At 39.2% G+C, this 256,399-nt stretch overlaps 3 protein-coding genes across 3 annotated transcripts; 1 reads left to right on the forward strand and 2 right to left on the reverse strand.

The window, feature by feature from the left end:
- Positions 1–5,857: 5,857 nt before the first annotated feature.
- Positions 5,858–12,906, reverse strand: RFK (riboflavin kinase). The gene is made up of 4 exons (XM_063295156.1): positions 12,514–12,906; positions 9,920–10,071; positions 8,551–8,653; positions 5,858–7,790 (listed from the first exon to the last, which is right to left on the reverse strand). The coding sequence occupies exons 1-4, from the start codon at positions 12,806–12,808 to the stop codon at positions 7,657–7,659; spliced, it is 684 nt and encodes a 227-aa protein (XP_063151226.1). The 5' UTR covers positions 12,809–12,906; the 3' UTR covers positions 5,858–7,656.
- Positions 12,907–60,362: 47,456 nt separating this feature from the next.
- On the forward strand, positions 60,363–74,010 carry GCNT1 (glucosaminyl (N-acetyl) transferase 1). The gene is made up of 2 exons (XM_063295157.1): positions 60,363–60,770; positions 70,756–74,010. Exon 2 carries the CDS (start codon positions 70,847–70,849, stop codon positions 72,134–72,136), a length of 1,290 nt encoding a protein of 429 aa, XP_063151227.1. The 5' UTR covers positions 60,363–60,770; positions 70,756–70,846; the 3' UTR covers positions 72,137–74,010.
- Positions 74,011–98,719: 24,709 nt separating this feature from the next.
- Positions 98,720–221,791, reverse strand: PRUNE2 (prune homolog 2 with BCH domain). Its single transcript, XM_063295162.1, has 20 exons — positions 221,551–221,791; positions 201,234–201,338; positions 200,128–200,330; positions 198,084–198,247; positions 185,548–185,700; positions 184,585–184,679; positions 147,833–147,988; positions 138,772–145,078; positions 137,541–138,321; positions 122,943–123,019; positions 121,654–121,854; positions 115,005–115,181; positions 113,160–113,262; positions 112,315–112,446; positions 111,966–112,052; positions 111,132–111,230; positions 109,969–110,004; positions 109,494–109,526; positions 107,309–107,356; positions 98,720–99,226 (listed from the first exon to the last, which is right to left on the reverse strand). The coding sequence occupies exons 1-20, from the start codon at positions 221,584–221,586 to the stop codon at positions 99,199–99,201; spliced, it is 9,021 nt and encodes a 3,006-aa protein (XP_063151232.1). The 5' UTR covers positions 221,587–221,791; the 3' UTR covers positions 98,720–99,198.
- Positions 221,792–256,399: the final 34,608 nt, after the last annotated feature.

Below are 256,399 nucleotides of genomic sequence, written 5' to 3' on the forward strand. Positions count from 1 at the left end.
TGCTCTCACCCTACCTATTCAACTTGTACACAGAACACATCATGCGACATGCTGGGCTTGAGGAATCCAAGGCTGGGGTTAAAATTGCTGGAAGAAACATTAACTATCTCAGATATGCAGATTATACCACTTGGATGGCTGAAAGCAAAGAGGAACTGAGGAGCCTTATGATGAAGGTGAAAGAAGAAAGTGCAAAAGCTGGCTTGCAGCTAAACCTCAAAAAAACCAAGATTATGGCAACCAGCTTGATTGATAACTGGCAAATAGAGGGAGAAAACGTAGAGGCAGTTAGACTTTGCATTTCTAGGTGTGAAGATTACTGCAGATGCTGACTGCAGTCAGGAAATCAGAAGACATTTAATCCTTGGGAGAAGAGCAATGACAAATCTCAATAAAATAGTCAAGAGCAGAGACATCACACTGACAACAAAGGTCTGTATAGTTAAAAGCAATGGTGTTCCCTGTGGTAGCATATGGCTGCGAGAACTGGACCATAAGGAAGGCTGAGAGAAGGAAGATAGATGCTTTTGAACTGTGGTGTTGGAGGAAAATTCTGAGAGTGCCTTGGACTGCCAGAAGATCAAACCAGTCCATCCTCCAGGAAATAAAGCCAGACCGCTCACTTGAGGGAATGATATTAAAGGCAAAACTGAAATACTTTGGCCACATCATGAGAAGACAGGACACCCTGGAAAAGATGCTGATGCTAGGGAGAGTGGAAGGCAAAAGGAAGGGGGTTGACCAAGGGCAAGATGGATGGATGATATTCTAGAGGTGAAGGACTTGTCCCTGGGGTTGCTGGGGGTGGCGACGACCGACAGGAAGCTCTGGCGTGGGCTGGTCCATGAAGTCACAAAGAGTTGGAAGCGACTGAATGAATAAACAACAGAAGTATACTATGAATGAATACACTTATTCAAAACATTAAATAAAACATTGTAATTGGTATTACTCCATATAGATTTGCATTGGGGTTGCAGTGGTATTAGAAAATGTCTTATATTTATTGTTATACCATTGCATTGCTAAGAATGGTTTACATTTTGGTTTTTTTATTACTTTGCCTACGTCATGCTTAGCTATAAGCACAAACTAAATAAAAATGGCTATTATTCGTACTTAACACAGCCAAGATGAATGAATCAATAAAACATGCAATGAGCAGCTAGTAGCTGTACCAGTCTCACTTACCATCCCTCTCCAGTTCAATATAGCTGCTTAACTGGCAACTATTATTGGGCACAACAACTAAAACACAAAACTGAATCTCTTCTAGTCACAGACCTTTGGCCTGATCTTAGTATGGCTATGGATCATGAGTATTCTCTTTCTTATTAGGTTCTCTAAGCATTTTTCAAGAACTTTTTACATTTCAGCAGAGCCTTCTGTTTGTGCACTTCTCAAACATTCCAGGATGTCCATCCTCATCATGCAACTTTTGCATGACCACTTTTGGAATAGTCAAATAAAAGGAATTGAGTAGTGCTGCAGCAGGCCAATTGCAAAAATTTGGATTACCTCTAGATGGCAGCAAAGGACTATCATTTTCTGAATCTCTTGGTTGCCATGTTCAAGTCATCCAGAATTTTGCAGCCCCTCTATTATATCACAACCTGCTGCAAGCAACCAAAGAAAAATTTTGTGACAAAAAAAGAGGAGAAAAAGGGAAAGGGAAATTCAATAGTTACTTTAGTGAGGCAATATACAATAGAGGAGAAAAATTAATTTGCATTGTATGTTTCGTTCTATGATCCTAAATCAGTGTTTCTCAACCTTGGCAACTTTAAGATGTGTGGACATGGCTGGCTGGGGAATTCTGGGAGTTGAAGTCCACACATCTTAAAGTTGCCAAGATTGAGAAACACAGTCCTAAATGCTAAATTGCATAACAAGGTGCTATTGTATTCCTTTCGAAAAAGCAAATCTTTTAGAATAAAGGACTCAAATTCAGATCTTTACATGACTTCATCAGCCTGAGTAAAAATGAAAAGTATCACACTAAACATGTAATTATTAAAGAAACATTACTGAGCTATTTCTCCTTGGCCATTTAGCTACCAATGTTTTCCATTAATGAGAACACCAGTATGTCATTCTATTACTGGGTATGTATGTATATATGTATGTGTATGTATGTGTGTATATATGTGTGTATGTATATGTATGTGTATATATAATTTTCCAACAGCATATATATAGTCTAGGAAGCTCATCTCAAAGCTGCCCGCCCCCCTTGTAGAGCAGAGAGCTTCTTTTCCATCAGTCCTTTTCTTATTTTCCTTTCCCTCTCTCTCTGTATCTGGCAGATACTTTTTTTTTCTTTGCCTAAACAGAGATTGCATGTGCTTGCTTCCAGTCTTTTCCACTCCTTGCCCGGCCCGGTGACCCTTCCAGTGGAAGGCCAGTCTGCCTCCTTCTCCCCTCTTGGTCAGCCCAATCTCTCATCTAATCTTCTCTGACCAAGTCTCACTTCTCTGCCCTCTAGCCCATGAGCCAGGAGCTACCTCAGAAGTATCACACATACACACACACACACACACACCACACAGATGGAATCTGAAAGCAGGCAGGGGGTCCTGGAGGGCTGTGCAAGAGACCCAGCCAGGTCCCACTGTTGCCATATCTGCTGAGTTGAGCTGTGGCAAGCCAGAATGCCTCCGAGGCCCAGCCTGCACATCTGCATGGCACTCAGTGCCCTGGCTTTGCTGGGCAGCATCCTCCTCGGTGCTTACAAGCTATTGCTGCGGAGCACAAGGCCTCATTTCCTTCTAGAATGAAGATAAACACTGACTGTATGAAAAGTTAATACAGTGTTTTCTTTGCAAAACAAGAGAATCAAAAGATGGAATGAGGAAAAAGCATGTAAATGAATTAGGTAATGTTTACTGTGAGAACAAAACACTTCCTTGGAGAACAAACTTTGGGGTACAAGTTCAAATTAGCAACTTAATACTTCTTGGAGGGATACCTAATCTGTCTTAACAACTTAATTGTTCAGTAGTTAATCACCTTATAAAACTGCACTTTTGTAACAAAAAATATGGTATTCAAAATTTCTGTAAACAGTGAAACAATGTTGAATTACAATTGACATGGAATTGCCTCATTCTACACAGTCTGTCAGACCTTTTTCTGTGGAAATCTACAAGTATCCATCTTTATAGTTATTGCACTGAAAACGTCAGTGCCTTAACTACACAAGACATTATATTTAAACTTATTCTTGATCACCTAGTTGTTTCCATGTTGTTTTTAAGAATCAAAAGTTAGACTTCCGGGGAAGAACTGGCAGACTGAAGACAGCTCCATGAAAAGTGGAGCTGACCACGGCCGAATGAAGAGCCAGCAAGTAGACCAGCTCTTCATAATTCCTCTCTGGACAAGGAGATGGCCCACAAGCGCCCCAGACAGTTGCTTCTCATGAGGAGACCGCAAGACAGTAGTCTCTGGCAGGTTTAGAGCTCTGAGAGATGAGGGAACAGCCATCTTGCTCAAACCATGGTTGGCACCCTTGAAAGGTCACTGGGTTCACATACTTCCTCTTCTAATCACTTTCAGAAATTGTTTAACTGCTTTTCAGCTATTAGGGACCTCTGGATCAATAAGTTGGACAGCACCAGGTGAGTTTCCTTCAATCCTTAGCAAAAAAAGCTTTAACTACAAGTTTAAAAACTTTTTTAAAAATGGGAGGGAGGGGGAATAAAGAGTAAAAGGGTGATTAAAACTTTGATAAAGTTACAAACAGATTAAAGGTCCAGATAAATTTGAAATAAGATTTTGGAATTAATTATAAGGAATCCTTTCTGTGGGAAAATGCTTTTGATTTTTTTTTAAATAATAGGATTGGACACTAGAAGGAACTAAATATTACAATTAAAGGAGAACACACAAACTGGTCTTACAATTATACAATGAAGCAAAATATTTTAACACTGGACATACTGAAGGATATTTATGAACAACGGACCCAAAAGTTAATTTAAGACTGTCTGCCTTTATAGACTGGCTATGTCTAAAAGATGTTACGGAAAAGGAACAAGTTCTACCTGACAAAATCGAGACTGAAAGTGGATTTAAAAATGACTGGCTGCAAGAATGACATGGAAAAAGATGTTACACTGTACAAAAAAAAAAAAAAAAACCTGGCTGCTGTGTTAATAATTAAAAGGGATATACAAACAACAAACCAAGAGAGTGACCTGGATAATTTTCCTATATTAGATTTACAAAAAAGGCTTGTTAAAGTTCTGAAGAATTTTGAGAGAAGGGACAAAGAAAAAATGAAAAAAAAATCAAGTTCTACATTACTTTTCTTTCTCTTCTATTTGTCTATTTTTCCTTTCCCCCCTTTCTTTTCCTGCACCTTTTTTCAGTATGTAGTAGTTTTTACTGTTGTAATTATAATTCTTAATAAAATTACTATTAGAAAAAAGAATCAAAAGTTAACTACAGTAATGGTTCTTGTATTGGTTGGCCTTTAACCTTACTGATAAAGTTAACAGAAAACCCTCAACATTCCCTGCAAAACAAATGAAAAATAACAAATCATGGTTCTATTCTAATCACTTTGCATTACTGCCACACTTATCACATCTTTTTTTTTTTTTTTGGTGCCTTTGAGTCAGTGTTGATTCCTGGCGATTGCCTGGACCAGTCCCTGCAGTTTTCTTGGCAAGATTTTGGAAGTGGTGTGCCACTGCCTCCTTCCTGGGGCTGAGTGTGACTGGCTCAAGGTCACGCAGCTGGCTTTGTGCCTCAGGTGGGATTAGAATTCATAGGCTCCTGGTTTCTAGCCTGATGTCTTAACCACTACCCCAAACTGGCTCTTTATCACATCCCTTACCCTTTCCCAATCAATCAATCAAGCCCACAGTAATCCAAAAGTTGCCCATCATTTTATTGTAACAGAATATTTGATGTTATTCAGTTTTCTTTGTACCAAGTGGAGAAAAATGAATAGAAAACATACAGTTTTAATTTGTTGAAATTAATAGAAAAATAAAACCCTTAATAAAATTAACAGTGATAAATTTAAAATTGCTTATCTCTATATACAAAAAGGCAGAATTCAATACATATTCATTTGATTTCATATGCTGTTTAAAAACCAGGTCTGATCAATATGTTAGATTTCTGGTTTGTACTTCCCTGCTGATTCCAAAACTTTGTCTGTCAGTGACACATTCTCTTGAATAATAATCCATACACATGTCATGATTCCTAGGTTAGTAATTTATGTCTCACAAAGTAACCCTGTCAGAAGGCACTAATTTCTAAAATAACAAAACAATTGACAAATATACAGTCAACAGTATATCCAATTACCTCTGGAATATCCTAATGTTCATACTTTATGGAGCTAGTAAGGCTGCATGCTGATCCTGGGGAGGAGTTGGAAGGAAGGGGCAGCAGTACAGAAAATTTGCTAACTTTATTACCAGTTATTTCGGCCCTCACAAACTTGCTTATGAGAGGCAACTGCTTCAACTTCTTTGCTCATACATGAGAGGTCCCTCTCCCAATCCATGTCCTAATCATTACTGGACCATGTAATAAGCAAAAGCACTTTGCTAGTTGCAAGATTCAGAATGTTACAGGGAAGCCCCATCCAGGTAAAAAGAGGTTTTGCTGTTTGCACTCGAGCGTTTTGGAGGTGGCAGCAACAGCACGAAATCAAGTGGCTATAGGCTGACCACCGGTCTGGGAAAGATTCACTCTGGCACGTGAGTTGAAATGAGTGGCAATCTTAACTTATATTCAGCTACAAAAAATTACGTAAAACCTTCCTATTGTTAGGACTGCATATGCAGAGTGAGTAAAGAGAGAGAATATGAGCACTTTACCAAGACAAAGTAAGGGGAGTCAAGCTTTTAAGTTCAATTGTAATGTAAAATATGAAATAATAAATATTTGAATGATGAAAAAAGGAAGAATTCAGGATTCTTTGCAAATGAACAATCTGGGGTACCATCTTAAACGAGAGACACAAGACTTCCAACTTACAATGCTCATGCAGTGAACATGGATTGGGGGTGGCCTTTCCCCCCGACGCATTTATTTACGTATCTTCAATATGAGTATATACAGGTACATAGACTCAAATGTTCTACAAGTCCCTAGAAGCTTGTAGCCATTTGCCCATTTGGAAAATCGTAGAAGTGCAATCAACTGAATTTTCCACTGTCCTCTTCATCCTCCATACACACAGTGTACACATTCCCAAACTAGGCTTTTGAATTAAATGCACATTCCATTTCCAGTAACCATATTCATCAATCCAATTAACAATTAATTAAAAGAATTTTTGTTTTATTTCACATAAAAACTTGTATTTAAACGAAATTTATAAGCAGAATAAAACATAATTTGGTAATAAGCTTTTGGTGTTTTGTTTTCCCAAGCATATAAATGTTGTCTTGGGACAAGCAAATCCCCTCTACAATATTTGGATAGATACCATAAAAGTTTCAACTGCAGGAACATGTTAGGAATGCAAGTTACATTCTGACTGGTGTATATGCATATATACACACATACTTCATAGCAGCAGGTATGCCATACACAAACACACTCACACACACAAACACTATAGTCCAGCCTCATTATTCGTGGATTCCATATTTGCAAATTTGCCTACTCACTAAAATTTATTTGTAACCTCCAAATCAATACTGGTGGCAGTTTTGCAGTCACGCTCAGAGCAATGAAAAATTTGAGTCACCTGACATGCATGTTCCCAGCAGAAGCTGAGCAAGGTGACTCTGTTGTTTCAGCTTCCATCCTGTAAACAAGTGCCCTATATTTCCCCTAGCAGCAATGGTTCAACATTCGGTAAATAAGCATTCATGACTTAACTACCACGAATAACAAGCAACTTTGTGTGTGTGTGCGCGCTCATATGTTTTCCATGCAAATTAAAGGACCATTTAATCAAATGAAAAGCTGTTTTGTAACAGCAAAGTTACATCAAAAGCAAAGTAGCTTTTGTGAAAATAAAACTTTGTTCCAGGTTCAAATGCCTCTCATAAGATCAAGGCTTTTTATACTATACTGTACTATAAAACAGTGAAATAAACAAGCTCTAGAAATATCTAGAAATTCTCAGTTGAAGATAGAAGAAATTAAGTTACGCTTTATTCCCACTGAAATCAATAGCATAATTCAGTCATAGAGGGCTTAAATCCCACTTTAAAGGGATTAAAAATACTTCAAATGGATCCAATTAATGTTTCAATGAACAATTAAAAGCATCTAGGACAACTGTTCAGGCAGTAAAATTACTGATACAATTTCTACTTTTCCATTGGAAATCTTTCACTACAAAAATATGGGCATTTTTTAATTAATTAAATAACTATTATTAGAAATATTTAGAAACATTTAGGGAACACACTTTTGTCTGCCCTTGGATGAGTTAATAGTAATCATTTGCACATAACAGATTGCACATTTCTATTTGTCAAGTTACACTGACCTTTTTTGAAAGAAAACAAAAAAACAATAATAGTGTTACTTTTAGAGTCATTTCACTAACAATTTTAATTTAATGCTAACAGAATAACAATCCTAAAGAATGGGGCAGCCTTTTCTATTAAAAAGGACAACTGCTAAGATCAGTACAATTTAAATAACTACAGTGAAAATAAAGGGCATTATTTAATGACCATTAGTCATATTGTTAAGATTTACTGTGTGAAAGAAGTTGTCATCTTTAAATTTCTGGTATTCTGGCAAATCTAGAAGATTTTTAGCTTCTTCAATATCATGTTGAATAGCAGCTATAAGTGCATCTGTAGAGGAAAAAAAAACATAACTTCCAAAATATGTAATATTGATAAATGCCTGATTCCAGTATCGAATGAAGTATTTAAGCCATCTACTCTCTACAAGTCTCTTTCATACTCCCTAAACTGAGTGAACTGTGGTCTGAGAGTGCGTTGCATATGTTGGGTGGGAACTGAGGAAACAGTTAAAGAATCCAAAGCCACGCAATGTAGCTTCCAATTATGGTTTGCATAACTCATACCTTGCCAAAGAGGAAGTGGAGACAGGGCAAGAGAAAAGCCACAAACCTCAGGCTCATTCATGTAAGGTCAAACCATTACATTATTGAATGTTATAAACCCACTATTTATATATTTTCTCCAGGAACATACGATGGAACGGGTATCACATCAACAACTCTGTGAAGTAGGTTGGGCTGAGAGATGTAAGCTTCCATAGCTGCCAGTGGCCTGGATCTCCTTCTTAGTGCAATACAATGATGTCTCAAACTGAGATGAGTTGGGCAGCACTTTTTACATCCAGATAATTGTAATTTTCTACACTGTTCTGCTTCTATGTAATGTGCACCACAGGCAGGTGTTACAAAGATAAAATTTCTCCAGGGAAATACTTATTATTATTATTCAGGCAGATAATTTTACCCAGTATGAATAGTCTTCATATTCTTTACCTCAGCAACTCATATCTTAATGATACTAATTACCTCATCTCATTAGTAGGCATTATCATTTGTGGAACAATAAATATTTAGATACTCAAACTTACCTAAAGAATCGAAGTTCTGTTCTGCTCTTATATAACCGACAATGATTATGCTGAGTATTTCTCCATAAAAGTCTTCTTTGAAGGTATGAATAATGTGCGTTTCCTAAAAAAACAATTTTGTAAGTTTGTCTCGCATGTAATTAAGTATATATATTAATACGTTGAAATAAAGGCATCTTTATTTCTTGAAGTTGTAAATATATGAGTAAAGCCAAACTAACTTATCATTAACTTCTATGTAGAATACAGGTAGTCCTCATTCAATGACCATTCATTTAGACCTGGCCTACCTGCAGGCCCTCTGCTCGCTCTCGGCCCCGCCTTCCTCCTGCAAAGCCTCGTGAAGGGCCAGCAGCTTCCAACTCACTGAAACCACTCTCTGCAGCTCACACTGGAAGCTGCTGGCCCTTCACGAGGCTTTGCAGGAGAAAGGCTGGGCTGAGAGCGAGCAGAGGGCCTGCAAAATAGGCTAACACTGGGCTCACCTCCATCCCTTACTAAAGCCCACAGGCCGTTTCTCCAGGAACGCTTCCAACATGAGCTGCAAAGCACATGTGGCACCTCAGGAAGCCCTCATCCCAACACTTGCTCCAGGTCTGCCACGACTTGAACAGCACCTCCCTCACAGCCTCCACCTTCGCCCAGGAAGCCACCCCCTCTTCTATCTTGCCTGACGACAGAGCGCGCTGTGCCTCGGCATCCTATCCTACTGCCACCTCCCCAGCTGGCATGCAAGCTCCCTTCAGCAGACAAGGCTGAGGATGGTGAAGGTCAGCTGGGGGCAGCAGGGGCAGGCGGCAGAGTGCAGGGTGGCCAAAGGGGAAAAGGTGGGGGGAGACAGGCAGGTGAGGGGTGTTGAAGTGGAGGTGTGGCAGGGCAGGAGAAGCGTGAGGTCCTGGCCTAACAATGACACGGTCCTGGCCTAACAACCACAACTGGGACTACTGGAACTGCCTTGGTAAGTGGTGCAGTCCTGTAATGTTTTGCCCGACTGCTTTGCTTAGTGATGGAAATTCCGGTCTGAATTAGAGTTGTTAAGTGAGGACTACCTGTGTAGTATTTCTCTTAGAAAAAAATCTCATTTTATTATTACCATTATATATTATAATAGTCATTTATTATATATTATATAGTCATTTCTAAAGGAATTAGCATATTCTGGATTCAACAAGATTGTGATAACGAATTCACCTCATTAAAGGTTTACACAAAATGGTCAGGAATTAAAAGTGTCATAAAACAACACCTGCTAAGTGTCTGTCCATATGTATATGTATGTGTAAGAGTTCCAGCAAAATGCGTCCAAAAATACATTCCCACTGATCGAGTCCTGAGCTTGTTTTAAGACATTAACACACAATATGCTCACCACTGATTTCTTAATGTTCTTGTAGTATGGATTCCAACCTATACTCAAAACCATTTTATGCACATCTCCAGTTCCAACACAACCCCATCCATAGTATATGCCAGTAGAGATATCAGATGGGAAGCTGTCAACCACTTCTTCAGAAAAGTTAGCTGAAAAATAAAAGATTTACATGAACCATTAAAATATAGCACATGCAAAAAGATCAGTCAGAAGCCTTAGAGCAGTACATATACCTATTTTAATAGTATCAGAATAGAATCCAGGTGAGGTTGACTTTAACTTAGGATGGTCTAAATACAACTAAGGTAATTTACATTAATGTTTAAGTCACTCTTTAATTATATATGCTGCACATTCTCAACCAAAAGGCCAGCCTGCATTTGAACTTTCAAGAATGTTTCTTGCTTGAAATGTGGGGGGTCAGAATGTTCAAGGGACAAAATTTTCTGCGAAGTCTGACAGTTTCAAAATTTTAACTTAATTTTTAGATCACCTGAAAAATAACAAAGAGGCTAAAAGTACATTATAATTTCATGTTATTTTACTGCATACTGCACAACATTTTTTCCCACATTTCAACAAAAAAATACTGAAACAATTCCTAGACATACACTAAGAGATTAAAAAATACACATGACTCTCCGCAAGCCTACATATAGCAATTAAATTACTGTTATTAAATTAGAACTGAATTTACTTAAATATAAGCCAAAAAGTTTCTCAAAGGAACACTAAATATAACACATCCCCATCCATAGTATATGCCAGTAGAGATATCAGATGAGAAGCTGTCAACCACTTCTTCAGAAAATTAGCTGAAAAATAAAAGATTTACATGAACCATTAAAATATAGCACATGCAAAAAGATCAGTCAGAAGCCTTTCTCAAAATCAGATTTTTATTTTCCGTGTTATTTTTGTGGCCTTCCTTAGCAAATTATTTTATTATCTTAGAAATCTTTTATTATTTAGAGACATATTCCAATACTAAAATGCTAAATCTGTATTTCCAAGTAGCAGCAAGTCAATTTATCTGCAACTTTTCTTACAAAATTTCCATGAAGTTTCTCCTCACCACTGTTGCTGTATTAGATGGGTGCAGTATTCAAATCTGCAGCAGAAAAAGTCATTTAGTTCTAGCACTGGGAAGTACTAAGGTACCTGTCAGTAACACTGTACCTCAAAGAAGCCAAGCCCTTTCTGGTCTTATGTGGCCTTAGGGTAATACATATCTGAGTTCAGGAAGTATGTATGAAGTGATGACAGGGTATAATCATGATACTCCTTAACACTTCCTGAATTCAAACTTGTAAGGTATTGGCGACAGATATAGTCCATGCTGTATCCCAGCCTTTCTCAACCTTTTGACCCAGGAGGACCCCTTGAAATATTTTTTCAAGTGGCCTGGGAGAACCCCTGCAATTCAGGCTCAAATATAGGCCAAAAGTTACAAAATTATTATATTTGTTTCATGGGTAGGCCTGTATATATGCATTAACAGTGATCTTACACTAAAAATAAATAATGAAACTTACCTCTTTAATGTGAAGTTGCCTGAATCTGAAATAATTTTTTAAATAAATCGTGATCTCCCAGGGAACTCCTAGTGACCTCTTGCAGAACCCGAGGGTCCCATGGAACCCTGGCTAAGAAACCCTGCTCTATCCAAACCACCATTCCTGCTTCAGATCCAAAGACCTGCACATCTCTATGGTATCTTAGTAGGAGCTATTGTAATGTAAACAATTTTTTATCGTATATGCTAGATATGATTTCATACTTGGGGGTACATCCTTTGCTAGTATGGGAAAAAGTTCTTGCCAACACAGAGATTTTACCTTCACCTAAGTGATACAGGGAAGAGATACCCCTTTTGTTTTCCAAGTTGCTGGAGAAAAAACAGTATCACTGCAGCATAGGCACATGCACACAGCATATAGAGGCAAAGATCTCTGACTCTTTTAAGCGCCCAGCACTTTTATTACAATGTAAGCATTATTACATAAACTTTATGATGTAAGCATTTGTGTCATTGAGAATACAACTTTCCAAGTTGACCTGCTTAGGCATGCTGCTATTGGCTTTCATCATGTGTGAAATCCTGGGTCTAGAAAGCCACAAAATATCCCTTGTAGAAATGGCTCTGATCTAAGCAGCTGGTGACCTTGCCTGGAGAGGAAGTTTGGCAGGGTACTTGGACGACTGAGTACCAGAAAATATGAGGGTTGTAAGATAGGTTGGGAGGTCAGAAAATATCTCATAAGTCTATGGCAAGCTAGTCTGTACTGTGGCAAAAAACCTACAAGCACTATCCATGAAGGGGCTGAGCTGGCCTTGAACCGAACTTCATTATAACTAGACCAAAAAGAGAGAGAGAGAGAGAGACCCAGTTCCACTCCTCTGTGAAATTATACTAAAGCCTCGTTTTAATAAAGGCAAGTAAGAAACCAGAAACTGGACCTCCTTCCCACCACCGCCTGGAGAACCAGGCAGGGACGACGAAGAGAAGGGGGTGATACACACGCATCCACACACCTTCCTCCCAACATCCCGGGAGCGGTGCCCGGTCCACCCGCTTCCACCGCGCTCACCTGTGCGGATGCCCAGCTCCTTGGAGCCGCGCCCGAAGCCTCGCACCACCTCTCCACGGCAGAAGTACGGCAGGTTCTTCATGGCGACGGAGCTAAAGGGGAGAGCCAGCACGGGGCGAAAGGCAGAGGCGGCGGCCCAAGGCTTGGTCCCCGGGAGCACGCGCCGGTCCAGAAGACGAGAAGCGTGACTACCCGGCCGGCGCACAACGCTCCCGCCGCGTTTCGTCCCGGCGGAGACGCACCGCACCGCGCACAATTGAGCAACCGAACTGCCGGTGCGGAAGAGGTGGGACATTGTTTTGCGTCACAGGAGAAGCGGGTGGAGGAGGAAGAAGAAAGGCACGCAGGAACATTCTAGCACGCCCGGCTCCCCCCCTGCTACGAAGGTTGCTGCGCGTACGAACTCGTCGACCGCCGGTGGGTGGAGCCACCGCGTTTCTGCCCTGCGAGAGAGATTTGCGAGAAAATGCAGCCTGCGCGCCTGCGCTTTGGCGTCCTCTGGCGACCGTGCGGACTTTGAAAGTCATCGCCGGGGGACGGTACGGCTGCTTGGTCCAATGCGGTGCTTCCAGATCAGCCTACTAGTTTCGAGAAAGAGACAGTGTCCGAGAGGCAGAGGCATTGACCTGTTTTAGGGATTCTCCGCACGGTCAATGAATTTGTGTGAACGCCCATGAAGGAAACGAATGACTTCGTTGCGGTTAGGGCTTTGCAAGACACGAATAAGCTTAGTTTTAACTGGAGTTTTGATAATTAAATTGTAATCTGTATATCACAAGGGGTTCTCAGAATTTATGCTACAGGCTTGCGCTGGAGTGAGTTTTGATAGTGCAGACTTCTGCACTATCAAATAGCCTGCATTATTTAGCCCGCAGAAGTCAGAACAGGCTTGAAAAATATTACCGGCCCCCTTCGAAGTTGCTGGCAGCCTACTTTGCTGCATAGCAATTGAAGCCATACTGGGGCATATTAGTTTGATCAGCCTTCCCCAACCTGGATCCCAATTTCCCCTTTCCTGTAAAAGAGAAACTAGGAGGACGTGATTTTATACACAAGCATTTGTTGTTCGTTCATTTAGTCGCTTCCAACTCCTCGTGACTTCATGGACCAGCCCACGCCAGAGCTTCCTGTCGGTCATCAACACCCCCAGCTCCCCCAGGGACAAGTCCGTCACCTCTAGAATATCATCCATCCATCTTGCCCTTGGTCGGCCCCTCTTTCTTTTGCCTTCCACTCTCCCTAGCATCAGCATCTTCTCCAGGGTGTCCTGTCTTCTCATGATGTGGCCAAAGTATTTCAGTTTTGCCTTTAATATCGTTCCCTCAAGTGAGCAGTCTGGCTTTATTTCCTGGAGGATGGACTGGTTTGATCTTCTTGCAGTCCAAGGCACTCTCAGAATTTTTCTCCAACACCACAGTTCAAAAGCATCTATCTTCCTTCTCTCAGCCTTCCTTATGGTCCAGCTCTCGCAGCCATATGTCACTACGGGGAACACCATTGCTTTAACTATGCGGGCCTTTGTTGTCAGTGTGATGTCTCTGCTCTTAACTATTTTATTGAGATTTGTCATTGCTCTTCTCCCAAGGATTAAGCGTCTTCTGATTTCCTGACTGCAGTCAGCATCTGCAGTAATCTTCGCACCTAGAAATGCAAAGTCTTTCACTGCCTCTACGTTTTCTCCCTCTATTTGCCAGTTATCAATCAAGCTGGTTGCCATAATCTTGGTTTTTTTGAGGTTTAGCTGCAAGCCAGCTTTTGCACTTTCTTCTTTCACCTTCATCATAAGGCTCCTCAGTTCCTCTTCGCTTTCAGCCATCAAAGTGGTATCATCTGCATATCTGAGATTGTTAATGTTTCTTCCAGAGATTTTAACTCCAGCCTTGGATTCCTCAAGCCCAGCTTGTCGCATGATGTGTTCTGCATACAAGTTGAATAGGTAGGGTAAGAGTATACAGCCCTGCCGTACTCCTTTCCCAATCTTAAACCAGTCCGTTCCGTGGTCTGTTCTTACTGTTGCTACTTGGTCGTTATACAGATTCTTCAGGAGGCAGACAAGATGACTTGGTATCCCCATACCACTAAGAACTTGCCACAATTTGTTATGGTCCACACAGTCAAAGGCTTTAGAATAGTCAATAAAACAGAAATAGATGTTTTTCTGAAACTCCCTGGCTTTTCCCATTATCCAGCGGATATTGGCAATTTGGTCCCTAGTTCCTCTGCCTTTTCTAAACCCAGCTTGTACATCTGGCAATTCTCACTCCATGAACTGCTGAAGTCTACTTTGCAGGATCTTGAGCATTACCTTACTGGCATGTGAGATGAGTGCCACTGTTTGATAGTTTGAACATTCTTTAGTGTTTCCCTTTTTTGGTATGGGGATATAAGTTGATTTTTTCCAATCTGATGGCCATTCTTGTGTTTTCCAAATCTGCTGGCATATAGCATACATGACCTTGACAGCATCATCTTGCAAGATTTTGAACAGTTCAGCGGGATGCCGTCGTCTCCTGCTGCCTTGTTATTAGCAATGCTTCTTAAGGCCCATTCAACCTCACTCTTCAGGATGTCTGGCTCTAGCTCACTGACCACACCATCAAAGCTATCCCCGAAATTGTTATCCTTCCTATACAGGTCTTCTGTATATTCTTGCCACCTTTTCTTGATCTCTTCTTCTTCTGTTAGGTCCTTGTCATCTTTGTTTTTGATCATACCCATTTTTGCCTGGAATTTACCTCCAATGTTTCTAATTTTCTGGAAGAGGTCTCTTGTCCTTCCTATTCTATTGTCTTCTTCCACTTCCATGCATTGTTTGTTTAAAAATAATTCCTTATCTCTTCTGACTAACCTCTGGAATTTTGCATTTAATTGGGCATATCTCCCCCTATCACTGTTGCCTCTTGCTTTCCTTCTTTCTTGGGCTACTTCTAGTGTCTCAGCAGACAGCCGTTTTGCCTTCTTTGTTTCCTCTTTCTTTGGGATGTATTTTGTTGCCGCCTCCTGAACAATGTTGCGCACTTCTGTCCATAGTTCTTCCGGGACCCTATCTACTAAGTCCAGTCCCTTAAATCTATTCTTCACCTCCACTGCATATTCCTTAGGAATATTAGTGAGCTCATATCTAGCTGATCTGTGGGTCTTCCCTAATCTCTGTAGTCTGATCGTAAATTGTGCAATAAGAAGTTCGTGATCGGAACTACAGTCAGCTCCAGGTCTTGTTTTTACCGACTGTATAGATGTCCGCCACCTTTGACTGCAAAGGATGTAGTCAATCTGATTTCAGTGTTGTCCATCTGGTGAAGTCCATGTATAAAGCCGTCTCTTAGGTTGTTGGAAGAGAGTGTCTGTTATGCAGAGTGAGTTGTCTTGGCAAAATTCTATCAGCCTATGTCCTGCTTCGTTTTGTTCTCCCAGGCCATGCTTACCTGTAATTCCAGGTGTCATCTGACTGCCCACCTTAGCATTCCAGTCTCCTGTGATGAAAATAGCATCTCTCTTAGGCGTGTTGTCCAGTAGGTGCTGCAGATCCTCATAGAACTGCTCTACTTCAGCTTCTTCAGCATTTGTGGTTGGGGCGTATATTTGGATCACTGTGATGTTAGATGGCTTGCCCTGAATTCAAACTGATATCATTCTATCGTTTTTTTGGATTGTGTCCAAGCACTGCTTTAGCCACTTTACTATTAATTAGGAAGGCTACTCCATTTCTTCTGTAGTCCTCTTGTCCACAGTAGTAGATTTGATGGTCATTTGATGTGAAGTGGCCCATTCCAGTCCATTTCAGTTCACTGACGCCCAAAATGTCTATCTTTAATCTTGGCATCTCACCAATAACCACATCCAATTTGCCCTGGCTCATAGATCTTACGTTCCAGGTTCCAATGGTGTGTTGATCCTTAGAACATCGGATTTGCCGTTCACCACCAGCACTGTCGGCCGCTAGCCGTCCTTTCGGCTTTGAGCTAGCTGCGTCATCACGTCTGGGGCTAGTTGAACTCATCCTCTGTTCCTCCCCAGTAGCATTTTGACCATCTTCCGACCTGGGGGTCTCATCTTCTGATGGTATACCGACATATCTCTGGTTGTACTGATCCATTTAGTTTTCACGGCAAGAATACTGGGGTGGGTTGTCATTACCTTCCCCAAGGATCGCATTTAGTCTGACCGCTCTGTCATGACCTTCCCGTCTTGGGTGGCCCTTCACGGCTTAGCTCATGGCATCATTGAGGTGCTCAAGCTCCAGCACCACAACAAGGTAACGATCCTTTGCTGAAGATACACAGGCATACCTCGGAGATATTGCTGGTTCGGGTCCAGACCACTGCAATAAAGCGAGTCATGAGTGTCAGACTGTTAACTCCCATCATCCCCACTCTTGTGAGCACTGTAATGAAGCACATTGGGGAAAAATCAGTTTGGGAATGCTGGTAAAAGTGTCACACAGTGCTGGATATTGCCAATGAACACTGATAGCCGTTGAAAGACACAGGCATTTCACTCAGTACATGCACATCCACAACCTTAGCCACTGAAGTTCACTCCACATCCCTCTTTCAAAATATTAGATATCATATCATAAGCCAGCCTTCCCAAACTGGGCGATCTCCAGATGTGTTAAGTTCTTAACAGTTATCTTCAGCCAACTCCAGGAGCATGCTGGGTGGAGATGATAGGGGTTGTGTAGTCCAACATGTCTAGTGTCATGCGCTGCCTGCCTCTGAATAAGACTCAGACACTGGTTCGTGGATCAGGCTCTGATTTATTCACAGCGCAGTTACAGCGTCGGAAGAAAAAAGCTGAGAGTGACAGGAGCGCGCCGGTGCGGGGTTTAAATACCCCGCGCCGGTCAGCGCCCCCTCACTCGCGGTCACGTCACCCCCCTTTGTCCAATACGTTGCCCTGCCGGTGGGTGAGGGGTTCCGGGGTCGCCCATCATCAGGTTTTCTATTCCTCTGGTGATTGCTCTCAGCTGGGCGATCTCCGATGTATTGGCGCTGATGGCTTGGGTGTGCTCCGTGATCCGTTTAGTTATTGTTTGTTGGCCGTTAGTCGTTGTGGGTTGATGGCTACTTATCTTGAGCCCCTTCACCTATTTCCTTGCTATTGTCATGTGTGCCATTGCGCTGATGACTTCAGCTCAACGGCACTCATGACATACTGCCCCCTTTCCGAATAGTGCTCCCCCCTGGTTTTCTGGTTTTTTTTTTTTTTTTTTTTTTTCGGTGGAGCTGTCAAACGGCACTTTTTTTTTTTTTTTTTTTTTAAGTTCCCGCCGGAGTAGTTGTCGCCCCTCCCTTTGCCCCTCCCTCTACCACGTGCCTTCCCAGGGTGTGTCCATGGTGCGCATGCCCGGGTCCCGTCCTGGCGTGCGCATGCTCCAGCCACACCCTGTTTGTTTGGCTCAGTTCGGCGAGGAGAGAGGTGTGGCTGGTCGGGTGCTTATCAGCTCCAGGTAGGGCCCTTCTTTTTTTTCAATTTAAAGTGCGTCGCCTTTGTTGTATCTCCTGGGCGTTGCCCCCAGGTTGCCCTGTTGACTTGCTTGCCACTCCCCCGCGGCCGGGGGGGCGGGGGGAGGGTGCTGGCGAACGCTTGTCATCACCTCGTGGGCCCGGGGCGGGGGGAGTGAGTCCCGGGGGGGGAGGTCCACCCAAGTCGCGGGCTTGGGGGGGCCCTTTCCCTTGGGGCACGGGAGGTGGGGGGGGCCTGCGGGGGGGGGTTTGGCTTGCTGACCTTGGTTGTGGCTTGTCGGGGTATGCCCGGTGAAATGCTCTGGTTAGGTCAGGCGCGTTAACGTTGTGCGCCGCCACCCATTCCGGGTGGGGGAAGTGTTTCCACCTGACCAGATAGTGTAGAGTTCCTCGTTGCTTGCGGGAGTCGAGAATGTCCCTTATCTCGAAGTGGTGTTGCCCGTCGATCATCAGCGGTGCGGGCTGTGGCGTGCTTGGGTGCCATCGGGAGGTGGTTGCCGGTTTCAGGAGGCTGGTGTGGAACACCGGGTGGAGTCTCCGTAGGTTGTGTGGCAGGTCCAAGCGTATTGCTATCGGGTTCACTATTTGCGTGACTCGGAACGGCCCGATGTACTTAGGCCCCAGTTTTTTCGAGGGTTGGGTTGACTTTAGGAACTTGGTGGATAGGTAGGCCATATCCCCCGCTTGGAACGTCGGTTGTTGGCGCCGGTGCTTGTCGGCCTGCTCTTTGTAGGCTGCCTGTGCATCCTTCAGCGCCGCCGTGATTACTGGCCATGCTTCCGCGATCTTCCGTCCCCAGTCGCTAGCGTCCACCTGGGGTTCCGGGGGTTGAGGTAGCTCCGGTATGGGGACGAAGTCGCGCCCCGAGACTACTTCAAACGGAGTTTTCCCCGTGCTCGTGTGGACGGCGTTGTTGTATGCGACTTCGGCGAACGGGAGCAGTTCAGCCCAGTCGTCTTGGTGGTAGTTAGTATATGATCGTATGAATTGCTCTAAGGTGGCATTAAGAACCTCTGTGGCTCCATCCGTCTGGGGGTGCCAAGCCGTAGATAGGGCCTGTTGGGTCCCCGTCAGCTTTAGGAAGGCCCGCCAGAATTTGGAGGTGAACTGTGTGCCCCTGTCGGTCACCACACGTGCGGGACATCCGTGTAGCCTGTACACGTGGATGAGGAAGAGTTTGGCTAGCTGTTGTGAGGATGGGACCGACGTGCAGGGGATGAAGTGGGCCTGCTTTGAGAAGTAGTCCTTCACCACCCAAATGGCCGTTTTCTTCTGGCTGGGTGGGTGGTCCACTATAAAATCCATAGAGATTTCCTCCCATGGGCGGGAGGGTTCTGCCACCCGTTGTAATAGCCCCGCGGGTTTGCCTGGTGCCCGTTTGGCCCTAGCGCACGTTGGGCAGGACGCCACGTAGGCTTTTACGTCTCGCCTGAGCGCGGGCCACCAGAATTGACGCCGTGTTAGGTGTAGGGTCTTGAGGAACCCAAAGTGTCCCGCTTGTTTGGCGTCGTGTGACCTATGCAAGATCGCCTGGCGTTGCGAGTCCGGGACGTAGATTCTGCCTTCCCCCCATGCCAGGTCCTGTGCCATCGTTACCTTGTCGGGGTTTGCCAGGAACCAGGGGTCGGTTTTGAGGGCGGCGGCGAGGTCCGTGCGCATTCCCCCTGGTAGTTGCGGTTGGCTTCTTCCGGTCGCCGGTTGTCCCACCGTCGGCTGCGCCGTAGAGTCGAGCTGCCTCCGCGCGCCGCTTCGGGTGGTCACGGCCATCCCCAGTTGCGAGGCGGATAGGACCGTCCCAATGGTGTCTGGGGGGGGCTCTTCGTCTTGGGGCAGTCGGGAGAGGGCGTCGGCCAGGAAGTTCTTTTTGCCCGGCATGAACTTCAGCTGGAAATTAAAGCGGCTGAAGAATTGGGCCCATCGGACCTGTTTTGGGCTAAGGCGTCTAGGCGTTCGTAGGGCCTCGAGGTTCCGGTGGTCAGTCCAGACCTCGAATGGCTGGGTGGCTCCCTCGAGTAGGTGTCGCCATGTCTCTAGCGCTGATTTCACCGCGAAGGCTTCTTTCTCCCAGACGTGCCATCGCCTTTCTGTCTCGGAGAACTTCCTTGACAGGTAGGCGCATGGTTTCAGGAGTCCCGTGGGGTCTTTCTGTAGCAGGATGGCTCCCAGGGAGAAGTCTGAGGCGTCGGCTTGGACCACGAACGGCCGTTCTGGTTCCGGGTGCGCGAGGATTGGCTCCGTAGTGAACAGCGCTTTCAGCTTGTTGAATGCGGTCTGGCACGCGGGAGTCCAATTCAGCACTGTGCCTGGGTTCTTGGCGCGTCGGGTGTCCCCCACCCCTTTGGTTTTGAGGAGGTCCGTTAGGGGGAGGGCTATCTCTGCGAACCCCCGGGCGAATGACCTGTAAAAATTCGCGAATCCGAGGAAGCTCTGTAGTTGGCGTCTGTTGCGGGGGCGCTCCCAGTTTAGCACTGCTTCGACTTTTGCGGGGTCCATTTCGATGCCGTCCCCGGAGATTCGGTACCCCAGGTAGTCTAGGCGCTCTCTGTGAAACTCACACTTTGTAGGCTTGGCATAGAGCTGCGCCCTTCTGAGCTTGTCGAGGACTTGCCTGACTAGGGTCACATGTTCCTCGTGCGTTTTTGTGTAAATGAGGACGTCGTCGATGGAGACCAGGACCCCTTTGAACAGATGTTCATGCAGTACCTCATTGATGAGCTGCATGAACACCCCAGGGGCCCCCGCGAGTCCGAAGGGCAGTACTTTGTACTGGAAGGCGCCTAGGGGGCAGTTGAACGCCGTCTTCCATTCGTCCCCTTCCCTGATTCGGATGCGATAGTACGCCTCGCGAAGGTCCAGTTTGGAAAAGACTTTGCCCGTGGACAGGTGGGCGAGCATGTCCTTCACCAGGGGTAAGGGGTATTTGTTGGACAGGGAAGCCGCGTTTAGGCCCCGGTAGTCGGTGCAGAGCCGTAGGGTGCTGTCTTTCTTCTCCCGGAATAAGACGGGGGCTCCGACCGGTGAGCATGCTGGCTCTATGAATCCCCTGTCAAGGTTTTTATCGATGAACTCCCGGAGGGTTGCCATCTCCTTCGGGGTCATCGAGTAGATCTTTGGTCTAGGTAAGGGGACGTCGGGCAGTAGGTCGATCCGGCAATCCGTCTTGCGGTGGGGGGGTAGTTGGTCAGCTTCTGCCTCTCCGAAGACCTCGGAGAAGTCGGCGTATTGTTCCGGTAGGTCTGCGGTGGTAGCGGCGTTGTCTTGTGTGGTCGCCTCCGCTCGTCCTACAGTGGGGTTGGTTCTGCCCGCTGGAACTGGTGCTCGATACTCGCCGCCGCCGAATGTGAAGGTGCGGGTCTCCCAGTTGATCCGCGGGTTGTTTGTCGCGAGCCATGGCATCCCCAGGACTGCAATGGGCCGTCCGATGTGCGTGACGACGAACGATGTGCGCTCGGTGTGCGTGCCCATTTGCAGGGTGACCGGCTCGGTTTGTAGCGTGGCTGGTTTCCCTCCCGCTGTGGAGCCGTCCAGCTGGTGGAATGCCAGCGGCGTGGGGAGGGGGAAGCAGCGGAGGTCGAGTTTGGCGACTAGGTCGGGGTGGATGAGGTTTTTTGAGCACCCCGAGTCCACTAGTGCCGCGGCCGTGGTGGCTCCGTTGCCGGCAGAGAGTTTGATTGCTGCCATTATTACGGGGCTTTCGTCGTTCCGTCGAGGTGGTCCGCGCTGCTGTCCCACCGCCTGCCTCGCCACGCGTTTCAGGGCAGGCGGGGAGCTTTTCCCGCCGGCTGTTCGGGGTCTGCGTTATCCTCTTCCCCCCAGTAAGCATCCCAGCCTTCCTCTGGTGTCGCTGTGGCCACGGTCATTCGGCGGTGAGGGGGCGGCCCCAGGTTGAGTGGTTTGGGGCTAATTTTCGGGGTGGGTTTGGGCGCGCTGGTCGGCGGTCGGTTGGCGAAGCAATCCACCGTCTTGTGCCCTAATTTGCCACACCTCCCGCAGGGCTCCCGGTTGAATTTCTTTTTTGGGTATATGGGGCCGGCCATCCCCACGTGTGGTGCGGGTACCTTTTTTCCGGCATAGTTTGTGTCTTCCGTGGTTGTCATGAGGAAGGTGCGGTGCGCGTGTTCGGCTTTCCCCGCAAGGTGGATCCACCCGTGTAGCGTTTCTGGGTCGTCGCGGTAGAGGGCCCATTGGAGAACGTCGCGGTTGAGCCCCCTTTTGAACATTTCCAGCAGGGTGGTCTCGGACCAGTCGCTGACCTTCCCCGCGAGGGCTTTGAACTCCAGGGCGTAGTCAGGGACCGTGCGTGTGCCCTGTTTAAGTCTTTGGAGTGCGCTTTTCGCCCTTACTTTGGCTAGGGGGTCTTCGAAGTAGTTTTTCATCTCATTGATGAAAGCAGGGAAGGTGGCGAGGGCGGGGGAGCTGGACTCGTACAGTTGGACGTACCAGTCCGCCGCCCTGTCTTGGAGTTTGATCGCCACGGCGGCGATCTTGTCGGCCTCGGAGTCATAGGAGTGTCCGTGCCTCCCCATGAACTCCCTAGCGTTCATGACAAAGAACGAGAGTTTCGTGGGGGTCCCATCGAAGATGGGGAAGTCCTTTGGGGCCCGGGCGTTTTGCGCGGCCCTGCCTCTCGCTTCCCGGTCTGTGGTGTCGTCCGCCTGTGCCGTCTGCTGACCCTCCGCTGGCCCGTGGGGGTTCGGTGCTTCGCTCGGGGTGTGGGCCTGTGTGGGGACGTCGTTGGGTGGCGCGGGGGGCATAAGCGACTGGAGCATGGTCCGGAGTTCCGTCAGTTGAGCCCGCATGGCCGCCAGTTCAGCTCGTGCCTCCTCGTCCACAGCCCGCGCCGCCGCTGGGGCCGGTTCCGCTGGCGCGTCCTCGGGGGTGGGTTGCCGGCGGGGTTCCTCCTCCCTCTGCCGCAGGTCCGCTTCCTCCGCCGTCTGCTGGGTGTCTCCATCGTCCTCCTCCGTGTTGACCGCCGTTGGGCTGTCGCTCCACGCCCGTTGCTGGTGTGCGATGTGGGGCGCGGGGTCCTCCGCTGGTTTCGGAAGTCGTGCTGCTCCCTCCTGCGGTCGGGTTGCCTCCGTCGCCATCTCCCCTTGGGGTTGGAGCTGAGGCTCGGGTCGGGTGGGGTGGGCGTCCATGGCTCCGGGAGTCCGCGGTGCCTCTGGCCTTGGTCGGTCCTCCTCTGTCTCTTGCCGCGCGGCTCACCCTCCTTGCCCGCGCCGCTCCGGCCTCATCTTGCTGGTCTTCTCGCCGTCTACTCCTCCCGCGGCTCGTTGTCGTCCGGTGGGGCTCGGCGAGGCTGAGTTTATGACTCTCAGCTTTATGTCATGCGCTGCCTGCCTCTGAATAAGACTCAGACACTGGTTCGTGGATCAGGCTCTGATTTATTCACAGCGCAGTTACAGCGTCGGAAGAAAAAAGCTGAGAGTGACAGGAGCACGCCGGTGCGGGGTTTAAATACCCCGCGCCGGTCAGCGCCCCCTCACTCGCGGTCACGTCACCCCCCTTTGTCCAATACGTTGCCCTGCCGGTGGGTGAGGGGTTCCGGGGTCGCCCATCATCAGGTTTTCTATTCCTCTGGTGATTGCTCTCAGCTGGGCGATCTCCGATGTATTGGCGCTGATGGCTTGGGTGTGCTCCGTGATCCGTTTAGTTATTGTTTGTTGGCCGTTAGTCGTTGTGGGTTGATGGCTACTTATCTTGAGCCCCTTCACCTATTTCCTTGCTATTGTCATGTGTGCCATTGCGCTGATGACTTCAGCTCAACGGCACTCATGACATCTAGCGAGCCATGAGCCTATCCAATTTTTTATTCCCATAAAGGTGCTGTTTATAATAAATGTTTTATCTAATCAAAGCATTAAGAAGAGAGTAATTCTTGGATGTTGCCAATTTTGTCTTAGAATCATTCCAGACTTACATTTGACCTGGGTCCAAGTTTTTGTACTGCGCTGATGATGGAGTTCAGAGTCATAACCTTGAACAAGGCACACAGGTTTTGCATTTTGTTGCAAAACCAGGGGTTTCACAGAGTCTAATTTGCATAAAGGGAAGTTGGCATTGGGCTAAGCCCTTAGCTAGGCAGTACTGATGATTCTCTCTGCTTCACCAGCTGTGTCCTTCGGATGCACTTTCTCATTCCTCTTGCTGAATGGTATTTTCAAACAGGTGAACCAGTATTCTTAAATCGTTCTTTTTTCTTTAACAACAGAAACAGCACATTTTGAATACCTTTCAAAAATACAGTTATTACAGTAATAAAGAGTCCAAGAATTGCATACAGTTTAAGAATTCTTTTGAGTCACATCTATACTTGTCTGCACAACCATCAAACACTCATTTTCAAATTAACTTGCAATTGTCCTCACCACCGCCAAGACTGTGTGAACCAATCAGTGCTCCTGGCTGCTGCCCACCCAGAGAATTTGAAAATCAGCATCCGGTCATCTCCATTCAACATCCCCATGCCTGTAGTTCAGATTGTCTCATTTGTCTGTGGATACACTGAACACTTGAGGGGTTGCTGTGACAAAGGCACCATCTATTCAGATAGCAAGGGTAACGATCCTTGGACATCTAGGACAGCTTAGTTTCCATGGCAGGAGTTGGCAAAACAGCATCCGTAAGTACCACCTTGCCCACAATACTCCCAAATGGCATCCATGAGACTAAAAAAAAAAATGGCTAGAATCTAGTGAGGTTGCTATATTGTACAATTTAGGGCCTGACTACCTAAGGGGTCACTTCTTGTTTCATGAATCTGTCTGGCCATTAGGATATTGAGGGAGGTCCTTCTCATGATGCCCTCAGGTCAGAGATTCATTTATCTCGTATGCAGGAGTGTGCATTCTTAGGTGTCCATTCCCTTAAGTTTGTATCTTGCTGGTACTCCCTTTTCCTGTAAGAGAAACTAGGAGGGCATGATTTTATATACAGGCATATCTTGGAGATATTGCAGATTCAGGTCAAGACCACCGCAATAAAGCAAATACTGCAATAAAGCAAGTACACAAATTTTTTGGTTTCCCAGTGCATATACTGTAAAAGTTATGTTTGCGCTATACTGTAGTCCTATTAAGTGTGCAATAACATTACACCTAAAGAAAAACAATGTAAATACCTTAATTTAAAAATACTTTATTGCTAAATAAATGCTAAACTGTTGGAAAAATAGCACCGATAGACTTGCTCAACGCAGGGTTGCCACAAACCTTCAGTTTGAAAAAAAACCCGCAATATCTGTGAAGCACAATAAAGCAAAGCGCAAGAAAATGAGATATGCCTGTATATTTTAATTTACATATATCATTATAAAATATATATTTTATATACTCTATTCTTATTTTAAGTATCTTTAAGTCCAGGCAGTTGTCAGGAGTCAACGCCGACTTGAAGCCCCCCCTCAAAAAAATGGTGGTTTTATCTGAACTCCACTAAATGTTTTTTCCAGAGAGAAAGGTATCATATAATTCTTCTAAATAAATGCATTTTGAACACAACACTGAAAAGTCCATCATCAGCAAGAAATAAAATCAGATGGATGCAAAGCAGCATGTGTCGCTCTGTGAGTGAGATAGGTGGTGACTAAATTTGAGGTATAAATCAATAAATGTATGAATTCGGTCTTTCATGTGAACTGCTGCTACTGTCCAAGCACTGACAGTGTTGATCACGTTACTTCTAGAGAGAATCATATTTGGGACCAAATTACTTAAGTGTAGTCTTCTCTATCTATTACACCTGAAGTCACCTGAAACCTTGTAAGAATGTATTTATTTATTTAGAAATTTTATACTCCCTCCCGTCTTCAATACATAACTCCAGGCAGCTAACAATCAATTTTTTATTATTATTATTTTGTGCCTTTGAGTTAGTCTTAACCCTTGACAACTGCCTGAAGTAGTCTCTGCAGTTTTCTTGGCAAGATTTTCAGAAGTGATTTCGCTGTTGGCTCTCAACAATCAATTTAAACCCCCCACAAAAAAAAGGCAAAAAGAACTCCATAACCAAAGTTAAAATAATCCAAAGAAAAACGGAAGGACCATATAACAAGTTCTAAAACGCACATGCATATATGGGGCCGTGCCAACACTTGGAGAAAAAGCCAGGCCTTGCAGAAGGCAAGAGGGTTCAGGCTCTCTGAATCTTGGGGGAGGCTGTTCAATAGGGCAGGTTGCATGGCAGAGAAGGCATGCTTCCTCTATCTCATAAGATGACACTGTTTATTACTGGGGACCTGGAGCATGCCCACCCTGTTGGATATGGTGGAACAGATACAAACTCTTGGAGACAGTCCTGCAACTGAACATGGATATCAAAATCATGCAAGAATTTGTGAAGCTTTTAAAATGATTTTTCTATTATTATTTTTTGGCAGCCTGCCAAAATCGTTTCATGGCTCCCAGGCCTGAAAGGCTACACACATGGGTGTCTGCGACACATATAAAAATAGCTAGAGCTTCAATCATACCGTTATGGCCACCATTTTGACTTTTTTGAGAGTCATCAACAAATCTAGAATGCACAAGTTTGCTAAAAAAGAGTCAAGTTAATTAAATATTTCTCTTATTTCCACTAGATGGCAGATATTATCTATTCTTCTAAACAACAAGGATATCCTACGGATAATATAAAGCCACTTCAAAAAGAAGTCTAAAGTTTAAAACAGTATGCTATATAGTCTTGCTGATAACTCTTATCTGGAATGCTTGCTTGCAAATTATTGCACAACAAAATGCTAGACTGCATAGAAACTGTTAATACTGTAGTTTATGCAAGCAAGCCCCATTTGGTTTCTTCCACCATCCAGCCATGATAGCTAAATATATTTCCATTGATTTATGTTACCACTCTTTGTTTCACAAATGGAAGCTTCAAATACACCAATCTACAGTTCTCTTAAACATTGTCCTCTGTTGCCCCTTGTATAGCTATCCCACTGAATTTCTGTTCATCTAAGGCTATAATCCTGTGACTGCATTTGTGTAGTGGAAACATTTCCCCTTAAAGGGAATCATTTAAACTGGAGATCAAGAGACCATTACACTGAATTACAAATTGGTTTATTGACAGTGCTGAAGACCAGGACAAACCCAAAGAGGGATAGGTGACATTTTCTCTTTACACACTTATGTAAATTGGAATATACCTGCAGTGGGATACAGCAGCAAGTTATTTCATTGGATGTAATAAATCATGTTCCTAGTGAGGGCAGTGGGGTAATTAGGGTGTAACTCTGAAGTAATGGTATAGGACTAAAAAGACAATAGGTTTTATTTTTTTTTTAAAAGAACCAAAAGGCAGTATTCTTATGAATATTGTTTCTTTCTAGGGAATTGCTTGCTTCCCTTTTCCCAGGGCCCTGCCCACCTCCCAGTATCTTTTCCAGCTTATCACCATTCTTTGGCCTTCTAAATGTTTTTATGACTAAGTTGACAGTCATAGTTTCCCTGGGAAAGTGATTCTGCAGAGGGGGAAGTTGCCTACTTTGACACCATGTACTGTAGCTGAGCCAGTGCTTTGTTTTCCCTGAGAAGATGAATTGGGGTTTAGGGGTTTTTGACTCCCCAATTCTCCTTCACAAGTTTGGGAGTAAATGCTAATGAACATATCAACAAGTGCAACTCACAACACAGTTGTGATCTTATACCAAATTAGGGAGTTGTTTGGGAACATGAATATTGAGAAACAGAGCCTTAATGAATGAGCCTGATTATTTTGCTCTGATTTGACATGTCTTGGTTATCACAATACTGCATCTTGAGTGTGTCAGTGCATTGTATACACCTCCTTTTGGTGGAATGTGGGCAACAGTTTGATGGCTTGCAAGAAAGTTCTTAGAGGAGAGTTCCCAGCTTGCATAAAATAGCATGAGCATCCTTGCAGTAAAACTGAACTATGATTGTGCTTGTAGCATCCTGGCCAAAACGTGCCAAAACTGACCTACTGCTGGCAAGGAACGTACACCACCACTTAGGAAGAATAGAAAGTTAGGTAGTTTTTGTCTTTCTTTCTCTAGATCTTGTTTACTTGATTGGAAAGATTTATCTCAGATTAATTCCTTGATTATATATAATTACAATAACAGCAAGGGTTAAATTACTAAACTGGCAATTTTTTTTTCTTTTGTTAATGTTAACCCTGTTATGATTTTAATAAAGTGGGTGCTATTTTTTAAAAACAAGACAATGCAGAAATGTGTTTGTGTATGTGTGTATGCTTGTGTGTATGTGTGTGTGTGTGTTCATATTCCCCCAGCCACCCACCAACTCCATTCTGGCTGGAGTTTACTAACAAATGCTCTTTATGCACACAATGCAGAAAAAAGTCTTTTCAAAGGACCGTGTCACTATGAGGATTAACTTATGCTGATATGCACAGAGCAATTCATATGTGTACTTTCTCTTTCTTGTCTCTCTCACACACACGACATAAACCCTGATGACATCAACAGACTTCATTGTGAGCCTGAGGGGAAAGTTGTAAGGAATTAGAACAAACCATCACTAAATGGATGTCATGGATTAAATACTATATGTTACTTCAACTCATTAAGATGTTGCTTGAACTCATAAGATTAAGATTTGATCCTACTGAGCATAGGTGTTGATTTTTCTAATTTAGCTATTTTGTTTGCCCTCAATGTCATGTACCTCTTATTCTTGCTTCTCCAAAAATTGTAGAAAAGTAGTTGAGGTACGCAAAGTGGAAACTGAGCAAGTTAGAACTATCAATCACAGTCATTCCCAGTTGGGTTGATTTTAGGTTTCAGTGAAGGCTCACTGGTCAGCTGACACCCAGGGGATCAACATTTCCCATCTTCAGAACCTTTCCTGAAGCAATCCAAAAAAAGTTCAATTCTTGCTATGCTGGATTTACCCTTCTGCCAGTTTACATGTGTGCTATCACTATGTAGTAATTGTATCTCCTAAGTGTGATTAGAAGGTTGGGGCCATCTGAGCTGTATATAATAGTCACCTTGAGGACAAATGCAATGCATTATATCTACAATCAATAAAACTGACTGGCACCTTTTCCCCTTGGGGGATGGGATCTCTGTTCCTGACTACAATCTGTTTACCGATTAGCTAGTGCCTACAATGGATTGGGTGCTATTTTCGAGACTTTAATTACACATTCAAAATACAGAGACTGGGAGAAATAAAAACCAACACTATAATTAATAAGAAGAGATGTTCACCCTCCCACCATCTGAAATTGCATTGGAGCAGGCTTTACTAGTCATACTGCTGCATGACTCATTCAGCAATGACCCAATTCTCTGTCTGCAGCAGCAATGGGCAGATGTAGTTTTCATTTACATTTTATACTTCCTTTGATCTAAGTTTCCTGTAAACCACTAATGAGCGTTTTCCTGTTCCATGATCCTGCGATGTGGTAAATGGCTTTCATCATTATCAGACTGTGGAATCTGTTCATTAAAAACCAAAAAAAATCCTGATCAAGAGAGATGCGGCTTCTGAACATCAGATGACAAGCCCTGCCTTTTCCACTGTATCTTTGTGACTAAGAGGTAGGGGAAAAAAAACTCCCCACAAGGAAGTAAGGGAAAACTCTGCTATGGACTCAGGGTTTTTTCCCCTTAACAGTAATTCCTTGCAAAGAGGTGTTTTATTTGGGGAGGGGCTAGCATTAGTTCCTTGAGGAGAGTTTTCCCTTGGTCCCTTGCTGAGAACTTTCTGCAAGGGACTAATGGGGGGGAGACCCTCCACAAGATACTAAGCCCTCCCCCCTTAGGTCCCCAGAATCCTTTCAAATCATCATGGAATCCTTGGACTCTGCAATAGGCAGTTTGAAAAATCTGTTCTACTGTACATGGAATATCTGCAAGAAATCCTTAAGTTACCCCAAAGTGTAAATTTATCATGGGAATACAGGCCAACATTATACTTGCATGCCAATGTCTTCCAAACATGGCTTGCAGCCTTTAATGGCAGATAGGCAATAGAACTGTGGCTAAAAAAGGAGCCAAGCCATGCTTTGTTGTCATAGGGGTTATATGTAACTTTCTAACTGAGGCAATGTTTTTGGACTTAACCACCAAAATTCCACACAGGAATCATGGTCAAAGTATATGCTCAGTGATAAAGCAGAATGTCAAGGAAATTTCATCTCCCATCACTGAACAATAGTCATTTCCCCACTAGGGCCTTATAGTGTCTTCTAAAATCATCCAGCATGATTGTGTTAATGTAACAGTAATAAGAAAAGGCTTTAAATTGCCTCAGTAATGGATAAGTAACATAGAAGATACTTTAAGTCAGTTGTAGGGAAATAGCGTAAATTCCAGCATCAGATAATCTTAGTCTGATTTAACTCCTTGAGTTGCCTGTTCAGGTGTACATCACTAGTATCAATTCCACTCTACACCTGTTTCCCTTTTATAATATCTAATGATAATGGTACTTTAATTATTTTGATCAAGAGCTATTCAACTAACTTGAACATACAAGTAAAATCATGATTTAATGGACCATTTGGGAGAAGGGGTATCCATTAAAGCTAGGTAAAGGTAAAGGTTTCCCTTGACGTAAAGTCCAGTCGAATCCGACTCTAGGGGGCGCCGCTCATCTCCGTTTCTAAGCCTTGGAGCCGGCGTTGTCATAGACACTTCCGGGTCATGTGGCCAGCATGACGACTCGGAACGCCGTTACCTTCCCGCTGAAGCGGTACCTATTGATCTACTCACATTTGCATGTTTTCGAACTGCTAGGTGAGCAGGAGCTGGGACTAGCAACGGGAGCTCACCCCGCCGCGCGGTTTCGAACCGCCGACCTTCCGATCGACAGCTCAGCGGTTTAACCCGCAGCGCCACCGCGTCCCTCCATTAAAGCTAAATGTCCATTAAATCCAAACGTATTTGATTGTTTCCCACCTTTCACTCAGGAGCTCAAGTGCTGCCTCTTGTTTTTTTCTCAGAACACTGTGACTGACTGACCCATATAACCCAATGAGCTTCCATAGTTGTAGACTGACTACACCTAGCACACCCCTCCACTCCTACTATATCACCTTAACCATTACATCACACTCACCCTGCCCACATAATTTATGAAGCTGACATCGGTTACATTATGTCATTGACTTGTAAGTTATTTGCCTCCATTTTGCATTATTTGCATAGTTACATAATTGCAAATAGGATATTTGCATCAATTTTGTCATTTGGGTAATGTCATTGACATATAATGACATAAAAACAGCAATGGGATTGGAAGACTGGCACCAAAGAAGCCATTCTTTGCTGCCACTTTCCTCCTACCCTGAATTGTCTCTCTTCACCTTCCTCTCCCACCATCACAGGAGAAGCAGGGGAGAGAAAAGAGCCCTGGGTAGCAGATGCAACAGGGGAGATACTGAGGGAAAATGGACCTTTTGCTGACAATTCCCCAGACCTATGGAAGCCATTCTCCATCATTTCCTTCTCCATGCCCCTACAATTGTGTCTTCCTGTGGTAACAGCTGCTTCCCACATGGCTTTGTTGCTCCAATGCCAAAATCATTGGAGGATTTCTTGGCAAATGTCCACATCTTCCAGAAGATTGGTGGATGCATGTGTCAAACCAAGATACGCCCACCACTCAGAAGATCAGATATGCATATAAAATGTATTCCCTGTGGCTGAGGTGTTTCACTTAGATACTTTTGCAGTCACACCTCCACGTGCAGGAAGGCTGACCTTATCACAGAGGTGCTGGCCACGCTAAAAGGCTGTGCAGGTGAGGAGGCTTGTTTCTTTCATAACCACAGCTGAAATGGCCATAGAAGCATGAAACATGGTATGGGAGGGTGGTCCCTCAGCAGACTTGTTGGGCCAATTGGAGCCCATCATATTGCAGGTGTCTGAAGGCTACTCTTCCATGGGAGCCAGAATGTCTACGTAAGAGATATGGTGCCGCTGTAAGAAGTAAAACCCTACTTTCATGCCAAAACATCTAAAGCTGACCTTGGGCTGCCTCGGCAGTGGGCTGGCAATGAGATGGGGGCTGCATCCCAGCAAGCAGGTTGTATGGAGTTGCCCTAGTATGTGCTGCTGTTCTAAAAGGATAACAAGGCTCCAAGTGCCAGCATGAAACATTTGATCACCTGGCAGTATATATTTGTTTGGTCTTGATGCAACATATAATTAATCTTCATCTTCTTGGGGGAAAAAAGGGAGTGGACTGTGTGATAGGGGCAATGATCTAATTACTTTGAAGGAAATGTATGGAAAATCTTGTTATGCAAATATGCATTAATTTAAGATTAACAGCACAGTGGGGATATTAACATCTTTCATTGGCAAGTCTTGCCCTTTTTAAAAAATTATCATTGTTTCCCTGGGTTGGCCTTCCCATCAGAGCCTTTTATTACTTTCTTACAAGAGCTTATATGCCATTTTAATCTATGGAGAAAGGATGGCAGGAGTCAGTATATGGCTCAGGGGTGCTGAGTGTTTACTTGCATTTACTTTTTTAAATTAATAGATAATTCAGTGAGAAAGAAAAATACAAACTGAGTCCAAGCAAACAGAGACTTGTGAAGTCAGCAGAACTATTCCAAATGGATGTCCTTGCTGATCTGGAAAAGCTATGAGAGACCACGGGGAACCCAGGGCTGCAGGCTAGATTGGGAAGTCAAAAGAATGTAGCAGAAGGCGGCAAGACCAAAACTTCTCCAGAGTTGCAAAAGAAAAATACATACCCATGTCCATAAATCACCAGGAGTTGTGATCAGCTTCAAGGAGATTTAGCTAATGAAACGAACAAACCTCAACTCCCCTCCCACTTGATTAGATATCAGAACTTATACTCCTTAGTTCCATCTTCCTCCTCCTCCTCTGTCTCAGGAGGTGTCAACTCATGGAGGAAATGCAGCTAAGGTTTCACTGGAAAAGAGTAGAGAGTCTCTGATGGATTTTGTGGCCAGTGTGTTTTAAAAGCACAACCTTAAGTACTGCTTTGATCATTTTAAAAGCTGTCACAGCATTTTTGGACAAATTAACCATCTGAGTTACATTAAATAGTATTAAAGCTCAAGATAAGGAACCAGGTAATGGAAAATCAGCCACAACCTGACTCTGTGTCAGTAAACCACACTTTTAAGGAAGGAAATGTTGCAATGGTGACACATACCCAAGTTATACTTCAAATAGACTCTAGTATTATACTATAAATAGGATTCATTTTATTTTATGAGAAACTAATGAATTCTTTTTGTAGTATAATACAAAGAGCCTATTTGGAGTATAAATCCTTGAGTCTATTCCTGCAGCAACCACCACAACATATTGATATAGTTTCAATTGAATAGCCCCCATGTTAGCCAGTAAGAAAGACAATTAGATTAACTTTTATGTGAGCTATTATTTTGCTTACTCTATTAACCATGAAAACTTTCTATCGTGCCTCTCAATTGCTCCAATCAATGTTTACCAAGATGAAATGCCAATACCTCTTCTATAATCCCACATGCCTAATTCTACAAAGACTAAGTCCTTATAACAAGGATTTTGCTTCTGTTGCTGTTGCTAAACACCCAGGGCTATCTCCAGCTTCTGAACACCAATGTCCAATTAAGCAAACCCTACTGGCAGCTTAGAGGCTTTGAATGAACCATTAGAGAAAAGGCTGGCTAATTCTTTTGGTGTCCCTTCAAAGAAAGAAGAATCTGCAAACTGAGTTACACTGAAGGAAAGTAAGCCCTTCTATGCATAGGAAAGAGAAACATAAGACTCCAAGTATTCAGTCGTCTGCAAAATTGATTAATATAGATTAGCTATGGATGACTGTAACAAATCATGGCTTTCATTTATTGAAGTATGTATGTCTGTAAATATGTTTTATTTCTTTTTTGTTTTTATTCTATTCTCCATAATTTTGTCTATTCTTTTTCTTTGTTTTTTGTATTCAGTTAATTTTTTTTTAATGGTCCAGATCTTGATAATTAGAGCTTGTGGTCTTTGGATCTACAAATCAAAATTTGGCCTAAAGGAAGGAACGAGTAGTCAAGTAACTGAAATGCTGTGCTGCTTAGTGTAATTGGACATACAGAGGAACAGGCTTACAATAAGGATGACCTATTGTAGCTGGCAAATTAACATCATTTGAGACAATAGAAAATCACACTGCTGTCTTAGAACATTGCTGATCAGATTCCCAGAATCAGATGCTTCTTTTGTGGATTTAACATCCAGGGGCTTAGTTGTATGTCCTTTTCATTTAAAGCCATTTGTTGGGTTATAAAGGCCCTTTAATGGCTTGGACATTCTTATTTCTACTAATTGAGGTCCATCTACTGTTTGTTTCAAAATGTTTGGCTAATTTTGCTTTAGCAGTTGTTATTAAGTTTATTCATAGTAGCCTTTTGACTATTAACTACTATACCTCTGCCTTACACTTTTACACTAGGATTGGCCCAAATCTCTGTGTGTGTGCATAGCCTTCTTGTACATGATGAGGGAATTAACTTTCTCAGGATATGCAGATTTAGGCCAAGTTAGAAGAAGATATTATCAGTCTAATAGCATCCCAGCCCAAAGTCTGTGTGACCTCTGCCTTACACTTTTACACTAGGATTGGCCCAAATCTCTGTGTGTGTGCATAGCCTTCTTGTACATGATGAGGGAATTAACTTTTTTCCATCAAGCCAGTCAAAAGATAAACATTGCCATTTTGTGGGGCTTCTTCTATTTTTTAATAGGGGAGTCAAAGAGGATAGCAAAGGGGAATTCAGACGTAAGTAGAACTGTCATAGACTATCTTGTTCCTTTTTGTGGTCTGCTCAATGTGGAGGTTGGGACAGCAGGTTCTGACTAGTCGGATAGTGACTTTCTATGACGGACACATTTGGTGAGAAAGCATTACCCAATATTTGTGGCCAGTACCGGCCTTACACAAATCAGATGATCTGCATGGGGGACAAAGCAACTTTGGATCTTCTTAGAGTAGAAAATTTACTACATATTTGCTCCTCTATAAAAACTGCAGGGCCAACTATTAGAGCTATAGTGGAAGTTGATTCAGTACCTGCCTCTATAAAGTAGGAGGTCGAAGGATTGACAAACTGAACCACTTCCCCAATTTCATCCCAAGGATGGATTTAATACTATATTTCAGAAGTGGCTTACCATGGCCTTCTTCCTAGGGCTGAGAGAGAGTGACTGGCCCAAAGTCACCCAGCTGGCTTTGTGCCTAAGGCAGGACTAGAACTCACAGTCTCCCAGTTTCTAGCCTGGTGCCTTAGCCACTACACCAAATTGGTCTCTAATTATATGTCTACCCCTATGTATATTTTTACAGTTTCAAAACAAACTATATAACGCTTTTGGGGGAGGAAAAATAATTGTCCTGAGAAGGCTGTTTGACAGCAGTTGGGATAACCTTTAAGTTGTATATTATGGGGTATCTGCAGAGCAGCAAGAACAGAATTGTCTATTGAGATTTCTGAGATTAGAGTTTAAGAAGTACCCCTCAGACATTTTGGGTGTTGTACACCTTGAGATTAGCTGTTTTTTAAATATGATTTTTCACCTCAGTCAGGTTGCTGAGAGGCTGCAGTGTTCCTTCACCAGTAGCTCACTTCTGCATAAGGAAGAACTAGGTGAGAGGCTGTCTGATTTCATACAGCTCCCTTTTTTCCATCTGTAGGAACAGCAGAACATTTGCACCTGCTGAAATTGGAAGTTCAGCCTTCCCAGGTGGCTGTCATGATCCTCTTTCCAATCAGCCAAGGAGAACCTGGGTATATCAGTCAGGGTCCCATGTTCAGGAATGGACTTTTGCACAGTGGTTCAGGAATTTCCATTGGTGTATACTCCCTGAAATGGGGTAAGTTAAGTAGCTCTCTCGGGTACAGAATCTCTAAAAGAAAGGTGTATAAGCTGTACTCCTCTAGGGCACAGAAGAATTACTTTGGCAATGAAATGGTTATGCACATAAGGCTTTGTCCTTTCCCCTAATTTTTTTAATTAATGTTCAAAAACTTTACAATTAACATTTGTTTTTCAAAAACTGCAGTAGCTTGTAGTATATATAAACTAAATAGCAATGTAACTATATTATTTTAATAAAATGAGCTCTGTTGTTTTAAAAAGAAACCTAACTAGTTATACAAAAAAAGCTATATAGTGAATGGTAAAAAGTATTAAATTACCATGAGAAGAAAACTAAATGATAAAATACCACCAGGAAATAGGGAAGAAAATGAAACAAACTAAAAGCAACTAAACAAAACTAAAACAAACAAAAAGCCATCAAAATTATATCTAAAATAAAAATATGCATACTTTCTAAAGACAGTATTACAAGTGACTATGCCTATAACTTATCTACCAAAGTCATTTGTGGGTTTTTTTTCCTGAAATGAGTTTTTAGATTATAAGAAATATATCAGACATTCCTTAAAACATTTAGATCCCCTCCCCAATTCAAAACAACTCTTGGCATTATTATTTATTGGAGTGGCAGCTCAGTTAGACTGCAGTCTAATTATGTAGTTATTACCTTTAAAAAAGCTATTAATAAATAACTTTTATAAAACATATAATAAAAACTCAGAATGGAAAAAAATATAAAGGAATCAAAATGTATCCAGCTAAAATATCATATTCAAGTCTATTAACAAAACTTCTATTATTCATAGAAATCCCTACTGGCTTCTTCTCAAATTAAATCAAATTAAAATCAAAACACACAGAAGAAACATTCTGAAAAACCTGTAGCTGTTAGGAGTGTTGATTGGAATATGCTGAAGGAAGAGACAAAAACAAATTCTGTGTAGTCGATACTATACAGTATATTAACCCTTCAAACCAATGAACCATTTCTGAGTGGACTGGTGTAGAATATCTGTATGGGTAGCTGATATAATTAATTTCTCATTTGCTTCATCTTTAGTTTCTTGTTCTTTTCTAAATATCACCGTATCTCTTCTCATTCTGATCAGTCTAATGAACAAAATCTGAGAAATGCCAATACAGTGAATTTAACTAGGCAAGAATCTCAAAATTGCATACTTCATGAAGAAAATATCAGATGAAATTCCTGGTGTAAATGTGGGTCACTCTGTATCTGTTATTCGAACTGGGCTGTCAGCAAAAGTTCCCAGATCTGGCCAACTATATGCTGATGAGCCTGCTGAGGATCATCAACAAATGTTCTGCTAAACTGGAGGTTCTGTAGCAGAAATTCCTTGACTGGCTTGAGCACAAAAACATCCTCACAGATGAACAAGTGGATTTTAAGGCAGACAAATAACAATTGATCAGTAACCCTAGAGGAGCTCAATATTGACTTTAAATCAGCCTTTGACTGATGTAACTTGATATCCAGGGATAAATTTTGGAGGTGTCTTGAGTCAGTTGCTTCTAATGCAGAAGCATTAAGAAAATATCTAGAGCAGTGTTTCTCAACCTTGACAATTTTAAGATGTATGGACTTCAACTAGCCTTGTTTAGAGACTGCTCAAAGTTACGTCAGTGTAATTTTGCGACAGTGTAAAACAGCTTTGCAACCAATCCTCGCATTTATGACCATCACAGTGTCCTGTGGTCATGATTGCCATTCGGGTGCTTCACAACTGGTGCACATTTATGACCAGTCACGTGATCATCATTTGTGTGCTTCGCAACTGGCTTAACAAGCAGAGTCAATGGAGAAGGTGGAAGTAAAATCGTAAGTTGCGGTCATGTGATGTTTCACTTAATGACCGAAGGGGAAGTAAAGTCATAAGCCCATTGTGGTCACATGATTTTCCGCTTAGTGACCGAGTTGCCAGTCCCAAGCTTCTCCAGCTGGCTTCAAAGTATGAATGCCAAGATGGATTCTGAGAGAATTGTGTCCCTTTTTAGGAACTGGTGGCATTGGAACTATGCAGGCCTAAATGTAGGGCAACTTGGGAGCCTTAGCTATGTTATCAGAATTTCATCATGGAACAGGCCTGTTAGATTATGGTGGGGTGAAAGGTAAAATGAAAAGCGGCTCCTCTGCTACACTATGCAACCCTCCTCACCCGTCAGGCTTCTTTTAAACGTAAGTTTTTAATACTACAGGTAGTCCTTGACAAATTGGGACTGGGATTGCCATCACTAAGCAATGCAGTTGTTAAGTACAATGTCATGTGACCGCATTGCAAGCAACAGTGGGAGTCCCAGGGTGGGAGCACGGCATGCTGCAGGGTGGGGGAGGCCCTGGGACGCCCGGCACAGGCTGCACAAAAGTTGGGGGAGGAGGGTGCTGCAATGCGGTGTGAGCACAGGGAGTCTGCGGAAGGAGGGCACAGGGTAAGTGCAAGTGCAAGGAGGCCCAGGGAAGGAGGGTGCTGATGTGTGCGTGTGTGTGTGCGCACATGCATGTGAGCAAAGCGGGGAAGGAGAGCACAGTGCATCCATGTGAGCGAAGAAAAACTGGGGGTGGGGGGGAGATTTTCCTGAGCAACTTACAACGTTCCCTTCCAGCTTCCCCATTGACTTTGCTTGTGGGAAGCCAGCAGGGAAGGTCACAAACGGCGATCACGTGACCATGGGATTCTGCACCTGGTCATAAGTGTGTGCTGGTTTCCAAGTGCCCGAATTTTGCTCACATGGCCATGGGGGTGCTGCAATGGCCTGTACTTCGACACCGGTCCTAAGTCCCTTCATTCAGCGCCATTGTAACTTTGAACGGTTGCTGAACAAACAGTCATAACTCAAGTACTACCTATTCTGAAAGAGCAACTAAACCTATAATCAAAAGGCATCTGAACACAGATCCAGAACTAATATAGAAGACTGCTTAACCTGCATTTGAAAATAGCCAAGAACAGCTAACAGGCACTCAGAGGCTACCCAGTGAAGTGTAATCTCTCCCACCCCACTGAGCGGACTTCCCTGAAAAGTGCTGGGGACTGTGCAGTGATCCCCTGGCTGGGAGAGGAGCCAAGCACAGCAAAGAGATGTAGCAATGCCTGAACCAAATTTTGACAGATACCAGGCACAACAGTGTAGCCATCTGTCAAACCTTGCTTCCTCTCAAGTTCAAGCCCTATCCCAGTTAAGCAGAGGGACTGGTGGATGCTTTCCTATCATATTTGGTGGAAGGGGAGGAAAACAACTATGGGAGAATCCATCCGTTCTTTTCCTTAAATTTGCCCTGTGTGCTACCATTTGTGACATCCTTCTGATGGCAAGATGGAGGCCAGCAGAGGGGAGAGCAAATTTTGTGCTGGTCTAGTTTTCTGATGGACTGGTAGATAACACTTTCACTGAACCATGAGGAAGAGCCACAAGACAGGCACAGGTAATCTTTTCTGGCTAATGGCTACTTTATTTTTGTTTCTCATCTGAGAACAGAAGGCGCCGCAATGGTGCAGTGTTGTCATATTTAGGATTCATTTTTGAGGAATATTAAGGTTTTTGAAAAGTGAAAATAATGCTTTAAACCCACCAGAGGTTTGATTTGCCCATTATAGTTCTTATTTCATATTGTAAAAATATGGAAAAATTGCACTGTAAATTTGCTATCAGATTCAGCAATCCAATCCTAGAGAAATTTTGTTGCTGTTGTTGTTTATTCGTTTAGTCGCTTCCGACTCTTCGTGACTTCATGGACCAGCCCACGCCAGAGCTTCCTGTCGGTCGTCAACACCCCCAGCTCCCCCAGGGATGAGTCCGTCACCTCTAGAATATCATCCATCCATCTTGCCCTTGGTCGGCCCCTCTTCCTTTTGCCTTCCACTCTCCCTAGCATCAGCATCTTCTCCAGGGTGTCCTGTCTTCTCATTATGTGGCCAAAGTATTTCAGTTTTGCCTTTAATATCATTCCCTCAAGTGAGCAGTCTGGCTTTATTTCCTGGAGGATGGACTGGTTTGATCTTCTTGCAGTCCAAGGCACTCTCAGAATTTTCCTCCAACACCACAGTTCAAAAGCATCGATCTTCCTTCGCTCAGCCTTCCTTATGGTCCAGCTCTCGCAGCCATATGTTACTACAGGGAACACCATTGCTTTAACTATGCGGACCTTTGTTGTCAGTGTGATGTCTCTGCTCTTAATTATTTTATCGAGATTTGTCATTGCTCTTCTCCCAAGGATTAAGCGTCTTCTGATTTCCTGACTGCAGTCAGCATCTGCAGTAATCTTTGCACCTAGGAATACAAAGTCTTTCACTGCTTCTACATTTTCTCCCTCTATTTGCCAGTTATCAATCAAGCTGGTTGCCATAATCTTGGTTTTTTTGAGGTTTAGCTGCAAACCAGCTTTTGCACTTTCTTCTTTCACCTTCATCATAAGGCTTCTCAGTTCCTCTTCACTTTCAGCCATCAAAGTGGTATCATCTGCATATCTGAGATTGTTAATGTTTCTTCCAGAGATTTTAACTCCAGCCTTGGATTCCTCAAGGCCAGCTTGTCGCATGATGTGTTCTGCATACAAGTTGAAAAGGTAGGGTGAGAGTATACAGCCCTGCCGTACTCCTTTCCCAATCTTAAACCAGTCTGTTGTTCCGTGGTCTGTTCTTACTGTTGCTACTTGGTCGTTATACAGATTCCTCAGGAGGCAGACGAGATGACTTGGTATCCCCATACCGCTAAGAACTTGCCACAATTTGTTATGGTCCACACAGTCAAAGGCTTTAGAATAGTCAATAAAACAGAAATAGATGTTTTTCTGAAACTCCCTGGCTTTTTCCATTATCCAGCGGATATTGGCAATTTGGTCTCTAGTTCCTCTGCCTTTTCTAAACCCAGCTTGTACATCTGGCAATTCTCGCTCCATGAACTGCTGAAGTCTACCTTGCAGGATCTTGAGCATTACCTTACTGGCATGTGAAATGAGTGCCACTGTTCGATAGTTTGAACATTCTTTAGTGTTTCCCTTTTTTGGTATGGGGATATAAGTTGATTTTTTCCAGTCTGATGGCCATTCTTGTGTTTTCCAAATTTGCTGGCATATAGCATGCATTACCTTGACAGCATCATCTTGCAAGATTTTGAACAGTTCAGCTGGGATGCCGTCGTCTCCTGTTGCCTTGTTATTAGCAATGCTTCTTAAGGCCCACTCAACCTCACTCTTCAGGATGTCTGGCTCTAGCTCACCGACCACACCGTCAAAGCTATCCCCGATATTGTTATCCTTCCTATACAGGTTTTCTGTATATTCTTGCCACCTTTTCTTGATCTCTTCTTCTTCTGTTAGGTCCTTGCCATCTTTGTTTTTGATCATACCCATTTTTGCCTGGAATTTACCTCCAATGTTTCTAATTTTCTGGAAGAGGTCTCTTGTCCTTCCTATTCTATTGTCTTCTTCCACTTCCGCGCATTGCTTGTTTAAAAATAATTCCTTATCTCTTCTGGCTAACCTCTGGAATTTTGCATTTAATTGGGCATATCTCCCCCTATCACTGTTGCCTTTTGCTTTCCTTCTTTCTTGGGCTACTTCTAGTGTCTCAGCAGACAGCCATTTTGCCTTCTTGGTTTTCTCTTTCTTTGGGATGTATTTTGTTTACATGCCACAAAAATGGAGCGAGCAATAACTAGGCAGGCTGAGACAGCAAATGTTAAGCCAAAGTACTATCTCTGTCTTGATATTACTACTGTCATCTAGAAAAGCATCACTCGAGTTTATGTTGCTTTTATCACCTTTGTAAATTCCATATATAACCACAAATTAATAGTTTCTTTGTTCTTTTGGGAGAGGCACATGCAATGAATCCTTAATTGGAAAGGCAGATATTTTTCCACATGAAATATTATTTTATTTATTCTCCTGGGTTTATGTGCCACTTCAGTTGGAACCCTATGCCATCACTGCCAAGAATTCACATCAGCCAAGATATAGTTGATTTCAACCAACTATTTAAAACCAAGTTAAGTATGTTATGCAGCCTTAAAGACACAATGATTGCATAGTCAGAGTGCAGCTGCTAGCATACTCAATGACACTAATAGACACCTATCACTCTGACACACATCCCAACAATTTTTAGGACACCCCTTCCCCTGTACCTATCTCAAAGTGAAGAAAGCTGGGGATAACCAGTAATGGGTTTTTGTGTGGAAAGGCAGTTCAGCTGATCAGGTCTCTGGTACTTCAGCATTTTTCCTTTCTTTAGTGTTTACATTTTGCCCCAGGCTCTAGTTCGGCGTGCATGGCTGGCTGAGGAATTCTGGGAGTTGAAGTCCAGACCTCCTAAAGTTGCTAAGGTTGAGAAACACTGCTCTAGGTTATAGAATTCTATTTGTAGTAAAAGAAACACAGTAAATATTGCAAACCTGGAGTCTTCCAGCCTCTAGTTTAGCAGATCTCTGCAATTCTAGCAGTGAAGATGGTTGGGTCCCATCAAAACATTTCTACTTCTCCTAATTTTGATTTTCCAGGAAGCAAGCATTTAACACACAGGCAAAGTACTGTAAGATTACTGGTGTTGACCTGAAGAGAAATCCAGCCAGGTAAAACAGACTTGTTACAGCCCGGTAACATTTATGCATAGCCACATCTTATAGCTCTTAAAGCTCACATTCATCTGCGAAATTCTGTTAATAATTAAGGAGGAACGCACTACAAGAAATACTAACACATAAAGCAATGACAGTCTCTCTTTAAATTTGCTGGAATTTCTATAAATTGGAGACGGAACACACTGCTAATTCTGAGGGCCTGAGAGATGTTTCTTTATGTGTTCCAAACATCACAATCGTTTATTTGATCAATTCCAGGTGCAATTCTCTATTACAGTTACAGGATATGGCAAAACCTCAATTGCTTGAGTTTGTTTTGGTAGATGTGCTGGTGCAGCATAACTTCTCCCAAAATGGAGGGAGAATCAAGGAAAAAAGTAATGTCAATATCCCTTGCGAATCTAATATCCTTCAGATCCTGTCCTAATGCCCAATAAAGTTACAGGGGGAAAAAATCCACTGAATTCATCAGTGAGGAAAAATAATTTTAAAAAATCATGTCCCTTCCCTCCCTTCCTCTTTCCCACTTTGCCAGAACAGAGTAGAAAATGTGGCATATCTTCCCATATAGTCTCAGGACACCAATATCCTTATATGTGAACTTGACAGCCAGTCACCAGCTGCATTTTTAGCAGTATATTTCAGAGACTGATCTCAGCATGTAGCAGTCCCTGAATGACCTTGTTTCTTCTGCAAGGTAAGCAAGTTTGAGCTGGTTAGTATGTATTTGGATGGAAAAGCAAGCTAGGGCTGTAGGCTAGACTGAGAAATTGAAAAACATCCTGGAAAAAGGCAAAGGTCTTCTCATATTTGTTATCAAGAAATACTCACTTTCATATGGTTATCAAGAAAACTGCATGCACATGTCCATGAAAACACCTAAAATCTAGTTCAACTTGTAAGATATGGAAAAATACAATTTGTAAAGAAATAATGAAGATCTACATATATATAGCCATATAAGGCAATAACATATAGATCTTGGTTGGGGGAGATTTTAAGGTGTAAATACTAATATTAGTTAATAGCAAAGTTCAAGCTAGTAAGTAACACAATGTTAAATAATTAAACTAACACGAAGACAGAAGGAGATAGTGGGGAAAACTCATCAAATGATAAGAACTAACACAGGTAAAGATTTAAATGTGTAAAAGCCTTGGAGTGCTTGGACTGTTTCAAGATGAGGTGTAAACTGGCAGGCTTACAAATAAGGTAACAACTTAGAACGCTTTCAAAAGGAACAAAGGGAAGAAATGGGCCTAATTAAAAGCTTAGCCTTCAGATGTCTTGTAGCCTAACACTGACCAACAGAGGAGACATATGCCAGATGTGTGATAACAACAACATCAAAAAACCTTGGAATGTTTAAAATGTTTCAAAATGAGGCTTTTACAAGCGTAAGCAAAATAAGATAGAGGGGTCCAGGGGATGAGGTGGTCGGAAGATTGTGCGTCTGAGAGTACCCAGCCAATGGAGAAACAGGTCAGAAAAGGGGGGGGGGCTGGACAGGGAAAGGTATAAGAAAGTGTGTATTTGTAATTTTGGGTGTGGCATCTCTCCTTTCGATCAGACTCTGTGTAGCCTGGTCGAGGTGCCCACCGCGCTTTGCAAACCGCTCAAATAAAGTAGGTGCCTTTTCAGAGATCTCTGGTCCGGGTTTTCATTATTTTTATATCTAACAAACTGGAATGGGACTTGATTTTATCTGAAACTGAACTTGGCTCCTACATGCAAAGCATCTTCTCTACCTTTGCTATGATCCTCCCACAAACCAGATAATCACTTTGCAAGTGAAAATTAAGAAGATGCACTGAAGAATACATGAAAAGGTTGGCTTTACGGAAGGACTTGAAATGTAGAGATAGTCCTCTCAGCATAGAAGAGGAAGAGATTCTCCAATAGATTTAAACTAAGGACAAGTTTTAGAACTCAGGTTAATGCATATTTCTTTATAATTGGGAGATAACCAGTTAAATTCACTCCCCTTTATTATAATCACATCAAAGGTTAAACAACCAAGTCATTATTATCAGAAATCATAAGAAAATTATGAATGAAAATTATGAGAAATTCAGAATTGCTGGCAGACTTGTCAGGATGGAGGCTGAGCCTGAGGAGGAGGAGGATCAGCTAATAGCAGAAAAAGTGAGAGAGAGCCTTGAGCAGCAAGATCCAGAGCCACCAACTGAAGACGGACCGGAGGCAGATTCACCGCCACCTATCGGTGTGCGAGAAAGAAGGTTGGAAAGGCGGGCTGAGCAGCGAGAGAAGCGATTGGCTCCTGCACAAAAAAAGGCAGGAAAGCCGAAGATATAAAAAGAGCCAGAAGCCAGGGCCAGGTGTCGGAGACAACCGTTCTCTTCTCCCTGCCTTGCTGTAATGGTTGCCTAATCCCAAATACTCAGTCTCACAAGCCAGGGCTTAAAGATAACTGATTTATTAAAGGAATAGTATGCAAATACAGAGAAAACTGAGAATGAGCAAAAGCGCGCCAAATACAAACTTAAAAGCCTTGCGCCTGAACCAGTCCCGCCCCCAATGCTCGTTAGCAACCCCCCCCCCAGGTGCTAGCAACCGTTACATGCACCTGGGAAACTAACCTTGAAAAGAGTACTAACCCAAACATACATTCCGAAGTAGCAAGATAAAGAACACAGCAGAAATGGAAAATACCAGCAAACGTGCAAGCATGTAATACACGGATTAGAGGTGTGTGAGGTTTGACATGAGAAATGTTACAATGTTAACAGAACATTGAAATGTTGAACATGACATATCGCCCTCCTACAAAAAATGCTAAGGAGCTGGCTTGGCCGGATAGGCAGAATGAAAACGGGCAACTAGGTTAGGGGAGCGAACGTCGTGAGCAGAAACCCATTCAGGATGAGGGAAATGTTTCCAACGAACGAGATATTGCAAGGTGGAGTGCTGGCGTCGGGAGTCAAGGATTTCCCTGACTTCGAAGTGTTGTTGGTCATCGATCATGATGGGAGGTGGTGGGGTTGGTTGGGGATGCCAGCGATCCGACTGTAGGTACGATTTAAGTAAGCTGCAATGGAAAACAGGATGCAAACGTTTAAGATTATGGGGTAGATCAAGTTTAAACGTCACAGGATTAATTTGTGCAATAATAGGGAAAGGACCAACAAATTTAGGACCAAGTTTTTTTGAAGGTTGTGGTGATTTGATGAATTTTGTGGATAGATAGACTTTATCCCCGACAGCAAACGTAGGTTGGGGGGAGCGTTTGGCGTCTGCATGTTTTTTATAGGTGGTTTGGGCATGATGAAGGGCTTGTTGAATGTTTTGCCATGAGTCTTTTAGAGTCTCAGCCCAGTCAGTGAGAGAGGCAGGCAGTGATTGTGGATGCGGGAGTTCGGGTATTGGGACGAACTCACGCCCAAAGACAGTTTTAAAAGGAACTTGTCCAGTGCTTTGATGCACTGCGTTGTTATGGGCAACTTCAGCAAATGGGAGAAGGTCCACCCAGTTGTCTTGTTGATAATTGACGAATGCCCTCAAATATTGTTCTAGTGTTGAATTAACAGCCTCAGTAGATCCATCCGTCTCCGGATGCCACGCGGTGGAGAGGGCTTGTTTGGTGCCAATCAATTTCAAAAATGCCCGCCAAAACTGTGACGTAAATTGTGAGCCCCTGTCACTCACCAAACGGGCGGGGACTCCGTGAAGGTGGTACACGTGTACGAGGAATAGGCGTGCCAGCTGTTGTGCGGTGGGAATAGAAGCGCATGGGATAAAATGCGCTTGTTTAGAGAAAAAGTCCTTGACCACCCAAATGACTGTTTTTCGTTGACTAGGTGGCAAGTCGACAATAAAATTCATAGATATGTCCTGCCATGGGTAGGAAGGGGTTGCCACAGGTTGCAGAAAGCCTTGAGGCTTGCCAGTTTTGCGCTTGGTTGTTGCACATACAGGGCAAGCAGCCACATAAGCTTTAAGGTCTTTCAGAAGAGTTGGCCACCAGAATTGACATCTGATGAGATGGAGGGTTTTGAGGTAGCCGAAATGTCCAGCCACCTTATCATCATGGCAGCGGTGGAGGATCGTCTTTCGTAAAGCTTCGGGTACATACAGACGATCGTTTCGCCAGGCAAAGTCCTCAGTGAAAGTTACAGTGTTTAAATTCGCCTGTAACCAAGTGTCAGATTTCAAGTGGAAAAGCAACTGTTGTTTCAAGTCTGATGGAATTGGCAAACGTGCCGGACGGGAGGGAGGCGGAGCGGTTTGCTCTGTTGAGCTTGTTGTGCTTGCGTCTGACTGCGTGTTACAGCTGCCAAACTCAATTGCTTTTCAGTCCACACAGTACCCTGCACAGTTGGCCCAGGGCCAGCATCTTGGGGTCTGCGTGATAAAGCATCTGCTAAAAAGTTTTTCTTGCCTGGTATAAATTTGAGTGTGAAATCAAAGCGACTAAAAAATTCAGCCCATCGAAGTTGTTTGGGGCTGAGTTTTCGACTTGTGCTTAATGCCTCAAGGTTATGATCAGTCCACACTTTGAAAGGGTGGGAAGCCCCTTCTAATACGTGACGCCAGGTTTCCAGGGCTGTTTTGACAGCAAACGCCTCTTTCTCCCATACATGCCACCGTGTCTCCGTTTCTGTGAACTTGCGAGAGAGGTAAGCACAGGGTTTTAAAGTGCTAGATTGGTCTGCTTGAAGCAGAATTGCTCCAATGGAGAAGTCGGAGGCATCAACCTGCACTACGAAAGGCTTAGTTGGGTCAGGATGCTGCAAAATAGGTTCAGTGGTGAAAATCTGTTTGAGCGCATCGAACGCTTGTTGGCAGGCTGGGGTCCATTTAAGGAGTGCGCCTGGGTTCTTTGAGCGCTGCGTATCCCCCTGAGCTTTAGTTTTTAGTAGTTCAGTAAGGGGAAGGGCAATTTCAGCAAAATTTTGGGCAAATGCCCTATAGAAGTTGGCGAATCCAAGGAAACTTTGTAATTGACACCTGGTACGGGGAGGTTCCCATGCCACAATGGCTTCAACCTTGGCAGGATCCATTTCAATGCCTTTTGCTGAGATTCTATATCCCAGGTAATCAATTTGTGATTGATGGAAGGCACATTTAGACAGTTTCGCATACAACTCAGCTTTTCTCAGTTTAGCAAGCACTTGTCGGACCAAGTGAATATGTTCTGCCATGGTTTCAGTATAAACCAATACATCATCCAAATACACTAATACCCCTTTAAATAGGTGGTCATGCAAGACCTCATTGATTAGTTGCATAAAAACCCCAGGTGCCCCCGACAAACCAAAAGGCAACACTTTGTATTGGAAAGCCCCAAGAGGACAGTTAAACGCTGTTTTCCACTCATCCCCTTCCCTTATGCGAATATGAAAGTAAGCTTCCCGTAAATCTAATTTCGAGAAGATTTTGCCTCTGGCCAGATGTGATAACATATCTTTGATGATGGGCAGAGGATATTTATTTAATTTTGATACTGCATTTAGCCCGCGGAAATCGGTACATAATCTCAAAGAGCCATCCTTTTTTGGTCTAAAGAGAACAGGGCCCCCCACCGGGGAGTTAGCTGGCTCAATGAAACCTCTAGCTAGGTTTTTGTCAATGAATTCCCTCAGTGTAGCCAGCTCTTTAGGAGACATGGCATAGATTTTTGGGTGAGGTAATTTTGCATTGGGCAGAAATTCAATGGCACAGTCTGTCTTTCGGTGAGGCGGTAAGCGATCAGCTTCCTTTTCTCCTAACACATCTGCGAAATCTTGGTATTGCTTAGGCAGTCCTTCAAGGGGTTCAAGTGTTTGTACAGTGGTGGTAGCCACCCGTCCACCCTCAATGTCTTCCAATAAATCTTTTTCTGGTGCTTTATAAAATCCATCAGCAAATGTTACAGTCCTATGCAACCAGTTGATAAAAGGGTTTTGTTGTACGAACCAAGGCATTCCCAAAATGACTAAAGGACCCCCCACAGGAGCTATGACAAAAGGTAATTTTTCCCAATGGGTACCCATTTGCAAGGCCACCAGTCCTGTGGAGTGGGTAACCGCTTTTCCCCCAGCCATAGTTCCGTCCAATTGCGTGAAGATCATTGGCCATTGCAAAGGGAACATGGGAAGTTCTAAGGCAGCTACGAGATCGGGGTGCATTAGCGAACGTGAACAACCCGAATCTAGCATAGCCCAGACTTCCACAGTTTTGGTTCTAGATCCCAATTTCAATTTGACAGTCAGTGTAGGAAAATTCCCACTCACCGAGTCATGATCGCACCCTGTTTCTTCCACCTGCCCAACGGCGCCCTTCAGAGCAGGTGGTAGCCTTTTCCCGCCGGCTGGTCGAACTGTAATTCCTCCTCCTCTTCCCCAAATGGGATGTCTGAAGGGTCGGTTTCTGCGCAGGCAGCCCTCATCTTTCGCGGTAATGATGGCGATTTTCCCGACGACTTCCCTGGCCGTTCCTCAGGTTTGCGTTTTGGGCACGAAGTGGCACGATGCCCTTCTTTCCCGCATCTCAGGCATTGACCTTTCGCAAATCGTTGTTCTCTTTCTTCCTCCCAACTTTTCGTTTTAGGGCGGCTTGAAAATCCCATGGCACGAGCCCTACTTGCTCTGCCTTGCTTCAGTTCCTTGCTATGGGCGAATGTTTCTAGAGCGTTTTCCGCGCTGCCCGCCAACTGTATCCACCCATACAACGTTTTGGGATCGTCCCGACACAAAGCCCACCAGAGGACTTCCGTCTCCAGTCCTTGTTTAAACATTTCCACTAAAGTTGACTGGGACCAATCCTCCACCTTTCCCGCCAAGGCTTTAAATTCCAAAGCGTAGTCTGCGACGGAGAGGGTTCCCTGATAAAGTTTTTTCAGTGCCCTTTTCGCTCTCTCTTGGGCCAAGGGTCTTCAAAATGCTGTTTTAGTGCCCACAGAAACTCATCAAAGTCCTCTAACTCCGTAGCTTCTGTTTGGCATAACTGCACATACCAATCCGCTGCCCGCCCCTTTAGCTTGTTGGCAATAATATTAATTTTACCCTGTTCCAAACGAAAACATCGCCCCCAATCTTCCATATAATGTCTAGCATTAGTAATGAAAAAAGATAGCTTGGTAGGGTCGCCATCAAACTTTACCCCAAACGGTGGAAGGGTTATTGGCTCCGCCAGCTGTGATGGTTCCGCAAACGTCAACGCACGTCGAGCCCCCGGGGGTGGCCGATCCCTGGTCGCTCTCAACTCCTTTCCCCTCGATTGTCGGAAAGTCCGAGTCCTACTTCTTCCCCTGAGTGACGGGGACCTCTCTCCCGGGTTAATCAGTTGGGTGGGGTCTTCCTCCCAATCTTCTCGGAGGGACTCCGACCCTCTGGGGATATCTTTCAGGAGGGCCACTATAATGTCCATTTTATCCTCTATTGCTTTCATGCGGGCAGGGGTGACAGGTTCTTCTAAGGGTCCAGTGGTCACTACCACCCTCAGTGATAAGGGGATTTCATGTTCCCAGGATGGCTGTGGTGATTCCCTCCCCGTTCTTGCTTCCACCTCGGGTTGGGGTTCACCCCTTGTAGCACCCTGCACCGCCAACAATAGATCATCCAATTGGGCATCCCGCTTATCTCGACGTGCTGCCCTTTGGGCTCAAGAACTTGGAGCTACCAGGGTCTTTGTCGAGTCCGGCTCTTCTTCGCTCCCATCACTTTCGCGCAGTTGAGGTTCTGACATCGCTGCGCTCCCCTTTACCCAAAACTTGGATGGGGCTAGCGGAAGATGATATAAATGATTCTCAGCTTTATGTAATGGTTGCCTAATCCCAAATACTCAGTCTCACAAGCCAGGGCTTAAAGATAACTGATTTATTAAAGGAATAGTATGCAAATACAGAGAAAGCTGAGAATGAGCAAAAGCGCGCCAAATACAAACTTAAAAGCCTTGCGTCTGAACCAGTCCCGCCCCCAATGCTCGTTAGCAACCACCACCACCCCAGGTGCTAGCAACCGTTACATGCGCCTGGGAAACTAACCTTGAAAAGAGTACTAACCCAAACATACATTCCGAAGTAGCAAGATAAAGAACACAGCAGAAATGGAAAATACCAGCAAACGTGCAAGCATGTAATACACGGATTAGAGGTGTGTGAGGTTTGACATGAGAAACGTTATGATGTTAACAGAACATTGAAATGTTGAACATGACACTTGCCCTCGGAACACGCCGCCTCAGCCGACCTCCTTACCTTGTCTGCCGACCCCGAGCCTCCTGCCTCCGCTGCTTGCCCTGCTGCCACACAGCCACTTGCCTCAGAGCCTTGCCTTGCTTCTGAGTCCAGGCCTGCCTCAGAGCCCTGCATTGCTACCGAGCTCAACCTGGCCTCAGAGTCTTGCCTTGCTACTCTGTGACTCAGCCTTCTAGTCCTGCCTTGCTTCACCTTGCCTTGCCGCTCTCTGATTCCAGCCTTTTAGTCTAGCCTTGTTTTGCCTTGCCTTGCTGTTCTCTGATTCCAGCCTTCCAGTTCTACCTGGTTTGCCTTGCCCTGCTGCTGTGTGAATTCCAGATTCCCAGTCCAGTCCTGCTTCACCTTGCCAGCCACCTTACTGACTTGGAAACCAGCTTATTCCTTATTGCCTTTTAGTTATTGTGTTTAACAATTTGCTAATAAAGAACTTTATTGCACCTCTTCCCTGTCTAGTCAAGTTGGTCAGGACATTCCTATACTTCAGTCTCTTTCTTGGGATCAGCTTCAAATCTGTTTAATAAAACAAAGAAACAAAAACCACCTATTTCTCGTTACATTTAAGCTTTTTTTTAAAGATAAGAACATTTCAAGCAAGAAAAAGAAAGCAAAATAGCCTTTTTTGCCCTCCTCAACCCATACAGAATTCTTAATTCCATGATATGTTTCAAAGGTAAGAAAATGAAGAGCAAATTAAGAATGTAAGAACATAAGAATAGTTCTTCTTGACCAGGCCAAGACTTAGTTCAGTGCTTGCAAGCTGGAGGTAGAGATAAATCCCTCTCTCACTTATGTTCTCCACAATTGAAACTTGGTATTCTCTAATCTGATGACAAATTTAAGTCAATAAACTATTTAATAATAAAGAACTAAGTATCAGTTGTCCTGGTGATAAACAATTAATCCATGCATTTTAATTGCATTGGGTATATATACATTTTATATATGTTTCATATCCAACCTTTTTATTGGGAATGCTATGAAGGTGAATTCTCTATTTTGTGAAAAGGTTAATTCCTTTTCTAGTAATTGCTTTTCCATGCAATAAGAAGCTCTAAAAACAGCTTCTTATTCTTGCATTATTTTATTTAGGAGGATCTCATGAGAGACTTAGAAATATTAATTTACAAATATATTAGCTGACTAAAGAGAAGACAGGGAATATAAACTATGAAGGAAACCCACTGGTTCCACAAAACATACACTGTTCTTCCCCCACCCCAACCGGCCAAGCCAAAATATATTGCAACAAATGGCTTATTCCATCCATGTCTCTGACTTGATATACAAATCTCTTTGGTCTATTACACCAATTTTCTGAAGCCTGCAACTTCCTCTGGATTTGGACATAACTGCTTATTGCAATGTGTGATCCCAGTCATTGTTTACAAGCCATAAAATAGTTGATGGCTTGACAAACTGTGCAAGTAAACTGCAATAAAGCTAATTTATTGAGTAAAATGTGTTTAAACTACTTTTTTACTAATCTGAGTTAACATTAATTATAGTATTTTTGGATAATGCTACAATATGAATAACCTAAAACAAAACTGATTGCCTCCTCATCCCACCATCTTGAAGTAGGAAAGCAGTCTGAAGGCTCATTATATCTCTGCCATGTTTCATTGAATTGTTATTCAGTGTATCTGAGAAATGGTTTTAAAGGTTAATTAAATAAAAAGCAAAAATCCAGTATATGCAGATACACTGAAAGAACTCTATCTACTGAATTTCTCTCAGTCAGACAACATTTTAAAAAAAGGTTGTTTCTGGAGAGGAAAAATGGCAACTCCTGTTATGGATAAACATTATTGTTATTACTATTCATGCTGAAAGAACTAATTTAAAAGTATGATTGTCTTGATTGTTTATAATGAAAGGCCTAAGGCCTCAGTGTGTTGCGGCATCCTGTGGTGCCAAAGCAAACTCACCGGGGCACTGTGGAATATTTTAAATCTTTTCAATGTCCATTGGCAAAACTCTGCTTTCAGCAGTCTCTCGGCTTAGGGGCACCAGGAAAAAATCACTGAGACACTAAGGGCAGTGTGAACCAAGAAAGTTTGGGAACCTCTGGCTTAGGAGTTAGTGAAAGAAACAAAGTGGTGAGGATGTGGGACACATATTATTGGGCAGTTTCAGGAGAAGATCTTGAGAAAAAATGGAAATGGAAAAAAAAGAATGAAGAGGGAAAAAAACCTAGAATGAACATAGAACAAACACAGGAAGAAAGAATATCAGTCCTGTATGACAAAGAATTAGTAGATTGATCTCCCAACAGAATGAACTGAAAAGGAACATAAAGAGGATGAGGAATCTTCCTGGAACAGTATGAAAGGAATTATGGTTCAAAGTGGCACAAATGTGTGTGGAGTTACGCAAATGGGAGGTATAAAAATCATGCATGGTACAATGATGAACAGAAAGAGGTTGGGAAAATGCAAACAAGAGAATGATCACAGAAAACAAGGGATGAGAGAAATATATTTTAAAATGTGTATGGAGAAGAAACAATAGTTGCAAAAATGTGGTCAAAGAGAATAAGGTATAATTAAGCTTAAAAGAGAAAATGCAGAGTAATTTTGATGAAAAAGAAATCATAAATATGGGAAGAATATTCACTAAAGGTAAGGCTGCTGGTATAGATGGTGGATCTGTATAAAAAAAGTCATGCATGTGGTTTATGGAGTGGCTGTGCAACTGGTTTAATGTGTACAAAGGCTGCATCTGGGCTTTATACCAAGGGAAAAGTAACAATTGAATGCAGAAACCACTGGGGGATTCATTAAATGTTCCTGGGATAAACTGTTTGGCAGAATTCTGATTGAAAAGATATGTAGAATGCAGCTTTATGCTGGGCAGAGTTTGGCTGTTTAGCAGGCCATTCTTGCACATCTGTTGATTTACAGAAGGGATATGACAAAGTGAATTGTGGAATGTTTCACATAAATACAGAGTTGAAGGTTGCTGAAAGCAATAAATGGTGTACAATGGAAGTAAAGTATGGCTGAGAATTAATTTAACACTGAAGAGGGAGTAAGACAAAAAGGTATGATGACTTTGATCATCAGTTTTTTAATCTATTCATGGATGAATGCATAAGGGATGCTCATGCTGATGTTAGAGATATGTTAGTTGAGGTTGTGAATGTATGTGTACTTTTATAAGCAGATCATGTTTGTTGTTGGCTAAAAGCAGTGTTGTTGGTTGATTGATTGTTACTTTCCAATCTAGACCTTAGCCCTGGTATTTTTCTGAAAGTCTCCCTTCAAAATACTAACCAAGTCCAACATTGTTGCCACATACCTGACCAAAACATTAGTACATGAAGGTCTTTCTGATGCTAACTCTAACCCTGATGTGGACATAAAAAGAAAAAAATTATTTATACAAGATATTTATATTGGATGTTGCTAAAAATTCAAGTACAGGATAATTAACTAATGCAGAGACCTTCCTTTCCTTCCTCTTATGTCCCAAAGATCCCATTCAAAGCCAGGTTTCTCCAAACATAGTTAAGTTTGGTCTGGGTATCAATCTAGAAACATCAAAAGGAAAAAAAAACTGTACTGGCCCCAGAAGAAAACAAAAACAAATGTATTTATTCTCCTATGTGTTTTGAATAGGAGTTTCTTGACAAAACTTTTAATCAGCATTTTACATTACAAAGTTCTCCTTCATAAATGAACGATCTATGCAGAAAATCAATATGGACCCCCAATTCAACTGTTAGTTTTGGAAGGCTATCAGTTCTGGCCTGCAAAAATCTGGATGACCACAAGATGGTAGCAGAAGGACACAGACATTGCTAATCCTTTGTCACTATTTTGCAGTCATCTGCAGTGTGCCTCCAATATTTGTTGGCCTAGGTTTTTTCTTGGAAAAAACTCACTAACAACATTCTTAAATGTCAGAATAATTGAAATCTAGTAGTTTTCATATCTGTCAGACCAAATCCTATATTGTGGGTATGCCAAAGAGAAGAAATGCAATCTTTAGCTTACTCACTCAGAAGTAAGCTCCCTACCTTCAGTAGGAGCTACTCCTAGGTAAAGGTGCATTGGGTTGCAACCTTACCTTTCATCATTAAAAGAAATTCCTTCAACCATTAACATTAGAAATGTACTCATTTCAGATATTGCTTCTGAATTTACTTGCAGTGTTCATGAACTCAGCCTGGAAGCCAATTTGGTCATTACCATTAAATTTCTCAGGTCTACAGAAGAAAAAACCCTTCTAATAACTTCCCTTTTTTGGAGGATTAGAGCATATCTGCATTAAAGAATCTGCTTCTATTTGAGCACTAAATGTTTGAGCCGGAAACTGAAAAACGTTGAATGTCAAACCAGTAGCGCATTGAGAAGAGACATTTCTTCTTTCGGCTTCTAACTTTCCCAGTTTTCATTAATTCAGTGCTATATGGGAGCAGTGGCTGAGACTTATGGCTGTTGCATTGCACCAACTTGGAGAAGGCTGGTGGACAAATTTGAGGTTTACCTTAGTTTTTGAACAATCTAATTCTATTCATATTCTTATTCATTTATAGAGTAGTATTTGGAATCCAGTGCATCTGCTTTTCTTCCATAGAAAAAAAAGGATTACATCACTAACATTGCTGTATGTATGTGCTGTGTGTGTGTGTGTAACTGCCTTAATGAAATACATTCAAGACACTTAACAAAAGATCCTATCAGCCAACCAGGTCATCTATTCTACATTTTATCCAGTCTACTCTTATTGAAGTGAAAACCATCTATCTATCTATCTATCTATCTATCTATCTATCTATCTATCTATCTATCTATCTATCTCATTTATAGGACCACCCATCTCACACAAAGCAACTTTGGGCAGCATACAACAATTGGAAATTCTTGCATGTTCATTATCTCCCAAAACACAACTATTCTATGGAATCAAGCTGGTTATTTTTGACATTTCCTGAAAGAACAACAAAGGCACTTTGGAATTACTGACTCACATCACATACTAATCATCTGGCAGATGTTCTATATAGTTTGATTCAGAAGTCAATAGGTGAATAATCATAGAAAAAAGCTGACAATGTTGATGTTGAGCTCTTCCTCACAGCTGCATTAAGTACATTTCTCCCAGCTGTAATGCCAGTAGGAAGTTCAGCCATGCAAAACTCAGTGACCAGAGAAAAACTGAATGAACTCATCTGGGACCTAATTAGTGATACATCTTTTTTTCAAAGGTTTCCCAGACTAGCAGGTTTGGTTTGGTTTTGCCCTACAGGCCTGTCTAGTGGCATTTTGAACTAGATGCCAAAAAAGCCGTTCTTCCAGAAGACCAGTGGACTCGCCTATATAAGGAGCTCATGTCATATCTAACCAATGCTTCTTTATGTGTGCAGAGGCCCTGCACAAGCCAGGTATACAGTCTCTCTTGCTACCCAAGCCAAAATGGCCATAGAGGACAGGGCCCAGCAACTAGATGAGGAGGCATACCTATAGTGAGTTTAAAGCAGCAATTAGTGGGCAGATGCCTGCCCCTGACCATGCTATCACTCACCTCATCACCAGGGCACCAATGATCATCTGTATAGTAAGATTTGTGTTAGGAGAAAAGGGAAAACAGCACTTTAATTGCAGAGCAGTAACAATGAATTTGGGTTGCCTCCACAGTGGATTGGAAATGCAACAGGTGGCATCATGAAGAAATGTCCTTTAAAATTTTTTACTAAAGCATCTTTGTACCATGGTGAGCAGGACATGAGAATGAGCCCTTCCTGCCTCTTATGCAAAACTGGGATGTTTTTTCTTTCAAGGTTCATTTTCCCTGGGGGTGAAGACTAGTTCTCCATCATCCCCAGGGTGCAGCAGGCAAAATAAAGGTGTTAAGTTACAGGAAGTCAGATTCCAGTTCAGTGTTGGGAAAAGCTCCTAATGTCAAGAGCAGTGGAACCAATTATCTAAGCTGGACTTTCCTTCACCGTATGTATATGAAGGAACTTGCTTGCTCCTGGCTCTTCCTGAAGCCAATTTCAGAAATTCCAGTCCAGATTGCAGTGATTTGGCAATGGGACCAGTTAGGTGCTCAGTCTGGATTACAGCCACTACAGACCATGAGTGATGGTCTGCACATTCCCTATCTCTTGCTCTTCCCATCCAACAGTCAAGTATTGCTGGTTGGTCCAACTGTGGGCGTGCCAGCCACTGCTTGCTTTATACTTTTGGGGATTGTTCCCTTCTCCCCATTCTTTTCCTATGTTCCCAGGTGTTGGTACAGAGGTTTGCTCCCCTTCCTGCATTCACTCACTTGACCCAGATACAATCTCTGTAGACAAAGGGCTTCATCTCCACCCCAGACCATACGCAGGGTAAATTCAAACAGATGAATGACTTTCTTCCACCTCCTAGAAGAACAGGATGGCCAACTACAGGATTAACCATGTTCTCCACAGTACCCCCAGATGAGGGTGTTGTGGGTTGCTGGTCACTAGCCAAGTTGGTGGGATAGGTACCCCTTAGGCCAGCTAGTCCTATATCCTGTTTGGGGAGGATGGGTGATGATCTGGCTGGCTTTAGTTTTATCTAATTCTCTAAATATTGGCCAGCACCTATGTTCTCTATCTTATTTTATTTATTCAATTTCTATAGCCACCCATCTCAGCAAGTGACTCTGGGTGGCTTACAACAATAAAAACCATAAAACAGTTGAAGCAATTACGATTAAAACAATTAAAATAAAAAATAAATATACATGTCTCCCAAGTAAGCAATGTATGGATGTTAATATAACCAAGAGACAGGGCCATTTCTGCACTCAGGGCCCCAGGCCTGGACACATAACCAGGTCTTCATGGTCTTATGAAAGGCCAACAGGGTCAGGGCTATCCTGATCTCTGAAGGGAGAATATTCCGGAGGGCAGGAGCTATGGCAGAGAAGGCACTCCTTCTAGTCCCTGCCAACCAACATTCCTTGGCTGACGAGACCCATAGCAAGCCCAACCTACCAGATCGAATTGGACGGGTAGAAACAACTGGGAGAAGACGGTCCCGCTTTCTGCCATTCTTTCTTCTTCCTATCTTCTGCTCCATCTTGCAGGGGGTTGGGGAAAGGCCGCCTGATCTTGATCACAGACCTCTTCCTTTCATGCAAACTCTTTCCTCTCCTGCTTCCATGTTGACTAGTTCTGCTTACTTTCCCCAACCTCATGACATGATTCTGGTGTGACTTCTGATGGAGGCAGGGTGGAGCTACCAATCCAATAACACACCTTTTTGCAGCTCCCACCCGTCCAATTACATTAATAGATTTTTAGCAATTTTTATCAGACTTTTTTCTTGAATTCAACTGTTTTGGGGTGACTTCTGCACATACCAGCAAATTTCTTCACATACAATGAAGAATATAATGAATTTTCGAAGAACTCTCCTCTCCATCTAAATTTCAGTTCACTATCTCTGTTGAGGACTGAAGGAGCGCCTGTGCCCAGTATTTCCGAGCTCTTAGTTGTTGGGTAGCCCTGCAAAGACGCCAAACAGGAAAAGAAAAACTGATCAGTAGAGTTGATCATGGGGAGAAGAATCAATAGACTGGGCCCACGCTTCATCATGGCTTGTTCAACTAGGATTCATTAAACAGAGCAACATCGGCTGGCATACGTGAACATTCCATGTGGTTCGCCTTGCCGCGTGCCGTCTCTCATCAGCTCCTGTAAAATCGCAACCTTAACTCTCGATAAATTCATAGTTGAAGCATCGCGCATAAAGCGACGCGACCCAGAGAAGCAAAAAGCCTGCACGGGGTGCGAAGGAGGGGCGGCTTGCACTCCAAAAGAAGCGGAGCAGCCACTCTCCTTTCAGCTGACCTCTGCCCCAACAAAAAGGAAAAAGGCAACGGAACCGAGCAGGAAGCTCCCGGCTCCCACACGCAGCTGGGATGGCGCCTTTCCCGCCGGTGGTCGGAGGAAGGTGGGCACCGAGGAGGGGCTAGGAGGCCGGTGGCCGCGCAGGGGGCGGGGAAGCCGATGGGTCGCCGCCTCCTCGCGGGTTCCCCTCTTGTGCAACTCGACGGTCGGCGCGTCTCTACGTTCCGCTGTCAGGTAGGGCGGGCGCTTTCCTTTTCTTTTTCCTCTTCCCAGCCTGATGCTCCTGGTTCTCCCGCTCCCCGCCAAGTTTCTCTGGGGCAGACTCGCGTTTCTCTTCCCCCCCCGGGGACGCCTGAGAACCAGGCTCCCAATCCGCCGCCGCCGCACTTTTAGGCTGCAATCCTGAAAGTGCGCGGAGGGAGCCGGTCCCATTGCGCGCGCAGAGCTTTGCCCGAGGCAAAATGCAAAGGGTTGCTTCGATAAGAAGAACGCGGGACGCGCGTTTTTTCTATATTGAAAAGTAGCTTGGATGCTTGTTTTCCCGATTTGGGAGGGAGGAGAATCTCTGTAACTCTGAGGAAATTCTCCCAAATTCGCCTTCTCTGTATGACTAGTATCTACAACAGATTTTTTTTTCTTTTTGGCACTATGAACCGATGGGATGTATCAATGGCCGCTTTTTGTAAATATTATTTTGTTAACAAGATAAGAGTCTATAGAGCGAGACAGCTTTAAGCCTGGTTAATACCAGCCTCCCCTGAAGTCTATTTCGTGTATGCATTTTCCTCTAAATGAGAATTGCCGCCGAGTATAACTCCGAAGTTGCTGTAAAGTTGTCTTCATCTCGCGTTCCCTCTCCGCCCTTGAGGCGGGAGGAGGAGCGCCATTTATCAACATTGGAGACAGGTGGCTCTTTCCAAAGAGCGAGGCCTTCGCTTGGAAAGTGGCGGCTGAGCGTTTCTACCTCGGATATGGGGAAATGTAGTCGCGTGGAAAACCACGGTCTTAATATAACCTTCAGCAGAACTATGCGGAAGGTACGCAGAATGTGCTTTCAGAACAGGGAGGAAGCCTGGTTTCGGCTGACTGAATTGAAGAGGGAGCTGATCTTCTGCTGTTTAAATCGAAAGGAAGCTCCCTAGCAGCTTAAAGGCTAACAAATGCGGTCCAGGGACAAAAGTGGACTTTCTCAGATGCACAAAGGGGTGCTTTGGATTATCAAGGATAATGGTGCAGGTCTGCAGAAGAGCAGTTGGAGAAGCACAGAGAAACAAAATGCAAAGTAGTATGGAGTGGGATGCACATCTAAGTTTAAATAGATGTGAGGATAAGTGCACTCACCATTCACAAAGCAGTGGTGTAAATTTCCTGTTACTGGTAATCTGACTATCAACTCGTGGGTTTCAGAGCTCATAATCTCAATGTTTAGGCCACCACATCCTTTGTAAGCCATCGGCTGTAGTCTACTAATCAGGTGTAAAACCTTCATTTTTACCGTAGAGAATTAGATGAAGAGAAGGAGTGCTGATAATTTTGTTCTATTTTTGCAGTCAAATAGGAGCTTGGACTCCTAAAGGATTTTCAATAAATACTCAGAAATAGAACATGTTACTTGAGAAAATTCCTTGACTGTCCAATAGTTTTCCAAGTCTAGCAGTCAAGGAATTTTAATTTTTGGTTAATAGCAAATCATGTTTCACTTTCAAATTCTGGCACAATTTGTGGCAGCTTCATACTGGAGTTTATTTTTGAAGCTCTTCTGTTCAAATATATTCTTTTTAAAATCAGTAATAGAAGATTGCAGGTGGCTGAAGTATTAGACTTTATTTTGTTGCGAATAATTGGTTTTCTTGTTGTTTTTAATTTTCTGACAGGATATTGGCATGTTTGGCCAATGTATAATGTTACAGTTGGTTACTGCAAGATTTGTGTTAAGATCAACACCACCTTTTAAATGTTTTTTCCTTCATCCTAGCATTCTTTAAGATAATCCTAGATGGAACTTGAAACCATCATCACATCTGGTAGCTAATTTAAATGGCTCCACCCATATTCAGTCTTAAAACTATTAAATGTAGACCCTGCAGCTTCAAAATCAGCTACTCTTATTTTGTACCCCTCCCCTTTGAATTTTTCTTCATCTTGCCTGTTGAACAGTTCTAAAGAAATCTACAATTTACACACTTTTCATGGCCTTTGAGTTAGCCTAACACAGTTTATTATGTTGTTGATTTGTTAGATTTATTTCCCACCATCCCTTTATCTCCATCCCAACAACAGCAGTGTTGTGAGTTAAGTTGAGCTGAGAGAAAACAACTGGCCCAAAGGTGAGTTTCTGTAGCTATGGGTACTCTTGACATGGATCGCTCTGGTCTTAGACCAACACCTTTGTGTATTATTCTATATCACTCTGACTAGTTGTCTTTTTTTGTCTGTATTTCTGTTATTCTTGCATTTCCTCTCCCTCTGATGTTACTATTTATTATTTCTTGCCTAGAGTCAATCATATGTTTACATGCCTACCAATTTATAATGCTTCTTATCTCTTATAAAGCAAAAACTATTGCACAATACATTTCCTTTCTTAATGCAGCTGAGATGGTATTTTGAGTAAGAGGAGATATCTAGGACTTTTTTCAGTCTCCCATACAGACAAAGCTGCCAACTTAGATGTTAGTAGTGGAGAGAAGGGAAATGACTTCAGCAAAGTTCAGAGGCCTGATCTTCAAATAAATTGTATTATGTTCATTTTCTATAAATCGTATATTATAACAGATTTTTTCTAGCTCCTAACTGTATAGATAGTCCTCGAGTTACAACCGTTCAGTGACCATTTGAAGTTACAACAGTGCTGAACAAAGGGACTTACAACCGGTACTCAAAGTTCCGGCTGTTGCAGCACCCCCACAGTCATGTGAACAAAATTCAGGTGACTGACAACCAGCTTGCACTTAAAAGGGTTGCTGCGTCCCACAGTCACATGGTCACTATTTGCGACCTTCCTTGCCAGCTTCCCCCAAGCAAAGTCAATGGGAAGCCGGCAAGGAAGGTCGCAAGTCACTAAGGTAAGTCTCCCCCCTGCCTTTCTTTGCTCACACACACCACACCCTCCTTTTCCCCTTTGCTCACACGTACCCCGTGCCCTCTTTCCCCAGCCACCCTGCGCTTGCACACACCCTGTACCCTCTTTCCACAGCTTCTATGTGATCACACACACGTACCCTGCACCCTCTTTCCATGACCTCCCTGCAGTTGCACCCACCCCATGCCCTCTTTCCTCAGCCTCCCTGTGATCACACAGACCCCGCATCCTCTTTCCATGACCACCCTGCAATCTCATGACCCTGCACGCTCATTCCCTGGTGTCTCTGAGTTCACACCGCACAGAGCACTCCCTCCCCCAACTCACACGTGGCCTGTGCCGTGACTCTCAGAGTGTCCCCTGCACTCCTTACCTGGGACTCCTTCCACTTCCCGCTTAATGACCCGCGCACCTTGGGTTATGATGACAACTGGGACTGCCTGGGTTGCCGTTGGTAAGTGATGCGGTCACATGACATCACACTTTACGACCACATTGCATTTCTCTTGCTTATTCACTCTTTTTTCCCCTTAAAAATAGTTAATAAATAATTTTAAACATGAGCATGTTTGAATGCCAAAATGTCTTTTTAATGCTAACAGTTTGAATCCTATTTTAACGGCAGAAATAAGTTAATCTTTACATTCACTGACCATGTAACTCAAGGGTATTTTACATATGGACCCAGATTTAAGACTTAACAGATAAATCTATCTAGTTCTCACTTTTTAAAAAATAATGACCCCCCCAAATAATGCTTTGGGGTCTTTTCAGATTTGGTTGAGATAATTTGCTGTATTTGGGCACCATTATGTTATTAGACAACTTTCTAACATTTTGAAGGAGCTTATTTTCCAGTTTATTAGTCAAGAATACATGTTTAAGTACTCTATAACATTCATTTGTAAACCAAATTATTTTTTTGTATCTCTGCTAAAAGATGCTTGGAATGACTATTTCTATAAATTATTCCCACTTATTTTTATTAATTAACTTGATTTGTGTGGAAGGTATGCATCTCAAAAGCATGGATCCTTTTGCTGTAAGAAGTGATGCTACTGTTGAGAGATTTGCACTAGAGAGACCAGATAGCTACCTATTTGGGAGGGCATTCCTGATAAACCTGCCAATTCAAATAAGAAGCCTGTAACTCTCTTGTCACACAACAAGCAGGGTTACTTTGCCTCCCATAGAAGATGTGCTCTTGAAAGATACAGGACACCTGGAGCTTGACACCCATTGCAACACGTAGTTTTAGAATTCTCGGATCCATTTTTTGCTGAATTTCCTCCAAATTGCTGAAATCTTCTCCTTAATTGGCATCTTTCCAAGCCCCTAGAGCCTAGACCATGGTGAATGCTTGTCTGTAAATGCCTAAAGATGAGTGGCTGCGAGTAAGCAGTTCAGTTTTCCTGGCACTTTGCCTCTTTTTCTAAGTTGTTGTGAAAAGAATAGTTGTGTAATGGGAAGAGGAGGGGAAGTGGTTTTTAAAGAAGTGTATGGGTTACCCATTTGGACTCTGTGCTGTTCCAAACAGGTCTTCTAAATAAGGCTGTAGGTAACAGATTTCAAGCTTGCTAAGAACAAAAGATACTGTTGTGCAGGAGCACAATGGCCTTCTCTGTTTTTTGCTTGGGTTTTTTCTTTTTTTTCTGTAGCTTTTGGCAGACTTGTTTCTTTCTGCTGAAATTCACTTCTTCAATTTATAAGAAGAAATTATCCTGCCATTGCAGGATGGTCAAAGTGAACTAGGTTTTCTTATTAAGGTGGTGTCAGTGGAAGCATTGATTGTTATCTCATTCCAGCTGAGCATCCAGCTTGTGCTTCAATGGGATTTTTGTGAGGGTGTCAGATAAGCTCCACAGGCGAGAATGGAGGGTGCACTGCAATCGTGCTCAAGAATGGATTGCTCCCACAGGGAAGAGAGCTTTGAAGGCAGCCAGCATGGAAAGTGTCAAAGGGGGGAATCTGTGACTTGGCTAAATAATTTATGACTCTGGTCCCCCACCCCAAGGCTTTTAGAATGAACAAACACCCCTTTGAGGCACTACCTTTTGAGGAAGCTACCTGTATTGTTTTCCCTTTTTATGAGAGATCCGTCTTCCAGATTGACCCTGGAATGAATGTGTAGCAGTATTCACAAAGCCATCCAATCTGTGCAGTGTCTTGTCTCCTGTATGCACAGAGTGGTTTGCAGGAATTCTCTAGAGCCCTTTTCCCATGGTAAGCTCTTTGTTTGACATACCTGAGTGTATTTTGGGTGGACCATAGTATGAAATCTTGCAGAAGTTCTTCCCATAGAGAACAAGGAACATAATACCTAACAAAATTACCTTATTTTCAAAGTTGAATGGATTTTTTTTTTACAACAGTAATAAATTGGTTTATGTACAGGGGAACTCCATCTTTCCCTGCTATTACAAATTCATAATAAATTCTGAGCGGAAAATAAAAAGAGAGGAAAAGCTTCTAATAGATGATGGTTTTAGTTTTTTTGTTGGGGTTTTTCCCTTTGGCAGTAGCTCTCTTCCTGCAGCCATTCTTGGGGGAAAAAAAGGAAACAGAAAAGGGTTGCCACAAAAATTGGTACACAAAAGCTGGCTCTTTTTCTTTTTACAGCACAGGGTATAGAACTTTTTTTTTTCTTATCAAGAGACACATGCCCTCAAGAATAATTTGTGGATAGGTCCTGTGTCAACAGTTGGAAGGGCTGAAGTAAGAAATGGGTCAGACAGAGCCAAAGAAGAGTAAGGCTGCCTCTCCACATCCATTTCCAGGCATCCAGCAGCTGTGTGAAAGGCAGATGGCTGGGCCACAGGTCTGCAGTTGATGGCTTGAAATGTATGTATGCTTCAAGCTTAAGGAGACTTTATATTTAGTGCTGGAGAACAGAAAAATTATAGAAGTTAAGAAAATCACATGTTGCTATAAATGTTTAAGGGTCTTCTCCCAAGTTCCACGCATCTCTTGTGCAGTGAAAGGCTTCCATTTGCGTAGATATAATGACACGGTATACCCTTGAATTACATGAAAAATGATCATGGGAGCCCTGTAAATTGACTACATAATCCTGTGCAAGTATAATGTCTGAATTTTTTTTAACATGATCCAGTTATTCAGTGGATTATAGACCTGGTGTTACTTGCAGCCTATGAACAGTTGCTTCAAGCCATCGATTATTTATGAATGATGATAATAAACTATGATCATTCTTTGCTCAAATGGTTGTGTAAAATTAAATACATGTATACATAAATGATAATATCTGACCACAGCTATATATACTGAAGATCTGTGTAGGCCCTATGTCCTTGAAGGGACAATTTTATGAATAGAATCAAAAATATTTCTATCCTTCCTGTACTGGGCCACGTTTTAAAAAAACTTTGTTATTTACTGAATTTCCAGATGGTGCTGCTCTCTAGTTTGTTACAAGTGCTATGGAAGTTCATTGAACATTTCATATTGGCATTATGAATCTGGATAATGCCCACCTGCCAAAGTGGCTCACACAACGTAGGTTCCTTGCTGAAATGCTTGCATTTACCATGAACATTTTCAAGAGAAAAGCTGTATTGGCTTCCACATGAGACAAGAGAAAGATAATTCAAGGGCCCGCTTGTGTGAAAGCCAATGCTTTCACCACTGTATATGTGTAGGCTTTCTTCCTACAGACATTACCACTGAATACTTCAGAGAACTTGATGCCACTTGAGAGATTATACCAGGAGTGGAACTTCAGCACTGAGCACTCTGGTTTTGATAGCTCTTAACCAGGGTTATAGTTATGAGCCATTGTAGAAGAAAGTTATTATATAATGAAACACTACTGGTTTATAATAGGGGGATAATACTAGCTTACCATGCCACTGTAGGGATTAGTAATTTGTGGGGCATGTTTTGAGTACTATTCTGTTTAAAACTACTTTCCCATGGATAGCAATCTGTGTTTTCTATTCCTGAACTTCATGTGCTATCTGCAGGTTCAGTATGGTTTCACAGGATGTCCCTTGAAGGGGTTAATATTTCTGCTTTATATAACCAAGTGTTATCAGTCCATTGTCCTTTCTAAGTAATTAAACAGTTCACATCTGTGGAATGCAGTTGGTTATACTTCGTATCTCTCTTTCCATTGCACAGAACGTTTAAGCTAGTTGCTTATCCATCTGCAGCTTTTCCTAACCTGGTGCTCGTCAGGTGGTGATATGACGCACAGAATTCTTGGGCAACAACTCATCCAAGTTAGGGGAAAACGCTGTAATATTTTTAGCTAACATGCTTTTGTCCAACCTTTTTTGGAATGGTGCTGTGGGACTTCATTAAAAATCCAAGTAGAGTAGTGTTAGGACCAATAGTTTATCAAAGAGAATTCCCTCTGTGTTTTACACAAATATATCCAATAATGCTGCTTGGCAATAACAGTTTTCTAATATCTTCTAGTGTTCTAATATTTAAAGGAGTGAAAATGAGTGCCTCACTTTATTTCCTGTCTTTTAAATATAGACAAGATATTTGCCCTTTCATAGCTTTATTTGTGGCAATTCTGCATGAATTTTCAAAGATGGCAATTATGAGTTTTAAGGTGGTTCAGTTTCTTCTCTGAATACAATCTTACCGCTTCGCTTAGTTTTCATCAGTATTGGGAGGTGAATTTGTCATTGCTTTCCTTAGTAGAGCAGGGTAGGTTTTACAAGTATCTTTCTCTTCAGTCTTGGTGTTTCCATCTTGATGGCTTGCACATGACCAATAGTGTTATATCCTTCTCTGTGTGTGTATTCATAGTCAAATAATTATTTTTACCACCACCATGAATGTGTTACAGTAGTAATGAATTTTATTTAATTAATCATTAGATCTGTGTCCCACCTTTGTTTTTCCAGGAGCTGAAATGATATACATATTCATAGCATTTCCTTCCCTCTTTCAGGTAGGTTGGGCTGAGAGATAATGACTGGCCTAAAGTCACCTACTGAGATTCTGTGGAGTAGGGCAGATTGAACGTGGATCTAGACTCACAATTTAGCCACTGGCTCTCAGAATTCTAAGCCAGACGTATTCACGTCTAATGTTTGAGATTCTTCCTCTCACTGCAGCAATTCCACAGGCTTCTTGAATGCAGGTAGCTAGCTAGCTTTGTCTGTTTTTTCTAGTGTATGTGTTGGAAGCAAGGCTGTAGTTTACTACTCCCTCACATATTCCTGAGTGTAGAGCTTCAACCTTTGATCTCATTATTTTGTCTTGGTTCATCCTTCCTGCTTTCTGGGCATCTTAAACTCCATGTCTCAACATTTTTGTGCCTTCTCAAATTCCTTTGAACTTAGAGGTTTGGTCCAGTTTCCTCTTTGTTTCCATTTTCTTACTTTTCTTTCTAACTTTCAGTTCTGCTTTTTCTTTAGAGCTTGGCTTAATTTTGCTTTTTTGGGCTAATTTACAGTACGCTTCCATATCATAATCTTAGCAGAGCCCCACACTTTGGTAAAGAAAACAATTACTTTTGTTTAATTATTAAAGGACAACATCTTAAGAGGTTTCATGAAAGAACTCAGAAATCTTTTCAGATTTGGCTTTCTCGTGAAGTTTTGTTTATTTTTAATTTTTGCATATTGATTTTAAAAAAAATATTTTAATTTTGGAGGTTAGTGAGTCATCTGGGAGTACCATGAGTAACAGAAGTATTGGGTTGGTGACCACCATCCTAAAGAGAGAGGTTTTTTTAACTGTGCTTATTCTCACTTAAGTATCTTCTCAGCTGTAAGCTTCGTCTTTTGATGTCTTAATGCTTCCTTTTCAAACTTCCTCTTTTTTTTTTGTATGATTGCCAATGTATGAATCTCCCCTTCTAGTTTTGAAAAAAAAAAGATGCAAATCTATAAAACTAAAAGCAATGGCAATAGCCAAGGCAAGTAACAATGAGTGATTTCTGTCCTTCAAATTCTTTTGCCTGCTTTTCTCAGTTGTGTTTCCCAACCCTGACTTTCTGGAGAGAATCCTAAACTGGGAAACTTCAGGAACTAACCTCAAAAAACCTAAAGGTACTTTGAGGCTGCCTCCATCTTTGTAGATGTTTTTTCCTCCCTCCTAGGGCAGCTATTTCCTACAGTATTAGCTTCCTATACAGCAACTCTTCTCACTGATGAGGCAATTTGAATGGCAAGTTTGATGAGGGCTTCTGAACAGAAGGCTGTTCTCCTAGCTGAAGAGTCATTCAGTGATAAGCAGAGGCTTCCTTTGAGTTTCAGGTGATTTGATGGCCTGGGTCTGCAAGCCCCTACTTTGACTGGTTTGCTTGTGACTTAGCCATTATCTGTGAACCATGTTACTACGGCTTGTACTGTGTAAGCTTTTTACTGTGACATGTAAAAGTACAGTTTGCAAACCTAGCCAGTGTAAAAGGGAGCCTTTGTGAAAGTCTGCATTCTGGAAAAAAAAAAAAAATCCCCTGCACCCAGGCTTAAGAATGCACAATGTTTATCTAACTTTGAGGAGAAAAAGTGCTCTGTTTGAGTGAACTAAGAGCCAAAGGGACTGACATGTTAAAATGAAGTTTCACAATTCCACTGAAATTTCCTACGCCCCCAAAACTTCCTTGTGTTACTGATTCCAGGAAGGAATTGCTACTTTAGTTTAGCAACAGCTTTACTGGAACTGTAATGTAGGGAGAAAAAGTTAATCCCCATTCCTAACACTTCCCCTTTCTGATCCTATTCATTCTTCCCCTATGGCTATTATTCTCCATTTAAGACAGGACATAACAATTAAGTGCATACAATTTTAATATATTTTTCAGAACTTTAATCCAAGCATATAATATGGGGTCAATTTATAGTTTTATAAAGTTTGGGTGGAAACAGAATTAATACTTTTACATTATTTTTACATCACATCATCATCATCACCACATTAGGCTTTCTGTTGAAGGGTGGGTCTTTTTTCCCTGCTGAAGACTGGTAGACTATTTTTGTCCTAAAATATTTGTAGTGGAAGTAGAATACAAACCTGCTTAGGTAGGGTTTTCACACATTTCCAGATTCCTTGGATAAAACATTAACCATATTGCCTTTCACTGAATACTGGTTAAATAATACAACTTTTAAAGCAGAGTTAATCCAGTGAATTAGCACAGGCATCCTCAATCTGGTACCCTTCAGATGTGTTAGGACAAATTCCCATCCCACATGGCCAATGTTATCTTTTTTCCTCCAAAATTAAAAAACTTCATTTAATTCTAACATTTTAAATACACAAAATAAATCAACCCCAGTTACATTATTAACACCCACACATATTTGATCTTTTTAAAATTTAGAAATAAGATTAAAATTCTAGCTATGTGCTTATAATTTTGGAAGACAAGTTATACAGTTAACTTGTTCACAAGAATACATGGCAGACCGTTATCAGGCTTATTCAGATATTTATTACACTTCATATGGTCACTTATTTTGCCTAATTCACATGTAATGTCTGAAGGTAAATATGCAGGACTTCTTGTTTTTTCCCTGATTAGGGAAGAAATGACAGCTGATATAATTACTATTAGGGTTGTGACAGAATGGAAAAATGACCTTTCTCACAGAGCCCAGGCACAATTTTCCTTTGTTTCAAAGAATTGTCTTTCTATACCTTTACATAGATTATTCACTCTGAGATACTACAAGCTTGTTAAATTGTTTGGAGGGGAGTGCTTTATTCAGAATGCAATACCAAAGCAAAACAAAACCCATAACTACCTCTTTTAACATAAAAATAAATATTTTAGAATACAGGTAGTCCTCACTTAATGACCACAGTTGGGACCAGCAACTCCATCACTAACTGATGCAGTCGTTAAGTGAAACATATGACCATGCAGGACTTACATCAGTTCCGCTGCAATTGTTCAGCGTGACATCATGCGACCATGACTTGTGACTTACAGCTGGCTTTTACATTGACTTTGCTTCTCAGAAGCCAGGTGTGAAGCTTGCAAATTGTAATCATGTGACTGTGGGGACACGGCAATGGTCATAAGTGTGAGGACCAGTCATAAATCTGCTTTTTCAGCACCATTATAGCTTGAATAGTTACTAAACAGGGCAGTCATTAAACAAGAACTACCTGTAATTTGAAAATTGTATTGAAATTTTGATAAAATTTGAAATTATTAATATATCCAAGAAAAGCAAAAATACACTTATGTTGTGTTCCATTATGTTACAACTATTTATTTATATTTTTCCTTTCATGTTCATTTGTGTATCATACAGACAAAATGGAATGTACTGTACATTAGGATGAATATACCACTGGGAAGCATACTTACTTTTTTTCTTACTTATTTGCAGCTTTCAAAATACGTTGCACCACTTATGTTGGTTTTATACCCTTTTCCCCTGAAGGTCATACAGATTATATCCAGCGTGATCATAAAAATGTCTATGTAGTCTGTTGTGAGAAAGGAAAGAAGTAGAAATGGCTGTGTATTTACTGAGTGACTGCTATGGAAATAAGAGCTGAGTATGTCAGAAGAAACATCAAAGTAAGCTGGGCATAGTAGGTATGGGGTACTTAGGAGGTTGTGTGGTAAAACAATGAATGGGTGCTGAACAAATTGAAGATAGGTGGTTCCTCAAATATCCTGGCTTTGTAGGTGACCACCAGCACCTTGAATTGCACCTGGAAGTCTACAGGTTGCCAGTGCAGCTCACAAGATTGATGCTTCATGGATGTGTTTGAAAGTAGTTGATGTGATCCTCAAAAATAAAGTGAGAAGTTTACAGAAGAAAAGGCAGTGCATGAAGCTGTGTACAGATGTGATCGAAGCAAGGATAGTTTGCAAGCTTAGAAAAGTATGGAGAGGTATGGTGAATTGTGTGACTCTGTACTAGTTTTAGCTATGTTTCCTTTCCTTTTCTATTGTCCTCTACCTTCAGTTTCTTTCCCTTACTACTTTCTCTTCTTTCCTCTTAAAGGGGATACCATATCCAGCATATGCAAAAATGTAAAGCAAAGTTATGAATGGCAAGCTTCTATACAGGTTTGAATTTATGTGCATCTGTCCGTGTACATACCGTAACTGTATGGTTAAATGTTAATTACCAAGCATTAGTCTGTCCAACACCTGTTACGAAAGGTAGACCTCATTCAACTGAATGACAGTAGAGCTAAGCTGATCTGCCACCCTCAGATATACAGCAGATTAAAAATAAAAGAGCTGGTTCTCCCTGATTTTATCTTCCCTTTCATTTATAGGAGCCTAGTTCTGAGAAATGTCAACAGAAAACTGTAAGGCTGGAACTTGATGATGTGTACAGAGGAAGTCTCTTAGATACCTGAAACGTTCCAAATGGTCTCTGAAATGCTGAGGAGGAAACTTCGTCACTGTGGCATCCTACGGTTTAAACCTCTTTGGGCATTAGTTTGTACAGCTGGAATCTGGTCTTACATCATAATTCACCAGAAACCATCCTACCAAGATGATGAGCATTTGGAATTGACTGGTGAACATCCTAATGCAATAAACTGTTCCAAGATACTGGAGGGTGACACAGAGGAAATTCAAAAGGTAAAGCTTGAGCTACTAACAGTTTCCTTTAAGAGGACCCCAAAAGTGACTGCAAATGATTATATCAACATGACAATTGATTGTGCCTCCTTTATTAAGAGGCGGAAATATATTATGGAGCCTCTTAGCAAAGAAGAAGCGGAATTTCCCATTGCATATTCAATAGTGGTCTATCATAAAATTAATATGCTTGAGAGACTACTGAGAACCATATATGCTCCTCAGAACTATTACTGCATTCATGTTGACAAAAAGTCCCCGGAGTCTTTCTTGGCAGCTGTAAAAGGGATTGCATCATGTTTCCACAATGTCTTCATTGCGAGCCAATTGGAGAGTGTAGTGTATGCATCATGGAGCAGGGTGCAAGCTGACCTCAACTGCATGAAGGATCTCTACAGGAGGAGTGTGAGCTGGAAGTACTTGATCAATCTCTGTGGCATGGATTTCCCCATCAAGACCAACCAAGAAATAGTGGAGAAGTTGAAAGCCCTGAAGGGTGAAAATAGTCTAGAAACAGAAAAAATGCCTTCAAACAAGGAGGTGCGTTGGAAGAAACATCACGAAGTGGTTGATGGTAAGGTAAAAAACATGGGAATAGACAAAGACCATCCACCTCTCAATACACCCATTTTCTCTGGCAGTGCCTATTTTGTTGTTAGCAGGAAGTTTGTGGAATATATATTAGAGAACCGCAAAATTCTTGCTTTTATAGAGTGGGCTAAAGACACGTACAGTCCTGATGAGTACTTATGGGCAACAATTCAGCGAATCCCTGAGGTTCCTGGTGCAGTCTCCGCCAGTGACAAATACGATGTTTCTGATATGAATGCAATTGCCCGGTTTGTGAAGTGGCATTACTTTGAGGGGGATGTGTCCAAGGGTGCCCCTTACCCGCCTTGTAATGGAGTTCACGTCCGCTCCGTATGCGTCTTTGGAGTTGGAGACTTGAGCTGGATGTTACAGAAACATCATTTCTTTGCCAACAAATTTGATACTGACATCGATCCTTTTGCAATTCAATGTTTGGAGGAGCATTTAAGAGACAAAATGCTACATCAACACAGACACTAACATGCAGCGTTCTTTACGGTACACGTCTTTGTCATTTGATTGAAATGGCAAAAAGATACTGAGCATATGATACCCCCTTGGAGGGTGATTATCTAGCTGATTATGTCCCCTGAGCTTTCTTAATTCTCTGCTTTTTTCTAAAGTAGTTCCATCACAAAAATTCTCTTGCAAAGCGCAACAGGACATTAGGCATGAAACAAGATCCTCAGCTTTACAGAATGACAGACTTCTACTCTGTTAACCTCTCCTCTGTATCTTTTAAAGAATTGTATTAGAAATTCAAATAATCTTGATCCTTAGATTGTGTAGCCACTAAGACTATTTTTCTTAGTGGAAGTTGGACAATTTTGAGGACAGTGAGGAGCCAAGACTAAGTAGTCATCATGGAGTAAGATTTCAGATTAACAGAAATTTTTCAGTTTATGAAAAGGGTATTTGAAGTGTATTTTGTTTATGTCTCTATAGTCAGATTACTGAATTCTGCCCCCTCCCTTTTAAACTGTACCAGCAATATATACACCAGATATACTTCTAGGCATAACTTTTAGGATAGACTGTATTCTTCAGTTGTGTAGCTGTTGCTAGAGAAATGTAGGAGAAGCTTGCCAGTTAAAATATTCTCAGGGAAATAAAATGTGTGCCTGCTTGTATTCATTTCATATATCTTTATGGCATTTATGTTTGCTATTTGCCATACTATTTGTCACTTTTCCATAAAGGGAGAACAAACAAATCAGCAGAAGAGTTAATTAATGATAGTTCCTATCATTATTTTTATTCTGCCTGCTACTAGGAATATTTGAATCTTCCAAACAGGAAAACCTCGTTCGTTCAAGTCTTGTTTCTATACTAACTGTATCAGCTTTTCTCTTCTGAAGGGGTTATGTTAACGTACTTCAGTTCTTAGTAGATCTGGGCAGTAGTTGGGATCCAGAACAAGGCAAGATCCAGAACAGGCCAAATAAGTGCTTCCTTTTACAGCTAGAATTCTCTTTTTTGGTCCAGCTCCTGATGCTGGCTTTGGAAATAATTTTTGGAGATGGCATGAAGTACAAAATAGGAGTTCAGTTTCCTGCTGAACATCCAAGTGTTCCAGAGTAGCCCATAATTAAAACTGCACTGGATAGAATTCTTTCTGCCAGCTGCAATAAATTATGTCAGATTATATTTCTATACTTCTGAGTTTTTACATGTTTTATTTCTGAGGTAATTTTAAAAAGAAGACAAAGTTTCCTTCAAGTTGAGTTAAGTTCTTGTTGACCTCATGGGGAAGTCCATCAAGTTTTCTTGGCCAGCATTTATAGAAGCAGTTTGCAGTGCTAAGGATTGTGGGGTTTTTATTTTATTTTATTTTATTTTAACATCTCCATGTAGTCTTACAGCCTGGTAGACAAGGTGGTAGACAAAAGTAAAAATGATGTTTTAAAAAGAGGACAAAATTGTATGAGGCCCATCAATCAACCAAGTAGGATGAGCTATGATTTAGAAATGTACCAATAGGTGAATGATAAAAATACTCAATTTCTCAAAGTGCAGCTCCAGTTATATGTGGGAGACAAAGTTTCTCAAGAATTATTTGCCATGAGGTTGCCTGCTGACTCCACTTTGGACCTAATGACCACCTTCCTCTTTTGAGCACAAAACCTCCTCTCATCTGATCACAGGTAAAATAAGTTTCTGTAGGTTTTCTCCCTCAATGTCTGTGATTTTGCTTAAGATATCCTTATTAAAGATTTTTGCTGCAGATCACTGTTGTAAAATTTTATATTGTTTTGTACATCTTTTTGTCTATAGACTCTCTTTTCCAAACATCATCTTCCCTACTTGATCTTGGCCCTACTCTCTCTTGACTTGGAGTTTGCAGTAGCTGATTAAGGGGCTTATGTTGAGATGTCTGGCTTGGCATGGTCCTAAAAATCACAGGATCATTACTGAAAATCATAGTTTAACTATGGAATTGGGCCACGGTAAGACATAGCAGTGGCTCCTGACTTAGCTTTAAAAGGATTAAAAGATTCAGCAAGACATCAATCAGGTTATCTCACGATACAGCTTGGATTCATTTAACATGTAAATGAATTCTCTGACATATCTGAAATGGTGTGTTCTTACATATGATGGTACTCACACTTCAGCTAAGAATAATGGATTTCTTCTAAAAGTATCAAAGCATGTGCAATAAATGAATATATGTGATAATTTATTTTAATTTTGTATGTTACTTCACGCTACTGAAGGTCTCATCTGATTATAAGTGAATTGATTTTTGTTAGCTACATTGGCATTCAATTGACCAATTCTGTTGTTATACTCAAATACAGTTATCAAAATATTTAATAAATATGTAATATAGCAATGTATGTGCTTCTTTATTAATCTATTAAATCAATAACAATACAATACAATTTTTAGGGAAAATAAGGTAATTTTTTCATGGACCAACTGAAATCTAACCACTGACCCCTAGACCCCAGTTAAGGACCCCTGGTCTAATTAATACTGTGTTTCTATAAATGTGAGGACTCGCACAAACATAAAATGCCAGGTGAGAGACAACTTAGTCTTTAGAGAGGTATTGATGTACATACTGTTTTTAACCACTGTGGAAGTCATTGTCTATTTTCAAGAAATTGCTGACATAAAATATAATAAATTTGCTTTTGAAGGCTTGCTCCTTTTCAGCTGCAGAAACACTAATGCAATGAACAGAAAACTGGTCTGAGTCTTTTACAGCATTCTTTTTAGCTATGGTTTCCTGATGTTTGCATATTTGCCATACCATCATAAAAATTGGCCTGAACAAATTTAGCACTAGATAAAATCTGCATTTTCCAAACCAATGCAATTCTACGAATGTGATCCTTCTTGTGATGAAGCAAAACCCTATTTGGGATTTCCAACTGTCTATCAGTTTCCCATTTTAACAAGGTAAACGCAGTGCAAGGGAATGCCCAGTGTGGAAACAATTTCTGGATGTGCAAATTTCTAAGATCATTTGAGTCATTTTAAAGATGAGTCATTTTTAAGATTTAAGACCATTCAGAAGTTGTATTTTTCCCACTGCAGTTTGCTCCACCCATTCATTCATAGTGATAGCCACAAAAAAAGCACTTAGTTAAAGTGTAGGGTTTTTTTTAGTTGTTTAGTGCAAATGAAGAGTGTGTGAATGCTTCTTGAATCTGTATGATGTCATATTAATGGAAGGCTTTGTGTTGGTGTAAGACACTAATCAAAGTTCTACCAGATAAATACTTGCATAATTTCAAAACACAATGAGTTTAGGTCACACTCTTTTCTTTTAACAATTTCAAACAATTTCTTAGACCATTATTGGACTATCAAAGAGACAAGAATGGGGATTAACTAACATTTAATGGGTTGCTAGATAATAGCATTTTCTTTGGAGTCTGTTAATACTAGGTTGTGTTAATTTACTGCTTGACCACCACCATTGGTCTCAAAATCAACTTCTACATAGGACAGAGCCCAATACAAGGCATTGAAAATGGAAACAAGCTTTGGCAAAATCACTCCTGTCAGCCAATCCCAGACAGCTCTTTGTTTTTCTGAGAGCTTCCAGCAGAAGAAGTGGCAACTAGAGTGTAAGTGGAGGAAAATGAGTGAATCTGACCAAGCACGGGTATGTGCCAGGCTCTTGCCTACTCCCTGCTGATAAGAGATGCAAAGCATTCTGTATTGCATCAGCAGGTTGTCATCCAGAGTGACTAATTCTCTTTTGAGAAAGAGCCAATTACAAGAGCTTCTATCTGACCAATTAGCACAGCATTTTGCTGGTAAAGTCATACATATTCTTGCCTTTTCCATCGCAGTACCTGCCCTCTGGAATTTATTTATCTTGCTTTTATTGATTATATGCCACCCAGAGTCACAATTATTTGATTTAGGCAGGCATATAAATTCCATAAATAAATAGCTTGAATCTCGACTCCACAAGGGCAGGGTCTTCAGTAATTACTGGGGCATAATCTAGCCAGGTTATCTGGAATTCATTTTGGACTGTGACCTCTGGGGAAGTGGATAGGATGCTCTCCAGGAAGTCCTCTGCTACATGAGGAATGGATCCTTTTCGGGTTCCTTTGGGCAGTCAGATAGGGTGGTAATTCCAGGAGATTGCTAGTATCTCCTTGCAAGAGGGGCTGTTGCCAGCAGCCTTAAAAGAGGTGTGGTATGCCTTCTTCAGAGGCCCTCCCTGGATCCAGAGGTGTTAGATAACTGCTGTCTAGTTTCCAATACTCATTTTATTTAGTGAAGCTGTGAAGTCTGTGGTGAGGAACCAGAGCACCCTAGATGAAGTGGATTATCTGGACTTCTCAGTCAGGGTTTAGGCATGGGCATAGGACAGAGACAGCCCTGGTCACACTAATGGATTGGGACTTGGATAGGCGTAGTGCACCTCTCCTGAATTGTTTAGATCTTTCACTAGCCTTCAGTACCATCAACTGTGGTATCCTTCTGGACTGTCTTTGGGGGTTGGGGATTGAAGGCAGTGGTTCCACTCCTTTCTCAGGGGACAGTTCCAGTCACTGTAGTATGAAAGATTAGCTCAGTAGTTGATCCCTTGTGGGGTTCCACAGGAGTTGGTCCTTCCCCCTGCTACTGTTTAATACCTACGTGAAGGTGCTGTGAGAGATCATACTGCAGTATGGGGTTCAGTACCATCAGTGTGCTGATGATACTTGCTATTACAGAAGCAGCTGGAAAGGGGGTTCTTCCAGAGGGTATTTGGGACTTGGATTTTTGGCACATTTTCAAGGTTTCATTATTTTAATATCTGACTGGATGTTTCAGTGGTTGCATGAAACTGCTGAGAGACCTGGAGGATTGTGGTGATGTATAAATGTAAAAAAGAAATAAATTCTGGCAGCCAGGTGGTACAGGAAAAGAAATAGATGAGCACTGACCTGGAAGCATGGGTTAAATCTTAAGATAAAGCAAAGGTATCATGAAGAAGGGGTCAGTGTTGTGAATCCTGAGGCACCTTTAGAACTAAGATCAAAGGAGCAGCAGTAAAGTGAAAAGAAAAAGCAATGGCTGCCCAGACTTGGGATAATTGTAGTCTTTAGAGAAAAAGTATGCTCTGGATCTGGGGCTGAATGAAAAGATCATGATCATAAATTAAACCAAATTCATTTTACTGTGCAAATGTCAGCCAATGTGACAAGGAATGATGCAAATGCAATGCAAAATAAAAGACAGTGGGGGCATTCTGGTGGCACTCAACTAGTTGATCTCTCAAGTGGAATAGGACTTCCTAAGGCTCTGAACTGAGCAATTTGCCCTGTTTTGCAAACTAGCAAACTGAGCCCCAGAGCTTGACAATCAGGTAGGTGTTTACGTTTATCCAGGGTTTCTTGTAAACAGTTCCTTTTAATTAATCTGACTCCTCTGCAGGCATCTCACACATCCCTCTAATAGCCAACATGTTTCCAAGGTTCTGGCTTAGTTGCCTTTTCTTAAACAAATCGGATATTTTAGTGAAAGCCTCATTTTTTGTTGATAATGTCAACAAAAAAACAAAGACCTAGCATTTCTGGTCTCTTTTGTAATAAAGTTTAGCAATGGGCAAAGTGAACTTTAATTTCTACAACAGGAGTTTAGACTAAAAATTAATAACCCCTTAAATGAAAGAAAGATGAAAGATGGTGAAATAAGTTCTTGTAAACTTGAAGAGGAAGAGGAAGTAGCATGTTTATCGTGAGTTATTCAGATGTTGAACTATAACTCCCAGCATTCCTCACCAATGGCCATGCTAGCTAGGTTGCAGGAAGATGTAGTTCAACACCATTTAGTGGCCTATATATTCTCCTGGTGTAGAAAATAGAGCTCCTTTAGCCAATCTTGTATGGAGAAAATTCAAACTATTTGCATCACCTTCTATGCAAGCTTACTTGTTCATTTTGACCAATGTGAGCTATCTTTCAGATACAGCTTTTTAATATTATGCTAACTTTACCCACAAAATAGAACTGCCCATGGTACATACACTTTATATTAAAGGGATCTTTTGAAAAATTTTACTGGCAGCAATAGGGGACTGCATGTTTGTTTTGGCATCTCTTAAGACCCTACATTTTTAGGTGGGAAAATACTTTACTTAAATACCAGGTTGCTGTGGACTTGGAATCTACCTAGGATACACTCAAGCCAACTTTCTCCCTGGGGAAAAGCAGAACCTCATATATTTTAACAGGCTTGAGACTACAAGAGATTCCTGAGTCCCATATTTCCTGCAGGCAAGCTATAAACCTGTACCAATGGGACTGGAGAATGGAAATATTTATGTAAGAACACAGGCACACTCACATTTCAAACTGCATGTTATGTAAAACCATATTCTGTTTATGCTTTTCTAAGCCTTGAAATTGTAAATCATGGGAAATGTTTAGGAATCTAGTCAAATGAAAATGATTCAATGAATAAGAGCATTCTTCTCCACTCGATTGCAGTTGGGATTGATATAAGGCCAAAACAGAAATATCAGGTTCTTTCAGAGGCAAAAGCTGCTTTTCTTTCAATTCTTTCTTTAATCACTGATGTTTCTTACATCTCACAATTAGCTGGCTGTTTTTGTCACTCATAAATGTAAATATTGATCCAATACTGCATATCAGTTTGAATATGAAATTGGTATATGTATTTTTAAAACCTACTTTTTGTCAGAGATTGAATGTAATTTAAGGTGTAGATCCCAAATTGGTGCCCTGATATTTTTAGAATAAAAGGACAGGACAAGCCTTCCAGAAACATTCATAGGTGATTAAATTGTGTGTGAATTTCCAATTTCCCATGGACATGGCTTTTCTAGAGATCTTGATGCATTCAGCACTATGGGTTGAAAGGCAAAAATTCTAAGAATAAAACCACCATGACTTTGGGAGTGAGGCTTATCTATTATACCATTTTCTTTTTTTTTTCTACCTTGACCTGGGCAGGCAAATAACATTTGAAGCATATTGTGATATAATTAAAAGATACTTGTATGTAATACATTTAGGACTGGTATGCAAGGCAGTATTTTTATTACATGAATATGTTGCCATACAGAAAGATCAGTTTATCCCATGTAAATGTCAACTGTTTAGGAGGAGAAACAATTGTCTATGGGCTAGATATGGTCTACAAATCTTCCCCTCACTCTAGATCTCCTGTTAAGCAACCCTATGTAAGCTTTCCTCCTCATATTATCTGAGCAGTGAGGAGAAGGATTGATGCTCCCTGCAACTTTTTCCTTCCTTTCCAACTAGCAATAAATAGTTGGAGAAAGGGGGGACTATGAAGCTGTTGTCCTTCAATATAGTTCCAAAGCCACAAGTTTTGGTCCACTGGTTGGTGGGGAATAGAAGTAAAAATTTCAATCTGACCTTCTTGTGATTGACACAACATTTGCAAGAACGTTGTAGAAAATAGCCAGGCTACCCTGAGAATCGTATGTGTGAAAGGCACTGTAGAAGAATACATACTCAGCCTGTATGAAGCAACACGTATCACTTGTCCAATTCATCTGTGTTACAATTCACATGGCTTTGAAATGCTTTGGTGCAATGCTGCAGAAGATTCCTGGCTGAAGGGCTTCCTGGCTGGTAGCTTTGGGATTGCCTGCAAAACGCACTGTGGAGTATCCAGGCTTGGTGCCTTGGGAAGACCCTGCAGGCAGCTTCATAGGATGCCCGGAAGTGGCTGAGGCAGAAGGAAGCAAAATGGCTTGGAGAAGGTGGGGACCTTCAAGGGATACTTCAAGCCTTCAGCTCCCCCTTCAAATAGCAAGAAGGGAGAAAGAAGAGACATTTTGTTTTGGGGTTCTCTCCTTTAACTTTCATATTTCTCCAATGGAAGGGAAATGAATATCCCAGCTGCAGGTATATGCTTTCTACCTTGTGTGTTTACAACTGGGAAGTCTTAAGTCCAACAGATTCAAAAAGTACCACAATCTTTTCTTGGTGCTGTCCTGTTAAATCTTATCACTATCGAAGTCCTGATAATTACAAGCACATGTGTGTGTGTGTAATTTTTATTAAAGATTTTTAACTACTTTTAGACTACTTGCTTGTGTCAGAAAAAAATGAAGTTTTGATTTTGGGTTTTAATGATTAAATGGTTTGATTTGATAGAAATAATGTTACTAAGCTTTAACTAATAGTAAGAGATTATATTTGTAAATGTATTCATACCTGTATTGGAAAGGTTGGAAGTCACTTTCTGTTTCTGTTCTCTCTCTGTTCTGCACTTTTATAGTTTTTCTTTTTTCTTTAGTTCTGTAGTCCTTCTGTTCTATATTCTATATTTTGTATTTTAATTATATTCTGAAAACTAATAAAAGTTATTTAAAAATAATTTTTATTAAAGATTTTTAAAAAGGAAGATAAAAACTAATACAAACTAGTACAAAGTAAGAAAAAGAAATAAAAGAGAAAGCTAAAAGTGCAAGAAAGGCAAAAAAGTAATAGAAAAATAGAAAAGAAAGAAAAAAGATACGAAGAATTAGCTTCTTATCTTCTTTACAGCAGTTATAAGTACAATTATAAATTTACTTTTTATTCTTTGGTTACAACATAACTCGCTTCTTTCTATAATCTATCCTGTCTAATCATCAAAACAATAAATCATAAGTTTATTTTTTTCTGTTTTACGCAAAAAGTCCAAAAAGGGTTTCCAGTCAGCAATAAACATAGATACTCTGTTTTCTATGATCAAAGTAGTCAGTTTAGCCATCTCAGCAAGTTCCATCATCTTCACCAACCATTCTTTGATTGTTGATAGTGCCAAATCTTTCCATCTTTGTGCATACAATAACCTTGCTGCAGTTATCATGTACAAAAACAAAGTTCCATGACTTTTTTCCAACTGTTTGCCCATGAGTCCCAAAAGAAAAACCTCTGGTCTCAATTGTATATTAATCTTTAAAATCCTCTGAATCAGTGTGTGTATTTGAATCCAGAATTTTCTAGCTTTTTTACATGTCCACCAAACATGATAAAATGTCCCTTTTTGTTATTCACATTCCCATCATAAATCTGAAGTGCCTTTATACATTCTAGACAATTTCTCTGGTGGCATATATCAGCAGTACATCATTTTATAAAAATTCTCTTTAAGATTATAACATGGTGTAATTTTCAATCCTTTCAGCCACATATTTCCCCATTGTTCCATCTGCATATTATAACCAAAAATTTTAGCCCACTTTATCATACATTCACTTGTTCTTGTTCGAAGTTAGCAATTACATGTTCATCATTTGTACAAATTCTATTTCAGACTCACTCTTAAAATGTTCAAAACCATAAAGTCTTTTGTCTGCTTTAAATCTAATACTTGTAAAGAAGAAAACCATTGACAACTATATCCCTCTCCCACCAGTTCTTCGCTTGATTTTATTTTGCATTCCCCTTGACAAAAGTCCAGTCTCTCACGACAAGTTAGCCATTTGTGTTTGCCTAGCATTTCTCATCTACAAAATGCTTCTAGTGCTGAGAGCCACAAAGGTGTTTTTGGGCACAACCTGGGTTTGTATCTATCCCACATTCTCAGTGTGTCATGTCTAACATAGCAATTTTTAAAATCCACATTAACCTTGACTTTGTCGTACCACAGATATCCATGCCCCCCAAATCTCGGTCATGTCCTTCTAATAGAGCCTTCTGTTTCTCAGCAGCACCCACTCTTTCACCCAAACCAAACAGCAAGCTGCAAAATACAATTTCAAATCAGGTAGACTCAATCCTCCCCTTTCCTCTGCATTTTGTTAACACCTTATATTTAACTCATGGTTTCTCCCCCTGCCACACAAATTTAGATATATCCTTCTGCCACTGTTTAAATGCTGCATCAGTCGTCGAAACAGGTATTGTCTGAAACAATCATCTAGGCAACAATGGCATCATTCTAGGCAAGACATTTATTTTTATCACAGAAATTCTCCCCAGCAATGACAGTTGTAGTTTCTCCCACCTTAACATGTCTCTTTTAACTTCATTCCATGTCTTAACATAGTTATTTTGAAATAATATACAGTTCATATTTGTCATAGTGATGCTCAGATATTTTACCTTCTCCTCAATCTTAAAACCCATTTTATTCATCAATTTTGTTTGATCTTCTATTTTCACATTTTTGTTAACATCTTCATCTTCTGTTTAATAATCTTGAAACTTCCTAATGCATCTTTTAATTTGCCCATTAATATTTCAATTCCCTTTAAAGGATCTTCCAAAACCAACACCTAGTCATCTGCAAAAGCCCTTGTCTCTTTTTTAATCCTTACCCCCACAATCCTCTCATCTTGTCTTTTATCTCTATTCAGTATTTCAAGAACCAAAATAAACAAGAGAGGGGACAGTGGGCATCCCTGTCTTGTTCCTTTTGGTATCTCACAGGGTTTTGTTAGATCTCCACTAATATTTATTTGTGTTTTCTGTGAAGTGTAAATCAATCTTACCTATTTTATAAAGTTCTCTCCAAAATTCATATCTTCCAAAACCTTGAACAAGAAAGACCAGTTGAAATTGTCAAAGGCTTTCTCTGCATCTAAGAAAATCAATGTGGCTTGTTTTTTATTATGTTGCTCCAAATATTCCAAAATGTCCAACACATTTCTAGCATTGTCCTTTAATTGTCTTTTAGGTAAGAACCCACACTGAGCTTCATGAATAAATTCTTGAAACATTATTTTCAGTCTATCAGCTAGAATCATGTGAACAACATGTAATCATTATGCAATAATGATATTGGCTTATAGTTCCTTGTTAAAGTCAAATCTTGTTCCTCTTTAAGTATTTAAGGCTATACTGGCCTCTTTCCAACTCTCTGGCATCTTTCGTCCCTGTAAGATAGAGCTCACTGTGTTTTGTAAAGGTTGTAAAAGCATTTATAATAATAACCTGATAATCCATCTGGTCCAGGCACCTGTCCTGGTTTAATCTTTTTTATAGCTTCAGAAACTTCCCTTATTGTTGCAGGTACATTCGTAATCTGTCTCTGTTCCTCTGTAATCCTTAGTAAATTTTGTTTCTTTGGGTATTCACCTATATTTCTCTAGAGGGATGTCACTTCCTTTAAAGTGGAATAATATTGATGAAATGCTTTTTGTATGGCCACGTTGTCCATTAATGCTTTATCTCCCTCATGTAATTTCAATATCATTTTCTCTCTCTTTTCGTAATTTATATGCTAGCCACTTCCCTGGTTATTTGCAAACTCAAAAAAAAATTTTTTTTTTGCTTTACATAATTCATTTTTATTTCCATTTCCCTTACTGTTAACATAGATATTTGTCATTGTAAAAGCTTGATTTGTTGAGAAATACTTATCTTCTCTGGAAATTTTTCTTTTCTCTTTATTTCATCCAGAATAGCTTGTGTTTTCTCTTGACTCATCTTTTTAAGTTCACTATTATGTTGTATAAAATAACCTTGAATCCCAAACCATTCTTAAATCAGTGCCTTTACCTAAATTATTTTCAAAAATTATTTTAATTTCTTTTTACAGACCTCCACTATTGCTTCTTTCTGTAGCAACATTTCGTTCAGTCTCCATCTGAGAGAACTAGATTTTCTTTTATAAACCAAACTGACAGGATTATGATCCAAAAAAGTCTTTGGTAATAACTCTACTTTAGAAACTTTAGTAACATGTCCTTTGAAATAAAAATCACGTTTATTCTTGAAAAGGATGTATGTCTTTCAGAAAAGTAGGTCTATTCTCTTGAATTGCCATTTTTCTGTCTCCATATATCAACCAGTCCTAAATGGTCCATCAAGTCGAAGAAAACTTTTGGTAATTTGCCTTGAGTGATTTTAATATTTTTCTCAGAATTTCTATCCCGTTGTGGGGAGATGACTCCATTCCAATCCCCCATCAGCCCCCAATTTTCATAAAAGAAAGTTACTACTCTCTCCATAAGTCCTTTATAAACAATAGTTTGTCCTTATTTGGGGCATACATTCCCAGTATCAAAGTCCTGAAAAGGTGAAAGGTCCCCTGTGCAAGTACCAAGTCATGCCTGACCCTTTGGAGGGACGCCGCTTTCATGACGTTTTCTTGGCAGACTATAGGGGGGTGGTTTGCCATTGCCCTCCCCAGTCGTCACCTTCCCCAGCAAGCTGGGTGCTCATTTTACCAACCTCAGAAGGATGGAAAGCTGAGTCAACCTGAGCCGGCTACCCGAGAATCCAGTGTCCGCTGGGATCAAACTCTGGTTGTGGGGAGAGTTTTTGGTTGCAATACTGCTGCCTACCACTCTGCACCACACGAGGCACAGTCTTAGTCCCATGCAAATTAACTTCCACCCCAACAACTGTACCATATTCATCAGTCAGTAGAAATTCTGGTTTTAGTTGGGGATTTATATGCAAAACAACTCCATTTCTTTCTTTCTTTGTTCTTGCTGAAATAAATTCTTAACCCAATTTTTATAAATCAAATGTTTTGTGTCCTTTTTTCTAATATGGGTCTCTTGTAGGCAAATTACATCTTGTTTTAATTTTTTCAAATAATGTTTCTTTTCTCTTTTGAGGAGCAAATGCTCCATTTATATTCCACATTAAGCATTTGTAATCTATAATCAAGACAAAAATTTATAAAAATCAATACATGTAGCACCTAGTTCAGTATCATCCCTTTCAGTTTCCTGTTGCACCTGTTCGAGTTTTTATGTAGTCTCATCTGACACCTCCATTTGAATCTCCTTCAATTCCTCTTTGTATTTTTCTAGAATTCCCTCACCTTCTGGACATGACTAGACCTTTTATATTCCCAACAGGAAGATCTGGAAATTCAAATATTCTCTATTTGTAGGTTCTTCACAGGGAGGGAAGGAATTATTCTAGAGTCTTTGAGTACTCTCCCAAGGACCATGACATTGCAGACTTACATGTAACTTAGCACTATTCATTTTGCTGAAATCTTACAAATAGATCTAATCCTGAATAGTAGTATATTAAGTATATTCTATCTTAGTAGTAGTATAGTAGTATATTAAATATATTAAGATATTTTACCTTTATGAATTTAAATGGATCTGCATTTCCTCTTAAGTTGTGAATTGGAAAATTATGTATGTACACATGTAATTAAGTATCTCTCTCTTTCTCTCTCTCTCTCTGGCCACCCAACTCCATAGTGATTCTGGACAGTGTACAATATTAAAGACAAATTATCAGCAACAGTGAAAAAAGAAAATAGTGAACTTCAAGAACTAATTAAATCAACACTTTCCTAAACATACAGCTTTCCCACAAGAACCCATTTGAACCAGGGTAAGAGCAATATAAACCTCTGCAAAGATGCTGTTCCAGATGGCAGGCACCACAACAGAGAAGGTTCACTTTCTAGTCCCATCAGATGACACTGTTTAATTGATGGGACCCAAGATATGCCAACTCTATTGGATAGGATTGGATAGGTGGACACTACAGGATACAGATCATCCCTCAGATTGTTGTTGTTTATTCGTTTAGTCGTTTCCGACTCTTCATGACTTCATGGACCAGCCCACGCCAGAGCTTCCTGTCGGTCGTCAACGCCCCCGGCTCCCCCAGGGACGAGTCCGTCACCTCTAGAATATCATCCATCCATCTTGCCCTTGGTCGGCCCCTCTTCCTTTTGCCTTCCACTCTCCCTAGCATCAGCATCTTCTCCAGGGTGTCCTGTCTTCTCATTATGTGGCCAAAGTATTTCAGTTTGGCCTTTAATATCATTCCCTCAAGTGAGCAGTCTGGCTTTATTTCCTGGAGGATGGACTGGTTTGATCTTCTTGCAGTCCAAGGCACTCTCAGAATTTTCCTCCAACACCACAGTTCAAAAGCATCTATCTTCCTTCGCTCAGCCTTCCTTATGGTCCAGCTCTCGCAGCCATATGTTACTACGGGGAACACCATTGCTTTAACTATGCGGGCCTTTGTTGTCAGTGTGATGTCTCTGCTCTTAACTATTTTATCGAGATTTGTCATTGCTCTTCTCCCAAGGATTAAGCGTCTTCTGATTTCCTGACTGCAGTCAGCATCTGCAGTAATCTTTGCACCTAGGAATACAAAGTCTTTCACTGCTTCTACATTTTCTCCCTCTATTTGCCAGTTATCAATCAAGCTGGTTGCCATAATCTTGGTTTTTTTGAGGTTTAGCTGCAAACCAGCTTTTGCACTTTCTTCTTTCACCTTCATCATAAGGCTCCTCAGTTCCTCTTCACTTTCAGCCATCAAAGTGGTATCATCTGCATATCTGAGATTGTTAATGTTTCTTCCAGAGATTTTAACTCCAGCCTTGGATTCCTCAAGCCCAGCTTGTCACATGATGTGTTCTGTGTACAAGTTGAATAGGTAGGGTGAGAGGATACAGCCCTGCCGTACTCCTTTCCCAATCTTAAACCAGTCCGTTGTTCCGTGGTCTGTTCTTACTGTTGCTACTTGGTCGTTATACAGATTCTTCAAGAGGCATACAAGATGACTTGGTATCCCCATACCACTAAGAATTTGCCACAATTTGTTATGGTCCACACAGTCAAAGGCTTTAGAATAGTCAATAAAACAGAAATAGATGTTTTTCTGAAACTCCCTGGCTTTTTCCATTATCCAGCGGATATTGGCAATTTGGTCTCTAGTTCCTCTGCCTTTTCTAAACCCAGCTTGTACATCTGGCAATTCTCGCTCCATGAACTGCTGAAGTCTACCTTGCAGGATCTTGAGCATTACCTTACTGGCATGTGAAATGAGTGCCACTGTTCGATAGTTTGAACATTCTTTAGTGTTCCCCTTTTTTGGTATGGGGATATAAGTTGATTTTTTCCAATCTGATGGCCATTCTTGTGTTTTCCAAATTTGCTGGCATATAGCATGCATTACCTTGACAGCATCATCTTGCAAGATTTTGAACAGTTCAGCTGGGATGCCGTCGTCTCCTGCTGCCTTGTTATTAGCAATGCTTCTTAAGGCCCACTCAACCTCACTCTTCAGGATATCTGGCTCTAGCTCACTGACCACACCATCAAAGCTATCCCCGATATTGTTATCCTTCCTATACAGGTCTTCTGTATATTCTTGCCACCTTTTCTTGATCTCTTCTTCTTCTGTTAGGTCCTTGCCATCTTTGTTTTTGATCATACCCATTTTGGCCTGGAATTTACCTCCGATGTTTCTAATTTTCTGGAAGAGGTCTCTTGTCCTTCCTATTCTATTGTCTTCTTCCACTTCCACGCATTTCTTGTTTAAAAATAATTCCTTATCTCTTCTGGCTAACCTCTGGAATTTTGCATTTAACTGGGCATATCTCCCCCTATCACTGTTGCCTTTTGTTTTCCTTCTTTCTTGGGCTACTTCTAGTGTCTCAGCAGACAGCCATTTTGCCTTCTTGGTTTTCTCTTTCTTTGGGATGTATTTTGTTGCTGCCTCCTGAACAATGCTGCCAACTTCTGTCCAGAGTTCTTCCAGGACCCTATCTACTAAGTCCAGTCCCTTAAATCTATTCTTCACCTTCACTGCATATTCCTTAGGAATATTAGTGAGCTCATATCTAGCTGATCTGTGGGTCTTCCCTAATCTCTTTAGTCTGATCCTAAATTGTGCAAGAAGAAGTTCGTGATCTGAACTACAGTCAGCTCCAGGCCTTGTTTTTACCGACTGTACAGATGTCCGCCACCTTTGGCTGCAAAGGATGTAATCAATCTGATTTTGGTGTTGTCCATCTGGTGAAGTCCATGTATAAAGCCGTCTCTTAGGTTGTTAGAAGAGAGTGTTTGTTATGCAGAGTGAATTGTCTTGGCAAAATTCTATCAGCCTATGTCCTGCTTCGTTTTGTTCTCCCAGGCCATACTTACCTGTAATTCGAGGTGTCATTTGACTGCCCACCTTAGCATTCCAGTCTCCTGTGATGAAAACAACATCCCTTTTAGGCGTGTTGTCCAGTAGGTGCTGCAGGTCCTCATAGAACTGCTCTACTTCAGCTTCTTCAGCATTTGTGGTTGGGGCGTATATTTGGATCACTGTGATGTTAGATGGCTTGCCCTGAATTCGAATTGAAATCATTCTGTCATTTTTTGGGTTGTATCCAAGCACTGCTTTAGCCACTTTACTATTAATTAGGAAGGCTACTCCATTTCTTCTGTGGTCCTCTTGTCCACAGTAGTAGATCTGGTGGTCATTTGATGTGAAGTGGCCCATTCCAGTCCATTTCAGTTCACTGACGCCCAGAATGTCTATCTTTAATCTTGACATCTCACCAATAACCACATCCAATTTGCCCTGGCTCATAGATCTTACATTCCAGGTTCCAATGGCGTGTTGATCCTTAGAACATCGGATTCGCCGTTCACCACCAGCACCGTCGGCCGCTAGCCGTCCTTTCGGCTTTGAGCTAGCTGCGTCATCACGTCTGGGGCTAGTTGAGCTCATCCTCTGTTCCTCCCCAGTAGCATTTTGACCATCTTCCGACCTGGGGGTCTCATCTTCCGATGGTATACCGACATATCTCTGGTTGTACTGATCCATTTAGTTTTCACGGCAAGAATACTGGGGTGGGTTGCCATTACCTTCCCCAGGGATCGCATTTAGTCTGACCTCTCTGTCATGACCTTCCCGTCTTGGGTGGCCCTTCACGGTTTAGCTCATGGCATCATTGAGGTGCTCAAGCTCCAGCACCACGACAAGGTAATGATCCTTTGCTGAAGATCCCTCAGATAGCCATGCCCTTTGCCATGAAGGTTTTTATAGTGATAACCAGCAGCTTGAATTGTACTTGGAAGCCTACCGGTAGCCAGTGCAGCTCATGGAGCATAGGTGTTACATGAACATTCTGTAGCATGTCCATTACTGCCCTTGCTGCCACATTCTGCACCAGCTGTGGCTTCCATATGGTCTTCAAAGGCAGCCCCCTGTAGTGCACCTAACAATAGTCCACATGTGAGGTGATGAAAGCATGAGTGACTATCCAGAGGGCCTCCTGGTGCAGAAACTGGATGAATCTGTGTGAAAGCCTTCCTGACCACAGCTGCCATCTCCTCCTTGACAAGAGCTGTGAATCCAGGAAAAGTCCCAAGCTGTGCATGAGTCCTAAGGGAAATGCAAGCCCAATCAGGACTAAAGATGGAAAATCTCCAGTTCCTGATGGTATAAATACCTACAGCCATTCAGTCTTGCTGGATTGAGTTTGTTCCTCCAAATCCAGGCACCCCCCCCCCCCCAAATATCCAAACACTGGGACAAGATCTCAACACCATATTACAGGTTGTGTATCTCAAACCCAGGCTAATTAAATGATTGTGTTGAGCTGGGTATCATCAGTTTACCGGTAAAACCAGACTCCAAACTGATAGGTGACCTTACTCAGTACCCTCACATAGATATTAAATAGGAGAGAGGAGAATCTTGAGCCCTGTGGCACCTCACACATCAGAAGCCTCAGGTTCAACCTCCTCCTCTCATCTTCCCCTCCTCCCCAACACCGACTGGAACTAGCTACAGAGAAAGGAGGAGAACCATCTCAACACAGTGTCTCCCAACTTCTAATCCTTGTAGGCAGCCTGGAAGGATACCATAACTGATAGCATTAAAAGCAGCTGAGAGATCAAGAAGAGACAGGACAGTCACACCATCCTCATCCCAGCTCTGCCAGAGGTTATTCAAAAGCACAACCAATGCCATCTGCATATTTGTCAGGTTAATAAGATCCTGTCCACTTCCTCAGGGGTTAGAGTTTCAAAATTACCCAGGTAACCAGACAAGACCATGCTTCCATCACCTCAAGGAACTTGCCCAGTCCAACTGTGCAAATTTGAGCTCATCCACCAAATGCCAGGGTATTCTCTACAGCAACCCTGGAGATGGTCCTGTGACTCATCCCTTATTTGAATGTTGCATTTCTTCAAATGTTGCACAGCATTTCTCAGCTCAAAATGTGTATGCCTAGCAGTGTGTACAGTTAGATAAAAATACATTTTTTCTTATTTATGAATACTTCATGAGAAATGCTTTCAAAAACCTGTATTTAAATACATATTTTAAGAGCCAGTTTGGTGTAGTAGTAAAGATGCTGGGCTAGAAACTAGGAGACTTCTTTAGGCATAGAAGCAGGCTGGGTGACTTTGGGCCAGTCACTCTCTCAGCCCAACCCAACTCCCTTGTTGTGGGAAAAATAGGAGAAGAGACCATTACTGTATGTACATGGCCTTGACTTATTCAAAATAAAGCTGGGATATAACTCTAATAAATACATAAATATTTCTATATGGATTTTTCATACTACTTTCACTGCAGCTAAGATGGAACAGGATGGAACAGTCTTATGAGCAACAACCATAGAAAACTGGCACACAAAATATATTGCTGCACCCATCTCTCTCTTAGTACACCTATTAAAATTATGTACCTCATTACACTCTTGAGACTGTAATACAAAATCACTAATCACTGAATGTAGTGAGACTGACTTCTGAGTAAACATACACAGGGTTGTGCTATTAATCACATTGCTGCATTTACACTTATGACTGGTTAATTTCATCTTCCAGGCTGGTTTCTAAAGATTGCAAATATACCAACGTTTTAGAAGAGTAGCACTATTAGCTGATAAGAACAAACACAAAGAAGCTGACTGAATGACAAGCTAACAGCCAGAAGTACTTAGGACAGAGATGTCAGTTATGTCAACAACCAAGAACTGCTCTGCTTCAATCCTGGGGGCCTCCCACTAACAGAGTAAGACAAATCTAAGGCTCAAGAAAGCATCTGCCACAATAAATCAGCCATGTAAAAAACAGTGGGCTCATCTATGAAAGATTAGGCTGGTCTGTATTGGTTCACTGTTATAGTGCAAAAGAGTTTTTTTCCCCCAAATACACTACAGGTGTTCCTAGTAACCAGATACTTGAGGAAAGCAGAAAGAATTAATAAAGCCATAAGAATTAGCACAGTCAGACAATGTTGTTTCATTGCCAGCTAGCAAGGAGGACAGGAGGTTAATTTTCCATTTTTTAAATGAATGGGTTTGTGTAAATGCTCAGGAATTAGCTCTCAAAAAATTGCTCTTACCAGAAACAGAATAAAATTGGGGATTACCTGGCACCTAGCAGTTTTTTGTGTAAATCTGAATAGAAAAATCCACTGTACAAAGTAAAAATACACATGCTGGCTGGGGAATACTGGGAGTTGAAGTCCACATATCTTAAAGTTGCCAAGGTTGAGAAATACTGCATTAAAGGATCCCAGTTTTCTTTTGCAGGTGCTCGCTCACATCTTAGTTTTCCTTAGAATAAGAAATGTAAGGCCAGGATTATGAAGATCTGATTTCTCTTACGTATTACTGATGCTCCTATACAGTATCTATCTCTGTATCATCTACCAGAGGAGCAGAAGCACCAGATAACTAACAATATCAGGCATGAAGATTACTTGTTAGATGTAAGGGTAATGGCAGAATAATTATCTTCAGTGTTTTGGTTAATTGCCCTGTAATATCATGCTTTGTGGAAAGAGAGTACCAGCAAGCCCACAGCTGTGTGACTGTCTCCCACACAGACCTTCTGTCAGTGCCCTGTGACTGATCCTTCCTCCCCATCACATTCCTGGCACTCTTACAAGGTTTGAGCAGATAATGCAAATTAGGTTTGCACAGTTCCACTCCAATGCATATTTTAAGCAGACAAAATACCTGACATTGTTTATGTTCAAGTGGGTTTTCTTTTTTCAAGCAAGAAAGTATAATAATTCTGCAGATCTCTACTAAATTCCCATTCATTGGTGATCTGCAATTAAAAAAAGGAGTGAGGATAAAATAGATACTGCATTCACAGTTGCAAAAAACAGTCTCAAAAGCCAAAAGGAGAAAAAATGTTGTAAATCTAAAGAAATGCAATTACAAGGGAAAATGAAAACAGAAGAAGCAATTATAGTAATTACAATTTACTACCCGAGGCTGCTTGGGGTTACAATTACATGTCATAACTGGTGTACAGCACCCAGATAGGTGGCAATATGGTCAATTTTGCTTGATCTTGGAAACAAAGCAGGGTCAGAACAGGGTGGTACTTGAATGGGAGTCACCAGAATATCCTAGGGCACAAGGCTAGACTAGGAAACTGACAATAACACCCCATAAGGCAATGGCAAACTAATTTCATATTTTTTATCTAGAAAACTGTATCAGCATGTCCATTAGTTGATCTTTATTCCAATGAGACTTTATCTTACGCAGAATGTGGGAGCACTACAAAGACAACCTGATTTAGTGCTATCACCATACCACAATGCACGAATGCTTCCGAATGGTGGATTAGCTGCCTTACATGGGCCTCTCTTGTGCCAATGTAGTACTGCTGGAACCACTGGGTTTTGATCAGAAGTAGCCATAAAAATTAGCCCACTCATGTAAACAGCACTACTGTGCATAATTAAGAGTTCAGTTCTGGAGAAGGGCTTTCAAGGGTTAATATGCCATGGTGGAAATGTGTGGAATTCCAGAGCTGGAAAGGGCCCAACCTGTTGCTTGGTGCAGGAAACCCATAGCTTCCTCAACATTTCAGTCCAGTTCTTTTATCAAAAACCAGCCTTCCGGCAGCACACCAACTGTTGACAACTAAATTTCTTCAGGCATTTTTAAAATATGTAAATTTTACACATGAAGAGAGGAAGTAGGTGTGTGTATCTGTGCATGCATGTGCACTAGTTCCACACACATCACCCTCACCTCCTTTGAAGACAATGGCTATCTGTATTGAAGAATGTTTTACGTCCATGGAGCCTCGCCATGTTATTTTGAGTCCTGGAAACACAACCATTTACTGCAGATGGTTGTCCTTAGGACATGAAGGCTGCCACAGGAGCTGAAGCAAAAGTATCAGAGGACTTGTTTTTAAGCAACTCATGTGCTCAACAATTTCAATGAGTTTAGGCACATGCTACTCTGTTGGTTTGGATTGCACAGATGAAAGCCAATGAAGTTTCAAGAAAAAATCTTGTGTAAGATTTGCTTGTGAGAATTTCAGCTAAAATTGGGTTGGCCTGAATGGACAGATTTTTATTATTGGATTTCAATCAATTTTATTATTGTCTCATACATATTGTACATCTAGTGATATTACATATTGTATTGCTTCATCTATTTAACATAATTAACAGAACTGAACAAAACAATGCATTAGAGCCTACCATATAAAGGAGAAACCACATTTTATTACTAGTGATAGCATCATGGAAAAACATTCCCTCCAGAGATTCCTTCCTTGCATAGCATATAAACATATACTTTTTTTAAAACAAAGAATTGTGATATATACAGTATAAAGATATGATCCAACCAAAAACGTAAGCCCAATTTAGTTTAGTGCTATGAATTGTCTGAGGTGGTCATAGCTTTGTGAATCTCCCTTTTTCCTGTTGCTTGTGAAGACCCAGGTATGCATGCAGAGGAGATCTGCTACTAGAAGGCTCCACTATCTAATGGTGAAATCAAGGGTCACAGAATCAGAAACATTTGGGTATTTTGGAAAGTTCTGCAGGATCCTAACCCCTCTCTGTGTCCCATACTTCGACACTCTCCTTCATGGCCTATCCTAAACCACAATAGTCAGCAGGGCTTTGGATGGGTATGTTTGAATAATCAGCATGGATTCTCCATCCTGCGTAGAGGATTGATGTACTGATTATATGCTTTAATCACTCTCTCAAAAATCTGTGAGCCTATAAAGTCCTTAATTTTGGATATATCATGTCTCATATTTAAATCATCACAACATTCTGTGGGCACTAGTCAATAATGACAAAGTCCAAACCACACAAATTTATGGGTGCAGTTAATGTGAGAAGGGGATTATCTTTTCTCTGATAAACCATAACAGAAGGGCTTTTTTAAAAGATGACCTCTGTGTTTGCCACAGTGAATATACAACTTTTATTTTTTAAAAAGGAGATAAATCATGATTTTTCCTAGCATTATTAGACCTATACACTTTAAAGGAAATGTTAAAATATGTATTAGTTAGCAGACACACACACAGTCATAGTGGACAGTCTATTTCATTTTTAACAAGGCATTTATTGCGCATACCTTCTTAACCATCAACATTTGACAGTGAATTGGAATCATTTCACACTGTGTTCAAATGTTTAATGAGGGAAATAGTCTGGTTGTTTGCAACAAATACCAATACTTCACAGCTATGACATCTAGCCTGATCATATGAAATAAGGTGTGCTTAAGTGGATTGAAAACATGAGCTTAGATGCATCAAACACACCACAGACTGATCATAAGGTTGCACATGTAAGTACACTTATTAGGCAATAAATCCACTGAAGTCAATGGGATTTGCTCTACAGAAAACACGGACAGAATCAAACCGTAAAAAACCTTACACTGTAACACTGAAAATCATCTCTATTTTGGAGCTATGGCAAGTTCTCCATTGTGGGCGTAGATGTGTATTTGTGTGCACATGTAGTTGTGTGCTTAAGAGCAGCTTGCAGCTGATGTTTATCTCTAAGCCCTAAACGTTAAACTTCTGATGAAGACTTAAGAGCAGAGGACGCTGTTCCTTCCTATTAGTTAATCTCAAGGGCCACAGAGTAATGTAGAATTAAAAACCATTATTCCACTGAAACTGGTGAGATAAAAAGCACAATGTTACGCTAATTGTGGCTTGGGAAACCAGCTTATGTATTTAAATTCCATAAATATGGCCCATTTAAATTTTTACACAGTGTCTCTCAAAATGAACTAGCAGCATGATGGTAAGAATTCAATACAGATTGAATTCTCAGATCCATTTCTTCAACCAGAGAGAGGTGGTATTATAGCAGACAACAAAACGCAGCTGATTTTATACCCTAAGATACAGTTTTCGTACACTCAGTTAACCTACATATAACCCAGATGAGAGCTCAAAATTGACACCAAAGCACATATCATTACTGTTAGGATGATTTACTTGAAGACAGGGCAACTCCTTCTTCAGCCACATAACACTCTTTGTGTATAACACTGCTTCTTTCATTCAAACCAGTGCAAGCAGACCATCTCCACAGATTCACTGTAGTCCCAGGAGATGGTAGAATGAGAAGAGTAAACAATATCTATTCATAAGTGGTAGTGAAGGGAATCTTACACTGTCATCATCCTCCCACATGAGGACTTTTAAAGTATACCATCAGTTCTGAATTTAAACAGAGTTGAGAAACAATACAAAGTTGATTATGAACTTTCGTAAAAGCGTCTTTATTTCTATGATAATTGCAAGTTTTCCAAACAGAATCTGAGTAGGACTCAAGTAGTCCTCGGGGGATGCATTTTGGCTCTAATGATAATTGAGGTACTAATTTACAGGACTGTTTTTGATTATATACTATTAATATAGTATGATAACAAGATGATATATTGTGCAGGGACAGCTCTCATGGCATAACTGCAAATAATCCTATTCTTCTAAATGCTTGTTTCTTAATACAAACTTTTTAGAAATATTGTGGATGAGTAATAAATCTATGTAACTGACTCCCTCTTGTTCCGGGTTTTAGTATCTAAACATCTATCAGGTTTCCATGTTGAAGATTCAAATCAGGGTTAACTTAACATTTGAATGGTAACTTAAATATTGTTAACTTTCACTTACTAAATAAAGAGATAAGAAGTAGATTTTCTACTGACAAAGATATGAACAACCCAACTCTTAATTAACTCAAATGAACTGTAAGATCTCAGGTGCTATTCTGAAAGCCACTCCAGCATAGGAATTGATTTCTGCTTCTCACTTTATACCCTTGGTGCCTTCACAGAATTTTTAATGGAAATTCAAGCTTATATTAGACAACAAAACGAGCATGAAAATGAAGATAAATAAATATGGTGCTACATCAAAATTAGAAGGCAGCTTTTAAGAAAGCAAGTATTCAGTTCAGTCCAAGGATTAAAATACTAAACAGAAACTGAAGACAAATGATAAACAAAGCATAGATCCTAAACTGAACAGAATGCCATTCCCAAGAGCTGATGACACAACTTGTGTGGTATCAAGGAACACAGGCACCTAAGGGATGGCAAGAGGGAGCAAGTGATGGGATGCATGCCATAACGTTCTTGTGCAAATTATGTTATTTATTCTATTTATTTATATGAGTGTTTATACCACTCTAATTCCAAGGACTCAGGGTGATTTAAAATGCAGAATAATACAGATACGCTGAGCACTAACTGTACAACCTTGATAATTCCTTTGTCCACATATAAATATTATATTTATGTATCAATTTTTTTATTTTCTCCTTTTGCTTGCTTGTTTGCTTTTTTTCTTTTTAAAAATTATTAATAAATAAAATTTTAAAATACAGAATAGAAAACTAAACAATTATGTGCCTACGTTATGATATGACTCACATAAATTATATAATCATGTCTTTTGTATGATGACATCATGATGCATGTGCCATCATTATGACATCACTGAGGTTTTAAACAAATACCTATGCCAAGGAATACAATTTTAACATTCTAGTGTTATTTTTAAGTTTTAAAATTTAGTTTAAAGATTTAAACTTACTTTTAAAAACAGTAACAAATGAAGGCCTGAGAGAACATTCTGTGTGAATACGCATGATATGATTTTAGGAGCATAAAACATGGGGGAAGGATAAGACAGATTGCTAAATTAGTGAATTAATTGATCACTTAATTTGTATATTTGCTACCATCTCATATATAGCAAAATATAATTCTATTCTGCATATTGAAATGGAGGCAAGCCCTTTTTTGCCCAACACTGATAGTTTAGATGCTGGCTTCCTTCTTTTTTATGATGTATATGTTTGGTAGTTTCCCTAGGAGATGAACTATTTATTCAATATATTCTGAATGATCTATCAGTGGAGAAAACTGCAAACATAGCCACTCTAGGTCACTTCTATCCACTATGATTATTAATGATTAATGATGATTAATAATATTAATGACCTTAAGATACCATTGCATATATCTAAACCTATGGAAAGCTATATTGCTACAAGAAGATGATAATACTGGGTGATTTTTAAGCTTATTATAATAAATTGGTATGAACATGTTATTCCTGTTCTTACTGCAAAGTTTGATTAAATAAATACACTTACTAAATAACATAATATAATGCTATTAACTCCTAGCAATATACTCCAGTTGGTCAAGTGATTCCTTGGTCACCATGCTTTGAAGTTAACTAGCATTTTTCAGAATGTGTAAGCTTTCTCCTTAATATAGGAATGCTTTTTTCTATGACTGCATGATGCAATAATTAGCAATAAATGTTGATTTGATGCTTTGACAGCTGTGAATATTAGTATAGGAATCAAACTATTTTTTATTTTGTATTGTGCCAATGTTTCAGAATATGATCCCATCATTTTATTATGTGTTTTAGCTTGCTGAATCCATTACATATTGGATGTCATTGCTATCCATATATGTTCTTTATATAGTCATCTGTCTCCCCATATACATTAGGTTATGTGAGTTCTTGAAATTTTGTTTCCTTCATGATTACTTCTACATAATTAAGAAAAATTATTCCATCTTTTGATTAAGAATGGTCCTACATATTATCTGCAATTTGAATAGTGAAAAAAAGCACAAAAATTACAGGGGCAAAACAGTGAAATTACAGTTAACAGTGGCAAATCAAGATCCGTGAAGGCTCTGAAGCATGTTAGGATCTTAGTGAAAACTGAGGCTTCCCTTTTTTTCAAGAAATACTCTGCACTGATACATTGGCAGAGCCAAGAAGTAAGTAGGCAGGGCCACAAGGAGACAGTCTTTTTTTTTTTTGCATGTCCAGCCATCTATCGCCCCCCAAAATGGTTGTTACAGCTAGAAGTCACCATAGTTTTTGTTTCTATTTAACAGTATCTTCTAGTGGTGATCTTTGAAGGATAGCATGGTGGCATCTGCAACAGAATGCTTTTCACAACAGTTCTAACCATCACTGTAGGCTGGACTATAGCATTTTTATTGGGGGGGAGAGGAGGAGTGAGACTAGGAGTAGGATGAGACAAAAGTTTAGTGAGTTCAATTTTCTCAACAGAGAACATCAAGCCCAGCAGGGTTTTCTGTTGTTGTTGTTGTTTTGCAGTGAATATGTATCTGACTAGAAGGAGTAAGAACCGCCTGGTTCAATAATACATTTGCCTGCATTCTTTTCCTATCTTAATTACATGAAAGTAGGTGCTGACCAAGGGCTTACCTGCTTTAGGGAAGAAAGGTGCAACAAGACCAAAGCCAGTGGGAAAAAAACAGACCCAAGCAGTGCAAAAACATGGGTTCAGCTTTGCCCTGATTTCAGAAAACTGCATAAAGTCAGGAAAATATTGACTCAGATCTTGATATGGAGATGGCAATGCTGTGTGAAGAGGGACCCTGTATCTTTTTTTACGAGACTTCTGTATGCAAATCAGAGGTCCTTTAAAATGCCCTAAAATCCCAGCCTAGAGAGGACTACCATATCTGGGTTGAAAAGACACAAATCTCCACTAGATGGCAACACCACATTCTCTGTCTTTCTTCGCAGCCATCTCATGGTTGTTTTTGCAGCCCAAATGTGATAGTTAGTCACATATGAGAGGAGAGGAGAGGAGAGGAGAGAACCTCAGTGTTGTTGCATGGGAGCTAACATCTCTAGCCATAAATACATAAATATGTAGAAAACAACAGAGATAACTAAACCACACTATAAAATCACAGGTGAGGCACATTAATGGCAAAATAATTTGGAATTCAAAAATGCATAATTTTCCTTATTGTAGATGCACTCCTGATATAATAATACACAAAGTCATTACCTGCATCCTGCTGCTATTCTGGCAGTAGCAGCCACCTCCTTTTTAATCTCAGAATGCTCTGAATAACACTGAGTGATCAGAGAACAAGGGTTAAATCTACCAGGAGCCCTTCTTGCACAGACGGGCTTTAAGGAAATAAATGAGATTTGTGCACAAGAAGATCCTGGAGGATTGTGCTCAGACGAGAAGCCAAAACCGTCCCCATCTTCAAGACTCAGGCACATCAAACGGATCAACACTTTCTTCTCCAATTTGCCAAGGGAGTTAAGAATTTTTCATTGTCGTGTTGATGCTTTAGAAAAAGAAACAGAAAAGGGTCAGTACAATGGATTGTTACAGACGTATCCAGGACTTCCTCTAAGGAGCAAAGGGCAGAATAAACATATAGCTAGTCCTAGTAATATTTATTTATTATTATTCAAATTTCCATTACCGCCCATCTCCCCCCAAAGAGGGGGACTCTGGGTGGTTTACAATAAAATTATCCCTTTAAAACCTCAACATATAAAGTCAACATCCAAAATACTAAAATAATAAAGAAATATAAAATCCAAGTGGGACAATTTACATTCGGCAGGGAGAACTCTACACCACCAGCCACCCCCAGGAAGAGCTGCTTCCCTTCCCATCCCAGGCGAGGCGGCAGAACCAGGTCTTCAAACCCTTCTGGAAGGTTGGGAGCGAAGGGGCCTGCCTCACCTTGGGGGGCAGAATGTTGCAAAGGGCAGGCGCCACTGCAGAGAAGGCTCGTCTCCTGGACCCCGCCAAGTGAAACTCCCTTGCCGATGGGATCCGTAGCATGCCCCCTCTGCATGACTGGGTGGGATGGGTCACTATCTGGTAACTGCCCAGACCCAGACATTACACATAATAAAAGCTGAGCCATCTCAAATATCATTTGAACTTTTATTCTGCTTCATTATAACACTTCCCTCATCTTTTCCTCCTTTTAAAGCATGACCTAAATGATCCAGGGCTTTGGCATGAATATCCACGAGGGAGGGAGGGTGACAAAACATGCATTGTGACCTCATGATGCAAACTCCATCCTTTTTGTACAAACATTATGACATCATAAGGAATAGCAATTGCATCACAACTTCACAATGAACACTGTGGACTCTATGGATAACTCTGAACTTGATACCTTTGCTGGTATAAGCATTTAGCAGAAACAAGATTACTGTTATTACTGTATCATTATCATCATTGTCATTATTATTTATTCCACCCTTTTTGTCAACTCAAGGTGGCGAACATACTTAATACTTTTGCCTCCTATGCTTCAATTGAATCTTTTTTTTCAAGTGCCAACAATGTTGATATACTGGCTTCCAGTGAGGGACTGAGGGCTGACTGACCAGCTGTGTCTGTGAGCTCTGCAGGCAGATCTGACAACGCGGGCTTTTTTGGGGCACAGGTAGGCTTTTCCTGCAGCCCTAGAACGTTTTCATGGTTAGAAAATGCTCGGAATTATCCCATGTGTGCTCCACAACGCCGTTTTGTAGCCAGTGAATCGCCAGAGACAGGGAATTCATCTTTTCCACGCTACATTGCAGTCCTTTGGGACAATAAGTTAAGCCTTCTAGAACATCTTATTTGTTTGTTTGTTTATTTATTTGACATTTTGTGCCCTAAGAGAGGCTCTCTACTTGGTGTTTATCGTTATTTTGGATTAATTTTTTAAAATCTTTTAATGTTTTGGCTTATTTCCCATTTAAAGAATAAGGAGAAGTGAGAATAAATAACTGCTTCATTGTCACTGTTTTTGTACTGGATTTGAAGATTAAAAAAAAATTTCTGCATGCAGAAATTGCTGTTTTGAATTTCTAGTTCTCTGCTCACTTTTTTAAGAAGCTGCTGTACCTTCTCTTGTCAATTTCACTTGGAAGTTTTTATTATTAACTTATTAGCTCCTATTTGTGCATTAAGTATCTAGGGAGTGTTATAATCTACTGCCTGAAACATGGAGGATTGTTGTGAGTCAGAGCAGACTTATACAGAGATTCTATCAGATTTCTATCAGAATATTCTGCAGGAGATGCGGAACAATGGGGAAGAGATGATTTCTAAAATAATTTCTAACATGTGTCATCTGGATGATGTTTCTACAGAAGAAGATCTTGATACAGATGAAGATTTTTCTACTGACAGTAAAATTGAAGTAATGCCAGATGAGGATTATATTTTGGTGGTAATGGGGTTAAACAGAAAGTTTGAACTGCAGATTACTAGAAGAGCTACTTGTTATGACTTCTTCAGGGATTGTTATGGGAAAGAAAAAGACTTGCCTTGGGGGAGTTTTTCTTTTGCTGAGAAATCTGCGATTTTAAGGGAGGGAAGTTGGGCTGTTTGATTTTTGTAAGAAAAATGCCCTGTATTTAATAAGAAGATATATAAATTGTTTGGTTTATTTTGAAGTAGGGTAAAAATTAAGAATGTTATATTGGATTGTCAATGAGACTTCTATGATTGCATTTTTCTTTAATGACTTGGATTTGGATTAAGATCTTTTGGGGTTTTTTTTCAAGATTTGTATGATTTTTAAGATGTATAAGGTATCTATAAGGTAGAACAACAGATGTCTGGTTATTAGGTTTAATAGGGTTAAGATTGCTATAGTATTATTAAGTATAAAAGTAGATAATTTATATATTTTAGGGAGATATGTAAGTGTTTGGGTCTATCTTGAGCTGAGGTAAAAAAAAATTACGAATGTGTAATTGGCTGGACAATGATTTATGGTTATTATGATTCTATTTCCCTTTAATGAATTGGATTAAGATTTACTAGATAGGTTTATTTGATTTGTAAGATTTATAACCCTAACAATTGCCTGTTTTTTTAGGTTTAATAAGGTTAAGATTGTTGTATTATTATTAATTATAAATGCAGACAATTTATGTGTTTTTATAATTTTTATTATAGTGGACAGAAATATATAGGATATATAGAAATATATAGAATAGTAGCAGGAAGGAAATAACTAAATAAATGTTGTTTTAGGGGGGTGGGAAACTGATTTAGAAACTTATATATTTTTCTTTTATATATAAAAGGAAGGAGCAAATGCATAAGTGATCTGTATATGTGCTAATGGAAGATTTATAGAAATAATGGGACCTTGGTTTGATATAGAGTAAGGGATTGACTATGGAAATTGCTGTATATTCCTGCTGTTGAAAGTCGGAAGTCACCTTTGTTTGTAATCTTTAAAATTCTTTTTCCTGTGTTCTACAATTTTTATTTTTTCTTTCTTTTTGTAGTTTTTGGCTTTTTTGTAGTTTTTATCTTTGTTTCAAATTTAATAAAATTCTTATTAAAATGTCAATATACTTATTGACAGCATAGATACAACAGCATTTTAGGCTTGGTAGCAAAAAGGGGTAGGCTTACATTGTCTTATATGTAAACTATAAGTCAGGAAAGACAGACATTACCTATCTTGCAATAATTATTTTAGAATTCATTTGTATCAAGAACTGCATAAATATCTAATTGCCAAGTGTACAACTTGTGACTCACATAGCTGGAAACAGTCATACATTGGCATCTGACAGATGCTTGATAACTTCTGAGGTTATTTCTTACTTTGCATAGGCATTTGGTCTCACTGTTGATTTTTTTTTTCCCCTACAGACACATACAGATATTTACATGAATGCATCAAAGCTCAGGATTACACTTGATATATTTGGTGAAAATCTAGTACATGAAAGTGCAATGTATAATAAATCTGTAATCCTTTAAGGTGCCATTTATCTATATACCACTAAAACTCCCGGGTCTGTTTGTCTGTAACTTTAACTGGGCAAAACAGTGCGTCATAGGCCAATAATTTTTGAACCAAGGTACCTCAAATGGGCTAAGTTACAGAATGCGTCCAAAATCCAGGACCCATGACACCCATGGAACTGAAATTTGGCAAATGTTATAAAACATTTTATGACATTAAAATTATCATAAAACACTTTATCACATAATACAAAATATCATGAAACATTTCCTGTTTCTCTGAAACAATGACCCAATGGGTCACAGGTTGTCTAGTTTATTTATAAATTTTATGTAGCTGCCCATCTCAACCTTGTGACACTTCAATTCATAATACAAAAATAATAAAATATAAGATATCATAAAAACTTTATTACAATGCCTTCAAGAGCCCTAAAATATTGTCTCACAGTCAAAATATCATACTCGTCAGGTTCAGCTAACAACCTGGCCCCAAATCCTGAGGGAAATGCCAGGTCTTCAAGGATTTTCAAATGGATGACCATCCAGATCTTAGGGGGATATAGTTCCATACGGAAGATACCACAACAGAGAAGTCTAATTTTTTGAGTCCCACTAGATGGCATTGTTCTACAGAAGAGACCTGGAATATGTCCACCCTGTCAGATCTGGTGCGATGAACAGACACAATAGGAGAAAGGTGGTCCCATAAGCAACCTATGCCATGTAGGGTTTATAGAGGACCACCAGCCCCTTAAATTGCATCCAGATGCTTACTGGGAGGCAGTGCAGCTTGTAAAGCAGTAGTGTTATGTGGGCATACCAAAGTGCACCAAAGAGTACCCTGTCCCACTCATTCTGGACCAGCTATAGCTTCTGAATGGTCTTAAAGGGCAGCTCCATGTACAGCACATTGCAATAGTCCAAAAAGGAAGTGACTAAAGTATGAGTGACCATGAGCAAAGCCTACCTTTCTAGGAATGGGCATAAATGGCCCACAAGATGCATTTGTGCAAAGGGCCTGCTGGGCACAGCTCCACCTGCACCTTGAGGAGTAACTGTAAGACCAGAAGAATCCCCAAATTGTGCACCTACTCTGATGGACTGCAAGCACTTCCACAGACAGAATTGGAAAATCTCTGGACTGGGGCCCCTAAAACTCAGGGCCACTTGGTCTTGCTAGGGTTGAATTGCAGCCTGTTCTTCCCCATCCAGACCCCCACAGCTTCCAGGGAATGGGAAAAAACTTTGACAGCATCACTTGGGCAGCCCAGCATAAAACATGTACATCTGAATATTATCAGCGTACTGATGGTTCTTAACCTTATGCCAGTGAGTGATCTCACCCAGCAGCTACGTGTAAATATTGAACAGGAGTGTGGAGAGAGTGAGGTTCTGAGGCACCCTGCAATGCAGAGGTCTAGTGCTGGACCTCTCTCCCCTCACCAACACCTGACAGGAACTGGTCTTGAAGGAAGGAGAACCAGTGACTCTCATTCCCAACCTCCTAAACACATCCAGAAGGATATCCCAATCAATGGTATTGAAAGCTAAGAGATCAAGGAGGACAAGGACAAATGCACTACCCCATCCTGTGCCTGCTAGAGGTTTTCCACAATCGCAATCAATGCCATCTCAGTACTATAACCTGACCTGAAACCTGACTATAAAGAAGGGAAGGTTGTAGATCAGATGAAAATTGTACAGCTCTGTTGGATCTAGTAATGGCTTCTTAGAGACCGGGTGAAACACTGTTTCTTTCACAATAGATGTAACTGTCCCTCCCTTAAAGAAGCATTCACCACCACACGTGTCACCTCTCAGGAGGTCTTAACCAGCCAGGTGGGATATGGATCTAAAGCACAAAGGGCAGAGCTCAGAACCCCAATAACCCTGTCCGCTTCCTCAGGACTGAACAGCTCAACTCTTCCCATATACTGTGGAGTCCCTGCTGCTCTCTGAGCTTGCTTGTTGACTTGCAGATGTTTCATTACGTGATTAGGTAACATCGACAGTGCTAGTGAGTGTGGGGTTTGCTCCCTGTTTATATACAGTAGCTTGTCCTGCCAGTGTTGGTGGGGGTGTGGTTTTCTCCTTGGTAGTTCCTCAGTTAGGGTATTGTTTTCTGCTTGATTGTTTGTCTGCTCATCTGAATGTTGGCTGCTGGAAAGGATGTATTCTGGTCTTTTTGTTTCCTTCTTAGTTTTTTTTTGTCTCTTTTGAACAGTGTGCAAATGTGTTTTATCTCTATGTGTCTATTGATGACCACATTTACATACCATTCAAAAGAGACAATAAAAAAGCTAAGAAGGAAACAAAAAGACCAAAAACCCCACACTCACTAGCACTGATGATGTTACTTAGTTGGGTAATGAAACGCCTGCAAGCAAACAACCAAGCTCAGAGAGGACCAAAGACTCTACAGTTCAACACTGAGCTACATATATTCTCTTCTATTCTTCCTATATAACTAAGCAAGATTATATCTCAGCCAATTCCACAGGACCTGCATAGCCAGAGTCCAAATCCAAGCAAATCCAAGTGATTTTTTCCAATGGATACCTGGAAAAGTCCTCACAGCAAGTGTTTCTCTGGGCCCACCTTATCTAGGAGGGACCAAGCCATCCTAAATAGGTCTAGCTATCTACAGATGCAATAAGAATGGAAAAATAAGCATGGCAAACAACCTGAAGCTTTATTTGCAGGCCACCTTACAGGACAACTTATTATCCATTCCTATCTGCATAAGGAAGGTTTCTGTAACATATTCTGAACCAAGAACATTGGCCTTTGAGTATTGTGCAGAGCACAACATTCCAAAAAGTGGGCAGGAATAAACTAGATGGGGCTGGGAGAAAATCTGAATTTGACTTAATTACATTTAATGAAAACTTAATTCATGTAAATATTAGTTCCTTTGTATTTAATTATATTCCTATTTTATCACATTATAATTATGTTTTCACAGAAACCTGGGGGAGGCTATTTAGGACCACTGTCATGAGTACTGATGGCGAGCAGGAGGGGGCCTCTATCCAGGGGGGAAAATGCATGCGTAGTACTGAGGAATTAAGCAGCCATTCAAAGAGACACAGAACAGACCCGCCTTAACTTTTGGGGTTTATCTGTCTGGGTTTTCCCACGCTTCTTCAGTTTGTTAGGATTCTGTCTTATGTAGCAGTAATAAACACTAGAGACCTACTCCTCGTCTCAGCGTGATTCCTGACTGTTAGGACAACCACACCCAGGTCTTTGGAGAGCACAACTTCTGTGGGTCTAGCACAGAGGTACAAGTCTGGCATTAACTAGCTTAACTGTAGGGCACACCTAGAAACTATCAGATTTGAGATGCTTGCAGTTCATAAGTCTAACAGGAAGCCCATCACTTTTATTATTCATCCATGCAAGAGGGCTACATGCCCAGTCCAACATGACTTAAGAATTGTTTCTGAACTATAAAATCATCTGAATTTTAAGTATTTGTTTATAACACAATACCTCTTCCACCTCATTACTCACTTACAGTATATAGAGGCATGGGATGACATACTGTGGAGCAAACATACAGAAAAAGAGCTGTGATTTCTTCCTCTAGTAGTAGTTACCATTATTGCACTTTATATTAATGGGTTGCTCCAAGGTATAATGCCACCTAATACCATAACTGATAAGAAAAATAGATCCATTTATTACCAGTAGTAGTCAAGCTACTAAACACACTGTGATCATCTTTTGTCTGAAGGCTCCATTTTCAACTCAATAAAACAAAAGCAACTTTGTCAAAAATTAAAAGTAAGGATATTCTGTAATTATAGTGTTTTAAGGGTCTATAATTTATAGTCCCAATCAAGACATTAATGGTGGTCTTGTCATAACTCACGTTCATGACTAACCCACTTTGGACTGGATCCTTGACAACTTAGTTCCTTTATAAAATTGAGCTGAATACAAATTTTAACAGTAGAATAGAGCAATTGAAATCAATAGAACCTAATGAGTCATGCTTACTGTAAATCTAAATATAAATAAGGACATTCCAACCCAATGTTCCTTTTACAATTTGCAGAATAATAAATAACTACTACCAGACATACTACATTCACTTACTGTTTTCTTCAAGGATTAAACACTGCTACATGTTTCTTCTAACACCATGTTTTCACAAGCATTCAAAACATGCAAAACACTTCTGCTTTTTTATAAAAGCATTTACTGTTTGCTATTCAAACCACAAAGGCAAATGAAAATGCAGCTCCATGAAAGATTTTACAATGAATATAAAAAGGTAAGAGGACAAACAAAAAAGAAGATCGGGTAGACTCCAGAAAAATAAAAAGGTTGTTTCATCAAAGCAAGGTTGCAAATTATGTCCATTGTCTTAAATTGCTAATAAGTTGAAAGTATTAACATATACTTTATTAGCCTAATAATAGGATTATGTCATGAGTTACTGCATGTTTATAATAAATTTGGCAGCAGCTTTTATCTAAATGAACCTTGACCTGCTGTCTAAAAGGCCACATATCAGTATTAGGATCTCACAGAGACTACCTGGAGTTTACCCAGTTCTTCTATGTTTCTTGCATAATGTTGTAATGAATAATACTCATATATAATGGCTTGTTTATTAAATTCTTACTTCTGTTCGGCTGAAGTTACTTCTGGCTCATTTGAAAGACAGCTTGCTCTGCATGCAAGGGAAAATGAAAAATATTAAATATATTCTTATCTCATTTGTTAAGGATAGATATTGAGAGATACATATTTACATTAAAAACAGAATTAAGACATTTTCACAGGCAAACTTGTTTTATCATATATATCCAGTGTCCATTAAGTAACGTCTCCCCAATGGCCAAGAGAAATGCTCGCCCGAATAAATGTACAGTGCTACAAGACTTTTTTGCTGTTTGTAGCAACCGATTAATTGGAACATTACTTTGGAATCAGTTATGCAAGAAGTTTCAAAAACAATGCACAAGTATTTTAAGAGTTCGTAGTTTTAAATACAGCAACAACTACTCCTATAAACAGTTACCTCAGATAAGCTTTATTGTACTAATAGAGACTTCCTTTTGTATAAGTATAGATAGAATCAGGCTATAGGGCAGTAATATGAATACAATTGCATCTTTAATGCTGGCTGGAAAATGCATCACATCTTTTGTACAAGGTATGTACATTAAAATGTAAATGGTATTTTCTATAATTCCATGACTCTGAACTACTGCACTGATATTATCCATCATTACCAAATATAGTATAGCATCAACCTATACCATCACAAAGCTATAATCAGAGCAGTAGGATACTAAGATAGTCATGACAAATTTTCAACTGCTGTGAGCAGCTTTTTTGATGCAATCTATCAAAATCTTGCTTGTGGTCATCAAGTGTACTAGGACTGCAAGCAGATAGGCAGATTGGAGTTACATCACTAAAAGTAATTTTATGCATCATTTAAAATAGATACACCTTCACAATAGTGTACTGGAGTTCAGCTTCATACCAGCAGCTTATTCAAGCTTTCTGAAATGGCTGCTTTGATCCACAAAGTTACTACTATAATCACATTATAAGGTAACAAAATTTGCATTTTTCAGGGTGCTAAAGCTCATGCAATTGACAGTCCAGCAAAATACTATTTAGACTTGTGGTAACTCAGTAGCAATTTTTTCTGACAGTCAACCCTCATTTTAATAAACCTCAATTCAGTGGATCATTTGGTGGATGCAATGATCAAAATCTGGACTTTAGACAACAAGAAACTTTGCCCCAAGTAACATACAAAGGTTGTTCGTAAATCACACTGGACAACGTTTGTACATTTTGAACATTATGTGCATGTTAGGTACATCTACATATATTTTATAAATTTTACAGGATGTACAGTAGATTATGTATGTTTTGATTATGTGTGCTTTCTATGTGTAAAATCCCATTCACTATTTAATTAACAGTCCATTAAATTGTGTTATGGTAGGTCTCTTTATTTTCTTGTCCATAAAATGAATCCTCATGACAATGTAAAGTCCTGGACATGAGTAGAACTATATTCTCTGGAAATATTTTTGTGATCTTCAAAAGATCTAATCTGATTTAGAATACATAAAGGGAATCATATTTTATCATCCAATTTGCCAGATGTCATATTCAAGTCTAGCTTAGCCAATTAAATTGGTCAGTAATAATTTTTATCCTAAGAAAAAGTAAACAAAATTATCAGACTGACAGAAAACACATTCAATTAAGAAGTAAGTTTAGCTAAAACTTTTGGGACTCCCTTTCAAATAAATGTCTTTGAATATATTATTTGGATTATCATTTCTAACAAAGATATAGTGGATTTATATCTTGGTGACATAATGGCAGAAAGTGGATGCATCCAAACTAAAGACAACATGTTTTTAACTCCTTCATAAGATTCTTTCTTTACACTCAATCATTTGTATTATGGCAACTTATCCAGTCCTAATACCTCCAAGTTACTGAAAAGTTACTCAGTTATTGAAAATTCGCAGCCACTGAAAAGTGGGTTTGGGCATATAAAGTCTTAGAGATTAGGTTGTGCACCATGTTCTAAAAAATAACATTTAACCTAGCAACTATGATTTGACTAAACTAGGATGCTGCTGAACTACAATTCCCAGGACCGCTAGGCCATGCCGCAGCCCTATACACATTTACATAGCAATAATATTCACTATTCTCAGTGGTGCTTACTTCTGTGTAGACATGTGTAGGATTAATATGCATTTTCTTAATGGTTAATCTTTTTTAGAAATGAAAATGTAATACCAGTTATTATCAGAATTCTGTCTTACTTTGCTGATGCCTCCCTCAGCTCTTCATCCAGTCTGCATGAGTAAAAGTTATTGATGGAGGAGAAGAAGCAAGCAGAGCATAGGACAGAAGCAGGGAAAAGCAGAATGTCAATCAAGCAAGGAACATGCTTGTGAAATTATGCCCCAACATATGATTTTTTTCTAAAGTGTCACTGATTTTGATTTCATTTTTCATATATACAGTGTATTTAGTCCATGTATAGGCAGGTCTTGTAAAGCTAGCAGGAGTCTGCAGCATGCGTGCTGTACAAAGCTGACAAAGTGATTGAACTGAAATCCAGAATAGGCCAAATTAAGGAAATTTATAACTGATCTCAGTAGCTCATGCATGACGTTCATGACACGGAGCTTATGGGATCTTTTTAAATGTCAGCTGCTGAAATCCTACACTGCCTCACACGTCCTCAGTCACTTAAAAACATCAGCACAGGCTGCAGCAGAGCAAGAGTTTTACCTTACTCTTCTCTGAATGGATCTGTCTTCATCATACCTTTCAAGATAAAAGTGGGTGAAGGACAGAAATATACAAGGTCAAATAATATGCAGACATCACATTTATCCCAAATGTATCATCTCTACATCACAAGGAACCTATTCCCAAGGTCAACTTAAAATGTAGAGTCAGCACTGAGGCTCTTGTATGTGCATTACATGTCAATGCAAAGGTGTGCTAAAATGTCTATTTCAATGTGAACCTTTGGACCTTATTCAATGGGTTGCAGATTTGCTTTGATATTAGTAGGTTGGCATGTTCACATTGAGGTCTACTATGCACACACTGAGAACTGGTAAAGACCATGAAGTATTCTGGTTTTTCCCCATCTTGGCACTGTCCAGCTATATTGAACTAATATCCCATCATCCTTAGCAAGCCCTGAGAGTTTTGGATTGGAGAACAATTTATAAAGCATGCAGTCCCCAAGCCAGGAACCACTGATGTTTCCCCAAAACATCAGTGCTCAGAGCATGAACACTTTGAGACTTTCCTCTCACATTCTGTAAATAAAATATATTCCAATTCTACAATGTCTCATGCAGTTCTCAAAAATATTTTGAAAACCATTGATTTCTACTTCTGCCAAAAGATGATACGAATAAATTACTCCATCAATAACTCATTGGAATACACTCTTGGATCTTTCACAGAATCATAGAGTTGAAAGATACCAAAGAGGCCATCTAGTCCAACTCTTGCTTAGAGCAGGATCTACTACAGCATCCTGATAAATGACCATTCAGCCTCTGTTTGGAAACCTCCAATAAAAGAGAACTCACCACTTTGTGTGGCAACCTGTTCTACAGGTAACAGTTCATGCAGTCAGGAGTTCCTCCTGACATCTAGCCTGAATTTACTTCCTTGTAGTTTTAACCAATTGGTCCTGGCCCTGGTCCTGGCGCAGGGCTTGGTACCATATTGTAATTTAAATTGTTTTAAATTTTAATCAAACAAGGTAACAAATTATTTCTAGCACTGTTCAGTTTTAATCACAATGTTGAGTACTTTGTAAATATTATATATTACTACTCAGATAAAATAAAATTTTCTTAAAAATAGCAATCCTTTCTTTTACAGAAGAAACTTATCTCATTATTATTCTCCAAATGTTCTTCACTTACTTGACAATACTTTCTGGGACATTTACATATTCCATTGGAATTAGTTCATTAAGATCTGCCAAAGTGTTGACATACTGTATCTTACTACTGAATTTTGAACTGAAACACAAAAAGCACAATTCACCGGTTAAGCAATATGGATCTATAAAATTTAGCTCCATGTTAACTAACAAGCTGCTGAATTACAGGCTGGGCTATAGATGATCTTAGCTATATGCATAATATTGATATGGTACATTTTCAATGTTTAGATTACTTTCTTAGATTATTTCAGTAATTTTCATACGAACCTCATCTAAGGTAACTTACTTAAGTTTACCTTACTTACCTTACTTTGTTAGGTGAGATCTAGGCAGGGACTTCTTCACTCTCAGTTCACGTATTTCTTGCATTACCACTACAGTGCTTCTTCTGCAAACATTTTTTTCACTAACATACAGTATATTCTAAATAAATGATTGAATTCAGGATTATCAAATTATGGGTTGGTAACCCTTGGGGGCTCATGAGGAGCTTAGAAGAGGGATCACAGCATTATTTTAAACCTGATCAGCTTGTACAGATAAAGAATGAGCACTCACTTTGCCTGCACCAACCCACACAACATAGATTATTCTGTGATAATGTGATACATAGGTTAAAATGAATTTTTATAAGTAAGTGGTAAGTTTACTCCTTGTTAGCTTTACTCATGGTGAAGTTACACATTTATCACAATAGCACAAAGTTAAACCAGAAGCTCCTTCTTTAGCTTTCCCACTTGCTTATCTCACAATTAAAGCAGTTTCTGATAATGCGAAAGGTCAGCATTTCAAGTAAGTCTGAAAATGATACCTTATAAAAGGCCGTGTCACAGCTAGAATTGTCCTTATAAACCAAGAGGGGTGAACTATGATGAATAATTTCAAATTCTTCCTTAATCTGTTTAAAAAGAAAGGTATTTTAAGTCATCACAATGAAATTAATTGGTTGAGAAAAATGAAAGTCATATGTTCATTATGTATAGCCACTGTCCCACACTGATTCACACACTTTTGGCATGCAATCTTAAATGTATTATTTCTTAAACTCCAGAGATACTCAAAAGATACAGCTTGCATTTAAAGAGAATGGGGCAAGAGGATTTAAAATAATAAACAGACCAAGAAAGATAATAGTTAGAAAACGTAAGTGATCCACAAACCGCCTGTCAATCATCTGGTAGCATCTTTTCATCCATCCAAGTCCTGGCATCCTTCTCCTTGGGGTTGCTCCATTTAAGTAAACAATCATATAGTCTTCAGCAACCATGAGCTCCAAAGTACTTATTACATATCTCAACAAAAAGAAGAAGAAGAAAAAGAAGTGGGGAGAAACAAGCAATATTTTCACAAGCATTTTTTTTCCTTTTAAGGCTCTATGCTCTAGCACTTAAGCAATACATAGTTTCCAGAAACAAAATTAGCAACTGAGGGAGTGTAATTCCACCTGTATGCTAAGTAACTACACAATATAGGTCAAACTGTCACTCCTTTGGGAGTGTGATATATTTAAATAAAAAGCCCATGCTAATTTTATTCTTCAGTGTATGAAAACTACAGTACAAGTAAATGTCTGTGCTCATTCCCATTGCCAGGGAATTTAGGAGCATTTCCAGGACAGGATGCAAGGCAAGCATACAGTCCGGAAATTCAAACAGAACTCTTGACCTATGTGGCTTTTCCACAATCAGAGATTACAGTTTTATTATGGAATTATATAGGACTTCAGTAGAAGGTTAGGGGCAGCTCAGGTAAAACTTTCTTTAAATATTAAGGCTCAATTCACTCTTAGCAATGGCAAAACAGGAATCACTTCCCCATGGCTTCTTTCCACTAGTATATTTTAATTGTATTTTCCTTTCTTTATAAAAACCAATACCTGTTTGACTCAAAAGGACTAAGCATCAAAGAAACATATTGCCATGGCTTTATCTCACTTTTAAACTCTTAATGAAAATCATCTATTCCACCACATGAAAGAGTTTTACTACAATGTTTCCACACTCACAGAAAAAGGTTTTCCATGACGTAGGTATAATCTGTTTGACTGCTATCCGGTAGAAAACATGCAGCAAACACAATGATGGCGTTCAAGCCATCACCATAGTATCCTGTGGAGTCAAAAATACATGTCTCACAAACAATTCTTAACATGACAGAATTGGCAAGCCTCACCAGGAACTGAAGCCACCTACCACCAATTGCCTATTTCAGGGCCAGGTGGTATTGCTCTGCTAAAGCGTGTTGGGGAGGGGACCAATACAGAATAGTGGCATACTAGCTGACATTTTAATGAGGGAGAGAAACCTGGGAAGCTAAATGCAAAGTATTCAGCAGCACTGAACCACAGACAAAGCTGCCCCCAAACCTGAGTGTCTCATGACATCCTCCTATTTGATGTAAGAATGCTCAACAACGGAGATTTTCCCAGTGAGCTTTCTCACTTGGAGAATTGATAGTCGCATCTATTCTAAAAGTCTCAATTTAAAATAATTCTAGAATTAGCAAACCCTAATAAGTAGGTAGATCGAAGAGAGTAAATGAAAGAACTGAAAAAACAGATGCTAGTTGTAAAAGGCTTGAACTCATATAGTTCTGCTATGCCTACAGGTCCTTGGCCAGAACCATAGGCCAGTTAGCTCATCAGGCAGCCCACAAGAATTGCCTAGACCTGGATGAAACTATTAATTAGGTATGTTTGCCGCCTTCAGTTATTTATAAAAATAATAAAGGTGGGATAGAAAATAAATAAAATAAATAAGCAGGCTGACATAGAGATATTGTTGGTATGAACCACTGCTACACATTGGAGATGTAACACTCCATATCAGGGCTAAATTCCAACAGTTAAAAAAAACACAGAAAAAGGAAGGCCTTTTTCTCTTTCAAGGACATACTGCATTTGTACAAAAAGACACCTGTTTATTACAAAATAAGTACAAAATCCTAGTCTCAGCATATCCAAACCCTACATTGCAGTATATTGGTTTAAATGGGGCGTGGGGAGGAATTTGCAGTCATAGACATCATTAAACCATACCTTACAATAGCTCCAGTAAATCTGGCTATGCTTGGGATTACACATTGTATTAAACCATTATTTTCTCAACCATGAATTGTTGAACAAACCACAACGGCTGAATTCACACATCATACTAAGCTACAAATCAAGGATAAGCAACTTTTCTAACTGAGGATTATGGTTGACATTTGAGTGGTGTGTTGGAGATGCACTGGATTTAATTAAAAACAAATTAATTAAATCTAATCAGTATAATTACATTACTCTCACTTTTTAATTATTTCTCCTTTGGAGACAAATTTGAGAGAGGTTCTGAAGGCTGTCCAAATAGCTTTCAGGTGCATATGCTGTGATCCTTTGCCATAAACCATGGTATACAGACTACAATGGCTGGTTTCACACCACATACTAAATTCAGAGCAAACAGTCTGCATGATATAACGTTCCCACAATATACAGCCCTAGAGATGTACCATGAACACTGAATAAATTGTGTTTTCTTTAAGCTCTGCCTTTTCTTTGTAACCATGAATAAGAGATCTGGAAAGTAGAGCATATCATGCCCAGGATAAAGTAATTTAATGACTCATCAACCCACATATTTCATATGAAGAGTATTCTGTTGTTATAGCTAATTTATGGAGTTTTCAATAGCCAAAGAATTCATTCAGTATCTCACAAATTCTGTTTATTCAAAGGAAACTTATTCTAAATTTTATTTCAGGTGCACAAGACCATTTACAATTAAGGTACTTTCAAATTAATTTTGAAATTAATTTTTGTAATTACTCCACACTAGTATAATTAATAAATCAGAATTATTTTCTGTACCTCCATGAGAAATAACCTTTTTATAAGGTTCAATTGCTTTCATATCAATCCTCTGCTCCTGGTCTCCAATAACAACAGTTCTCCATAACCTGCTGTCTTCCCGTTCTTCTTCAGCAGTATATTCTGGGATGGATTCAGATTCCTCTTGAGAAAGTTCTTTAATGGCTGGTTGCTCTTCTGAAAATACAAGAAAAGAGAATTTAAATAAGCAGTTTTTGATATAAGAAAAACCTGCTTTAACCAGTAACAAACCTGAATTTCTGAGTTCCACTCTGAAATCAGTTGTATGATTAGCTAAATTACACTATTTTCAAAAATAAGGGTGCATGAATACGTGTCCTTCCTCCTTCTTTTCAAATTTAATTGTAGCACTCCATTTTCTTCTACCAATGCAAATGAATGAACAAAAATTCTTAAACAAAAATTGTATTTATTGTTGTGTTACATAGTGGAAAAGAAAGACAAAAGAAGATTGACAGTTCCCTACAGTTAAAAAACAGACAATTTTCAAGGTACCATATCCCTTCCACTGCAAATTTTCCATAGGAACACTATTAAACAAAAACAAGAAAGCAAAGGAAATCAGCCACCAAAACAAGTGGTAAATCCAAGCAGAATAAAAACCAGCAATTGGATGCAACTTCACAACATCTGAACCATAAGCTACTTAGGTAGAATATTCTTTTCTAAAAGCTTCTAATATTAGAGCAAGAAAGGTGACCCTTTAGATGTTACTCAATTCCAACTCCAATAGCCTCAACTGCAAGGATGCCTGTACTGAATTTGAAGAATTTACTATTTTCCTACACGTTGAATCTGCTGTTTTGAATCTTCAGCTTTCTGTTGACACTTTCCCTGGGAGCTGCCTGTTAGCATACTTTTCACTTGTGTCAACATCTTTTGGAAATTTTCCATTAACTCTTATTTTCGCTAGTCAAGTATCTAGGGGGTGGCATAATCTACTGCCTGAAACATGGAGGATATCAAGCAGACTTTCTCAGAGTTCCGTTGTGAGTTTAAACAGATTTTTAAACAGATTCATTTCAATTCCTGTCAAGCTATTATGCAAGATATAAAGGACATTGTAGAAAACATCAGCTTTAAAATGTGTCATCTGGCTGGGGATTCTGTGAAAGAAGTTGAGGAGCTCAACAATGATAGAAGTGTTTCTACTGACAGCAAGATTGAGGCTTTTGCTGACAATGACCAGACTGTGGAACTGAAGGAATTAAAGGGACAGTTCAAATTGCAAACCATAAATGGAATTGTTTTTCTGATAAAAAGTTATGGGAAGGAAGAGGTTTTTTTTATGGGAGATTTTCTGCTGAGAAGTCAGAGTTTTTAAGGGGGGCTGTTCGGCTGCTTGATTTTTTTATGAAAAATGTGCTGTGTGTAATGTGGAGATACGTGAATGCTTTGATATATTTTGAAGTGGGGTAAGGATTTAAGAATGTTCATTTTGATTGATTTTAAGGCTTGTTTGACTTCATACTCTTCTTTAATGACTTGGATTAAGATTAATAAAGTATAAACAATAAATGCTTGGTTTTAGGTTTAATAGAATTAAGATTGTTATAATTGCAGTTTTATTAATTATACAGTAAGAGCAGATAATTTACATGTTTTTAGTTTGCTCTTTATTATAGTGGACAGAAACGTATAGAACAGTGGTAGGAAAGAAATAATTAAATAAATGTTGCTTTTCGGGGGGAAGTTGATTTAGAGATTTATATATTTCTTTTTCTTTTAATGTAAGAGGAAGAGGCAATTGTGTTTAGTGATTTTTATAATTTGCTAATGGAATGATTTATAGAAATAATGTGACTTTGGTTTGATATAGAGTAAGGGATTGATTATGGAAATTGCTGTATATTCTTGCTGTTAAAAGTCAGAAGTCACCTCTTTATGTAATCTTTAGAATTTTTTTTCTTCTGTTTTCACAATTTTTAGTTTTTTTCTTTTTGTAAGTTTTTTTTTTGCTTTTTTGTAGTTTTTGTCTTTGCTTTAAATCTAATAAAATTCTTATTAAATAAATAAGTTTTATTTCCACTTAACTAAGAATACAAAGATTTTCTATTCTAATGTGACCTGACATTAATGGCTTTGAGAACTGCATGCTGCTTTGTCAACATTAATGTGCAAAACAGGAACACTCTGCAATCAAGAATATGAAGTTGATGTTGTTGTTGTTGTTTATTCGTTTAGTCGCTTCCGACTCTTCGTGACTTCATGGACCAGCCCACGCCAGAGCTTCCTGTCGGTCGTCAACACCCCCAGCTCCCCCAGGGACGAGTCCGTCACCTCTAGAATATCATCCATCCATCTTGCCCTTGGTCGGCCCCTCTTCCTTTTGCCTTCCACTCTCCCTAGCATCAGCATCTTCTCCAGGGTGTCCTGTCTTCTCATGATGTGGCCAAAGTATTTCAGTTTTGCCTTTAATATCATTCCCTCAAGTGAGCAGTCTGGCTTTATTTCCTGGAGGATGGACTGGTTGGATCTTCTTGCAGTCCAAGGCACTCTCAGAATTTTCCTCCAACACCACAGTTCAAAAGCATCGATCTTCCTTCGCTCAGCCTTCCTTATGGTCCAGCTCTCACAGCCATATGTTACTACAGGGAACACCATTGCTTTAACTATGCGGGCCTTTGTTGTCAGTGTGATGTCTCTGCTCTTAACTATTTTATCGAGATTTGTCATTGCTCTTCTTCCAAGGATTAAGCGTCTTCTGATTTCCTGACTGCAGTCAGCATCTGCAGTAATCTTTGCACCTAGGAATACAAAGTCTTTCACTGCTTCTACGTTTTCTCCCTCTATTTGCCAGTTATCAATCAAGCTGGTTGCCATAATCTTGGTTTTTTTGAGGTTTAGCTGCAAGCCAGCTTTTGCACTTTCTTCTTTCACCTTCATCATAAGGCTCCTCAGTTCCTCTTCACTTTCAGCCATCAAAGTGGTATCATCTGCATATCTGAGATTGTTAATGTTTCTTCCAGAGATTTTAACTCCAGCCTTGGATTCCTCAAGGCCAGCTTGTCGCATGATGTGTTCTGCATACAAGTTGAATAGGTAGGGTGAGAGTATACAGCCCTGCCGTACTCCTTTCCCAATCTTAAACCAGTCTGTTGTTCCGTGGTCTGTTCTTACTGTTGCTACTTGGTCGTTATACAGATTCTTCAGGAGGCATACAAGATGACTTGGTATCCCCATACCACTAAGAACTTGCCACAATTTGTTATGGTCCACACAGTCAAAGGCTTTAGAATAGTCAATAAAACAGAAATAGATGTTTTTCTGAAACTCCCTGGCTTTTTCCATTATCCAGCGGATATTGGCAATTTGGTCTCTAGTTCCTCTGCCTTTTCTAAACCCAGCTTGTACATCTGGCAATTCTCGCTCCATGAACTGCTGAAGTCTACCTTGCAGGATCTTGAGCATTACCTTACTGGCATGTGAAATGAGTGCCACTGTTCGATAGTTTGAACATTCTTTAGTGTTTCCCTTTTTTGGTATGGGGATATAAGTTGATTTTTTCCAGTCTGATGGCCATTCTTGTGTTTTCCAAATTTGCTGGCATATAGCATGCATTACCTTGACAGCATCATCTTGCAAGATTTTGAACAGTTCAGCTGGGATGCCGTCGTCTCCTGTTGCCTTGTTATTAGCAATGCTTCTTAAGGCCCACTCAACCTCACTCTTCAGGATGTCTGGCTCTAGCTCACTGACCACACCATAAAAGCTATCCCCGATATTGTTATCCTTCCTATACAGGTCTTCTGTATATTCTTGCCACCTTTTCTTGATCTCTTCTTCTTCTGTTAGGTCCTTGCCATCTTTGTTTTTGATCATACCCATTTTGGCCTGGAATTTACCTCCAATGTTTCTAATTTTCTGGAAGAGGTCTCTTGTCCTTCCTATTCTATTGTCTTCTTCCACTTCTGCGCATTGCTTGTTTAAAAATAATTCCTTATCTCTTCTGGCTAACCTCTGGAATTTTGCATTTAATTGGGCATATCTCCCCCTATCTCTGTTGCCTTTTGCTTTCCTTCTTTCTTGGGCTACTTCTAGTGTCTCAGCAGACAGCCATTTTGCCTTCTTGGTTTTCTCTTTCTTTGGGATGTATTTTGTTGCCGCCTCCTGAACAATGCTGCCAACTTCTGTCCAGAGTTCTTCCGGGACCCTATCTACTAAGTCCAGTCCCTTAAATCTATTCTTCACCTTCACTGCATATTCCTTAGGAATATTAGTGAGCTCATATCTAGCTGATCTGTGGGTCTTCCCTAATCTCTTTAGTCTGATCCTAAATTGTGCAAGAAGAAGTTCGTGATCTGAACTACAGTCAGCTCCAGGTCTTGTTTTTACCGACTGTACAGATGTCCGCCACCTTTGGCTGCAAAGGATGTAATCAATCTGATTTCGGTGTTGTCCATCTGGTGAAGTCCATGTATAAAGCCGTCTCTTAGGTTGTTGGAAGAGAGTGTTTGTTATGCAGAGTGAATTGTCTTGGCAAAATTCTATCAGCCTGTGTCCTGCTTCATTTTGTTCTCCTAGGCCATACTTACCTGTAATTCGAGGTGTCATTTGACTGCCCACCTTAGCATTCCAGTCTCCTGTGATGAAAATAACATCTCTTTTAGGCGTGTTGTCCAGTAGGTGCTGCAGATCCTCATAGAACTGCTCTACTTCAGCTTCTTCAGCATTTGTGGTTGGGGCGTATATTTGGATCACTGTGATGTTAGATGGCTTGCCCTGAATTCGAATTGAGATCATTCTGTCGTTTTTTGGGTTGTATCCAAGCACTGCTTTAGCCACTTTACTATTAATTATGAAGGCTACTCCATTTCTTCTGTGGTCCTCTTGTCCGCAGTAGTAGATCTGGTGGTCATTTGATGTGAAGTGGCCCATTCCAGTCCATTTCAGTTCACTGACGCCCAGAATGTCTATCTTTAATCTTGACATCTCACCAATAACCACATCCAATTTGCCCTGGCTCATAGTTCTTACATTCCAGGTTCCGATGGTGTGTTGATCCTTAGAACATCGGATTCGCCGTTCACCACCAGCACCGTCGGCCGCTAGCCGTCCTTTCGGCTTTGAGCTAGCTGCGTCATCACGTCTGGGGCTAGTTGAGCTCATCCTCTGTTCCTCCCCAGTAGCATTTTGACCATCTTCCGACCTGGGGGTCTCATCTTCCGATGGTATACCGACATATCTCTGGTTGTACTGATCCATTTAGTTTTCACGGCAAGAATACTGAGGTGGGTTGCCATTACCTTCCCCAGGGATCGCATTTAGTCTGACCTCTCTGTCATGACCTTCCCGTCTTGGGTGGCCCTTCACGGTTTAGCTCATGGCATCATTGAGGTGCTCAAGCTCCAGCACCACGACAAGGTAACGATCCTTTGCTGAAGATGAAGTTGATATTTGATTTTAAATAATTTTCATGCTTCAAAATTCATTTGATTACATAATAAGAAAGGTAATAATTGACTGCACAGATACATTAGTGATACTGAATATACAAAATAGACTATAATCCAATAAAATCCATAAGTCCACATGCTTTATTTTCTTCTTTTAACAGATAGAAAAGAAAAAGGGGGAAAGGAAAAGGAAAAAAGAACAAAAAAGGAGAAAATATATTCACCCTCTTTTTAAAAATAAATCATTGAACTTTTACCACATGAAATAATATTCATTGGTTCTTCCATTACACTGATAGCAGGATCATCAGCAATAAGCAAACACATATTTGTGATTCAAGACCATAAATCTAGGATAGCTCTAACTTTCCAGCAATGAACTATGATCATTTTTGCTCTTCTACAGGACTGAGGAATCCATAATTCATTATATAGTAATAAATAAATTCCAAGTTTTTGGTAACTGTAATAATCTTTGTAATACCATAACAACAATCTTACGGCTATCAAATCAAAATGAAGCATTAATACAAGCCCATATTTACTGATGAATAAGCGTACCCTCATCCATTTAATCCTTCTAACATAATGAAGTAAATAATCAACATAGACTCATATCTGACTTCAAAGATGTAAATATGGATTGTCTGCAGGAACAATATAATTTGTGGAAAAAACATTGGAGAACTGAGTATTATGAAGAAATTATATACAAAATGGTAAAAAAATACTTCTCTGCTGGTATAGCATGATGCAGAAAGAGAGAAAACCATAGTTCTAAACAAAACATATATTAATTTTAGGGTTAGGGTTAGGTAATATATAGGTATCATAGCTGCATACTAAAATGTATCATCCAAAGATTATACTTGCATCTGGGATCTTTATAAATAACTGAACTAGAAATACTATTTTCCTTACTATTACAGTATTTCCTGGTGTCCAATTAACCAGATAAATCATCTAGTCTTTCGAAATGATTGTACCCAAATAACCAACAAGCTTCCAACTATAACACTGGCTCTACAATTTGACCACAATCTTTTTAATATATAGTAGCATGTTCTGCTTTTCCTTAGAGCTGTTTAATCTTATACTGCCTATCTATCTTCATGAGTTGACAGCTAAGTTCCTAGAGAATTGTATTTCATGCCAAAGTGTACCAAAAACAATACAATAAACACACATAGGTGACCACTGCACATTCACTTTTACCAAATTTAATTCATTACCATGTCCAGCATATTCTAAAGAATCTGCTTCATCTGGTGTGTCAAGATCATCTACATTGATATCAATTTCATCTGGAGTGTCCAGGTTATCATCAGAAAGGACAGATCCTTCACTTTGGTCCAAAGAGAGATTGATATTTGGAGCAGTGAGCTTTATCCTTCTGGGATGAGAGCCATTAAGGTCTAGTGAATTGGGAGGTTCTAAATAAGCATGAAGAGACAAGAATCTCTGTTTTAGATTAAAACTATTACTCTAAATAGCATTTAAATTAATTTAACTTTTGAAAAATGTACTCAACCTATCAAATAGTTTTGTTAATGTGACTTCAGAAAACAATAAATAGGACTAGGTGAGGTGGCATGGATTCACCTTGATGAAGAGCTTCATGATATGGAGGGAATGCAATTCTCTTTGTTAGTACAAAAAGGCAATATATGTTTCAATTAGGTGCTTCTCAATACTTCATCTCCATTGACTGGTATCTGACTTGAAGCCTCCACCAGCTACAGCAAGGACCAACAGAAGCAGGCAAAGTGAAGTAACACAGCCACTTCACCCTTAGAAATGCAGTGGGCTGCTTCATTGCAGCCTTCATTATCACAAAGCAGTCTTATGAAGACCTGGACCTAATAAATAATAGCAGATACAGATGATACTGTATTTGCAATTCAGATATGGATGAAATTTCAAGGACCAAATGCAGCTGCCAGCCTACTGAAAGGAGCCTGTGCCTATTTTTTGTTAATTATGACAAGGCATCAGTTCCCTCTAATTAATAGAGCAAATGTAATGATGAAAATTTTATACACAGTTGTAAAATCCCCCATCCCTGATGTTACTAATATGTCTTTTCCTGGAACACTGTCACTCAAATCCTGGGCAGTTGCCATTTATATCTTCCCTGATCTTGGATGTAATACAATGGCTGAGAAATAGTCTAATATGTCAAAGACTTCTTTTCTAACTGCTGACACCTTAGGCAGCAATTTTAATTGTGTTGTTTTAGCTGGTAAATAGAAGCTAAATCTGTACAGGCTGAAATCAAGAAAGTGCAGTGTAGCTAATTATCATACGAAGCAAGTTCATTTGCAGCCTAATGAAACTAAGCACAGTAGAAAGTGGATGGAGGGCTGCAAATGATGATCAAGGGAACTATGGAATTAATTAAATATCAAGATTAACCCTTTTTTTTACTTCAAATAAATAGTATTATCACAGTACAGAAATAGCTCACTCAGTGAATAATTAAATGCCTCAGAATAAAAAGATAATTAAAAGGTAGACTTACCAGGTCGCATTTCTATTGCAGTGGAATCTAGCATGGCCTTATTAAGGATGTCCATTCCCACATCCTCTGGTACTAGTCTAAAACATGAAGATAAACACATATGTTAACATTTTCTGTATTTGAGGAATTACAGCATTCTAAGTAAAGCTCTAACTGCTCTCATTCTGCCCGAGAGGAAACAGATGCAGAATCCTGAAGAATTTTGAAGAGAATCTGGCTTTGTTAAAGAATACAGACTCTTTGAGGAGATAATCAAAAGAGATTGAGCTGTCTCCAAAAATCACCATTTGCATGCAAAATCAACTATTATTTTTCAGATAATGGAGAGAAACCCTGCCCTGGAAAATCCTGCCCCAAATGAGAAATGTGATTTTTTCTGAGCTTAGAGAATAGCCCTGCCAGTTGTCTCTTTGTACAGAGGAATAATAATGGCATTATTCCAGTTGTAATGAACCATTGCCGTCTCCATGCAGATCAGATGTTAAACAAGACGCACATCCTCTCCATATGCACACTACATCCATATGTCAACATCTCTCCAGTTACACCATCTACACCTGCAGCCTTATCAAACACGAATCTTGCAAGGAAGCATACCCATCTTTTAGTGGATGCAGCAAGCACCGCCTAGACCGCTTCCCTAAATAATGGCCTTACAAGTTATTTCATGTTGCTGTCTGGATGAAGATTCATCTGTGGCATCCAGTCCACAAAATCCAGATTTAACTCACTATTTGACTGTACATGAATCCAAAGTGAGAGCTATTGCTGAAGCAAGACCCTAGAATTTTTGTAAGTAAATAAGATAGCTTTAAAACTTAGTAAATTAAAGTTTCCAGAGATTTATGCCCCCTAGGATTTTGTGATAAAAACCATTACAGAATAATGAGCACTTTTAGATTAGTACTAGCTGTTCTTAAGACCATAAGACCAGGCTTGGGTCTTGCCCAAGGCCTATCCAGTCCAGCACTCTGTTTGATGGTGACCGACCAGATGCCTATGAGAAGCCCACAAGCAGGAGTTGAAGGCACATCTGCTCTCCTGCTCTTCCTCCCCAATAATTCTTGATATTAAAACACATGGACAAGGTATTTCTTTATCAAAACAAGTGGATTTATTCTTTAATATAAATGTTTTTAGAAGTGCCTCTTTGCATGACATAAAAAAACCCTTTTAAGCTCAGCCACCTCTCCCCCAATTACTGTTTTTTAAAAAGTTCTCTTGGCTCAAATAGCCTAATTCTCAAAGCCACCTTCCCCCCCCCCCACCCACTGAAAACTCCAAAACCTCTCTACCTGCTTCAAATCCTTTATTTTTATTACTTTAGACCAGGGTTTCTCAACCAGAGTTCCGTGGAGCCCTAGGGTTCCACGAGAGGTCACTAGGGGTTCCCTGGGAGATCACGATTTATTTAAAAAATTATTTCAAATTCTGGAAACTTCCATTAAAGAGGTAAGTTTCATTCTTTATTTTTAGTTTAAGAATGCTGTTAATGCATATATACAGGCCTACACATAAAACAAATGTAATAATTTTGTAACTTCTGGCCTATATTTGAGCCTGAATGTGCAGGGGCTTCCTGAGGCCTGAAAAATATTTCAAGGGTTCCTCCAGGGTCAAAAGGTTGAGAAAGGCTGCTTTAGAATAATCCAGGGAGTATTTAAAAATAAATAATATAATGGTGAAAAATTTACCTGAAGTACCACAAACTAAAAAAAATTCTATCTGTTGTAACACAAATGTTCCTTTGTCTGACTATCAAAAGCTTTAACTTTTACAAAGCACTTCCAAGGACAGAGTGACAAGAATCAACATAAATAAATAAGACTGCTCCCAAACCCAGATTCTTCTAAGGCTCCTTAGCCTACGAATTCTAATGTCAACCTCTTCTCTTTTTGTAGACCAAGATGGCACCATGACATGATCACCCGCCTGGAGCGAGAAAGAGAAAAGCTAAGGCAACAAGAGAATCTGAATTAGGCAAGTAACATGGTACTTTAGAGAAATATGTAATTGTTACACAGAAAAAGAAAAGCACCTGATACATGAGAACTACTGTAGATGCAAATGCTAGGCTTTTTGGAGAAATTGTTTCACATAAGCATAGCTCCTAACAGAAAACTGTTAAAGTGCACCTTATGCTTGCTGGCCTGGGCTCTCAAAACTCCAGGGCCACACTTGACTATGACTATATAGTCCTCACAGATTTATACACTGCATTTTGTTCTTCAAAGATCTCACCTGCCTCGTTTTGACAATCTCAACTTTATACAAAAACAACTTTCTCAGTCTTTCCCTTTCTCTCAGCCCATTTACTATTTCTTCATGCTTTTTTTTTTTGCAATCATTCATTTTCTCCATATGACCAAGCACTTCAACGTACAGGTAGTCCTCAGTTAATGACTGTAATTGGGGTCAGCAACTCTGTCACTAAGTGGTATGGTGTTAAAGCAAAAAATTGCATGACTGCTCCGACTTACGACAGCAGTTCTGGTTGTGGTTGTTAAGCAAATCATGCAGGGTCATTAAGTATGATGTCACGGGACAGTGATGTGTGACTTCCTGCCAGCTTCTCCACTGACTTTGCTTGTCAGAAGCCAGCAGTGAAGGTCACAAATGGCAATCACGTGACCATGGGATGCTGCGACTCTTGTAATTTTACATAGGTTGCCAAGTACCCAAATCACAATCATCTGCCCACAGGGATGCTGTAATGGCCACAACTTCAAGGACTGGTTGTAAGTCTTCTCATTCAGAACCAGCATAATTTTGAATGGCACTGAATGAGTGGTCGCTAAGCAAGGACTACCCGTACTTCTTTCATATTTATTTATATATCAAATTTCGTCACTGCCCATCTCACTCAAAGAGCAAGTCTTGTAGTTAATGTGGAGAAATTCCATTTCAAAAGGTTCAGATGCTGAAAGTGTTGAGGGACTTATTCATCCAGGAAATGAGTCTGAAGCCCAGGAAAATCAAATACTGAGGAGCTGATCAGGAAAGAGGGTTTTTGCTCTCAAATGGACTTTTTATAAGAGAGAGGGGTAGTCTCCATTTTATCTTTGTCTTTTCCATTTGTGTTTTTCCCACGAAAGTGGCTGAAAAGGAGGTAAGGAAAAGCCCCCAGCCAGCAACAACCAGGCTGGAATCTAGTAAATTTGGACATAAGCTAGGATCAATGAAGCAGTATAGATTCTCTCTTATTTTTAATGGATTAATATTCTGTATGAGATATGTGAACTTATTTAGCATGTGTGTTTGTATGAGATTCTAGGCTGAGGGAGTAGCTATAGTCCCTGAACTGGGAGTGACTGGGGTCAACATCTTCAGAAAGAAACTGTTAATGACTTTCCCTTTTCTTCTGGCTTTTTACTAAGTTTCTAACTTTGTTTTATATAATAAATATTGAAATTTTTAATGAACCAATAGTGCTCATTCTGGGAAAAGAATCTCAACTTTAGCATATGTCTTCCCATCAGGTCAAGCTACTCAAGATTTCTACTTACCTCCTCCCTGCTAAATCAGTGGTAGAGAGGATTTTCTCCAGAGAAAAGTAACACTGGCAACCTACCTAATGAGCTCTGCCAAGCATTTTCCAGAGTCCCCTAAATGGCAGTGAGCAGTCAACTGTTTTATATGCCTACATTCTTGTCTTCAGTAGAACTTCTACTCTAACCAAGATGTTTTCAGTTAAGTTCTTTCAAGTCCAGCCTATGAGCCTAGCTAAATTGTGATATGGCAGGAGTTTTGGAGAGCCTGATAGCTTGATTGCCCAGTATTTAATTCCATCACTATGGGAGGAGAGCCTTCAACAAGAGATCAAGGTTTAACTCGATGGCTACTGATGTTCTGGCAATTCCACTGACTGTCAACCAAGTTACCAATGCCTTGGCAGCCCAGGTGAACCAGTTAGCTCCACAATGACAAATTATGACAGCAGTTTTGATAGAACCACAAGATGCAGGTCCCTTCCAATGCCTATCTAACCCCAAGTACCTATTTTCCTGCCCAACAAAGATGGTGAGAAACCAAGCAAATGTAGACTTCAGATGAACCCATGAAGCCAGAAGCCAGCAGAGCTCTGTTACCTGCCCAAGACAAGTGCTACTGCATGGAAGCTTTATGTCTGTATTGTGGAGAACCTTTTCACTCTGCACATGAATGTCCTACTTCTTCTACATACGAGCATTTTATGAACAGATGCTATACATGCTCCAGATCTGGCTTTTTGAAAAAGGAAATCCCAGCCTAGCTCAGAAGCTAAAGCCACTAGGAATTAAGCAAATTCCTAACATGCAGAGCTTCACATCAACATTTAGTCATTCCTACCTTAACAGATCCAGACTGTTAGTTGAATACAATTGCAAACCTCAATAGATTGCTGTGCTGGAACAAGTTCATTAAATTATCCATTACCTGCGCAAATGCTCTACCTACTGAGCCTGTCCAGCCTCCTGTTAGGATTAAGAGCTCTACCATTGATGGCCAGCAATTACACTCAGGCCCCATTACAGAAATATTCTAGGATATTTTAGCTCATTACCCTACAAGTGAAGCCAAGAGATGGATGTGCTTCCTGAAAAGAATGCACTGATAGCAAGGGTCAGTGCATCACACAGTGTTTAGATGGCTGCACGCATTAGACCTTTCTTCTTTCATGTTTATTTTCCACTGAGTGTTACTGGCAGAAGAATTTGTTATCTCAGATCACAATCAGTTTGGCATTCAGATACATTTCTCTTGCTTCCCTATAATGTAGCTTCAAGATAAACATAATTAGATTTACGTCAAAAATCCAGATGACTACTCGATAGCAGCAAAAAGATCTATAACATCTATTCCAACTTCAAGTGTTTATCCAGCTTATTACAGTGTAGTTACAATAGGCCTAAACATAATATGATCTACTGTAGATTATGAAGTACAACTCAAATTTTTAAAAGTTTATTTATTTACAGCCCAAGACCAACTTTTAAAAACATAACGGCACAACAGAATATCAGATACCAAATATAAAAAACAATAAACTTGTAGAAGAAAGCCCAAAACAATTGCTACTGCATAAAAAGCACCAGGTAGAATCCACAAACCACAGCTATGTATTGTTAGAAATTTGGCAACCTTTTGGAAACAGATGAGGTTTGATTTTGCAGGACGAAAGCAGTGACTTCCTGCTCAGAAGAACAATTAAGATTTCTAACAATTGGTGCTGTAAGTTGTAGCCTCCATTTAGTATATAGCAGACGCTACATATATATAAATAAATGAATATATACATATATATATATATAGAGAGAGAGAGAGAGCATATGATGAGTACATGACAAGAGAAAGGCAAATATATACACACAGTCCACATGATCATATACAAAAGTTCTGAAGGGATACAGTAGTAGCCTCATAACTGGATGTCCAATTCAGCTATGGGATCGCTTCTGGTATTTCATCGTGCAGATGATTGAAGGAGCCAGGGAACGCACGTCATGGGCAATCTTGCACAATACGTTTAATAGTTTGCATATCGGCACCACAGTCACAACAGGAACAAGCAGGAGCTCACACGGCATGAGAAACAGAGTCAATCACTGTATCTGAGCATATTCAAATATGGCATTCATAAGGAATGTAGTGCATCTTCCAATTGTCACCCTAATAGGCATCTGGCCAATCTGAGTCAAAGAGAAAAGTCTTCAGTGTGAAATGTATAGGGTACTTAAACAGAATCTGTGAATGGAACAAGGAGTGGTGATATGTGAGCTGTAATGTAAATGGAAAACTCTGGTTCTAGCTGTTTGAAGATCTACGGTAGATCCCAATTCCTCTGCTTGAGACTAACTATGATTTTGTCAGGGCTAAGAGCAGCTAGTGCCAGGAAAGAGAAGTCACAGTGAGCCAAATTAAGACTGATTTGTCTTCTTAAGAAAGACTCAATCCTAATAAGGTAAGGTGAACCAAGGATGTTCTGCAAAGAATTTGCTTCAGCCAGTTCCCAAGATGGCATAAACTCTGCAGGCCCTGAAGAAGATGCAGCCTATTTCTAATTGAATGAGAAAGTTAAGTCTGAAAGAAGGAAAATGCCTTCCTCTTCTGTAATTGAAAAAAGGCAGCTTAAATCCAGTATCTGCTAGTCAATGTGGGGAGGCTTAGGTATGTTGCCAGATTACAATGCCCCAAAGCATACACTGGTACAACAACATCTATCTAAACAGTCTTTGACAGCCAGTTTGGTGTAGTTGTTAAGGCATCAGGCTAGAAACCGGGAGTTCTAGTCCTGCCTTAGGCACAAAGCCAGCAGGGTGACTTTGGGCCAGTCATACACTCTCAGCCCTAGGAAGGAGGCAATGGCAAACCACTTCTGAAAAAAAGTTTCAGAAAACTGAAGAAAACTGCAGGGACTTGTCCAGGCAGTCTCCGAGAATCAGACACGATTGAATGGATTTTTTTTTTTTAAGTCTTTAAATTTTAAAAAGAACACCCAGTAACAAATAAAACACAAGTAAGCTTTAGGCTTAGAGAAAAGTATTAAGCTTCAAAAGGACAGAGTAATACAGATAGTCCTCATTTAGCAACTGCCTTGCTTAGCGATCATTCGCAGTTACAACAGTAATGAAAATGTAACTTTATGACCAATCCTCACATTTACATCCTTCACAGGTCTGTAAAGCAAAGGAAAGCTGAAGTAAGATCATAAGCACAGTCACAATTTCACTTAGCGACCGCTTCACTTAACTACCAAGTTGCCGGTCACAACTGTGGTCCCTAAATGAGGACTACCTGTAATGGAACATTGTAGGCCCATTCAAGATGACTATTAGAACAACTTTGAAGGAAACTGTTTACTTTGAACACTCACAAAAGAAAATTAAACCCTAACACCTCTCCCTCTCTCATGACTAATCACACCTAGAGATCTGTGTGGGTTATTGTCCTGCATCTATAAAATGATACCTCAAGAATGTTTGGTGGAGGAATTTAGATTCCTTTATTTCTTTTTCCACAGCCAGCTGCTATGCTCCATGAAAATTAAAAAGGAAAAAAGCCTCTAGCAAACTCCTTGCTATTTAACTTCAAGGGGAAGATAGTTTTCAGAGTTAGTCAACTGGCCATCATATATCTTATCTTACTAGAGATATGGAATTAGTCTACAGGTCAACTGTGAGTGCACTCTGACCAAATGCAACATTCTAGAAGTTTGCATTGCTAGATTTATCTGTTACAAGGTAATTAAGTAATTTTTACTTTAAAAAAATTACATAGCTGCATACACATTTATGCTTTCAAATTTTCTCACCTGATTCTGCACATGAAATCCTTCCTACTGCTAACCCAGTCCCATAGGAATATCTATTGTAGCTTCTTATATTGAATCAAAGTAAATTGCATCCTGTACTTCCTCTTTCTTGTTAACTTCCTGGCAGAACTCATCTTAACATTGGTGTGATAAATGGTTGTCATTTAATGATAGTTGTTTTGCTATTTCCTCCTTTTTAAATAAATAGCTCTTTATAGCATTCTACTTTTATAATTATACAGGGTCACACCTAGCTTCCCTTTTTTCCTGCTACTTTAGCATAGCAAGTTTGTGTCCACAAACAGTATGCCTCTCTCAACATCTGTAATTAAATTTTTCAGTGTTGTGATATAAATTTAAAAATATATTTACTTCACTGTTTTCAACATTTGGATTCACACTGCTAGGCATTTTTATTGAAGAATTATTTCCTTGCCTTTCCCTTTCAAATGGTTTAAACAAGGTTTGGAGAATCTATAGCCCTCCAGGGGGCACTGAACTACAACTATCACAAGCATTGGTGTTTTAAAAAAGTCAAACGATTTATAATTTGCTAACAGATTAATTGGAGGTGATTTTAGTTGATTAAAATGTTTAATCAGTGCAGGTAATTAAGTATAGCTGTGCATACGTCTAAAATTATTCAAAGTGCTTTAGACCTCAGAACCTCTGGGCTAATCATTAAAGCAACCTGACTTTATTCAGGCATTTACATGGGTCTGAGGGAAAAAAATGAGGTTTTAAAGAGTCACATTAACCTTAATGAGTGGATTACTTAAACCACCAGCATCTATTTTTCAGGCAAGCACTGAAGCTTGAAAAAAGATTGGTTGTTTTAATGAATATCAGGGAAGCATTGCAATCATACCAGAGCCAACATTTTTCCAAACCATTTTCAAAGTGTGCATAGCCTTAGTTCAGGTTTATTAGAATCATTGACCAATGTTGTATACAAATCTAAAACTATTAAGTACCAAAGAAGTTAAGAACCAAAGAAAAAGTAAAAGACATCTAAAAAATAGACCCTAACAACAAAAATAGCAGCAGGAATTAATGTGACAGCAAAACTATTTTTTTAAGGGACAGATTAAAACTTTAAAATTAAAAACATACCTCAATTATCTCCTTATAAAGAAAATTTACTACATTGGGTACTGAAGAAATGGATTTGGGAAGTGCAGGTGAAAGAGTAGATCTGAGAGAGGGCTCAGAGTTAAGGCCTGGGAATACTTCTCTGTCAGGCAGACATGAGTAGTAAACATTTTGGGACTAAGTTAAGCTGGTATTGATGGGATACAGATAATTTGTAGAAATAAGTGAACTAGGTTTAAAACCCATTTAGGTTATTACATAAAAATACATTTGTTAATATCATTAACATATTATGTTTATATTAACAATTGTTTATATTGTATATATTAACAATTATAATTAATTGTTAATATGTCCATATGTTAATAAAATGTCTGTGCTATCCTTTGTCTTCCCCACACCACCAAGTTACATTACCTTAGAGCAGTGTTTCTCAACCTTGGCAACTTTAAGGTAAGTGGACTTCAACTCCCAGAATTCTGAAGTCCACTCCCAGAATTCTGGGAGTTGAAGTCCACTTACCTTAAAGTTGCCAAAGTTGAGAAACACTGCCTTAGAGACTTTCCCAACCTTCAAAAGGCTTTAGGAAAACAACCCCACAACTAGGAGGATATGCAATAGTTACCAACTTTTGAAATACATTCAGTAATGGGGAAATTATACAGGTCTCTCCAGAAAGTTGCTCTTATATTAAATAACCCTGGTATCTCATCTCTATTTTTTTGGCTTGCTTCATTACTTCATTTCACAATTAAGTAAATAATATCTAAAACCACCAAGGAAAACCCCCTGATTTCTTGAGGTTAAGCATAAACCTTGTTGTTTAGTTAGAACTATCTTTTTAAGAAATTTGTATAGCCCAAGAATTTCTGAAAGAAGGCCCAGATTAAAAAAAACCATAGAACTCTTTAATGAGAGTTCCTTTAGTTTATAGATGCAAAAGGGTTGCTACTGAGCAATACCAATTTTAATATTGGCAGCATTCATTTAGAAAAATACCAATGAAGAAATGGTCCAGCAGTTGCTTGTACTGTGGCAAAATGCAAGTTATGCCAATGAATCATCTATGAAGCTATAATATTCAAAGTACTAGCAGCATCTGAGGCACCATGGCAGAGCCCATGGCACCATATTGCTGATCTTCCACTACAGGGCTCAGTACAGAAACTTCTTTTAGGGCAAAGAGAACCAAAGCAAATGTAGATTTGGACAAATATAGTTTTAACAGGTTATTAATCCAGCCTAATAAGAGTACTGTAAGCTGTCACCAAAGATATAATAATTAGGTCAAGGATAGTGACATTAAAAAGTCCTCAGGTGACAAAAAGTACATTACTTTTGAATTGAGGAAGGATCATAAAGTCAGTGATAACAGAATTGAGGACAAGAAGAATTAACCAGTGAGATCTTAGCAACAGCATTTTTATGGACTCTAAGTGGGTCAAATTGGGATTTACAAAAGCTAAAAATATGGTGGCTATGAGATAAGAATTTTAAAGAGATGGAGCTGCATCAGTAGAAGGGAACTGTGGGTTGAACATAGTTTTCATTAGTTGAATGTTAATGGAATTTGCAAAAGAAAAATAATTGTTGAGGGCAAAACTGCTTCATCTGTATCAAACTAACTTATTTATGATAAACTATGTAGATTTTCTAAGCCCTTGACTTAATACAGAGCAGGAACTCAAAACGCTGTACTGTATATCCCAAAGAAGTCACTTATATTTATTCTTGGTAGCCTGGATTGGGAACAGCTACAAAGGTTCCATTTATCTCATTAAACATAGAAGACACTTTGCTTTTCTTCAGAAACAACACAAAGGAATAAGAGAAAACGAGGAAGAGATTCAGTGAAAGTATAGTCAACTTCCCAGGCATTTTTTAATAAGCAGTGCTTTATCAAAAGAAGTATTACAGATCACCTTACAGTGTTCTCTTGGGTGACCATCCTTTACGGTTTTAGAGAGAGCTTTGTAAGCCCTTCTTTTTCAACCAGCCTCATGAGGCAAGGCTTTAGAAGTTCCATCATACAGACTCAAGAGAACAAATGAGCCGTGCAGAGTACATGGCTGATGTGAGACTCACAGTAAGACACAGGTTCAAACAATCACATCAGCCTCTTGTGGCTTAAGAAGGCACAGCACAGATCCTCCTATTTCTTCACCCATTTCATGGTTTTTCCCACCATGTTTTAGGTATTTTCTTTTCTGAAAGCTGTTGTGCATGAGGTCATTTCTTTAACTACACAAAGCATTTTCTCAAAACAAGTTCCTCACAGAAAGGTTTCATTTTTTACTGGCAGACATATCAAAGAGCCACAATTCTGCATGTATTTTAAGAAGTGCTTGTTCATTTTTCAAGCTTTGCGTTTTCTATTCTTTGTCCACTTGAAACCCAATTCCTTCTGAACAGCTACAGCATCTAGGAGGACCCTTCAAGAAAGAAACATCCTTTGCTTCTCTCTTGCAGGAAACCATCTAAACAGCACAGTCACCTATTCCACTGCTGTAAGATTGACATGATTTCAAGTCGGTTTACTGCTTCCCCTTAGTTAAGCAAGCTTTTAGACAGTGGTAGTGCCTTTATTTCTTCTTCATTACCATCATCAGAAAGCTATGCAGAGAACAAAATCACACTAATGAGGAGGGTTATGCAATTAAAATACACAGTAAAGTTTTGGTCCTTAATTACAAAAATCACTTCATTGTATAATCTGACAAATCTCTGAAAGGAAGCTATCATCTCCTACATAAACAAATGTGGCTGAATTTTAAGTCACAGCTGCCTAATTTTCTTATGAGACAGCAAATGCTTTGCATCCTGCTGATAAATATTCTTCTCTCCCTCGCCTCCCTCCGTGGTAACTGCAACAACAGAGCTGTTAAGAAAAGCACCATCTTTGCCAATTGCTCCGTATAAACAATGTGCTTACCTTCTTGAGGGTTAAAAAGCAATTTTGCAATAGGAAAAGTGTCAAGCTGCTCTACGACTTCATGTCAGGATCTCCTTCCGATAGCAGCTTACTAGAAACACAGACCTTCACCATTTTTCTGATCACATGACTAATGCTAGTTCTAAATAAGGAAGATGATCACCTGCCTTTGGATACCATGCTGTGCATATCCAAACAGCGATTCTAATAGGCACTCAAATAACACCACACACAGATGCTTATTAAGAAAAACTCTCTCTCTCTCTTAGTAGTCAAAAAAAAAAAACTGTGAGAACAAAATAAAGTAAATCTTATTATCAATTTAAGAGATTAAATGCAATTTTTGAAGCTGTGTATTGGATAGTTTTATGTAATCTACTTCACTTAAATTGTATTTAAAGCCATGTTGTGATGGAGAATTTAGTAAGAAAACAACACAAAAGATGGCAAATTCAATGTCTATGTACAGAACAGAGAAATTTTACTGGGACCTATAGGCAGAAGCCACTTTTCTCTGCATTAACCAGTTAATTAAAAGGCAGTTACCTTTTCTTGAAAAGCATATTTAAATATGTGCCAATGTGTAGAAAATAGCATTAAGAAATATGTAGTCATTCCCATGCTGGGTTATATTTGTCATATTATCAAAAGTAGCCTTTCCCTGTTTAGAGACGTCCAGATGTGCTGGGGCTATAACTCGTACCAGTTGAGTAAAGTTGACCTAGAGAGCAAACTAGTTCCCATTCAGTTCTCAACCTTCAAAATTGAAATAATTTTCTATATCTGGCGTTTCAATTGCAGCCAAAGAACATAATTTGGTTCCAGGGCCACTTTTAAGAAAACACCAGTGAGATAAATCCAAATAAATTCATGGGTAAATTTTGTATTCTACCTTAGCAAATGTATATACATTCATGTGAGCCCATGAGAAAAGTGGATGTTAACTTTCATATTTTATGTAGATTGCATGAAATGAATTTAATTCATAAGTTTAGCTCAAATTAGTAATGTAACATTCTGAAGTATTTGCTTAGATCTATAGAAAACAAGGGGAAAGATAAAAATTATATGATAAAGATAGCTGTGTTTACATGGAAAAAAACACCCTAATACACTGCGGGGAGGGGGTGCAGCTTATACAAAATGTAAGGGGAAGGAGAAAAAACAGAAATCTTTATATGCCCACCTGTTGTGGTCATGAGATTTACAGCTTAGAGACAGCCACAAGAATGCAAACTAATACATTACTCTGTAATATATATTGCAAGAATTACATAGCACATTCTGAGACAAAGCAGCAGTGAATAACACACATAAGCATAGTGCTGAAAAAAAATGTTTTATATCATAATGAACTTATTATAGCACTTTATCATGCTCAGGTGAAATTAGGATCATTTCATGTTTGTTAAGTCCAAAAATGTTGCTGGAACACACAGAAGTGAAAAGAATGGATGGGCAGGGACAAATTAAATAAATAAATAAGGTCACTTCATCATTTCTTTGTCTGCAGTATGACATAGATAAGCCAGATCCCTAGAGTGCCAAAGTTCTACCAAAGAATCTGTGAAGGTTGAGAAGAGAGGTCAAGAATTTACAAAAGATCTACAGGTAATCCTCATTTAGAGACCACAATTGGGATCCACAACTCATTCGTTTAAGCAAAGCAGTCACTAAGTGAAACTGCAACTGTGCTTATGATCTTACTTCAGCTTCCCTTTGCTTTACAGACCTGCAAAGGTCATAAATGAGAGGGTTGGTTGTAAAGTTATTTTTTCATCACTGTCATAACTGTGAATGGTCACTAAACAAGGCAGCTGCTAAAAGAGAACTACCTGTATTCAGAGTAGATAAGAATATGGTGACAGTAAAAATGAGTAAGAATTGGGTAATACCTGTGAAAGTTGATTTAAAAGGAAGAAGGGAAATGATTCAATTAATTATGAGAAAGAGATGAACAAAGTCTTTTTAAAAAAAGGCCTGGAGACAGGAGTGGGTAAGAAGACAGGATGATGGTCGGAATAATTTTGCTCACTACAAACTTTGACATTAGATATCTTAAAACATAGATCAAAGTTGAGTGCTGTTTTGTATGGCAAATTAGGTTTAAGCTGTAATTATTATTTGATTTGATTTACATCCTGCCTTTCTACTCAGGGGTGTCCAAGACACAGTTTAAACCAAAGACTTCCCAAAATGCAGGTCAGGTGCTTAGTTGCTACATTACATTATCAAACTACAGGTTTGGACTGACATTAACAGGATTGTTAATGTGACTGAATCAATATGACTGTGTGTTAAAGACAAATATGTTCTTGATTATATCCCCAAATATACAATATCCCAAACTGTTGATTTTTCAGGTATTTTGGCTGGCACATAGCCACTCTAGGCATCTGATGAAGTGAGCTGAAGCTCACAAAAGCTTATGTCTTTCAATAACATTGTTACTCGGAAAAGGTACCATCTGGCTTTCCATCTGATTTTAAAATCAGGCTTCATCTGATTTTTGGCTACCATAGACTATTATGGCTTTCCTCCTACAACATCTACAGTGAGAATTTGCAACTCTAAATATAATTTAGTTCAGAAGTAGAATATCCTTTCAGTAGATACAGTCAGCAATATTCAATTTAATTATTTACCAGGGATGTTTTAATTATTACTGTTAATGCTTTTGTTGTAAACTCCCAAGAGTCCATTTGATTGTAGTGCATATAAATCTAATAAATAAAATAAACTCCTTAAAATGGCAAAAGAAAATTGACCAGTTGAAAAGAGAAAGGTAAATGGTATTATTATAAGAATGCACCACACACAACATTATATGTGGTTGTATTCCATATAGGAAGGCTACCAAGAACAACTAGGAAAACAGTTGCATTTTCTTAACTGTCAGCATTAATAATTAATTTGGAAAGTATAAACAAATCCAAACTCTGTGTGGGGTGAGTCCAATTATAGCTTTGAATATCTGCTCACACAAGATATGGCAATACAATTGTTATCAATGTTCTATATATATGACAATCCTTTGTGTTCCACAGAACAGGGTCTTTGATCACAGGGTGGCCCTGTAGAATACTGGATTGTTGCAGAACATAGGAAGGTTGGTAAAAATTGGATATTCTGCCTTGCATAACCGGAAGCTCTTATTCTAATATAAAGTTTTTCTACTTCTTGCTTCTGTGTGAGCAACCTTCTGAAATATATCAATATATTCATAAATAATAAAATTAGAAATAACATTTATGGGCCTTAACATTTATAGGCCTGTCCTTACCCTACTGTTTGATTGAGCTCTCTTTCATTGCCAACAAACTGGGTCTCATCTTCCATTTCTTGTTCTTTTACCATGCTGTCTCCAGGAGGTTGTTGTGGATGATCATCCAGTTCAGCATCAGTAGCAACCACTTGCAATAAAGGAGCATCTGTTTTTGTACCACATGATATCTTGTCCTCTTGTTCCCAGGCTTGGTGAGGGCTTTTATCTAGTGGAATTTCAGCTTGGGTCTCAGAGATCAGTTCCTGGCTTAAAACATTGTCTAATTCTTTAATAGATTGTCTGCACAGTGACTCTATTGTGACTGGCTTACTACAGTTATCTTCAGGTGATACATCATGCTCTCCATTTTGGCCTACCATAGTCCATTCCTGGTCTTGTACAGGGATGCTGGGTGATTTCTTTTCATCTTCTGATTTTTGAGGCACAACAGGAGAACTTTTTTCTTCTAAATAAAAAGAGTCCCATTCATTCTCCAGAGTAGACTGCCCTTCACTTTCATTTATTATGGAGATTGACTGTAATGTATCCGAGGACTCTGCTGAAAATGTTTCAAGAGAATCCATTTGTTCAGCAACTGCTGAAAGGAAATTGCTTTCTTGTGTTACCAAAATGTCTTTTGTCAAAGATTTATTTTCTTCACCACTAATGAGCACATAATCCATTTCTAAAGACTGTTCTTCAGCTTCCTGTAATTGTGTATCTTCCTTATTGCCCTTTGTTGTCCTATCTGGGAACTTGGCCACTTGACTATCATAATTAAACACATCACAGATAGCTTCTGAAATTAAACAAAACAGTTTTAGTTAAAGCAGTTAATTACTCTTGCTACTTTTAAAAATGAAAATAGTTATCTAATTGATTTATACAGCCTTTTATTATTACTACATTTTGTTTTGCTTAGAATAGGTTTTTACTTAAAATAAGGTATGCTAGATCATTCATAGCTAGGAAAAAATACTAGTGTGTGAGAGAGAGTGTGTGTGCATGTCTCTAAAACACATTTACAGTGTATGTATTCATTTGAAATATTTATTTTTAAAAAATTATTTTTAATAAATACTTTTTTTTTTTTTTAAGTATCTCCATTTGGGACATTTTATCTGGAAAAGTTTTCATAAGTTATTTCTTTCTAAACCATTTTATTGCATATTGTGATACATGCAGTCACAAAGATTTTTATTTGCCCAGAAAAAAATCTTATATTAATAAATGTACTAATTTAACTCACCATTGGCTACACTTATGACTCCACCTGCTGGTGAATCAATATGAGTAGATTCTGCTTCGTATTCACATTCTTTCAAATAATTTGTTGACTCGGGAATTACTTCAGACTCTAACAATAAAGAACCCCAGTCTTCAGAACTTTCTCCAGCCTTGCTATTTACAACATCAGATTTCTTCTCTGAAAGATTACTTTCATTGTCACTAACTGGTGAATCAATACTATTTGAATATATTTCATACACAGGTTTTTTAAAACCACATGAAGGTTGTAATAACTCATCAGATTCTAATAAAAATGACTCCCAGCCTTGAATTTCTTGATCTTCTGCAATCTCATTTTTCAAACCAGTAGCTTTAGATTCCGGAATGTCAATTTCACTGCCAACTGGGGATTCAATATTACTTGAGTCTGTTTCAAACTCAAATACTTTCAAAGTAGATGAAGATCCAGGAGTTGCATCAGATTCTAGTAACAGGGATTCCCAACCCTGTTGAGAATATTCTGCAATATCATCTTTTATAACAGTAGTGTTAGATCCTGAAATACTCATGCCATCTTTTTGAACAGTGTCTAAACCAAATGGAGAAGCACATACTAGTCTGGATTGTTTATTGGGTGATTCTATAAACTGTGGACTACAGTTTTCCTGCATATTTTGGAGGTTTTGTAGACTATCTGTAGAATATTGTCTTTCTGTATTATACAGGAAATCTTCCTTCTTTTCTTCTAATGAGGCTTGCAGTGAGTGTTTCTTTGTAAGTGCTGGATGCATTTCTACTGTTTTCTCTGATTCACTGATGGCTGTCAAAGGATTAGTTTCATTCAGCATTATACACAGATTATTAGTCATTGGTACCTTATTCATACTATACTCTTTTCCAGTGTTATCAATTGTAGTATGCACTGTTTTCAGCTGTTCAGCTGATGCTGTTACATGGTCAAAGGCTGAAAGTTGATCATTTCCAGGAAAATTATCGCATATAAAACTATCTGTGGGCAAAACAGATTCCTGAATAATATTTTCTTCTTCAATTTCAGATGGTTCATCACTTGTAGGAGATTTTCCTTGGTAGATTATCTCATAATTATTTGAAAGACATGAACAGTTTTCTTCAGGACATAATTCCTCTCTGTCAATTGCCAGTTGGTGATTAAAATGAAAATCAGTGTCTTCTAACATTATGGGGGACATTTCATTGGGCTCCTCGTGCTCAGCTAGAACAGAAGTTTGTGCACATGTTTCCTTGCTTTCATACTGGCAAACATCAGGACTGCTTGAGGCCTGTGAACTGCTGTCTTGATCAAAGTGATTTAATATATCTGGGTTTTCTCTGCTTGTTCTCAAAATGAAAGGCTGATCAACATCAGTCCACAAATCTGGATCAATATTAAATATCTGACAGTCTCCAGGGGTGCTATTTTGTAGTATATCAGGAACAAATGAATTTTCTTGTGCAATTCTTTCTTCAGTAGCTGTTGAGCTCAGAGATTTTGTTAAAGATAGTGTAGGATCAGATGGAGATTTGTCAATAGTCTCTAGTTGCATTTCACTGTGTTCATTTATTATGTTTGCATCAAATCGATTTCTGGTTATTATGTTTGGATTATTTTTTAATGGACCAACTTTTAGATCTCCCTGAGCAACTGCATTTAACAGGCTTGTCTGCCAGTCTTCTGGAACAGTTTGTTTAACAGTATTAAGAGAGGGTTCTTGTCTTCTCTCTGTTTCATCAATATGTGGCCATGGTAGTCCATCATATTCTCCAGTGTTTGCACTACCTTGATCTGATCCTTCATACTGATGAGTCAGTACATGTTCCTCATTTTTAAATTGTGTAGATTTTTTTTCATATCTACAAGTAGCTATAAGATTTGGTTGTTTGACATTTTCATTTCTTTTTGGATCTACTGCCCATGCATCATCAGGGATAACTCCTGTAGAGTTACTTTCACTCTTAGAATTCAATCCAAGTGAACTCTCACCTTGTTTTTCCAAATTCCACCATTCTAACTTATCATCTGGAAATCCAAAACATTCTCCTTTGAATTTTTTATTTTCATCTAATGCATTTTTTGCATTATCTTGCAACAGAATATCCCAGGCATCTAAATTATTTGGACTGTAAATTTCTTCATTATTTACAGCAGATGTTTCTGTAATGTGATTAAGTACATTATCCTGATCTATTTCCCTTTCTATAAAATATTCAGATGTTTCACGGACATAGCCTTCTCTTAAAATATTAACATCTTCAGACGATTTATTTAATGCATCCATGTGGACATTTTCCTTCAAATTAGGCTGAGCATTTGAATTTTTTGAATCAACTATAAGATTTGTTTCATGGAACTGCAACGATTCCTGCTTTCTCATGTCATCCTCCAATTTGTCAGAGTCTAAATCTGACTCTATTCCTCCCTGATTTGGATTTGAATATTCTGAACCTTCATCTATTCCAGGACTTGATAAAGAAGATGTATCATCATCCACATGAGCATTCCAAAGATCTAAGTTTTTAGGAACTTTGTGATCAGTGTTTGTTTCAGAATCTTCTGGGCTTTTATTTTCAAGGGATTCCTTCCCAGATTCATCTATTTTGATATCATTTGTAATGTCCCATGTACCTTCACTCTTGTTCTGATTATTAGCTCCTTGAAAACTCTCCCTGGTATGTATATTAGTTGAAGAATCACTTATATCTGGGCTTGTTGGGCTTGAGTATATATCATCATGAATGGAACCACCACTGCTATTATCTTCCTCACAGGTATTTTTGAGGGAACTATTTGCAGGGGAGTTACTTGATATTTCTGACATTTCATTCTTCATGGGGCTTAGTCCAGCAAACTGAATCTCTTCACTCACTGATATATTCCAAGCATCAAGGATTTGGGACAATTCATGATGCAGTATAATATCAATACATTTTTCATGAGTGAACTCATTCTCACTCTCCAGACTTCCAGAAGTTTCACTTATTTCAGAAGAATCAGTTTTATACAGTAATGAATTATTTGGTTGTGGCATATCTGTTGTATCCAGGGGTTCAATATATTCTGTATATGAATTCTGTGGAATTCCTTGATTTTTATTCTTTGAAGTTGTGTCTTCAGTGTTCACCATTTCTGAATCGTCTTCATAACTTTCCAATTCAAATTTATCAGTGTTCAAGTTAGGTATTGACTCTTCTCCTATTGATGGTGGATCTTCACCACGCAAAAAAAGATTTGGTGGTTCTGATTCTGAAGTGTTCATTTCTGATCTATTAATCATGCTTTGGTTTTCAACCATTATTGGAGAATGCTTTGTTTGATTACATTCTTCTCTAGGAGAAATTGGAGAGGGACTTTCCATGTCAGGAATATTTTGTGCAGATAGATCTTTATCAAAAGGTTTAGAAACTGGTGTAGATACCCCCTCTGAATGGTAGTTTAGATGATCAACCATGTTAAAATGTTCCAAATTATTATCTTCTTTGGGAGACGAAACAAAATGTTTTGCACTACTATCTGAGGATACTTCCTTCTTTTCCTCCTTGACAAGTTGAGTCCAATCGGAAAATGGTACACTTACTTCTGGTGACTCTGCTGCTACTTCTTCCAGACTTCCACTAGTTATTGTTTTTTCTGGTGAACTGGGATAATCAGAAATTGTCCTGCTTTCTTCTGAACTATTAACATATGAAAGAGGTAGTAAAAGTGACAATGGCATGTTGTCATTTTGCAATGTTTCATTTCTAACATCATTAAGGGTGACTGATCCTATAGCAGTTTTATTTTCAATGACTTCTAGTGCTGAGGAGTAAGTTAAGCTATTATCCTCCAATGCAATTTCTTGATTGTGCTGGAGATGTTCAGCCTTTTGGTCAAATTGCTTATTCAAAAGCTTACTTTCTTGTTCTGACTGGTTGTTCCCTTTAAATTGATAATTAACTAAAATGGCATTCTCTGTATCACTTGGGTCCAAACAAGGAAATCCTGTGTCTTCAAGAACGATTTCATTATTCCTCTCACCTTTTCCTTCTATTGTGTGTATGATACTACATGGTGGGGAACTACTATTTTTTTGTGTAGGAACCAACATCATTTCATAGTTTTCAGAAGGGCTACTGTCATCAACATCATAGTCACCTGAAAAAGGCACTGTATCTTTTTTTTCTGAATCAAGTACAACAGCATCTTTTATATTACACTCAGAATGTTCAACTTCTGTTGGTGTTTCATTATTAAAGGTTAGTTTCCGAGCTTCACTGTAATCAGATGAACATACAGGAAATGTCTGTGGCAATGATTTATTATCTGCTAAATCATACATTTCTGTTGCAGTTTCATCTGAATTTGAGTTTATTATTTGGTCAAACGTTGGCTCTCTATCAGAATGTTTGTCCTCACTTTCTTTTTCATCTCCAACCCCTGTGGGTGATACATATGAATCAGATGTTGAATAGTTTGTATCTGGTGGAGAGACAATCAGATCTTCACAAGTATTTGATGGGACAAACTCTGCATCTTTGTATGACAGGAAGGGATCTTCCCAAGAAGCAAGGTTTCCAAGCATATCTTTTCTGATGTTTGAATCACACGCATCCCATACAGTGGTATTATCAAACTGTCTGGAATTAGTGTCACTGTGGTTTTCCATAATCAATTTAACATCTTTCTGCAAATTATCAAAATCAGACTTTGCATTTTTATATGCTCTGTGATTTTCTACTGAACTACCCTGCCTGTTGTTTTGAGATCTTAAATCTATTTGATTCTTTGGATTTTCACTTGGATTATCAACAGAGAATTCCAGCAAACATTTAGACATAGAATGTGTATCAAAATTTTGTGAAAAGTGATCCAAATTCACTTGAGGAACATTCCATGAGTTATCATGATCAAATTCTGTCCAAACATTAGGGAAATTTGTCTTTATATGTCCACTATTATTCCATGGTCCAGAAACTGGTTGACTGGAGTTCCACATATTAGCAAACTCTTCCATTTGCTCTTCTTCATCTTTTTGTTGATATTCCAAAGTATTTTGGGCAGGACTAAATGGTTTTTTCCAAATATCTGCTCTTGAAAATTCCATATGCTTTGGTTGCTTTTGTATACATGCTGAATCTGAAGCTCTTCTCTCAGTTTGCTGTCTCAATAACAGATTTACTTTATAATCTTTCCATGAATCAGGACTCTGAAATACAGATTCAGGTTCAGTTGAATTCCATGTATCAACATTTTTGGAATCTAATTCAAAACCATCCCACCAGCTCCCATATCTAATACGAGAATGAGGATTTTTCACATGATCAATTTCATTAATTCTTTTAATTATATCTTGTGGATAAAATAAAGGTGGCCCACTATCTAAAGGTGATGTTTCCACAAGGCTATTCATTGGGGTTGGTGGAGTTCTTCTCTCAGCACTTTTAAATATTTCTGGACAAGAGGAAAATTCATTTTCTAAGTCAATCAAACTTGATTTTTTTTCAGAAAAATCTCTGTGATTTTCTTCTTGGTGGCCAGATTCATTCAATGTCACTGTATCATCTTCTTCGCTTCGTCTTTGTAAGTCTATTGAATAATTTGCAGTGTCACATTCTGATAGATTTGCCTTGTCATCTGCTTTTGAATTAGCTGACAACTGTTCTTCTGATGAACCACTGTCATGGGAGAAATCATCCGCAGAACAGTCCACTGAATGTGGAGACATTGTCTGAATTGATGTCATAGGTGCTAAATCAAAATTGAAAAGATCAAAATTGTCACTGCAATTTCTAGATGGAGGCTTTTCTTCTTCAGCTACTGCTCCTTCAGGAATGGGACTATAAGAGTCAAATCCAGAAAGAAAACTGTGATGAGACACACCTCCTTCTGCTACTGGACTGTCATCACTAAGAAAAACTGAGCTCTCCTTAGATGATCTGCTGCTTCTAATAGTAGCAAGTCCACTGTCTGGACTCACAAGATCTATATTAACATCAGCATGGGCTTGGGCTGATCCATTATGATCCTGAGGGTTTTCTATAAAGTTGACAACGTTTGGTTGTGGTTCAATGTCTGAACCATATAGTTCCATAATACCAGAAGATCCTTGAGAAAGTGGAGCACTTCCAGCAACAGCTTCAGTGGAAGATGTTCTACTGTTTGGTGCCATTTCAGGATGTCTCCTGCTGATAACATCTTTCATTAGCAAAAAAATTTCATCACCATTTGCTATATAATTATCTTGTTGGTAAATGAGAAGTTGGTCACATCCATATTCCATAGGATCCAGTTCCAGGCATGGATTCTGACATTCTTCTAATTCACAACAAATCTATTAAGGAAAAAAAACACTAGTGTTTTGTTTGATCAACTGTACATAATGAAAGTAAAGTTAGTAAAAATTAATACTGATCTTAATGTCTTCATCTGAAATCAGTTTTTTACTTTGTAATACTTCTCACATTCTAATATACTCTGACTGAGCAAGTACTTTCTGCTTAAGCAAAGTACTTGACAAAGTGAAATAAAATTTTAGCCTATGGATCCCAGAGGGTCTAGTATTCCTGATCTTGGTCCCTAATATTCACCTTTCCTTAAAAGAATAAAAGAAAATATTTTTATGCAGCTTTCTCAATCCAGCAGTATTTAGAAGTGCCAGGTATAACAACAATGGCCATCTAACTTTTCCCAGAATTCATCAGGACCTTACTCTATTAAGGTGGAGACACATTCTGGGGAAAGAAGCATTGCACTAATATATGTACAGTATATGGTTTGATGAGAACCAGTCCAGCTATTGCTCACCACTGCCTAATAAGCTTATGTGGGACTGGAGGGCACAGAATTCTAGGTGCATTTCAATGTCATTTGAAAGCAAAGGCCAACAAAATGCTTAAGAAAAAAAATTAAATCTGACATTGTCTTTGTTTAGATAATTACTAACTTAGCCCTCTAATGAATGCACCATGATATTTCAAGAATATTATGTACTAATAAAAAGTACATAATGCAAGCATTAGTGGCATTTCTACCATTCTCTTATATTACTTAATTGTGCTATTAAAAAATTTTTTGCTAGTAATAATATCCTGTAAAGTTTAAAGAAATTATGATCTACCTTAAATATATGGTTCTATTTGTTAAATATATGATCCTACTTGTAAAGGACAACGTCAGAACAAGAAAGCCATTCTTTGATCTGGGTGAAGCCCAAAGGGTTTTAGCCAGCCTAGTTCTGAAGAACAGTACAACTGGATAAAACGGAGCAGTTTTCCCCAACCTGATGCAAGCCAGATGTGTTGGAACTATGAGTCCCAGGATTCCTAGGAGCATGGCCAATTTTTAGACAGGCTCATCATACACCCCCTAGTGGGAATAAACATTTGTTCACAGCAGTTTGTAATATTTTAAAAAGTTAATAATAATATTTGAACTGTAGAAATTTATTTTTTAGAACAGGAATAGAGGTTTTCTCTATTTTCTACTTCAAAGACTGAATTGCAAAAAAATGAATACAGATAGTCCTCGCTTTCCAACGACTCATTCAGCGACTGTTCAAAATTACAATAGCTCTGAAAAAGGAGATTTACAACCAGACCTCAAAGTTGTGTCCGTTGCAGCATCCCCACAGTCACATGATTGCTAATAGCACAATTAAGTAATATAAGAGAATGGTAGAAATGCCACTAATGCTTGCATTACGTACTTTTTATTAGTACATAATATTCTTGAAATATCATGGTGCATTCATTAGTGCACATTCACGACAGTTGCAGCATCCTGCAGTCATGTAATCGCCATTTGCAACCTTCACAACCGGCATCTGACAAGCAAAGTCAATGGGGAAGCCAGCAGGAAGTTGCAAGTCGCAGTCACATGACATCATGCTTAACGACCCACAGTGATTTGCTTAATGACCGTAGCCGGAACTGACAAACTGATGTTGGAAGTTGGGCACGGTCATGTGTCACTTCACTTTATGATTGTGTCGCTTAGCGGCATAGTTGCCAGTCCCAATTGTGGTCAGTAAGTGAGAACTACCTGTAGAGCAAAAAATAATGGACTAGCTCAAAGGTAAAGTGAGCATGACAATGCCATTCCTCACTCTCACATACATGAATACATCCGAGTCTACACACAACACACACAGAGACTTTCATTCACATATTAATTCACATATATGTACATTCATTCACTGATAACAGATGATACACATTTGATTTATTATATGCCATCAAGTCATTGTCGACTCTTAGCAACCACACAGATTTTCTCCATGATGACCTGTCTAGTCTTTCTATGATGCACAGTCACATTAATTTACATTCTAATATAATATTCATGTAACATTCTTATACACCAGCAAAAATAACTTTTCCCATGTGAATTTACAAAAAGACTTCCATAACTATATATCACAAGAGAGAGTTTGTGGATGGATATGGCTACAAGGAAGAATGTTTTAACCCAGAGTTAAATAGTACCAAAAATAGCAAACCAGTGGCACGAGGAGTAAATAGTATAAGATACTGTAGATAACCTTAGAGTAGGGGACAGTTCTAACACATGGAGAAGGCGCATGTATTTTCTTCAACCAAAATAAACGATACATATATGCTTTTGATAAAATACAATAATTCTTGTGGTGTGACCTTTATATGGCAAAAAAATACAGGAGCTGGAAAAGTAGTATTGCCAATACATTTTGTGACTATCCTATCTGAATAGGAAGTTTAAAAAACTGTATGGAAAAATCCCTACACATTCATGAATATGTGTTAAATGTTAAAGCAAAATAATGATGGGTTCTGTAAGAATGAACCTTGTTAAAAGAAAGTTCAATTTAAAAAATTTACAATTTATAATTGTTTTTTCTTCTCTAATTATCCTGTCATCCAACCTCTTAATGATGTTTTACTGTTCTCAGATCATTATAGAAGTTATTGTTCTATTCTTGCAATATTTTTAAGACTTTAACTTATCCTGTATTATTTAGAAATGTAATGGCAAAATGTGATGTAACAATGCATCCCCTATGACAGTGCAAGTTTTTATATTATTTCATTCTCTTTTTCAGAATACATACCTGATTTCCTAGTTCCATGTTTTCTGAATAAACTGCTATTTGCTTTTTTTCTTGTCCTTCTGTTAAGTAGCTGGCCGAAATGACAAGGACATCAAAACCGTATTTATCTACAAATGCTTTCAGGTCTTGATTGATATTTCTATGAAACAGATAATCCTGAAAGATGACAAATCAATTATTTATTGAAGAAATTAATTGAATTTACATCCACAGCTAACTGGAACAGTTAAACCAATAATGGACGATCCAGGGTGGAGTGGGATTGTTTTTGGTATGTTTTTGGCTACTCTTACAACACAACTCAACATATCTACTCAAAAGTAAATTCCACTGAGTGCAGTGGGAACTGGGAGTTGAAATTAACATAGCTGTAGGGTATAAAATAAGAAAAGGCTGCTATATGAGATTACTTGCAATTATAAGATACACCCTAAAAATCACTTTTGTTATTATATTTTTATTTATTTATTTATTTATCATATTTTTATCACCGCCCATCTCCCCCACATGGGAGACCCTATGTAAATTATATATTTATACTTTCATGAAAAATACTAAAAAGATAGTTTTCCCATACATGGGTGTTACAGTTATTGAATGATATACTCTTGAGACCCAGTATAAATTTGAATTATAATCTTATAAAATTCTCTGCTAGCCACATACTATATTCACTGCTGATTCTTAACTGTTTTTATCCTAGCTTTTGGCCACATGGTTCTCCAAAACAACTCTCATCACTTTTTGTCAGATATTTCTAAGAAAATGGAAAGATAAACATTTGAAAATACTTAAAGGTAAGGTCATATAATACAATAGGCAGATGGTAAAAATATTAAGAAGCATTTATCTTTTGAAAATATTAATCTAAGCCCTATTATCTTTGTTCTTCTCAGTCCAGACTTCAGTTATGATCAAGAACAAGGAGATGGTGCTCTAGAATTTATTTTATTATTTCATCATTTTCTCATTTTACTTACAGGCAAGGCTATAGGTTGTGGTGGTTCTATTTGTTCTATCACTGTCACACTTTGGTGTTAAGGGGGGAACGTGCAAGGTTGAAGCACATCCCAGGAAGATAAGGGGTTGCAACAGTGACTACCAAACAGCTACACCAAGCCTGGAAGGTAGCCAGGGTGTGTGAAATCCAGAGGACTTCTGGGAGAAGGTTGAGATTTCCACATTCCCACAGGCTCAGCCCTGCTACTACCTCATCATTTGCTAAAAGTAACCAGAGCTATGAAAAAATACTGTATCTTTGATAAGATAACAAGCACTATGCAATCAAAAGTCCAATCTTCATATTACATGTTCTCGTCTGTTCAATTCTGAGAAAGACTGTCATGTCCATAAATAGAAAGTGGTATTTTAAGCCATTTGAAAACTGGAGTAATGATAGTGCTCTCAAATTTTTATTAGGATGAGATTTCCAGCAAAAAAAAAAAAAAGCACCTTAGGCCCTTCAAAGTCTTTACTGGAAATTGTTATATGATGATAGAGCCACAGCTTTCAAACTTGAGGTAGAACATCAACTCAGCAGCGTTACTCTGAGCAATCTCTCCTCTGTGATGTCCTGTCAAACTCCTCTGACAGGTATTTCTTCAGGCACGGGGATGCACTCCTACATGCTCTCCTATTCAATCTACACAATCTGTAACCCCTCACCAAAGAAGTGGAGCATCTGGCACTGATCTACAAAACCCCATGAAAATTCACATTCTACAAGAAATCATGTGCCTAATGGTGCAGTGACTTGACATATTGTAATCTATCTTCTCTCAATTTTAATAGAATATATATACATACATACATATACATACATACACAAGTATATATCAATCCATTTAAGAAATATAGGTAGTCCTCATTTAATGACTGCCTCATTTAGCAACCATTCACAGTTATGATGGATGAAAAAGTAACTTTAAGAGCAATCCTTGCATTTACAACCTTTGCAGGTCTGTAAAGCAAAGGAAAGTTGAAGTAAGATTGTAAGTACAGTCACGGTTTCACTTAACGGCAACATTGAGGGAAGGGACCTGGATCATCGCTTAATGACCATGTTGCTGGTCCCAACTGAGGTTGCTAAATGAGGATTACCTGTAAATTGATTAACAGATGTCTGAGCACGTGTGTATTTTGTTTGAATTATGCCAACCTATACAATAAATTGAAGTCAAGCTTTATTTATTTTATGCCTGTCAGGATCCTTTCCCATGTTATTTTGGCATGGATGTAATAATTTTAAGTTTTTTCAAAGGATATGTTGGGCTATATAGTGCTTAGAGATATTGAAAAGAACTATATTCCATTTTGATAGCTTCCTTACTTGTTCCCAACCACCTATCCTTCTTTGAAGATTATTTCTTTCTGGCTCATAATTTGGCAAACTTACTAATAAAATAAAAGGGGGGAAAAAAAGACCCCGAAGCATTTGGAAATAAAGATTATATCGGAGGCTAATGTGTTGTTTTTCTACAAATCAGATTTCCATTTACTTCTTGTAATTAAAAAAAAATACTAGGTAGGCAGGGTCCTGGCAGATTAGTAAGGTGAATCCATCGACACAAAGCTTGGGACTCTACCCTTAGTGCCTATATTAACAACTGCTAGTGTTTGGTATGACACCAAAGTGTCCATGAAAACATTTGCTAAGTTGACCGCAGGCTGACTGCTATGAAGAGATGGATTTTTTTTTCATTTTCTCCCATATCTTTTTATACAATGGCATATAACTGGTAAAAAGTTTCTCAACCTTTCTCAATCAACTTTTTTTTTAACATTAGACATTTGTTTTCATTGGTGTAACAAAAGAATTTCTCATTAAACCTATCCCACATTTAAGATTTCTTGGTTGCACAGCTACCCCTTGTGTTTCAGAATTGGCACAAGATTTGTTAAATTAAACATTTTGGGGCTTTGAGGAGAAAGAACTAAAGCATCTTTCATTTTATAGGTTCTGGTAGGGCAATACAGCAGTTCAGAAATAATTTGAAAAATGTGCTTTGGAGCACAGGGTGTTCAAATGTCTTTTGCTGATTTCAAATGATCTCAGAAAGAAAGAACCAAGTTACACAGCTAACAGCAGCTACTCTCAATATTCCTATTTGGCACACCCCTCATCCATGCACTTACTAGTCAGTCAGGCTGTTTCTGAACATGAGTCTAGAACACTTCTGAAAGAGTGCTTAAGCCCAGGTTCAGACATAGTATAGCTAACAAGTTGGAAGTATGGAGGGCAGCACAGAGTAAAGTACAAGAAAGTGATCAACAATGAGCAAGCTCTAGCCTCAACAAGTGTTGCAACCGGATGTCAGTGCTGACAGTGAGAAGAAGTCAACTTCTGGCAGCACCAGAAATGGTTGATGGGCTGCCATGGAGAACATACAGCATATAATAACAGCCATGGCCATGGCACCTAGTTTGTTTGTTTGTTTATGGAACTTATATGGCCTCCTATCTCACACAGTGATTCTCACAACAACCAATAAAAACAGCAATAAAAAAACAGATCATACCCTTCCCACCAGGTGCCAAACCACCCAAGCTGTTGACCCCATGACTCAAATCCATCCTAGCCCAATGCTTGAAGAAGAGTCAGGTCTTCTGCTCTCTGGAAGGCTAAAACTGCAGGGTCCCCTGAATCTCAGGTAAGAGCCTATTCTAAAGGGCCAGGGCAATTATAGAGAAGATGTACCTCCAAGGTCCCACCAGATAACAACATTGAGGGAAAGGACCTGGAGCATGCCCATCCTATATGACCTAGTAGGATGGGTAGATACCCACAGGGATGTGCAGTCCCACTAGTAATGGCCCTTTGCCATGTAGCTTCTAGATGGACTTCAACAAAAGCCCTATGTAGAGTCCATTACAATACTGTAATCCAATCGGGAAGTAACTAAGGCACGAGTGACTGTTAGCAAGGCCTCCCAATCCAGGAATGTGTCATGAGTACTGCTGGTGAGCAGGAGCAGGGCCCTCTCCAGGAGGAGAAATGCATGCGGAGTTTAGAAGCTTTGAATCTCCCATCAAAGAAACACAGAGCAGACCCGCCTTAGATTTCTAAACTACGCATGTGTTTTTCCCCCTGGAGAGGGCCCCACTCCTGCTCACCAACAGTACTCATGACAGAATGGGCCCAATAGGTGCACAAATGGATTTGTGCAAAGGCCTCCCTGGCCACAGCTGCTATCCTGTCTTCCAGCAGGAGCTGCAAGTCCAGGAGGATCCCCAACTCATGCACCAATTCTGTCTGGGGGAATGCTACACTGTCCAGAATTAAAGGTGTCATCACTCCTGAGCCTAGGGAGCCAAAAACCCACAACCACTTCATCTTGCTAGGATTGAGTCACAGCCAGTTTCTCCCCATCCAAGTACTTACTTGGAGCAACCACCTGAACAGCTTCACCTGCCCAGCATGGGGTAGAGAAATATAATTGGGTATCATCAGCTTAGTGATGATACCAAAACCTATGCTGCTGAATGACCACACCCAGCAGCCTCATATATATGTTAAGTAGGAGAGGTGAGATCCTGAAGCCCTGAGGTACCCCACATAACTTCTTCTTCCCTCCCTCTACTGGTACTGGCCCCAGAGAAAAGAGGAGAACCATTGCCAAACAGTGTCCCCCACTCCCAATCCTTGGAGCCAATCCAGAAGGATGCCATGGTTGATGGTATTGAAAGCTACCAGGAGGGCCAGGATGGACACACCATCCCAATCCTGACCCCTCTAGAGGTCATTCACAAGTGTGACCAATGCTGTTTCACTACTATAGCTGACCTGAATTTTGACTGAAAAGGGTCTAGATAATCCACTTCATCCAGGGCCCTCCACAGCTGGGAGCACTTCTCAACAACTTTCCCTTAAAAGGGAAGATTGGAGACTGGACAGAAGTTACCTAAAACCATAGGGCTCAGGGATGGCCTATTGAGGAGGGGACAAACCAGTCTCTTTCAAGGTAGGTGGGACCACCCCCTCCCATAAAGAGGCATGGTCCAACTACATGCCACCTCCTGGAAGGCCTTGACCAGCCAGGAGGGGCATGGGTCCAGACTCATGCCGTTCACAGCTGCAAGAACACTGCCCACTTACCCAGGATTGGCCAGCTAGTTACACAAAAGCCAAAATGAAGCAGGAAAAGTGAGGCTGCCCTCCCATCCACCAAGGGTGACATAGGAAACCATGGAACATTGCTCAAACAATGACCATGATGTCATGAGCTTTGACTAGCCAGGACAACAGTTGCAGCACTTGTATGAGAGTCCTCAGATATCATAAGTGAAAATAATAAAACAAACGCAGATACTGTACATGAATCCCTTTGTTAGCAAAAGTGATGCTAACCACTTTTATTGCAGCCAGTGGGGACTGAAAGATCCACTGATACTTACTTAGAACCCAAGTTTCTTTCTCCTTCTTAGTCAACCCTCTGAACCAGTGTTTCTCAACCTTGGGAACTTTAAGATGTGTGGACTTCAATTCCCAGAATTCCCAGCCAGCATTCTCCAGCCTGCTGTGAACAGCATAGGACTAGTACTCTGAAAAGTGCATTAAACCTGTGTTTAAGAAACAGGCCTTGCACTCTTTTGTGGAAGGAAAGCTTGCAGTGGTCAACATGAACTTTTCCTTCCCCTTGCTTTCTCCCCTGGGACTTTAAGGCCGTCTGCACCAGACCTGTTTTCCAATTATAAAAGGAATATGCTGAGAGCATGAGGGTGGGAAGTGGGGTGGATATGAGATCAACAGGCAACCGATGGCAAAGGTGGAGCAGGCTTGGACTTCAGCAAACCAGCAGTAGCCAAACTGAAAGGAGGAACAGAGCCCAGCAGCTTCACCCTCTCCAGCAGAAATGCTGAGAAGCTACAGCCAGCTAATAGCTGGCAAAGCACCTTTCTTTTCTCAGCCCAGCATAGACTGAGAAACTGCCAGGCCAAGACTTCACCAACAGTTTAGAACAGCAGCTGACAGCAACAGAAGCCAACTTGGCTAAATGGTGGCTTGAGACCTTAGTATAAGGCAGGGCTGCAACTAGGGTCTGTGTCACCTGGGGCAAATATGGATTCCATGCCCATTCTGGTGCCCCCCCAGTGCTCATTTTGGCACACACACCCCAGTGCGGTGCCGGGGGCACATGCCCTGCTTGCCCCCCCTAGTTGCGGCCCTAGTATAAGGTCAGGCAACAAAAGAGAACAGAATTGTTATAGACTGTTTAGGAATAAGATATACACATAGACATAGATGTTTGATTAAAATAGCATAGGCTTAGTGTTAAGGCAGAAGTTAGGACAATAAGTAAGTTTGTTAAATTTTATATCTTTCCTGGAAACAGAGGGAAAATTAAAAATAGTCTGTTTGTTACTGGTCTGTACCATTTCCCAAAAGACCCCCTCATACCTTTCTTATAAACCTGTGTTTATAAGGAGCCTAAATGAGATCTGGCAAGCTTTATGGAGAGCACCAGTTGGGCATCAGGCCAGCATAGAGCTTTGGAGAAGCCAGGTGTCCAAGCCCAAATTACCATGGAGGGTAGTTGCCAGCAACCAGAAGGGAGGGGGCATGTCCACAGCAGCCTAAATTAACCAATAGAAGGTAAGCAGATTCCAACTTCTCATCATGTCAGCAACCACACTGCCAGTAGAAATAAATGGATATTCATCTACACAGTGAGTTCGATGACCTTATTTTCATCTTTTCCAGTAGCTCATTAAATACCTTTTTTTCATCCTTTGGCTTGTGATATTTCTATTTGATAAAATGTTTGATTGTCTTCTGAACAATAATGTTATATTGTCATATAACATTATCTGCTTTTTTGCTGCTATTAAGCAGCATTCTTTTAAATCAACAGCAGTTCATCAACCACATACCACAACTGAATATTCAGGTGGGCATTTTATTCACTTCTATCCCTAACTATATATTTCTGTCTTCTATGTAATAAATTTTTAGCTTGCATGTGAATGAAATCTATTAATTAATCTACTCAGATGTATCCAAAAATATGTTTTGTTTTCCCTTAAGTTAAAATTAAATGAACACCACTTCATCAAATGTTTGAATGAAAAAAATATTTTTCTAGATTTAAAAAAAGACAATTTTCATAGTTGTATGTTTTTTCCAATGCTGCTTTCCTGGCATTCACAAACAGGCTGGGGGGAAAACCTAAACCTAATTTGGACCACAATGGCCCATAATTTAAAATACTTACTAGCTAAGAGAGTGTGAGAGGACAGGATTTAAAAAGTTGCAGCTTTTCTCAATCTGATAGCATGTGTTAGATCAAAACCTGTAATTCCTAAATCTTTGACCATGCTGACTGAGAATTAAGGAGGTGAAACCCATCACACTTAGAGTTCATCAAGTGGGAAAGACTGCTTTAGTGCAATAGATTGTACATGAATTGTTTAGTATTTAACTTTTCTTCTTTGAAGGGCATACATTCAAAACAATTTATCAAGTAGCTTTTGGGGCACATCAATTTCAAAAGTGAGTAATTTGTACTTCAAAAGGGATAAGCCATATATCTGGGAAGCTTTGGAAGATAAAACAAGTGGCAGTGGTTTTTTGATCCTGGCCAAGACTTATCCAAGGTGGCAGAAGAATATAGGTATTGCTACATCTATGCAATGTTTGCAATCATTATTTCGAACAAAAAACAATCCATGTCTATTTATATCACAGGAAGACCTCTACAGCCTTGTATTTTATGCCTCGATAGCCTTTATACTAGAATATATATTTTACATGGCATACACTGACAGGCATAACTATTACTACATTCAAAACAGAAAGACAATTGTCCTTGTAGCCAACAGCTTTGTTATAGTATATGTTTTCACAGTGATAGTCTTATGAAGAGAACAACATTACTGCTTGTTTTAGAAATATCCTGACTATGAACATCACTCCAATTTTTGCCTATATTTAAATTTAATTTGTCCTTCATTTTTCATTAGGAAATGCAGATTCAAGTCCACATTCACCCATGAACTTTACTTGAATGAGTTAGGCCTGTCATTGACTCTCAGTTTAACCTACCACACAAGGTAGTAATGACTGGTAAGGATAAGTCAGTTTGGTCTAGTGGTTAAGGCAACGGGCTAGAAACCAGGAGACTGAGAGTTCTAGTCCCGCCTTAGGCCTGAAAGCCGGCTGGGTGACCTTGGGCCAGTCACTCTCTCTCAGCCCAACTCACCTCACAGGGTGGCTGTTGTGGGGAAAATAGGAGGAGGAAGGAATATTAGATATGTTAGCTGCCTTGAGGTATTTATAAAAATAATAAAGGTGAGATAGAAAATAAAATAAATACAATCAAGTGCTGCCTTAAGCTCCTGGAGTAAAGGCAGGCAACATCCTGCAAGCAACAACTGGGAGACGTACAACAAGATTTTCACTCAGTATTCTACATCCTTGCACCCCAAAAGCCAGGTGGCATTCCAGAACAGTTGGAATATGATATCAAAGCCTAGAAATTCATGAATATTGGGAAGGGGAGCTGCCTTATGTGACTGAAAATAGCTTTTAACTCATTGAAGACCTTCTTTTTAAAAACCTGTTATTTATTTATAGAAATCTTCAGCTTTTATTTTAAATCTTCATCCATTTTTAAAATTTGCTTTGGGTTTATTGGACTTATAATACATAAGGAGTGTTGCCAAACGTATATAACAATAAACAATAAATATAACAATTTAATCAAATACATAATAAAAAGCACAATTGAAATAAACATGTATGATTTCAAAGCTTTTTCCATCTCTACAGTCAATGGATAAATTAAAACTTAACAACTATTGATACATTGGGCACTGAGAATGGTCACTTGTGCCTTTGTCATCTCAGATTATTTTAATTTAGTCTACACAGTAGTCTTGTGACCACTTGGAAACTTCATCTCGTCCAAAATGCAGCTGCTTGCACATTCACTGGTCGGTCTTGATACTGCCACATTACACCATGGCTGTGGTGTTGCACTGCTTACCAGCATGTTCCCAAGTACAAGTCAAGGTTCTGGTCACTACCTTTAAGGGCCTCAATAGCTGAAACCTTTCCTAAATAGATTCTGGCTGCCCAATACACTTAGTCAGAGACTGCTAAGAGGACCCACCTATGCAGAAGTACAGCAGAAGATAAGCTCAACAGTGGGATATTCTGTGAAAGCTCCCCTTCTGTGGAATGGCATGTCCCCTCAGGCAAAGGATGGGCCTTTTGGAAATTGGTAGTCCTGGCTCTTACAGAAAGCCTTTAGGGACTGACAGATTAATTGATTGATTGGAGCAACACTAGCCTAAGTTTGTTAAGCCTTACTTACTTTTATTATTTATCATTGTTTTATTTATATTATTAGCCGTAAACCCCTAAGAGTTGAGGCAGGGACAAGCCTAATAAATAAATGCATGCATGCATGCATACATACATACATATATTCAAACAATCTAATATGTAAGGACCTTAGTGTTGAATGTTTAATATACTGTTTTGACTAGATACAATATTTGATGCTTCATATTTCCAACAATTTTCATATTCTAATTTAACTTCTTTCAAATTTAGGAGTCAAATACCAATTGGATAATGTCTTAAAACTGAGCTACAGTAAAACTCTAGATTAAATTTTGAATCATTCATCAACATACTGGAACCTAAATCTGTAATAAGTTACAGTAGCATTTTATATCTATATATTTTAAGAAAGAGAGACATCTACTTCAGCTCTTTGAATCATAGGTAATTTTAACTTGCTTTGCCACTCCTAAGCTATTTTCAGAAAAATTGTGGAACTAATCTTATTAAAAAGATTCTGGCTGTTTCTACTTTTTGTGTGTGAAACTCATCAACCTTGTGCTGCCATTATTTTCATAGGAATAAGTCCCTTAAGTTATGCTCAGAAGCAATGTGGTAATTTGCATTTTTAATTATTTTATACTGTAAAAACCTGAATATATTTAAAGCATTTATTTAAGGGATAGAAAAAAAATCCTGCTAACTTGCAACTCAAGTACGGCACAGAGAGATATAGAGGTGCACAAAGCAAAGATACAATAAATATATTGTTACATTCCCTTTTGTGAAAGAAAGCTGTGGTAAGCATGCATAATTAGAAATAATACCATTTTAAGCCCAGTATTGAAATGAAATTTGTTTTGTTTTTGCCCTTCTCAATAGTTAGAATACTTTCTGATTGATGGCATCTGACAGTTGATTACTCAAGTGAGCCCTATGTAAATGTTCATTGTTCATACATCTGACTCTCTGGAGAAACTAACTGTGTCAATATTAACCTGACCAAATTAAAAATAAGATGTCGCTTTTGTTCTTCACACTTCTTGCATGGGGAGCACAATATGGCTTTTGTCAGAGACGCTCCATCATTCTGGCTCAAAGAAACTGTCAGTACAGTTTGGGATTCGTTATTCATGGCCAGATATCCTGATGGGTCTAATGAAGCCTTTCTGCTGACAACTCATTTGCTAAAAATACCCAACTATCACAAAGTACAAATGAGGAATATATTTCTTTCCTCATTACCCTGCTTTTCCCTCACATTGACAATTATGCCGTGAACCCCGATGATCTTCAAGCTGGGATAAACTCAACTCTGCTCTGTAGCATATAGGTGAACAGTCTCCTCTTAGCTCATGGCCAATGTTTCCGTTTGCTCTTTACTCTTTTATGAACTAATGGCCAAACTTTAAGACATCTTTAAATTGCAATATAATAGGGTAAACACCAGTGTTTTTGCACACATGCCGTGCCAACAGCCTGTGTGCTTTTGTTGAAAAATGTGAGCTAATTACTGCAAACCCCCTCCTGAACCCAGACATAGACAATTTTTTGATAAAAGTTTTCAGGTAATACTGAGTTGCTGTGTTGTGAAAACAAAAGGAAGCTGTGTTAACACAGCTGATGCTGTTCCTCCCAAACTCCATTCTTCTTACTTTTGTTTTCCTTCTAGAGGGTTTTGTCTGTGCACACTCATTTGATGCTTATTTTATCAGCTGAGGATGTATTTTCCTATAGTTGCTGGAAGCATAGTCTTTTTTGCAACCAGTTAAGGCAGCCTGTTAATGGCAAGGTTAAAATGAAAATACCCTCAATTTAAGCTTGGTTCCTGATGGCTACATGGAGATACATTCATGCAGTTTTCTTGGTAACAGTCAAAAGCCATTAGCCATTTTCTTTTTTCAGGATGTTTTTGGACTTCCTGTCTAATCCAGTTATAATGCTTATGTGCCATCAAGTTGGAGGAAAGGTTCTCCTTATTTTCATGTGTTAGGATTGATTGATTGATTGTGTACCATCAAGTTACTGTCAATTCTTAGTGACCATATAGATAGATTTTCTACATAACAATCTGTCCCTAACCTGGTCCTTCAGTGCTTCCAACAATGCACCACTGTAACTGAGTCCATCCACCTTGCTGCTGCTTGTCCTCTTCTTTTTCCTTCCACCTTTCCCAGCATTAGAGCCTTCTCCAGAATGCTAGATCTTCACACAGTGTGTCCAAAGTAGATAATTTGAGCATGGTCATTTGTGCCTTGAGTGAGAACTCTGGGTTGATTTGTTCAGTGATCCATTTGTTTGTTTTCTTGGCTGTCCATGGTATTTTCAGGAGTCTTCTGCAACATCAGCATTCAAAACTGGCAGTACTCTCTATCCTGCTTCTTCGATGTCAACTGTTGCTTCCATAGAGTGTCACAGGGAATACCATGGCTTGCACTGTTCTGATCTTTGAAAGCGTAGACACATTACAGCAACTGAATATCTTTTCCAAGGCCTTCATGGTGCTAATCTGCAGTATATTTATTGACTGCTTGTTCCTTTACTGTTAATGGTTGATCCTAAAAGATATAATGTATTTACCACATCCATATCTTAATTGTCAATTCTAAGGGTGGTTGTTCTACCTGTTGTCATTAGTTTGGTCTTCTTTATATTAATTTTTGCTTTACTCCCATTTTTTCACTCTGCCCCTTGACTTTTATTACCAGAGCTTGCAGATCCTTTGAATTTTCAACTATCAGAGTAGTGTCATAAGCATAACATAGGTTCTATAGAAGAGCACCATGCTCCTCTTCTTCCAATCCAGCCTCTAATATATATTCAGCATATAGGTTAGATAAATAAGGGGAGAGTATATAGCATTGTCTCACCCCTTTGCCAACCTGGAGCCAGTTTGTTTTGCCATGTTCTGTCTGTACTATGGCTTCCTGAACTATGCATTGTTTTCATATGAGGGCAATGAGATGTTCTGGGATTCCCATCTTTTCCAAGTACATTCCACAACTTGATAGGATTGACACAATCAAAGTTTGCCTTTCTATAATCAGCGAAGCACATATTGACTTCTTTTGGTAACTGCCCAGAGTCCCTCCTTGTGGGGGGAGATGGGCGGTGATAAAAATTTGATAGATAGATAAATAAATAAATAAATAAATCCTTTGGCTTTCTCAATTATCCAGCATGTATCGGTAATAATGTCTCATATTCCTCGGCCTTTTCTAAAGCCAGCTTGAACATCTGGCATCTCTTTTTCCATGTAGGATCCTAATTATATTCTCCAGAGACAAATTGCCTATGATGCTGGAAATAGTCATTATTCTCCATTAATGTCCTTTTGAAGCCATCCTACTTGATGGGCAACAGGGTATGATGAATTCCATAGCTTCTGTACTTTATGAACTATTTCTTTTACTCATATTTTTATCTCACATTGTTCTGTTTCATTGGTTAACCCAATTTTTAGCATTAGGAAAGGGAGAAAAATGCTTGCTCATTCACTTTTTTTCACACCATGCATAATTCTATACATTCCAATCATTCCTCCACCCCACCATATTTATTTGTTTTTGTTGTTTTTTCCCTAACCTAAAAAGCCCCAAACATAACTTTTCCTTATAGCAATGTTGTTTCAGCCCCTTGTTCATTGTAGTTGCCCTTTTTATTCCTTTTTGAGGAGCAGAGATCAGAACTACACCCAACATTCTGTACCCCATAGATTTGTATAAAACATTATGATATTAACACAGAGATATAGAACTCTACATGGGGCTGTCCTTGCAGACCACCCAGAAACTTCAACTGGTCCAGAATGCAGTGGCACAGGCAGCTCTGGGTGCCCCATGGTCTGCCCATGTTACATTATCGTCGTGTGAACTACACAGGCTCACAGGTTCCTTCTGGGTGAAATTCAAGCTGCTGGTTATCACCCTTAAAGCCCTGAATTGTATGAGGCCAAGTTATTTGAAAGGCCAGCTCTCCCTGAGGGTATTTGCTTGTCCCAACAGACAGGGTAGGCATACTCCAGCTCTCCTCCGTTAAGCAATATCATCTGACAGGACATAGGAGGTGGGCCTTCTTCATAGCAGTGCCTGCCCTGAGCAACAGCCTCCCTCCTATAATCTGGAGGGCCCCCACTGTCTTGGCCTTCTGGAAGGCTGTGCAGTCCTGGCTGTTCCCCCAGGCACTGAACCAGGATGGGAGTTGGGCCCAACAAAGGTGTATTTGGTATGGAAGTGCTATGGCTCCTTGGTTGGTGTGTGGCTGTAATTCTATAGAGTTTTGCTTTATTTTTTATGTATCTGTAGGGGTTGATTGTTTTTGGCCACCCAGGGTTATATCGTATAAGATGAGCAACCATATAAATCTTTCAAATAAATTAAGTAAATACATAAATACTTCAATTTTTCTTAATCATTCACTACATGTGTTTATTTTAACAGCAGCTGTTTGTTTTCATCAAGCTATTCACTACTAGGCTTGAAATTCTTTCCTGGTCAACTGTATCAGCTTGGACCAAATGCATACTAAGGACTTTTTTCCACAACATTCATCACTTTATGCCACATTCTCTTTTTAATTTTACTCTCTCCAGATTGGAAAAATTCTTAACTGTCCCTTTTTAACTATTCTAGGTAATTTAAGGCCCTGAGCAAACATGGTCAATTCAGGGCTCACCTCAATCCCAGATCATTTATGAGTAAGCAAAAGGACAGTTTTCTCTAAAAACTCTAAGAAGATTTCCTCCATTGTGAAAGCTATTGATTTATTTACACTTTTCTTATTCCTTAATCAGTGTCTCATAACTGTCTGGCTCACATTTTGATTATTTTCTTCTCAATTTTGTTAGTATTATTCATACAAATTTCTCCATTATATTTTTCTTACTTTAATAAATTTCTGCTGCATGTATTGTTTCTTATTTCATCATTTTGATCATATACAATCTATTTTTCTTATTAGTGGATTGATTTTACTGTTCACATTTACTGTAAACTTACAGTACTCTTAATGAGCAATAGACACTGTATTTTCCCAGTTAACTTTGGTATTTGTTCAGGCCTCTTCTTTTGCTTAGATTGACTGGTTTCTAGCACCAGTTTTTTAAAAATTTTTAGAAAACAATTGGTTCTGAAATACATTTTCTATATGCCCTTAATATTTAATTCAGTTTCAAAATCCATTTTTCCTTATTTCCCTTTGCTTCCTTCTGTTCCCCCCTTTTTAAAAAATATCTCTTACAAGACATATGTGGAAACTGGATTAATCACAGATCAGAGCAGATCATGGTAATTTGAAACAATCTGCTATCAAGGTAGAGTAGATGGTTTTAATCCATACAGTGGATTTCATATGATCCAATATTGTTCCATTTCAAAATTATGACAGTACTGTTGCAGTTGCTCTAGCTGTCAACAGTCTGCATACGATTGTGGCAGGATATAAATGTGAGATAATATATATATAGATGGATAGATAGACAGACAGACAGATGATAGAAAAAGATAAAGCCTGATCATGCTTTCATAAGATGCCATGTTGGAGGAGTAGGAGAAGGACTGAATTCATAGATGTTTGTGGGTAGAAGGAAAAATTTTACCCTATGTACCAACATACAACATCATGTTGCAAGTACAAAAGGACAAGAGTTTGTGCCATGACATCAGAACACATATTTCATCATTTTGGCATCATCACAGTTAGGAATAAACACCTGTGACTGAATTTAGAGGTCAATATATCTGTCCTTAAGTACAAGTGACTCTTGTGATGTTAACATCACCAACCACCTCAAGTATATGACTAGGAGGTAAATTCAGTACCCATTGGCCATTGATGAGTCAGCACAAAACAAGGAGGGGAGATCAAAGAAGTGTGAACAGGGACTGATCAATGAAATTTCAAATGTAACGGATTATTAGGGGTTTAAGGAATGCTGTAATGCAGCAGTTGGATTCCAGTCCTTTTCTCAATGTAGAAGAAAAAAACCAGAAAAGAGAAACAAGACTCTTTGAAAAAACAAGACTTTTTGATGCTACAGGGAAAATCTTCTTAATAAAAGCAAAACTTTATTTTCCAAATTGAAAGTGGTAACAAAACAGAATAGACTACCCATGGAGTGACCCAGGACAGGTCAGATTATTTTCAGAACTGCAGATCCAGCCCTCAAAACAGGTCAGATAATCTCTGCATGGCCCCACTTCTTATAATTTACTATAGATGGTAAGGCTATAGGTAAAAAAAAAATTAGAAATGTATTAAGAAGGACTAGTGATTGTTAAGCAATAACTAAAACAATGATGATATCTCTGTGAAGATATTCATACAGGTTGGCTTGTGGGTACAATTGTATTTTTAAAATCCCTCCTTCAAGAACAGCCAAAAAGACTTGCAATCTTCTCACCCATTGCCATGCACTCCGATCAACATATGTAGGCTCCCTTTACAATTCGCCATCAATAAAAAACATCCATCACAAGAACGAACAGTTGGGGAACTATGAAGCCTAGTAGATTCAAGTATTATACTATTTTATAAAATTGTACTTGCTGTACTGTGTTCTATGACTACAGTAATATAAAATTAAAACTGGTCTGATAATCTAGGTTAACAAGCTCATAGATTACAATAGATATGTTACCAAGAATTACCAAGCATATATAGAAATGGATATATATTTTTCTCACGTCTGATGCCAGAGACAACCTAAAGAAAAAAGTGCAACACATAATTATTTGAAAATCTGTTGAAATAAGAAATATTATTTTATGTGACAGTGATCTTTTGCTACTTACTGTCTTGTTTGCTTTTTATTATTTTGGAATCTAAAGTACAAAACATCTACAACACTTCGTTGTTTTACACTTAAGCTATTCAAATAGATCCATAGTATGCCCTTTCACAATCTGATCTTACATGTAAGACACCAAGATGAATGCGTGGTTTGATAAAAGTACCATGGACAGGCTGCAGGTAATGAAGTACTAAACTGTGAAGAAAAATAACCAGCATAGTTACTGACCAGGCACTGTCTGTTAGTAAAATTGTCCCAAGTGTAAATTTATATTCAGTAATTTGTACCATCACCCATGCAGTATCACTGTCATGCAAACATGGTAATAAAGAAACATGTTTCTTGCTGTCAAGAAAATGTCTAGGAAAATTAATCAACCATTCATCCATCCAGGCTCTTTGCATACCCTTTTGTCAAAGAGGGAAGGCTAAGAGGCTCCTTTCCTGTTCCATGCACTCATTGCAATGGACTATAGAATCCATCAAGCTTGTGTTGATTTATTGAACTGTCTCTTAGCACAGCAGTACTACTACAGCAAATGAACTGGTAACATCTCAAAAAAACCGCCTCAGTAATGGTTCAGCAGTATCTGATGCATTTAGTTCCTTCCAACAGATTAAAGAATTTTTAAAGGTCTTGAATCTTGGCTCAGCAAACAATTGAGTATTCAAAAATGATAAAGTTTTAATATTTTGAAAACCATTTGAAGACACTGCTAATGTCCAGAAGCTCAACCATCCACATGTATATTGTCAAATATATTCATACATTTTAGGTATGGATGCAGTTATGGTTCTGTACATCTTGCCACTCTGCAAGTTTGCATTTACACAGTTATGCTGATGGCAAATTCATTTTAGCAGTAGAATAAAGATATTTCTCTCTGTATATGGAATATATGAAGTTGCATTCCTATAACTCCTGGGACAGTGTCCCAGATGTCATAAAATGCTATTCCAGGTTTGAATGAAAAATTCCCATTTCAAAGAGTGAAATCCGTATCAGATTCCTCCCCTTGCCTCTCCACAAGCTCTGCAACTAGTTTTACTGTCTGTCATATCTCAACTCCCTGAAAGGAGATATGATGTCAAAGGGGCAAAGATAGGCTAGGACTGTGGAGCACCACAGTCTTTGACGTATTCCAAGCATATCTCTCTCATTGCCTAGAGTGGGAGTATTGTCTGTCTGTCTGTCTGTCTGTCTGTCTGTCTGTCTTCCTTTGGGGGAAAAATAAGGCAGGCTATCAGTGGCAAAGCTTTTGGAAAGTGGGTGCCTCTACTTTGGCACCTCTAGTCAATGGGGTTGACTGCTTTCTCAGGAGACAGTCCTATTTGCACAGACTGGCTATAAATTCCACTTAAGTCCATAGGCAGCAGAGTCTGCAGGGGAGGGTCAAAACCAACAGGATGGAAGAGAAAGCGTCACAATGCAAGTCCCACACTTTTTGTATGTGTATTGACGTCCCACACACATTCAGAATGTGTGGGGCTTGCATCACTACCCTCCATCTGCCATCTTGCCATTTTGCCATACACATAAATGCAGCTGTCAGAGGGGAAAATTTCTAAGTAGGTGTGCATAGGATAGCCTAATAATTAAATATCCACATGCTTAGAAAGAGTTCTTCTGGCAAAAAGAATGCAAAAACTGAAGCAATCTTCAATAATGTATAAATCTGCTAAAATCCATACAGTCCATTCATCACTCAGTAGCTTTGGTTCTTTTTCATAAAGATATCTGACCTTTGCCCATTAGATTTCATTAGCAGGGCACCACACAAGGTTCTTTTGCAGATGACAGACTAGAAAGCTAAACATCATCGCCTGAAGGATTTGTGAGAAGAAGCCCATCTTCAATCCTTGTCCCTGGGAGGCACTTTTAACACCTGCCAACCACAGCACTATCATCAGAAAAACATTTACAGATTTATCTTCAGGCTGGTGATTATAAGAGATAATTTGTTTGGAGTATGGATAAAGTTGGTCTAGCATAAACAAACTCGAGACTCAAATTACATGATGGACATCATTAACTATTGATTTAACCACTACTGATCTGAAAAAGATGGGACATTAGCTCAAAATTATAGGTTTTTTTATTTTTATTTTTTTTTAAACTAAAAACTATTAGGGACAAATAGAAGAAAAATGTATTTGGGCATTTTACCTTTCCTACTTAGGGAATCTTTCATTTTATATTGCTTATATATTTATATTCATATCCAAGTATGAATCTGTATATTTCTATCTAGACTTTTCATCCCTGATTTTTTACAGCTCTGAATAGCTGCTCTTAAATGCAAGTTTATTTGCCCAGAAGTAGCATAATTTTTTAAAACTTTATTGTGGGGATAAATAAACATAGTTTAAAAGTCACTTTTGCCACCCCAAAATAACATTTGACTTCTTCTACTGATGTTATCTTCTCTGTTACCAGCTCTTTTCCCAGTACAGGGATGGGGATATTACATTCTATCACATATTTACTCAGAGAACCAGTTGTTTATAAACAATTACAACTTTATCTATATACTACTAAAACTGTCATTGTGTTTATCTGTACCCTCAAGTTAGCCCAAATAGTGCATTACACTGCAACAATTTTTGAATCAAGGTACTGTATCTAAAAGCCGCTAACTTAAAGAATGCATAAAAATCCGGGACCCATTACTCCTGTGGAATTGAAATTTCCACAATGTTCACACCAGTTTTGCTTGCGCAGTTGTGGCCATGGCAGCGTTCCCGCAGTCACATAACTGTGATTTCCAACAGTCCCTGCCGGCTTCCCACAAGCAAAGCCAATGTGGAAGCCAGCAGGAAATTGGAAGTCGCTCCCGCTCCCACTGCTTTTTTGCCTGCCTGTGGTCGTTCTGTTTATCTGTTTAGGTAAGTAAATATTGACTTATTGAAGTCTGTTTGTTTTCTATTTATGATATATACTCCTTAAGTTGATCATGGGACCATCCAGCATTCGGGTAAAAAAATAAGGTCAGCCTAAAATTTAATGTTCATTCTAGTCACATCAGACTGTACTACCTTCCTCTCAAAGGATGACCCAGTGAGTGACAGGGTTGTCTAGTTTAACAACAACATTGTATGAACAGATAGATAATATGAATAAATATTACTTCTGTTTAGAGGTACAGAACTCTATGCTGTTTTACCAAAGGATAGATCACTTTTTCACAAGGACCACTGATATTTTTCTTTTCTTTATAGTGACCACTGGCATTTTTCTTTACTTTCTATTGATTGTGTCCTTTTCCCTTCCTCCCATTACCCATCTCTCTCCTCTTTCCTTACATCTCTCTCTCCAAATTCTCTTATCTTTCAGTCCCATCTTTCACACATGGAATTGTCCAGTTAAGTGCCCTGTACTTGCTCTAGTAGAATGCAAATAATCTACCACATTGTCACATTCTCCATAATACTTCATTTTAGAGCTACAATTATCATTTGCAAACATTTAAATTTCATCACATTATCCAGTTAATGGATAACGAAGCGTTAAATTATTTTCTAGTCTCAAAAATTTTCACTAATTTTTTTGTTTTGTTTTGTCATTATAAGAATTTTAATGTAATTTTATAAACAGGTACCTCTGTTTGTTATTTTACCCTTAACATCCATTTTTTTTCCTTTGTGACATTTTAGAATACTTTTTGTTTCGAAAAGCACCCAGGGTAAAAAATAAAAAAAGTTATAAAAAAGAATTCAGATCTTTTCAGCAAAATATATTCCACATCCTAATCAAATGTTTTCCAAATGAAATTTTTACTTCTAGTAAAACTGTAAAAACTATATTTTGTGTGAATGGACATCACAAGCAGAATAAAGTTGCTAACCACCAATGGCATCTGCAGAAAGGGCAGTGCTTCTAGCAGGTTTTGTCCCTACCCTTTCCCTTTCTCCTGTAAAGTTCTGTATCCACTTTTTCACCGGATCTGGAATCTTGCATAATTGGGGTTCCAAATATATGAAAACCTAGGGGCTCCACAGGTAAAGCATTAAAAACCACTGTAAATCTTCCTGTTCAGCCCCTCTTGATTAAAATCCGTGTCTCTCTTGCCCTTCCAGCCTTGCTTCTGAAATATTCTTCTTTCAGGGTCTTTTTTTTTTACTCGAGTGCCCATTTTGTTCTCTCCCCTTGATCTCCAGGCCTCTAGACTCCCTGAGCAACCCATTTTTCAGGCCTTCTTTCTGCAGGTTTGGTTGCTCCTTTGTGAAGGTTTATTCCCAGCCAAATTAACAATTTCCCTTTCATCAGAGAAACTGAAGTGCGAATTCCTTCCTTTTCTGAGCATTTCAAGCCATTACTCTCATTTAGACAGGGTCAAGGATTTCATTACCACAGGCATAATGCAGAATAGGCACAAAACCAAAATAGTGCCATAAATGTCTGCATTTATAATAATGTGCTGTTAATAATATTGGGGAATAAAAAATATCAAGGAAACAGAGCTTGAAAACAAGGGTAGAAGTATACTTTCTCCATTAAATCCTCTTGAAGGTGAAAAACCAGTCCAGTTTTCAGTTTCCTCGGAAAACAATGCAGTTTCCACAGAAATATTTTATCATTAACTTTACTAAGATTGAATCCAGCTATATATTTTACTCTTTTACATGCTTTACATTCATAATACATATTAGAAAGTGAAATTGGAACAATTATTTTATACCAAGAATTAGAAAATACATTTGTAAAATACAAAACAACTATTCTAATCATTCTTTGTAATTCTGCTGATGTTTAGCTAAAGACCCTAATAAACACTCATGGTTATGTGAATTAATAGATGCCTTTAGCAACTCATTTATTAAACAGTCAGTTCCTTCAGAGAAAATGGTAAGAGTCATTATCTTACCAACTATGAAAAAAAAATCCAGATGTCCATCCTATGCAAAATGTTCAGTAGCTCTTACTGGACGTTCACCAGCTACAAACACATATTTGCACTGGAATATAGCAAGTAGGACAGAAATCTCTAATTGCTTAATCAGTCAATATTTTTAATTTTAGGAGGAGACTCCAAAATCACTCCAGGTATAGAAAGCTATCACATGCAGTGAAAACCTATGGAAGTATGAATCAAAAGAGGGTTTCTGGAAAAAGAGAATACAGCAGTGTCAGCCTGCCAAATTCTGAGATCTGCAAAAGTCTAAAAGAGATGTGTTGTGGTTTAAAAAATCCTAAGAGCTTGATAAAGACTGAACATTTTATGAGCGCTAAGCATTTCCAGATGCTATGGAATGCTGAATGTTTAGAAATGAAACATAAAACTTGGAGGAGGAGAAAGAATGGATTTCTTGAAGGTAGCCGGTGGCTGAAGTGATCCTATTACAAGGAAGATGCATATGTTCCTTTTATTATTTATGAACTTATCAATTTACCTATTGCTTCCCAATCTAAGACCTTTTACCAATGGAACAGCAATTAAGACCCAGAATCCAACATACAAATATATTCACTAGAACTAAATTGGAATAACTTTCTTGAGTTTAGTAACATATGATATATCTTGCACTAACACATTCACTAGGATCTATGCCCCAACCAAAATTAAGGATGCTCAGCTCCCACTGGTTCCATTGCATAATTACTTTTCATAGTGGCCCCACCAATTTCTAGGGAAGAGATTCCAATACTAGCACAGGATATAATTACATGAGCATAGAAACCAGCATAACTGCATATATTAATACTATAACATAAATCTAGAGTGTTGCTTTGGGTGCTAAGCACTGTTTTATTTTTGACTTAGCATAATATAGGGATTTTCAAGAGGAGCCATTCTGATAATGGGCTACAATTGAGTACTTACTACACTTAAGCAGTGTGCTAGAAATCTAGAAGCATAACTGAATCCATCTGCCCTATCCAGGAATGTGTTCCCGAGTAGCTATGCCCTCCTTTAATCTGGCAAGATACTTAAATCAAATAACCATCCCCACATTCTAAAGATGGTCTGATTACCTCAATGACTTAGCTCTAAATTTATGTTGTCTCGTTTTATTTGACAGTTAAATTGTTTTAATTATTTGTCTACCTGTAGAATTTTGGCCAGTGACCGTAATAAAGATTACGTGCATATGTGAGTCTTAAAAGATCCCCAAGACACCATTTCAGAGACCACAGTACTGTTCACTTACCCCCTCTGTTGGAAGCAGAACTCCAGTCTTTGGGAATGGAATCCATTATTGGGAATTTGGACCTTGAAAAACCTCTAAAGGGGATGAAGAAGCAGTAAACCATTCAGCAAGGTAGAAGGAGCTGAGAGTATGCCTCCATAACAGTTTAGGCTTGCTATAAATTAACTCCCTTGCATTGTGCAGTAGGAGAGATTTTTTTTAAAACCCTGGAAAATGTCAGAGATATTAGAAAGTATTCCTATTCTTGCTTCAACCCTGCCAGATCGCTCCAATCTTACCTTAGGAATGTTCAGCTGCAACAATTTTCAGTTAGATTTTCTCATTATTAGACTAAACAAAATAAGGAATATGGAAGAAGACTTTTGGCATCTAATCAAATGTCCAACAACCTCACATAGTACCCTTTCCTCCTCAACTTAGAATACATTTACTTGGAACCAGGATCGAAATAGTGATCTCAATAATTAAAGACAATTAATATTGATGTAAACAAGTTATTATTCCTTTTCTGTGTTTCTCATTTCTTTAGTGAACTTCGCCTAACACTGCTTACCCTGAAAGGAAATAACACAGGTATGTACTGTATATATGTACCATTGAAGAGACATCTGTATTTCCTGACAATTATAGCCACCAGATGGCGGTCTTGAACTATCTGTACTACACTAGAAAAATCTTGTTTTCCTTCTAGAGTTAAAAATTGCATTCAGAAAGTTCTTGCTCTCTCCCTTCCACTTCTAGTTTAAAGAACCAAGAGCCACTGATAAGGAAGTGCTGGAGAATCACAGTAAGACAGAAGAAGGAATACCAGATTAACTGAAGCCCATCCTTGCTCTATACCAAAACTTAATTCACCTCAGTGTAATTTAGTTACTTCTCTCAATTTTACATTATCTTTTTCTTTTCTACTTCTTTCATTTTTACCAGAACAGTTTATATAATTTTTACGTATTGACATAAGGAATATGTAGTGATGATGGAAGATGTAAGGAGGCATCCAAGTGTTGTCAGAGCAGAAGATACCAAGAATGTAATCCAGAACCAGGCATTCAAGTATATAATATACAAGTATGTGAATGTCACTGGTTGACCTATGAGAAATACTGAGTTTTAATCTCAGGATGCATTACGAGTACTACCCTATTACTAACATGTTCTGAAAACTAAGTAACGTTTTCCTAAAACCTTTAAAAGAAAAGCCTTTCACAGCAAATGATGCATCAAACTCAAACAGGCCATCAAGGTTGCTAATGGATTTTAATAGCAGCTATTACAGCATAATGTGCTTTCCCAATAGCTATTTGTTTATAAAATGTTTCGGTTTACAAGACCTTTATGTCTAATCCCAGCAGACAACCCTCAATCATTTATAATCATTTGGTTCAACCTACAAATAAATGCTGCAACATTCATTTTTCTAGCCAGATTGGCAACCCAAAAACCTCTGCACAAATGGAGGAATGGGATGGGAGCATGTACTTAGCTGCTGGTAAGGGAGTGGTAGGGAAAGGACATGTCATCGCCAGCAGTCATCAATGAGTTGTATGAGCAGCAAGGGAACAGACAGACAACACTGTGGAGGGGTACAGTTGCTTACTAGTGAGCCTGTCTTTGTTAACATGACACTGGCATCAGTGTGCAGGGCTAGAGGCTGTGGGCTAATCAATGTAGGAACTCTTTAAGGACGTGGGCTAGCCTCTTCATTAAAACTGCCACATTTTCCTTTGTGTCAAAATACCTAAATAAAAAGAGCTCCCCACAATTTATATTGCGCAATAAACAAGCAAACAAAAACCCCTCAAGTAATATTCGCTCAAAATGAAAATAGAGACTGATATATGAAACTCTGTTCCATGCAATCTGCATTCATTACAATGGAGCTTCAACATGACTTTCATCTAATAATACGCATCCATATGTTGGGTTTTTATTCATCCCAACGAAGTTCACTTTTGCTTTCTTAATCATTTACAGTTTCTACAAATGACAGAAACTGTTCAAACTTATACAAAGACATACAACTTTCGGCAAAATATTTTGAGCAATGAAACTTAAGCAAAATTAGTAGAACATAATGGGATTTGAGGGGGAAAGTATTCTGCAGACTGTCTCACAATGAAAAGAATTCTTAATCTTAAAAATGTACAATATAATACTGAATTCCATCAGACATGGAACTGATGAAATTAAAATATATAATTAGTGAATTATTGACATTAATCCAGGGTGAATATGAGCTGTTACATTTCACATGAAAACAGCTTGATATGTTTTTACATTTTTACTCACAATGGAGGGATGGTTGGTGAAGATGATGGAATTTGCAGACATGGCTAAATTAACTTCTTTGATCAGAGAAAAAACAATATCTACATTTATGGGTGACTAGAAACCCCTTTCAGACATTTTGCTGAAACAGAAAAAAATGCACTTATGACTTGTGGTTTTGATGATTAGAAAAGAAATTGGATAATAGGAAAAAGTGAGCTTTTTTTGTAATCATAGAGTAAGAGACAATTTTGTAATTGTACTTATATTAGTTGCAAAGGAAATCAGAAGCTATTTCTTTTTATTTCTGCAGTTTTGCTTTTGTCTTGCTTCTTTCTCTTTCTTTCTTTCTTTCTTTCTTTCTTTCATTTTACTCTCTATTAGTTTGTGTTAGTTTTTATGTTCTTTGTAAAACTTAATAAAATTTATTTTAAAAAAAGATATGTTTTCACATTTTAAAAATCAGCATTTCCATTGCCAAGATAATTGGAGATTAATAACCTTGTTAATTTTTTTAGGAGAAAAAATACAACTAAAATGGATTAATTGGATAAAAAAGACAAAAAGAGAGAATTATTTTATCTCAACTGCCTTTTTAAGAGCAGCATCTGTATGAGAGAGACAGGAAAACATTATTTTTGTTGAAAGCAGAATATTCCACATTGAAAGATGTGGAATACCTACATAAAAACAGCGGACTTGTTTGGGGGAAAAGTTAGATAGCCCTAGTAAATATATTATCCTTTGTGCTTTTCTGGTTATTGTTTGACTATCTCTAGACATGAACATTTGCTTTGAAATTACTTTTCCTGGCCACTGGGTGGCTGTAACTTTCCAGAGAAACATTGTTTTAGACAGTATGCTTCTCAAGGTCTTGTCTAACAAGAAAGTGAGTTGGTGTTTGGGAGCTGATATACTTTGAGATCCACTGACACAGTAACAAACTTGAAAGGGTTGGATATAAGCTGCATTGCATCAGTTCAATGCAGGGTCATGGTCAGGCAGGGAAGTTGCAATACTCTTTCTTTTGTTACCTTTTTCGTGAACCTAAAGCCATTGTGATGGCATGGTTTGAATTTCAGAGAAGGACCTAGGAGAATCTTAGTCAAGAAATTACTTTTCAATCTGTTTTACTTAACATCTGTGTTGTTGCACAGATAAAGAGAAGAAAGTGTGCACATTCCTCTGACATTCTTGGAAAAATAGTGAATGAATGAGTGGTATGAATGATTCATAATAAATTTACACTGGTTAGTACAATTAAATAAATCATTAAAAAAAACAAATCTACATTTGCAGAGGTTGTAAAACTCCATGGCTTTATTATATATCATTCTTGTATGTGCCCAAGAATGGGGATGCTAATTGTATTCATATTGATGGAACTAGCTACCCATTATGCCAACAGAGAATCTCAACAGCATTGTCAACTAATGAGTGAAAATATTATCCAGAGAGAAAGGCTGATTTCAGTTGCCATGACAGAAAATAACAAAAATTGAATACAAATTTCCTTATATTGATGACCACACTAAATACATACACAATTGACTTAATATCCCAGGGTGCCATTATTTGCAACTTTTTCTCAAAATTAGGTACAGTTCATGCATTCTTGAACTTCTTCGTATGCAACCTTAAATATTTAATACTGATAATTCAGCTAAATTAAGTCAGGATAGATGGTTTATACTGAATTGAGAAAGACAAAATTGGTTACATAGTAGAATTTTCTCAATACTTTAATATTTTTCTGCTACACTGAAATTTAATAGGATTGCAAAACTTATTTTTTATTTTCTATTAAATAGTGAAATAAAAAATAACAAGAAATTCAAACCATTGTCCTTGATCCTCATAAATACTCTATTGTCTACAATGACTTATTTCAGAAACAACTTGGGCTCAGATTTATTGTACAGTTCATCAACTTCTCAGCATGTTGGATAATGAATGTTTCATTTACATTGCTAATTGACAAGCCATGGTTCCTTCAACCTTTAACCCTTAAGATTTATCACAGTATCAACATATGTCAATATAATTGCACTTTCCAGATTTAAACAAAAAAGGAAGCTTGCAAAGGAACTTACTAATAAAAAAGGTATCAAAGGAATAATATTAAATGTAAACTTGAACTCATGAAAGGTCAACATTAATATTTGGCTATTAAAAAAATATTTTTCCTCACATTCTTCCTTAGCATGCAGATAAGATTTTGAAGTTAAAATCCTATATTGGAATATTATAATAAAACAACATTAACTAACAAAAAGTGTTACTTTATTTGCAAAGAAAGGATGTTTTTGATAAAAGATGAAAAGAGGGGCAGACTTAAGGTAAAAGATGAAAGTATATGCTTATAGGTAAAATTGTTAAGAATTTAAAATGTATGTCTCTGATGATAATGTTGGTGCAGCCTCAATTCCAGTTTTAGAGACCCAAACATCCGAAGTTGGGAATACAGTCTTAGTACTATCAGGTTTGTCAGCATAGGTCTATATTAAGTGTTACTACAACAGATGTTTGAGGTGCATGGCAGTAGAAGAGGGAGTAGGAATCTTTCCACTGCATGATGCCACTTCAATATTTGAATAGTACTATTGAATAATGAACAAAGAAAAAAAATTCAGGCTGCCTGGAGGAGAGGTTTTATCTCACCAGCCACCAGCCAGCAGAATCTTTGAAAGTTGGACCATCTTACTGACAGGAGCTCTGGTGTCTATATCAACAGGAGGAAACCCAATTCCACTGCAGGTTTCTTGATATCCCAGAAAATAGTGAGGGCCAAATAAAGCATACAGAATTGAATAAATAATTGGTGGAATAAAAACAAGAAATGAAAAAAGGAGGTTGCATTTCTTTGGGATAGTAAAATGCCTCATATTTAATCAGCAATATATGAGTAGAAATGACAATTGCACAACTGCAAGATTAAGTTTTGCATGACATGAGAAAATTTGAGTCTGTTCTAAAACATTGTGGGCACTAGGCAATGAAAAATGAGAGGTTTAAAATAGAAAATAAAAACATAAACTTTCAAACAACTCTTCCCACCCCCACCACAAACACGTGCAAAAAATAAAGAATCTGTCTAAAATTTAAGCAACTGCAATTTTGGAGAGTGCCCCTGGTAAGAGTTACTTATTTCTTCTCTTTTTATTATACTTTTCTTCAGAGGAAATAACTGGGGATGAAGGATCAGTTCACAGGCTGATTAGGATTTAGGAAAACAAGCTTTGTAAAAAGACACCTGTAAATTATTTCATTATCATTGAAAAAGCTTGCCTCCTTACCAAACCATAGGAAAGCCATTGGAATAAATTACAGAAATCTATGCCTTAATGTCTTAAGAGATAAAATAGTCAATAAAACTCATTAAAGAAGGCTTTTATGACTCATGCCTGGGAAATATGACATTAAAATGTATCAAACATAAGAGATCAACTGTGATTAATTAGATGATGAAATAATGCCTACATGACAGTCGAGTGTAACTTTTAGCCAATCAGTCCAATTTGATACCCAGCATACTATTATCACAAGAAGAGGAAGATGGCATAAGGTACAGTTGGAGCAGAGCATCTGCAACAGGCAATGTAAAGCATCATCCTTGAAGCACCAGATTTATTTTCAAGAATGCCCCTGACCCCTAGAGGCATTTTTCAAACAATAAAGATGGCAGATGTCTGCAGTACAGTGCTTTGTTTACCCACCTACTTCCTTAAAAGAAACAAATATTTTTTTTTTAATCATATGGCATAGCAGTTTGGTGTTCATGCTGCTTTTTCTTGCTGGGAAATCCTTGTGAGGTCCAGCAGCCAGATGTGTTGACTATTTAGCCGTGACAAGTCACATTGCCCAGGGTGCACCACGAGGAGGCTAGTCTACATTGCACTGAGTTGGGCTGAGAGAGAGTGACTGGCCCAAGGTCACCCAGCTGGCTTTCATGCCTAAGGCAGGACTAGAGCTCACAGACTCCTGGTTTCTAGCCCAGAACCTTAACCACTAGACCAAACTGGCTCTCAGTAACAAAGATAAACAAAGGAAGTAGGGAGTATCTTGCAAAGTGAGAGGAGTTGACAAGGAGAAACTTCTAGTTTCTTCCCTAGTTTGTGTGCTGGTAAATTGGGCATTTTGTCATTGACTGTATCTACCATGGTAGCCATTTTCTGTATACACAAGCTCTATATCAAATCTACTTTATGAGAGTAGTCCACAACATTTTCTCCATAACATTTGCTGATGTAATAGAACAACTGGACAGGAAGTGGGAGAGAGAAATACTTCTATCTAATGCATGCAACTTATATTTATAATGCATTTATTGTAAGTGCAGCTTTTTGGAATTTTCATTAGAAATTGCATTTGGCAGGCATAAGAATGGACCTCTGTATTGAGTTGATTCTAACTACTGAGTCTATTCTGAATGACATAGGTAAATTTGTGCTGTTGCAAAGCAATATCCAATGAGAGAAAAGTTGAGTAAGAGCCACTGAATCTGCATAGAAAGCCCTAAAGTTCAGCATTACCAAAGAAAATCAAGGATGAATATTATACTCATACAGTATATATCCCTGATTCTTGGCTACACAAGGGAGACTTGCAGTCCCACCTCTCAGTCCCCCACTGCACTTCTCCACAAAAAAGGCACTCCATTTGAGTTACATCAGAGGGAAGGCTGATGACTAGATCCTTAAGGCAGGCCAAAGGAAGTGATAGTCAAAAATAAAGCTGCAAAAGCATTACAGGAATTTCCATTTTCTACAAAAGAAGACTCTCAGATTTAAACCCAGGACCAACAGCAAAACATAGTAGCAAAACTACTGTGGAAGCAGGTTCTAAAGGGAGTAACTGAAACTAGCCTCCACAGAGCAGTTGTTCATGAGCATCAGTCCTATGATCCTGAAATTACCAGCTTAAAAACATCTCAAGTTAACTAATATTGTTGTCTCCATTCACCCAATAGGGTTTGGAACTAGTAAAATATCTCAGTTAGGAATGGGTGTTACAAAACTTGTCAATTTACATTCAAAAGCAGCTATTTTTGCTTGAGAAGAACAGAAAGACACGAAAAGCTTTTAACAACATACATCAAACTGTGCATTTGATGATATGAGTTAGATATATGCATATTTCAGTTGTCCATTTCCAGCTGCTTTGTGGCATCAAACTTTTTTTTTATGTTAACAGATCACATTATTATCACATTTAGAGAAGAGTAATGGCATAGGGTGTTGATACATCATTGGCAGCACAGAGCGCTATTTGAAAACATGCTTAGTCTTTGCATTCCTAATAGTGGGCCGGAGATGCACAAGTTTTTAGCATTAAACCCATGCTTCCTGATATAAAATGGTTTAGCACAATAAATGAATATACTGTAAGTTCCATAGAAAACGCCTTGTACCATGAAGAATTATTAAGAAAGTAGTCTTCTCTCAATAGCTAAAATGGCCAAAATTTTATTTTGACATTACTATACCGTCCATAATATTCTGAAATAGTAGCAAGGGCCACAAATAGATCTGGGGCCAATGAATTTGTGATTTTTAAAATAAAATAAAAATATAAAACTCTAGCAAGTTTCTAGTAAACCCTTAAAGATTTACTGACATACAAAAACAAAACAAAACAAAACAAAACCCTAAGGAGGGATAAAACTTGAAACCAGCCCAGTAAGCATGCACATTGGGGAAGAAGTATTGAATGATTATTAAACCAAGGTTGGCGGGGTAGGAATGGAATGGAATGGAATGGAATGGAATTCCCTGGAAAAGACATAGCTGGTGAGAAGTTGTAAACAGGAATGTTTATAGTGCAAGTTTTCAACTGCAGGGCCCAATTCTCTGCACACTATTAAATGATATATTGGCAGCATCTGATATTCACGAGGGTTAGAGAAGGTCCAGTAATTAGGTACTACTGTATGTACCTAAAGGAGAAAGCATGTGGGACAGAAGCAAAAGAAGTCTGAGAACCACCAGGCAAAATTTTATTACCTATTGTTTCCATGAATTTGGTTACAGAGCATACATAATAGTGCATTTACTGATGAAAGGGCCCTAGCCTGTTTGCTATGCAATCTGGGGAAGTAAAATGGCATGAAGGGCCTGTCTGCAGCTACCTGCAACCACACTACTCTTAAAGAAAGATGTGATGCTGAGGATTAACTCTGTAAACCCTAAAAGGGAGCTCTTCCTGGTGGCATATGCGAATCAGATCCTGCCTCTCCTTGTGATCTCTTTCTACCTATGACCCAAACGTAAAATCAAAGCTAGTTATGATATACATAAGGAACAAGATTAGATCAGTAAATGTTTGCTGACGAGAAGCAGCCAAAGAGGGAAAGAGTCAGCAAGGATCCATAGCAAAGGAAGAAACACACAGTGTACAGACCTAATTACTATAACATGGTAACAACAACAACAACAACAAAAAGGAATAGAATCCCTTAGGCGTCTCAGTTAAGGTAGTATTTTCTCCAGTCTGCTTCCAGCAAGTCCCATCCCCAGAACAGAAATTCCACATCAGAAAGCATAACTTTGACTTCCTTTTCTAACTTACGATAAACCAAAAAGTCAATAGAAGAGAATATCTGTAGCTCAGGGTTGAGCTGTGAAATCCTTGGTGCTCCCTGAGCTCAGTTTGCTTGCAGATGTTTCATTATCTGACTAGGTGCACTGATGACAAGGGCAGCCCCATGTAGAGCGCATTACAATAGTCTAAACAGGAGGTGACTAGAGTGTGGGTGACTGTGAGAAGGGCCTGTTGGTCCAGGAATGGGCATAACTGGTGCACAACACACAATTGTGCAAAGGCCCTCCTGGCCACGACTGCCACCTGCTCCTTGACCAGAAGTCGTGAGTCCAGGAGAACCTCCAGATTATGCACAGGGTCTGTCTGGGGCAGTGCAAGCCCATCCAAGACCAAAGATGGTAATTCTCTGGAAACCAAAGAGCCCCAAACCCACAGCCATTCCTTCTTGCCAGGGTTCAACTTCAACCTGTTGCTCCCTATCCAGACCTCAACAGCCTCCAAGCACCAGGAGAGGGCAGTCGCGGCATCGCTTAACTCACCATGGGCAGGATGTTCAGCTGAGTATCATCAGCATACTGATGATATCTCACCCCATGGTGATGGATGATCTCACCTAGTGGCTTCATGTAGACGTTAAACAGGAGCGGAGAGAACACCGACCCCTGTGGAACCCGTCTTAGCTTCTGAATATATGGAATCACTATGAACATAAGGTATTATGTTCATGTACTCAGGCAGTAAACATTGATGTTCAAATCCTGCCTTGTTACGAAGCTCATTACCTTGAACCAGGTAATCTCTGTACCTAGGGTACCTAGCAGGCTATTGTATGGATAAAAATGGAGAACACAATATATGACACTGTGAGGTCCTTGGATGAAGAATGGAATAAAACTACAAGAAGTGTATGTGTGCTTATACAGAACATCACAATCATAAACTTCCCCCTCCCCAAAAGTCTTCCTGAGCTCATACAAACTTTTGGATGAATGGAGCCCATACAACTGGTAGGTCTGTACAAATCATAGAGCTATTATATAAACTAGTAAAAATCAACACACATTGATAGTGAGAAGACCCACCCTCAGGATACAAGCCATAATTTAATGACAGATATCTACATGCACAGTGCATATTTCTATCGGGGGCATTCACAGCAAGCTGAGATTTTGTCAAAATGATGGGAGTACAAAAGGGGTAGCCATTGCATTGCAATGCCACCACTCACATGTTGTCATTTGCCCTCCCCTCTTTATTCTCCCGATGATGCCCATGATTTCTGTACTGATTTTTCTGTTGATATGGGCTTCCACAGAATCCCTACCCCCAGACAGCACATTAGATCACACCTCAAGTAGAATCATGGTTTGCTTAACCATGCTTTATTTAATAAACCACAGTTAGTTACATACAGGCATATTAAACTATAAAACATGGTTTATAACTATAGTACGATAGCTAGGTTCAAGAAGTGCATTGGTTTTCACTTAGTAATCTGTCTAATCTAGCTAATCTCCTGAAGTGATACTTCAACACTTTATAGTACAGAGTAATTACTCTAATGTTTCAGTCCATCTTTAGTAATTATCTGAATTGGAAACAGATGATTATGAAACTTTCTGGATCCAGTCTCAGTAACCACCTTAGAAGCATCACGTTTTTTTAAGCCTACGCAGATGTGGTAATGTTTATCATTACAGATGTGAGTTTTAATTTGACCTAGAGCATCAACAATATCACAGCTACCATCCTCCAGAGTGGTATACCAGTTTAAGTGATAGACTTTGAGCAGAGGGTATTTGATAATGGATTTCTGACTGCTCCATTTATTCTTAGAAGGTGATTACTTAACTAGGAATACATATGACAGAACAAAATCAAAGTATATTTCCTGCTGTACAACAGATGTATCACAAAATCACCTACAGGCAAAGATTGTCTGATGCTTGAAAATAAGTTTAATTTGTTTATGAGTAGAATATTTTCAAGATCCAAAAATATGATATATGTTCTTTTATAAAGAAAGCAATTAAAATAATATATAAATATATACACACTGCAAATGTAGTACTGATAACAAATTCATTTAAGCCCATTTATGCACATTAGTAACACACCATGTGGCAGAAAGACTAGGACTACAAGAAGACCCCTTGGCGATTTATTTTATATTAAATCCCTAATGGCCTCTCCTTATCTTTGCAAAAATATGCACAGAAGTCCAGACTATGCAACCATTGAAGTGAATGGTTATTTATTTACTAAACGAAAGCCCTGTGTTTAATGTTCCTTAGACATAAGGTAGTCTGCAAAAGTCACATTCCTACAGCTCCATATATCATTTATTTTACATACCCTAAGTCTTCGTAAGAGGCATCTGGGGATTTTTTTTCTACAAAGTCTGAATTTTTATTTCATATGTCATTACTAAAAGATTAAAGAGAACCATATTTTTACTGGGTTGTCTAGCTTCAAATCAAATTTCTATAATCAGCTTGAACATCATCTATAAAATAGCATTTAAGGGGTTGTACAATTGCAATATAAATACAAGGCCTCTCATGTGATCAAAACTGTAAAAAATAAAGTCTCCTTATGTCCAGCTCAACTCCCAGTGATTTTATGTCCATACAGTTTTCTTGGTGACACTTAAGAAATGGATTTCCACTGCCTTCTTCTGGGATTGTTTTCAATTTCTAGCCATGGTATTCTTTGGAAGTTTCCCATCCAGGTACTGACTATGACCACACCTGCTTAGTTTTGAGCCCAGAGAAATTCAACCAACTGCTGCCAAAGCCAATTCTATTCTTTATAAAAATGGCCACATAGATTAGCTTTCCCACGAGTGGTACCTTCCGAACTTATTAAATGTCATTATCCATCCATAATGCATGTTCCAGGTAGGAATATTGAGAGTTCCTCCTTGGTAGAGAGTCATGGGCCAGCAAGAAATCTGTGTTTCTGTGGTGGCACTGTAGAACAGTTCTCCATCAAAGATTTGGAAGGCACTTTCACGGCCATTCAGAAGGGCCTTGGGATTTGGTCATTGGGATGTACGGTAATAATTATTATAATACCGTATTAAAAGATATATTTAATAACAATTAGGGTTTTATTAATTCACTCATTATGTTTCTGTATTATGTTGTAGTTAAGGTATTCAATCAATCAATCAATCAATCAATCAATCAAATTTTTATTATGATCATAGACCAGCATAGTAAAGTATTTGATGATTATTTGTTTTTAACCCATTAACTGCCATGTAACCTCGTTGAACATGGCAGTAGAAAAATAAAATAAATACATAAATAATACAGGTAAGATACAAACTAGCAATGAGGACAGCAAATTTTATGCTGTGCTGTTTTGTGCCAACTTGAGGGCAGATGGACATCCCCTTAATTCATTAATGAGCCAAGGGCTTTAGAATATAGTAACACTACTTAAAATTTGTCAGTACATCCCAACTCTTCAAGTATCTCTTAGGAGGATACTGGAAGTCAATAATAAGAAACATATATTTCTTTTCAGTAAAGTCTGCATAATGAATAAATCCATAATAATGAGATTTATACTCATCACTGTTAAATGAATTCATTTTTCTATGCAGATCCACTTTGATCCATAAGATCTCAGTCCAGGAATTTATAGTTGGGAAAAGCCAGGACTAGCTTTCCCTGAATGGAAACACTTATCTGCCCTCACTGCTTTACAGGAAAAACTGTACGCATTGTTATGAGCAGGAATCAACGAGTATAGACCAGAATGTTCCTGTTTACATTATATGTCCCTTGCAAACTAAATTGCACAAGATATTGGCTGGGTTCACAAATTCTAAGCCATCAACCATAGTTTACATGCCACAATGGCAGGGTTGACACAATAAAGTCGTACCAAATTATGACTTTGGAATGGTCCCTAAGCATTTGGAGCTGATGGACATATTTAGAAGTTTGAAAGCATGTTATGGGCACTCTTAAAAATGCTGGTACCAGATGTATACTAATACAGCAGCTCCATAGCATCACTTCTGCCACATTAGCATGATGTATGTACTCAGTCTTACAGTTTATAGATTTTCTATAACTATCAGCTCTGTCAAAAATATTCTGTATATCAAGCATTCATAAGAATTTCTCCCAAGTTAATAATTACTGAGAATATAAAACTGAGTGACAGATGAACTTTTACATTCACCAGTATGCAAATAAGGGATTCATTCATAAACACCTAGTGAACAGATTTTCATTAAAACTTTGATTTGTGCGTGTGTGTATGTATGAAAGAGAAAGAGATTTTGCAGAAATAGAAAGGTAATTCTAATTGCCTGAGGAAATATTGTGAATTTTATTTATAGGAAAACCCACTTTCCTCTAAAGTCACTTAAATAAAATAGCTCTCACTTTGAAGAGAAATCCAGGAGAGAACAAGAAAAATATATTCTCAGGGCAAAAAAAGATAAAAGGGCAAGAGAGAGAGAGAGACGTATTTTGACATCCACTGGGGAGAAATTTCCCAGGAAAACTACACCATAACTTTCATTTCATTCTTTTTTTTACTTCTACTTTTCAGAGCATCACATCAACATTAAACAGACATATTTGACAAGTTTATATTTTGTAATGTTTACACTTATCCCAAAAAAGATACTTAAAACCAAGCAGAATGGCAGATATCAACACTGCAGTCCAATCTATAATACTTAGCAACATGCCCAATAACAAATAATTTTAAATGCCTTGGAAATAAATATGCCAATCACAGTATGTGGTGCATATCTCTTATCATGTAGCAAATGTCATAATGATGAATATATATGCAAAACTAATCAATCACTGATATCATGCATTTCCTTAATGGGAAAATTAGAAAAGATGAAAATAGTATGTAATTTGGGTGAACGCATAATCCTATTTTTTTTTCCAACAACACTTTATTCATGTTTCCAGTGATTTTATAAGCAAGCATATTATGGCTACATTGGCAAAGGAGGATCATTGGTACCCATACCTTTCTCTGCTCGGTTGCCTTGTAGAAGGTGGTCCCAAGGAACTGAAGAATTATCTCTGTGTAATGGCAGTTGTACTATTACTATAATACTTCAACCTTGACAACCATAGATAAGGATAGACAGACTACAGATTATGAGTGTATTATGATATTAAAATCTTGCTTTGCCAATGCTGTCAGCTCTGAAATATCAGGATTAGTTTTCCTGGTCCTTGTAACTTTTAAAACTTTAATTGGAGATGATAGAGGTAAATCTGGGACTTTTTGCATGGAATCATATAGTGAGCCATGACTCTTTGTAAGATTAGTGCTGGGTTGCCATTCCCTCATTACTATTTCTTTAACATATATAGACATGCACGATAGAGAAAATAGTAATAAAAAGATAAATCCAGCCACTAGCCACTGTCTATGGATTTAGTTAGGAAATGCACCTACTAGGCCCTAAAGAGCTTTCTGCAATCTACAGTCTTGACAACCATAGATACAATGATTCAGGCCTCATATTGTTTGGGGATTCTGAGAATTTTAGTCCAATATATTTCAAATGTATGAACTGGGAAAAGCCATCCTAGAATATTAGCAACACAAATTAAGTCAAAAGAAATCCATCAACAGTTTTACAAATCCAGATAGCAATGAAAAAATATAAGAAACTCTCTTCAAGTAATTTTAAACCCCTATCCCCAGTTTCCTTTTTCCTTACCTCTAAATTGATATATATGGTACTAACTGCTACTTTTATTTCTCCATCTGACACCTCTTTGAGATCCTTGACCAAAGCTTCTTCAATCCTCAGCTCTGTGAAACAAATAGAAAATTATTCATTTTTGCTTAAAATCATTTTTGCTAAGCATATGTTTGTGCGTGTGTGTACGCACATGCACAAGAGAAAGAGAGAGATCCCTACTTTTGTTCTAGGAAAACATGATAATTGAAAGGCCCTTTGATATCAACAAGATTCATCTATACTTGGTCAGTGCTGAGATAAAACTGGATGACCAAAAGTATTAATCAATGCAAACATAATAAGAACCTGTTGGAATATAGTTCCTTTCTGATCAAGAACAATTTCTGTAATATAAGGATTATGATACAGAGGAATGGCGGAAAGGCAACAGCTTTACAGGAATCTCACATTTACTCTGTAGTCAGATCATATTTGTTGTTTAGTGTGTTACTCAAATATGTTTTCATGTACAAATCCAGTGAATAGCAACACACTGCAGAGAGAGCACTGGAGGACAGAGAAGATGGAGTCCATGTCTGCACTTCAGGACTTTGTGGACCTGGCTTCTAATATATTAAATATATGACTTCTATCTAGACATACCACCCTCCAGATATTTTTCCAGCTTGTTATCTTCTACCCCACGCAACATTTTGGTGTAATAAACAGAAAATACGCTTTCTTCTGAGCATTTTCAGAATTGCTGGTTCTGAATGACTGGTACTGAGCCCACATACTGTAGAGGAAAATAAGCCAAATATATGGAGACATATCTCATGTCTCATGTTGTCTAGATTATAGACAACATTCAGACTAGGAACTAAATCAGCAATTACCACGCACTATTCCAATAAACTTAAAAGTCCAGCAGACATTTAAGGAGAAAGTATCAGATGGCTCAAATAAAGATAAAAGGGAAAAATTAAAGCAATGTTGTACCGTCAGCATGCAACTGTGCCTCCTGAAAGAAGGTGATAATGTCTTTTCGGGGTAAAAGTTCTGGGAATATCTCCTCCAAACGTGAAAGAACTTCTTCCTGTTCTTCAGGAATTTTGGGGGTATCTTCATCCATGACTTTTGAGAGAATGCTCCCTGAAGTTTTTTTTTTAAAAAAAGAAATTAATTCATTGAAAAAGACAACTATTACAATTATCTCATTAAATAATGTAAATAATTATTTAAAGAAATAGCTATCTATCATCTTGTTTTCATTCTTTATTATTTCTAGCAGTTTATGTGAGTGTCACATTTATTCAAGTTAAATATTTCTAATATGCCCGTTCCCATAAATTATCTTCTCACCACCAAGAAATAATCATTTGCTTTTAACCTGGAAAAATGTATCTTCAGAGCCACAGTCCAGGGAATACTACAATTAGCTTTACATGATCCCGGTAATTTAGAGGTTTTCCCTCAAGCAGCAGTGACTGTATGCAGCTTGTTAACCTATGAGATAAACTATTGGGTAAGTTAAAGTTAATTGAATAAGAATGTAGCAATATGTATTAATAGGTGACATTAAAAAGCCAAGGGACATTTCTGAAGGTTAAGTACCTGTATCTATCTATTATTTATTTATTAAATTTGTTGTCTGCTCAGCTCCAAAATAACTCTGAGTGGATTAACCTTTAAACTGCTAAGAGCTTATTGCATATTAAATGTTTTAGGTTTTCCACAATACCATCACAAAAGGCAGACTTTTCAGCATAAGAACATTTATAACCAATCAGACTATTTTACTGCCTAGCTCAGTAATGTTCCATTTCTCCAGGCAGCAGTTTCCCTGGTAGAGCTTTTTTTCATCATTCACTATTTACTCCTTTTAACCGATAGGTCTTTTGTACTTTGCATCCCACCCAGCTATAATTTTCTGTGGTTTAATTTCTATTCATGCTTGAAAGAAGAAAAAAAACCCCTCTTAATACTTTCAGATGATGATACATGATGGATACATGTATATGCATTTTTATTTATTTATTTATTTTTGCCATTCAATCGTGTCTGATCCTTGGCAACTGCCTGGACTAGTCCCTGCAGTTTTCTTGGCAAGATTTCAGAAGTGGTTTGCCATTGCCTCCTTCCTAGGGCTGAGAGTGTATGACTGGCCCAAAGTCACCCAGCCGGCTTTCATGCCATTCTAGTCAAGGCAGGACTAGAACTCACCGTCTCCCAGTTTCTAGCCCGTTGCCTTAACCACTAGACCAAACTGGCTCTCCTATGCATTAGGGTCCCCTAAATAAATGAATAAGTAAAGAACAAACTGGGAATTGTTTACATGCATGAAATAGATCAAGTCTGTGGTAAAGAACAGAAATTACCTTCCTTCCTTTCTGTTAAAAATAAATGCTATTTTCCCCACAGGGAGAAATCTACAATACTATGCAATAGGTAAAGGTAAAGGTTTCCCTTGACGTAAAGTCCAGTCGTGTCCGACTCTAGGGGGCGGTGCTCATCTCCGTTTCAAAGCCTTGGAGCCGGCGTTGTCCATAGGACACTTCCGGGCCATGTGGCCAGCATGACTCACACTATGCAATAAGTGATACAAATAACCACTTAAAGATACAAAATGGCAGTAGGCCATAAATTTCCCCTACAGGGCCAAGAGTCACTTTTAGGCAGTTTTAAATTCTTCCCAATCCACTATCCACCTACCCCCAGCAAACCAATACAGTCTTCCACTGACCTGTATAGCTCTGCATCTGTCAATGACTTTTTTGCAACTATGGTAGAACCTCATTATACATGTTCCATGTCATGTCTAGTATGCTCTTGTGGCAACACAACTGGAACTCCAACTCACATTAATGGGTAGAGTTCATAGGCGTGTATCCTTTCTCCTGACAGGCTTGTACAAAGTGATTGATCATATAGAGACTATAATCTAATTTTCTCAATTACAGTACACTCTAGATACTCTGGGACTACAGCCCCCTATCTCAACACAACTGGTGCACACCTGGATGGAGAAGGCTGGTTTGAGACTTTGTAATAACTACCATTTGAATCATTTCCATAAACATTAGAAACAAATGCAGGTTGAACAAAATTGTAAGTGCTCCAGAAAGAAAACTTTAATCAACACTCTGTCAGAATTTGCACCTTCTTGAAGTTACCAAACACTTATCAAATGTAGCTGAACACTGAATCAGTTGCAACAGAAAAAATCAGCTTGCTGTGTCTATAGTATGTATGCCATTACCCAGATTTTTGAATGATGCAATAGTGACCATAGATAAGAATGGTTCATACCAACAGGTCTCTAAGTGATTATATAAAGAAGTTTGAGGAAATCATTATATTATAAACTCATTAATGCCCAAAATTGCTTTAGACAGCTTAAACTAGCTTAGAGATCAAAAGGCCAAAATCACCCCCCTCTGCTGGGTAACGTTCTGAGAAATATGCTAAGAAAAAGAAAAAGGGGATAATATCAAATAGTTTAAAGTATTGGATTCAAATTACCAAGTAAAACAACAAAGGCTCATTAGTTTAGAATTAAAGCTGGCATCAGCACTGATTTGTCAGCTTAATTGTACATAAAAAAGAAGATAAAGAAGGCTATGCTTCAATACAGCTATGGTACCATTATTTGATTAATTTTATTTTAATTTATTACTTGTAGACACAATGTAATTAAGTAATTGATAGTGAATTGAGCAATAATTGAACAACAGCTTTTGCCAAGTCAGTTTACAGTATCAGTTAAGCTGAGACATAAATTCTTGGACTAGGTAATTGTGGGGCTGGCCCTGCCATTAGGCAGGGTGTTTGCTGTTCCATCAGGCAGCAGAGAGGAAATGCAAAGAAGCTTCCAAACTTACCTGTCCCACTCCTCTCTTACTTAACCCGCCAGATGGTTGCTGTAATGTTGCCTTCTGCCACTCTCCCTTTCCAGCTCAAATCCTTTGCTTCAAGAGGGTGGTTTGTGTGAGGTTTGAACCTGCTTCTGACTCTGAAAATGACACTTATCTGGAGTCAGAAGGGGAAAACAAAACTTTACAGGAAGGACTTGAAGAATCAAAACCGGGAAGTGACTCAGCAGAGCGGGAGAAATCGCAGGAGCTGATTGGACAAACTCCAGAGGGAGATTTGAAGCCTCCAATCAGTGCTCAAGAGAGGCGAGCAGAGAAGCGCACAAAGGAGAAAGAAGCCTGATTGGCTGCTAAAGGAAAACGGTGTGAAAAGGAGTGAATAAAAAAGCAGGTGCACCAAGAGCAAGCTGCCAGAGACAACCAATCCTTCAAGCTCACAGCACCTGCAGAAGAGTCCTTACCAGCAGTGGAAGCCTTGCTTGTAGCCAGCATGGAACCAGAGCCAGCACCTTCTGCCATCATGGACCTGCTTCCTGCACAAGTCTCTCCAGTTGAGCCTCTCCTTGCCATCCCTGCTGAGCACAGCCTCGCATCCAGCTCCAAGCCTCACTGCGTCATTCCACCGCAATCTGGGTGTGCCTCCAGATCTCAGCCTTGCCTAGATGCTCCAGTCCAGTCCAGCCTTGTCTCCAGATTCAAGCCTTGCTTAGAGGCTCCAGTCTAGTCCAGTCCAGTCCAGCCTTGTTTCCAGATCCAAGCCTTGCCTAGATGCTCCAGTCCAGTCCAGCCTTGTCTCCAGATTCAAGCCTTGCTTAGAGGCTCCAGTCCAGTCCAGTCCAGTCCAGTCCAGCCTTGTTTCCAGATCCAAGCCTTGCCTAGATGCTCCAGTCCAGTCCAGCCTTGTCTCCAGATTCAAGCCTTGCTTAGAGGCTCCAGTCCAGTCCAGTCCAGTCCAGCCTTGTTTCCAGATCCAAGCCTTGCCTAGATGCTCCAGTCCAGTCCAGCCTTGTTTCCAGATCCAAGCCTTGCCTAGATGCTCCAGTCCAGTCCAGCCTTGTCTCCAGATTCAAGCCTTGCTTAGAGGCTCCAGTCCAGTCCAGTCCAGTCCAGTCCAGCCTTGTTTCCAGATCCAAGCCTTGCCTAGATGCTCCAGTCCAGTCCAGCCTTGTCTCCAGATCTAAGCCTTGCCAAAACGTTCCAGTTAAGTCCAGTCTTGTCTCCGGAACCAAGCCTTGGCTAGATACCTCAGCCCAGCCTTGTCTAGCCTCCATGTACCAGCCTGATCCAGCCTGCGTGTTCCGCCACTCCTTTGCCATGCACTCTAGCTCCTTCCAGTCTTGCAGCTTTGATCAGAGGATTGGCTGAGTTCTGCCTCACTGTCTTGCCACAGTCTGACCCTGCAGTGTTGCCTGAGTGTCCCTTGCCACCTGGGTGGATTTTATTGTTTTATACAGTCTAATCTATTGCAAGAACTTTTGCTATTGTAAATAGTTAATTCAATAAAGAATTTTATTAGTAATTCTGCCTGGCTGTCTCATAGTCTGAACAGGACAGGTTGAGAGAGGTATTTAGGCCAGGAAAGGTGGAAGGGAAGCAAATGTCATTACCATGGTGGGAACGTGTTGCTAGTTATCAGGCAAAGAAGCAAGGTAGGTATGGGTTGAGCAGGAGAGGGGAAGAGCTGTAGGCAAAGCAGGTTCTCCTACCTTCAGCAGAAACTCCTCTCAGATAAAAGAGGAACAAAAACTAAAGTCTAATGGATTTTTATTTTACAAAAGTAGTGTTCCTAATTACCAAACTGGGTCAAATATTTTTAAATACATTATTAAAAAATAAAAAGTATTCTGTATGTAACTTGTAATCACTGAGGTAAGTCTTTTATTGTGCAATTGTTCCACCACATAAAAAGTTGCAGGGGGAGGCACAAATATGTCTTGCTACCGTGTGGGTGCAGAAGAATATATTGAATATAATAATATATTTCTAATCTTAATGCTAGGGGGCTAACAGCCCAATCTGCCACTGCATAGGCCTTCCCAAAAAAGTGTGAGGAGGTGTTGAAAAATTCAAGAGCTACAGAAAAGAATCAACTGCATTAGCCACACAAGTGAGTTCTCTAAGAGATCTCATAGCTAGCGAACTAACGGAAATATAGAAAGAACCTGTTTGATCACACCAACCAAAGTAAATTTCACTAACCCAAATTCCACTTCCTAGAGCAACTTATGTACACCCAAAAGCAATAGCTGAAAGACATCGTCCTCTCCTGCATCAATGGTATTTCTAAAAATATTGCATACCTATCCCCACAATAAAAGTAGAATGTCTCACTCTCCCCCAAACCAAGGACATCTATTTTATTTCACAGAATTTATATGCTCAGCCACTGCTCTTTAGACCCATGCCCCTCCTGGCTTATTAAAGTGGCTGGGGGCAGGGGTGTGAATTCTTCCTTGAGAGAGAGGTTGTTCCTTTGCCTCTTAAGGAACAAGACAGCCATCGCCCACTTTTGTCCAGTATCTAACCGCCACATTTTTGGAAAGGTGGTTGAGAAGGTGGTCATGCAGCAGCTTCAGCGGACCCTGGATGAAATACATATCTGGATCCCTTTCAGTCAGGATTCAGGCCTGGTTATGGGACAGAAACGACATTGGTTGTGCTTTTAGATGATCTCTGGCAGGAGAGGAATGGGGTGTGCACACCATCCTTGCTCTACTTGACCTCTCAGTGGCCTTAGATACCATCAACCATGGTATCCTTCTGGACTGGCCAGGGGTTGGGGGGTGGGTGGCACTGTATTGTGCTGGTTGCCTCTTTTCTTGGGGTCGATACCAGTTGGTCGGTGACTGGGAGGGAGAGATCCTGCCCTCAGCCCCTACTATGGGGTGCTGCAGTGTTCGGCAGCTCTCTCCTCTTCTATTTAACATATACATGAAGCCACTGGGTGAGTTCATCCACCACCATGGGATGAGGTATCATATGTATGCTGATGAGACCCATTATACATCTCTGCCTCTGGTGAATTAAGTGATGCTGTTGATGTCTTATTCCAGTGCCTGGAGGTTGTAGGGATCTGGATGGGGAACAACAGGCTTCAACTGAACCCTGGCAAGACTGAGTAGCTCTGGGTTTTGGGGCCTTCCACTTCTCGGGCTATGCCATCTTTGGCTCTAGATGGGGTTGCACTGCCGCCAAACAGACCCAGTGTGCAACTTGGGGCTTCTTCTAGGCTTGCGATTCCTGCTCAACGAGCAGATAGCCGTCATGCCTAGGAGGACCTTTGCATAGCTTCATGTTATGTGCCAGTTGTGCCCATTCCTAGATCAGGAGGCTCTCCTCACAGTCACTCATGCCTTGGTCACCTCAGGATGGACTATTGTAATGCATTCTATGTGGGGCTGCCCTTGAAGAGTATCCAGAAGCTTCAGCTGGTGCAGTTATGTGTGCCCCTGGAATGGCACATGATACACCTCTGCTCAGTGAGCTACATTGGCTGTCAGTTTACTTCTGGGTCCAGTTCAGGAGGCTGGTTTTGACCTTTAAAGTCCTTCATGGCATGGGACCAGGTTATTTGAGGGACTGCCTCTTCCCAATTACATCTGCCCATCCCATCAGATCCAGCAGAAGAGGGATGTTGTGGGTCCCATCTGCTAAAACGCTACATCTGGTGGGACCCTGGAGATGGGCCTTTTCTGCCGTGGCACCCACCTTATGGAACATCAACCCCCCAAGGTCAGGCTGGCTCCATCCCTGTTAACTTTTTGCAAGTCCCTCAAGACTGGGCTGTGATTAGTCTTGGGGCCCCAAGGGAATGGAGAGTTGTTGTGGTAGCTCCACTGTTGTTAATATCTGTCACTCTCATTGTAATATTAATTTTTAATTGTTGATTGTTTTTACTTTTTTTTATTGTGTGCCATCCAGAGTCACAATTTGTGAGATGTAGTGCTGTGTAGATATGATGAATGAATGAAAGAAAGAAAGGAAAGAAAGGAAGGCAAGGAAGGAAGGAAGGAAGGAAGGAAGGAAGGAAGGAAGGAAGGAAGGAAGGACGGAGGAAGAGAATAAAATGTCATCCTAATCATAGAATCTTGGAGCCTTGAAGACTGGACTATAAGCATGCCAGGTGAATCTGCCTGACAGTCACAGAGCAGTTCTAATTATTAATGCCTTTACAATAGTATACTGTTTCTGTTTCATGTTCCCAGAATGCTACAGATCTTAAACTCTTTTTTTCCCACTTTGGTGCCCAGTTGCTGTATCTGCTTTCTGTTACTTCCACATATTTTTCTTTAAAGATTCTACAGAGTCTCAGATGTGTGTTCCTTCCCAAGCCTAGATCCCTCTCCAAGCCCTGTCTCCCTTGACCATGAGTACCAAGACAAATTACACTGTTCCTGCTTAGCTTGAAATTCCCACTCTTAGCAGTTGTGTGCCTGCCCCTTCTTGATCTTCTTATTGTTCTGCAATAGCAGAGGTAAGAGCAGCATCTTGAGGAATGATGCTACCAGAGAGGATGGGCAGAATTTTCAGCCCTTTCTAATCCTTTATACTTAACATCTTTTTCTTTTTTTGGCGAAAAGAAGATTATGATTATACTGACATGATTTGGTGGTTTGTTGCCAAAGCTCCAAATAAAGGTGATACAACTTTGAGGGCTGGGAAGGCTGATGGCCTGACCACCTTGTTCTATGACACAAACTACACATTAGAAAATCAGTGTTCCCATTCTATAAGCACATCTCAATAATTCAACAGGATTGTAGTTCTGACTGTGATTATGAAAAGCACATCAAGATCTTCAGGATCTTAAGAGATAATATGAATTATGGCAGCCATACAGCACCACTGATCTGTTCTCAGCATTTCCAGATAGTGCACAGATGGCTCCAGTTCTACCACTGAAGTAAGATCAACATGCTAATTTTCACAGAATTAGAGGTTTCCAAGGGCAGGACATGTGACAATAAGCAGCCATTGCCTTTGGGAATCTCACAGCAAGCCAGAGTCAATAGCTAAGTTCCTCTCAAAAGCTAGAGTATGTGGTGGCAAAACTATTTGATAGAGAATATCACAGTATCCTTGCATAATGGGCAAGAGTAATTAACAGTTGGGTTTCCTTTCATGCTTTTGGCACGGGGGAAACCTTTGCCTTTGTGTACATGATAACCTTTACAAAATCATAATGTAATTGGTTTTTACTTTTATAACCATGTAGAAAAAGTTAAGAATCTTCTGAATCATCTACTTCACCAACAAGATTTCTAAGATGCAGGTTGTCTTCCCAAACTCCTTAAGAAGAAACATATACTCAACACAAGCTGCTAAAATAGTAATGGAACTCTGTCATTATATTATTTGATGACTGGATGGCATTTTTGGTCTGCAGTTTATTTGTACTGCAACATGAATCACAATAATATTCTCTTTGCTTAAATTTGCTCTATTTACACGTTACAATCTGTGCACCTTGTGGCATCCTTCATGGCCTTATATAAATAAACAGAAGAGAATGCAATGACCCAAGATACCTGACAATCAGTTACTGAATTATATCCTTGACAGCTGGCTGCAACCAAAAATGTAATGATTCAGCAATTTAATGGATCTTGAGTTTGGCAAGAGGCCCCTAGTAGTTATCTCTAGGGAAATAAAATGATACAGACTCAGGTCCCTGGCAGGTTTTCTAATTGTTTGCTTCTGGCATAAATCCAGAGATGGAGCAGGCCTCAAGTAACAGCAGAGCCTGTCTCAAAGTAGAGTGATTCTTGAGGCAGGTTTGCTGAAGTCTACTGGGAAGAATTAATTTATTGTGTAGATGGAGAATTGGCTAGAGTAAAGCAGAGCTTTAAAGCAACTTTAAATATGAAACCTACCTCACATAATAATTACCTCTGCACATACTGTATAAGATTATTTTCTTAGTTTGTGGCATTGCTTGTGGTGATTGGCAGCAAGCCCCAGCTCTGCACTTATTTTTCTGAATCAGACTGAGTCATGTATTTATTTTTTTGAAGGTATATTGTGTAGGGAGAGGAAGAATGTCCACTTTTATTCAGGTTTGTTCATTCATTTGATTACGTTGCTTCCTCTATCTGCTGCCGCTTCAGTACTGCTCCTCTCCCCCACCAGAGCTTGTTTACCTTCTTAAAACCATTTAGCCAAACAGTAATCATACAGTGAATCTAATCATGTTATTCCTTGAACAAAATCTATTCAAAATGAAGGCAAAGTTTCCAAAATAAGTTAGCAATTCCATGGTGCCCCTTTTACCCTCTTTGGCTGTAACTTTCCAGACAAAAGGCACCTTGCAGGGCTGATAAAATTATGACAATTATTATGAATATATTCTTAAGCTTTCTGTGTTTGCTTTTCAGTAATGCTCTTCTCACACTTCTTTTTTAAAAGCTAAGCTTTTCACTCATTCTTGTCTATGTTTCTACAGCTATTTTTTTTTTACTTATTACAGATACAGCCCAACTATATCTTCCTCACACATTGATTTATCTTTTCCAGTTATATCATCTATATGTCTACTGGACATATGCAGCATCACAGTGCAGAAACACTTGCCAATTTTGCTGATATCTCTCTGCAAAATCTCTCTAACAGGGAACACTTTATGCACAGACAATAATACTATATGCAGCATGGAGGAAGTGTTTTAATTTGTAATCTTGGGTGGGAGAAATAGAACAGGTAACACTTTACATCATCCTTCCAAAGATGGATCCATTTCACCAAACTTCCCTTAACTTTGGCTATTTCAACCTTCAAAACTTTATTTGATTATTTGATCCCTAAAAGGAGAAAGCTAACACAGCATCGTACAACACTTTAAAGGCTAATTGAAGTATAACAGCATGACATTTCATATTAAAGAGCTTGCTTGATGGTATGAAAATCCTTTGCATTTGAAAGCCAATGCCTCAGTACATTAGCAAGATATCCCAAGACACCTTGTTGTTCTGATGCAAACATGACTAATATTCCTTGTCCTCTGGGTGATGATGATGATTTTGTATTGCTAAACATCTGGCAAAAAAAATCTAGGTAAAGGAAAAATTATGGTGGAGATTTGAAATACAGTTAGAATCCAATACTATATCTTACATTTAACCAAAACAGACACAAAAATTAGAGCAGGGTAATTATTTCTTAGGGAAAACCATTCGAACTGGAATCGTTCCGATGTTAAACAAAAAGCTTGCCATAAAGAGAGTAAAGACGTTACTGATAAGCAGGATGGAACAGATTGAACTGGCTATCTTTTTAGAGTGGATTCTTTCAAAACAAGTTGATCTTGCATTACCTAATGGTTGGTAACTAAACCAAGCCAGAATCCTTGTATTATTGCACTTCTAACAAGTTTTTAGAGCCAGTTTGGTGTAGTGGTTAAGGCATCAGGCTAGAAACTGGGAGACAGTGAGTTCTAGCCCCACCCTTGGCACAAAGCCAGCTGGGTGACTTTGGGCCAGTTACTTTCTCTCAGCCCTAGGAAGGAGGCAATGGCACACCACTTCTGAAAAGAAAACCTTGCCAAGAAAACTGCAGGCAGTCTCCAAGAATCTGACACGACTGAATGGGAAAAAACAAAACAAACCTTAACCTTAAAACAGCTAAATTTATTTAATTTTAATTACAGTTAGTTGAACTAAATAAATATAAAACAATAGTTTATGGGTTGCTTTAAGTAACCATAGTTAGGTTTAGCCACAATTTATATTCTTGGATGGCAAATTAAATTGCATTTAATCTAGAATGGAAACAGAAGTTTCTGGTCTCTTTTCAACCAACCCACAGGAGGGGAGAATCTAAGATATATGGTTGCTCACTCTTGTAACTAAATATAAAATTTCAGAGAATATTTTAAAAAAGGATATTTTTTTTCAAACAAGAAACAGATTCTAGGGCCGCCAGTTGCACAAATCTGGACCATCACTAGATGGCAACAAAGTGTTAGAATTTTCTATCCACTAGGCGGTAGCAGAGAGTAAAAAATATATTTGCTGCCAGCTAATAGATTCTACTGTCCTGGTTCATGTTATAATATAAAAGGAAAGGGTCTGTTTCTATCATGGTTACTAAGCTATGACAACCAAACTAGGCCAGTGACTAAAACTTCCAATAAATCATTGCTTCTTATGAAAAACCTAGGTAATACCTAGGTAATATTGGTTTGCATATTCAACTACTTTTATGTTATTTATGACTACTTGTTAAATAGGTAGGTCCATTTGAATGGCACAAGAGAAACAAACCTATAACAGCTTTAACATATTATGTCTTGGGATTTTCTACATGGTACATAACTTTCATGCACAAATACTGAATGTCCATAGCCTTTAGGGTATTCCAATCAGCCAATAACAGATGCAATTTGAATCTGGGGTAAAGACAGAGTGTTGCCTGTTATTACCAGGAGTTTTCTAAAAGAGTTATTTAGGGGATGTTTTTGTTCTCTGTTGAAGCCAGAAATTGTGCATTCTATTTGTATGCAAAATATACTTTACAAATACTAAGTCGCAATACTACAAATATGAGACAGCTGTAGTCCTCTTTCACCTGAAGTAAATTCAGGAAAATGGGAGAGTATTTAGATGTAACACATTACAAATCACAGGCAACACATAGAGATGAATTATTTTTTCTGTAAACCACAGAAAGTGTTCTCACTTGATCAAACTGATGTATCAGTAGATTTGGGGTAACACTCTGATTGGGCCACTTTTTAAAAGAATTTATGAAGGTGGATACAGTAGTGTTCTATGTTAACTTTTTTCATTTTGCTTTTGTTAATGGGATTAGCCTTTTATTTGGCAGGCTTAGTGGTCAGGGAAGGGCAAGGAGGGAGAGGGAAAAGCAGAATTGCAGAAGCAAGCCTCTCCAAATCCATTTTCTAATGCTTATAGAGTGGCCTAAGGATGAAGAAGAACGGGAGGCTTCCCAGAAGCAGCCACTCCCATCCTCATCTTTAATTCATGTAGAAAAAAATGGGCTACAATTGTACTGTTAAATACAGTCATTTGTCACTAAGTTTTGGAGATATTCCAAGGGAGCTGAAACTATGTGCAGCTCACAAGTCATGAATTGCCTATCCCTATGTAAAGAATGGGATTTTTAAAAAAAAATCTGTATTACATACATGTCAACAGAACTTTGATGACCAGATGTTTGTGGATGCTGTCAGACACAGAATACTAGGCTAAATTAATGCTAAATTGATTTTATTTTCTATGATTTTGCTCTGGGAGTGGAAAGGGGAAGGAGATCCACCACAAGTTGACACAAATGGAATGGAGGACAAATTTAGATAGTGAATGTAATCAAAGACATCATATTATACTTCCTGTGGCATTATTTCTTCAATGCCACATATCTCAGAAATAAAGCTATAACAACATGAAAGATAATTTTGGTGCTTACATGCAGCTACCTTCACATAACACTCCTATCTAATGATACAGCAAACACCACAGCCATGACTACTTTTAATACTCCATATAATATGTAACAAACTCTTTACACCCTGCTTGTTTCTAGCAGCTTCCTATGGTTTTCAAAAGGATTGTTAACCAAAGAATGGATCACAGCCTCACTGCATGAGTGGATTCAGAAACACTCCATTAAACCTTTCAGTATTTAATACAAAGAACAATTTCTCACCTCTGAGGAGATGAGCCAGTTGCTGAGTGATTAACTCTGGTGCCTTTTGTAGAAGTTCTTTTGCTACAAGACAGGAAGCGGATTCTAACAACTCCAGATTGCCATCATTTTGCTCTTCGGGGATGATGACTTTGACAACAGCTGATTCTAAATTTTTATCTTCACTATAAAAGAAAAATGTTAAATGTTGCTCATTATTTCATTTGAGTACATTCTGCAGGACTAGAACTCGTGGTCTCCCAATTTCTAGCCTGGTACCTTAACCGCTACACCGAACTGGCTCTTTTTATAACATTGGACTCATCTAAATACAGTTAAGCAATTTTGCTTTTAAATAAGAAACATTACTGCAGTATGTTAATAATTTCTTCAGACTACTGCTTGGGTATGATAGCCAACAGCATGAAGAGACCAACAGAAATATACTGGGCTACTTCCATCCTCTTGACATTGTAAATGCTAACAACATTCCCCAGCCAAGCTGTGATTGTCTTAGGAATGACTTAATCACACAGGACTCTTGCTGGATAAAATCTGTTTTCCTGTTTTTCTGTTGAGGAAACTTTACACTGATGAAAAGCAGTTCTGTTAAGACTACAACAGTAAGAAGCTATGGGACATTGCTGACATGGGCATCACAGTTGAAGAGTGGGACTAGTCCTTTGCATTTCTGTTGTCCCTTTACACAGTCAAAAAATGATTCCCTGAATTGAGCTAATGATGGCACATAAATACACCTTGCAACTAGGAGCTCTAGAAACATAAAAAGACATGTGGTTCACGAGTCTCTCACACACTCTCTCTATTTCAAGCACGTATCTACAGTAGCATTTTGATAGGGAGAGGCAAGATTTTCCAACATTTTCCAAGATTACTCAGTCCCACTTGTTCCATCAAGTTGCTCAACTGCAACTTCCAACATTCTTCTCCATCTGTCATTTGGTTGGAACTGTTGGAAGTTATAGTTTGCAGCACTTGAAGGCCATATATACATCACCCCTATATATAAAAATGTAGCACAGGAGTTTCTTGTGATGAAGTCCCCCTTTTCCCCTCCCAAGGCAGTTCCCCTCTTGCCACCAGTACAAATTTGAAGGAACGAATTTCAGAAATGGGCTAGAAGAGAAGAGACAGGATGGATAGTCTTTCTCTTTTCTTCATCCACTCATGCAAAAAAGTGGGGAAGGAATGGTTTTGAAGATGAGGAAGAATTTGATTCCTCCTTTTCCTTCTGTCTCTCTAACCGTAGTCTGTCAAATCCTGTTTGTGCCAATCATGCAAAAAATGCCCTTTTACAAAGCCGTACATTTTTGTGCAAAAACTCAGTAAGCACTGAGGGGGGAGGGGGGGAGGTGTTCCCTTAAAGGAAATTCCAGGTTCAGATAAGATTTTTTTTATAGCAGAAAAGAAAAATATTGAATTCTGACTCTACACTTAATCTCAATATTATCATTCCTCTTCTTTTGCTCATGCTATTTTTAAAAACCTGCACAGTAAAAGCACAGACATTTAACATCCCTTGCACACCTAATTCCAACTGGTATATCATGCATCACTTAAAGAATGTCTAATACATTTCTTACACTGAGGCAGGACTTTATAGCTAGACATCAATGAATAAGGCTTGAATAAATTATCTTCAACTCTAAAAATGAACTGCCTAAATATACATAGTAATGATTATGAGTGTTGTGTTCCTTAACGTTTCATTATCCTTTTAATACTGTGATATTTTATGAATATCAGTCACATTGTATGATGTAAAAGCTTCAAAAAAGTAGCCAGTACTTTATCCAAGAATAAGATAAACTAGACGGAGAGAGGATTTCCAGAGGTAGCTCTAGAGCAGTGTTTCTCAACCTTGACAACTAGAAGTTGTGTGGATTTTAACTCCCAGAATTCCCCAGCCAGCAAGGCTGGCTAAGGAATTCTGGGAGTTGAAGTCCACACATCTCCAAGCTGCCAAGGTTGAGGAACACTGCTCTAGATGAATCTGTTCAAACAGGGTTTGCTAGTAATAATGATCAGGAATTCAGGATGGTACCTTGTCAGTGTACTGCTGCTCACCAGTGTTAGAAACAATTTCCCTTCGCTGTTCAGCTGATACAAATTGATTTCATCACGGAAGATGTAGAGAGACTCTGGAATATTCAGCTCCTCCAAAATAAGTCTAGTTTCTGTGTGGTAGCAGATTTCTCTTCTTGATATATTCAGTACTGGCAAACATGCGATGTTAGGTGGACTGACCTAGATCAAGAGAATTCCTGGAAATTAGAAAGCACTCCAACAGTGAGGATAACAATTTCATTATGAACCGACACCATGATCCTGAATCAGAAGTTTGTACTTTATGAAAAATGTTTACTTCCTCGAGAAATTTTTCACTGCAACTTTACAGGTGACATATTTTTTTCTAGCCAAGAAATAGGTGAGGTGGAAGGGATATTATGCAAGCATCTTCATGAATGAAAACAGTATATGTTTATTTTGATGCATGCATATTGAAGCACCTAGTGTTCATGTCTGATAATATAGTAGTTGAATATGTTTTTTCTCCAACAATAAATACATCAACAGATACAGTTTTACTACAATTGCACAGAATAGACATAATGTGGTAAATCATGGTTTACTTTAAATATGGTTTATTGGACAAATCTTAGTGACCTGGCTCATAGATATATGTATGGGTATAGATGTGCCAAACCCCAAGGCCCAAAAGAGGACATTATGCCACTCCTTGGAAAATCAGTTTTGGTAGACTGAATTTCTTCCCACTAGTATAGTTAATGGAAGGGGAAGGAAAAAAAAACTGCCTGCATCCACTGAAATCTATGCATCTTTACTTAGTGGATATGTGTGGGCAAGCAAACAAATCTCTAACAGCGGATATTTTAAGTATAAAGGACGGTTTATAAGGGAAAGTACATGGGATAGTCAGATGAGAATTCTAGATTTAGACAAATTACATACATAAAATATTTCTTGGATAGCTGTGCTATAGTTATTAAACAAACATCAGAGATTAAAATAAATAGCCGTGCAATGGTTCACAGTCATTAAATCAGTTTGGCTGTCAGATAAATGACTAAAATTTATATGATAATGGAGTTATAATGACTGAAACATAATGACATACAAAATATTTACCTTTTCAAGATAGTAGGCATAAGCTAAAGCAGAAATAAGTGAATCCAAATCACAGGATTTCTTTCCAAGGACTACATGTACTTTATCCAAATGTTTATTGCGACTCTAAAACAAAAATCATTTTTAAGTAGTCAAGGAATGCAGACATATGTTATTTCTTGAAATAGCCAAAAAAATGTTTTTAAATAATTTATTTATTGGATAGTAGCAAGCAAAAATAATCCAAGCTTAGCCATTCCTCCATCCTCTCTCTTCTATTTTATGCCAGAGGGTTGTCATGTCTGCTTCTCACTCTAAACAGACTGTAGTTCCCCATTATCTCCATGCACAGAGAGCCGTGGTTTGTTAGAAGTCTAGTTATTGAAGAGATGAGGATCAGGGAACAAGCATCCATATCAAATAAAATAGCTCAGTACAAACTGAGAAAGTACACTGGGCACAGAATATAGTCAGTTCTGTAAGAGGTGATCAATAAATATATGAAACATTGATTCTGATAGGTTGGCTAGAACACTGGAATTTTCCAGGTATTTTAATTTTTGTTATCTGATTAAACAGATTCTTATTTCTTCCCAATATTTCTTGCTTATTTTTGGATAACTACTTTTTAATATTCCTCCTCCAGGTTTTTGTTCAATTACCTTGGGCTTTATTCTCAAACATTTTCTCTTTCTTAAATTATTTAACTTTTTATTCACCATCAAACCCTTCAATAACTTCTTCTGAGTGTGGGGTGAGAGAAAGATTTGTTCCTGATTTTACATATGCCTGGGTACTTACCGTCTTACAGAGATAATTCAGAGTCCACTCCCTCCCATGTACACCCACACCCATAAACATTTTTTCATGCCGCAATAAAGTTACTTGGCAAATATGTGATTTAAGTGAATTAAGCTAAGAAGAGGAAGCCCATGTGGACAAGCCAAATCCTAAAATATTACAACAGATGGACAAAGCAGACTTGCCTTGCAGCAAACTAAAAAGATTCAGAAGAAAACATTAAGTATAATGATTAATGGTGCAAGACGTAGTAGAGATGTTGAAAGAACTACTGTGATGTATCTAAAGAAAAAAAGCATATCCATCCCTAACTATTTTAAATTCTCTGTAAAAAAAGATAGAAAAGTAATATGTCTGCCCACTGTACTTCATCTGCAACTTAATGCATGACTTTTTCTATCTGTGAAGACTTCGAAAGTTGATTATCAATATCTCATTCTCTATGAAAAAGATATAAAATTAGAAATCAGGTTCAAGTATATGCTGTTACAGGATCAAAATATATTTGTCAAATAATGTAGTTGTTTAAAAGTGAGCAAGGACAAGTACTGATGAGACATCAAAGAATACCATTTTTTTAAAAAAATCAATCACAGTTATTCTTTGATTTAATATATCAATATAAAATGTTATGAGAATAATGGAAATGCTCTAATAAATTGATTATCCAGTCAGCCCCTCTCTGCAGATTATAGGCATATCCAGTTAACAGCTTCTTCCAGAAACATTAGGCATACCTACTGCCAGTATATACTAATGTCTAATATTCTTTATGACATTTCTCAATAAATTACACAAAATATGGTAGCAAGGCAATCAACCATCTCTGTACACTTATATAATGTAGGAACTAATTCTTCTATTATGATGTCCATACAGAGGACACAAAATCCCTTTGGCATAACAAAATCTACTCAAATATTTAGCATCAATCATATCTCATCTACTCTGGAATTCTTCACATTAGCATCTATGCTGCCAAGTTTCTAGGATAATGAAATTAATCCAAGTTTTCAAAAATTATAATCTATTTGGAGGATTTATTTTAATTTATTTTTCAGCAACTTTGACTTAGGGGCATAACACCCCTCCTCAAATCACTCCCATTGCCCATACCTAGTTCATTCCTGAAGCGCCTTTGTTTCTGCCATTAGATAGGTGGAATGCACACAGAAATGAATGCAAAATGAATATTACTTCACACAAATGTATTTTGTATTTACTTAACAGTTTTATTAAGATCTAAAGAAAAAAAATTGAAAGTGACATTTTCATACCAAAACTTGTGAAGGGCATTTTCAGCCTTTATGATTACACAAAAAGAATCAAATGTCCCGTTAATTTGTCTTTATCTGATTAGAAAACAAAGATATTGCTGCATTTATTTTATAATTTTTCATAAACCAAGTGATCAAAACAGGTTTATGTAATGCATGCATATTCTCTTTTAATACATCCCACTCAGTTCTCTTTGCAGCAGCTAGTAGCACCATCCCATCAAGGTCCAATCATTATATGAAAAAAAAACCACACCTTACTTCTGTTATGTTGCCCAGCTTGTCTTCTTCCTCCTCAAAAATTGTATTCCTTAGCAAAAATAATGCATAAATTTCTCTTTTATCTTGTTTCCTAACACAATCTCTCCCTCTCTCTCTTTCTAGATAAACACACACAGAGAGAGAGAGAGAGAGAGAGAGAATATGTATGTATGTATGTATGTATGTATGTTTCTGCAATGCAGACAATATTTTGGAAAACATTTCTTCTCCCTTGTCTTTCAGGCAGCAAGCTCTCACAATTTAGTCTATGAATCGACTTCTTTACTGTGGTAGTCTTTCTTTGGGAAGCAATAATAGGAATTCAAGTTCCTTTTGTCTTCCCCATGCTAATACTGATTTATATAGGTAGACTGCAGATATTCAATTAACTATTTGGAAGTATTATGAAGTCAAATGTGAAATGTTTGCTACGTGGTCATAGAAAACATTCTAATGCATTTATGTTGCTTAGCAAGAATTACCATATTTCTACAAATTCATGCACAAAGGGAATGAGATAGAGCTCAGGCAAATCTGAATTCATGAATTTCAATTCTAATTTTGCAGTGTACAAAAATGCACTGTGATGTACAGTAATAGAGTAACAACTGACTTACAACTACGCTGAGGACACAATAGATAAAATTGAATAATGGCAAGTTCCACTGAAATAATAGAAAGTAGCATCAATTTCAAAAGCAGTGACTATTAGGCTCAGCTGGTTTTCCTTTCTAAAAATATTTCTGCCATACATGTTTCAAGATGTCTTGTTCAGTCTAGCAGAGCAAAAATTATAAGCAGCTTACAATGCTTAAAAAAATAATAAAGTTGCATGCATGTCCATACAATTGCATGCAATACAAATAGTATGTATTACATTCTTGTTTGAAAACCAAGAATACAAGACATGAACACTAGAGGCCTAATAACATGACTTGGGTTAGGGTACCAGATGGACTGCATCCCCCATAGCAACTTGCCTGCTGCCTAAAAATGTAAGGAAAACTGGTCTCTGTGTTTCATCACAGGCTGAAACCTCATCTCTAAATCCATTAAAACCAGTCTTAATTATATTGACAAGAAAGAAGGTTCTACTAATACTATAGCACTTGTGCAAGGAAGTTCAGATCACCCCTTGTTTCTGCTGGATACATCATCACATCCACCAAATTGTTTCCTTCATGGTGCAGAATAGAAGAGGGATCGCCTGGGGTCCTTCTTCCATCTCTATTCTGCTGCTGTTATGTACAAAAAGGGGTTTAAGCCAGAACAACCAAAGGGGACTGTCTATGTTAATTACCCACAGTACTGTTTTCAGTGCCTCTGGAATGTTCTATGCCTTTTGATTTAGATATAGATACAGATACTGATCTATAAATAATGTAAATTGTTTCCTGTTTATGTCTCCCTCTCTCTTTCAGCTTTTGCCTGCCTTTTGTCCTGTTTTGTCAGATAACTGTTTTTGATGTATGCTGATGTTTAATAAATAAAGATCAAGCTATAGTTTTTGCTACCTGAGCTGAGTGGCTTGTATGCGTGTTTTGATCTAGATATAGGGAACAACTGGAAGTGTGCTGAGGAAAACTAAACTGGAAATTTCAACACTTTCCCTGTCCTTGCTGAAAAATGAAGATATTTTTATTCCAGCAGGCCTTTGCCTCCTAAACGCTAATCTTTTATTAAACGCTATTAACACTAATCTTTTATTTAAAAATAGGGGTTATCTGTGGATTGTTCATATTTGGATTTATATGTTTATATTTTTACAGAATGTAATGTTTTATATTATAATTTAAAGCATTATAATTTTAAGACACTCTGAATGGTGCATGGAAATCACTAAATAAATTAATTAAGCAACTAAGTAAATTAATTAAGCACTTTTCTCTAAATCCATTAAAACCACTTAATTATGTCTGCTAGAGCAATGACTTCTATGGTATAAATGCCACAACTGAAAAGGCACTGCTGCATCTGCAATACACTTGATTTTATAAACAGAGAGACTGTTCAACAAGGCCTTCATGTAGTTTAGAGAACCCAAGGGTGCTTCTATATTAATATTAGGTAACCTTCTACCTGCAATGATTCACAAAGGCCACCTCATTAGGCCCATGAAGGACCAAATCAATTGTCAAAGCTTTTCAGTAATGGCCTGTAGCCATCTGTCACAATCACCCTTTTCCCCCTTAGGCCATTAGTCAATAAAACTTTCCAAAAATCTGTTTTCTTCTAGGTGATGTAACATGTGTTGAACTTCTTCTTTAAGAACTGCAGAGAAATATTTGATTACAGCAGGGTTTCTCAGCCAGGGTTCCATGGAACCTAAGGTTCCATGAGAGGTCACTAGGGGTTCCCTGGAAGATATTTATTTATTTATTTATTTATATTTCAAATTTTGTCCCCACCCATCTCACCTGAGCATGACTCTGGGCGGTTTACAGTAAAACTAAAATAAATACAGGTTAAAATACAATAAAAACAGTATTCTTAAATAACAATATAAATAGAAATATAAAATCCAAGATGGGGATGTTAAAAAGTTCTTAATTAGATTTGTGCAATCTACAGGGGCATCTTCAATGATTTATTTTAAAAATTATTTTAAATTTGGGCAACTTCACATTAAAGAGGTAGTTTCATTCTTTATTTTTAGTTTAAGAACATGGTTAATGCATATATACAGGCCTACACACGAAGCAAATGTAATAATTTTGTAACATCTGGCCTATATTTGAGCCTGAATGTGCAGGGGTTCCCCCAGGTCTGAAAAATATTTCAAGGATTTCTCCAACGTCAAAAGGTTGTCATGTTAGGAACATTTTCCACGTGTTACTGTTGCTATTAGTGTAGTACTACTACTAGGGCTAGTGTTAGACCTTCGAGGCAGACCAGATCTGGAAACAGACCCACAGGAAGATTAGAGCCATACTTCACTGAGGCTGGCTACAGTAACAGAATCTTGCAAACCTGATTGTGCTTTATCTCCTCACTTCTTATACCCCAGTGAATCAGGAAGGACCCTGCCTGAGTCTCTTCCAAATACAGGTAGTCCTTGTTCAACAACCATTCATTTAACAACAGTCTGAAGTTATGACGGCCTTGGAAAAAGTGCTTTACAATCAGTACTCACACTTAGGACCATCACAAACCATCACACCACCCTGTGGTCACTTGATCACAATTCAGGCGCTTGGCAGCCAGCTCACATTTATGACCAGTTGTAGCGTCCTGCAGTCACGTGATCACGATTTGCTACTTTTTTTGCTGGTTTCTGGCAAAAAACATCCATTGGGGAAGCTGGATTCGCTTAACGACATCATAAAAATGGTCATAAAATCTGGTCCCATCATGTGAAGGCTCACTTAATGACTTTACCGCTTAACAACCAATTTTTTGGTTCCTATTGTGGTCATTAGATGAAGACTACCTGTCCTATCTTGTTTCCCAGTACTTAAGGAATGTTTCAGGCCTCTTCACTTATCTTAACAGTTTTTGCATATTTCTGTCAAGGCTATCTCCCTGACTCTCTATGTCTAGCATTACTACTAGTGCTAGTGTTATCATTAATTGTCCAGGATTGCTTATTCAAGGAAGTTTATATTGCAGCTAACCATCATATCAAGTGGCCACTGCACCATCTGCAACTCAGTGAATATGCATTAATTGCCTAAGCTCAGCCTCAGGATGAGGGCATATCCACAGAGCACAACTGTTAAGCTGCTCTTGTCCTGCACTCATGGTAATTTAACCTGTCCAGACTGAGTCCTTTGGGCAGCATCATGAAAACATACTCAGTCCAGACTGCAGACAACCTCCATTTCTCATTGGACAATTTTCCTGCAGCTACAAACACACACACACACATTGAATTATATTTAGATAAATTGAAAGCATCAAAATGTACATATACTGTATGGTAGCACAATGACAGCTATGAGGTAAGCATTTATCTCAAGTTAGACAGCAAATCTTTTTAACCTCATGTGACCAGAGACTCAAGAAACAATAAAACCGTGCACCCCTGGACTTCTTTTTTTTAAAGGCCTTGGCAAATTGGGAGGTCAGAGAAGGAAGTAGTAGGAAAAGGAGAAGTTTTTGAAGTTGTTTCTGCTGAGTGTCAAAGCAGGGATGTTCTGTGTATGAAATAAGTATTCTAACTACTTCATCATTGAGGTAAAGTAGTAACAAGGGCAGAATAAGAGTTTCTTGAAAAAACACTTTGAAAAGAAGTTGAGGGGTGTTTCTTCCTCTTTGAAGTAGCCGATGAGCCACTGGGGTAGCCTGTAAAAAGTAAAGTGCACCAGCCAAAATGGACAGGACCCCTTGAGGCAACATAGGGAGAAACAGTATTTTCAAACTGCATCAGGAAAACATGCCCAGAGATCATATTTGCAATGGGAGAGAGATGAAGAGAAAGCAATGACATTCCTTCCTTCCTTGTTCCCTTCCAAATATGCTTGGTGGTACATGAAGTACTGGGGCCAAGAGAACTAGGCAACGTGAATAGGACCTCAGAAGGGCTATAAGCATAATGTTTATGAGTTACCGGTAACTCAATCTTCAATGTGATTTTTCTGGAAATTTGATTCCCCTAAAAATACATACAGGTTAGAATAATTTTCTATAATTTGAAGTCTAGAACTTGTTTTAGGTGAATTTTTGTTGTGACTACCCTGGGCTAGTCTCTACTAAATCTGTGAGATCTGTGATTTACCAGCATTTCTCATCCTCAGCAACTTTAAGTTGTGTGGACTTCAACACCCAGAGTTCTCCAGCCAGCATGGGGACAGCCCGAGAGTTGAAGGTCACGCATCTTAAAGTCACTGAGGTTGAAAAACACTGATTTAGGCCTAATTAGTAAGACACCATCTTGAGCTTCTGGAGAAAAGGTAGGAAATAAGACAATAACATGATCTGAGCTAAAATGTCAGTTTCCACTAAGAAGAGTTTCATTCTGTCATAGATAATAAATCTTTCAAATTCTTTTCCAGTTTCAGACTTTTTAAATGTTTCCTCACACAGTAATAAGCTGCATCATCTTCTGTAATGCTCTCATCACTAAATATTCCAAACAGGATTTCTTCCATTCTGTCATCACTCAGCAGGACAACTACATCACACCATCTCCTTCCAAATTTGCTTTTATAAAGCTGAGGATTTTGCTTCATACCACATCTACCACTATACTTTACAACAATACATGCAATGGAAATATTTTAGAAAAAAGTAGACAATTATCCATGGCTTAACATTTACCTCTGGCATAAAACATATCACAATGTATAATTGTGCCCTTTTCTTCAACAGGAATCCACAACTTCAAGCCCCAAGAGACCCCTGTAGAAAGGATTCCACAGGGTTTAATTCTCTATTTTTTGACTCCCTGTCAAAAAAGATGTAGGAAGAGCAAAACCATCTGAATGGGCAGCAGTCAGATCAAGGTGCTAGGAAAATCTTAAAATGATACTAAATCAGGGTTCCTTCCTTGCTGTACATTTCCCACTGCAGTCAAGCACTGGATGCATGGGAGAGAAATGGCTGTATACAAGCAGGGGAGGGGTGTAGAAGAGTTCAGAGATGACCTTGGAGAAAATATGTGGTGATTGTTAGTGAAACATGAGGTTAGCCTAAGAAAACAGGAAAGCATGAGAACTCATGATTGTCCTGCCTCGTCTGTCTTTGATATAAGAGGAAGGGAAAGAGAAATTCTGTCAGACTTTCAAGATTCTGTTATTATAGCCTATATCTATAAAATTTCATGTATTTCTTGTTTCTGTTCCTTGACCTGCCCTACCTCAGAGAGCTGCCATGGGATGAATGGGGTATATTGAATGAACAAGATGCAAGAGAGATGGGTGGAAAAGGAATATGAGTTTTGGAAAGTCCTTCAGGGATCATATCCCCACAGTGTGGTAGCCTCACCCATGTTAAACTATGTACCAAATTAATGTTGGTATATGTTCTCACACACATTTGCTTCTGACCAATTCACTTCTTGTGATGATGTAGTTTTCAGTTGTTTACAGAACTGTAAGTAAGATATGCTTGATCAAGGCTTGCCGTATAGAAGATAACAAAAAAAAAAGATCAATGGACTAGCTGAGTATTTTCTTCAAGCCTACCTCAATTAGATGGTGAAGCATTGCATTCTACACTAGTCCCATCTTTTAAAATTTGGAAGAGTCACCAAATTAATATAAACATTGTCTTAATGGAAGCAGATCACCAAGTGCCAGCTCTTTGAGGTAGGCCAGGTCAGGAAACAGACAGTGCGAGGAATACAGGAATGTATTACTGTAGGGTATAATAACAGAATCTTGAAAGCCTACCAGAGTTTCCTTCTGCCCCTTCTTATAGGGCTATTCTAAGTCTCTTTCTCACGCCTCCTCCTTTCCTTGCCTTAACTGTTCCAGCAATACTTCCTGAGGTTATCTACACGTTCCTCTACACCAGACCTGCATAACATATGGTCCACAGGCCATATGCAACCCGACAAGCAGCTTTGTGCAGACTGCTGGTATTTTTGGAAAACTCAACCAATCCACTGCTGCCAAATGTCACCACCACCAGAAGGGTCTGCTGCCACTGTCTAGTTTTTCACAGCCACCTCCACCCTGAAAGACATGCTGTGGACCACCTTCCATGTTTCCAGGTCTCACTGACACCACCAATTCCATTGCTGTCGCCTCTCCACCAGCCTCTGAACAGCTGATTGGTGTGCCAATTATCCTTTTGTAGCCCACAATTATTTTTAATGTAGCAATTTGACCCTTTTCCCTCTACAGGTTGTGCTGGCCTGCTCTACACCAAGTCACTGAAGCCGAACCAAACTTCATCAGCAGATTGCTCTTTAATGTTTTCTTCATTTGTCTGTTTTGGCTTAAAAAACAGTGAAAGGCTTTGAAGCCTTAGAGCTAAAACTACTTTCTCTTTTACAAGAGGTACATGATGCTTGATTATTAGAATAAACAAATAATTCCTGGAATAACTGGGCCTTCTCTCTAAAATATTAGACTGGAATATTACTGATGTAAAAGGCAATTTACATCTTGGGAACTGTAACTGGTTCAGAGCAGTTTGATATCTATTTTACAACAATAAATGTTGGCCAATGGGCAGGAAACTTATTTATCAGAATCTACTGTGCTCTCCTATCCACTATTCTTCTGGTCCTCCTAGAAGCATCTGGCCATTGCCAGAAGAGAATATTGGTTGTGTTTATTCATGTATTTGATTATTAAATTTTAATCTCCCTTTTTTACTCTAAGCCTAAACACTGTCACCTTTTGGCCCCAACTTCTTTTTAAATGCATCTCGAAAAATATAAAAGTGAATGTGGCACTTAGCCCAAAATTGGTTGCCCATCCCAAATCAGTGATGACTATCCTCAGTTGCACCAGGGATTGAAATTCTGAATGAAAATAGGAACCAATGGAGCAGATACAGGAAACTACAAGAAGATCTTAACTAAGCCATATGAAGAGAAATGGAAGAATTACGCAAAACCTTGCAAAAAGATGACCAAAAGGAAATAAGACAGCACAACTGAGCATACAAAGGTCAAAAACCTGTCTTTTATTTCCCTAGAGAGCAAGACAGTGAATAATGTCTTTATTATTTAAGTTGTAAGATCCTAATTGTATGTGAGGAAAAACTTCCCAACAGTAACAGAGGTTTGACTATAAAACCAATTACAGAGAGAGGTGCTTAATTGTCCTGTACTAGATGTATTCAGAGATTAGACAGACATCTGTCAGGGATACTTTATTCTGGATTCCTACTCTGAGCAAGGATTGGATTCAGTGGTCTAAATGACCCCTTCCAACTTCATTCTACTTCAAAAAAAAATTAAGAAGCATTTTCTTCTTTTTAAAAAATAGAAGGTTCTAAGTTAATAAGTTCAATTAAAATTAATATTCTTGAAAATAACTGAAAAAATTCTGACCAGCATTACCATTGGAGAGCATGAGATGAACATCATGAAACCACAACAAGATTGTACTGTGGCTATACACTTTGTCTTAAAAATGGGCTAATGGTGAAATTGGGGAGATCTACTCTAAAAGTGATAATGAAGAGGGAAAAAAGGTGGTATATAAAATGTGGAAATAATATGAAGCATTTTAGAACTGCAGGGTCAAGTTTTGATCGAGGGAATTATAAAATTGAAACAGCCTAAATGTCAGTCAATAAAACATTTCACAACATTTCACAAAGAAAACTAAAAAAACACCACAATTCTTTCCTGAGAAATCAAGCACATTACTCAATGGCCATTTTTCTGGGAAGATGTTACTGACTTTATTCATAATCTTTTTAAAAAGCATTGGAGATGCTGAAAGCCCCTGAATGTAACCTTATTTATTTGTTTGTTTGTTTGCTTGTTTATTATATTGCTGGAGGATTATTCCAATCTTCCACTGTTTTCTGCTTTGTACTGTTAAAATACTTTTAATACTGATATGGAGGCTATTGGCTTCACCTAATGTCCCAGGAGTTTACATGTCCTGCTACACTTGCAACCAACCATAGAGGTACCTTTCAAATAGTTACTGGCATAATTAGGTTTCAGCAAAACTCTTATGTCAAGGCTCTTAAAAATTTGGCTGCTTTGCTTTTCCATTAAATGCGTTAAAAAAGAACTAGAGTGCATTTTAGCTCACTGCAGACTGTTATTATTTTTAAAACACACTGTTGTCTATACTAAATAAGTTCATAATCACATTAAAAACTAAGTGATCTGTGCCACCAGCATATTAAAATATATGATAACAAACACAAGTCAGCATTTTTCCATACCAGATGCTTGTAAATGTTATTCTACAGGGAACCAATTAAAACTACGGAAAATTTGAAACAACAAACATATGGACCAAGACAGAGCAACTTATCTTGTCACCATGCTGCTTGCTCAGTACCTTGATCAGGGAACTGATAATATTGTATTATGGCAGAATTAACTGCTAGTTTAATTAAAACTTATTTAAAATCAATGTATAGCAATTATTTAGAATTGTGGTTCTCAGATCACCATATTTTATGGACTGATACTGACTTTCAACTAATATGATACTACAGCACGTGATTCAACTCATGTACTGTAGTATCATACTAGTCAGGACAGCCCGTATAGCATCATTTATCTTTTTTTCATATGACTTCTTAATTCTTTGATTCTCTAGCATATAATCTAAAGTAAGATGAGGATTCTTTCTAATCCATTACATAGTAAAGAGTCGTGAAATCAAATATAAAAGAAAAATGTTTGAATTTCTGTAAGATTAACAAAGGGAAATAATTACATTTTTTTGTATGTGTAAAAATTGTAACTAGGGGCATCTGTTGTACTCTGTGAATGTATGGATGATGATGCTTTGGAATAAGGGCTTCTATGGAAATATGAATAAACTAAATGGAAGGCATACATTGTATTCTAGGATATATGAAGTAACAAATGTGATGCTCATCAATAAAGACCAATCTGCACAAGTAAGAGAGACAAATAGTATAAATCCAATAAAGCATTAGAAGAATGTTTTGCAAGTAAACTTTGTGTTACTACATGGTAGTGTGTTGATTATCTCCACACATTGGAAAGTGTCCAGTTGCCCAGCTTTCTTTTTCTAGCCAGATGTTGCTAGGAATCTTTTGAAAATATCTATATAGTAAGAGCTATGCAGTGTGTTATCCCCTATGCTCATCACAGAATACAGATATTTCATTTAGCTTTTCTGCTTAATTTCCTTCCAGCCTGAATATAAAGTACTCAGAAAGGTTCTACATATCACAGAAATAAGCCTGACAGTGTGATCTGCTTCAAATATGCTTTGTGAAACAGCTTTCTGAAACTGTGATGTCTGAGCTGTTTGTTCTGAAGGTTAGGACTTCTTATATCTCAAGATGAATGATCTTTCATTGCAAGAGCAAAGTAAATGTGACATCCAGTCACTTCTTACATTAATTACAGATGTATATTCATTCTAGGCCTCAGGGGAACATCGCTCAGACATTACTTCCTGTTAAAAGTGGCAGTCAGCTGACCCTATATGTATTATCTGATTCACTTGTTAATGCATCTGATTCACTTGTTAATGACATCCTCATTAATCTCAAAGTTTGGAAATACACATAATAATATGTCAGAAAATAAATGTAAGAGAAAGCTCACTTTCTTATTCTCTTTTGAGACTGTTGATACAAGTTGCCCATTATGGAAACAGTAATCTTATGCTTAAGATTTATCTGGTTATGTTAGTTTAATGCTAGAAATCCAATAATTGCTTCAAGAATTCTAAGAAACATAATGTTAAGGAATTAAATAGCTATATATAATATATATAACCAAAGGAAAAAAATAATGGAAGTTTAAGAATTAGGAACTGTATTGAGAAAATAGAAGAAATATTTTTCACCCTCTCTCATAGTATGAGAAATATTATATATATTCAGTGAAAACGGTCATCAGTAGATTAAAACCAAATAGATTTTCTATCAATTGATTCAGCAAAATAAAGAGGTTTTTTGGCAGGTAACCTCATTTTGACTTTTTTCATAAGGTACAAAAATATCAGTATTGGATGAACATGGAGAGTAAAAACAGCTTTGTTGTGTATTTGGTTAGATATAACATTCCAAATTACCTCTAAATTACTAAGGGTGTATTCAGTGGTAAATTATCACTGAAAAAATGGCCTACTGCTAATTCAGTGAAAAATGTGCCAGCACATCTACATTTTCTTGCATTCTTGATCCCAAATTCAGTTGTTTGTGTTCTAGAAAAGCCTATGGATTGCCAAAAAAAAAAGCCAAGCAAATACAAAATTCTGCTTTGACCCTATTTGAGAAATAACATACAATATATGGGGTAATAAAAAAATAAACCAGATGTTACAGAAGTGTCTCTATTCCACTATCAATAGTAAGTAAAATGAAGGCTTTTACTGCCTTTTACAGAATTATTCGGTTGGTGTGGCCAAGAACAAGAAGGATGCACAATTCAGGTCATTACAGTAGAGCCATTAAACTTGCCATGTCAATAATCTGCGATTTAAAAAGAAATCAAAGCTCTTATATTAAAGTAAATCAATAATGTACATTGTAAATTCTCAACATAGGAAGTATTCAGAGATTTCTTTTCAATAAAGGTCCAAATTGCAGTAACTGGAAGACTGAAGTTAATTTTCTATATTTAACCATAAAATTAAAAACTGCTTCATATAGTATGATCCCAAGGCTTTTAGTCAGTAAGACTTATTGAGTAGCAAAACTCTGATTTCTGCCTGAAATTTTCTGAGAAATTGTATCTAAGCTCAGCAATTTGAAAAGCACAATCATTTCTAAATATGAATTTAACACTAATGCAATGACATTTTTATCAACTAAGAACTAATTTTTTCTTTAACTTTGTTTCATTTGATATTATTAAGTAGTAGTAGGATTTGAAACTATTGGGCTAAGAATACATGGCATTATTCCTGCAACAGTAAGAGTATTACTATATAATGCAGTTTATCTGAGTGTATATTTTAGTTTGTGACTAACCCTGGCCAAAATGCATTAAGGCAGATTCTATCCTTTTCCTTCCTTCTAATTTTTATTTAGTAGGGCAATCATATCTGGGGTCCAAAAATCCAGACAATTATTATGTAGCAGCAAAGAAACAGAAAACGCTACCTATTTACTGGCATCTAACTGTCATTCAGATTTTCGCAGCCCAGCTCTTATAGCCCTTCATCTACACAGCTAAAATCTGAATTGCACCTGAAACACTAGGGCACATGCCATTGGAAATAACTCATAACCAGACTCAAATAAGCAAGAGGTTTTATTCCTTTTTGAATGACGTTGCATAAAAGATACTCCCATTACACTGTGTCCCTAACATTTATTTATTTGTGTTATGAATACTGGATTAAGTTCAGTTACTGTAATAATTAAGGTGTTGGACTAGGACTGGGTAAAGCCAGTTTAAATTCCATCATTAGCCATGGACATTCACTGACTTAATGCTAATCACTCTACCAGCCTACCACACAAAGTTGTTGGGGAGTTAAAATGAAGGGGGATCCCAATGTAAGCTTCCTTGAATTCCTGGAGAAAAGATGGGATGTAAATCTAATAAACATACAGAAAAACACACAACACTTTCCCTCCTCTTCTGTAATTGCATTTCCACCACCATCAACAAAAAAATCATTATTGAAAAGTAAGAGAATTCACTGTATTTATGCCTGGACCACAACTTATATATTTCAAAGGACTTAAAATGTACTTGTTTTTATACTATACTATAATCTGTTTATAGCATATTACATAATGAATTAACTGTCAGATCAGCTACTGAAAATGTCATTTTTATATCTTGAGGGATGTGATCCTTGGACTGTTAACAGATCTTGTATATTATAACGTCCTTTAAAATCACTTTTAAAAAATGTATTAATACCCTATTATTTTCTGCCATCATCTTCATTCAAGACATTTCTCCTCACACTACAAAGAAAAAAGAATTCAAACATCTTATACTTACAATTATTATCAGCTAAATATTTTGCCTAGCTGTTTCACAAAGGAAAATAATTTTTCTTAGTTTCTAACCAATGAGCTATATGCCACCTTTCTGCAAATTACTTTTGAGAGCCTAAACAGAAAGAAATGCAATATGGTAGAACAATTAAAGGAATCTCCTTAAACCAATGTGGTTTTCAGTCACAAGTAGGTTAAAATAAAGGGCACATTAAATGCTCCATTTTGGGGCATTTGGTAATAAATCATTACACAATCAAACTGGCTATTAAATGGAAACTACTATAACTTCAGAATGGTTAGCTTCCTAATTAAAATCTACTCATCAATCACCCTGCAAAGGAATGTGCACTTCATCTTGCATGTTTTAAAATTGTGCAGGTGGTAGCAATGTTTAAACACAGCTGTTATTTTTTGGATCATTTTTGCACAGAGAGATTTGTCTGAGGACTCTTATGAAAATATTTTCTCATGGTTATCTTCAATCTGGCATTTCTTGAAATAATAAAATACATTTAAAACATCATCTTTATTATTTTTACCATCATTGTTTAGATCATAAATATTGTTTTTTCAGAACAATGTTTTCCAAATAGAGTTTGAATTGTTTCTTAAGAATAGTTCAAGATTTTCAATAAGTCAATTCTGTAGTACTGGTAATTAAAATTAGTTACATTCTTAATGATCTAACAGTACAATATGTAGAACTTTTAAACTCATCCCATTGGTTTGAAACATTGACCCATGGAGTCAATACATTAACTAGAAGTTAAATGTAAACTGGTTCAACACTGATTTCAGATTCTGTCAAAATACATCATAAACTAAAGGAAGCTTTAAAATGTGATACTTTTTCATGTAATTGTCAATAAGTTGATAAAAAAACATAAGCCACTTTTTAAAGACTACATGAAAACACAGTTGCTATCAACTGTCTTCTTTACTTGAAATAGAAGATGAAAAGCCGATTTTGCAGATTTTTTAAAATTAAATATTTAGTATCCAAATTAGCAGAGCATTTACAATGGGATCACCAGTTATTATGCATTTGCTTCTTAAGATCCATGGCAAGAAATGTTTTAGAGAGTGCACAACATGCCAGGGTAGTATGCAACAATCCATTTCTTAAGCTGTATGCCTTCTAATTGAACAGTTGGAGTTGAAACATATATGCAACGAAGTATGGTTCTACTGATGTAAGTTTGAGTGTAACAGTATAGGGATATTTCATGCAAGGTTTTATAATTGCTCTTCTTTCTGATCAATCCCTAATATATAGCATTTAATGAAGAACTTAATCTGTCAAGAATCAGGCAGCCCAAAGTTAAGGATATGCTTTCATTCTTTTATTGCACACCCAGGTACTGTTTTGAACAAAGGAACCATCAGTTAGATTCACCTATTTTCATGGAATCAGCTCACTCATTGCATATCAGCTTTAGTTGCAGTAACCAGCAATTCTCCCTTCATGAGAGGTAGTCAAGGACATCCTGTTCTATCCCATTTTATATATAAATACTTACTGTATTATATATAAATACTTACATAACACTGAAATGCTACTACTTTTGGCCAAGAACAGACCCCATTAGAGACTGATTGCTTTCCCCACTCCTGACACACTTTAAACAAAAACATTACATGAACTGATGTGATATGCATTATTCAATGTATCAGGCTTGTACCATCTGTCAGTGTTAAATTAATGACTCATATGTATATACACATATTTTAATCCATGATTACTAGTAAAAATTAATAAGGTTATCCTTACAGACATGTTTAATTTTTTTATATGTACACAGCTAGGCATTTTATACACAAAGTCATGCTCAACATGGAATCTTCCAATTATTTCCAGGATCAGTCAAGAAACAAAATTTTGTATCAACTGGTAGTATGTGGATGGCAATAACATACTTCCAGTTTCTGAATTGTCCTGTGTTTAAGCACAGTTAAATGTTGCAGTATATTTTTGTGCTTGCTATCTAGGTAGCATGAGTATTAGATTATGATATGTGAGCAATCTGTTTATTTTAGGATTATGGTATATCCTGTATATTTTACCAATCCTCCTTTTCTTCATATGGGATAGTTGCTATAACCTTATTAACCTGCATTCTGCCATACGATAAACACATCAATAAGATCCACTAGAAGAAGTTGCATAATGATATTTAAATGGCTTCCATCCAAAATACAAGTGTTACTTCTGTGTTTTGACTGGCTGAACCAATATTTCTTTTATGTAAAACTTCAAAGACATAAAACTGAATAGAAAAATTATAGGTTCATACATAGTTGCACATACAAGATGTACATGTTAGAAATAAATATGTGGAGTTTTTACTGGAATTTTTTAATCATATAATATGCATTATGAAGTGGTAGAATTGTAGGATCCTGAAGGTTCTCAAATTCATATCAGGTTTCTATGGAGCTCAAAACTTTTAACAAATTATTCTCCATAAAGCAGGAGTCGGCAGTGCAGCACCAGTACACACCATGATATGCCAGATAGCATCTGTGCTGTGATTCCCAGTGTTTTTTTAATGGCCCAAATCTCTCAAGCTCGCTAAATCTCACAAGATTTAATGACATGCTAGATATGGCTCTTTGTCTTTTATATGACTGGTTGTTATGGATTTATTTATTTATATATTCATTTGGTTTATATGGCCGCCCACATACAAAGTGACACTTGGTTTATCAATGTAAGCCAGCTAGAGCCTGTGGAATTGTGTGGCATACCAATTTTTGTAATAAATACATAAAACATAAAATTGTTCACTGGTGCTGGCATCAAAAATGTTGCTAACTTCTGCTATAAAAGTATATGTATGTAGTACATATGCATATTTAAAAATGGTAATATGAATTTTCCCATCAGTTAATGCAGCGAATATATTTTCCACAGTTATTCCTTTCCTCTGTGAAGTTCTTACCCCAGGCAAATTCACCTGGTAGTATATTGTTTTTCTGTTTCACATTAGGAGATGTATATACCCTTCATCCATGCTTTGAATAATCAAAGCACTATTTTATTTAGCTATTTTTAGATTTTATTCACTATATTAATATTTGTAATTTTATATTCTTTTAGCTTGCCTCACAGCTGTATTGTGGTAATGCTGAGAAAATCTAAAACTATATTCATAATATTTCCACAAACAGAAAAGAGGAGTGTTTTATTTTCTCTTACACTTCATTCTTCTAGAACATGAAGTCCCCCAGATGTTCATCCTTAAGAACTTCTAGCCAGTAAACCATGCTGACAGGAGAAATAGATTTGAAATCCAACAAACCAAGAAAGCACCACAATAGGAAAAGCGTTCAATAATAATCAAGTGATGTTGCAAATCTCACCTTTTTTATTAAAAAAATAATTTATTAAAGTGCTGTATGATATCCTACACAATAGATTCCCTGGTTGACTACCTGGACTCTGAAAATAAGCAGGCTATGGCCTAGCTGGTATCAGATGAGACTCCACCATGGAATTCCAGCATTGTAAACCAGACTGGGAACTTATAAAACATTAAAAAAGACAATTGCAAACCATTTATGTTCTACTGCCACAAATCTGTCTATGTAATCACCAAGAGTTGAGCTTGATTCAAGGGCATCTTTACCTTTACTTTGAAAAAAAAAACGTATTGTATCTTACAAAGTAAGCCATTACTTTGTAATGAAAGCTCTTGCTACAATCGATAAATGCTCTTCTATGATTCCATTGCACTTTTTGACTTCTTGCTGAACGAACAAATTCAGAAACTCTTCTGGAATTTGCCCTTTAGCACAATTTGCTTACTTTAGGATCTACAATGGTTGTGTTTTATATTCACTGTTCTCAATGAGCTCTCCCTAACAGAAGCTCACAATACACATTATCCATGTTTGAAAATGATAAAATATATATTATGTCACCTGTGCACAGAGTGGTACAATGGAATGTGAATACAGCAAGCATAGACACACATGTTATGGCAAGGAAACCTCTCCAATTTTCCATTCAGACTATCTCTACTAATATAACTAACAAAGTCACCATCAGAGATGCAGCACTGTGCCATCTTCCAATTTTCATCTAAGGCTAGCATGGGAAGACCTGGTGTTAACTAGGACAGGGAAGATTAGCAGGACAAGATCTTAGAAGCAGAACTTTAAAAAGTGGAATTCAATGTTCTTAATGCTCACTTTCTGCCACGAAGTGATGACATAATGTTAATTTTAGATTTTGAGTGCTTCTGCTCTGGGTCTAGAGTTAAAAAGAAAGTCCTCAATTATGCATGCCTTCTGTGCTTTGTCATCAGCTTTTACTATAGCTTTGAAGAAAACTTAAACAAAACCTTAGATAAAAAAAAGAGCTGTAACATTAATTACTGTGAAATATTATTCTATTAAGAAATCTTACCTAGGACCCTTGGCAGATAGCTGATATCTATTTAAAGATATTTTAAAATACACAAATAACATGTTTGTTGAAAAAATAAGAAGGGTGGAGATGGTATATTGTGCCATCCAGTTATATTTTGAATACATATGAAGACAAATGCAATATTGCTTATGGCCTTATTTAGAAATATTTATTTTTAATGTATTTGCATGAAGTCTAAGAGTAACTTTATTTCAAGCGGCATGAATTATGACTAATGCTTATATGCTAAGAAGTTTTAAAAATAACTTTAAATGTTAGCTGATAATGATAAAATGAAGAGGCTCATGGCTTCTGGCCTTGTATCCCTATGTATTCTCAACTGAACTTTCCTTAGAAATATTACAGAACCAGTCTAATGATACAGGGCTGCTGTATCATTACATTTGGTTCATATCAACAGTCATTTTAAGTTAAAGTGGTTTCACTGGGGGTGTATTTATTTTCATATTCTGATGCTTTCATAATATGACATTGATTGAACTTCCTCCTTTATTGCTGTTTACTTCCATAATTTGAACCCTCAGAATCAAAAAGAGCTCCATGCACTGTTGTAGAGTATTGAATAGATTATTCCGGACACATTTTCCCAAGAGTATACTTCATTTAGTACAATGAGACTCTTTTCTGAGTAAACATGGATTGAATTGTCTTACATACCATAAGATGAAATTTCTGTGATTGACTAAAATGATAGGGAGAAGCTTGCCAGCTCTATGGGATGCCTTCTAACTACAAACCAAGTTCTTCAAATGGGTGGGTGAGGATTCAACTATTTCTTGTGAGTCTTTAAAAACAATGGACTAGACACTTGAGAAGTAATGGATTCCATTAGTTACACTGGGGTTGCAACTTACAACATAAGCATTGTGATGTCATTGTTAACTATTTCATATTATTATCCAAAATGCTGATTCATACAAGCTCATCTGGATGTCTTCCAAAACTTTAAAAAAATGTGCAGGAAAGTGTAGCAAAACAAGCTGGCATAGTAAGAAAGCCTTTCCAAGATACCCTCTTTTTCTGCAGAACTTACCAGCTTTGTTTTGGCGCGCTGCAAAAAGTCTTCCATGTTGTGTGGCTGGCCTGCGGGTTCTGTTCAGCCAGGGCAAAGTCCCACGACAGAGCTCTGCACTGCTTCTTTGGGCGGCTCCTGCCTCCTGCATCTGGTGTCCTGCTGCCTTGGCCTCTGCCTCTTCCGCCGCCGCGGCTGCTACGTCTCCCAACAGATCGCCGCTGCCCGTGGACTCCTCTCCCTATTTAGGCAACAAAGTGGTTACGGGTGCCCGGGCATGGGGGGATGGGGGGGGCGGGCAGCGAGAGGGGGAAGAGTTTACATGATTCCACAAGCCGACCGAGCTCTTCCACCAATCGCAAAGACGCTCAGGCGGGCTGACGTCACGCAGACAATTGCTGCAACCATGGACAGCGCCCAAAAGTGAGTGGAAAGTGAAGATGCAGAGATCTGCGGCAGAGGGAAGAAGCGTCTCGCGCGCGCTCTGCCTTCCGCTCCCTCTCTCGCGTCCTAAAGCACTGCAGAGCCCATGTGGGTGTCTGATATGCGGGAACAAGGAGGGACGTATATACAGAGAAGTAAAACTTCACATAAGATTTTTTTTTTAACCGTGTTATGATGCACGATCCTTATGATCCTTCCTGGTCATTATAGTTCGGGGGATTCGAAACTTCCGTTTGGCAGATGCAATCGTGATGCCCAGATTTTACCCTGCTTGCTTAGAAGTAAACCATATTGATTTCAACTGAATTTCTAAACAAATATCCTAACGATGGTAACGCATATTCTGTAGATTATTATGGCTGTCGTGTTTGTGTGTCTGTTTACCCTTTGCAGCGTCCTGAGCAAACAACATGTCTTACTTTACTCAGTGAAGTACGGCAGGCACTTCGTATATTTTGATAGTTTACACAGAAGCCAAGTGGAGAATATTGTTCAAATCTTTCTAGTATACTGCTGTAAGTGAAACTCCAACATACATCTCATATGTACGTAAACCAACATACGTGCATAACAGGAAGTGCTGTGCATGCTGGATGTATATTTGGGTTTCTCAAAGGATTTATAAAATGGGTCCAGATCATAACATCCTGATTATGATTAGATTTCTTGTCTACAGTATTTCTGAACTTCATACTTTGTTTCCAGCTCTGATGCACTTGGCTGACTTGCAGGATACTCTGTTCGTGGGCTAAATCAGAATTGATGCATTAGATAAATATTTGTTTATTAATATAATAAATGATTTTCACAGGTGTACTTAACTGATTAGCTATTTAGGTATGCTGAGTCCATGTGATATTTCTCAAATAATCACATTAAATGCAAATAAGATATATAAAGAAGTTTATTTGGATATTGATAGATGGGAAGTCTTTATTTATTTATTTATTTGGTTTATAGAGCCGCCCATCTCCAGCCAGTGACTCTGGGTGGCCAACAATAATAAAAACAATAAAACAATAAAAACAATACCAGATGAGAGATCTTAAAAGCCATTGGTGTAAGCACAACCATGAAAGTAGAATACTTCACAGTTTACATGGAATGTCCACATATATGAAGAAAAAAAATTCACAAACTCAGTGCATTGTTCCATAAAATTTTATGGGATTCTTCAAATCCAAATATATCTTTGAAAAAGATGCAATTGAAGGTGGGGGCTTTAGTTTCCCAAATCATGAATTATATCACTACACATATCTTTTGACTAGTACTAAATTTTGGATAGCTTCACTCAGTATAAATTCTCCTTCCTGGGCTCTTTTGAAATAGTCGCACATAGCACCTTCAGTTAATTGGTCTGTTTAGGATTCAAAATATAAGATTAGATATATCTCCTATCACTATTACATTTATTCAAATATTATGATATACTATTTCTGGAAAATGGCATTTTGATTCCTTTTTTATGCTAAATTGAAGCAAGTGATAATCTAGTCAAAACTGATTGTAAAAAACCTGTTATGTGTAAATTTTGGATGGATGTTAGGAATTTTACTTTAGATCAATTATTGTATGATAATGATGAATTTATATCATCTCTTATGTTAGAAGATAAATATTATTTGCCTGTTGCTGCCAACTGGCAGCATCTGCGACTTGTATTGACACCTTAATCTGAACAGTGGCATTCTCAGCTTCAAAGACACCTAAATTACTAGAACTGATCACCATATTTTATGAGAGGAAAAAAAATTAGTGTGTAGAAATACATTGCCAATAAATCAATTCAATATGCAAATTTTAAAACTGAATAGAAGAAGCAATTAGAGATCCTCATTTTGTCTGAACAATAGGAAACTGTCTCAATGCCTGTATCAAAAATTTCAATAGATCTTAGACTTTGGCTTATTCAACAAAAAAAATAATATTTCAGACTTACTGGATCACATTTACATAGAAAAGGAATGAGTAAATTATGTTGTTGGAGATGCAATAAAAATAACACTTCATTAAAACAAGTTTTTGTGAAAGCCTAAAATGGTTACACTCTTGGAACCTGTATTTACATTCATTAATTTTACTTTGAGACAGAGTTTAAAATTTTTTGATATTTATATTCTTTTTAACTACATCCATTTTACATGGAATTGACCTCTGGACAATGGAAATGGATTCTCTATGCCCTTCTTATTGCTAAGAGACTAGTCCTTCAACATTGGAAAGATAAAATTATGGTCCTGGTTACTCCATGGATTGAAGACCTGATGTTACCTGCAACTTATTGAAAGAGTTATTTATATCTGGTTATAGTTGTATGTTAAATGAAATATGGTCATCCTTCAATGAAACTATTGTGTAAAACTTTATATACATATATGGATTTCTATAATCTATCTATCTGTATTTACTTTTTTTCCCCTTTTTTCTATTGTTGTCATTGTTGCTGCTGGTACTGTTTAAACTTTCTAATAAATAATCCAAGAACACAGATAATAAGGTGCTATGTCTAATTAACTAACTGTGGCATAGGAGGTGGACAAAATAATTTAGCTACAGTATACAAACTCTTTTCCACCATTCTGCCTAATAATTAATTCAGCAATATAATGACTTTGCTTTGAGTATTTTTCCTAAGGCTAATTATAATTATGCTTACAGGCTTACTTCTTCAAATTGTCACATATTAATTTGGCAAATGGGTGGCTTATTTCCTAAGACACAAAATTTGATTATTTGTGCCAAGATAATATTTGCATTTTAAACATATTATACAGTACATCAAAAGATAAAGGAGGAAAATCAGTCCAAAAAGCATCCTCAGTACCATCCAGGAGCCACATGATGTTCCATGGTGACTAGGTAGAGAAAACATAAAATTGGCACAGGAATTGTGGTGGCAATAAAAGAAGTGTCACAGAGATTTTTTTAAAGAAAAAAAAGATGGTTTGGAGAAGGGGAAATGGAAATTATGCTGCTACAATTTCATTTAATATCATTTCCATGTCAGCACTGGGTGACCCAGGTAGAGGCAATGCATTCAGAACATACGTTCCCATCTCTCATATACAGCTGGAATTTTCAAACATCTAATGAGGTCTTCTATGTGACTATAGTCTGTGCATTGCTTTGAAGTAAACCCCCAGAAGTCAGTGAGATTTGCTTCTTAATAAACATGCATAAGGTGGAAATACTCTTCCTAATTGTTGAAAAATATCAATCTGGCCACAAGAGAGTTGTTCCATTTAACACTGGAATGCATCTAGGTCACCATTCTTTCTGACCATTGGAAGGATCTAAGCTCTCAAGGTTGTCTCCTGGCAGTACCAAGGGCTTTGAAAGGCAATTGTTTTTCAGGTGCATTACTGAACATAATTCAAATTAACATGCTCAGATTCCTATCCAAAGTCTTTAATGCTTGTTGTAAGCCAAGACCATAGAGTTCTATGAGGCAACAAGGCAGCATATCTACTTTATTTTATTTTATTCTCCTTCACTGTGGCATTCCAGTCAGCCCAGGGTAATTACTAGTCAAAGGGCTTGGCTTGGAAGGGAATCCCTAATTTGAATGAGATTTTAAGAATGCACGCTTAATGTTCCAGTCTAAAGGTGTGCATGTTTACTATCTTTCTGGGCATATGTTTCTATAGGTTTCCTACTTGTTTCACTTTAGCTCTCAAAAGCATAAGGAACTGTAGGCTATTTTAGTTGAAAGTGGGTTTACTGTTTTACAATGAGCACAAGCTAGAGGGACTGGCTTACAGTCCTTTGATTTTAACACATATGCTGATTGAAGTGACAGATGAGATGGCAAAATGATTACAGATAGTAAGAATGTAAGGAATAATAAGGTTAAAAAAGCTGTAGCTTAGCTGATACGGAGTTATGAGGCTTGAAGATCATAACTAAATAATGGAAAATCCCAGGATTCCGGGTACAAGCAAAGCACCCTGGGGTCTCCTAGCATCAGGTTTCTTTGAAGTTTGACCAATCACCAGAGGATTTTAAGATTTAAGTAACTGTGAAATAAATGATAACAGCCATTAAAATGAGCTGGGTAATCAATAGTAGGCAGGATGAATTATAAGGTCTGAAATAACATTGCATTGGGGGGGCAGAACAGAATGATTGACAGATAGTTTGAATGTTTTCACCATCAAATTCAAATTATACATTTAGTTTAACAAACAACACGCTATTACTTTTTCATGAAAACTCATTTTGTTTAGTTTTTTCCTAATTATGAATGGTTCTGTGATCTTTCTAGGTCCCTGTCTAAAAAAAAATCTATCTATATGTCCTGCCTGATGTTTAGTCATCCTTGAAACAGAGTAACTAAGCCTCTTTATGGCTTACTACACATACACACATACAGGTAACCTATTGTTATTTTTATTATCGTTATTTGATTCTTATCCCACCTTTTTTACATATAATTCAAGGTGACAAACATACCTAATACTCCTGCCTCTTTTTTAAAAAGGATTTTTTTTTACCCTGCCTTTATTGTTCTTATAAATAACTCAAGGCAGGGAGCATACCTATTACTCCTTCCTCCTTCTATTTTCCCATAACAACAGCCCTGTGAGGTGAGTTGGCCTGAGAGAGAGTAACTGGCCCAAGGTCATCCAGCTGGCTTTAAGGCCTCAGGCAGGACTAGAACTCACAGGCTCCTAGTTTCTAGCCTGGAGCCTTAACCACTTAGACAGTGTACTTCATGAATATACAAAGAAAAGAACTCTGATTACCTAGATACTCTCCTACTTAAAAATAAAAACATGACAAGTTAATGGTCAAACTCAAGAGACATAAAATGCACAAATGACAAGGATGGTAAGGAGCAAAATACTAATGAAAATTACACATAAGGCATTCAAAAATATTTCTTAATCAGTGCTTCATTGGAATAAAATATTGGACCTTTCCTTGAGAAACTAATTACTATAAAATTATAGAGATTTATCTTTATAATACTTCGCCTTTTTTACCATCTCCATAAATTACAGGATTAAAATGTTTAAAAAATGTTTGACACACACACACACACACACACACACATATATATATATAAACTTTTTATGAGGGCATCTCTCCAAATACCAATAACCCATTTCTGTCATTATTGATTCCAAAGCACGCTACATTTTATACATAAAAATCCATTGTGATAATTGATTGACTTGGGGCAGTAAAATCCATTAGGCAATTTATCACTTCTCTATTACCTAAACCAGTGTTTCTCAACCTTGGCAACCTTAAGCTGTGTGGACTTCAACTCCCAGAATTCCCTAGCCAGCAATGCTCACTGGGGAATTCTGGGAGTTGAAGTCCACATAGCTTAAAGTTGCTAAGGTTGAGAAACACTGGCCTAAATCATCTGTATATTGCTTCTATTTCTGCCTACCTTAGTAGATATTTCATTAAATTGTCCGTTATTTTAATGCTATGTTAATGACTGTCCAGATGTCAGACAACCAAGGACTGTAACCTGTTCTGTTAAAAGAATTTTAAGCCAGATTTTTTTTTCTACATTAGGTTCAGTTGGGTCAAATTAGAGTCATAATATGTTGGTTCCTGGCTACATCTATTTTTTTTAATTGTACCTAAAGATAGTTCATCCATGAAACATCTGTGTATAAAATCAGCAAACTGAATATTCTTCCCCAGGATTATTTTGAACTTTGGCCTGACTGCCCCAAAAATGAAAAGTGCAGTAATGCCTAGTTAGAACTAAATCACATGTAGCACAAAACTAACCAGGGAAGTGCCAGGGCCATTAAGACACGAAAGAAATAAAGGGATCCTTAAGGAAGATATGGAGATTGCAGGGAACACAATGAATTATTTGCATCTGTCTTGACTACAGAAGTTATAAGACAGATACCTAAGCCCATTGACTTTCTCTGGGATGGAATTAGAACAGTTAAAGCAAATTTAAGTAACAGAAGAAGATACTTGTGACCTTAAAGGATTTTACAATAACAAATCACCAAATCCTTATGGCACCCACCAGAAAGTTCTTTAAAAAATCAGATGTGAATTTTCTGACTTTCTAGGTAACAGTATTTTAAAAACCCGTAAGATTGTATGAACAGGCAATGGCAAGCTAACATGTGGAAAAGAAATTGAAGTAGACTCAAACATTCACAAGGATGGTGGCTGTAGTTACAAAAAAGAAGAGAGAGACATATGCTGCTTGGGAGAAAGTCTATGATAAATGTAGACAAAATATTAAAATGCAGAGACTAACATTGACAACAAGGGTATGCATTGTCAAGGACATGGTTTTCCTAATTATACTATGTGGCTGTGAAAGTTGGATCATCAGAAAGACTAGTGAAGAAAAATGTTTGCCTTTTAATTGTGGTGGCATTTAAAATTACTGAGAATATCTTGGACTATAAATCATTCCATATTGCATAAAATAAAACCACACAGCTCACTGGAAGCACTAATAATGAAACTAAAGCTGAGATATTTTGGACACATAATGTGAAGGCAAGAATGAGAAGCCTGTGATGCTGATGGGGAGAGGGGGAGAAAAGGAGATTTAAAACAGGCAAAAAGAAGTACTTCTTCAAAAGCTGCATAATTAATCTGTGGAATTTATTCTCTTTATGACATGGCAATTGCCACTAACTTGAATGGCTTTAAAAGAGATTGGTAAATTCATGCAGGGAATGTCTTTCAAAGGTATTGGTGTCAAAGATCCAGTCCTCAAGATTCCAAATACAATAGGTTCCAAACACCGCTTGCTGGGCAGCAAAAATGGGAAAGTGACATAGCACTGTCTTCTGCTGGTGAACAACCCAGAGGCATCTGGATGGCCATTCTGAGGAACAAATGCTGAACTAAGATGGGTTTTGGCCTCATCCAATAAGGCTGTTCTCATGGCACCCTGCTTCACCATCTCATGATCCAAATCACGATTATCAGAAATCAGAAAATAAAATGGTTATAGATCATGTGTGACATCTCTATAAATTAGCTGCATAAATTATAAATTATAACATCTGTATAAATTAGTTGTTAAGGCACCAGGCTAGAAACCAGGAGGCCATGAGTTGTAGTCCCACCTTAGGTACAAAGCCATCTGGGTGACCTCGGGCCAGTCACTTACTTTCAGCCCTAGGAAGCAGGCAATGGCAATCCACATCTGAAATCTTGCCAAGAAAACTGCAGGGACTTGTCCAGGTAGTCAGCAGGAGTCAAGGCTGACTCAAAGGGACAAAAAAAGAAAAAGAAAATTGGCCTACAATGGTGCATAAATTAGAAGCCACATAATCAGATATAAATCTGGTGTGTTTCAAGGTCTTGGGAATCTTTTTTTCTCACTTGTGCTATTTTACAGTTCATTGAAGATATTACAGCAACACTCCAGAGCTTTTGTTTTCTTATTAGCAAACCTTTTCATAAAGATCTGCTTTGCTCCCATTTGATTTAGCAGCTCTTGATATTCTGTACAACATACTACTGAGCTGCCTGTCAGGAACAATTTGTTCTACTGGGCAATAGGCTTCTGTTCTGAAGAACTCCTTGAAACAAGGAATATGAATTGCTGAATGGCACAGCCTGACCAAAAGATAAAGTACATTTTATTACTTTAATAGTACTTATTTTCATAATAGCTGAGCAGCTGGAAAATAATTCTTTTATATTAATTAATGAGAACTATTGTACCCAATATGTTAGTGTATTTTACTGGATATATTTAAACTATACAGTATGCACATATAGATGTCATCTTGATCTTAAATGGATAGTGATAGACTAGCTATTGTTATCCATAACTTCCCCTATGGGCTTAAGTACTCTTATAAAATGTTATTTAAAAAATAGATACAATTTATTGGTTAATATCTGTAGAATGTTGCCGTGCACAGAATGTTGTATATTTAACCAGGGTATGTGTTGCCTGAATGCTAATACAGTTTCTTCTTTGTATTAATTAATTTGGATGTACAAACAGCATCACACTGGAATTAGAGGACCTACTGTATTGATTTCAAAGAAGATTCACTTCCCCAAGGGGAAGGGATTCCCCCGAATTTAATGGTTGTTACTATATGTAGCTTTTCTTCTCCTTTGCACAAGTTGGCACCTTTCAAAACGCTCTTTTCTGTAAAATTATTTTAGGGCTATATGCTAGGCCGGGAAGTTGAAAAGACATCCCAGAAGAAGGCAAAGTTTTAATTCTTCTTCATGTTTGTCAAGAAAACTACACGGAGGTGTTAATATAGTCACCAGAAGACAAATTTAACTCAATGAGATCTTTATATTACAGGCAACCTACCCCAACTTAATGCCTTCAGAAAGTGTTAGACTTTCCCCGAGATCAGGATGCCCCCCACTCTGCTGTTGTTTAGAAGAGCTGTGAAGACCTGGCTCTTCACCCAGGCCTTTGGCAAGAAAGAATGAGACCCCTTGCCTCATCCCACTTGCCATCTTTCATCTTTATCTTTTATCCTTTATTGATTTGATTGTAACTTCTTTAATTGTTGTGAGCCGCCCAGAGCTGTTGAGAGTTGGACAGCATACATTTTAATATATTATTGTTGTTGTTGTTGCTGTTGCTGTTATCCATACTTAGTAGGGCCAAATTTCCTAGCCCATCTGGTTTTTACATTTTTTTTTAAGGAACATTGGCTTGTTGCAAAGTACAGCATCCAGTATCTTTATTTCTGAGAATGTGTAGAATTTAGAGAGGGTTACAGAGAGATGAAATTTTGTGACTAGTGACTATTTTGTGAATGGGCAAGCCATGCCCTCAGGAGCCACCCATATTCTGGAAATCAGAAATTGGCCCATCAACTGAAAAAAATTGGCACCTATTCTATAGAATTCTAGAACAGAATAATCTTTCAGTAACTTAAAGGAATTTAAAGGCATGGTAGCAGGATTATATATTTTTATAATTTTGTTACTATGATTGCTCAAACAGTGGTCTAAACACTACTGAAAAAAAATGGTTTGATGAATATAAACAAAAATATTACCAACCATGGACAATAGCAGTCCTGTCAAGCTAACTTAAGCAAATCAACACCTATCATCCATTTCCATCTAGCACTATCTCTAAACCAAATACTTAGATCCATGAGTTACTGCCTCCATGGTCATAGTATTGGCCATAAGCAAAGACATAAATATATTATTGTTATTACAGTACAACAAAGAAATCAAACTGACAATTAAAAAAAATGTTTTTCCTTCAGAATATATGGAGCTGGAAGATGAGAATAAGTGAAAAACTGACACATCATTGGAGGTAAAGGAGTCCACAGTTTTCTCATAACTTTCCAGCTCAATCAGATGATAGCAGACAAATAGAAATGGAGTCCACAAAACATAAAATAAAGCCTTGGAGAGGAAGAAAGACAGTACTCCCCTGGAGACTGATCTTAACTCATATACTGTACAGCTGCCTATTGCAGTATTCAGAGCTGCCCTCATTTTTTTTTTCTTTTTGGCAGTGAGAATTTCCAGTGGTGCAGCTTTGTCAGGGCTCAGTTCCTTTGCAAAGAGATCTTTGGAGGCTTATTTCAAGTTCATTTACAAATCTACAGGCTGAGCATAAAGGTAGAGTTTCTTAATATATCCCAGCAGCCAGCCCCATCTATTGTCCATATCCCCAGAAGTCAAACTTACTTAGTATGCTATTAGTTGCTTGGGCCTCCAAAATTTATCTATGATTCTATGGGTCTATTATTCTGTGCCACATTTGAAAACCGTAGCTTCTTTGTTTTATCTGCTTTCACGGCCCCACACAGCCTTTGGAAGTATAATGATAAGAACAAATCTTCTATAATAACTTTCCTGAGCCATTTATATATAATTTTCCTAAGTAAGGATATGCCTTTGTATTTCCAGCACTATTTGTGGCTCCATTGATAATCCTTCTGTCAAAAATCCTTCTTACAGCACTATATATAGTGATGCAAACTCAGTCGTTGCAATGAGATTCCTTCTACTTCAAACTGACATGTTAGGGAAAATGGGCTTTCTTTCTTTCTTTCTTTCTTTCTTTCTTTCTTTCCTTCCTTCCTTCCTTCCTTCCTTCCTTCCTTCCTTCCTTCCTTCCTTATTTATTTATTTATTTATTTATTTATTTATTTATTTATTTATTTATTTATTTATAGCATTTATGTGACTACTCATCTTGCAAGTAGTGACTCTGGGCAGCTTACATCAGATCAAAAACATAAAAACAAAAAGGACCAACAACAAAATACCCAAGACACAAGACAAAGGCCAAACCACCATACATTCCAATCCCAAAGTCATTTCAGGATAGGCTCATCCAACACTCTAGCCCAGCATCCAGGAGAAAATCCAGGTTTTCAAGGCCTTGCACAAAGCTAACAGGATTGGGGCCATCTGAATCATGGATGAGGTACGTTGTTCCAGAAGGAAGGCCCTACTAGGTGACATTGTTTCAGAGAAGCATGCCCACTTCCTGATTATCATGGAATGGGAAGAGACAATTGGGGACAGACGGTCACATCTATACAGCATTTTTAGTTAGAATTTATACTCATAATTTATTCAAATTTCTGATGCATGTAAACACATCAAATTAGCATTCTTTTCACAAGCTACCCTTAGGGGGAAGCATCTTGACTTGTTATTTTGCATAACTTCTCTTAACATCAATGGGAATTAAGCTCATGACTCAACAGAGAATAACCACTAAATCTCATTCATTTACATTTTATAAATCTGGCATCTTTACTTTCAAGATTTCTTATCAAACTTGATATCAAATTTTATACAAATCTAGTAGGGATTTGGTGAAATAGATAATTTTGTATGCTTTGTGAATCTAAAAATTAATATGAAGAATATGAGCTGCAGGGAAGAATTTAAAAATGAATCCAGTGAATTATATTTATAATTATTACATGTATATTCTGCTCCTACTGTAAGGAGTTCATACACTGCACCTTCCTTTTTTTAACTTCTGAGAAATCCTGCAGTGTTGATTAGGCCAAGAAGTTGATTATGTTGCCTAATTTCATGACTAAGCAAGGATGATAAACAAATTTTGTCTTTCTACATAAAAGCAGAATATTATAATTGTTTTCCACTGTTTTGTCATATTCAGAGGTTATAACAAGTTATTTAATAACTCTAAGGCTACACTCTGAAACACGTTTACAGAGGAATAAACGTCACTAAATGCTATATTAGAGGATTACTCATGAATTTTGAAGTTAATATATCCCAGAATGTGAACTGACAGGCTGGAGCCAAAACTCTTTCTATTTTTTTTCAACTATAGCTATAGACCATACCTTTGAATGCAATTTTTCAGTTGTTTAGTTGTCTAAAAGTTTCCATTGTTGACTTATTATAGATTTGATGGCTAAGAGTAATATAATAAGTTATCTGTTAAGTTATCTTAGCATTCTCTCCCTCAAATATATGTAATAACCCCAACTGAGGGACATATCATACTTTTTGTTCAATTATGGATCTTAGTATTCAGAAAATTCTCTGCCAAAATGATGCAACTTTTTCACAGGTCCACCACATATGAAGAAATGTACTCTTCTGTTTACATTCCTTTCAACCTTTTATTAAGTAATTACTAGATTTTTGCATTATTTTTATTGAGCTTAAATGCTATCTCTGCATTACCTTCAACTGCAATTCTTGCCTAGAGGCCAATGGCTATACCACTGATTTTCATAGATTCACTAGTTCCTATCTTCCATTTATTTACCAAATCTATATTCTGCAATGCAGTAGTGGGGATCGCCTAGTTTTAATAGTTTCTTATATATTCTGGAAATTTTTGGTTGTGAGTGATAATTAATTATTAATTTCTGAAAATTGGTGAGAGGATGATTTGATGTTTCCCTGTCAGCCCCACTAGATAGACCAGGAAATTAACTCCACATGAAGTTTAAAAGTGTTGGAGGTCCTGGCAAATCCAGCATGCCTCATTAGCATGTACATTAGCATGTAAATTGAGTTTGTCCCATGATGCAACTCTGAGGTAGCTGTTTGTTGCCACTCCCACTTCCTCTCTCTTTCTCTTTTGCCTTCTTTCACCAACTGAACAGGCAGCATGGATGCTGCTCTCTTAATCAGGGCCATGTGCTCTGGCCTTGATGAAGAATTCTGCTCCTATCTTCCATGCAATTCTTAGCAGTTGTAGGGCTAAGGGTGAAAAGTTTGGAGACAAAAGAAGAACAAAGATTTCATCTTTTCCACCAAACATGGATGTAACCAAACCAAAAATAAAGTCAGTAAGATATTCTTTTTACTTCTTAACCTACTCTGTCTAAGTGTGTGATTCTTTATGCTTAGGAGGGCTGAATGTGTAAGATCAATAACCTGTGTTTCTCTAACATGCTCATTAAAGCTATTTTAGAATATTTTTTTTTCTGTGTACAGCTTCTCAGCTGTGTTAAGCTCTGCTCCATTTCAGTGGTTCTAGCAGGCCACCAAATAGCTTCAAAAAGAAGCTAAAACATATATATATATATACACACACACACACACACACACACACACACACATACATACATACACACACACACACACAAACACATACATACATACATACATACACCAGTTGAAGTTGATTATATATATATTCTATAACAGAATCTTACAAGTCTGATTGTGCTATATGTCCTCCTCCTTCCTATAGTTCAGTGAATTAGGGAGGCATCTGTCTGACCTGCTTTTGAATAGTATTTTATTGTTCTGGACTTTAAAAATGCTTCAGCCTTTTTTGTCTAGGTAAAAGTTCCTGCATATCTCCATCAAGTTCATCTTCCTAACTGTCTACATTCTCTGACCATTTTATCATTCAGAAAAGATTTAACTGAAGCTATGTTAACCAAGATACCTGATGGTGTATCAGGTATCTATCTTTTCCTTAATGCCTAACAAATTATTGTTATAAAAATATCTTATTGTATATAAACCACATTGTCTCTATAACCTGAATGGAATTGTCCTTGTTTGTTGTTTATTCGTTTAGTCGCTTCCGACTCTTCGTGACTTCATGGACCAGCCCACGCCAGAGCTTCCTGTCGGTCGTCAACACCCCCAGCTCCCCCAGGGACGAGTCCGTCACCTCTAGAATATCATCCATCCATCTTGCCCTTGGTCGGCCCCTCTTCCTTTTGCCTTCCACTCTCCCTAGCATCAGCATCTTCTCCAGGGTGTCCTGTCTTCTCATTATGTGGCCAAAGTATTTCAGTTTTGCCTTTAATATCATTCCCTCAAGTGAGCAGTCTGGCTTTATTTCCTGGAGGATGGACTGGTTGGATCTTCTTGCAGTCCAAGGCACTCTCAGAATTTTCCTCCAACACCACAGTTCAAAAGCATCGATCTTCCTTCGCTCAGCCTTCCTTATGGTCCAGCTCTCGCAGCCATATGTTACTACAGGGAACACCATTGCTTTAACTATGCGGGCCTTTGTTGTCAGTGTGATGTTTCTGCTCTTAACTATTTTATCGAGATTTGTCATTGCTCTTCTTCCAAGGATTAAGCGTCTTCTGATTTCCTGACTGCAGTCAGCATCTGCAGTAATCTTTGCACCTAGGAATACAAAGTCTTTCACTGCTTCTACATTTTCTCCCTCTATTTGCCAGTTATCAATCAAGCTGGTTGCCATAATCTTGGTTTTTTTGAGGTTTAGCTGCAAACCAGCTTTTGCACTTTCTTCTTTCACCTTCATCATAAGGCTCCTCAGTTCCTCTTCACTTTCAGCCATCAAAGTGGTATCATCTGCATATCTGAGATTGTTAATGTTTCTTCCAGAGATTTTAACTCCAGCCTTGGATTCCTCAAGCCCAGCTTGTCGCATGATGTGTTCTGCATACAAGTTGAATAGGTAGGGTGAGAGTATACAGCCCTGCCGTACTCCTTTCCCAATCTTAAACCAGTCTGTTGTTCCGTGGTCTGTTCTTACTGTTGCTACTTGGTCGTTATACAGATTCTTCAGGAGGCATACAAGATGACTTGGTATCCCCATACCACTAAGAACTTGCCACAATTTGTTATGGTCCACACAGTCAAAGGCTTTAGAATAGTCAATAAAACAGAAATAGATGTTTTTCTGAAACTCTCTGGCTTTTTCCATTATCCAGCGGATATTGGCAATTTGGTCTCTAGTTCCTCTGCCTTTTCTAAACCCAGCTTGTACGTCTGGCAATTCTCGCTCCATGAACTGCTGAAGTCTACCTTGCAGGATCTTGAGCATTACCTTACTGGCATGTGAAATGGTGCCACTGTTCGATAGTTTGAACATTCTTTAGTGTTTCCCTTTTTTGGTATGGGGATATAAATTGATTTTTTCCAGTCTGATGGCCATTCTTGTGTTTTCCAAATTTGCTGGCATATAGCATGCATTACCTTGACAGCATCATCTTGCAAGATTTTGAACAGTTCAGCTGGGATGCCGTCGTCTCCTGTTGCCTTGTTATTAGCAATGCTTCTTAAGGCCCACTCAACCTCACTCTTCAGGATGTCTGGCTCTAGCTCACCGACCACACTGTCAAAGCTATCCCCGATATTGTTATCCTTCCTATACAGGTTTTCTGTATATTCTTGCCACCTTTTCTTGATCTCTTCTTCTTCTGTTAGGTCCTTGCCATCTTTGTTTTTGATCATACCCATTTTTGCCTGGAATTTACCTCCAATGTTTCTAATTTTCTGGAAGAGGTCTCTTGTCCTTCCTATTCTATTGTCTTCTTCCACTTCCGCGCATTGCTTGTTTAAAAATAATTCCTTATCTCTTCTGGCTAACCTCTGGAATTTTGCATTTAATTGGGCATATCTCCCCCTATCACTGTTGCCTTTTGCTTTCCTTCTTTCTTGGGCTACTTCTAGTGTCTCAGCAGACAGCCATTTTGCCTTCTTGGTTTTCTCTTTCTTTGGGATGTATTTTGTTGCCGCCTCCTGAACAATGCTGCCAACTTCTGTCCAGAGTTCTTCCGGGACCCTATCTACTAAGTCCAGTCCCTTAAATCTATTCTTCACCTCCACTGCATATTCCTTAGGAATATTAGTGAGCTCATATCTAGCTGATCTGTGGGTCTTCCCTAAACTCTTTAGTCTGATCCTAAATTGTGCAAGAAGAAGTTCGTGATCTGAACTACAGTCAGCTCCAGGCCTTGTTTTTACCGACTGTACAGATGTCCGCCACCTTTGGCTGCAAAGGATGTAATCAATCTGATTTCGGTGTTGTCCATCTGGTGAAGTCCATGTATAAAGCCGTCTCTTAGGTTGTTGGAAGAGAGTGTTTGTTATGCAGAGTGAATTGTCTTGGCAAAATTCTATCAGCCTGTGTCCTGCTTCGTTTTGTTCTCCCAGGCCATACTTACCTGTAATTCGAGGTGTCATTTGACTGCCCACCTTAGCATTCCAGTCTCCTGTGATGAAAATAACATCTCTTTTAGGCGTGTTGTCCAGTAGGTGCTGCAGATCCTCATAGAACTGCTCTACTTCAGCTTCTTCAGCATTTGTGGTTGGGGCGTATATTTGGATCACTGTGATGTTAGATGGCTTGCCCTGAATTCGAATTGAGATCATTCTATCATTTTTTGGGTTGTATCCAAGCACTGCTTTAGCCACTTTACTATTAATTATGAAGGCTACTCCATTTCTTCTGTGGTCCTCTTGTCCGCAGTAGTAGATCTGGTGGTCATTTGATGTGAAGTGGCCCATTCCAGTCCATTTCAGTTCACTGACGCCCAGAATGTCTATCTTTAATCTTGACATCTCACCAATAACCACATCCAATTTGCCCTGGCTCATAGATCTTACATTCCAGGTTCCGATGGTGTGTTGATCCTTAGAACATCGGATTCGCCGTTCACCACCAGCACCGTCGGCCGCTAGCCGTCCTCTCGGCTTTGAGCTAGCTGCGTCATCACGTCTGGGGCTAGTTGAGCTCATCCTCTGTTCCTCCCCAGTAGCATTTTGACCATCTTCCGACCTGGGGGTCTCATCTTCCGATGGTATACCGACATATCTCTGGTTGTACTGATCCATTTAGTTTTCACGGCAAGAATACTGAGGTGGGTTGCCATTACCTTCCCCAGGGATCGCATTTAGTCTGACCTCTCTGTCATGACCTTCCCGTCTTGGGTGGCCCTTCACGGTTTAGCTCATGGCATCATTGAGGTGCTCAAGCTCCAGCACCACGACAAGGTAACGATCCTTTGCTGAAGGGAATTGTCCTAGATGTATCATAAAAGTCAGAATATACCATCATGGAGTTTAATGCAGAGATGCCATTTATCAGTTCTGGACTTTCCTTCCTCCAAACCTGAAGTATAGCTTTAGTAAATATGTCTTTATATTGCTTATTTTTATAAGATCATCTGGAAGAAAAACACATTTGACATGTATCTATCTAGGTATTGTACATTTTCTATCTGAATCTGAATCTACTGTTTCACTCTATTTTCCAGTATGAATGGAAACAAAGAAGCATTATGAATTTCAATGACTGCTGTGTATTAAACACAAGCCCTATTTATATTGAAATCAACATTCAAATTTCTATATTTCTTTCTCCTGTCCAAGCAATGCAACAGGCTTGATTATTCTCTCTCTCTCCCTTTGTCTCTCTCTCTCCCTCCCTCTCTCTCTCCCTTTGTCTCTCTCTCTCTCCCTGTCCCTCCCTCTCTCCCTCCCTCTCTCTCTCTGGAGGAAGACCAGTTTCTGTCTATCTCTTCTTTTGGCAATACCAGATCTGGCGTCAAGCTGATAATTTTTGATTTTATGAGAACTAGCTGTCACAGAGAAAGATTCTAGGTGGCCTACAACTGCTTTCTTCTCTCTTTCTTCAGGGTTCCTACTTACATAGGTGTTGATAATAATGGCCCTACGAGGGAATGAGAACATCCAGATGCAGCAGGCTTTTAAGATAGTCTTTTTTGCCCTTCCTCCCTCAATTTTACTGAGCAATATTATATCCTTAAAATTAAATATATTATTTAATATTTATATTTGAAAGTGAAACATTAATACCAAAGTATTGCAAGAACTAGAAAAGCAATTAATCAAGAAATCCAGCAACTGCAGAAGGTAAGATGAAGGTTCTATATCTACCTATCTATCTCCAGCTGGAAAGAGGGCAGGTGGGGTCTGGTGCCTTTTGTTTTGTAGGCTACCATGAGGTTTATGTTCTCCCCTCTCCTATTTAATATCAACATGAAGTCATTGGTAGAAGTCATCCACTGATATCTCTGCCTCTGGTCATGAAAGTGATACTATCAAAGTTCCATCTCAGTGTTTGGAGGCTATAGGGATCTAGATGAGGAGGAAAAGGCCCAGAAAACTGACTGATGATCAGTTTGAGGACTATGAGAACCTGGAGATTTTCCATCATTAGTTCTTGAGTGAGTTACACTCAACTAGAACTAGTGCACAATCTGGGGGCAGGAGCAGGTGGTACCTATGGGCAGGAGGGCTTTTGCACAGATTTATTTAATATACCAGTTGTGCCTGTTCCTAGATCAAGAAGTTTGCTCCTAGTCACTTATGACTAGGTGAACTCTCTTTTGGATTATTGCACTCTACATGCAGTTGTACTTGAAGATTACTCAGAAGCTACATCTGGCCCAGAATGCTGCAGTGTGGGTAATTATGGATGCACCTCTAACACCACTACTGTGAGAGCTGCATTGATAACCGGTGGGCTTCAGGATGCATCTCAAGATGCTGGTTGTCACAGATAGCATTGGCATGCTCTGGGTCCTGTCTATTAAGCAGTGCCATCTAGTGGAATCCAGGAAGCATGCCTTCTCAGTCACCACACCTGCCCCATGGAAAGCATTCCCCCAAGATCCAGATAGCTCTGACCCTGCTGGCCTTTAGAAAGGCACTGAACACATGGCTCTTTCCTTGGGTATTGACCCAGGATACTGCACAAGCTGTCAGTACTATTATGTGTAAGATTAATTTTGACCCCAACTTTACAGATGTTTATATGTAGTTTGCTTGTGATTTTATTATTTGAATTATCTGAATTTTTACAGTAGTTGTTCTTAATGCTGTCAGCCACCCAGAGTTGCTTGACAAGTAGGCAGCCATAGAAATTGAATACATGAACAAACAAACAAACAAATAAATGCATGTTACCTCCCCTGAAAAGTTTAGTGTTGAAGGAAAAAATAAAGCTACTATATTGCAGCTGCACCGCTGATCACCAAACAGCTGATTGGCATACTGGCACCAGCGGCCTGACCCCACACTCACTGCTGATTTGTATAACCTTCTCAGACAAGGCACCCTCTTTATCTCTGCACCCAGGTCAAACCCCCATCACCACCATGCCCTTTGTATACCACTGGAGATCTGTGCTGGAAAAAGAACCCATATGAAAAGGATTCATATGTTGTCCATTTGATGAGGAAATCACCAGCCACTGCATTATTTCTCACTTTTTTTCCAAACATTGTGGGTGTAAGGATTGCCTATTCTACAACACCATCAGACTCATAAGCAGGATCACAAAGATATCTGATTTATTAAAGAATAGTATGCAGGATCACAAAGCAAGCTGAGAATGGAAAAAGCACACCAAATGCAAACTAAAAACCCTCGGTACAAACGAGATCCCTCCCCCCATAGAATCTTCCCAGGCTCACAATCCCAGGTGCTCCTAACGGCTTCTGATGGTCCGCGGGAAAAGTCCTTGAGCAGAGCACATAACCCAAACACATTCCATTGAAATGAACATAGATACAGAGCTTGGCACAAGGTTTCACAGCAGCTCCCTCCCAACAGAAATGCACGTCAGCACCATGGCATGTGAAACGTTACGATGTACAGTGCACATTGAAACAGTGAGCATGACATACTGCCCCCAAAAAGAAAGAAAACATTAAGTGGCAGGCTTTAAAGGGTAAGCCAAGTGGAAATGGTTAACTAAATCAGGAGCATTAACGTGGCGAGCAGGCACCCATTCAGGATGAGGAAAGTGTTTCCAGTGGATCAGGTACTGGAGGGTGCCTCGAAGCTTGCGAGAATCAATGACCTCCTTGACTTCAAAGTGCTGTTAGTCATCAATCATGATTGGAGCAGGAGGAGGAGGTTGGGGATGCCAGCGGGAAGAGTGGTGGACAGGCTTGAGCAGGCTGCAATGGAAAACAAGGTGCAAGCGTTTCAAATTGTGAGGCAGGTCCAACTTAACAGTAACTGGATTGATAAGACCAACAATAGGGAAAGGACCAATGAACTTGGGAGCAAGTTTTTTAGAGGGCTGTGGGGACTTGATGAATTTGGTAGAAAGTTATACTTGATCCCCAATTTTGAAATCGTGTTGCAAAGAATGACGTTTATCGGCTTGAAACTTGTAAGCAGCCTGGGCATCAGCCAAAGCCTGTTGAGTCACCGGCCAGGAATCAGCCAGCTTAACAGCCCAGTCAGAGGCAGAACAGGATTGGGGAGGGGTTTGTGGCAGCTCAGGGATGGGAACAAAGTCGTGACCAGAAACCACACGAAAAGGGGTTTGCCCGGTGCTTTGATGGACAGCATTGTTGTAAGCCACTTCAGCAAAAGGCAGCAAGTCCACCCAATTGTCCTGATGGTAATTTATGTATGCTCTAAGGAATTGTTCAAGGGCAGAGTTCAAAACCTCAGTAGATCCGTCAGTCTCAGGATGCGACAATGTGGACAGCGCCTGTTTGGTGCCAATCAATTTTAAAAATGATTTCCAAAACTGGGGAGTGAACGCAGTCGCTGACCAAACGGGAGGGGCTACCGTGGAGACGGTAGATGTGAATGAGAACTAGGCAGGCCAATTGCGGGGCCGAAGGGATGGACGCACATGGAATGAAATGGGCTTGTTTGGAGAAAAAATATTTTACAACCCAAATGACAGTTTTCTTCTGACTGGGGGGTAAGTCCACAATAAAATCCATAGAAATCTCATCCCAGGGATGGGATGGGCTGCCCACTGGCTATAGAAGCCCCTGTGGTTTACCTCCTTTACGTTTTGACATGGCACAAACAGGACAGGAAGCAACATAGTCTTTTACATCACACCTTAAGGTTGGCCACCAAAATTGACGGCAAACCAAATGCAAGGTTTTGACAAAACCAAAGTGTCCAGCAAGTTTGTCATCATGGGAACGCTGCAAAACATCAGCTCTTAAAGTTTCAGGCACATAAAGGCAGTGTTCCACCCACACCAGACCGTTTTCAAAAGAAACATTGTCTCTATTAGCTAGCAACCAAGTGTCAGATTTCAGTGCCTGGAAAAAGTCCTTTTGTAACTGACAAGGAACTTGCATTTTCCGCTTCCCAGACGGAGCTTGGGGCGGGGTTGCCTGCGCACGGGTCTGGCTCCGAGTGACGGCAACCAAGCCCAGTTGTGGTTCAGTGAGAACAGTCCCAACTATATCTGCCACGTGGTCAGAGTCCTGAGGTAAACGTGACAAAGCATCGGCCAGAAAGTTTTTCTTTCCCGGAACAAATTTTAACTGGAAGTTAAAGCGATTGAAAAATTGAGCCCAGCAAAGTTGTTTAGGACTGAGATGCCAGGGGGTGAGGAGGGCTTCCAAATTCCTGTGATCAGTCCAAACCTCGAAAGGGCATTTAGCGCCTTCCAGGAGGTGATGCCAGGCTTCCAAAGTGGCTTTTACAGCAAAAGCCTCTTTTTCCCAAACATGCCACTGGCACTCAGTTTCAGAAAATTTTCTGGACAAATAAGCGCAGGGTTTCAAGTGATTTTCAGAATCTCTCTGTAACAATATAGCCCCAACTGAGGAGTCAGAAGCATCAACTTGGGCCACAAAGGGGCATTTAGAATCGGGGTGCTGCAAAATAGGTTCAGCAGTGAAGAGGGTTTTTAACTTCTCGAATGCTGCCTGGCATTCAGGCGTCCAATTCAGCACTGCCCCAGGGTGTTTTACCTTGCATGTCTCCCCCAAACCCTTGGTATGTAGCAAGTCAGTAAGGGGCAAAGCAATCTCAGCAAACCCCTGGATAAATTGCCAATAATAATTACTGAACCCTAGGAAACTTTGCAATTGCCTCCGGGTGCGGGGACGTTCCCAACTTAAAATCGCCTGAATTTTTTCAGGGTCCATTTCAATGCCCTTGTCAGATACCCTATAGCCTAGATAGTCAAGTTGGGTTTTGTGAAACTCACATTTGAAAAGCTTGGCATAAAGCTTGGCATCTCTAAGCTTACTTAACACCTGTTTGAGAAGGTGTTCGTGTTCCTCCTCGGATGCAGTGTAAATGAGCACATCGTCCAAATAAACCAGGACCCCTTTAAACAAATGATCATGTAATACTTCATTAATCAATTCCATGAAGACTACGGGTGCTCCTGCTAACCCAAAAGGGAGGACTTTGTACTGAAATGAACCCAGTGGACAATTAAAAGCAGTTTTCCACTCGTCTCCAGCTCATATGCGGATGCGAAAATAGGCTTCACGAAGATCAAGCTTGGAGAAAATCTTCCCCTTTGACAAATGAGCTAACATGTCCTTCATGAGTGGCAGAGGGTATTTGTTGCAGATTGAGATGGAACTTAACCCCCTATAGTCCGTACAGAGTCTAAGTGTGCCATCTTTCTTTTCCTGGAATAGCACAGGGGCCCCAACTGGGGAATTTGCAGGTTCAATAAACCCCCTTGACAGATTTTTGTCGATAAAGTCCCGTAATGCCCCAAGCTCCTTCTGAGTCATTGGATAAATTTTTGGCTTGGGCAATTGAGCGTTAGGAATCAACTCTATGGCACAATCAGTTTTCCGATGGGGGGTAGCTGATCTGCTTCCATTTCTCCAAAGACATCTGCAAAATCTTGGTATCGATCAGGCAAACCTTCTAAATGTGCCAAACTAGGGCGCAGCATGGCAATTGCAGCCCTTCCAACCGCTGCACTTGAAGCCCTCTCCGCAGTAGGGGCTTGGTAAAACCCATCCTTAAAAGTCAGAGTTCTGTGTTCCCAATTTATATGTGGGCTTCGATAGGTCAACCAGGGAATCCCCAGAATTACCAAGGGGTTGCCAACAGGTGCTACTATAAATTTTAAAGTCTCATGGTGGCTGCCCATTTGCATTGTGACAGTTCCAGTGAAATGGGTCGCCGCCAACCCCCCACCGTTGAACCATCCAACTGTGTGAAGATCAAAGGCTGCTGGAGGGGAAAGCTAGGCAGGTCCAAAGCAGCAACCAGATCAGGGTGAATCAGACACCTGGAACACCCAGAGTCAACTAAAGCCCAGACCTCTGTAGTCTTTCTGCAGGAGCTCAATTTCACTTTCACTGCTAGAGTGGGACAGTCAGCACTCACCATAGCATCCTCGCGCCCATCCTCCTCCACCTGCCCACAGGTGCTTTTCCTGGCAGGTGGCTGGCATTTCCTGCCGGTTCCTTAGAGTCATCTTCAACCTCTCCCGAGAAGTAGGGTACTTCTTCAGCATCGGCCGCCCCCTTGGCTGCTGTCATCCGCCACGAGGGGGGTGGCGATTTGGCCGGCAGCTTGCCCGCTCAGTCTCCAGCCTTGGCTTTTGGGCAATCAACTGCTCGATGCCCTTCCTTTCTGCATCGGAGACAATGACCCCTCACATAGCACCGATCTCTCTCCTCTTCCAAGGCTCTATAGCCTGGCTGGGTAGCAGTTGCGGCACTTCGGGGTCCCCTCATGGTGGCTGGTTGTTTTTCAGGTCGTTTGGTTTGCATGTAGGTATGCTGGGCATGCTCAGCTTTGCCGGCCAGACAGATCCATTCGTACAATGTCTCTGGTTCCTCTCTACACAACGCCCACCGCAGGATGTCCCTGTTGAGTTCCTCTTTAAATCGTTCTATTAAGGTTGACTGAGACCAGTCGGGGATTTTCCCAGCTAAAGCCTTAAACTCCAGGGCGTAATCAGCTACAGACAGTTGGCCCTGGGTAAGATCCTTCAGTGCCTTTTTAGCCCTTGCCTTGGCTAGAGGATCCTCAAAATGCAGCTTTAACGCCCACATGAATTCCTCAAAATTCTCAAGCCCAGGGGAGTCAGCCTCACTTAATTTAACATACCAGTCAGCCACTCATCCCTTCAGCTTGGTGGCAATGGCAGTTATTTTAGCCTCTTCGGAAGGGAAGTATGGTCCAAACTGCCTCATATAACTTTTAGCATTAATGAGAAAGAAAGACAACTTAGTTGGATCCCCATCAAACTTGACAGAAAAGTCTTTCACCCCTGCTCCTGTTGGAGCTGAATTAGCGGCTGCTTGAGTGGTTGGTGTCATGAGTAATGACGGTGAGCAGGAGGGGGCCTCTATCCAGGGGGGAAAACGCATGCGTAGTACTGAGGAATTAAGCAGCCATTCAAAGAGACACAGATCAGGCCCGCCTTAGCTTTTGGGGTTTATATGTCTGGGTTTTTCCCATGCTTATTCGGTTTGTTAGGATTCTGTTTGTGTAGCAGTAATAAACACTAGAGAACTACTCCTCATCTCAGTGTGTGTCTCACTGTTAGGACATCAATCCTAACAAACCCCTACTCCCATCAAAAGAGGGAGGAACAAGAAATTAAAGGAGAGACATTTGAGAAATGTCTTCGGAAAACCAAGAAATTCAGCTCGCCATCCAACAATTGGCAGCAGCCCTGCAACAACACCAACAACAGGTAGATCTCCAGATCAACACATTACAAGACGCCAGGCTACAGCAGTTACAACAACCAGCTCTGGTTATCCCACAACCGGTGCCAGCAACAGCAGCAGCAGCTCCACCAGTAGTCTTGAGATCCCAGGGCAGTCTACCAGAGAAGTTTGGAGGAGAAGCAGGACAGTTGAGAACTTTTCTCACACAGTGCACAATGTTTTTTCGACAGCAGACCAGCAGAGTTTCCCACAGACAGAACCAGAGTCACCTTCATCCTAAGTCTGCTAAAGGGCCCAGCAGCCAAATGGGCTATTCCCATGGTGGAGAATAACGACCCAATTCTCAACGACTACCAGAATTTTCTGGCAGGGTTCCAAGCACACTTTGACAACCCGATCAGAGAGGTCACTGCCAGCCAGGAAATTCAGAAGCTCAAGCAAGGTAACAAGAGGGTGGGAATCTACATTGCTGATTTAAAGTTGTTAGCAGGAGATCTGGACTGGAATGAGAGTGCATTAAAAGACCAATTTAAACAGGGGCTGGATGAAGAAATTAAGAATGAATTAGTGCGCCAGGGAACACCAGCTAACCTAGAAGCCTTATATCAGTTGTCTGTGGTCATAGATGCCAGACTAGAAGAGCTCAGACAGATGCAGCTGGGGAGAGGCAGGAGCCTCAGGACGCTTCCAGGATTTCCAGCTCTCTCCGCAGCATCTCCTTACTCAGGACCAGAGGAGCCGATGCAGATCGGGGCGAGCAGGAGGCTTATTTCTGAGGCTGAGAGGCAGAGAAGGAGAGAGAGAGCCCTCTGTTTCTACTGCAGAGTCCAGGGGCACATGGTGAGAGATTGCCCAGCGAGAAGCCAAGCAAATTCAGTAAGAGCTCCAGGGCAAGCAGCTGAAACAAGACCCATCTCCGCCTCTACTTCCAACCAGGGAAACTCCGTCAGTCTCCCTCCACAGGGCTCAGCAGGGAGACCATCAATCAATTAAGGAGGGCTCATGCCAAGGATTCCAGGCAATCCTTTTACTACTTACCAGTAATAATGCACATAAACCCAGAGCACCAGGTCAAGCTAGAGGCCCTCATGGATTCCGGAGCTTCAACCAATTTTATTGATGTACAGACCGTACAAGACTTCAATATCCCAACCATAGAATTGCCATGTCCCATAGAAGTTGAGACCATTGATGACCAGCCCCTCAAGGCAGGGCTGATTAGAAGTTTCACAGAACCTTTGCAACTAACAACGGGAGACCACACTAAGTGGATCCAACTTCATGTTACTGCATCACTTAATGTGCCTATAGTCCTCGGCACACCTTGGCTGAAGATCCACAACCCATTGTTGAACTGGACTACGGGAGCAATCTCCTTCCCAGCTAAGGAATGCCAGCACCACAAGATTCAAGCCGCTCTTCTCTCTCCAGCAACCAACGCAGTCACGGAAGCAGGGGGGGTCCAGTTGCAGGCCAAGTATGCAGATTTCACAGACGTTTTCAGTGAACAAGAGGCCACAGCACTACCCCCCCATAGGGACTGTGATTGCACCATTGAGTTGATACCAGGAGCCAAGATTCCAGCAAGGAAACAATATCCCATGTCTCCCAAAGAACTAGCCACCTTAAAGGATTACTTGGATTCTAATCTCCAAAAGGGGTTCATCCGACTATCTACTTCCCCAGTGTCTGCTCCTACCTTCTTCGTACCAAAACAGCCTGACCTGTTGGCACCTGCAAACCAGGAGACACCCATGAGAGTGGTCCACGATTTCAGTTTTTTAAATAAACTCACAAAGAAAGAAACTTATCCACTGCCCCTAATATCTGATCTGCTGGATCGCTTACAGAAAGCACGCATTTTTACCAGGTTGGATCTCAGGAATGCGTACAATCTGATCCGGATGAAAGAGGGGCACGAATATCTGACTGCCTTCGACACCAGGTTTGGTAAATTTGAGTACCTTGTTTTGCCCTTTGGCATGTCTAATGCAGGAGCCATATTTTCTCGATTTATGAATCAAATTTTCTCTGATTTACTAGATAAGTATCTGGTCATTTATCTAGATGACATATTAATTTTCTCTGAGGATGCTACAACTCATGTAACTCATGTACGTAATGTCTTACAAAGACTGAGAGAGAACAAACTGTTCGCCAAGCTAGAGAAGTGTGCCTTTGATTTAACTGAATTACATTTCCTGGGCTATAAGGTATCAACAGAAGGCATATCCATGGATCCTTCTAAGGTCCAGGCAATTCTCTCTTGGCAACCTCCCTGAAATGTTAAAGAAGTACAGAGATATCTAGGATTTTGCAATTTCTATCGGCAGTTCATAAAAAACTTTAGTGACAGGGCTAGACCCCTCACACAGCTTTTGAAGAAAGGATCAAAATTCATTTGGGGGGAGAGGGAGCAAGCAGCCTTCCAAGAATTTAAGCAACGCTTTGCATCCCAGCCGCTGTTAAGACACCCTGATCCCACGAAGCAATTCATCATGCATTCAGATGCCTCCGATATTGCCATTGGGGCAGTGTTATTGCAATATACAAACAAAACCGAGAATACATTGCTTCCGTGTGCCTTTTTTTCACGCATGCTATCACCAGCAGAGAGAAACTATGATGTTTTTAACAAGGAGTTGCTGGCAATTAAACAAGCATTCCAAGAGTGGAGGCACTGGCTAGAAGGTGCGACTGTAGTGATTGCCTATCCTGATATACTCAGACTCACAAGCAGGTACTTAATGATATCTGATTTATTGAAAGAATAGTATGCAAATACAGAGAAAGCTGAGAATGACTAAAAGCGTGCCAAATACAAACTAAAAACCCTCGGCTCCAAACGTAATCCCTCCCCTCGCCCAGCCATAGCAACCACCCCCCTCCCAGGTGCTGGTAACCGTTTTCCACACATCCTGGGAAAGCAACCTTGAACACATGAGATAACCCAAACACATTCCAACCCAGCAGCCAACAGATAAGAACTCCCCGAAGAGGAATCCTCCTCCCTCCCGAGATCAAACACGTATCAGGCAAATGACATGCAAAACGTTACGATGTACCAGAAACATTGGAACAGTGAACATGACAGCAACCTTTCCTGTGAAAGTTTGCACCGATCACAAGAATTTACAGCTTCTACAAAACACCAGATCCCTCACCCCACGCCAAATCAGATGGAGCCAGTTTTTCTCCCGTTTCAATTTTGTGATTTCTTATGTGCCCGGGGCGCAAAACTGCTTGGCAGACGCCCTGTCTCAATCATTTCAGGCAACCCCCATCACTCACCAGGAGGTACAGGGTACCATATTACAACCTCACAACTTTGATCAGTCTATGAGGGGGAACCAAACAGAGATTTTAGCAGCAGGCAGACAAGCAGAGGACCTATTTACAAGAGTCAGAGCTCAGTAGCAACAGGACCCGTATGGCAGGGCCAGGATGGATGACCTCCAGAGGGGCCCGCAAGACACTGCCCCCCCTTTCAATGTGGAGGCAGGAATCCTCTGGCATAGTGGGCGATTATATATTCCCCCTTCATTGAGGGAAGAAGTACTGAGACTTTGCCATGACCACCAAATGGCAGGTCACGGAGGTGTTTTCAAAACTCTCCATAGAGCTCTGAGAGATTACTGGTGGCCTAAGATGGCTGCAGACATAAAGAGTTACGTAGCTTCTTGTCATACCTGTAGACGAGCCAAGCCTCTCCCAGGGAAGCCCGCAGGACTCTTGCAACCCCTACCCACCCCCAGTGGGCCTTGGGATACAGTTTCCATGGATTTCATCACTGATTTACCCCCGGTCCAGGGGCTGACGTCCATACTAGTGGTGGTGGACCTTTTCACTAAAATGGCGCATTTTATTCCTTGCAAGGGCCTCCCATCTGCGCAAGCCACAGCGCAGTTGTTCATGGACCATGTTTTTAGGTATAGAGGCATGGTGAATCACTTGGTGAGTGACAGAGGCCCACAGTTCACTTCCAGGTTCTGGAGGGCCCTTTTCCAGTCATTAGGGGTCCAGATCCACCTGTCATCAGGGCATCATCCTGCTAGTAACGGGCAAGCTGAGAAAATTAACCAATGGTTACAGCAGTATCTCATGTGTTACACCATTTATCAGCAAGACAATTGGCCAGCCCTACTCCCCATGGCAGAATTTATCTATAACAACTCGGTGCAATCATCTATCAAGATGTCTCCTTTCCAAGCACTCTACGGGGTTAACCCTTGGGTGTTGCCCACCTCCTCCCAGCAGGGAACTGTTCCAGCCGCGGCTGATTTTCTGAAAGAGCAACAAGCCGTGCAGGAGTTGTTAAAGGAGCAGCTGAACAGGGCAAAGACTGCGTACAAGAGAGCTGCAGATGCTCACAGACAAGAGTGGCCAGCAATTGCGGTAGGAGACAAAGTGTGGCTCTCTACCAAGTTTTTAACCTCTACCAGACCCTCCAAGAAGTTGGACTCTAAGTTTGTGGGCCCTTTCACTGTGGTACAGCAGATAAATCCAGTGGCTTATCGCTTAAAGCTGCCAGCATCCATGAAAATCCATCCAGTCTTTCACAGAGCCTTGCTAGCCAAGGACCCTCCCCCAAGTGCCTTACGATCGCAACTGCCCCCTCCACCTCCAGTAATTGTGGAGGGGGAGGAGGAATATGAAGTCAAGGAAATTCTGGACTCTAGGAGGAGGGGAAGGGGCATACAATATTTCATACACTGGAAAGGGTACCCTGAAGAAGAGCGCACGTGGGAGAATGCCAGAGATGTACATGCACCAATGCTGGTTCATCGATTCCATCAGCTTTTCCCTCACAAACCCAAGCCTCGCACTCTACCAGAGATTCCTCACTTGGCTGAGCAGGCAGAGGAATTCGTAAGTTTGCACCTTCTACCCCCACCTGAAACCTTGACACCAGTTGCAGAGGAGGGGGGGGGACCACAGCCCTCCACCAGCAGCATGCATTTCCCAGGGTGGACGACTCTTCTAATTATCTAGCTATTTTCCAGCAGCAGCCACCTGGGCCAGAAGAGTTATCAGACCAGGAGAGCAGCACTGATTTGTCCTTGGAGGAGTTTTCCTTTGAAGACTTTCCATCGTTGCCCAGTTCCCATGGGAGCTTGGAGGGGGAGATGGCCTCTCATGAGACTCTGGAGGGAGGAAGGAACTCTGAAAGGGAGGAGGCTGAAATGGAATGTGAATCTGGAGGGGAGGGTGATGTCATGAGTAATGACGGTGAGCAGGAGGGGGCCTCTATACAGGGGGGAAAACGCATGCATAGTACTGAGGAATTAAGCAGCCATTCAAAGAGACACAGATCAGGCCCGCCTTAGCTTTTGGGGTTTATATGTCTGGGTTTTTCCTACGCTTATTCAGTTTGTTAGGATTCTGTTTGTGTAGCAGTAATAAACACTAGAGAACTACTCCTCATCTCAGTGTGTGTCTCACTGTTAGGACAGTTGGGCCCCAGGTTACAGTAGTTCTCCCTCCTTGGGGTGGGAACACTGATGGTCGAACTCTGCGGGGTGGAGATTCATCCCGGCGCCGTCTCCGGCCCCACTCCACCAGCGGTCTGGGTGAGGGGATGGAGGATGATTGTGTGGAGCTGGAATCTCCTTCGCGCCTCGGCTGCCCCCCCCCCATGACAGACAGGTTTTTTAGCATGTACTCCATCGATTCTAATTTGGCCTCTACCACTCTTAGCCTTTCAGGGGTTTGAGATTCCTCCCTCCCTCGCGTGTTAGGCTGTCTCCCTGCTGATACCATGGTAGATTCTACATTTGGGGTCAGCGGGAACCGATATTTCCAGGACACCTGGGACATCCCTGGCTGGGGTTCTCCCATTTCATCCCAGGTGATCAACTCCACGGGCAATTCGCTGGGTGCCAGTTGCTCTGGTGCTCTCCCATCATCGGATTTCTCTACCTCAGGGCTGGAACTTGAATCCTGCCAGAAACCTGAAGGTTCTGGGGTGAGGCTCAGTTCTCCGCTCCTGACCGTTGACTTGGGCATCAAGCCAGTTGGCTCCTCAAGTCTCTCAGTTGTGAGCTTGGATTCGGCCATCGTTAACTGTTTTCCCTCACAAGAAACTCATCTTGGTAGGAGTTAACGGTACAACTTTGGTGATTCTCAGCTTTATGTAAGGATTGCCTATTCTAAAACACCATCAGACGCATAAGCAGGATCACAAAGATATCTGATTTATTAAAGAATAGTATGCAGGATCACAAAGAAAGCTGAGAATGGAAAAAGCGCACCAAATGCAAACTAAAAACCCTCGGTGCAAATGAAATCCCTCCCCCCATAGAATCTTCCCAGGCTCACAATCCCAGGTGCTCCTAATGGCTTCTGATGGTCCGCGGGAAAAGTCCTTGAGCAGAGCACATAACCCAAACACATTCCATTGAAATGAACATAGATACAGAGCTTGGCACAAGGTTTCACAGCAGCTCCCTCCCAACAGAAATGCGCGTCAGCACCATGGCATGTGAAATGTTACAATGTACAGTGCACATTGAAACAGTGAACATGACAGTGGGTAAGAAAATATTTGACAATTCCCAGACCATAAGTTATTCTTTGTTGGTCCACAGATTTTCAAACTCCAAAATCACTCAGTGAGTTTTTATGCATATACAGTGTTAAATTAATCTAAACTAACATTCACTATAGAGATGAACATTAATTTAATCTATAATCACAGTAGAGACAGAGCGGACATAATCCCCAACTTCATTATGTATTAAGATTTCTTATTCATTGTTTTATCAAGATAAGACTTAGAATTTTTTGCTATTTAGATAACACTTCGAGAAAGTTATAACTGACCCCTCTAAATATGTTATTTGGTTAATTACATCATTACCATCATCTCCATCTAAACCATTTCCCTCTCACATGAACATTATTGCATATACAGTAATCATCTGAATGGTACTGTCACTCATGGACAAAATTGGGTACCAAAGTTTAAATAGAATGTTCTCTACCTTGAGTCATTTGATTGGTCCATCTAACTCAGTATTATTAACACCAGGCATAAATCATTTCAGCGGCCTCAGTGAGCACAAGAGGTGCTGGGAGTTACAGTCCAATATATCTGAAAGGCCATAGGTCATCCTTAATTAAAAGTTAACTAACAGTTAATTAACTAACAATCTGCCCTTATATAAAAATCTTTCTCTTCCCTTCTCCAATATAGAGATATAGCCAGTTCTTCCCTCTTGGGCAAGACTTGATTTGGGTCATCTATAAATATTAAATACAAACCCAATCAGCCTTTGTAAACATATATATTTAGGGGAGTGGAATAGTTCACAATGCCTCAATTAAATTTAAAGTAAATCTAAGAGTGGAGAACAGTATTTGCCTTCATTTATTAAGGATATTCTCCAAAACTAAAGCTTTAAACTTAAAGTAATGCTTCCTCTGCTGGCTGTACTGAAAATAGCAGCTATGTTCAATAGTACATTACTAAGTTACTATTTCACAGGCCAGGCAAATAGCTTGCTTATTTATGTATTTATGTATTTATTTATGTATTTATGTATTTATGTATTTATATTTCAAATTTTGTCACTGCCCATCTCATTCAAACAGCAACTGTGGGCAGTTAACATTAACATTCACACATACATCTCTTTACTTAGGATTGGTTTAAAACAATACCTGGTTCCTTTAGGTAGAGGTAAAGGTTTCCCTTGACATTAAGTTCAGTTATGTCCGACTCTAGGGGGCGGTGCTCATCTCTGTTTCAAAGCCGAAGAGCCGGCGTTTGTCTGTAGACACTTCTGTGGTCATGTGGCTGGCATGACTAAACAGAACGCCGTTACCTGCCTGCCGAAGCGGTACCTATTAATCTACTCACATTTCCATGTTTTCGAACTGCTAGGTTGGCAGGAGCTTGGACTAGCAACAGGAGCTCACCCCGTCACACGGATTTGAACCGCCAACCTTCCGATTGGCAAGCCCAGCAGCTCAGCAGTTTAACCCGCAACGCCACTGCATCCCTTGACACCTGGTTCCTTTAAATCTCTCTAAATGTGTTGGAACTCCAATGGCAAGGATTCCTAATCACCATGGACTATGGGAATTCCAAGAATTGTATCCAAATACATTAAGAACATTATATTGGAGAAGGTGATTCATAGAAAATAGTTTAAACTCTGAACTTCCCTTTTATAGCTAAGAGATGCATATTTATGAACATTCCAACATCAGCTTTGTCCTAGTAAAACCAGTGAGTTCATTGGTTTTTATTCTTTCAAGCTCAACAGAATATTGGAAAGAAATTATGTAAAGGAACTTAGGATTCTATCAGTCTGTTGATCAGGAGGATAACTTTCCAAAAATGGAAAAGATTGTGACCAAATTTGGTGTGGGGAAAGAAGCTGGCAAGATTGAATTTGAAAATGGACTGGATCTGGCCAAGAGCTGCAGAGAAACGAAATCCAGAAAAAAAAACCCCTAATGTATGGGACAGGCAGGTGGGCAGTGACTTGGAGTGCTGCCAACTGCTCTATCTTAAGCCCCACTTCCTTCTTCCCAGAGCAGACCTACAATGAGCAATTGAAGAGAATTCCAGAAGCCATGCCCTGCCTGTTTTCCCCACTCTGTTTTAAGGGGCTTCATGATGAGTCCTGCTATTGTATATGCAGTTATAGAAAAGGAACCCTTAAAATCAAGCCATTAATTAAAAAAAAAGATAATACCAAAGTTCTTCAATTCATGAGTTATACTTTCTAAACTTGCAAGCCATATGCTCCAAAACCTAGCTCTGGCTGATTATTTTATGATGAGATAAATACACTCTATACATTCTTAGATGAACTTTCCAATTACTAGGGCAGGCAAGAGTGTCAGCTTCAGCCCGGCTGCCACTGTATTGGTGCCTCTTTGATAAGGTAACAAGCTAATTTATTTAGTACAGGACATTGGAGAGAAAAATGTTAGAATACAAAATATGGTATATGTGGTATATACAGTAAGAATAACATTCCATGTAGTTTATGCCCCATGTTCAGTACTAAGTGTTAGAATAGAAGCAATAACAGCAGCAGCAGCCACAGCATTTATACTCCACAGTTTCACAAGTTTACAAGGTTCTCCACCCGTCCAATTTAATTCTCCCAGCAGTCCTGGGAGATTATGCTGAAAGATAATGACTGGCCCAAGGTTACTCAGTAAGCTACATGACTGAGTGGGGATTCCAGCCCAGATGGCCCCACTTCTAGTCCAACACTCAAACCATTATATTAGCTGAACAAATAACATCATGACTAGAGTCACCTGAGGCATCTTGAAAAAGTTGGAATGGTGGAGGATCAGTTACAAAATATATACTCCATACATTACTCCAAAAAGAGAGCAAGGTTCACTTTGGACTGTTTTTTAAAAAACAATCTAAGAGTTTTCATATAAATATAAATACATTCATGGCTGCTTTAAAATTCTGTGGGGTAAATGGAGCCCTCAGGCTTTTACAGCTTCATAAACACTTTCTACATTTAGGAAATTAAACTGAAATTTATGTCAGTTTGTTAATGGCATCACTTAAAAGCATAACAGTTAATTAACTAATTAACAACTTAATTAATTTTGCATTTAACTCACTTCACTTCGCCTAAATCCCTTGATGAAACGTAATGACATTTCACTGTGATTTCTGACTAACTACATAAACTGTGTGTTAGGTCATTCTTTTATATAATAGATATTTCATGAAAGTAAATGACAGAGTTACCACTAATTAATTGGGCTCAATCTGGCCCTGCTGAAGAAGTGGCATTCACATGAGTAGGAAGCTTGCAAGAGTATAAGAGAGTCCTGTTTATCTTTCACCTCCATAGTGTGCCCCTAAGAACTTAACCTGAGAAGGAATAATCCTGAGAGCCCTCCTAAGTCTATTCCTTCAAGGAACATGAGCATTTTGGCTGAGCAAAACCAGGACTAGATGGGGATATGCCAATCCTCATAAAAGGTCCTGATCTAAATGCTTGAACATGTGTTTAGCTTCACACAGCAAGGTATGAAGAGAGTTTTGCCATTCTCTTTGAGGGTCAGCATTATACCTTATGGAGGACTGAATTTTTAAAAAATGTGCCAGATTTGGGGCTGAGAGTGGGATGTTATTGGTTTGTATGTTTATAATATTTTTTTTTCTTTTTCCATAACTGGATGTATTGAAAATAATATATTGAGTGGTGCCTTGGTTATTTAAAAAATATTAATTCCATAATTGGGAATTCATCAGATTAGATTTGAACAAGTAACAAGTATTTGTAACAAATAACAAGTTACCAACTAAAGAGAATATTTGTAGCTCAGGGTTGAACTGTGGGGTCCTTGGAGCTCTCTGAGCCTTGTTGTTTTCTTGCAGATATTTCATTGCCAGACTAGGCAACATCTTCAGTGCGAGCTACTAAAGATGTCTCACATTGAAGATGTTGCCTGGTCTGGCAATGAAACGTCTACAAGAAAATAACAAGGCTCAGAGAGCCTCAAGGACTCCACAAATAACAAGTTATTTGAACTAAGAACCATGAACTAACCAGTCATCATCTACAATGAAATCTCCTTATAATTCACCTCAGTATAACCCATACTTGACACACTGGCATATCCACCACAAAAAATATCCTTTGGAGCAAAAATATCCAATGATTAAATAAAAACTGTGAATTGACAAAATAAACTAAAAAGTATCTACTAATACTTTGGCAGTGGGGTAGGGAGGATGCTGACGTAGAATAACAATTGCTTTGCAATTCACTTTCATAACAGAGTCTTTTGATGGTCACTTCTGAGGAATGGATAATTTTCAAGAACATTTGATATGGATATATGGTATATAA

This window comes from Candoia aspera, chromosome 2, assembly GCF_035149785.1.
Source record: "Candoia aspera isolate rCanAsp1 chromosome 2, rCanAsp1.hap2, whole genome shotgun sequence".
Lineage (NCBI taxonomy): Eukaryota > Metazoa > Chordata > Lepidosauria > Squamata > Boidae > Candoia > Candoia aspera.

Coding starts and splice junctions, on each gene's coding strand:
- RFK (XM_063295156.1), bottom strand. CDS start 12,808: ATGTCCCACCTCTTCCGCACCGGCAGTTCGGTTGCTCAATTGTGCGCG. Junction 10,072..12,513: donor GGAGCTGGGCATCCGCACAG/GTGAGCGCGGTG, acceptor TTTATTTTTCAG/CTAACTTTTCTGAAGAAGTG. Junction 8,654..9,919: donor AGAACATTAAGAAATCAGTG/GTGAGCATATTG, acceptor TTGTTTTTTTAG/GAAACGCACATTATTCATAC.
- GCNT1 (XM_063295157.1), top strand. CDS start 70,847: ATGGTCTCTGAAATGCTGAGGAGGAAACTTCGTCACTGTGGCATCCTA.
- PRUNE2 (XM_063295162.1), bottom strand. CDS start 221,586: ATGGAAGACTTTTTGCAGCGCGCCAAAACAAAGCTG. Junction 184,680..185,547: donor GGCACAGTTGCATGCTGACG/GTACAACATTGC, acceptor TTTGTTTCACAG/AGCTGAGGATTGAAGAAGCT. Junction 138,322..138,771: donor AGTCATAAGTGTAGCCAATG/GTGAGTTAAATT, acceptor GTTTAATTTCAG/AAGCTATCTGTGATGTGTTT.